This window comes from Taudactylus pleione, unplaced genomic scaffold, assembly GCF_031769625.1.
Source record: "Taudactylus pleione unplaced genomic scaffold, aTauple2 ptg000490l, whole genome shotgun sequence".
In the NCBI taxonomy this organism is placed as follows: domain Eukaryota; kingdom Metazoa; phylum Chordata; class Amphibia; order Anura; family Myobatrachidae; genus Taudactylus; species Taudactylus pleione.
The window spans coordinates 680755-969112 of record NW_028284892.1 but is presented as its reverse complement, the minus strand read 5'-3'; the positions used below and the strand labels follow the sequence as shown (position 1 = coordinate 969112).

The following is a 288358-nucleotide window of genomic DNA, read 5'->3' as shown; positions in this document are numbered from 1 at the left end:
TATAAATGGATGTGCTGGTTCTTTTGCTGTACTACATCATTTTTATGTACCAGGCACTCCCCACATTTTTTTTACGCAAGTGTGCAACTGGTACTTGTATATACAGTGCATCCGGAAAGTATTCACAGCGCTTCACTTTTTCCACATTTTGTTATGTTACAGCCTCATTCCAAAATGGAATAAATTAATTTTTGTCCTCAAAATTCTAGACACAATACCCCATAATGACAACGTGTAAAAAGTTTTTTTTGCGATTTTTGCAATTTTAATTGAAAAAAAACAAAAACGAAGAAATCACATGTACATAAGTATTCACAACCTTTACTCAATACTTTGTTGATGCACCTTTGGCAGCAATTACAGCCTCAAGTCTTTTGAATATGATGCCACAAGCTTGGCACACCTATCTTTGGGCAGTTTCGCCCATTCCTCTTTGCAGCACCTCTCCATCAGGTTGGATGGGAAGCGTCGGTGCACAGCCATTTTCAGATCTCTCCAGAGATGTTCAATCGGATTCAAGTCTGGGCTCTGGCTGGGCCACTCAAGGACATTCACAGAGTTGTCTTGAAGCCACTCCTTTGATATCTTGACTGTGTGCTTGGGGTCGTTGTCCTGCTGAAAGATGAACCGTCGCCTCAGTCTGAGGTCAAGAGCGCTCTGGAGCAGGTTTTCATCCAGGATGTCTCTGTACATTGCTGCATTCATCTTTCCCTCTATCCTGAGTAGTCTCCCAGTTCCTGCCGCTGAAAAACGTCCCTACAGCATGATGCTGCCACCACCATGCTTCACTGTAGGGATGGTATTGGCCTGGTGATGAGCGGTGCCTGGTTTCCTCCAAACATAACGCCTGGCATTCACGCCAAAGAGTTCAATCTTTGTCTCATAAGACCAGATCATTTTGTTTCTCATGGTCTGAGAGTTTTTCAAGAGCATTTTGGCAAACTCCAGGCGGGCTGCCATGTGCTTTTTACTAAGAAGTGGCTTCCGTCTGGCCACTCTACCATACAGGCCTGATTGGTGGATTGCTGCAGAGATGGTTGTCCTTCTGGAAGGTTCTCCTCTCTCCACAGAGGAATCCTGTAACTCTGACAGAGTGACCATCGGGTTCTTGGTCACCTCCCTGACTAGGGCCCTTCTCTGCCCGATCGCTCAGTTTAGACGGCCGGCCAACTCTAGGCAGAGTCCTGGTGGTTCGAACTTCTTCCATTTACAGATGATGGAGGCCACTGTGCTCATTGGGACCTTCAAAGCAGCAGATATTTTTCTGTACCCTTCCAAAGATTTGTGCCTCTAGACAATCCTGTTTCGGAGGTCTACAGACAACTCCTTGGACTTCATGCTTGGTTTGTGCTCTGAAAACGAAACTGTCAAGTGTGGGACCTTATATAGACAGGTGTATGCCTTTCAAAATCATGTCCAATCAACTGAATTTACCACAGGTGGACTCCAATTAAGCTGTAGGAACATCTCAAGGATGATCAGTGGAAACAGGATGCACCTGAGCTCAATTTTGAGCTTCATAGCAAAGGTTGTGAATACTTATGTACATATGATTTCTTAGTTGTAGTTTTTTTATTAAATTTGCAAAAATCTAAAAACAACTTTATACACGTTGTCATTATGGGGTGTTGAGGACAAAAAATAATTTATTCCATTTTGGAATAAGGCTGTAACATAACAAAATGTGGAAAACGTGAAGCGCTGTGAATACTTGCCGGATGCACTGTATATTGTATCTAAAACTTTTATTGATAGGGGCCCCAACACATTTGTTGCCCAGGGGCCCCCACAGACCACAATCCGGCCCTGTGTATATATAACTAAGAGTGGCTAGCAGTAAAGAATGTCTTGAAATAATTTGCAGTGCCACCACCCAAGCGAGTATGATAAATGTTGTGAGTGTGTGTTTGAGTGGGACTTGCTTGGGTAAGCCCAATATCAGTGTATTAAATGTATTAAAATACAGAAATACAGATATATAAACACTACTGACAATGCTTTGCTTTATACCTTAACCTTCTTTCAGGTTTTGCTGACTATATGGATTTTCCTCACACTGCAGGTAAGTTACACTCAATAACTTCAGTGTTACAGATATTTTAAACTTTGAAAACACACAAACAATGGAATAACTTAATACAACAAGGATGAATACATAGTTACGTTACTTACAGAATTATACAACTAGCATAGGACCCTGCTTGTACAACTATAATATATCAATACGTTTGACTGTTACTGCACATACAGTAGGGGGAATCGCTTCAGAATTACTTCACTGGCTAAAAAGGATAGCTGAATGAGCTTTGAAGTTTACACGTAATGCAATGTAGAAACCAGTTGATTATCCTATCCGAGGTGTTTGCTTTCCACTTTAGCTTCCTCCTATAGCTTGACTCTTGTTGACTATAATCACTGTATCTGGCTCCACTTCGATGTTTATGCAATTACGATAGTTATTGGGTATAACACTGACCAAGCAGAAATCTGAAATGTTAGATGTTTTTGACCACTTCTTTCAAAGAGTAAGGGGCATATGTATCAAAGCCGGCATTACATACCGATTCCCTATAATACCCTACTGTAACGTGAGCACAGTAGACAGCTGTAACATAGGAGTTACACTGTATATATTATATCTATTTCTTATTTTATGGGATCCACTGCCCTGGAAAGATCTATTACCAAGTTATGTTCTGGAGAAGCTTTTGGAGGGGAGGGGGACTGCAATTAGCTATACACATTATTCTCATCATGTGCTTGTACTCCTCTGCATAGTAATATTAGAGGCTCCCCTGGATGAGGCAAGCGTCTCTTTCCTTTAATCTCACCAGCCCCTCCCCTGCCTAGAGGGCAAGTCCTCACTCCTTTGGTTGGGATGCCGAAGACAGAAAAAACTCTCACGATATAAACTCTCACCCAGATGTTTTCCAGATTTGAAGACAAAACTGGACCAATGTAATATTGTGAGAGGTTACTGCTAAACTCTCACATTTTCTAAGCTTAGCTTTTTGGCTCCGGTAGCCAACTCCATGGTCACGTGGCGTTGGCTCATAGCAGCTTATGGGATTCTTAGCCACATGGTTTTTTCAGAGAAGGATCCTTCAGATCCCGCCCCTTCAGCCTATACTGGTGTATGTGATGCCCAACACTGGTGCATTCTCTTATCAGAGCTCGTGTCCCAGCAAGAGACACTTGGTAAATACCGTATTATTATTTCTTCATGCTGTCATATGTGGCAATAAGAAATGATATTTATCAGGGAAACATTCATAATATTGTCAAATATGCCCATATGACAGTGGTTCCCAAACTTTCCTGAACCTCGGCGCCCTAGAATTTCAGCACTTTTTTCATGGCACCCCTAGGCCAAAAGTTTGTTATTGAGAAATTCAGAAAAATTATGAAATTTTTAAATTTTGCTTACCTGTCATCAGTAGGTTCAGTTATGACTGGCAGCCACTACCATTGGTTTTGCCTATCACATTGACCACACATAATTGAATTTGGCCGTTGACAACCAACCCCTGGCACTGATGCAAGTGTACTGAGGGACCCAGTTTGGGAACCGCTCCCATATGAAATAATACGTCTCCCTCTCTTCTGCTGTAGCGCCATCTAGTGTCACGCTGAGCAACAAACAATCCATGGAATGTAGCATTGTTGGAAGATAAAATGTAGATGCTGGATGAGACATTAACCCAACACAGGCAGTCCTCACAGAAAATCCGAATTAATCACTTTTATGGAGTCGTTTTAAAACATGTTACATACAGACATCACACGGATATGGGAATAATAGCTGTGATCCCCTGCTGCATTTCCCGATCTGCGCCACAAGGGGCCAGGTATAGTCAGAACAAGGCTCCTTATAATGACTGGGGACCTCATTTATCAACGAGTTTTATCACTCAAAACGAGTGACAGAACTCACTGTGTATGATAACGGTGCTCCAGCCAATCAGCTCTCAACTGTCATCTGTGTGAAAAATGACAGATGGGAGCTGATTGGCTGGAGCACCATTTATCATACACAGCGAGTATTATCTCTCATTTTGCGTGATAAAAGTCGTTGATAAATAAGGTCCACGGTGTCTTAGGACATACCTCCATACACTGGACATTAATAGCACATATATCGTCATTAATAAAACAAAATTACAGTGAAAAAGTGCATATAGAGGATTGTAATATATTATAACAATATCAGTCAATATCTAATAACATTGTGCACATCAGGGCCTGTAAGCGATGACGGAAGAGGACACCACATGCTGCCAATTTTTAAATGACACATGGGATGTGACAATTATAAACAATCTAAAGAGAAGGTTCCCATAGCAACAAATCAGCTTCTAGCTACCATTGTATAGAATGTACTAGGTAAATGATCGCTAGAAGATGATTGGCTGATCTGGCTAACTTCTGCTCTTGTCCTGTGTAGGTCTGACAGGTCTCCCTCTTTATATGAAACCGGGAAGTAACTAGATCCTGGTGAGGATAATAGTCAGCTGTGACAGTTATACTTCTATGGCAATTTGAAGTGGATCTGCCAATGGAATGTCAGGTGACTACAGTAATCATATACAGACAGAACAGGTTTAATACATGATGGAGCCCCAATCGTAATAACTGCATTTAACTCAGGCCCCTACAGTGTAATAGTACTTGGGGGCGTTAACTGCAGCGTGATCCGACGCTGTCTGCGCGACGCACCGTATAAGTGTAAAATAAATCTGCTCCATCTGCTGATGGGATGTTATAGGGGTAACGCCAGGAGTACAAGATGGGAGAGATCAGGAAATCATTTTCTCTAAGAACGAACTTCACGCCAACCACGGAGTCCACTAACACTACATATACCGTACTAATGTCTGAGCTGTATTCTAGTCCCTGTGTGATTGGCATTGGCTGGGGCAGAGAGTCTATGTTGGAGCCGTCAGCTATGAAGAGATCTCCATTATGCCGCATCATTGGGGAGCTTCAATGTATGACATGAACGGATTGCTGATGGTTGGGGGGAACATGATCTTACTGCAACGGCGGTCATGCTAATTATATCCATGGGACACACTTCTTACATACACCATAGTCTTTACAGATCAGTGTACAAGTCTGAAACCACATGTTTATTTTTTTAATTGAAGAGCATACATATCATACATAAATATAGCAGATCATACATAAATATAGAAGACAGCTGCAAAAGTACATTAAAGAGGAAACAATACAAAGAAAGAAACCAGTGCAACATTTATCCAAAGTTAAGGTTTTCAAAAAATAATGTAATAATTTAGCCCACTATGGTATCCGGTCTAAAGATCTACAGTAAAAAGGTAGACAATGTCTTGATAGACACCATATGTTGAGACAGGCAATAGGTCGACATGTAAGAAGGTCAACAGATACAAATGGTTGACATGGTCAAAAGGTCGACATGTTTTTTGTTGTGTTTTTTTTTTTTTTTAGGGTTAGGGACTTACCGGAGGGTTAGGGTGAAGATTAGGGTTTGAAAAAACAACAACATGTGTCGCCCATTTTCATGTTGACATTTTCTACCTGTCAACCTTCTTACATGTCAACCTTTAGTGTGTCGATCTTTTGTCCCTGTCGACCTCTTGCCTAACATCTGGTGTCTAGTGACATGTCTACCTTTTTACTGTAGATCTTTCAATCCATAACCCCTGCTATGGGGAATCTGCAGTAGGTTCAACTGATTAAACTCTGATTAGCGTAAAGCAGTGGTTCCCAAAACTTTTTTTAAATCACGGCGCCCTAGTTTATCAGCATTGTTTTCATGGCACCACAAAGCCAAGTTTGTTATACTGCTTTTATACCTAAATTCCGGGTCTGACTCGGAGGTTGGAACAGGGTTCCACACCAGATCAGACCCGAAATTTAGCTGGTGCCAACCCAGGATATTCCCAAGTCAGCCCCGTTCACACCGGAGCCGGGTCTGCAGTGACCTGGCTTTTCGGCGTTGAAGTGGACGCTTGGAGATGAGGTCATCTCCAAGCGCCACTGAAGCCGGCCAATTGGCAGGCATACGGCACGATCCAGGTCACCCTGACCCGGATCGCACCGTTTACACTGCAGGGTTTAACGGGTAATTCCCGTGTTAAACCCTGCAAGTTACCTGGGTTGGATTGCCGGGTCACTGCACCCGGAAATCCAACCCTGTCCCCTTTTACACCAAGGAGCTACCTGGGGTAACCCTGCAATAAACCAGATTTTAGCTCTGGTGTAAAAGGGGTATTATTGAGAAATTCAGAAAAAAAATTTAGTAAAGTGAAGTCAATTGTGCTTACCTGTCATCCTTAGGTTCAGCTATGTGGTGCTGAGGTTTGTGCTTCAGTTTGTCCAGATATTTACATTACATTGACCATAAATAATTTGATTTGGTGCTGGACTACCACACTGAGGCACAGTTTGGGAACCACTGGCTTACAGCATCACAGAAAAATCACCAATGTTATATTAAACTATATATGGCAGTGTTGGCTAACCTTGACACTCCAGCTGTTGTGGAACTATATATCCCAGCATGCCCTGCCACAGTTTTAGCATGCCCTAATAGCAAAACTGTAGCAGTGCATGCTGGGTTATGTAGTTCCATAACAGCTGGAGTGTCAAGGTTAGCCAACACTGATATATGGGATAATCCAGTGTGTATGGGGGCTGATTCAGAAAGAGGGCCTGATACAGACCCGCTCGCGAGCGCTGAGCGCTCGCAAGCGGGTCGATGTTGGTCAAGTGTGCATGCGCACGAGGGAGCCGGCTCCGTCATGCCCATGCGCGAGACCCGCATAGCGACAGGCAAGCCGTCGCTATGGGTCTCGCTACAAAGGGGGCGTGCTGTCGATGTTGAGTGACAGCACGCCGCCTTTGGTGGGCGTGCCGGGGGCGTTGCTGCCCAGACTGAGGCGTTCCCATGGGAACGCCTACCGTGGGGCGGCCCCAATTACATCACAAATGATGTCAGTTGGAGTGCTTTTGGCAGACGAGACCCTACCACAAGGGTCTCGTCGCAAGCCCGATGGTCTTGACCATCGCGACCATCATTTTGGCCGCTCGCTATAGCTGAGGCCCAGAGCTCTGTGTACGGCAGCGAGCAGCGAGTTGTTGGACACAGCGCATTCACAGATGCGAATTTACTAATTTTTGCGTATGTCCATCCCGGTATTTGGCCGGATCAGTCTTTACATGAAATTGAGCATTTCATGAAGGCAACAAAGCAAGCGCAAGGAACCGCCCTGTTGTGGGCGTGTATCTGAAGCTCTGTGATTGGGAGCCAGGGGTACGGAGAAGGGAAGCCTGTTTCTGATGGATCTCTTGCACCTAAGCATGGGGCTGTGTGCACGTACCGATATGGATGACGGTTGCTGGAGCTGGTGTAAAATCATTAAATCAAGGGCGACGCGGCTTTCTGTAGCAGACGTACAAATCCTTGCGTCAGCCCTATGGATTCTTGCATTAGCGCAAGAAAGTAAATCAGGCGTCCGCGGCTGCCGGCAACTACAGCCACTATGCGTCAGGATCAGCCCTAAAGTGTCCAGCAACAAGGCACACCATACCCCCTGCTGTTACCTGTACCTGCCTTTCTACAAACACCAATATGCTCATATAATAGAACAGACATAGATAACCTAAGGTTAGCCAGCCTCCGTGGAACTGCAACTCCCAACATGCCCAGACAGCTGGAGGCTAAGACTTGAAGAACCAAAAGTTGCCACGGCCGCTGTAGATAGTTATATGCATAATGGGGATTACATTGCGCCTCTTCCAGTCAGACATTAGAGCCAGACACTGAGGGGTAACAAGCATCCAAGTCACCACAATACAAATAATCCTTCATAGAGCAGAACAGGAAGTCAGAAATATCCAAACAGGACCTCAGGAACAACCTAAGCGACAGGCAGAGAGGATCAGTGCAAAGCCAAAGGGTTCCGTTCCAGCCGACACTCATTGTAACAGCGCACACAGGTTTCCAGACTACACAGCTTCCCGATTGGGGGGTTTCTTTATTATAATATATATTAGTATCTGAAACAAAAAGTAAATAAAGGATAGTATTAAATACATTGGGTAAAAGCCATCGGCTGTTATATGAATCCCGTCCTCTATTATTACATACACAGATACAAGTTCTTATTTCTCTAAATCATTCCACAATGTATAAGCTGCAGGATAAGCTCTCTGTACACATAGGGGCTCATGTAGATTTGGATGCAGAGTCATTTAGCGCCTCTTTCCCCCCTGCAACTCGCACTCCTGTCTACTGCACATGCTCAGTATAATAACCTCACTCATCTTCTATCCTGCTGACAGACGCGTTTCACGCTAATGACTTCCTGCACCAAGGGGGCAGGCGTGGGGGATGGAGGGAGATTTAAGTGAGGCAATAGCCCAAAAAGGGTCAATTCGGACAAAATGCGTCCCATGCTGACCAGGCACCTGTTAGGAGGCGGAGCGGTTGCTGGTGCTCGACTCCATTACAAAACGTGGACGGATAATGATGACAATCAGTGGCTGCTTCTGATTGGCTGACTGCTCCTGAAACCCTCCAACTTATGTTAATACTATAGTAACGTTGCATTATTACAGTGATATTGGCAATCAGGGATAAAGCATATTTAAATTTAATCTATTAAAAGGGGAAATAGAGAGATGTGTGTATTGATGTGTACCTAATAAAACCATTAATTTTGTTTTGTGTCTTGTTCTAATTTCCTATTACATGGTAAATGTAACTTTATTAGTTCTCATTAGCACTGGCTCAGGTTGAAGACTGGACCCTGAAGTACCTACAGCCTTTATTTGTTTACATTGTCCTCATCTATAACCCTGTTCCATTGATCCCAAAAAGGACCCCACTGTTTGCCAACAAGCATGCAAACAGTAGCGTAACTACCGAGGGTGCAAGGGGTGTGGCTGCTGTAGTGCCAGAGATTCCTTTGTAGCCCCCTGCTCCCCAGGGGTTAGAGGTGTTGATCTGGTGCCGGCCCGCCAGCTGACTATAGCTGGTGCACCGCCAGCCAGACATGGAGAGACAGCACCGCTGGTTGCGAAGCAAACAAAACTCGCGGACCTGCATTCCAATCAGCAGTGGCGGCTCCTGATTGGCTCACAACTGGCGCCAGATTCAAATTGTGCTGGTGCTGTCTGTCCAAGTCTACTGCTGCCTGCCGATGTAAATGGGAGGCGGCCGGACGCAAATCTACACCTTCTGGCTGCTGTTGGCACAGAGGGGGAGGCGAGGGGCTGCTGGAGGGACACGGGGAGGCGAGTTGCTGGGGGAGCATAATGTTTAAGGGGCACTACTATGTGGCATAATGTTATAAAGGCCATTACTGTGTGGCATAATGTGTAAGGGGCACTACTATTGTGTGGAGTAAAGTGTTATATGGGGAACTACATAATCTGTAAGGGGCATTATTGTGTGGCATAATGTATAAGGGGCACTACTACTGCATGGCATAATATGTATAAGGGGTACTACACTGTGGCATAACATGAATGGGCTCTGGGTGGAGGCACATTTATGTATTTTTTTACCTCGGGTGGGGGTCCTTTTAAGATCTTGCTATGTGGCCCACAAAGTTCTAGTTACGCCCTGACTAATATATATGGTCACTTTAAAAAGGACTAACTCTGGATTTAATATGAACTTGCATGAGTCATACAGTTTGACACTTGCTCAGACTGTGAGGTTATAAGGATACTTTGCAGCTTTCACACAGGTACTGCCAATTTCCACTGGAGCCAGGCCCGGGACCTGTGTAATTTAAGAGTGTCCCCATTTTTAGGGATTGTGTGACAGGCCCAAAACTCTAGCCGTGCATAAAGGACAATCAGACAGACACGCTTTCTCGCTTATTATATAGATTTTATGTATGAATAGTGTGCTGTCATTTTACCATTTATTACTGTTCTCTCCTGGTGTAACCCAGGCACATATACTACTGTTCTCTCCTGGTGTAACCCAGGCGCAGATACTACTGTTCTCTCCTGGTGTAACCCAGGTGCAGATACTACTGTTCTCTCCTGGTGTAACCCAGGCGCAGATACTACTGTTCTCTCCTGGTGTAACCCAGGCGCATATACTACTGTTCTCTCCTGGTGTAACCCAGGCACATGTACTACTGTTCTCTCCTGGTGTAACCCAGGTACATATACTACTGCTCTCTCCTGGTGTAACCCAGGCACATATACTACTGTTCTCTCCTGGTGTAACCCAGGCACATGTACTACTGTTCTCTCCTGGTGTAACCCAGGTACATATACTACTGTTCTCTCCTGGTGTAACCCAGGTACATATACTACTGCTCTCTCCTGGTGTAACCCAGGTACATATACTACTGCTCTCTCCTGGTGTAACCCAGGTACATATACTACTGTTCTCTCCTGGTGTAACCCAGGCACATGTACTACTGTTCTCTCCTGGTGTAACCCAGGTACATATACTACTGTTCTCTCCTGGTGTAACCCAGGTACATATACTACTGTTCTCTCCTGGTGTAACCCAGGCGCAGATACTACTGTTCTCTCCTGGTGTAACCCAGGCGCAGATACTACTGTTCTCTCCTGGTGTAACCCAGGCACATATACTACTGTTCTCTCCTGGTGTAACCCAGGCACATATACTACTGTTCTCTCCTGGTGTAACCCAGGCACATATACTACTGTTCTCTCCTGGTGTAACCCAGGTACATATACTACTGCTCTCTCCTGGTGTAACCCAGGTACATATACTACTGCTCTCTCCTGGTGTAACCCAGGTACATATACTACTGCTCTCTCCTGGTGTAACCCAGGCACATATACTACTGTTCTCTCCTGGTGTAACCCAGGCGCAGATACTACTGTTCTCTCCTGGTGTAACCCAGGCGCAGATACTACTGTTCTCTCCTGGTGTAACCCAGGCGCAGATACTACTGTTCTCTCCTGGTGTAACCCAGGCGCATATACTACTGTTCTCTCCTGGTGTAACCCAGGCGCATATACTACTGTTCTCTCCTGGTGTAACCCAGGCGCATATACTACTGTTCTCTCCTGGTGTAACCCAGGCGCATATACTACTGCTCTCTCCTGGTGTAACCCAGGCGCATATACTACTGTTCTCTCCTGGTGTAACCCAGGCGCATGTACTACTGTTCTCTCCTGGTGTAACCCAGGCGCATGTACTACTGTTCTCTCCTGGTGTAACCCAGGCGCATACACTACTGTTCTCTCCTGGTGTAACCCAGGCGCATACACTACTGTTCTCTCCTGGTGTAACCCAGGCGCATACACTACTGTTCTCTCCTGGTGTAACCCAGGCGCATACACTACTGTTCTCTCCTGGTGTAACCCAGGCACATACACTACTGTTCTCTCCTGGTGTAACCCAGGCACATACACTACTGTTCTCTCCTGGTGTAACCCAGGCACATACACTACTGTTCTCTCCTGGTGTAACCCAGGCGCATATACTACTGTTCTCTCCTGGTGTAACCCAGGCGCATGTACTACTGTTCTCTCCTGGTGTAACCCAGGCGCATATACTACTGCTCTCTCCTGGTGTAACCCAGGCGCATATACTACTGCTCTCTCCTGGTGTAACCCAGGCGCATATACTACTGTTCTCTCCTGGTGTAACCCAGGCGCATATACTACTGTTCTCTCCTGGTGTAACCCAGGCGCATATACTACTGTTCTCTCCTGGTGTAACCCAGGCGCATATACTACTGTTCTCTCCTGGTGTAACCCAGGCGCATGTACTACTGTTCTCTCCTGGTGTAACCCAGGCACATATACTACTGTTCTCTCCTGGTGTAACCCAGGCACATATACTACTGTTCTCTCCTGGTGTAACCCAGGCACATATACTACTGTTCTCTCCTGGAGTAACCCAGGCACATATACTACTGTTCTCTCCTGGAGTAACCCAGGCACATATACTACTGTTCTCTCCTGGTGTAACCCAGGCACATATACTACTGTTCTCTCCTGGTGTAACCCAGGCACATATACTACTGTTCTCTCCTGGTGTAACCCAGGCACATATACTACTGTTCTCTCCTGGTGTAACCCAGGCACATATACTACTGTTCTGTCCTGGTATAACCCAGGCACATATACTACTGTTCTGTCCTGGTATAACCCAGGCACATATACTACTGTTCTCTCCTGGTATAACCCAGGCACATATACTACTGTTCTCTCCTGGTATAACCCAGGCACATATACTACTGTTCTCTCCTGGTGTAACCCAGGCGCATATACTACTGTTCTCTCCTGGTGTAACCCAGGCGCATATACTACTGTTCTCTCCTGGTGTAACCCAGGCGCATGTACTACTGTTCTCTCCTGGTGTAACCCAGACACATATACTACTGTTCTCTCCTGGTGTAACCCAGGCGCATATACTACTGTTCTCTCCTGGTGTAACCCAGGCGCATATACTACTGTTCTCTCCTGGTGTAACCCAGGCGCATATACTACTGTTCTCTCCTGGTGTAACCCAGGTACATATACTACTGTTCTCTCCTGGTGTAACCCAGGCGCATATACTACTGTTCTCTCCTGGTGTAACCCAGGCACATATACTACTGTTCTCTCCTGGTGTAACCCAGGCGCATGTACTACTGTTCTCTCCTGGTGTAACCCAGACACATATACTACTGTTCTCTCCTGGTGTAACCCAGGCGCATATACTACTGTTCTCTCCTGGTGTAACCCAGGCACATATACTACTGTTCTCTCCTGGTGTAACCCAGGCGCATATACTACTGTTCTCTCCTGGTGTAACCCAGGTACATATACTACTGTTCTCTCCTGGTGTAACCCAGGCGCATGTACTACTGTTCTCTCCTGGTGTAACCCAGGCGCATATACTACTGTTCTCTCCTGGTGTAACCCAGGTACATATACTACTGTTCTCTCCTGGTGTAACCCAGGTACATATACTACTGTTCTCTCCTGGTGTAACCCAGGCGCATATACTACTGTTCTCTCCTGGTGTAACCCAGGCACATATACTACTGTTCTCTCCTGGTGTAACCCAGGCGCATGTACTACTGTTCTCTCCTGGTGTAACCCAGACACATATACTACTGTTCTCTCCTGGTGTAACCCAGGCGCATATACTACTGTTCTCTCCTGGTGTAACCCAGGCGCATATACTACTGTTCTCTCCTGGTGTAACCCAGGCGCATATACTACTGTTCTCTCCTGGTGTAACCCAGGTACATATACTACTGTTCTCTCCTGGTGTAACCCAGGCGCATGTACTACTGTTCTCTCCTGGTGTAACCCAGGCGCATATACTACTGTTCTCTCCTGGTGTAACCCAGGTACATATACTACTGTTCTCTCCTGGTGTAACCCAGGTACATATACTACTGTTCTCTCCTGGTGTAACCCAGGCACATATACTACTGTTCTCTCCTGGAGTAATGAGCTGAGCACATATTGCTTTAGTATAATGAACCTTTTTTCGCAATCACAATCTCTTTGTGCTCTAGTCACACTTGCTTGATACCAAGACATATGAGCACAGAATATAAATATATTATTATAATACATTTTAATGAGTGTTAGGGAGACTTTTATGATAAAACTGAAGGACATTTCCAGAATTTAAGGCTGACTCCTGATTGGAGACCTTAGGGCTGGATAAATCGGTGTAAGTGACATGGGGCCAATATTTCTGTGTCCTGATTTACTTCTGGCGGATGCAGAGACAGCCCGGAGCACTGGGGGGTTCTTGATCAGATGGCGATTTTGTGAATGTGAAATAAGTCATATCCCCCCCCTACACACACACACACAAATCCTTCTCCATCCGTGTTACATGTACATGTTCTCCAAGGGATCAATAACCCCTTCAGTGCTGGCGTCTTTGCTACTCCTGTCAGATATAAAGGCCCACAGTGTGGGTGGATTAAGCGAGATCTGGTCAAAATGTCTATATGGCCATAAGGTTGGCAAGAAAATTTTTTTACATTCATAACGCTGACATATAAAATGTACTGTCGACACAAGTTATTTTTAGGGTTAGGCTGAAATACCCAAAAATCTGTGTGTCAACATTCTGGAGTCGACAAGTTACGTTATGAACATATCGACATATTTCTTGTCAACCTAATGTCCATGTCTAAATTCTTACTGTTAACACTCCGAGGCTGTGACCATTCTGGTGTCAGCGTTTCATACCACACCTGAGTAACCTGATAGATCACTGCGCTGTGGGAAATGGGTGTTACAGAGCCTAATCAGTGCATTACATGCTGACATAGTACATACCGACACAGCAACAGCGGAGACGACAGCCAGGAATACCAAAGGGATAATCCTCCATCGGGGAAAATCAGCGCACCCTGATGAAGCCATAAAATATAATGGTCAAATACTTATTTCTGTATAAATGATGCATTTTAATTGATATAGAAATGAGCTGCATTGGGTTAGAGATATGCGCATAGGGCGGAGCTCCCCTGGAAGTCACCAATGATTTATGTGGCTATATAGCACCTGCTGACCCCACAACGTGACTCCTAATATATCTTATATACAGTACGGATGAGTATTATTCCCCAGAATGCCATATATTACATGTGAGATAAATACAGATCTTCTTATACAGTTGTTTTATACCTTCACTGCCCCTTATACATTCAGTCACTTCCACAGGATAACGCACAAGTGACATCACAACTTTCCACATATAAATTATATTTAAATGGAGTGACATCACTACTCCTTAAATACAAGGATATATTTGACATGATATCTTCCATGTATTATACTTATAGGATCAGTAATTATTACATTTGGGTATAACAATAACACGATCATGTACCAAACATCTGTACAGTGCAGCAGTATACACCGGTGCTATATACACAAATGTTAATAAAACTAGTAAATGACAGAGGAGTAATGACATACAGTATATCCCTATAGTAAAACATAACGGCAGACATAACGACACGCGGAAGCTTGTAAAAAGCTCAGGCAACAGCCGGACCAGGTATAATTACAGATATTTAGGTGCCATGTAAACAGGTTGGGTATGATGTCCCGGTGGTCCGGATGCTGCTGGTCAGAATACCAACAGCAGCATCCCAACAGTGACAATTCCGACAGCAGTACGTAAATATAATACCACTACCCATAACCCCTATCCTAACCCCGCCTCCCCAGTGCCTAACCCTAACCTCCCCCCCACCCCTCCCTGCAGCCTAAACCTAACCCTCCCCGGTGCCTAACCCTAACCTCCCCGCCCCCTAAACCTAACCCTCCCTCCATAGTGCCTAAACCTAACCTCCCCCCTTAGTGCCTATCCCTATCCCTCCCTCTACTGCCTAACCCTGACCCCCGATATTTACGCTTTGGATGCCGACAGATGGGATCCTGGCTCCAGTATACCAACGCTGTCGGGATTCTGGCGCCGGTATTTAGACCTTTGGCATCCTGCACGCCGGGATGCTGACTACATCCCATAAACATTTCTATTTGCTAATACAGCAACCCGGCTTTCTCCTATATCTCACTCAGAGATATGATACAAGAAAGTTCTGTTCTACAATGGAATACGTATTACACATGACTGCTGGAATGATCATAGTATTTATGGAGAAAAGTAGAATAGTAGGTATAGGATTGCGCCCTGCTGTCCTGTAATTAGCGCAGTGATATTACTTTCCCACATAGTGTAATAGTCTAGTCCTCCAGAGTTTAGGGCCGCCAAATAAGCACTTTACACACTGGGCCACCGTTAGAAAGGTCGGATATGAACGGAGAAAGTAGATCACACCGCGCCAACTTGGGGGTTCAAACCGCATTTATTCGGTCCTCTAATAAAGGAGGCGCGTCGGATCATGTTGGGGGCATGACTGCGTCTCTATGGCAACCCAGCCCCGTTACTTTGTACCTGCCTCTCCTTCCCCATTGGCTGTCCTGTTTACATACTGTAACTTCTCTAAAGGGCGCATTCATCATACAGTCCCTCTGCCATCTGTTATTTAGGCATCAAATTCACCGTGAATTGCAGCGGCAGATACCAAACTATCGGAGCAATCCTAAATTGCTCCGGCACGGGGCGAGCTGCCCCAAAATGCAGCTATCCTCTAATTCTATCACACTACTTGTGCCGCTAAATACTGGCAGTGAAAGGTTACATTGCTGGGTTTCATCCAGTAAGATACTTAATTCCTTCAAAAGTAGGTGAACAACAATCGTTTCATCTATTTTAAGAAATGAGGACTAGACTCCTAACACAGAGATATAATAGTAAGGAGCCTGGAGCTGCATTACATTATACACACCAAACATTCCCTGCACCCTCACTAGGCCCACAGGATGGCAGCGACAGCCGTGGTACATGGGTGACGGGGGCACAGTCATATGCACAAAACATTTATAGTGGAGGTTTATAAAACTCCATAATACAAGACAAATGTGCTGTGCTATCGGATGTTCAGGTAATATATATATATATATATATATATATATATATATATATAATTACACACATACACACACATACACACACCTAGGATAATATACGTCCCACCTACCTGGAGCTCAGGATTTGAATGCTTGTAAGAGAGAAGAGATGAGTTATTCACACAGATGTCACTTACAGCTCTCATGGTATAGTGGACGTTACATGCCAAAGCAAACACATATATGAGTTACAGTCTGGCTGTAATCACACGTCTACTAGTCTAGAAGAAGACGTGAGGAAAGGACCATAGTGAGACCCCTACACCGTAGTGTTTAGTATTATGGCAATGACATCGTCACTCAGAGCTTAGTAATAGAACAATGACATCGTCACTCAGAGCTTAGTATTAGGGCAATGGCAGCGTCACCCAGAGCTTAGTATTAGGACAATGACAGCGTCACCCAAAGCTTAGTATTAGGACAATGACATCGTCACCCAGAGCTTAGTATTAGGACAATGACAGCGTCACCCAGATCTTAGTATTAGGACAATGACAGCGTCACCCAGAGCTTAGTATTAGGACAATGACAGCGTCACCCAGAGCTTAGTATTAAGACAATGACAGCGTCACCCAGATCTTAGTATTAGGACAATGACAGCGTCACTCAGATCTTAGTATTAGGACAATGACAGCGTCACCCAGAGCTTAGTATTAGGACAATGACAGCGTCACCCAGAGCTTAGTATTAGGACAATGACAGCGTCACCCAGATCTTAGTATTAGGACAATGACAGCGTCACTCAGATCTTAGTATTAGGACAATGACAGCGTCACTCAGATCTTAGTATTAGGACAATGACAGCGTCACCCAGAGCTTAGTATTAGGACAATGACAGCGTCACGCAGAGCTTAGTATTAGGACAATGACAGCGTCACCCAGATCTTAGTATTAGGACAATGACAGCGTCACTCAGATCTTAGTATTAGGACAATGACAGCGTCACCCAGAGCTTAGTATTAGGACAATGATGGCGTCACTCAGATCTTAGTATTAGGACAATGACAGCGTCACCCAGAGCTTAGTATTAGGACAATGACAGCGTCACCCAGAGCTTAGTATTAGGACAATGACAGTGTCACCCAGAGCTTAGTATTAGGACAATGACGGCGTCACTCAGAGCTTAGTATTAGGACAATGACATTAGCAGATAAAAGAGGAGAACTAGCAGAAAGTGTCCTTGATACATTCACCGGAGAGGGATTGGGAAAATCCTGTGACGGCTCAGATAAATCTTTGGTATGAGGAGGACATGAGTAAGTCATACACTATGGCCCATTCCCCATCTCAGGGTGGCCCAGATGATCCTCTTACCTCTGGCTGGGATGGCATAGGTCATGTTGCGTGTACTGGCATTGTTCGTGACAGTCACTCTGTATAGCCCAATGGCATACTCTGGGATGCTGAGTGTCCGGTTATGGTCGCTCAGGTGGTGACCCTGGGGTAGATCTCCTCCATCCTTGCTCCAAATGACTGTCATTGGCTGCTCTCCAGTAAATAGAACACTCAGTGATCGGTTCTCCCCCAAATCACTGGAGATGCAGGTTATGTTGGTGATGGTGACTGGAGCTGGTGAGAGAGGACGGGGAGAGGTCAGAGATTGAGATACAACAGTCTATAGAGTGATGACAAATAACAAGGACTGCAAAGCAGTGTTCACCAGACCAGTTATCCCATTCTGGCGACATAATGGTTATATTGGGAATATTTTTTAATATTACATTAAATCTACTTCACCTAATATATGGGTTGTTCATGTGACTCATGTTACAGGTCATGTTATTTTTTAGAGGTTTAAATGCACCACACACAAAAATGTGAAATTCAACATTTTACAAATATAGCAATATATACGGTAGTCATAATTAATGCTTAGAAGCAGAAAAAAATGTACACTCTTAGTAGTTACATTTTATTGCTTATATGTGTCTCATGTTACAAGAGAATGGACATAGGAACTGAGGGGTCATATATATTTAAACCTGCTCTCCTAATTATTTTTACAATATTACTGTTATACTATACAATTATAAGACCCTAAACTTATGATTGACACACAAACAAAAAACTGAATGTTAACCAAACTATACTTTAAAAGCAGTTTAGACATGTGACTCACGTTACATTTCTGTCCCCAGTCAGAGGGCTGTAATACAATTTATTCAAACCTGTAAAATTCACGTGAATGAATCAATGTAGGCTTGCTTTATCTTCCTGATTAACTGTGAAGATGTGTAAAATAATTTATCTGGTGATGATGGCCATTTCCCGTTACTGCCAGCTTGCTCCATTGTATTCACCATCTCTGATGTCCTTGATCTCACCTGGGAAACTCTTTCCATCATATCCAACATAGAACCAGTCACCAACATATAACATTACATCATCTAAAGTCACTGTGACACTTACATTAGGTTCACCAGTAGAAAGAAATGAAGTTGAAAATGTCTTGGCATCTGCTGTGATACAATGTAATTTTTATGTATTGTGTCCTATATTTCATGGAGTGACCCATATACTGTGACATTTCTTATAGGGGAGCCAGAGTGATTATGTGACTGGTTATATAAGGCCTAGATTACAGTAGCCATCTTGGATCTGGGCCAAAAGAAGCTATAGGCAAATCCTGCAGGACACCACAGAGCCTAATACTTCCCCATCATTTCATCCGACCGGCCTGAGCCGCAGCTCACAGGGACAGCTAAAGTCCTCTTAGTGAACCAAATGCCACTGACTCAGCAGTAGGTTTGGAACCAATTCTGATGATCTGATCCCTGTAAGACTCAGTGGACCGAATTCAATTCAGTGCGATGTAGAATAGCCGCGGGAGGGAGCTTTCGCAGCCATTCAATACACCGCGCTGTTTGGGTGGCTAAAGGATTTCTATTGCACCCCCCTGGGGATGCGAGGAGAAATCCGACAAAAGTGCCAGAAGTGCAGCTGTTTGCCGGCTTAGCGCGGCGCTAACCGCCGCGTGCCCGGCACTTTTGTTGAAGAATGGTTAAGTTGCGAGAACCGGCATTCTCAGACTTATCTGCTTCCCGACCAGGCAAAAAGCGCATTGAATTGAATAGCTGCGGGAGCTCCCTCCCGCGGCTATTCAACATCGCACTGAATTGAATTCGGCCCAGTGAAGCATCAGCCTAACTAGGTGTATAGGCCTATCTCAGCCAGGAGTTGGGCCAAGCAGTGCTGTCCACAGGGAATATTAATAAAAGTGTACAGGCTTCTCATAAATCCCCTGGACTAAAGTTAAGGCAAGTTTTGGCTTTCCCCCAGTTTTTACCCATTGTTACAACGTCATCACAAAATATGTACGATGAGCTACTCTACCCCTCACCCTCCTCTTTCTCCCCCCACTTACTAGAGAAGTGTTACCCACCCCCATCTAAATCTGAAAGTGGTGGATATAAGCAAAGAGTATTTCTAGTTGTTTTACAGGTATACGATTTTCCATTGTGTGCTAGATGTCTGCTATAGACACTGCTATAGACACTGGTGGGGCTATTTTTGATGGGGTGGGTGAGAAATGAAAGTTCAAAGGAGGCCTATGGACAGCGGGGTTGGCTTGGGGGTGCATAACACCCCCTAGGTAATATATTTTTTTAAATACTCTTTAAACATAATTAAATAAAAAAATTTAACAAACGGGACGGCCGGGTGGGCTGACTCTGGCCAGAAGATCAGCTTCCAGCAGCCACCAACAGCTTCTCTGACAAGGTTGCATCAGATGCAACCGTGTCAAGTAAAGCCCAGCCTGGGGTGGTCACACGAGATGCGACCACGCCGGGCAAGTAGTTAAGATGGAGGAATCAAGTGGAGAAACAACTGTAAGAAACACTGTATGAACGCTGTCGTCCCTGCCTCACATCATTAGTAACATGTAGTAAGTAGTCTATATTTTTTTTACATTTAAAAATCTTATTAACTTGATGTTAAAAAGAGCAAAGTCTCATAAATCAATGAATACATAAAGATGTGCTGGCTGTTTGGACTCAGTGTACCATGATAGATGACCCACCTATAACCTTGCAGTGCACAATTTTCACAGTATTCACGTTCCGTTGCTCGTCGGTGAACCATAAGGCATAGTCGCCCGTGTCACTGTAATTTACATTTCTGATGACGACACATCCATGGGTCGTGTTCACCTCAACCCTGCCCTTGTAGGCATCATAGATCACAGGAGATTGGTCTTTACAATGGTATGTACAAACGGCTGATACAGTCACATGATCCAGGTGGTATTCACTATGTGTGTCACAGGTCAGATCGCAGAAGGCCAGGTCATCCGATAGAGCCACATAGCGCGTTTCTGGAGTGGAGGATCCGTATATGGATAGGGAAAAAATACCAAACAGGAGACCTGAAGAATAGGAGTAAAAATATTACAAGTAGGCAGCAGGGTCCATCTCTTCTCAATTCAGAAAAGCAGAGTATGTAGGGAGACTACTAGAGGGCGTCTACAACTCATTTATTTAAATAATATCTTCTGCACTGTCCTGTCCTCCGGCTGTCTGCAAAACCCAACTATATGATATGTTCCTCACCATTGCACTATGTCTTGCACAGACTGTGTAAAGGACACTCGTGTTATACTCACTGGAAATGTTCTGGGAGAGAGGAACGGGGGAGGAATCTTGTATGTAGCTGCCGATAGTGAGTACTGCACTGCGGCAGCCTCACCCAAGGCAGAAGGGCTGTACACTCAGAGCTGGATTAAGGCTTTGGGAGGCCCTGGGCACTTAAGATTAGGGGGTCCCTGAAGAGCACATTTTGGGACACAGGGATCATGTTCTCATGAAAAGGGGGCATGGCCAAACATCACGCCCCTATTTAATGTCACACTGGAGGGGTGTAAAAATGCTTCCCCAGCCTCGAAGACCTCCCTTACATTTCCCCCCAGAAGGCGAGATAGTCCCACCAAAATTGGGGTGGTTGAGGGGGTACTGTAGGGCAGGATGCATCAAACATGCATTTTGTATACAAGACATCCAGAAACAGCAGTTTTCACAGTTTGGATCGCATTTTGCCCTTAGTACATCTTGACCATAGTCACACACACACATATACACCTTACATACATACTGTCACAATACATATACACATACATACTGTCACACTCATACGAGCAATCACACATATATAGACATCCATAATTACACATATGCACACTTATATAGTCGCATACATACATACACACTTATTCGCACACGAATACAAACACACAAAGCCCCATTTATCAAGGATCGCTTATACAATGCCATCAGGGAAAGCCAGTACCGCCCCTGATCGCAGTGCAAAATGCGATCCCATCTGCTGGATGTATTATCCGGGACATGCAGGGAGATGGGCTCCGAAAGGGTTCCAGGAGATCCCTCTGCTGGCTGATATGCTGTAAGTGCCTATAGACTACAGCAGCTAATGCTTTTTTCAGATGACGTTAGCTGCTGGGGCCAATATCAGGAATGCTCTGCATTCCGGATATTGATACATTTGGCAGCATCGAATCCCCCATAGAAACCTATGGCGGCTGCCAGCGGCAATGGAGGCATCGCAGCAGGTATCGCAGACACCTGCTGCGGTCTCTCCTTCATACATCCGGGGGATACTTAGTATTTGAGGTAAACCCCCGAAAACAGGTGTTTTCGGGGAATTTACCTCAAATTCACTTTGATAAATGGGCCTCATGGTCACACACATACAGTCACATATTAAGACACAGTCACACACTAATAAAAACATAAATATAAACACATGCATAAATACAGTCACAGTTATACAAATACATACAATACAGGCACCCCTCTCTCACACCCTCACCTTGCACTTGTACATGATGTACAACTCTGCACAGCAGCTCCTCCTGTATTGCATGCTGCTGTGCTACCGTATAGCCCCGCCCCCTGCTCCTCCTCCTCCTCTATTGTATGCTGCTGTGCTAGCCTGACAGTGCCGTATAGCCCCGCCCCCTGCTCCTCTATTGCATGCTGCTGTGCTAGCCTGACAGTGCCGTATGCAGCTCTAGTCAATGACCAGTCCGAGGAGCCCCCTGAGAGAGGGGAGCCCGGGGTGTCGCGCCCCCCCCCCCCTTAATCCGGCTCAGTCTTACAGCTCCGCCCCCAGAGTATCGCAGAGCACAAGGAGGCACCCTCCGTCTCTCCCAGGCAGTAGCCGGGTCTCTCCCCCAGGAACATATAGTAGTAACCAGTGGCGTATCTATGGAGGGTGCAGGGGGTGCGGTTGCTATGGGGCCCGGCGGCTTAAGGGGCCCGCTGGCCCAGCGATCGCACCCCCTATATGCCGGGCGCCCGCTGAGACTGTGTTACCAGCGGACGCCCGGCTCCTACTCAAACCCCCGGCAGCAGCCGGAGGACGGAGCTCACTCCGTCTTCCAGGTCCCGCAGTGCACTATGGGAGTGACGTCATGACGTCACTCCCATAGTGCCGAGGAGCGGGCGCCGGGGCGGACGGCGGCTTCCCAGGAGCGGGGATAAAGGTAAGTGGTTTTTTTTGTTTGTGTGTGTGCGCGCGCGGGGAGGCAGCTACTGGGATCTCACGACTGGGGGCAGCTGCAGGGGATCTCACGACTGGGGGCAGCTGCAGGGGATCTCACGACTGGGGGCAGCTGCAGGGGATCTCACGACTGGGGGCAGCTGCAGGGGATCTCACGACTGGGGGCAGCTGCAGGGGATCTCACGACTGGGGGCAGCTGCAGGGGATCTCACGACTGGGGGCAGCTGCAGGGGATCTCACGACTGGGGGCAGCTGCAGGGGATCTCACGACTGGGGGCAGCTGCAGGGGATCTCACGACTGGGGGCAGCTGCAGGGGATCTCACGACTGGGGGCAGCTGCAGGGGATCTCACGACTGGGGGCAGCTGCAGGGGATCTCACGACTGGGGGCAGCTGCAGGGGATCTCACGACTGGGGGCAGCTGCAGGGGATCTCACGACTGGGGGCAGCTGCAGGGGATCTCACGACTGGGGGCAGCTGCAGGGGATCTCACGACTGGGGGCAGCTGCAGGGGATCTCACGACTGGGGGCAGCTGCAGGGGATCTCACGACTGGGGGCAGCTGCAGGGGATCTCACGACTGGGGGCAGCTGCAGGGGGCTCACGACTGGGGGCAGCTGCAGGGGGCTCACGACTGGGGGCAGCTGCAGGGGGCTCACGACTGGGGGCAGCTGCAGGGGGCTCACGACTGGGGGCAGCTGCAGGGGGCTCACGACTGGGGGCAGCTGCAGGGGGCTCACGACTGGGGGCAGCTGCAGGGGGCTCACGACTGGGGGCAGCTGCAGGGGGCTCACGACTGGGGGCAGCTGCAGGGGGCTCACTACTGGGGGCAATTACAAGGGGTTCACTACTGGGGGCAATTACAAGGGGTTCACTACTGGGGGCAATTACAAGGGGTTCACTACTGGGGGCAGCTACATGGGGCTCACTACTAGGGGCAGCTACATGGGGCTCACTACTAGGGGCAGCTACATGGGGCTCACTACTAGGGGCAGCTACATGGGGCTCACTACTAGGGGCAATTACAAGGGGCTCACTACAGGGGGCTCATAACTGGGGGCACTGCGTAACTGGTACCATTTCAGTGGGCATTGCATAAGGGGCACCATTACAATGGGCATTTAATGTTTTAGGGGAACTACTGTGGTTATTGTGTAAGACCTAAGTTAGGGGGCCCCTTAAAAATGTTGCTATGGGGCCCAATAAGTTCTAGTTACGCCCCTGGTAGTAACACTAATTGCTCACTGCCCCAGCCTGGCGGACCTGCGTATGTCACACGCTCTATGCGACACTTGCTACCTGGCATAGCCTGCTCTCATTGCTACGCACTAGCTGAGGGCAGCACCGTTGTTCGTGAGGATGATAGTACAGGGCAGAGCATACCCTACTGCGCCTCTAAAGACAGCCAGAGGAGGCGCCTATTCCCGGCTGTGTGATGCTGCCATGACCGTGTTACCTCCGCCCGGGCACTGCTCCCCTGGGTGGCGGCTGTCACCGGTGACAGGGGCGATCACCGGCATCCCACGGCTGCACCTACCTTCCAGCGGCTGCGGCATCTCTGCCCCGTCCTCCTGTCAGTGCTGTGCGGTAGCTAGTAGTAGTAGTACGTATTTGCTGACCGGGATCACGCCTGCAACACCCCAGCTGGGAGAGGCATGAAATGAATGGTGACTGGGGGAGGAGCAGGAATCAGTTGCTCAATTCCCATTCGCCGAGCGCTGTAGGGGTGTGTAGGCAATGGGCATACTTCTAGTTAACAAGACAGGTCACTGGCCAATCCGGAGTCTTATATGGAGATGGGCGAAATACTAAATACACGCCCACTGACACGCCCACTTTTACTGCCTGTGCAAGTACAATCCTTTGCTACAGTGTTTGTCAAAATCGGGTCTCAGGACTCGCATTACTCACAGATCTACAGGTGGTGATTCTGTTAGGAGACCTGGAAAACATACACTGTTGACAGAGGTTGAGAACCTGTGCTATACTATATAACGCCCATTTTTTACACCTCAGGTGAGTGCAATACTAAAGATCTCCCTGATATAACCCCCACCTATTATACTGTGTTACATTTTATATATATATATATATTACACATGCACACATACATATATAAATATATATATACACACACACAGATATATATATATATATATACACACACATATATATACAAACTGTATAATATCTTTTTTTTTCATTTATGTATGAGACTTATACAATGTAAGCAACCTTCAATTATCTGGGGGTTACATGAGCTTATCTTGGAATCACTTTGGGCCTGATTCAGACCCACTCGCGAGCGGCTGTCCGCTCGCAAGTGGGTCGATGTTATGGACTGAGCATGCGCACGACGGAGGGAGCTCCGTCGTGCGCATGCGCCAGACGCGACGAGCGAAGGAAAGTCCTTCGCTCGTTGTGTCCGATCAAAGGGGGCGTGCTGTCAATGTTGATTGACAGCACGCCCCCTTTGGTGGGCGTGCCTCCCTGACGGGGGCGTTCCTAAGGGAACGCCTCCCGTCAGAAGCCGGCCCACTGACATCACTAGTGATGTCAGTGGGAGTGATTTTGGCTCTGATAGAGCCAAAATCACTCCGGAGCTTGCGGTTGAAAACCTCAACCGCAGGCTCCGGCTCGCAATTTCGATGGTCGCGATGGTCTCGACCATCGCGACCATCACAATGCACGCTCGTATAGCCTGTGGGTGGTGACCCACAGCTATACGAGCGTCCGGGAGGACGCTCCATGAAAATGGAGCCCGGCTCTCATTCAGAGCGTGCGCTCTGCTCAGAGCGTACGGCTCTGAATGAGGGCCTTTATTCCTAAAGGATGGTGTATTTGTGTGTATAGTGCATCAGTGACACATTGGGTCAGATTCAGATGTGGATGGTATTGCAGACCCCCAAGGAATCGTCTGTGCAATACCGTCCGACTAATATGCTACTGCAGCAGGAGGTGCCTGTAGGAAATAGACGCCTCCTGGGTGCATCTGCGATTCGAGTGCAACGTCCTTATACGCTGCCTGGGATCACCACCGGTTGCTGCTGTGGACGGGCTGCGTAAGATGAAGCTGTCCAGCTCCTGGCCACTTGTGAGGCCAGGAAATCTGCGTCCTACGAGGCGGACCCTGTCCTCACACTCCCAGGAAATGGGCACACGCCCGTTTTCAGGAACGCAGCTCGGCGCCGGCCCCTCCCCACCCTCAAACGGCACTGAACGCTGGTACGCCTGCAATGATTGGCAGGATGCATCTCATCCAAAATGATGCATCCTGCCCCTGAAATCCTTCTGCCTCCGGCCACCACGTACATCCACTCTATTCCTTCGCAGTTTCCAGTCACCACGTGGAAAAGAGGATCTAGTAGTGACAACCACTCACATTACCCCCAAGATCCGCAGCTGTGCTGGCCAAATGCTGTGACATGCTATCAGACATCGGGGGGAGAAGCTGCTGGCCCCTCTGAAAGTGACTTGGTTAAGTCAGAGGTGTGACTAGGGTTCATGGCGCCTAGGGCAAATTAAAAGATGGTGCTCCCTAAAAATAATTCTATTAGTGTATGTATGTAGGTAGATATGCAGATAGTATGCCACAAAGTTGTCACCCCAATTTAAAGTATGACACAATAGCTACCCCAATTTATAGTATACCACACAGTAGTGACCCAAGTTATAGTATGCCACACAGTAGTGACCCCCAATTTATAGTATGCCACACAGTAGTGACCCCAATTTATTAGTATGTCACACAGTAGTGTGCCCAATTCATTGCATGCCACACCCTAGTGTCCACCAATTCATTGCATGCCACAGCATAGTGCCCAACAATTCATAGTATGCCACTGGGTAGTGCCCAACAATTCATAGAATGCCACACCCTAATGCCCACTAATTCATATAGTATGACACATCCTAATGCCCAGTAATTCGTATAGTATGCCACACCCTAACGCCCATCAATTCATATAGTATGCCACACCCTAATCTCCACCAATAGCACTCAATTCATAGTATGTCACAGCATAGTGCACCCAATTCATAATATGCTACATCATAATGCCCCCAATTTATAGCATGCCACACCCTAATGCCAACCAATTCATATAGTATGCCACACTCTAATCCCACCATTTCATATAGTATGCCACAACGTAGTGCCCACCAAATCAAATCTGTCACACCATAGTGCCCCCAATACATAGTATGTCACAGGGTAGTACCCCCAATTTATAGTATGCCACAGCCTAATGCCAAACACAAAACCACATGATCCATGTCACAACTACGGCAGCCCTGACTACAACAAGCAGACAGAATGCCTGACATAGATGTAAAAATAACAATCAGGAGAACCATTTTATGATCAGTTCTGTAGTTACTATGCAGCTTATGAGACTCGGATATATGGTAAGCAGGAGTCATGCTGCTTACCAATCGTCTCCGGCAGTGCCGATGTAAGGCATTCAGACAATCAGGGTCACAGAGAGAGGGGGGGTACTGCTTACCCGGGTTGGTTTGAGGGGCCCGGGTCAATGACAGTCCCCACTACTCTGCCCACTACCGCTGACTGGTATAGCAGCAGTGTCCTCTCACTGCCCAATGTGGCACTGCTATACCAGTGCAGCCAGTGGTAGTGGGCTGAGATGTTACAGATGCCACCTCCCCCTCCCTGTTGACACCCCCTTGTGCTCACTTTCTTAAGGTGTTTTTTTGTGGGGGGGGGATTTGGCCAGTACCCCTCCTGTCAGGGCTCTTGACGGCCCTGCAAACAATCATAGAGGTGTAGGGTCATATATTGCCATTCATTATATAGTCTGTGTTGTTTTGTTACCGTATAATATTAGACAGTGCCAGACAGCTGTAGTTGTAGTTAGGTGCTCATGTCAGGAAGAGCCCATGAATCTTTAAGGGGCTTGTTTATTAATGATCGCATTTGCAATGCGATCTGGCCATGACATTACCGCCTAGGATCGCACTGCCAGATGCGATCGTACCGGTGCAATGCACCAAACGGCACGCAGGGATAGGGGATCCGAAATGAGCCGGTGCCTGCGATGTGCCCGGAGTGCTGCCGGGGCTACTGCGTATGCGCTGACTGCATGCGCGGCCCCCATTTGCCGGGGGAGGGTACTGGGGGAACTCTCTACCCGGCTAATTATGCCATGTGTAGCTCATAGGCTACAGCGGCTAATACCAATCTTCAGATGGCGTTAGCTGCGGGGGCTATTCTCCACAATGCATCAAATTCCGTAAATCTGACCGCATCACATCCCCCCATAGAGACCTATGGGGGATGCGGCTGCCAGCGGTAATGGAGGAAATGCAGCAGGTATTGGACATATCTGCTGCAGTCCCTCTGTCATACATCTGGGGGAAACGTAATATTTGCAGTTTTGCCCGTTTTCGGGGATTAAACCGCAAATATACAATGATAAATGGGCCCCTAAGATACCTGTTGTGATGGAGGCAGCAAGCCAATCGTTGTGGATGAGAGCTTTCTGAGGAGCTGCACAGCCAATCTATAGAGATGTCTTCTTCTAAAAAATGTCCCCCACACCTCGCAGTATGTAGACAAAAACGTAGTATAATGTGATATTGTATAGTAGGAATAAATTCTTCCACAGGGTTGAAGGAGCCTAAAATATATATTTTCCTGGGACTCCTGTCTGGAGGGCAACCAGCATCCCAATGGACAGATGAGAAGGTTCTTCTAGGTAGAAATCGTAACTTTTTTATTCTTTACAAGGATTAATAAAATAATAATAATTAAAAAAAAAAACACGAACAGGGGACCAAACTTTTACTGGACCTGAGTCACTGTTATTAATCGGCGATGGCAGTCCTTAGAGATTCCAGATAGACCCAAAGTAAATATGTATGCTGTCCTTACAGATCCTTCAATGCTAAATGTCCATTAGGGTAATGCCCCTGTTCTATCCACCAACGCGTTCCGACGTAAATGTTTTTGTCAAGATGTGTCTACATGGGTTCCTAATCCAAGTTACTTCTATATACCCCTTGGCTCCTATTCCCCTCCTATCTGGGAGCAGCGTATGCATTAACCAACATTCTCCTGTTCACAGACTACATATATGTATAATATATACATATACTTAGTATAATATACACTTCTAGATTACACGTTTATCCCAGCCATTATATAAAAGTGTACTAAAAAATTATCGCCATGTGTGCCACCTATAGTCGTAGAGAGCCCTGAAGTCATCACAAAAAAAGAAAAAGAAAAAGAAGAGCATTCGTCTGGGTGCTCTAGAACCGACAATGGGCCTGATTCAGAGCCACTCGTAAGTGGCAGCTCGTTCGCTCCGAGCGATGTTTGCCCAACTGCGCATGCGTACGGATCGTAATACGCATGCGCGAACCAGTCAGTGCGGCCGAAATTCATGTGCTCGCAAAATAGCGAATGCCTGATAATTTGAGTGACAGAAAGAGGCGTATGTGGGTGGTAACAAGGGAAGGTGCTTGAAAACGGGGAGTGGAGATCCGATCGCAGGCGTGCTTAAAGGTCAAAACGGGCGTTTTATGGGTGTGCATATTTAAAACAGCAGCGTCATTGACCACGTCACTGGGTTCTTTTATAGTCAGAACTGCTCGCAAAATTGTGGTAGCAAAAACCAACCACAAGAATAGCGAGCAGTTCATACCCTGGTCGATGTACTCGATTAATCTAATAAATAGCGGACATGACGTAGGATGCGAGCGGCCAGGGGGCGTATTTTTCCAAAAAACGAACGCAAGTTTTGTTCGCTCGTTCAGACCTAGAGGCGTGAACAGACCGCAAACAGCGAACGGTTCATTTGAATAGCCAGCCCTTGTTTTAGAACGAACGACCGCAAATAGCGAGCGCCTCTGAATGAGGGCCAATGTGTTAAAATAATATTTCTTTGTTGGTATACATTAAAAAGATATCCCCTTGATATCAAAAAAGGTGAAATGTTTAAAATCTTTAATTTAGTGTGAAATAAAGATAGGAAAAAATGTGTTTATAGAAATAAAAAATATATTAAATACTGTGCCTGTTGTCTTTATATGTCCTTTATTATCTAATTGTAATAATTTTCTGCTCAGTGGCCTTATTTCTCAAACCTAGGTCTCAGTATTATTTGTCTTCTCCCATGAATAGAAACAATATGGTTACTATTTGTTCTGTCTGCAGTATCTATATGCAATGTTTCAGAATTGTTGTATCACCTTGATAGTCAGTGGTTCCCAAACTGTGTGCCGTGGCATACTTACAGGGGTGCCTCAGGACACTTACAGGGGTGCCTCAGGACACTTACAGGGGTGCCTCAGGATACTTGCAGGGGTGCCTCAGGATACTTGCAGGGGTGCCTCAGGACACTTACAGGGGTGCCTCAGGACACTTGCAGGGGTGCCTCAGGACACTTACAGGGGTGCCTCAGGACACTCGGAGGGTGCCTCAGGACACTTACAGGTGTGCCTCAGGACACTTACAGGGGTGCCTCAGGACACTAACAGGGGTGCCTCAGGACACTTGCAGGGGTGCCTCAGGACACTTGCAGGGGTGCCTCAGGACACTTACAGGGGTGCCTCAGGACACTCGGAGGGTGCCTCAGGACACTTACAGGTGTGCCTCAGGACACTTGGAGGGGTGCCTCAGTACACTGGGAGGGGTGCCTCAGGACACTCGGAGGGTGCCTCAGGACACTCGGAGGGTGCCTCAGGACACATATAGAAACCGTTGTAATTCCTACACCTTTCACCTGATTTGGATGTAATTATCCTCAAATTAAATCTGAAAGTCTGCAGTTAAAGCACATCTTGTTTATTTCATTTCAAAGCCATTGTGGTGGTGAATAGAGGCCAAAATATGAAAATTCTGTCAATGTCCCAATATTTCTGCACCTGACTGTATGTATGTCATGCGCCTTTTAATCCTTGCTTAAGATAAGAAGTGTTAATCGTAAAACGAATCCTCTAGAAACTTATTTTATATTGAGCCATATTCAATGTGAGAGGACCCGCGATACTTTTTCGCCTCCCGGACTTTTTGCCTACTTCGCCTGTTTTGCAGGCGGAAAAGTATTGCGCGCGTGCCAGCTTTACCCCGTATTCAATTTGAAAGTACGTGAAAACTAGACCCGGCAAAACTTGAACATGCGGAAAGTCCTGTCAGATTTGGGGAAATCAGCCTGACATGCAAAAGATGCTCTGACATTGGGGTTAGCTATGGTACCCCCTGATTTGGCTTGCTGAAGGTATTTGGTATTTTTAAACGGGCTCAATAGCTGCTAAATAGCGTTTTTCTATACCTGATGCAGACTAGTATTTAGGAGGTTTTTTTCCTGAAAATAACTTATCCCAGCAAATTTGGGGTACTTGAAAATGGGGGTCAGCATATTTTAAAGTTGCTAAAGTGAAGTTGAAAAAAATCATGAAAAATCCACCTGCCGCAAACACCTGAAATAAAAAAAACACCTGGGGCATACTTGGGGACCCCCCCGAGAGTCAAGTTCGCTCGTTTTTAACTTTGAACCCCAAATTTTTTTTTTTGCCCCCTTTTTCAAAGTAATTTTTTGGGGTATTCTTAAGTGTTTTTTTTTTCTTTTTACACAGTTTACCTTTGGGGGACTGTCTGAAGGCTGCAGGGGGGTTCCCGCAACGTTGCACCCCAAAACCCCAATTCTGCACTTTTTTCCGCCTGCCATTCATAGGCGAAACTTTTTCGCCTAGTACATTACATTGACTTTCCGCCTTCAAATTGAATACGGGATAAAAGCAAAACAAGCGAAAACGATGTCATCGGTGAAAAAGTATCGCGGATCCGGACTTTTCGCCTCAAATTGAATACGGGCCACAGTTGGAGTAAAGATGACTGAAGTAAAAGACTGAAGCTTAAAAATATAAATATGAACAAAAGTACTAAAATCAGTATCTCTACACATCTTAAGTAGCAACATAATGAGTAAATACATAATCATGGAAACAATTAGATAAAAATATGAGGGTGAGTCAAAAATTATCCTCCCTCCAGTTATATTAAAACTTCTATTGGCTGCACTTTCCGTACTAGGTCACTGTCTCCCCAGTCACTGCTGTGCAGGTGTAAACGTGTTCCGTCAGTTCACTTGTGACTGCAGTGCAAGAAAAAATGGCTGCCCCACTTGTGATGTGCATGAAAGAAGACCAGTTTGCGTCCATTAATGTCTTGTAATCTGAGAGTGTGTTTGGTGCCGATATTTATCAAAGACTTTGTGCACAGTATGGAGAAAGTGTTTTGTCGCGAAAAAGTGTTTATGAATGGATAGAGAAGTTCAAAGAAGGTCGCATAAGTGTCAGCCATGAAGAAGGAGCCGGACGCCCGTCCACGTCCAATGAGAACATTGAGCGTGCACGTGAACCGATTCTGTTGGATAGATGAGTGACAATGGATTATGTTGCAAATCAGAAGTCCTAAGAGGTCGACTATTCACGTCTGATGACGAGGTGAAGACAGCGGTGCATTAGTGGCTCGCAGCTCAGCCCAAAACATTTTTTAATGATGAAATACGAAAGCTTGTTGACAGATGGACAAAGTGTATTGAAAAGCAGGGAGATTATGTCGAAATATAATGTATTTGTCTTTTCTGAAAGATGATTAAAATAAATTCTACAGCCAAAGTGCGGATAATGTTTGACTCACCCTCGTACTTAAAAGGAACCATTTAGTTTCAAAATCTAAATTTAACCATTTGGGACTGAGGGTCCCCAGATTAAAAATAGTGCGCATCTATGTTTTATCTAATCGTTACTGTTTTTATCCCACAAAAGGAGATTAAGGGGGAGGTGTACTAAACTCTAGAAAGTGATAAAGTGGAGAGTGATAAACGACCAGCCACTCAGCTCCTACTGTCATGTTACAGACTGTGTTTGAAAAATGACAGTTAGGAGCTCATTGGTTGGCAGTTTATTACTCTCCAATTTTTCACTTTCTAGATCTTAGTACATCTGCCCCTAATTCTGTAATATTACACTCATGTACATCCTTAAAGTGCGACAAGAGTCCATGGATGGTAAGTCCCGTTTTAATGTTGGGCACATGTTCAGACATTGTATCTATCAATTTTCTGATGGGTACAATCAGGACTGTAACTAGGGGTGTGCAAACAGTAACGCCACATGGAGACAGTGGCTCTGTGGGCGGCGCCATCACTGCTGTATGGCCCTTCTGGCTGGCATGGTGTCTGCTAGAAACGCTGTGGCAGTGCTGCCTGTTGCATCAATTCAAGGCTATAGGAAGGCACCCTACCATTTATACAGCCATATGGAGCACCTTCTAGATGCTCCATGCACTGGCACGCTTCCAGGTGCTGGCTGGCCCTGCCCCCTATGTGCAACATCATGGCATCATGGGGCTGGCACGGGGAGCATTAAAGTCCTTTAACGGGTGAGGGTACAATTATTCTCTCTGGTGGAATAAGGAAACAAAGCAGCACAGAGGGATTCCCTCCTACTCAGTTACGTAGTTCACATTGCACCTTGACACCACCTGCTGTAAAGCTGGTGCACGTGTGGCACCTCCAAATTTGTGGCCAAATAGGGGTCCCCCAATTTTTTTTATTATACAGATAACACAGCCCCATTAACTGTATGTGTAGGCTGAACTTTAGGTGACCCTGTGCTTCCCTGGGGCTACTGAGCCTGCGCTGCCCAGGAAGCAGAATTGTCAGCTGGATAGTAACTGTGAGCCCGCTAAAAAGGGCCCCTTAAGTTGCAGAGCAGGAGGCCCTAGGGGTGGGCTACACTAGGGGCCCCTAACCAATGGGGGGGCTGAAGTTGCTGCTAAGAAAGTGATAAGAGGGACAGCTCTAACAGGACCAGGGGTTCCTGGCACAGCTGATGAAGGAGAGAGTTGCTGCCTGCAGAGCAGGAACAAGGGAGCTGCTATGAGGATCCCCGCAGTGGGGAGAGTAATCACTGGACCTGCTGCCCTGTTAGGGTGAAGTGCAGCCGATACCTGCAGAAGCAATCACTGGAGGAGCTGAGGATTGTCTACACCACCCGTGCGGCATTTGTTTTGCCTGTCTGCCGGATCCCTCACACGCACACCCACCTGCTGTCCCCTGCTGGTGACTGCTGACGAGACGCACCGGAGCTGCGCTGAGAGCAGAATGGAGAGGTGCCCGTCCCTGCTCGCCGGCAGAGGAGAAGTACCCGCCGAGGACCAGGCTGCCGGAGGAAGGACCCGGAGAAGGCTGCCGCCGAGTACGGCTGGGAGGACCGAAGGGCCCATCCTCAAGAAGACCCCACTCAACAAGGGCTGCCCGGAGAAATGCCCGAAGATCCGGAAGATGGGTGAGGAGGAGCTGCCTGCGGGATCAAGGGGAAGGAGCCAGCACCACGACTTGACCACCAGCGCTGACCGGAGGGATGCCCACCTGGCTCAAGGCTACGGGGGGAGGACCTGAGGACGGTGGGCAAGCGAAGGGACAGCCCCAAAGGAAAGGGCTCAAAGACCCCTGAGCCGAAGAAGTAACACTGCCGGACGGAGCCCCGAGGGAGGAAACTTACCCTTGAAGTGCCCCGAACAGTGTCTGCCTGGAGGCCGTGTCGCGGAGCTCTGGTGCGGTGCTCTGAGTCCCGGAGCTCCACTGGATGTCGCGAGGGGCTGAACAGCCACAGCAAGGGGTGAGATAACAACAAAGACTCCCTGACCTGCTCCTTCCCCTGCCTTGCTCCTAGCCATACCCCAGTCACTAGTTAATCATCCTGCTGATACTTCCCTGTTTTCCCCTCCGGGGTCCAGAGTTAGTTTGGGGTCCTGCTTCATTGTTTATACAGCCCTAGTTAGATTGGGGATGAGGAAGTCGTTCTGGGGGTCTGGACAGGTCCCTAGTCTGTTTTAGTCTGCTGGTTTGAAAACAAGGGTGAAGGGATAGGACGCCCCCTCCCTCTGTACAGATTTGTTCCTTGTTGTGTATTATTTTTTTTGTGAACCTCCAGCTCATGTCTGATGCAATGGTAATTACTGTTAATGCTGGTTTTATTTAATGTAATGTATATGTTTCCTTGCAGGTGCCTTATATGAATGCTAGATTCCTCTAAGGACTGTGTATTTTTACTGTTTTACATTTTAAATAATGGTTCTGTAATGCAACGTATATGAATGTAATGCTTCTTTAACCCTGTGTAACCCCCGGCTGGCAGCTTCTGTGCTAATAGCGTGTGACATATGCATGTGTGTATCCTCTATTGTTCTCAGCAAAGGCTCAAGTGTTAGCAAACATTGTCAGTGGCAAAGGCAGGATTTCCAGAGGGGGGTTTCCAAATGCTTAATTTTAGAGCGAGTGTGGTCTGTCAATGAAGAGGGCAGAATTAGTACTCAACCAGCTTTAATAAGCATCATAAAAAGTGTACTGTGTATATTAATTCCAGCATATACAGGACCAGTGATCATAGTAAGCCATTAGATGCGCCAGTAAGCCATCCTGCCTGAGCTGAATGTATTTATTTTAGATGTGGGCACCATTCCAGACTATTGGGGCAAGTCCGGGAGTCTGGGGGAGCAGCAGATACATGTTAAAAGATCCATAGGTGGTGCTAATTATTTCATTTGTGATACTGAGAAGAACATACAGCACTAGTAACAATATTATATTACTATTTCTATTGTGGTCATGGTGTGAGCTGGGGAGGAGGGTTTCTAGGCAGATGGAAACCCCCCCTGCGTTTGTCTATGATTATGTTTAAAGGTTACAATTTGCCGGTGAACTACTGTTTCCAGCATAGCCGATGTGTTTCCTCTATTTTGTTCAGCAAAGGCTCAAGTGTTAGCAAAGACTGTGTTTAAATGCTACAATCTGCCGGTGAACTACTGCTTCCAGCATAGTTTGTGTTTCCTCGATTCCTCGCTTCTTAGTAACAAAAAGCTTTGTGACAACTGTGCTTCCTTTTGTTGACCTCTACTTGCCAGCTGGGGTCACCGGTAGAGGACAGGGAGGTGTAAAGTAAATACGTTGCTATTAATATCTGTAATCTGTAAAATTCTATTCTGTCTAGTAAATACCATCTATACTAATTGTCGTACCTATTATTTGCTATAATAAAATAGCGTTGTACCTTCCTTCCTGAGTGGTCACTGTGTGGGGAGTTCGGCCACAAGGGAGCACAGCAATCACACCTGAACCTGGTTCTAGTGGTGCATCACTATACTGACTTCCAGAGCACCACACACGCATCAATGGTGTTAGCAGAACAACAGTGTTAAGAGGTCGTGTTTTTAGTACAAAACATTTTTAATGATGTACTGTTAAAAATTTTTTTTTTGTATAAATAGCATAGGTTCTTCTCACATATATAGAGGTATAGTTACTAAAGAGCGGGTTTATAGAAGTTGCCCGTAGCAACCAATCAGATTCTACTTATCATTTATCTAGCTGAAATTTGATTGGTTGCTATGGGCAACATCTCCACTTCTATAAACCTGCACTTTAGTCAATATGGCAGATAGGATCCACTGTAGCTCACCAGCTTCTTCCACGTGAACTTCTCTTTATCACATTCTCCATTCACAAGTCAGTGATTAGGTCATCACGTCAGCCTGCCAGTGTACAGGATTGAAAAATAATTCAATTGGAATTTGCGGCGCAGCGTTGGCGAGCTACAGCGGTGTCCGTATAATCAACAAGTTCCAAAGGAGTAAAATAAACTTCATTCATTTAAATAATTTTTGATTTGAAAACACCCAACATGTTGCATCAGTTATAGATTATCTACATTTAAATATATAATATACTGTATAACTTATACTATGTAAGCTGTCTGTCTTCCCGCGACCCCTGCTCTGCTCATTTGAGTGTGTGGGTGGGTGGGCAGTGAAGTTTTAGCTTCACTGTACTTGCTCTGTGACTTGAATTACAGTGGCGGAACTACCTCTTTGGCAGATGTGCAGCTACGAAACCCCCCTCACTTCGGGTACCGTAGTCCCTGAACCCTCTGGAATGGTGATTGTTCGGAATCGGTATGAAATTCCCGGGAACGGCAGGCCGACAGAAGCAGAGTTCCTGGCAGCGGAAGCCCGACAGCGCTGGAAATCCAGATCGTCCCTAAGGAAAGTATAAACTAACCTAACCACCTAACCCTAACCCTCCTTAGGGGTGCCTAACCCTAACCTCCCCCCCCTAAGTGCCTAACCCTAATCCCCCTCTAAGTGCCTAACCCTAACCCCCCCCCCCAAAGTGACGTGTCCTATGACGCTGGCTGTTAATTATGCACGCCTCTGAAACGGCGTTGAATTTCTCAGGCACACCTGCGTTCGCACCAACACTCCCCCGTTTCCAGTGGCCTGCCCGTTACCACCCACAAACGGCTTGACCTGTCACTCATTCAGCTGGGCTGTCTATGCTTGGCGAGTGAGTTTCCACATCGCTCGTACCAGTTCTCGCACACACAATACGAAGCATACGTATGCACAGATTGAAAAGCATCGCTCGCTCCGAGCGAGCGAGCGTCCGCTTGCGAGAGGGTCTGAATCAGGCCCATAGTCTAGTGTGTACCCACCATTAATTGTTTACAACAGGTTGTCGTCCATACTTACAGAGGTCACATGTAAGGAAGACCACCATGCGGCTTAGGCAATTGTCACATGAAATCTTGCCTAGAGGTCCCCAGAAAGCATACTGGAGACCATCACAGCAAGTGGAGGAAGTCTTTGTAGTCTGATAAGACCAAGATTGAACCTTTTGGCCTCAACACTAGGCTATGGGCTGTAATGCAAGGTTATCGCGCGACCTTCGAAAACAGCTTTTTAACATTTTATTTTTTTCAGTAATAAGTTAAATTGTGGCCTTTGCTTTGTAGTAAACATAGTTAAACCTCCTTTTATTGTTAAATAATTACACTGGTACAAGATAATTAAAGCAGTGTAATGTGCTGGGGTATTAGAATATACCGGACCTACTCCATTTGACATTTGTGCCTTTACAGTACATACATGGGACATTATTAATGTGTGGTTGGAATTATATTGGTGTCTAAGACATCCTGGGGGAGATGTATCAATCCTTGGAGAGACATAAAGTGGAAAAGTTTCTTAAAGCATCCAATCAGCTCCTGTCTTTTACCTAGCACAGCCTTTGAAATGACAGTTAGAAGCTGATTGGTTGCTTTATGTAATTATCTCTCTCCAAATGTTGCACATCTCCCTAATAAAGCTGCATACACATTACACTCCAACTGTCCCTAATTATCTGAGAGGCTCCTGGTGTATAATGCACCATGATTCCCGTCCACCAATGTATAACGACATAATTAACGTCATCGCAAATCAGCGGGCAGGGTCTGAAGACGCAAATCGCTTCACCCCGGCAATCCCACTGGCGATAACAATATGTTAGAGTCTGTGTTTGTTGTGGACCCGGGGTGGTAACAGGAGTAAACACCGGAACAGGTTTAAACTGAAAAGTAGGTTGTTTAATGTGGTTGTTGGTAGACATGAACAATAAGATAAACTAAAGTCCAGTAATAACAAACTAATAACCGTAGCAGGAGGGAACTGCAGTGAGTGGGAATAAACAAATGTCCAGCACGGTGACAGAGATGAATAAGGTGAATCCAGATAGACTGTAAAGGTAAAAAGGATATCTGGGCATGCAGAGTAATGGCAATAGAGGGATATCCGGAAATGCTGTGATGATGGCTGAAGGGAGAATCCGGAAATGCTGCGATGATGGCTGAAGGGAAAATCCTGAAATGCTGTGATGATGGCTGAAGGGAAAATCCTGTAATGCTGTGATGATGGCTGAGAGGAGAATCAGGTAATGCTGTGATGATGGCTGTACAGGAATGGGTTAACTGAGGAGACAGGTTCAGGCAAGAGTGGGTCTGGTGGAAGGTGCAGGGTGATCTCCAGCAGAGTGCAAGGCAAGGCAGAGCGGTGCAGGCTGCAGGGAGCCGGAGGCTGACAAGGAGCTAGGGCAAACACCGGAGCACAAGTCTCAGGTTCAGGAGCGCAGGAACTCTCTGTCACAGCTGACGCTATGAAACACGTTGCACTGGCAACTACAGGGCGCTCCAAACACCATTAAGTACCCAGCAACAGAACGTGATAGGCCATAGAGAGCAGGTGACCCACAGACGATTGGCCTGCTAGGTCACATGGCCAAAGACAACATGGTGACGCCCAGACAGCCGTGACACGGAGACGCCATTAGTCATACCCCTGTCAGGACGGCCCAACGCTGGCAGACCTCTGCGTACAGGCAATGCCAAACTCCACACGGCAGCTCCCCTGCCAGAAGGACCGCGCCACAGCGCCCTCACCGGTAAGGACCGCAAACCTCCACGTCGCAAAACCTGGGTCGTGACGCAGTACAGGTATTGCTGCTGTACATGTACTGCTATTATGCCTGTTAGAAGCATTGTCAATGTTTATCTCAGTTGAAACCTGGTGAATAATATTGCCAGCGGTGACCCCATGACATAGGGTGAAATGGCCCATTGCTACATTAGTAATTGTAAAGAGGAAATACCCACCAAGGTCAACAATTCCTTTAAGCCAGGAACAGCCTTATTTTATGTTGAACACTAGAGGGCAGCAATCACCTGTGTGACTATACAGAGAATGGAAAGGGCACATTGTTACTGTCTCGCACCTCTTCCTGCGCCTGCTGCCTGTGCAAAATGGAATAAATTAGGGATGTGCAGGCTCGGATAGGTTCGAGTTTGCACGTTGAGTTCGGATTTTTCCCTCCAAAAAAACGGAACTCAGAAAGAGACTAAACGTCATCTTACATGGACGAACATCATCATTCCTGGACTTGTCCGAGCCTGCACATCCCTAGAATAAATATAATTGATCTATCTAATCTCATATCTATTTACTGAACTATCTAATCACCTCTATCTTTCCGTCTCTAAAGTATATAGGTGGTCGTAGTGAACAAAAACAATGAAGCGCCAATACAATTTAATTGGATGTTGCGCACATCCCAACTGTCCTGACTTCGACGGGACAGTGCTGATTTCAGGGGGACAGTGCTGATTTCAGGGGGACAGTGCTGATTTCAGGGGGGCAGTGCTGATTTCAGGGGGACAGTGCTGATTTCAGGGGGACAGTGCAGATTTCAGGGGGACAGTGCTGATTTCAGAGGGACATTGCTGATTTCAGGGGGACAGTGCTGATTTCAGGGGGACAGTGCTGATTTCAGGGGTCGTCCTGCTGCAAGAGGGTTGGTAGGTATTTCCATTACAATGGTGTATGTATGTGATAAATGCTGGCTGCGGTTGTACCGTGCACACAAGGTGGTTTTGACCATGCCCGCTATGAGGTGGCCCCTATTTTGGATTAGCCTTGGATAATGCTGGTTGATATGAATTGTGCAGGGGGGGATTTTGTTCCACAAGAAGGTCACTGTCATTACAGCAGCGGCTCCTACCCTCTCAGCTAAGGCTGGCTGTTGCTGCCGGTGCTCCTGCCTGTATTTGAGGACGGAGACACTGACTGTAGTCCCTGAAGGCGCCAGGTCCCGGTGCCTGCGCAATGGATTTGTCAGGCGCCAGGATCAGCACATGCAGCGATGGGACTGCACGTGCGCATAACACCGGCTTCAAGGGACTGCACCGGCTGCAGCCCCTAGAAGCCGTATATATATATATATATATATATATATAAGCTGCCACAAGTGTTCCTTAACTCTGTACAAAGGGATAAAGCTGACAAGAAATATAAGTACAGAATAATACAGACAGCATTTCAATTCACATAGATACATCATTAACGTGAGCATGTAGTGAAATTATGTAGAGAAGACAAAGAGGAGAGGACCCTGTTCATACAAGGTTGCCACCTATAGAAGATATAATTATATATATATATATATATATATATATATAAACAGGTGATTTATATTAGGCAATCCAATTCTAGGGCAAAACCGCAGAAAATCGATGGTTTTGAAAACCCCCCACTTATTACTGTACATAAATAAGACTTCAAAATAACAGAGACTGCGTGGTATACTCGTGGTCATTGGTGCATGTTATGTGTTGTGTATACATTATAGTCATGTAGAATAAATGTAAATCCAGACCCTTCTAACAGCCAAATCTGATTTTTTTTTTTTGCCCCACAGCCCTGTTGGAGATATTAGAAATCAATTAAATTGTAATATATATATATATATGTATATATAAATGTAACACACGTTTATACTGCACAATCACAAGGGCACTCATCAGATTGGTGAAAAAAATCAGTTTAATTTATTTTTCATCTGTGCTTAAACAGGCAAATCCAGGTTGCATGTAACAAAGAGCTGGCGTTTCGGTCTAAGGATAGACCATTTTCAAGGCTTGCAATCCATCATCAATTCATCTCAAGTGATATTAAAAAATCCACAAAGCAACTAACCACTGTACTTCGCACACAACCCTCATGAAATGCCTCTAGCCAGGTCCCAGCTATTAATACCCCTCCTCTAGTCCAAATGGTTAAACCAAAGAACCGGACTATTGTTAATACCAACATATAAAAGAGGAAGGTACTCACATTAAACCAGGCTGCCCTGCACCACACCGGGCTCCATGTCTACCATTCCCCAGCACACCTGCATGCTGCTCAAGCTCAGGGCACGCCATCTGTGTGCCCGCAACGTCACCACCCAACGACCCATATCTGGATCACCGAGCTCAGACGTCAGCGTCTGCACAGTCACGTGGGTCGCGGCCTGCCGCACATGCGCAGTGGTAATGCGTCCCATCACTGAGGCGCACACCACGGAGCACGCGCCCTGCAGCCAATCAACCCCCATGATACATATCCAATAGAGAGTGCCATGGGTGTCATGACACATTGATCCATCACTGGGGCACAGAGCCATGTCCCCCCTTAAAGGTAAACCTATTGGGTAATCTCAGACTATCGCGCATGTTAAGTGGCCAGGCTTCCCATCACTGGAAAGCAGACCCCATCATGCGCGTTATAGTCTGCTACATAATACATACTGTACATACATACACAGGCATAACTCGGTGGTAATGGGGAGTTCTCATGTAGGCTAAGCTGGGGTGCCAGTACTAATTATCTGGGCCTGTTGGTGAGGTCCGGGTCCTCCACCACCCCCCTCCCTCTTATCTGTCAGTAGCCTTTCTCCCCAGCCTGCGGTGGGGCTAGGGAGGCTGCTGCGGCGGTCACCTCTGCCTGTGCAGTGGTTGGGGGAAGCGATCACACTAATCACCCACCCCCTGGATTTGCTCCTGGTTGAGGGGCTCACAGCTCCCTCCCTTTTCAGTGCACAGTGACGCTGCGTGGTGCAGCAGTTATTTTATTATATTTTTCCCTAAGGGGGTGTAGCCATACCTCCGACAATTAAACCACACCCCCAGGCATTACCAGGGCCTGACCAGCTCTCTACGGGTCTGAGGCTAAGCTGAGTGTTGTGAATCAGCCCCTCAGTGATATATTTTAAAATAACATTACATGCAGTTACTTGCTGGTACCAGCAGGTGGCATATTGTACTCATTTCTATTTGTTACATGTGGTTGAGTGGTACTGTAGTGAGTGTCATTTGCATTACAGCTAAATAGTCAATTTTGGGATAGAAAGAATACTATGTGAAAGACAGACAGTTAATATTAAGGAAGTGGCTCACAACTGGGTGTCGTGGCACCCTGGGGTGCTGCCGGACACTTTCAGGGGTGGCACGGGTTGGTGATCCAGGAATAAACCAAATTCTTTATGGTGTATGTGATTGACAAAACCAGTTCTGCAGCTGGCAATCATAAAATATGTGGACAAACAAGCACAACCCTGTCCAACACCACATAACCGTACTTTAGGGTGACAGCACAATTTACTTCGTTTTTACTGAGTTTCTCAATAAGAAATTTTTGGCCTAGGCGCCATTGAAAAAATTCTAATAGTCTTGGGCAGCCATGCTTCAAGAAAGTTTTCTAACCATTGGTTTAAGGCACATTTGTCATACCTAATTAATAAATGGACCTTTAAGGGTAAATTTACTAAAGTGAGAGTTTTTAGAAGTGAGTTTTAGAAGTGGAGTTGTTGCCCATAGCAACCAATCAGATTCTAGCTATTATCTTCTAGAAGGTGCTAGTTAAATGTTAAGTAGAATCTGATTGGTTGCTATGGGAAACATCTCCATTTCTAAAAACTCTCACTTTAGTAATTATAGTCTCTGTCCGCACTCTGTGAGCGAGAATGGAAGTCAGCAGACACTCCTATCAGATGTTTTTTTTTTGTCTCAATGATTTAATATAAGGCCACAAAGAAAAGTCTTTATGTACAGGACCAGAAGGGCCACATGGGCCTGGGGCTGAAAATGATCAAGGGCCTTTTGTTGAGAAGCAGAGGGGTGACCAGTGCTGTGTGGGTGTGACCAATATTGTGTGGGTGTGGCCAGCATGGTGTGGGTGTGACCAGTGCCATGTGGGCGTATACATTCCCTACACTATCAGCCCCAATGTCTCCCTAAATGTGAAAAAATAGAAGAATTGCATCATTTTGTGGGGAAAATAGAAATACAATTATAATTTAATTAAATTTACCACAAGGGGTCCTCAGCGCCTTACACAGTACACAAACAAGTCAGCGAACAAGAAAACAGTGACTTGCAGTCATAATACCCAAATAAGGAGCAGGGTGACCGGTCCCAAAGGTTTGGTGCTGCTGTTGGCAGTGGGGAGCTGATGGTTTAAGTGAGGGAAGGAAAGTATATGAGGGTAGAGGGCCCTGCTCGTGAGAGCTTACAGTCTTCAATCTGGTCAGTGTTTATGTTCATGATGAGCATATTATTATTGCTGTTTTTTGTAATCAGTGTTCCTAAACATAACATTGACTTTTATCACATTTTAATATATATATATATATATATATATTTTAATTTTTTTATTTTATTTCTTTCTTTTTTTTAAAAGTTGCAGCAATGACCTTCAGGTGTCACAGCGGAGTCCTTCATTCAAAAGTATAACTATGTTACAATGTTTGTACAGTATACCAGGGCTGGACTCATGTATACGATGCATTGAGGAAACATTCTATGCAGTGTTTCTTAACAAAAACTGTGGACTGGTGCTTAATAAATTCCTGTGCTCTCACCTGTAACACTTCCCATTCTGGCAAACTTTTAAACGTTTGGAATACCTCTACCCCTCTAAAATCCTGCACTTGCCCCTGGAGTGAGGAAAGAGTTAAACTCACGGTGATGGGGAATATTTCATGTCTGATGTAAAACAATAGACACAGAACAGAATCCGCCTGGTACAGTAGCTGGGAATCAGAAACATATGTCCTACGTGACCAGAGCATTGTCAGCCTCAATTATTCAAAAATGGGTCAGGCCACCACTACCGTCATTTACAGCGGATAAAGATGGTACGGTTGTCAGTCACCAGGACAGGCCCCTCTTATCTTCTACTCACTGGGGTCTTTTTCGGTCAAGTATCAGATGTTCTGTATAACTGAGCTACATGGGCAATGATGTCTGAGTGAAATGAACAAAAATGTTAGTGGACATACAAATATCCCTGAAAAATGAATTTTATTTTTAGGGCATGTTTATTAGGTATACAATCGGGAAGCCGGCTGCCTTAATACCGGCAGCTGGCTTCCCGACTGTCATATCCCGGCGAGGGATGAAATGCCGGGCGTCTAGATGTAGACGCCTGTCATTTCCCCGGCGTCCCAATCAAAGGGATGCCGGGCGCCGCGAGCGGACAGCCGCGGGGGGGAGGGTTAGGTTTAGGGCACCCGGGGGGGGACTTAGGGTTAGGCACCCCCCCGGGACTATTAGGGTTAGGCTAGGGGGAGGGAGGGTTAGGCACCCCCGGGGGGGACTTAGGGTTAGGCACCCCCCCGGGGGACTTAGGTTTAGGCAGCGGGGAAGGGGGGGGTTAGGCACTTAGAGGGGGGATTAGGGTTAGGCACTTGGGGGGGAGGTTATGGTTAGGCACCCCTAAGGAGGGTTAGGGGGTTAGATTAGGTTAGTTAGTACTTACCTATCCACGATCGGGATTTCCAGCGCTGTCGGGCTTCTGCTGCCGGGAACTCTGAAGTTGTCGGCCAGGCGCTGCCGGGAATCGAACCTGTATTTCATACCGATTCCGTTTATTACCAGTATCTTGCGGTATATCTTCCAAAAACATCAGTTTTTTAATGACTCCTGCAAAAATCTAGTATCGCTCTGTTTTCGATTGTAAAAGCAGTTCCCGTAGTTTCTAATGGGGCTGCTAAAATATGGAGTGTGCAAAGCTGGGAAATGCTGTAGATAGCGTTACCCATTGTAGCCTATAGGCTGCATTTCACAAAAACATCTGGGAGAGGGATCCAAAGGATGCTTCTCTATTGTCTGCCTCTTGCAAATGCGCCATCCATTGATGGGTCCATAAGAGAAAGTAAAGTGTTCCCTTACACTCCGCAGGGGCGGAGGAGTTTATTAATACATTGCCCAGATAACTCATGTATTATTTCTTATTGCCGCAATATGCTGCGATAGAAAATTATACTTATCAGGGCTTTATTGGGTACATTTGGTAAACATGCCCCTTAGTTCGGTGTTTGGGGGGAAAATGTCTCCAGAATCCAGGGTTGCTAACAATGAGGACAGGTGGGGAAGTTGACCACAGCAACCAATCAGCTTCTACCTATCATTTATAGAATGCACTAGATAAATGATAGCTAGAAGCTTATTGGTTGATATGGGTAACACCTCCACTTGACCTCTTTAGCAGGTTGGATGCATGCTGACAGCCGGAAAATCCCGTCCATCTGTATTTCATACCGATTCCGCTAAGGACACCCCCTGGGCTTTTGCACCTGCTATGGACATGGCTGTTATCATAGTGGCCAAAAGAGAGCCTGTGATTGGTTAACAGCAAAGGAATCTTCCTATTAGTTATAAGAACAGCAGTGTGGTAGAGGGAGCGTCAGTAAGCTGGAGAAGGTGAGATATTGTCAGCTTCATGAATATGAGGCTCCTTACACAATCTTGTTGTAGGAGCCATAAACGTCTAGTTACGCTCCAGTTTTACTTCCTAACGCCACATATTACCCGTACTGGTAATACTGAGCAAATAAGCCAAAATGTATTACAGAAACATAACGCAAACTTCTGACGCCACATTACTTCATAAATCAGTTAAAATTGTAAAAGTCAAGTAAAATACGTCCCAAAAATAAAAAAAAAACACATGAAAAGCGCAAATTCACCCTTAAACTGCCTGACATAACAACAATGAAAAAGAGTAAAACACACAACTCATCTTAATACCCATTTTTTATTTTACTTCCTTTACTTTATTGTGGTTAAAATTGTAATAACGATTTCTTGAATATCTGTTTTTCTATTTTCATGGAACGGTAAAAAAAGAAAATTATTGTGAAGTTACAATGTCTAAAATGTATTGAGAACATATGTCTATCTTATGACGATGCTATATCTCTGTAATACACTTACTGATATTTTATGATATATTTGATGACTTCAATAAACACATTTTTGAAAAAAAAAACACACAACTCAATTTATGTAGGAAAATGTATTATCAATAAAGGTAACTATTCGTGAAACAAGTTTCTTAACCTAAGTTTATTTCCACCCATCTACTGCATATCGTATATAATTCATGTTAGGTATCTCTGAGTGTATGTTTTTGTACTTTTTTTTTATTTTTAGCATTGCTTTTTGTTGCACTTTATTTTTTTTAATCTTTAAACTTTTTCATTTGCTTTTTTGTATTTGAAATCTTTTTTGCATCATTACACACTACGCACATGACGCAACAGGATGACAAAAGCCACAAAAGTGTAATACAAATGTTAGCCATTCTAATGAGCGTTGGATATAGTCAGGCATGGTCTCGTTGCACTAGTGGAAAATCTTTTATTATGAACAAATGCAGAGATCCAATTCCTCTATTCAGCCAATCCGTAAATAGCTTTGAGCAATCTACTTCAAGTTAGACAATGAAAGCTGCCGTCTGATTGGCTACTGTGCCTACCTGATGGTATGAAATGTATATAGTAATACAAATTAAACTGAATGGAACATTAATAAGATCTCCATATACCTCCTTTTCCTCATTCCTCATCATCATCTGTCATGATACATGACAGTATCCTGGAACGGCACCAGCAAACCTTTTGGTCTTACTCTGAAATAATCCATATATTCCCAGGTCACTCATCAACCATCTGTAACTTACCCATGATGCCTAGCGATGGGGTCTCTGGGGGGTATTTGCGCTGAGAACAACTGATGTTTTTTTTTGGTCCTGCTGCCTCTTATGTGGGAGCTCCTGTGCCGTCTTCATGGGTCTGGATAAAGTATGGTATTAACTGCCTGGCATTCCCTAGTCTTTACTGACATGTAATTACTGAGATCAGGGTATGCAGTACACTGCTGCTGAGGGGGAATACAGGAAACTTCAGCAGACACCTCTCCGCCTTTGCTCCTTAGCTCGCAGTCTGTGATTAAAGAGACGTAACCAGGGCGTTATTCTGTTATAAAATACAGGCGGAACACAGCTTTGTGAATGGCATCAGATATATTAGATCATGGGGCTTGCTGGGTGTTATAGAAATACACTAGCAAACAGGATTGATATATTACAGTAACATATAGCACACACTGTCGGTTTTCATTCTGCCTGATAACCTAAGGCAAGGCCGGCTCTGGGGACAGGCGCCTTGGGTTTTCACCTGTCCGGGGTTACTCCGGACAGTCTGGAAATCCACCAGACTGTGTAGACTCCGGACAGGTGTAGAGATGTGTCCCGCTAGGGCACCAGGCATCGGATCTCAACGCCGTTGGCAGAATCCACTTTTCAAATTTGGCGCTGGCCGTAAATCAATCACGGCACATAGACTAGTAGCCGTTCAGGGGCGGCCACAGCGAGCCAATCGTGGTTCACTGACATCGCTTTGCCCACTTGCTCCGGCTTTTGTTAGCCAATGCGGGAAGCTTGAAGTCAGTATGATGGCAGAAGGGGAGCATAGAAGAGCGACAGAAGGAAGATAGTAGATGCCAAGTCTGGATGCCTAAGCCCTGGCAACAATGGGGCTCTTGCAAAAGAGCTCATACTGGCTCCCATGCTGTTCCGGTGAAGTCCAGTGAGAATCAAGCCAGCACAGAGAGGCAAGGGAGTATACGGCACTTGGCAAGTTGAGGAGCTGAGTTGACCCTGCGGGGTAGGGCTGGTGCAGAGGGTACCCCTCTGTGCTCGCCAAAGTCATCAGAGCGACACCCTTTACTCATCACTTCCCTAGACCAACAGGGTGCTGGGCATTAGGCCTATGGCATGCAGTCGGGCAGTACGTCTTTAGGCTTGGTCGAGAGGGGGGGCCTTAAAATCTTAGGCTGGCCCTGAATGTAGAGGTTTACGCCAGAACATGGGCAGCTGAGTTACACAGTGGTAAGCATTGATGTCTCAAAGCATTGGGGTCATGAATTCCATTCACCTTCATGACCTATCTGTTTGGAGTTTGTATGTTCATGTCATATTTGTGTGGGTCGACGCACTGTACGTAGTGGATGGAACGCAATGTTACATAGTACATGGAGTTCAAACTAGACTGTTATAGACAAGTTTACAACTTATTTTAAGTAGAGATGAGCGGTTTGGTTTTACTCGTTTATGTTCAAACCTCAAAAACGGTATCATAATGGCTATCCGGTTCTGGCGTGTTTTGGATGGCCAATAAAATAAATCCGAACTAAACTGAACTTGCTCTAATTTGGCTAAAAGAACCGAATCAAAACCTTACTGCTCATCTCTATATTTAAGTCATACTTGCCTACATGGTATTTCTCTTTTGCGGGAGACTTGGGGAGAGTAGAAAGATCGGGTCGTTATGGGGCGGGGCCTGACATCTTGCATCATTAGACCCCGCCCCTTCGCGAGAAATTGCCGCGATTGGAGTACATTTGCATAAGGGGCGGGGCTAAATGACGCGATTCGTGCAGCATTGCGTAATTAAGCCCCGCCCCCTACACAGAGACCCGCGATTGCCGCGTAAGTTCTCCCCATTCTGCCCACTTCGCTAGGAAGTGGGCAGAAAGCGGGAGAAATGCCTACCCTTCCTGGGTGCGGGGGGTTACCCGAAAAATCGGGAGCCTCCCGCGAAAACCGGGAGGGTAGGCATGTATGATTTAAGTGTGTATACGTAAGTTCAAAAAACCTTTTCCCATCCATACTACATGCCACATACATGTTCCACACCATTTATACCTCAACATACATGTCCCTATTGTTCTGCTTTTTTAGAGAAAACTACATGAAAAATGACCTGTCTTTATTGGCCAGATTTTACTATTCAAAAACCTGTAAATACATTATTATTCATTAGGAGGGGTGTACCAGGGGTAACGCGCTGTGTCCTGTCATTTTTGTCATAAATAGGGATTTTCCCTACTTTTCACCTCTTGTGGAGGTGGGAGCTAAAATGCGCGTTAACTCCCTTTGAAAACCATGCAGATTAAAGCAGATTTATACATTAAATTAAGCCATTTTTGGCCAACTCACAGCTAAATGATTTGCCCCACGGTGTCTTTGCAGCATCTGTCTCAGTGGCTGAAGCTCTATCACACATTACCAGTACATATATAGAAACGCCTTATACATAATGGCCCTCATTCAGAGCCGCTCGCAATTAGCGCTCGCTCGTTCAGAAAAAGGGGGTGGCTATTCAAATGAACCGTACGCTCCTTGCGGTCTGTTGCCGCCTCCATGTCTGAACGAGCGAACAAAACATGCGCTCGTTTATTTGATAAAAACGCCCCCCTGGCCGCTTGCATCCTACGTCATGTCCGCTATTTATTAGATTAATCGAGTACATCGAACAGCGTATGAACTGCTCGCTATTCTTGTGGTTGGTTTTTCCTACCACTATATTGCGAGCAGTTCTGGCTATAAAACAACCAAGTGACGTGGTCAATGACGCTGCTGTTTTAATTATGCACACCCATAAAACGCCCGCTTTGACCTTTAAGCACGCCTGCGTTCTGATCTCCGCTCCCTGTTTTCAAGCACCTTCCCCTGTTACCACCCACATACGCCTCATTCTGTCACTCAAAATAGCAGGCACTCGCTATATAGCGAACAAACGATTTTCGGCCGCACTGACTGGTTCGCGCATGCGTACTAAAAACCGTACGCATGCGCAGATGTGCGAACATCGCTCGGAACGAGCGTACTGCCGCTAACGAGCGGCTCTGAATGAGGGCCAATATTTCCTACACATGCAAAGAGAAACACAAGCTTCAGCGATCGGAAAGAGACAGGGTGTCAGCAGAACAAACTGTGGGCCTGATTCGTTACGAATCGCAATTGCGACTACACACGCAGACAGCCGATTGTTGCGTACTGCGCATGTGTATGCAATGCGCGTGCGCGAAGGCTCCCCTGTGATCGTGCTGCAATCGCAGAGACCACGCAGACGCTTCGCAGAGTGATTGACAGGAAATTAGTGTTTGGGGGTGGTGACGGGGGAGTCGAAGAAACACAGGGGTGCCTGTCTGTTTGAACGCTGTGGCATGGGCGTGCATAAATTAGCCAGTGCGACGGCCTACGCAGCTTGTGTACTCACTGCGTGCGTAAGGTCTGACCTGTTGCATTTGAGAGAGAGGCCGATGTTACTCGATGCTACCGATATTTGTGATGGATTGCAAAGTATTACGGATGTGAGATAGCGGTAGTGGGCGTCTATGCTGTCAGTGTGACGGCATTGCGATAGCATTCATTAGCAGACCTACGTGCAATTACAGAGCTGTGATCACAGTAGCGATCCGTAATAAAATCAGGGCCCTGTGTTATAACATCCCTGTTCCTAAGTTATTCCACCAAAATATGAGGAAATAGAAACACAAAAGCGATAAGAATTATCATATGGGAAACGAGGTACAGTAACGTCCGGGCAAGCTGATCCCTTTCACTACAGTCCGTGTATTGTGCGAAGAGAAGTTTACAGCTATCGCTCTTCGCAATTTGATAATTATTCCCCTATGTTCTGTTGTGAGATTAATAAGCTAATATATGTTTTGCAAAATAAGTATTACAAACTGTTCTCAGTATAACCAGAATATTCTTTTATGTTTTTTAATTATACTTGTATGTTTTTCAGTAGATGTCATCTCAACTGAATTTGAATTTTGTATCTAAGTAGAACAGAAAGGTCACCAACCGGTACATCTGTAAGCACTGGCCCAGCAAAGCGGTAAGTCAGCCTCTATCGCTCTGGGCCCGGGGTCTCCAGAGCAACGGAGTATCGTTAAATTGCAGTATTTATTGCAGTCGGGGTCCTAATGACAAATACATCCCTATATCATGGTTATAGATTATAGCTGAGCGAGTCAGTGAGGACCCCAGCTCAGACAACGTCATAATTGCTGACTCTCCTTCCATGTCCTGGAGACTCCCAGGACTGATGGGTGATAGCTGCAGTAAGAAGCTGTTATTATATATTAATACACTTTTTGCTGGGTGATTGGCCATGAAACAAATATGTGATCCCACGTTGCTTGAGCACTGCCCAGGGACCTCGCTGTTCTATCCCCCGATAAAGACTCATTGATCCATCTAGTCTATAATTAATATTGGCTTAGTCTCTGGACACCTGTGTTTATCGCAAGCAAGTTTCAATCCCTTTCCCGCGGTTTATTCAACTACACTGCTGGTAGCTCGTCCACATACAGTATATTGTATTTTACTCTACGCAGTCACTGGCTTCAGCTCGCCCACAGAACACCGGCGACACGCCTGCAAATTTATACGCTCCTCACCGTCACCGCCCACAAACGCCTGCAGTCTGTCAAACTGCGTCTGAAGCCGCACTGCGAGCGACGTTGCAGGAACATCGCAACCCGTCGTGGGACACTCAGTCGCATGCGTAGGCCACAAAACATTGGCCAATTGCGACCAAATCTAAACTGAGCTCACTTCTGAAACAGGAGAAGGGGGCGTTGTTACATTTGGGCGTTATTTATTTTATTTATTAACAGTTTCTTGTATAGCGCAGCAAATTCCGTTGCACTTTACAATTTGAATCAACATTAACATTTTACTGGGTTGTAAAAGACATACATACATACATACATACATACATACATACATACATACATCAAAAGACATACATAAGGGTAAGAGGGCCCTGCTCGCAAGCTTACAATCTATAGGGAAATAGGTGTTGATACACAAGGAGAGGTGCTATTGCAAATTGGTCCAGCCCGATTGCAGATGTTCTTGGTGGGCTGTATAATCCAATCACACTGGAAAGTTGGCCTAGGGTTAGGAGGATTTTAAATTGAAGAAAGAGAAGATGTGATAGGTGTTTACTATAAGAAGAGTGTTAGATAGGGAAGCTATAAAAGGTTAGGTGGGCGGTCCTGGAATGTGATACGCTTGTCTGAAGAGGTGAGTTTTCAGAGAACGCTTGAATGTTTGGACACTAGTGGAAAGTCTTATTGTGCGTGGGAGGGCATTCCACAGGGTGGGTGCAGCCCGAAAAAAGTCCTGGAACCGTGCATGGGAACAAGTAATGCGTGGGGATGAGAGACGCAGATCTTGTGCAGAGCGGAGATATCGGGTTGGAAGATATTTTGAGATAAGTGAAGAGATGTATGTTGGTGTGGTTTGGTTAATAGCTTTATGTGTGAGTGTAAGTATTTTAAATTGAGGGTCTCATTCAGAGCCGCTCGTAAGCGGCCGCTCGTTCGTTCCGAGCGATGTTCGCACATCTGCGCATGCGTTTGGGTATTAGTACGCATGCGCGAACCAGTCAGTGCGGCCAGAAATCGTGTGCTCGCAATATAGCGAATGCCTGCTATTTTGAGTGACAGGATGAGGCGTTTGCGGGTGGTAACAGGGGAAGGTGCTTGAAAACGGGGAGTGGAGATCAGAACGCAGGCGCGCTTAAAGGTCAAAACGGGCGTTTTAAGGGTGTGCATAATTAACAAAGCAGCGTCATCGACCACGTCAGTTGGGTGTCTTTTAGCCAGAACTGCTCGCAATATAGTGGTAGGAAAAACCAACCACAAGAATAGCGAGCAGTTCATACGCTGTTCGATGTACTCGATTAATCTAATAAATAGCGGACATGACGTATGATGCGAGCGGCCAGGGGGCGTTTTGTACAAAAAAACGTCCGCAAGTTTTGTTCGTTCAGACATGGAGGCGCCAACAGACCGCAAAGAGCGAACGGTTAATTTAAATAGCCACCCCCTTTTTCTGAACGAGCAAGCGCAAATAGCGTCCGGCTCTGAATCAGACCCTGAATACGGTAGAAGACCGGCAACCAATGGAGGGACTGACAGAGTGGATCAGCAGACACTGAACATTACGTCCCTCTTTAGTTTATACATGGAAAACAGGCGTATTTATGCTACTGGCCAATTTTGCATAAGGAGCAATTGAATAAACTCGCCCCTCACTGATCATTTCCTAAATGACTATGGGCCTGACTCAGAGCCGCTCGTAAGCGACAGTACGCTCGTTCCGAGCGATGTTCGCACATCTGCGCATGCGTACGGTTTCTAATACGCATGCGCGAACCAGTCAGTGCGGCCGAAAATCGTTTGTTCGCTATATAGCGAATGCCTGCTATTTTGAGTGACAGGAGGAGGCGTATGTGGGTGGTAACAGGGGAAGGTGCTTGAAAACGGGGAGTGGAATTCAGAACGCAGGCGTGCTTAAAGGTCAAAGCGGGCATTTTATGTGTGTGCATAATTAATAAAGCAGCGTCATTGACCACGTCACTGGGTTGTTTTATAGTCAGAACTGGGAAAGATTTCTGGACTGCACACCCTTAATATATATATAATGGGAGGTGCTACCTGATGAGACAAATTGCAGGCACAAAAACAGACAAATCTCAGGTGCACAACTCCAAATTATTAATAATATATAAATGCAATAACATTTTGCAATCAATAGAGGTTTTTAGCATAATCTTGGCCAAGGTTATGGGCCTACCCACCATATCCAGGTAACCTCTGTAGGGTAGGTCCCTAACATACTACGATTCAAATCCAGAGCGCAGGACACCCCCAAACTAGCCCAGCTAAGCTGCCCCAGCCGCTATAGTAAGAAAAGTGCAGTGTGAAAGAGATAGTTAGGAGCAGCAACTGCTGCATATAAAGAATGAAAATAAAAAGTGAGGTACATATATAATAAACAAACAGTGAAGGGTTAAAATGTGTTATAAAAGAAAAATGTGTTATAATGCGGTGCCCTGAAACAGATCAACACAGGCAATCCAGGGGGACCCACGCCCCAAAAATGAACCAAAGTTGCACTACAGTATCTAAAACTTGTAGGACTTACGTAGAATTATGCCTATTACTAGTATACATATTCATTACAAGACTCCATGCTTTTAAACCAATAAGGTAGGGGTGCTAATCCAGACTGAGGGCGTCTCCTTTCCCTCAGGTGTGCAATAAAGCACATTAAATGGAGTATATGGGAAAGATTTCTGGACTGCACACCCTTAATATATATATAATGGGAGGTGCTACCTGATGAGACAAATTGCAGGCACAAAAACAGACAAATCTCAGGTGCACAACTCCAAATTATTAATAATATATAAATGCAATAACATTTTGCAATCAATAGAGGTTTTTAGCATAATCTTGGCCAAGGTTATGGGCCTACCCACCATATCCAGGTAACCTCTGTAGGGTAGGTCCCTAACATACTACGATTCAAATCCAGAGCGCAGGACACCCCCAAACTAGCCCAGTTAAGCTGCCCCAGGGCACCGCTATAGTAAGAAAAGTGCAGTGTGAAAGAGATAGTTAGGAGCAGCAACTGCTGCATATAAAGAATGAAAATAAAAAGTGAGGTACATATATAATAAACAAACAGTGAAGGGTTAAAATGTGTTATAAAAGAAAAATGTGTTATAATGCGGTGCCCTGAAACAGATCAACACAGGCAATCCTCGGTGACCCACGCCCCAAAAATGAACCAAAGTTGCACTACAGTATCTAAAACTTGTAGGACTTACCTAGAATTGTGCCTATTACTAGTGTGCATATTCATTACAAGACTCCATGCTTTTAAACCAATAAGGTAGGGGTGCTAATCCAGACTGAGGGCGTCTCCTTTCCCTCAGGTGTGCACATTAAATGGAGTATATGGGAATAGCGAGCAGTTCATACGCTGTTCGATGTACTCGATTAATCTAATAAATAGCGGACATGACTAATGATGCGAGCGGCCAGGGGGGGTATTTTTCAAATAAACGTACGCATGTTTTGTTCGCTCGTTCAGACATGGAGGCGGCAACAGACCGCAAAGAGCGAACGGTTTATTTGAATAGCCACCCCCTTTTTCTGAACGAGCGAGCGCTAATTGCGATCAGCTCTGAATCAGGCCCTTTGTCCAATTACAGCCCAGTGATGTAAGATAATAGGGGGTTAACACTGCGCTCAGACCACAAAAAAGTGACCACCTTACACTTACAATGCTGCTAGGAAGCATATTGGGTACACTCCAACTTACCCACAAAGAATACATGCACAAGAGAAAAGGGGATTCCTGCGCAATTTAAGTGTAAGTAATGAATTCACATAGAGTCAATACATTATATTCAAAGTTTTAATTAGTAAAACAGTAATATACAATCAATTAATAAGTAGTACTAGTAAAATACTAAAACAATAAAAAACAAAGGAGCTCATTCAGAGTCGGTCGTGAGCGCTGAGCGCTCACAACCGACTCGATGTTGCCCCACAGCGCATGCGCACGACGGAGCCGGCTCCGTCGTGCGCATACGCGAGACCCGGCTAACGACGGGCACTCCATCGTTAGGGGTCTCGTAGCAGACGGGGTGAGCTGTCGATGTTGAGTGACAGCTCACCCCATTTGCTGGGCGGGCCGGGGGTGTGCCCGAGAAAACGGAGGCGTTCCAGTCGGAACGCTTGCCGTTTGGGGCGGCCCCACTGACATCATTGCTGATGTCAGTGGGGAACTTCCTGCTCAAACAGAGCAGGAAGCTCCCTGGGGCTTACGAGTGCCCAGACCCTACCCTAGGGTCTGGTCGTAAGCTCTGATGGTCGCGATGGTCTTGACCATCGCGACCATCACCCATGTCGGTCGTTAGAGCTGTGGGTGTTAACCCACAGCTTAACGATCGACAAGAAGGTGGCCGTTCAGGATGCAACCGGCCGCCCTGATTCAGAGCGACCGCTTGCATCTAACGACCACCTCTGAATGAGGCCCAAACTACCTAGTACCAGTATACCACATATATACACACAACATATAACTGACACAACAAATAGAAGAAAAAAATTCAATGTGCAGAAAAGCGCTAAGGAAGCGAATTACTCGCTTCACAAAATAAAAACAGGGGCCTCAGTCTACTCTAAATTTGTCACAGTTACCATACAGTGCACCTTTAAAGGGAAATAATGGCCCTGAGCAGGGTTTTAAAAACAAAACAAAAAAAAAACCACAATTTTTTCCAACCCTGGTTAGAAAGCATTAAAACATGGTTGATCAAGGTTTCTATTATATCCCTTTTACACCGGGATTTTAGTCGGTGTAAACGGATCAACCCGGGTCCAGTGAACCGGGGATCCAACCCGGCTAGCTTGCAGGGTTGAGCACGGGTTGTTGCCGTGTCACCCTGCAATGTAAACGGCGCGGCCCAAGTCACGATGACCCGGGTCGTGCCGCATGCCGCCTGATTGTCCGGCTTCAGTGGCGCTTGGAGATGACATCATCTCCAAGTGTTCACTGGCGGGCCGACCAGAGTGGAGCAGCGCACCCCACTCTGCCTCTGGCGGGCCGACCAGAGTGGAGCAGGCACTTCCTGCCTCTGGACCGCTGCGGAGTAAGGTAAGTAGGTCGCGGAGGGGAAGGGAGGGGAAGAAGCGCCGCTCACCTGCTTCGGAGAGCCGGGTCAGTGCTGTCCAGGGTCCGGTGTGAACGGTGCCAACCCGGGCATAGCCTGGATTCGGCGCCACGGTGTAAAAGGGGGTCTGTCCCGGGTATGATCTGGGTTCCAAATCGAGTTTGGTGTAAAAGTGGTAGTACATAGCAATGTTTCACAGCATTAATATAATAAGCAGGATTCCATTTAAGAAATGAATACAAAATAACAAACGGTGTAATACAAAAAACTTTTTTTTTTTTATTCATTCCCAACCCTGGTCCTGAGCTATGAGCTGAAAATATGGCTGTTTGGATCCAGCTGAAACTGCACCAGTCTGAACATACGCTCGTAAGCGGCCGCTCGTTCGTTCTGAGCGATGTTCGCACATCTGCGCATGCGTATGGGTTTTAGTACGCATGCGCGAACCAGTCAGTGCAGCCAGAAATCGTGTGCTCGCAAAATAGCGAATGCCTGCTAATTTGAGTGACAGAGGGAGGCGTATGTGGGTGGTAACAGGGGAAGGTGCTTGAAAACGGGGAGTGGTGATCCGAACGCAGGCGTGCCAAACGGTCAAAACGGGCGTTTTAAGGGTGTGCATAATTAATAAAGCAGCGTCATTGACCACGTCACTTGGTTGTCTTTTAGTCAGAACTGATCGCATGATTGCGGTAGGAAAAACCAACCACAAGAATAGCGAGCAGTTCAGACGCCGTTCGATGTACTCGATTAATCTAATAAATAGTGGACATGACGTATGATGCGAGCAGCCAGGGGGCGTTTATTTCAAAATAACGACTGCATGTTTTGTTCGCTCGTTCAGACATGGAGGCGTCAACAGACTGCAAAGAGCGAACGGTTAATTTAAATATCCGGCACCTTTTCCTGAACGAGCGAGCGCAAATAGCGTCCGGCTCTGAATCAGACCCATAGCAACATAAGACCTGGAACCATAGACAAGCTCAGGGAAATATTGGGTTTATATCAAGGGGAACGCTTCAATGAAACACAAAGTGAATAGCGCGGGGAATGAGCTCCCGGAGCTATGCAATTCTGCAAGAAGTTAGGTCAGGGAAGGCTCGTTCTCGCGTCTTACACAAGGTGCTTAGGTGCGAGAACGGGCATTCTCCGACTAAACTTCCTGGCGCGATGCTGTTTTCCTGGCGCTAAGGGCAGAAACCAGCATTGCGTCTGGACTTTTGTCGGATTTCTGCTCGCATCCCTGGAGGGATGCGAGAAGAAATCCTTAGTCGGGCTTAGCAGCGCAAATGAATTGAATAGCTCCGGGAGCTGATTCCCGGCGCTATTCACTTCGCGTTGAATAGAATTGTGCCCAAGGTCTTCTCTAACGGATTGGGTATGAAATCCCGGCTGTCGGGATGCCACTGGTCAGAATACCGACAGCGGCATCCCGACAGCCAGAATCCTGACACCCATAGTAATGAACGTTAAGTATTTTCCTAACCTCTAACCCTCCCTCCCCGGTGCCTAACCCTAACCTCCCCTCCCTAGTGCCTAAGCCTAACCTCCCCCTCCCCTAAACCTAACACCCCCTCCCCGATGCCTAAACCTAATCTCTCCCCCTTGTACCTAGTGCCTAAACCTAACCTCTCCATCCCTGTACCCTAATCCTAAAGCTGGCCACACACATATCGATCTGCACACCATCAGCCGATGTGTACGATTTCCTTTGAAACTCTCCCCGGCAGCTCTGCACACGAACTGCACCGTTTGGGATCCAATCTTCTTACGATCTCTCCTGCATCCAGACTTTCACAGTGCATCGGGTCCTAGATTGTCAGATCTGCCCTACTGCACGGCAGATCTGACGATGCGATGTGCGACCAGCGGGGACACGCATCGCATCGTGATCGTGAGTGGGGACTCACGATTTTCTCAGGATTTGGCCATATTTTACACGATCTGTCGTTCCAATGTGTCGGAATCGGCCAGATCGGGTAAAATATCGCTATGTGTGTTGCCAGCATAACACTTCCTCCCTCCCTCCCTGGTGCCTAACCCTAACCCTCCAACTAATGCCTAAACCTAACCCCGCTACCTAACCCTAACCTCCCCCTAACACCCCGATACTTACCTTTGGGATGCCGGCGGTCGGGATACTGGTGATGGGATCCTGTCCTGTCGGCATTTCAGCGCTGGTATTCAGACCGTCGCCATCCTGCACGCCAGGAGGCCGACTACATCCCTTCTCCAACAATGCTCTGTGAAATATGGGGATGATTCAGCATAGCACGCAAGTGCAATACTGAAAGCAGATTCCCGATTATCGGGAATCTACGCGTGCGCAGGACCCATCCTGCGAGGGTCCTCCATAACTGCACACAGCCCCTTCGATTCCGCTGCCTAATTGTCGGTGGCGTTCCCGGAAACAGGGGCATGTCCGTCCCATTTTCCCGGAGTGGTAAGGCCTGGGACTGCGTCAGCGGGCGCAGTTTCCTGGCCTCGCAACCCAGCAAGCCTGAGTAAGCTTACTCAGCTGGCTGACGGCCCGACGCCATCCACCACCTTGACCGGTGAACCCAGCCTGCGACCTCGGTCGCAGTGCTGGGATCGCAAATGCAGCAGGGGGTGCATGTGCATATTTGCAAGGACGGAATTGCAAAGCTGCCTGCATGAATGTATCGGTCGGGCATGTCCAGTATATCAATTCGATAAGATATGAAAGTCGCCCGCATCGGGCAGTATAGGCACTGCGGCGGTTAAACGATGGACATTTCCCCTGTTCCTTCACAGGGAAAGAACGGGGCAATGTTTTCCCTCCCCCCCCCACAGTGTATGGCCACGATATCAGCCATCTACATACCTCCCAACGTATATATATAATCTGCCTATAGATATATTTCCTCTTGTCATTATGCAGCAGGAATGGAACATATAAAGTGCTTCTCAATGTTTGCCGTTTGAATAAAAGCTGCTTAAATCACTCGGTATGGATTCTGACAGGACAAGGAGAGGCGCTGACTCTGCAGTTTGGAATCCACAAGAAATCTTTATTTACAGTTCCCACTTTCCAACGCCTGAAACTTTTAAATGAAGCTTTTCTCTCATTGAGGAAATTGACAGGAAAAAAATAATATATCGACCTGGGTTACTTCAGCCCTTTACTCTCCTCAGATGATAAGTACAGTATATGAAGCTAAATTTCACTTTTGTGGTATAGAGGGGAGGAGATTCGACCTTTTGGGTCTTGAGATGGAGCCGAACATTAATTACATCTCACCGAGTTATACTCTTCAGCGGTTACAGATGGATAGGAGCTTTGCATTTGCACATCAGAGAGAAAAGAGAGAGAGACACAAAAAAAACACTTAACAGATTTAACCATCGATGCATTCATACCGGTAAGGACCATTTGGCTTTTCTGGCCAGAGTCAATTGTTATGAAAAAAATGTTTATTTTGTGGTGTAAAATATTATAAGGCTATTATAACTCATTTTATATACTGCTAGGAAATTCATTATATCCGTCATTGTGCAGTACGCACACTCTCTTTTTCAGCAGACGGTTTTTGCTTGATTTATTTGAGTAAATAAGCCCAGTGTCAGACTTACTGTAGGGTATAAAGTATCCACTGTAAGGGCGGTTTAAGGCAGAAGGGTGCCCGTGTGCAGTCTCCATATGGGACCCACACGGGACCCCTTCCTCTCGGGTGGCCCAGTAGACATGTTCCTGGTGACTTCTTTACCGCACATGCGCAAAGCTCCGGGAAAATGGCTGCAGCTGGAAAATGGCATCTGTCGTTATGCAAATTTTATAATATATTGTTGTTTTTCTTAGACACCCTATTTGTTAGGATCTGCAGTTAGCAGATCATATTGTGCTGTTCTCATGTGTTCATTAAGTACTGCCTGTCTGGGTGCAGTATCAGCTGCATACTAATTAATTGCCCTGTCTGTGCACAGGCCAGGTGCACTAAACTGCCATTAGGGAGGCTTGCTCTGATTGGGCCCTGTATCTGTTAAATTGCAGCCAGCCCTTCACTCCATGCTGGTGATAGCGTTCACATGTTTCCTGTTGTTGTCAGTCTCCTGAGTATTCCAGTCGAGCTCCAGTAATCCAGTCACTTGCTGTTTGTGTCAATCCGGCAGCACAGGCCGCACTCCTGTGTCCAGTGTGCGCCTTCTAGTGTACTGCCGCCAGTGTCATCCCGGCGGCACTAATCGCACCTCAGCGACCACAATACGCAATCATGCGGTCCACTGCTAGTGTCATCTCGCTGGCATTTAGCTCATCCCAGCGTCATCTTGCCAAGCATTCCAGCGCTCAAGGCTGCTACACAGCCCAAAGGCTGCATCTCGGCCCAAAGGTCGCATCAAGCCAAGATTACCAGCCCTCTAGGCTGCCACACAACTCTTACATTCCTGCCCTCAAGACTGTGCTGGACCAGGCTCCTAGGTAATTGTCCCTACCGATCCTGACACTATTAAAGTTGAAGCATCTTTGGGTTATGTATACAGATGAGTCCTAAGTAAACTTTGCTCAAACCTTGCCAAACACCACTCTACCTCGCGTCACAGAGACAGTTACATCCGCATGCAATGTTATTGGCTGTCTTTCAAACTGCAATACGTAGCACAGGCTATCCGTTGTACCACTATGTTCCATCCGTGGGGTCATTACAGTAACACAGTGCCTTTTTGGGCTTTTGGTAAAAGCCGGTCAAGGTTTTCTGGGGTTATGGATGGAGAGTGAGCACGGGCTCCATCCATTAGGCCCAGTTTGGGTCCAAGGGCCATTAGTCTTGATTTCACCTGCATGAGGGTGTTAAAAGGCTGTAAGCTTGGTCATTATTTCTCTCACTGCCTGGGGAAAGTGACTGCTGAATCTCTGTGAGAGAAAACTGCTACTTGATACAAGTGCGCTAAAGCTTGAAACATGTTATGTTTTGTAGTGTCAGTCAGGAATTACTTATATTTAGTTAGTATCGGAAAGGCAAGGTGTTTATTTTAATGTTTTATTTTATTTTTCTGCTTAATAAAACCTGAGGCCAGTTGCACCATAAACATTTTGCTTGTGTGATCTCTCGGCTGCTGTGCACTACCGGCTACCCCAGGAGATGGTACCTTTTTCCCTAACCCTGTTAATATATATATATATGCAGCAATGGGCGGCACTCCCGGCGACTTCACAAAACACACAGACGCTCGTGATATTAAATCAACGTTTCGAACTCTATTAAAGGTTCTTTCCTCAGGATACAATAAGGAAGAACCTTTAATAGAGTTCTGAAACGTTGATTTAACATCACGAGCGTTTGTGTGTTTTATGAAGTCGCCGGGAGTGCCGCCCATTGCTGCATATATTTTTTCCTTCCCAACACAGGGATAGGTAATCTAGGAAGGCACCAGGCTCACATTATATCTTTAGCCCTTTGGAGTGCCGGCCGTAATTGCTGTGTACGTATTTGTGTATATATATATATAGTTCCCGCTAGGCTGTTTTAGCGGGGTGCGGTGTCCCGCGGGTGGAGGGCAAAAAGCACCCTGCCCTCACAGCCTGCGGGTGCCGTCTTCATCCGCGGGTCGCAGTGTCCCGCGGGTGGAGAAATGAGCGGTGACCCGGTCACCGCCGGAGAATAGACGCCGGGCGCATCTATTCTTACTGTCTGCAGCACTTGGGGGCTGCCTGGTGTGTCCATAAGTGCCGGGCACGCCCCCAAGTATAACGGAAAGGGGACGCGTCTTATAGACACGCCCCCTTTTCATGGCCATGCCCCTTTTTCGGGCGCACAAAGTTGCCCTCTCTAGCTCCGGCGCCCTGCCTGCCGCTGGAGCTAGAGTGAACACTATATATATATATATATATATACATATACTGTATGTATATATATATATGCTGTATATATTAGTGTAACGGTCGGGTCAGCTCGGTCTCCGCTCTGGCCGCCCCCACCCCCTTTCTGCTGTTCTGAGCCCCATAGCTCTGTCCCAACATTCTTTTCTTTTTTACGCTCCGGCCCTCCGCTCCCCCACCTCGTCACCCCTTTCCAATATCTGCTGCGATCCCTCCATTTCCAACAGCAGCCGCAGCCCCCCCATGTGTTTCTATAGGGGCTGCGAAGCTGTCACATTTACCAAGCTGAAGATGGCATCAGCCGCTATAGTTTATGGGCTACACGTCACAAAAATTACCTGGAGAGGGTTCTCCGGCACCCTCCCTGGCAATGGCTGCCACACATGGTCAGTAGATATTTACCCATTCTGTACTACATAGAGGAGACGGCCAGGGATTAAATAACATCTGAGTGCTCACAATATCGTGTACGCATTACTGACTATAGGCTGTGGCTGTCAAGCGGTTTTTAATCTTTTAATCATCAAATCTGATAACGATGCATGAGACTGCGGGAGTGCGCATATTGAGCGTTCACACTGAGCGACGTAGGCGATTTGACGTTATGAAACTGCAAATCGGCCCGACATTGCTCCAGTGTGTACCCAGCTTAAGTCCTGCTGCCTTGAGTACGCGGTGCCACAGGAGTCTGAACAAGGTGCATTCGGAGCCCTCCCAAGCTGGTTATAAACAAAGTAAGAGTCAGCCCTAGTGGAAACCTGCAGCCAAGAACCGTGCCTCCTGCCACTCTATTTCTTGGAAAATATTGATTTATTGGAGAGGAGCTCTGGCTATAAAGGACATATCTCTACACTCATGTCTGCGCTGTACAATTACAAATAAATAATAATTACACAGGAGCACATTAGGATAGTTCTGCTCATGAAGAGAATTGATTTCTCGGCCTCTGTCCAGGAGTAACAGCCCAGGGCGGAAGCGGCCCAACCCCCAAGCATTCTGAAATAGGTCTAAGGAGGATTGCACTGCTGATAAATAGGCCTGAGAGGCGCTAAATGCTATCTTTATAATTTACAGAAAGACTGAAAAGCTATTCTAGAGACAAAAGGCTCCACTTAGATTGCTTACTGTACCTCTGTGTCAGAAAGGCTTTTCCCAGACCCCATAGACTCTCTCTCTCTCTCTGCAGGTCAGGACTAAAACGAGATCATCTGGCAATGGATCACGTCTGACACAGAGTGGATGCTAAAGACTAAATCGACAAACAAATCTCACACACGTCTGCTGTTACATTCACAGGCCCGGTGACTCGCGCACATTACAGTGCTCCGTAGTTAGATTGTAAGTCCTTCAAGACACTTTTCGAGTCTTTGATAGGATGTATTGATGTATTTTTGTGTAGTATTTCCTTGGACCTGTTTCTCTTATCTTTTATACTGCAAACTAAAGTAAATCTTGTTTACATACAACACACTATGAATAAAGTGACCAGGGCCTGCACAGAGCCAACATCAAGGGCCATATCCCATTGCGGGCGTGAAAATGAAAACTACCTTGTGGCTTGGGGTTTTGCTATTCAATAAGGTGACTGAAAATTGGACGCAATGATTTCTATAGAAATCACTGCGTCATTTTTCTCGCACCTCCAGAGCAAGTCTGATTTTTACTACAATCGTTCATTTTAGGAAACGTCAGCGAGACTTGCTCTGGGACCCTGGCGGCACCCCCCTCTTGAGGACTAATTAAGCTATTGGAAGTCTCCAATTAGCTTAATTAGTCCTTAATTACTCACCTTTGTAACCAACGCCGGGAGCTGGGTCATCTGCAGCAGGGTGAGCCTGTGAGTGTGTGTGTGACCTCCTGTGTGTCTGAACCCCCCCCCCCCTCCTGTGTGAGTGTATACCCCTGTTATGGCCGCTGGGAGAACTACATCTCCCAGCAGCCTTTGCGCCTCCCAGCACCCCCGGGATACGCAGCAGCCTTCTCCCTAGTGACAAAATGGAAGCGAGACTACCGGAGACACCCGGACATGTAAGTATCATATTTTTTTATATTTTTATTTTTTATGTGCCGCGGGGATTTAATCTCTGATGAAAAGACCCTGATGCGCATGAAAAAAAAAGAAAGAAAAAAACTTTTTTTTTTAGTTGGATAACGCGGGTATCGGGAGCGCACATACCATGTTATCCAAAATTGAGCGCAAGGTTTTTTACCTCACTAAACAGAAAAACTTTTGCTATCAGCGCTAACAATAATATACTACAAATCTATATATGTGTGCAGCAAATAAAACAAAGGGGATTTTGTCATGATTTGATCAAAGCATTAAGCCTGCAGCCCAGCATCAAGGGACTCCATTTTTCTGCAGGTCCCTAACACTAGCATATATGCCTAGCAGATCATTACATTGCAGTTATATGTACTCTCCTCCTAGATACAGAGGGACACATCTATACTTTGATCAAATCATGACAAAATCCCCTTTGTTTTATTTGCTGCACACATATATAGATTTGTAGTATATTATTGTTAGCGCTGATAGCAAAAGTTTTTCTGTTTTGTATACATTTATGGCATTAATATTGCCATGCTGCTGGTACCATGTATGATATGGGTAAAACCGAACGCGGGCATATTTCTTTTCTGTTTTTTTTTACCTCACTAAACCTTGCACCCAGTTGGATATGCCCCCTAATTTAGTACTATGGGCTGTCACAGATGGAGGGCAACGTGATCCTCCAGCACACAATTTAGGTCTGGACTGAGCCAATGTACAGGGTCTGAAGCTACTATATGGGACCATACTTACCTACAGTAGCACTCTCTCCTTCGGAAGGAAGTGGGCAAGATGCAGGAGGGCACCTACTCTTCTCGGGGTCCGGGGGACTGCACGCAATTTTATGAGTCTCCCGCAACTTCTGGGAGATTTAGCAAGTATGTATAGTACTGGACTGAAGGAAGAACTACGGGGGCGGTTCAGCTGTAATTAATGGACGCCCAATGTTGCAATAAATAGTTTTTAGGCGCCCATTAATTAGACTGGGTTTAGCCGTGTAAAGCTAAACCAGGCTAAAGTCCAGGTTAGGGCGCCCTAGGAGGGGGAGGGCAGAAATGCTGGCGGCTGTTCGGGCCTGAACAAAGCAAGAATTGAATTGCTCTGTGGAGTGCCAAGCACAGACAGCCGCTGGTGCTAACAATTGAATCGCCCCGCTCAAGTCCACACAAGGACAGAATCTGCACTGTACATTATTATAGAGCCACGGGTATTCTATTTCCACTATTCCACTACATTAAAACTTTTCTTTCAAAACACATTTGACAGTAATATAATATGGACAAAACTCATTATGTCCATCATGAAAAAGCCAACCAACAGATATTTTTCATCAGCTTGGTGGAAACATTACATTGGCCCCAACTCTTATTTGGGAACTGCCCATAATCTCTCACTACAACAGATTTTGCCATTACAGTATACTCTACAATTGAATGGCCTTCATCAGTTGTGTCTACTCAACAAGAGACTAAGGGCCTGATTCATTACGGATCGCAACTACTATTGCAATAGCAATTACGCACGCAGTCTCACTGCGATAGTATGCTAACCCATTGCGATCGCTGTGCCGTCGCAGCACAACACAAGTACGCCCACTTTACCTTACACACATCCGTAATCCTAAGCAAGACTGCGAAACCATCGGTAACATCGCAGCCTCACGCACACTTGCACAAGCTCTGACCTTACGCAGGAATTGCTAACCTCATTGCACGCACTGAGGCCCTGATTCACTCTGAATCAGGGCGGGCAGGTTTTTTTTTTTTACCTGGGCCTCCAGCCCCCCTCGCTAAGCTGTGGGTGACCACCCACAGCTTTAGCGGGCGGCCTGGCGATGGTCGTGATTATCGCGACCATCGGGCTTGCGACGAGACCCTTGTGGTAGGGTCTCGTCCACTGCAAGCCCCAGTGAGCTTCCTGCTCTAATAGAGCAGGAAGTTCACTACTAACATCACGTGTGATGTCAGTAGGGCCACCCCCAAACAGCAGGCGTTCCTTCGGGAACGCCTCCATTTGTGCAGCCAACCCCCGACCGGCCTACAAAACTGGGTGAGCTGTCGATCAACATTGATAGCCGCCCCGTCTTGTAGCGAGCCCTGGAGCGAGTGATTTCTCACTCGCTCCGGGGCTCGCGCAAGCCGCCCATGCGCACTGCCTGGCCATCGACCCGCTTGCGAGCGCTATGCATCAGGCCCTGAGTACACAAGCTGTGTATAGCATCGCAGTGGCTAATATATGCACGCCCATGCAATGGCATTCAAACACACTGGCACACCTGCGTTTTGCTGACCACCCCCCCATCACCATTTCTTGTCAATCACTCTGCAGTGGGTCTGCGTAGTCACTGCAATCGCAGTCCTGATCGCAGTGGCCGGTTCACACACTGCGATGTATGTGCATTATGCAACAATTGGCCGATTGCGTGCATATTAGCAGTTGCGGTCGTTGCTGAATCAGGCCCTAATACAGCTACAAAGCCCAACCCTGGTGCACAGCCGTGCTCCGAATGTGCAAGGAGCGATACGCCCACTCTCACCATCCAAAGACGCTGAAATACCACTCAGTCGCACCATCAAAACTTGCACCTGTCCTATGGTAGGTGTAGTTCCTCTGTCCGATTATGGCCACCTACAGTCAGGTGCATAAATATTGGGGCATTGACAGAATTTTCATATTTTGGCCTCTATTCACCACCACAATGGCTTTGAAATGAAACAAACAAGATGTGCTTTAACTGCAGACTTTCAGATTTCATTTGAGGGTAATTACATCCAAATCAGGTGAACGGTGTAGGAATTACAACGGTTTATATATGTGCCTCCCACTTTTTAAGGGGCCAAAAGTAATGGGACTATCAACTCAAAAGCTATTTCATGGACAGGTGTGGGCTATTCCTCGTTATTTCATTATCAATTAAGCAGGTAAAAGGTCTGGAGTTGATTCTAGGTGTGACATTTGCATTTGGAATCAGTTGCTGTCGACTTTCAATATGAGATCCAAAGAGCTGTCACTATCAGTGAAGCAAGCCATCATTAGGCTGAAAAATCAAAACAAACCCATCAGAGAGATAGCAAAAACATTAGGTGTGACCAAATCAACTGTTTGGAACATTCTTAAAAAGAAAGAACGCACCGGAGAGCTCACCAACACCAAAAGACCTGGAAGACCACGGAAAACAACTGTGGTGGATAACATAAGAATTATTTCCCTGGTGAAGCAAAACCCCTTCACAACAGTTGGCCAAATCAAGAACACTCTCCAGGAAGTAGGTGTATATGTGTCAAAGTCAACAATCAAGAGAAGACTTCACAAGAGTGAATATAGAGGGTTCACCACAAGATGTAAACCATTGGTGAGCCACAAAAACAGGAAGACCAGATTAGAGTTTGCCAAACAACATCTAAAAAAGCCATTACAGTTCTGGAACAACATCCTATGGACAGATGAGACAAAGATCAACTTGTACCAGAGTGATGGGAAGAGAAGAGTATGGAGAAGGAAAGGAACTGCTCATGATCCAAAACATACCACCTCATCAGTGAAGCATGGTGGTGGTAGTATCATGGTGTTGGCATGTATGGCTGCCAATGGAACTGGTTCCCTTGTATTTATTGATGATGTGACTGCTGACAAAAGCAGCAGAATGAATTCGGAAGTGTTTTTGCCAATATTATATGCTCATATTCAGTCAAATGCTTCAGAACTCATTGGACGGCGCTTCACAGTGCAGATGGACAATGACCCGAAGCATACTGCAAAAGCAACCAAAGAGTTTTTTAAGGCTAAAAAGTAGAATGTTATGCAATGGCCAAGTCAATCCCCTGACCTGAATCCGATTGAGCATGCATTTCACTTGATGAAGACAAAACTGAAGGGAAAATGCCCCAAGAACAAGCAGGAACTGAAGACATTTGCAGTAGAGGCCTGGCAGAGCATCACCAGGGATGAAACCCAGCGTCTGGTGATGTCTATGCGTTCCAGACTTCAGGGTGTAATTGCCTGCAAAGGATTTGCAACAAAGTATTAAAAAGTGAAAGTTAGAATTAGGATTGTTTAGTTTGTCCCATTACTTTTGGCCCCTTAAAAGTGGGAGGCACATATAGAAACCGTTGTAATTCCTACACCGTTCACCTGGTTTGGATGTAATTACCCTCAAATTAAATCTGAAAGTCTGCAGTTAAATCACATCTTGTTTGTTTCATTTCAAAGCCATTGTGGTGGTGAATCGAGGACAAAATATTAAAATTCTGTCAATGTCCCAATATTTATGCACCTGACTGTATGTAAGAGGTTGAGCATCTCTGTACACAACCGCTTTCAGCGACACACAGCACGTCAGCGACACACAGCACGTCTCCGTGTGTCTATTTAGCCACCTTTCAGGAAAGCTCCTTACATTTCTGCTATAGTGCGTCTAAATTTGAACTGCAACTTTGTATGATCACCCTCAGGATGCATGTGTGGTGCATCTCAGACACAGGCGCACGCGAAAAAACATCTGCGCCCGACATCGCCGTTGCGTTTCCGACTCAGAATCATCTTCTGCATCTGGATCCTATCCTTTAAGTGTTAAGGCTTACCTTAATCTAAAGGTGCATACACACGTAACGATTTTTTGAACGATTAAACTACGTTGTTATCGTTCAATCGTTCAAAAAAAAGTTCAGTTTCTGAGTTATAACGATGAAGGATAATTGTTCAAGAACGCTCCCATTTGTAGTTTGTAGTTCATCGTCCATTTCTGACTGACCAACTTCATTAAGGGAAGGAACATTTTTCGTTCATCGTTGAAAAAATCGTTCGTTACACTTCAAAAAATCGTTCACTTTTTCAAAGGAAAAACTGAACGAAAATCATTAACGAAAATCGTTCACTAACAAAATCGTTACGTGTGTATGCAGCTTAACACTTCACTAAAGGGACAATGCTGAAGTCACTGCATGACGCAGTAGCGCGGGCTGTAGATCTACCTCTGTAGCTACTCATTGTATACGTTGACAGCGTGATCTCATCAGGACAATGCCGACACTGTTGAAATGTTACGTAAAGCATTCTAATGGAGTCAGCATTATAACTTTAAACATGATCGCAAAGCCCAGCACAGCCGACGAAGTCTATATCGCTAACTGCGTCTGCTCGTGTCTACACACAAAATATCTGTGATCGACGTTCGTTCACAGATATATTGTGTCGGCCGGGCAGCTCGGCAGATGCGATATATCTTGCAGATATATAAGTGCAACCCGCTGACCCGCCACCTCATTGACAGCAGGAAGCGCAGACACTGACATCGCAACTGGGCGGGCAAATTTAAATGCCAGCCCTGTTGTGTTGTCTGGCCAGATCAGACATATCGAGTGGCCGATTGGGTGAGTGTGTATGCTTACCAGATCGGTCACTCAGTCTGCGTGCCGGTTGGCCGGCTGCTGAGCTACTTAGGTGTGTACCCAGCATAATGTAGAGGCGATGTGTACGCATACTATATTTGGTTTAGCCTAGTGCTGTTAATTTATTACTGTGGATATATAATGGAGAGGTCAGTCACTTCATGCTCAAACCAGAGAGGGATTTACCTTTTTTGTTTGGGGGAGGGGGTAGTGTCCAGGGATACAGGGCCTGTTTCTAAGGGGTATATTTACTAAAGTGCGGGTTTTTAGAAGTGGTGTTGTTGCCCATAGCAACCAATCAGATTGTAACTGTTATCTTCTAGAAGGTGCTAGATTAATGTTAAGTAGAATCTGATTGGTTGCTATGGACAACAACTCCACTTCTAAAAACCCGCACTTTAGTAAATATACCCCTAAGTCAGATGGCTATCTTTGCACGAACTTAGACGGTGAGTTGTTGCATACAGCGCATCCTCAGAAGCGGATTTACACATTTTTGCGTTTGTCCGACCTATTCCGAGTCGTATACAGAACTTGGCCGGATCTGTCTTTCCGTGGCGGGTACCAGGCGGTGGTGTGATCACACATAACCACCCTGACCTCTGGTACTGCCATGGGCATGTATCAAAAGCTCCGTGCGATTCTGATATATCAGAGATATGTCCTTCGTTCATCAAAATAACTCTGAAGACTTCACAGTGGAGCTTGCCCCGGTAGCTAGCGCCATCTGTGGGTGATGTTACCATGTCTAACCTAAAGAATCATCGGAGAGGGATCTTTGAATCCCTCACCGGCAGGCTGGACGTGCCCATGCGCTGGTCAGCGGTTGCACGCGCACAATAGAGGCGCCAGGCCGGAACCTGGAAGATCAGTCTTTCGCGGCTTTAATACACAAGCAGTGAAAGAACTCTCAATGGGATACAGTCATCGCAGAGACAGCGTCTTATCAAAGGCACTGACTGTAATAATAAATATGTCAGAAAAAAACCCATCTGTTATCACTGCGAATAACTACGATGAGAGATGCTGCGTTATGGATAAATACAAATGTGGTTCTACACAAATAGGCCCCTTAAATATTTCACAATTAATAGCGCGACTTGATCATATACATTGACCATCATCTAACGGTACCATTTACCATGCACTTTTATTTGAACATGGCGAAATTAGATGACAAATGGATTAAAATGCTTTCTGACTTAAAAAGCATTTATGTTGTTATGGTCACACCCCAGGGAGCTAGTAACTGCCCGTTGCCCTTTAAATGTTGATGACTTGCAGGGTAGTGAAAGGGTCAATCACTTTTTTTCCATTGCAGTGTCCTATGTCCAGTGATTTTGTGGTCAGAGGTAATGCACTCCACTTACAGAGATGGAACAGTATTAATGTGCTCCAAATACAGCATAGAGTATTGATCGCTAGGCAGAAAGACAAGGAAATAAAGAGCAATGGGCTGAGAGGTTGTAGGATCTGGTCTGATCATCGATGTGACCACCTCTCTCGATATTAGAACATTAGACAGCGCTATTCTGAATTCTCTAGTGTGCGCCATCAGCAGAGCTGACCAGCAACAAGTTGCACAACTAACAGTGGAAATTTGGGATGCAAGTAAAAAATTATGCTTTAAAGGAAATATGTTTTTATGCATGCAATTTGCCGTTTATGTCTAGAAGTCCCTTTATATGAGCTAAAGAAGCAAATGGTGAAACAATTTTGTGCCGTCGGCAGCGTGTATTCAGACCGTGACTTATGCGGAGTGTATTTCACCACTCGCATAAATGTGTGCAGATAGACTGAATCAATCAATCAAAAAGTTCCCTTGTTGCTGACAAATTGCTAAGGCAACCACATTACTCCCGTCAATGCCAAAGAGAGAGGGTGCGAGAGACCCAATACCTTATCTAGACCCGCATACCTCTCAACATTACTGATGGAGGACCGGAGAGGCATTTGGCCATTCTCCCAATCTGTTCCGTCCACACCTTATTTATCGCAGACATGGTCTATGCCGAGGCCACAACCTCAAACCACAGGTCAATCCCAATTTGGGAGCAGGCCAGTGACAACTATGACTGTACTGTGAAAAATTCGATTGTTGTTTTGCTTGAGTGTCTCAGTTGGTTCTTAAGGAGAGTTTTGAGATCGTTTTGAGACATAAAGGAGAGGAAAAAGCTCCCGTCATCCTAATCCCACACTCCAACTGGATTCTATCAGTCATCGGCTGATAGTAGCTCTGTCTCTGTTCCTGTACTGACTCCCTCAGCAAAGTTCATTAAGGCCAGGTAACTGCTTGCTATAAGCTTGTTCAATGAACGACTGTTAGGGTTTAGTTTCTTGAAAGTTTAGCCATATAGGCCAATTGTATCAAAGATGTCCAGAGGGATTTCAGGGCCTGATTCAGACCCATTAGCTAGGCTGCCGATGTTTGCAATCTGCACATGCATACGCATCACAGTGCGCAAACTAGTCCATGCGATCGGGAAGCGTTCGCTCGCTGCGTATAGCCAACTCGCTAGAATGAGTGACTGGACATGCTGTTTGTGGGTGGTGACAGGAGGTGGTCGATAGAAACGGGGTCGTGGTGGTGCGAACGCAGACGTGCCTGAGCGTCTTAACGCCGTTTCAGAGGCGTGCATAATTAAGACGCAGCGTCATAGTACACGTCACATGGTTGTTTTACACACTGAAGCACTTGCAGTGCTTGCGGTAGGGTATGGTCAACCACAAGTGCTGCGTTCGCTTCTGATGGTACTTGATGTTACCGATGGTTGCATACACTTCCTGGAGATAACGTGGGAAAGTGGGCGTCTTAAGACAGGCTGGTGGGTGTCTAGATACACACCGCTATCGTACGCCGAGACATAGTGGCCGGGCTAATGCTTTGCCGCGTGATCGTGGATTTGCATACTTTCGCTGTGTTCAAGCGCATCTAGTGAGCGGGTCTGAATCGAGCCCTCAGGTCCAACTCAGAGTTTCAGAATCAATCCACATATTGCAGAGTGTACTGCTGGTCCAAGTTGTTCCAAGGTGCCTGCTTCTGCTACTACTGCTGATTTAGGGGCTGATTTCTGGGAAGGACCCATAGGTACTCCAGGTACGCATGCACATAGAGTGCCAACCAGAAATGTGCCCTGCCTGTCAACTGAACAAACTCAATGGAGTGACAGATCAAACATTGAAACAGTATCTTTGCACCACATCTGGCCCCTACCCCACAACGCATCCAGCCCCATGACTGAGAGCAACCAGATAGAAAGGTGGCTGAGAAGGTAGGAGAAAGAGCCAGAGTGAAGGGGTAGGTGGTAAATAGTGCGTACGTTACATTGGGTCGAGTTGGACCTCACATGAGCCAAGCCTTTGTTCCAAATATCAAGAGCTTAACGCGTTTATAAATGTTTAAAGAGCCCAACATGCTGGGGCATGTAGGGACCATCAGGGGAATGCAAGAGTAGGAGTCCGTGAAAGGGTGGCGACACACAACTGAAGGGGTGTTACCATCCGCTCTATGGGCCATGGCCAGCCACTAGACGGGCAGAAGGAGAGAAGAATAACTGCTCTGGTCACTTCACCTGGGTGATTCTTCTTCTATTCTGGGACAGGGCATGTGGCTTGGGGATCCTTATGGTAAGTACCAGGCTGCTCTGGATATATGAAACATGACAAATATACCAATGAGTGAAGCCTCTATTCCTCCCTTCCTGAAACAAGTCTGACATTAAATCAGCAGTACCCACTATTAATAAGCAGGGCCTCATTACCCGCAACCAGCACTGCCATCAATTTAATAGTGTTCACATATAATAAATAAACCTATTTCCCCAAATCATTCCGACATTGACAATTAATAAATTTGCCTACCGGTCCACAAACTCAGCACCACATTAAATTATTACCCCCCCCCCCCAAAGTGATCAAATAAACTTACCTGTATTCGCCCATCAATAAATGAATATCTTGTACTGTTAGATGATTTGCTCTCATCTGACGGAACCTAGTTGCAATTAGAATATCCCCCTATTTGTCTTAGAATATTTACCATAGATGAGAGGCAAAAGTCCGCTGCGGGATGCTGGGAAACTATCATATACTGCATTTAGGTGTCGCTGCGACAGGCAGAGGACACAGGAGATACAAAAGCTGTCCATAGAGCACCGGATGCCCATTGCTAGCTCAGAAGCCACCCGGGCACAGTGAATTTTGAAACAATAAAAGTAAAATGTGGATTTTAACACACATTAAGCTGGGTACACACTTGAATGATCCAGCAATCTTGCGACAGCCCGATACAATGTCACAATATATTATGTCCGCGTATAGACTACACAATGCACTGTATGATGATACGGTATATGGTTACAGGATTAATTTTACCGCACTGCGTTGTACATCATATTGTCCCATCTGATGTGCAGCACAACAGATGGGAAGATGCAACCATGCAATTCCTCAAACGATTTTGGGGTACATACTATACGATGGTCTTTGCAATCCACAATGGATCGCAGGATGGCCAATATATTCTATAGTGTGTACACAACTTGAGTGTGGTGAGCAGTACAGGTATATAAATCCTCATTCAGTGTTGGACTTGGGCATTAAGGCCTAACAGGGAAGTGTAGTGGCATGGGCCTGCTGAATGGGTGTGATCAATCATTAGGTAGGGGTGGTCATATAGGGGCATGACAACCCCATAAAAGACAAGGCATATTATACAGTCCCAGGTACCCAGACACAGCAATGTACCCAGTTTAGTTAAATACATTTTATATGTGGCCGCTTTAGCCTAATAATTTTTGTGCCCTTTCATTTTATAACAATAATCTGGGCCTTTTTTTTAGTCTACTAATAATAATATGTACCCCCTTTAGTAGAATAATAGTAATATTATGTGCCCCCTTTAGTAGAATAGTAATACTATGTGACGTCTTTAGTATACTCAGGGCAGAATTCAATTGTTTTAGCGCGCCCGATCTCCTGTCTCAAGTGACAGGAGATCTCAGGGCGCTATTCAATTGATGCCGATTATCGCGCTGATCGTGCCCATAGAGGTCGAGTTTAGCCGCGTAAAACGGCTACCCCCGACCAAAGTGCTGGGCGCGATCGCGAAAATTGCTGTTTGGGTGCCCAAACGGGTCACTTTTCGTCCATTTCAGCTCGAACCCCACAGGGAGTGCGGGCTGAAATGGTGCGCCAACAGCTGATCACGCCCAACAGAAGCAGCAATTGAATAGCTTTGTCTGCCCTTGGAATATATCATTTGTGCCACTTTTATTTTCTCTACATTGCTATATAAGAAATATGAAAAGGTGGGACAAGAGAGAGGAAAAAACACGCACATGCACATCTCTATATACACTGAAATGCCAAAAATCATGAGATAGCATTATGTAAAGGTAATGGTAGGCATGCGTAACCGTATTATGACATCTTGGAAATGCCCAGACCTGCATCAGTTGTAATCTGACATTTCGTGAGTCAGTTTGAACGCCGGCTTGTCTGCTCATGTCAAGGCGGCGTGAATTATCTGAGTTCAAATAGGTCATGATAGCGGGTGCCCAACGGATGGGACATTCCATTTCCAAAGCTTTGCAGACATTCAACATTCCTCGATCTACGGTGTCACATGTGTACTGGGAATATCTCACGGCAGGCAATACCATCCACTGAGGACAGCACAGTGGCAGAAAGCGTCTTGCCAGAATTGTCCGTGGTAACCGACACTGTCTCAAATCACATCCAATGCAGGAGGTACCAGACACATATCCAGCATGTTGGTTAACACTACGGCTTGTGACGTTGCTAATTAGACCATAGAGAACTGGCAACATGTGGTGTGGTTTGATGAGTCACGGTTATAGTTGTTTTGGGCTAATGGTAAGGTTTGGAGTGTGGCACAGATCCCATCAGGGCATGGACCCCAGTTGTCAACAAGGCACCGTGCAGGCCGGTGGTGGCTCCATAATGGTGTGGGGTGTGTTCACGTGGCATGGGTTGGGTCCACCTAAACATGTCATTAATCGGTAACTGATACGTTGTGTTGTTTGATGACTATTTGCAGCCTTTTATGGACTTCATATACCCCCACAACGATGGCGTATTTCAGCAGGATAATGCACCGTGTCATCGGTCCCAAGTTGTCCAGAATTGGTTCCCGCCAACTGTGACCGCCACATTAGGCAGACATGAACCCAATCAAACATTTATGGGAAGGGGCAGAAAGATCCATTCTCACCCAAGATCCTCCACCTACAAATATCAGGGAAATATGACGGTGCGATGTGTCGTCACACGCTGCATGTAACAGCACAGCGTCATTCACAACGTATCATACGTACACACCATACGATGTGTATTGTTCCGATCTGCGTTGGTATGATATATATTGTACGATATATCCTATAGTGTGTAGTGTTCCCTCTAGCTCCGGCGGCAGGCAGGGCGCCGGAGCTAGAGAGGGCAATCTTGTGCGCCAGAAAAGGGGGCGCGCCTGGCGTCTATTCTCCGGCGGTGACCGGATCACCGCATGTTTGTCCACCCGCGGTACACTGCGTCCCGCGGGTGAGAACGGCTCCCGCAGGCTGTTAGGGCAGGGTGCTTTTTGCCCTCCTCCTGGAGGGCAGGGTGCTTTTTGCCCTCCAGAAGGAGGGCAGGGCGCCGGGCCCCGCTAAAACAGTAACACCATCTTAAGTTCAAATGCTCATGTAAACTCTACACTTATTTAGTGTTCACTCTAGATCCGGCGGCAGGCAGGGCGCTGGAGCTAGAGAAGGCACTGCCGCGCGCACCCGAAAAGGGGGCATGGCATTGAAAAGGGGACGTGTCTATAAGACGCGTCACCTCTTTCGTCACTCCTGGGGGCGTGCCCGGCACTTACGGACATGCTGGGCAGCCCCCAAGCGCTGCTGACAGGGAGAATAGATGCCGGGCGCATGCGCTAATTTTTTTTAGAAATAAATGGCCACATATATGTTAAGGGCCAAACAAGATAAAACAGGTAGACAGTCAATAGGTCGACACCAGAATGCCCAAGTGACTGAGGGCCTGATACAGCATGGATCGCAGTTGCTTATACACACGCAATCGGCTGATTGTTGCATTCTGCGTATGCATCGCAGTGCGCGTGCGCGAACTAGCCATTGCGTACTGGACTGCAATTGCAGAGGCTAAGCAGACCCAGGGCAGAGTGATTGACGGGAAGTGCTGTTGGGGGGGGTGGTCAGGCAAACGCAGGGGCGTGCATAAATTATCCACTGCATGGCCATAAGCAGCCATAGCACTAGCGTGCATGGCTGTTAGCTATTTCTGAGGATACGGGTCCGATGTTACCGATTGTTTGGCTGTGTTGCCCTAGTATACGGATGTGAGTAGGGGAAGTGGGCGTCCTTATGTCTAAATGTGAATGCAGACATTTAAATATCACCGCTGATATTAGCAACTGCGCTGCGTGCTTATAAGCAGAATTACGATCCGTAGTGAATCAGGTACTGAGGTCTATAGTGATAAAAGGTTGGTATTCCAATGGTCAACACAAAAATAAGGTGGAGATGTAGTGTTATTTCTTATTATAGCCTAACACTAATCATGAAAAATCACTTGTTATCCTTTTTGGGGGCGATTCAAATGTTTTTTAAGTCGCTGTAAGTAAAAGGTGCCCAATGTTGCAATTCAATGGTTTTCGGCGCCCATTAATTATCGCGTCCTATTAGACAAGGTTTAGGCATGTAAAACGTCTGAACCCGTCTAAAAGACCAGGTTGGAGCGCCCAATACCTGGACTTATCGCACTTTTCTGCTCGCCTCCTCAGGAGGGGGTGAGCAGAAATACTGGCACCGGCGGCTGTACGCGCCATCAACGGAGCCACAACTGAATTTCTCTGTTGGTCGCGCCGGGCACTGACAACCGCTGGCGAAAATATTTCAATTGTGTCAACCATTTGAATGCCACCCTTTTAACCCTGTCAACCTAAGTCCCCGTCGACCAATTACATGTCAATGTAAGTCCCCGTCGACCAATTACATGTCAACGTAAGTCCCTGTCGACCAATTACATGTCAGCGTAAGTCACTGTCGACTTCTGATGTCGAACCTATTGATGATCGTCCTTTTTATTGTAGACCTACCATTCGGATACTGTGGCAGCACATGCAAAGCCTTGTCATTACACAGTGCTGGAGAGCCACTAACACTGACAGACTTTCTCTCACACACACACAGTGACACCGACCTGATCTCTTCCTTTGTTCTGACTGCAGTCTCCACTCTCCAGCAGCCTCCTGTCCTGGGCTCCTCCATGTTGTTGTTCCAATCCATCTCCAGCCAGGCCGGGCAGGGCAGTGTATGTAGGGGAGTGGTGTCTGTGCTCCGATTGGCTGAGTGACTGTGTGTGATGTGTCCCTCAGCCAATCGGAGCACAGCACACACAGCTGGGGGAGGATCTTGCTCTGCTCAGGAAACTCCTCCTCAGCGTTACAGCTTTTACCTAAGGACTCGGAGCAGCAGCAGCAGCACAAGGCGGGAACGGGACTGGGCGCTGACTGCACGGACTGGACTCATTGTCTTTTGCAGCTACATGATATAACTTAAGACAGCATGAGCTTTCCACACAGGTATTTGAAGGACGGGTAACTTCCAGGCTGGGAATTAAAGGACAATTTTACCAACTCTCCTCGTTCCGCGCCCCCTGCTCCTCCTCACCTGTTTTCTGCACTCCCCTTCATCCTCCTCCTCCTCCTCATTAAATCTCTGTTGGCCGCCCAGGCCGTATTAGTGAAGTAAATCACATGCGCATATGATTTACTTCAGAAATATGGCTTGGGCGGCCGACAGAGAAAATCCTGTGGCTTTGGGTCTTTCTAATACAGGGGTCAGGGAACTTCTTTATCTTTTACTCCAAAATATATTTAGATACGCCGACGTTACCCCTTTGATTTGAAAGGAAGGAAATCATATAGTAGTGCCCCCAAATAATGCCCCTGTAGTAGTGGCCCCATATAATGCACCTGTAGTAGTGGCCCCATATAATTCCCCTGTAGTAGTGGCCCCATATAATTCCCCTGTAGTAGTGGCCCCATATAATGCCCCTGTAGTAGTGGCCCCATATAATTCCCATGTAGTAGTGCCCCCATATAATGCCCCTGTAGTAGTGCCCCATATAATGCCCCTGTAGTGCCCCCATATAATGCCCCTGTAGTAGTGGCCCCATATAATTCCCATGTAGTAGTGCCCCCATATAATGCCCCTGTAGTAGTGGCCCCATATAATGCCCCTGTAGTAGAGCCCCATATAATGCCCCTGTAGTGCCCCCATATAATGCCCCTGTAGTAGTGGCCCCATATAATTCCCATGTAGTAGTGCCCCCATATAATGCCCCTGTAGTAGTGCCCCATATAATGCCCCTGTAGTAGTGGCCCCATATAATTCCCATGTAGTAGTGCCCCCATATAATGCCCCTGTAGTAGTGCCCCATATAATGCCCCTGTAGTAGTGCCCCATATAATGCCCCTGTAGTAGTGGCCCATATAATGCCCCTGTAGTGCCCCCATATAATGCCCCTGTAGTAGTGGCCCCATATAATTCCCATGTAGTAGTGCCCCCATATAATGCCCCTGTAGTAGTGCCCCATATAATGCCCCTGTAGTAGTGTCCCCATATAATTCCCATGTAGTAGTGCCCCCATATAATGCCCCTGTAGTAGTGGCCCCATATAATGCCCCTGTAGTAGTGCCCCATATAATGCCCCTGTAGTGCCCCCATATAATGCCCCTGTAGTAGTGGCCCCAAATAATGCCCCTGTAGTAGTGCCTACATATAATGCCCCTGTAGTAGTGGTCCCATATAATGCCCCTGTAGTGCCCCCATATAATGCCCCTGTAGTAGTGCCCCCATATAATGCCCCGTCATGACGTCTCTACCATAGAGCCGTATTCAATTTGAGCCGAGTCGCGTTAAGTTAACGCGGCCCAGACTTAACGCCGACTTCGCCTGTTTTGTAGGCGCTAAAGTATCGCGGCCATCCAGGCTTTAACCCGTATTCAATTTCAAGGTACGCGTAAACAGCACACGGCGATACTGTAACAAGCGGAAAGTCCTGTCATTTTTGGGGAAATCTGCCTGTCACCCCCCAAATGATGCTCTGACATGGGGGTTCACTATGGTACCCCCCGATTTGGCTCGCTGAAGGTATTTGGTGTTTTTAAATGGGCTCAATAGCTGCTAAACAGCGTTTTTCTATACCTGATGCAGAATAGTATTCAGGAGTATTTTTTCCAGAAAATAACTTATCCCAGCAAATTTGGGGTACTTGAAAATGGGGGTCAGCATATTTAAAGTTGATAAAGTGAACTTGAAAAAAACATGAAAAATCCACCTGCCGCAAACACATCCAATCAAAAAAACACGTGGGGACCCCCTAGAGTCAAGTTCGCTAGTTTTTAAGTTTGTACCCCAACATTTTTATTTTTTTTTGCCTCCTTTTTCAAAGTAAATTTTTGGGATGTCCTTAAGTTTTTTTAAAACATTTTTTGACACAGATTACCTTTGGGGGACTGTCTGAAGGCTGCAGGGGGGTTCCCGCAACGTTGCACCCCAAAACCCCAATTCTGCACTTTTTTCCGCCTGCCATTCATTGGCGATACTTTACCGCCTATTACATTGCATTGACTTTCCGCCTAGGCGGAAAGTCTTTCAAATTGAATACGGGGTAAAACCAAAACAGGCGATAATTACGTCATTGGCGGAAACTTAACACGGATCCGGACTTAACGCTTCAAATTGAATACGGGCCATAGTGCGCATGGAGAGAGGCGGAAGCTGGAGTTCAGATAAGAACTCCAGCCTCCGGCTAACGCAGCGCTGCAGGGAAGGAGGCGGGCGCCCGCTGGTAATAACTTGTCAGCGGGCGTCCGGCTTAGAGCCTCCCTGCGGCACAGCCGGGCATGCATATGAAGAATGATTCATATGCATGCCCAGTTGTCCGTCCATTACCCCCAGGAATTTAATTTTACCCCATATGGGGTAATTTACCCCTGTTTCCCGACCACTGATCTAATAGTTTCTGCATTTGCCGGCTACATTTTGTACTCCAGTAAGAGGGGGTTCACGGACGCCTGCACATGGCCTCATCCAGTATTAAAAACGCAACTGGCTCCGGGCTCAAAGAGGGATTGAGGGGCTCCCTGCCTTTTTCATTTGTAGAATAAGGAGTATATTTATTAAAGCTTCTAAAACAGGCAAGTGGTGGTGTTGCGCATGGCAACCAATTAGATTCTATCTGTCAATTCTCTGTTGCATCCTAGAATATGGTAGATATAATCTGATTGGTTGCTATGGGAAACACCCTCATCTGCCTGTTTTAGAAGCTTTAGTAAGGGCGAGGATGATGTCGGCCCGAGGTATCGTTTACGGACGAATCTGAACGACATATTGGCCGGATCGTGTAGTGTGTACGGACTGTGCACGTGCTCCCGCGGTCGTATGCAATAACGGCTGTGGCGGCATGTTGCAGGTAATGCGGCATGCAGCGGCGTTGCATTACATCGCTCAATGTGTACCTGCTGTACGATATGTTGGCCCGTTGGGCGGACATATTTGTCCGGGTACACATCGCTACTGGGTACCCAGCTATACACATATATTGCTGGCGGGATTTACTGACATATTTACGGCCTGGTTGTATGCCAGGGGCAGCTGGCACCGTAACAAACCATCTACATCACTTCATTAACGACCATATCTAATCGTGTGCAGTGTCTGTTAATTTTGCAAATGCTCTTGTCCCAGTCATTGATGCTCATCTTAAATAGACATTGTTAGTGCAAATAAATGAATTTTACATGAGATAAAGTCAGCTGTAGATTGATTGCTGGATTAGAGGAATACAGATAGAATGTCTGTGAATGGGATGAGCCAGCTTGTCTGTATGTGTAATACATAAGTAACCTTTCTGATGTCCATTAAATTAAATTACTAGCACATACTCATTATGGTGTTTTACTGTCATTATATAGTACGTACTGTGCACAGTGATATCATCACTGTTGTTACACTGGATAGGGATATCACAGGTCATTCTGGTAAATATGACTACTCATCTGCTAATTTACTTGTCATGTACAAGTGATAATAATGGAGATATAAACTGATATAAATAATAATTGAGCCTAGTGATGTCACTATTACTGCGATAAGAATGGTAAAAGAGATTAGGGTGCCAGTTACCATGGCAGTAAAACGCCAGCAGTGGCACCTCATCTCACGGCCTCATCGCAGCCCAAATTCGATCAATTTCTCCCGCACCCCTATGGAGCCATGAGCACTTTCCAGCGAGTTAGTACTGCCATAAAGTGCGGCTGTTGCTGCGATGGCTCGCACCCGCAAGTACATCGTGGCTAATTGGATGGATCCCTTAGTGATAATATCAGAACTCCCGATTTATAAGCAATAACTTCAGAACTCACCATTTATACTCACAGTATATTATTTACAGGAGTTTATATACAGATAGGTCAAAGGGGACATTTAGAACACTCACTGCCTCACACTGGGCCCACAGTCCCCACATTACATCACCCCCCATTCACAGCCTCCCACCGGTCCCACAGCGTTAACCCTCTTGTCCACACCTAACAACACCCCCACTCAGCCTCACACCGGTCCCACAGAGCGTTAACCCCTCAGTAATTACATACTGTATATTAGTATCACTTACATAAGCACAAAGAAAGTCATCACTGTATTATTTGTAGTCCTATACATCACTATTTACATAGGTAGAAGCTGTCTGGTTGCTATGGGCAACTTCTCCACTCTTTTCACTGTATGATACATCAACCCAAAATGCAAGATGTGCGCAATTCCAATTACATTAAAGCTGGGTACACACTTGGCTGATGAGTCGGCCATTCTGCCTACCTATCTTAACGATTGGTAGGTGCATACACACTTACCAATCATTTGGCCGATGTGTCTGCGCTGACATCACAACTGGGCGGGCATTTCAATATGCCCACCCAGTTGAGATGTCAGTCACCGGCGGGTCCCTGCAGCAAGTGTACGGGTGGTCGGCAGGTTGCTCGTACACACAGCCAGACGTGTCGATATATTGGCATTGGCTGTGCTGCAGAACAGGTGCAATATGTCTGTGAACGACGTCGTTCACAGACATTGTCTGTGCACACCCGCCGATGCACTACAGATATATCGCCCCTTTAATGGAACGGGTGACATACAGTATTTGTCAGTGTGTACCCAGCTTTAGGATGTTGTGCACCAAGACACATCTTTACACTGCACAAATGCACTCTGTGCAACTTTAAATGAAGAATATAATGTATTTTTTATATTATACGAGGGTGGTACAATAAATAAGGTAACAAGACCTCTCGTAGCGTAAATTTATTTAACTTGTACATATACGTATAATCAATAGTATGGCCTTGGTACAGATTATTTTTCCACATCCCATCATAGAAGAAATCAGTGTCTAGCGCCTGAAGCCAGGACATGATGGCTTGCTGAACTTCACCGTCAGTGGCGAATCATCTTTTAACCAGTGATGGAAATCACTCGGAGCCAGGTCAGGGCTGTATTGGAAGGATTGACCAGTACCTCCCAATGGTAGCGCCGTGACAACACACGCATGCGGTTGACTGAGTGTGGCCTGGTGTTATCGTGCAGAAAAACGACGCCTGTTCGCAGCAACTCAGGTTGCCCATCGCAACCGGCTCAATGTGTCACAATTCCTGACAGCATTCACACTATCCCCCTTGGTGAGGAAATCAACAAGAAGCACGCCCTTGTGGTCCCAAAACACGGTCACCATGACCTTCTTTGCTGATGGAGCTGTTTTGAACTTTGTTGAAGGTGGGCACGATGCGTGTTTCCATGTCATGGATGCTTGTTCCGGTGTCACATGATGCACCCGTGTTTCATCGCCTGTAACAATACGCTGCAGGAACTGTACTCCCTCTTCATGGTACTACATCGAGTGCATGAGAAACAAACTCATCCTTTTGGCTTTGTGAACTTCTGTGAGTTGCTTCGGTACCCAGCCTGAACTTTTACCTGTACCCCAGTTGCTCACAACAAAATTGTGCACAGCACCCACTGAGATGTTCAGTTCATCAGCAATATCACTAAATCAAATGCGTCTGTCCTCCTGAATCAGACCTTCAATGCGACCTGCAAATAGTTATCTGTGGTGGACGTGCTTGGCCGGCCGGATCGCTGCTCATCTTGAATGTCTGTCCTACTGCTATGAGAGGCCGTGCACCAAACCCAAACCTGGTCCTGTGACATGACGTTACCACCTGCTGATGTGCCCTTATAGCTGATGTTGGGACAAGTATGACTGATAGGAGGTGCACTTTAGTGGCTGTGAGGAGAAGCAGTGGTCTACCTGCCCTGGCCCGGCTGGAAATTAGAATGAAATAGAGAACATTACACACGTGAGAGGTCTTGTTACCTCACTTATTGAACCACCCTTGTATAATGGACTTCTCATATTATAACAACCATAGCTTATAATGTAGTCGTGTATTAATCAGGAACCACTATTTTCGCGTTCTCACTGATTATTAGTACAGGCATTATGAAAGAGGTTTATGCTTAATGGATGATTGGGGTTTTTTTTTCCTACAACATCAATAACTTTATTTTTAAACAAAGCAGTCAAATTCTCTTCAGGTAATTTACAAAATGAATATATTTCACATTTGATCAGCCTTTAATGAAGTATATGAGTTCTGGCTGACCACACTATTTCATACTATTCTTTAGTACTTCCCAGTAAAACGACAACCCATGTTATTGATGGCTGTGCAGTTTATTGTAAATAGATCTATATGCTCTCAGCGGGACAAGGGTTAACAGTTTTTCCACATTAATGGCCACAGATGTGGCTGTGAGTTAAGGGCCCTGATATATGGATTTAAGCAGTTTTATTTTTTTATTGGAAGCTGTTTTTCTCTCAGCGAGAACATCCGAGAGACCTACATAGAGACGCTCATCAGAATTTCCATTTTTGTAACGGTGCAGGAGGTTCGGATGGAAGCACTAAATGGGGATGTAAATTACAAATAATTTATGTGTCCAGATGGACTGGCCTAGATGGTTTTACTAAAGGCTTCAAGGGCGAAAAACGATATCACCAGCAAAAACAGGTGCTCAGCACCTATGCAGTGACTATGGGCCTAATTCAGAGATGCACGGTAATTCCGCCGCAGCTGCCAATTTATACGCAGCGGCTAGGCGAAAATATCCAAATGACACATCCGCCGGGATTTGTACAGAAACGCCCAGCACTGTCTTTGCAAATTGTATCGCACGCTTTAAAAAAATGCAGCGTTGGTCGCAGATCAGTCAATAATCGGATTTCTGAGTAACCCCTATGGTCACGCAGAATGGTCGCAGGAACTGAGATACCGGAGTCATTTTCACTGCGTACGGGATCGTACCCGAAAATGGTCGCCGCACGCCTGCGTTTGGGTCAACACCTTCCAGTTGCCACCCACAAAAGGTCCCTGCCTGTCAGTCGCTTTGTGAATAATTCCACACTGCAAGCGACAATGAAAGTGAAACTTGACGCACGCGCAGAATACCGATAATCGCTCAAACTTTTTTTTTTTTAGAGGTTGCCAAGAAATAGCTGCTTTAGAGCACGCACAAAGCGGTTGCACAATAGCTTTTTCCCTAGTGCTGTGCGAATGCTAAGTGGTCGTAATAACCCTGATTTGTATTATGATTTTTTTTTTTATTAATTGTAATTGTAATGTAACTGCTGCTTGCCTTATTATGTGGTGTAGTGTTGCATGGTTTTCGTTGACATCACTTGTGTTGTTAATGACAATAAAGTAATGTATTCAGTGTTGTAACTGCATAAATATCAGCATTGCACACATGTCTCCATCAGGCCCTTTAAACAGTACTCACCCCCCTTGGGCTTTTTCCCATTTTACCGTGTTACAACATGAAGCCATGATGGATATAACTGAAATTTATTCCCATTAATCAACACAAAGGGCCATATCCAATTAGCCCCGAACACTGTTCGGGCGCTAATTGATCCCCGCAATCGGCGAAAAGCAGGGATTTTTCGCCGATTATCCCCAATTTTCGGCAATATTTTTTTTCTCCCTATCCTATTAATTTTGGCGAAATAATAGGATAGTTCGCCCGTTAACACATAGGAGCCGCGATAAGCTCGCAGATCTATGCGTTCTCGCCCTTTTTTGTGAAAAAAAACGGCACTTATAGTGGATTATTTTTCGGGACACATCAGGTCCCGAAAAAACCTAGCGTTCCCGCTAGGCTGTTCTAGCGGGGCGCGGCGCCCTGCCCTCCTTCTGGAAGGCAAAAAGCGCCCAGCCCTAACAGCCTGCGGGAGCCGTCTTCACATGCGCCCGGCATCATTCTCCCTGTCTGCAGGGCATGGGGGCTGCCCGGCGTGTCCGTAAGTGCCGGGCACGCCCCCAAGAGTGCTGAAAAGGGGACGCGTCTTATAGGCACGCCCCCTTTTCAATGACCACGCCCCCTTCTCGGTGCCCTCTCTAGCTCCGGCGCCCTGCCTCACGCCGGAGCTAGAGTGAACACTAAAAACCCCCCTGATAAGTGCCGTTGTCAGGCTGCCTTCGGGGCTGATTGGATATGGCCCAAAGTACTTGATAATGTGTTGATTAATGGGGAAAAAAATTCTATTAAATTCATCATGGTTCCGTGTTGTCACACAGCAAAATGTGAAAAAGCCGAAGGAGGGGTTGAATACCTTTTATAGACAATATACATCAAGGAATCACTCGCCACTGCTTGCAGTAAGAGGTTATTTTGCCTGTTAACAGGTAATGCAGTAGTACAATTTCCGGGTTTTGTATGATATGTTGACAATTATGCTGTCAACAGACAAAATGTCGACAGTGCAATGTCGACCCTAAAATGACGATTCAGTAGTAATATTACTTAAAGAATTATTACTTCAAACATTAAGCTTTACCATCAAGTTTAATATTATATTGCCAGCACTGTTAAAAATGTTCTACCGTGGCAGCATTTTTGGGTCGACATTACGCTGCTGACATTTTGACTGCCAACAGTTGTAAGTGTGGACTAACTACCTTCCCATTTCCAGCCTTTTCTGGTGCAGTTTCCATGAAAAATATTAGTGTTTGTAGTTTCTCTTTATTTGAAGAAACTTGTTTGCAATTGTACTTCCGTCTGTGATTTTTTTCTCTATATATTTTTTCTTTTATGCAATAAATACAATGGGCCTGATTCTGAGTGTACACAGGATTTTGCTTCAGAACCAAGCGTTTACGCAAGTACAGGCAATGCAGCGCTGTACGCATTTTAGTTGCATCTACATTTATGATTACAAGTGAAGGAACTGGGCTGTAATGGGGCATACTCACTTAGGCAAAGTATATTGAGGGCGTGAGACAACAGCGAGTCATACACATTTGCTTCTATGCTTTCAATGCTGGAGCATCTACGAATGATTTGTGTTCAACACAACATTAGGCCCTGTGACTTTCTCTATAATATTAAACTCCATATTTTAATGTTCTGTGTTTGTGTTCCTAAATAATCCCCCATGTCATTTAGGGTTGATTGTTATAACACTGCCTTCAATGCAGACAATTGTGTGGTTAACAACAACAGCTGAGATGTCACAGTTATTCCTGTGTCTTCTGTATTTTTGTTGCTGCACCCATCCACACACTGCTGATGCAGGGACACTCGCTCTATAGGCTGCTACACAGGTACCGAGCACCTCCGCACTTCCCCCACATTATATACATGTGAAAATATGAAGTAGAGCTAAACCCGTCTAAAGAGGAGGTTAGGGCGCCCAAACAGACGGTTGGGTGCCCAATCCACTTTCGGGGTGCCCAGAAAACCCCCTTTCAGGGTGTGGGAAAAAATGTGACTGCCGTGGCTAATGGGCGGCTATCCGAGAAACAATTTAATTGCTCTGCTAGACGCCCATTACTACAGATGGCCAGCGGGGGGCGCACAGCATAACTGATTCACCCCCTAAGTGTTGCCCTTATAGGTAACTAAAGAGTAGTGCCCCCGGTGGATAATTATTCAGATATTTGTGCCCCATTTATAATTATATCAATATTGATGCCTTTATTGAAAGATCACTCCATTGAGAGAGAGGTATCAATAGATATAATGAGAGCTCTTGTGGTGATAGTGTGCTGAAAACACAGTAAAAGATTATAACAATTTAATGTAGCAAAAAGATAAAAAAACACATAATGTCTATAGCTCTTTGAGCAAGGTGATGGGACCCGGGCAGCGAGAAGCCGTGGAGGACAATTACTTCGGCTCGATGTTGGAGATACAGGGAGTTAAGCTGGCTACACACTAGACCAACTTTCATCCAACCATCCAACTAGTTGATTGGTTGGAATGAAAATCTGGTAACGTATGGGAGTAACTGATGATCAGCAATTTGCTCCTAAATGCCAGAAAACAGATGAAAATGGTCGTTCAGACAAGTTTGTTAAATGTTTGATCTAAACAATTTGTTCAAACAACAGTTTTTGTTCATTTTCCGGCGTTTGGGAGCAAATTCCTGATTGTCCTTTGCTTTCATTCCTTACCAGATTTTCATTCCAACCAATCAACTAGTTGGATGGTTGGATGTAAGTTGGTCTAGTGTGTGGCCAGCTTTACTTATGCTGGGCATACACAGCCAGATAAAATGCCTGTCAGACAGACAGACATTTTATCTGGCCGGCTGCCAGCCGCAGATGTCGCCGGCATACACTATGAGAGAAATCTCACAGTGTATAGCCCGACATCCGCGCTCCGCCCCCGGGGGAGGAGACATTTCCCTGTTCCTTCCGTAGGAAGGAACACAGGAAATGCCTGTCTGTCGGCCGCGCTGGGCATACACTGCCCGATGCGGCCGACAGTTACCGGGTAAATACCGCATCGGACTTCCATGCTGGACAATACTGCATGCTCGACCGAGCAATATTTAACCCTCGGTCGCCCGCACACGCTACAATTTTCGGGGCGATCCGCCGATATCAGGCGGATCGCCCCGATAATTGTAGCGTGTATGGCCAGCATTACTAACTTTCCCTACTACTATCTGTCTCCTAGCAGCGGTCAAGTCCTCGATGCTTCAGCTTTCTACTCCCGCCGTTGCTTGTCCGAAGTATCGGATCAATCTGTAGTAGTGTCCTCTTGTGTAAATTAATAGTGCCATTTTAATGAAGAAATTAATATGGCCCTCATATGTGAGTAAATCTCGCCTCCCTACTAAATACTTATCTAAATTTTTTTATTTATTCTGACAGAACCCAAAGTGAAAATGTATTATCCATATGAGAAATAAAAAAAGCCCAGAATGGAATGGACCGCTCCCGGAGAAAACATGACTTCATCTCTGGTGAGCCAGATTACATGATATGTGGATAGCAATTAATGAGCATTATTTTATCTGTGATTTGCTGAACAGTCTAAATTGAGGCTCCTCACATGATGTTACATGTTCAGGGACAGGGTCGGTACAGGGCGGATGTGAGTCCTAATCCGGCACTGGCTAATTATGGGGTTACTAGTCTTTCATTTCATTTTACATGTAGATGTTTTGGTTCACTGTGACTCTGTAATATTAACACAAGTCTTGTTCCAGGATTACTCAGTGTATGTATATGTGAGCATTTCCATTCATAAAAATAGTTTGTTTTTGTAAAAAAGAAAAGAATCAAGGGCACCCCATGCAGTGCAGTAAGTCTGGGCTAAGATTTTACACTTAATATTTAGTCAACAGAAAACAAATCAAATTATCTCTTTGGATTAACATGTGTAGTTTCTAAAGCTGGCCATACACCAGACAAACTTTCCTCCAACCATCCAACTAGTTGGTTGGTCGGAATGAAAATCTGGTAATGCATGGGAGCAAATGACAATCAGCAATTTGCTCCCAAACACCAGAATACACGAAAAAAAAGGCAAGTTGGTTCAATTAGTTTGATTTAAAAAACTTGTCTGAACAACAGCTTTTGCCCGTTTTCTGGTATTCGGGAGTAAATTGCTGATTGTCATTTGCTCCCATGCATTACCGGATTTTCATTCCAACCAACCAACTAGTTGGATGGTTGGAGGAAAGTTGGTCTGGTATATGGCCAGCTGTACTGTCATGATCCTTTGCACTACTACTCTCCTTCTAGTGGGACTGCTCTCACCTGTGGTGCTTGTCCAGCACATTCCATCCTGTCTGATCCCTTGGCCCATCCGTGATCCTGCAGCCTGGGATAACTGACTAATTAAGCAGCTGTGGTCTGCACCTGTGACTCTCTGATTTAAGCCTGCTCTACAGTACTTCCCTTGCCAATTAATCGTATCAAATCACCGTGGCAGACTCCTGGATCAGTAGATTTCATTTGTGGAAGTCTTTTGAAATTTGATAAATGAGTGGAGATGGAGCAATCTTAGAGTGCTTTGGGCTCTGCCAAAATGCTCAGTTTGCAACACAGTGTTCGGGTCCTGTCCTATAATTTTTAACGGGAAACTTTTTGGTGTTTTCAAGTTGTACTTCATTGTTGGATATCACAACTGTATTCCTACTTGTTCTCTCATAAAGCTTTAAGTCTTCTGAGGCACACCACAGCAGGGTATTTCAAGCACGTCAGCACAAGGTTAACATGAATCCATCATAAAGGTTGATTGATGTATACCTCGAAGCTGTCCCACTTTCTAGGGACAGTCACGCTTTTCAGGGACTACCCCGCCATTCCCCCCACTGGCTGCAGTGTCTAGCGTGCGCAAAAGGCACGCAGGGGTCCTGATTTTACAATCAAACAATGTTGGAATGGAATGAACAGAGAATATGTCCTTCACACTCTTATACTAAAAAGTATGTCTAACTTTGCAACTCTCCAAACATGGTGGCATGATTTGATTGGTCATGCTATTCATATCTGCATTTGAAACAAACGGGATACTCCTGAATTTTTAGGATGTCACATGGACTTCCGGCAGAGCAGGTCACCCTCCCACATCCCACCATGTTCCTAGTGAAATGGGCTATTTGGGAGGGGGGGAGATGTAATGACACTATACTTAATGAATCTGCTCATCAGAGCTAAATGGCGTGATTTGCCCGCCCCACAGTGGCCTCCTGCACCCCCGTTCCACCTGGAACAACTGTTATTTTCTGTTACCCTTTTTCATAGCAATGAAGCATAAAGTTTGTTGATTATGAATTTTTGTTTCTTGGTAGTAATACTTGCATTATTACAGGTAGACACAGACATCATCACCTCCTCATTGCTGTTCTGCTTCCCTACTACCTGGTCACATGTCCTTCTGTGCTGATGGATTGTTAAAGATACACTACTGCGTATTGCTGCTACCTGATAATGGCAGACTTGCTGATTTTGAAGTGCTCCTCTCTGGGTGAAGCCAGCAGTGGAGATGTCGCTGACTGCTCTGGGGCATGACAAAATGACTCAGTTCCCGGGTGCGGTGGGGGGTGGGAGTTAAAATGCCTCACTTTGTGTCATTTTAGCCCTGTCCCCTCCATATGAATCTGCGTATATGATACTTAGACAACAACAAAGCCATTATCTATAAAACTGGATAATTGTATCAGCTTTTATCTGTAACTTTTTATGGTGTAAAACAACAACATTCACTGGAGAAGCTCATTTCTAAGGACCCTGGACCTGATTCTGGAGTCAGACCAAACACAGATGCTTCTGTAATACCTGGCAGTGCCTGGGTTAAGCTCCGCCCCCTCAATTAAGTCCCACCTGCCAGCACTGTCGCAACTAAGCCCCGCCTCCCAGTGACATCATCCGTCAATCACCGGGAGGGCAGGGGAAAGTATACTACACAGGGGGCGTGTTATCGCGGGTGTTAAAGGGGCCGTGGCCTCGCAGCAGGCATGAACGCGTCCTGGCCGTGGCTGCAGCTTGTGACGTTGAGGCTGAGGCTAGGTTCCTGGCGTCCTCATGGGGAAGGAAGTTGGCCATCTTACGCTTTGACCACGGGACAGGAGGGTGGAGGTCCCACGGTACCCTGGCATTCAGGGGTGGTGCACGGCGACTACCATGAGCCACAAGTATGCTCAAGGCGAATACCCCTGTAAGGCAGTAAGGGGCTCTCTGCAAGAGGCCCCTGGGTACAGACAATAGGGGGATTTGCCCCTCCCACAGAGCTGCAGGTAGAGGAAAGCCCATGTAAAGTAAAAGGCCCCCTTATAGTAGCCCCACATGAGCAGGAGAAACCCCTGCACAAGATGGGACCCCTAGGAGAAATATAAGAGTTGCCCTTTGATACTAAAGAGAAGACCCCCTGAGGAAGACAACAGGTGGAGTGCTGAGTGGCGGTGGCATGCCTGCAGTGAGGCAGGAGCGTGCAGTGGAGAGAGCTCCTGTACAGTGTGCCCCCTGCAGCAGACCAGTGAAGAATCTCCTGTGAAGAGACACCCGTGTGTGAGAGGGTGAGTGTCTGCATGATGCATAATGCTGGATCCCTAGTTGATAGCCTCTGGAGAAGTGCCCCATAGTGAGGGAGGGGTCAGTGCAAGATGGCAGTGAAGTATTTGTTGGACTGACTTGCGTTAGAACTACTGAGCCCAGCAACACCGGGTATGTGCTACAATTTAATTGCTGTGTCACTTGTGTAAGACTTTGCTGGAGGTGTTCGTTTGGAGTGGAATGTAAATAATCTGTAACCGTTAAGCTTATAATACAGCATTTACCATCTACAGCAAGTATTGTGCTGGAGGAAGTTGGCGAAGTAGAGCTTGTAACCGTTACGCTTACTGTGCTGGAGAATATGGAGAAATTGTAAATAAAGTTTTCCTGTTCTTGCATCAAGAGATGGTATAGCGCCCAACATTTCTTTATTGCGCTGCAGCTGTTGTCCACATGTGTTACCTCCATCAGGTACTTTGTGAAAAGCACCCGTGTATTCGGGGGCCCTGCTGGTCATAGGTGCCATACCCACACCATAGCCGGAACAGAGAAGAGTCACCGAGTAGGGGTGAGAGCCAGTACATTCAGGTACTCCGAGTAAGTGTACCACTGTACCAGTAGGGTTTCACACTTCTCGCATTTATCAGCAGACTACTGCGCTGCCCCATGATTACGCAGCTTTACGGGGGTTAGGAGACGGATGTTTCGCTCCATGCGTGGTCGTATTGCTCTCGTCAAATGGGAGTTTCCGAGCGGCAGCTGGATTATTACTGTGCGCACGCACAGAAAAGATCTGCCTCATGGGAATGTCGTGGGCGTTTCATGTAAACAGACTTCCGCGCTCATTTGAGGCGTGCGTACGCCGTACACAGAATGGAAGCCTTTTGCAGGGGGAACTTTTGCTCCCGGCATCACGCTGCCCATTGTGTTCCCAGCCACAGCTGTAACCATCATCAATGGTATCGCCACTTACACCCACCCAGCAAGTGCCGACACTAACGATGACGTTTACCACTGTGGGTAGAGTGATGCAGAGGCATAAAGACAGACGGATACTCTCATTAACATAAGATAGTAAATCTGGGAGCCGTGGATGTCGGCATATGCCGGCAATTTGCTCGCTCTGTGCAAAGTAATAGGGGGATTCATGCATAAACAAGTGACACATGTAATAAAGACAGTCCCTATATCCCCTTATTTATTGCATAAACCGGGCTACACTGATCAGTATTATGTCATTGTTAAAGGAAAGAGGAGCTGATAGAGTGCTGGTTAGGTTGGATATTGATGTAACTTTACACTTTTGCACAGTCTGATTTGTCCTCCTCTCTGAAAATGATGCGTAACACGAAAATCTACTCATTACCTCTGCGCTAGTAATACAAGAGAAGGGAGGTATGGAGAAAATCACATACTAATTGTAAATTGCCTATAAACAGATTTATTAATTTCAACAATTGATTGACCGGTCAAATAAGATAGATTAAAATGTACATATATTCTCCATACACAGATAATGCATAGTTCTAATAAAAACAGATATTACATATTATCCTGTAAAAAAACATAAAAAAATCAGCTCTGTTAGGTTGGTAAAGGAAGTGGATCTCAGGTGTCCTGATGTATCCAATGTAGAAGAGATATTTCCTGTGTCCACACCTATATCAAAGCAACCGCAGGTATGATAAACTCCCGTTCACTCCGGGTGTTCAGATCTCTCAGTCTTTAGACTATAATTTCAGTCAGTTAGTTGTAATGCTTGCTTTTGAACTCAGTATGAGTATAAATGCAGGGCGCATATGATTGTAGGTATGTCTCCGCTTCGGGTGACCTGAATATTCCCCTGTATGCTGACAGGGGGAGAGGAAGGCTAATCTGCAGCCTGAGACTATTCCCGGCAGATACCTGTCAGGTCCACTTCATATCCTGCATCAGCCGCGACACGATCCCAGCCTCAACCTAAATACCGCTGTGTGTCCAATAGTGCAATGTGTATCTATATCTCCGGAGCTCCACAATATAGACAGGCAGGTATCACAGGAATATCCCAAGGGGCCCAAACCCATAAGTGGGTGCTTTATCCATACCTACCTTCTCTTGTATTACTAGTGCAAAGGTAATGAGTAGATTTTTGTGTTACGCTTGATTTAAAAGGTGTTTTTATGTGCAACCACAAGCACATTGTTCCTTTGCTGCCCGAATTATTAGTAATTGCATTTCATTTAATTAACAGCTCTAGGCTTCTTATGTTTGTTTGATACTCTCCGGTGGGCGTCTCAGTACAAGTCCCGCCCACCGCTGCATTAGCGTATTCTCACACATCCACAGCTATGAAAATCGCACACAACTCTGAATAAGGACCTTTGAACACAATAGAGCAGCGTTTCCCAATCTCAGTTCTCAAGGCACGCTAACAGTCCAGGTTTTAATGATAGCCATGCTTGAGCACAGATGGTTAAATCAATATACGTGAGATACCAATTAAATCACCTGTATTGCTCTTTTTAAAACCTGGACTGTTAGTGTGCCTCGAAGACCGAGGTTGGGAATCACTGCAAAATCCCTTGATCCCGGATGTTTTTGAGTCTCAAAAATACTCGGGATTATAATTATTAAATCCTGGGTAACTATGGGATTCAAAACACACCGTGGATTGGGCTAGGGATATCCGGTCTTCTTAGGATTTCCCAGTTGCCCGTAGAATAGATGAATTCCCATGATGCAGTTGCTCTCAGTCACTGAGAGGAGAGGCCCCTGACCAGCAGAGCTTGCACTCTATCCAGCAACAGCCATGATGCAGGGCACAGGGCAGGGCACTCAAAGCTGCAACTTTATCAGCAGTATGTGCAGAGCCTGGCTTACCTCGGTTGCTGTCTGAACCCTGAGCTGGCGCCTTGTGGTTGCTGCTGCTACTGTAAGATCTGGAGTCCAGCTCTTCAACTGCAGCTGAGCCTGGGAGAGGACTGGACAATGCGTTCACCAACAAGAGAAGCCCCTTCTGAACACCACTATGTGACTAAGGTAAGTGAAGGGGGGGGGGCTATGGGGAGAAGGAAAGCAGGGGGGGAGAGCGCAAGGATATCATTTGTACAGTTCGATACCGGGACCCCAAGATTGATATTTTTTCAATCCTTGATCCCAGGATTACAAAAATGAGGGTGGGATTGGCTTCTCTAGGCATAGGTATTAAGTCACCTGTGCTCAAATATGGATATCCTTAAAGCCTGGACTGTTAGTGTTCCTTGAGGACTGAGAGCCTGATTCAGACACGGACGCTAAGCCGCAGTCGCACGCTATGGCCGATAGTCACCCGTCTGCGCATGCGTATGCTACAATATACTCATGCGCGAGTCACTCACTGCGCTCGGGAATTGTGCGCTCGTAGTACACAGACTGGACGTTACTTTGAGTGACAGCGCTGTTTGTGGGTGGTAACAGGGGAAGGTGCTTGTGTACGGGGGAGTGGTGCTGCGAACACAGGCGTGTCTGGGTGTCTAAACTGCGTTTTATGGGTGTGCATAATTAGTATGGAGGCGTCATTGTACACGTCACTTGGTTGTATTTCAGCCTGCAGTGATCGCAGTGCTTGTGGTGGGGTAGGGTCTACCTCAAGCGCTGCGTGCAGCTCTGATGGCTCTCGATGGTTCTGATTAATCATACAGTTCCTGGAGATGACGTGTGCCAAGAAAGGAAAGTGGGCGTCTTGAGACTGGCGTGCGTTCGCTCTGCTGTCGCTCTCTAAGACATAGAGGGAGTCCTTACACCAGACAGTGCGAACGCGGAATTTGCATACCCTTTTGGATGCGAGCGATCGTGGCTTAGCGTCCGGGTCTGAATCGCCCCCTGAGCTTAAGAAGCACTGGAATAGATGATAAAGAAGCACCACCTTTCCAAACAGCATGTTATAGATGACACCTCTCAGCAAAGGCATAGGACAGAGAGCACATGAATTAGGTAAAGAATAATAAATGCCTTATTTTAGGCATATTTTTCAACTTCGACATATAATGATATTCAGTAAAGAGTTTAGTTGCTCATTAAGCAATATATAACAATAGGAATGTAACCTGTCACCCTAGTTACACGTGGCTGCACATTCACACTGCCCTAAGGACAGAAGGCTAAGCAATTGCTTGCCAATCTGTACAATATATTGACACTCTGACAGTATATCTTCTCCTGGTAATATTTATCTTCCCATCTCCACTAAATCTTAGTGACAGTTAAAAGTGTGCGTGCATGGAGTATCCGTGCCAAGACCATCTGCTTCCCACACTGCTGGATAGGAGGCATCTGTCCCCCGAGGGCGCTGTCTGCCCGACAGGTAAAAACGACAGAGTCAATCTCAACACAGTGACACTAATGCATTGCCAGGAGATGGGATGTGTAATTCGGCCAGCCTGACAGAATAGCACAGCGCAGAGGGCACCTTGCATTGCGAAGAGTCCGCCCCTCTCACCCACAGAAGAGATGTTAGATGTTCTTATACATTGAAGGCATAACATAAATTAGTAGTATGTGGCCTTGCAAGTTCTGGTCAAGACAAGGCCCAACAGTGGTTAATTTCACTATCCTCTATTTTAAAAGCCCAGTGCTCACAGCTTACAAGGTCATCCAAGGTTACTAAAGGATATTGATAGCAGAGGGTCAGCGAAGCTCTCCAGACTAAACACACAAATAAATATTACACTTAATGTGCCCGATACACAGGGTGACCCAGATCTCCAACAGTAGCAAGTTCTCGTGTGGACCAAATACATACATCTCTTTGTAGACGCTTTAGTTGCTCATTAAACAATATATCTACTAGTATTTTGGACCCATCTATCGCCGAGTTGCGAGCACGCTGAATGCATGAGAAATGTAAACTTCATGCATACATGTAGCAAATACATAATTAGTTGCACAGGTTGCGTGGCTGGGTGCTTGTCGCATACACTGTCCGATGTGGTCCTCAACAATCATGGTCAGATGTTGATAAGGATTGGAAATCATTTTTGGGTCATACACAATGTGATATTTGGCTAATTAGGTCTAGAACAACTTCATTGGATGTCAAATTTGCAATATACATAAGAACAGTATCTGCACTTAATATTTAATTTGTAGCCACGTTGGCTGATGTAGCTAAGTGAAGGGTAGCACAACTATGTCCAAGGTGGAACCCAAATACTGGTCGTTACTTCAGGCAACCCTAATGTAAATTAATTTTAAGTTCAATAAATATGATTGTTGTTTCAGTCTTGCTGTTTCTCTGCTGTCTTCAGTAAGTGGCCCCTCTGTTTAGCCATGTACAGTAGTACAGTTTAGCCATGTACAGTAGTTGGGGGTCCCTACCTTAGACATTCTAGCATTACCGTGTATGTCCTGCCACACTGTTTAACAGCATGCGGGAAAGGACAGATCTTCAGGCGGCAGATTTAAATCTTGTACTAACTGTGTATGCCGATTGGTCAAGGGATGCAACCATTCAGGAGCAGCATTTCGCACATACCTCCAGGCAATGTCATGGTAAATTCCATGGACAGCTACTTTATAACTATCTAAGCAAAACTTTAGTTGCTCCATTCATCAATATCAACTACGGATGCTGGAATGCTCATTTATACAGTTACCCTTTATATGAGATAAATGTTCTTTCGCTAACAGTACTGTCAAGTTGAGGTAACACAAACCAAACTACAGTTCGAACTGTAATAGGATAGTTACAGTTAAAGAGACATACAGGTGAGAGTTTGGGTTCCCCCTGCATAATCAGGTGCATTAAAGGCCAAAAATTACTCCCAGCAGTAGATTCACATGTGAGTATCTGGAAGGTTTATATGACTCCTGCTTCTTCTAATTGCTCAATATCTAATAATAAAAGTGACTAGTTCTAGTACTTTGATTGGCTACAGGTCAATCTAGCCCTGTGAATGTTCTAATACTGACTATAGGTTGGGCTAGCCCTGGGAATGTTCTAATGCTCTGATTGGCTTCAGGATGCTCTAGGCCTGGTAATGTTCTGATGCTCTGATAGGCTACAGTCTGGCCTAGCCCTTTAAATGTTCTAATTGTCCTTGGCTAGAGGGAGGGCTATCTATGTAACTATGCTAGCTGCAATAGTTATACATTGGTCTAGAACTGCGAATGTTCTTATGCTCTTATTGGCTATAAGTGGTGTAGACATCTAAGCATTATAATTCTTTGATTGGCTAGATGTTCGTTTACCCCCTTTGAATGTTCAATTGCCCTGATTGGCTACATGTTAGTAGAGCTCTGTGAACAGTTTTAATAGACTGATTGGCTACTGGTTCATCTTGACCATGAATATTCTAATACTCTGATTGGTACGTATTGATCTTGCCCTGTGAATGTTCTTATGGATATCATTGATAGGAAAGTTAGGAATCCTGGACACTATTATTATGGTTTATTTTGATTGTACGCCAATGGTTTTTAATTGATTTATAAAAGAAGATTAATACTGGAGAAACTGTAATATACATCAATGCAAAGTTAAGTGCTACAGACATTACTGGAAAAATGTTTTCAATGGGTCCCTGCCCAAATAGCTTACAGTCTAAATAAAATAATAGTAATACTGTGATCATTCTACAATCAATGAAGACAAAGATGGAGCTACTAGGAGGAGCATGTTGGATCTAGGTCTCAATTTCACTGTGATTAAATATAATGAATATAATGACATACAGTATATAAGCACAACAAGAGGAAGGGTGGGGATGCCGGAAGGTCTCTGTTAAAAGTACCTCTTATGTTGTGGAATACTTTGGCACAGGAAATTTGTGTTCCCACTTCTTCTAAATTTATCCCTGTTTTCTACATTTACAACCACATTGGTTCCAACATTTGTCTTGAAATGCGTTAGTCTATGAAATGCGTTAGCTATTAAAATATAATGTCACTTTGTTTTGTTTTGAACACAAACGTCATTTATATATCAAGAATATCCTTGGAATGTGAAGCAGTTTATGAATGTCATGCTTGAGATACAGAAAACTGGGGTGATACATTGTAAACATACAACACAAATATCAGAGCTGTGATACCATTCTCTAACAGGATTAATGATCAATATAATGTTTGTGATCAGCTGACCTTTGCATTCTGTTTGCTTCCATGATTTGGCAGTGATTGGTTGAAGGAAAGTGTAAAAATAGATACCCGGTATACAGCATGAAGTCTTATGAAACGAGTTCTCCACCTTTTGGACAACCTCTTGGAAATTGACGCTTTCCCCTTAGTGTCTACAATAGAGAGTTCCTGGGAATCTCTGCTGTTTGTGGAAGCTGAGAGCCGCCTCCCATACCGGCAGGCCTATAGAGCTATATATTGTATTTCTATGCAAAGTCTGCGGTACTTGGCTAGCTGCATGGAAATCAATCACTATTTAGAACTAGGACAGAGGGGTGCAGGTAACATGGTTTCCCATCATGGAAACATATAAGGCATACATATACAACCAGTCGTTAAATAATATGTCCAGTGGCAATGGGGAACAACAGATGTGTATTCCATATGTAAATGCATTGCATAATTAGTGCGTTCATTGTTTATCCTGCTACCCCCCTTTACTTATGCACTTTCTCATGCTTTCAGTACAAAAAAAATAAGAATATTTTCATCAACATCCTTTTTGCACACAAGTACTGCCAATTTGATGGGTCCACCTGACCCGTGGTAGCCACTGTTACAGGGGCTTTCCACTACACTAAATTCACTTGCTCTATTAAGCAGGCTCCAAGAATAACATGCCAATCACCAACTGAGCTTTCCATAGCAGGGGTGACAAAAAACGCAACGCAACACTTCTGCTGCACCAGATCCCTTTTGATACGAAGAGGGACAAGCAGTGCTGAGGCGGGAGATCCCAGCTATAATTCAGTGCTTAGTGGTTTGGGTTGCAGGGAAGGGATTTAGTACTGGGGTTTATTAAAATATAAATCCCCTTTAACATTAGTGTTATGGGGTGGTGGTCACACTGGATTCCCAGGAACGGTGGTCTTAAATAAGTAGTGTGGTCACTGATTATGGCCGACTTGTTGGTTATCTATCGCAGTGCCAAGGTGACAACTCAGTTGTGTTAGATATCGAACCTCTGCTCTCGCTCTATTGGAGAGGCGTAACAAACCTCCTAGGAGTTTCCAAAAGCAACCAATCAGCTTCCAGCGTTTATTTCATATGAATGTTTTTAATAAATTAAAACAGGAATATGATTGGATGGGCAACTTCTCCTCTTTAGAATATTGGCTACATCTCCCGTTATGTGTAATATAGACGCCCACTGGAAACTACAAGTTTCCTACTTGGTCATTAATCTGGTTCTACTGCTCAGTAGATCCCACGCCCTTATTAAGCACAAACAGCCTTGATATATTTAGTTTATATAAGAAGTGGTTGGCCATTTGTAGACCTTGTGTGAAGAGCACAGCTAGACATCACTTTGCTAAAGTAACTAGAGTTTCAGTTGTGAAGTGTAAATAATATGCATTGCATTCATTATACTTTATACATTATCCAGTGTAACGTCTAGTTCTACATTATGCTGATAAACAGTGGAATTTATAGACTTGCAATCTTTGGCTGAGAGCTAACAAAGTAATATATCTGTGGATTGGTTCATTTTATCGGCACATAAGAAGCAAGCAATATGCGAGTAAACTTCAAAAGACACAGGCGACATGTTGCACTCTCAGTTCATAGTTCCTAGTTGCTCCACGCTGCTTTACAGGTGATCATGAATTCGTTTTCAATAGCATGCTTTGCAAAACACCATAGATTTGGGAGATAGCCTTCGACTCATTGGCTAAGCAATGCCATTTTTGCTTGTTGTCCTCTAAGTTATTAGATAAATATATGCATTGCAGATGATGGTTGAACAATATATTGGATCACCTTATTAACGCAGGAGAGTGGCTATTTCCTTAGCTTGTATATTTTAGATGGACACATGACTATCAGTCATTAGGTTGAAAAGTCCTATAGTGTTTCAGGTTAAACCATTAATTTCTAGTTACTCCTTTATATGTTCTCAATGAGTTAGGCGGTGCTATCAATGTGGTATGACGACGGCTGTACCGGTAAACACGTTGTTGTCTATTTTTGTATTCGTGGGACCGGGTTACAAGTCTATGTTTGCATATCTTGGGCTCTAGTTGCCCACGCAGCATTTAAATTCTAGTAACAATGTTGTCTCCGTTTTTGCATCCAGCTGTGTCTACTGGATGGGGTCTTGAACTTGCAAGATCCTCATTTCGTTTTAAAGGCATTAACATTTAGGACATTATCATCGACCTCTTCTAGACACTTTGTGAAGTTTCTTAAAGCCCATAGTGTGAAGATTCAGAAACGTTAATAGAGACATTCTGCCCAAGAGAGACTTTGTATTATCCACCAGTAGGAGGACATCCTTCATGGACATCAGTAGAAGGACATCTTTCATGGACATCAGTAGGAGGACATCCTTCATGGATATCAATAGGAGGACATCTTTCATTGATATCAGTAGGACATCATCCTTAATGGACATTTGTCAGAAGAAGATCCTTCATGGGCACCAGTAGGAGGACATAGTTCAGACACATCGGTAAAAGTACATCTTTCATGGACATCAATAGGAGGACATAGTTCATAGACATCACTAAGAGAACACAGTTCATGGTCTTTAAATATTAGCAAAGCTGCTTTGGGAATATACTGTAACTGACGGATGGCTTGCAGTGGGTGTTCAAGCTTTTACCATGACCGGTTTGGTCCCTTTTTATATGATATCCTCACTCCATCATCACTCTACTGTAAGATGTCTAAGTATACAGGTGGAGCCTTGACAAGGGCTTGAAGCTTGCCATGAATTTCTTTAATATTGAGCCTCTGCTGGGGTTCTCTTTGCCAGCAGCCCTGCATGATAGTGTATACCTCAGTAGGACAGGTCCTAGGTCTTTCCAGTTCTCGTCCTTGGGTGATGCATTCAATTGCCTAGAAATCAAATGTAAAATTAATATAGGTTAAATTTCTGATTAAAGTAGGTTATACATATCAGTTACATTCCTAACTTAAACTTTTAAGGTAATCTTTTCATAGACTTTTAATAGAAGGTTTCAAATACATCAGCTTACTCTGCATTCAAGACAGGGAATTCTGCCCCTTGAAATATATAACTCTCAGTCTGTGGCTTTCTGCTGCCTCCATTCCCCTCCTCACATCATGTCACTGCTCCTGTCATATGCAGCCCTATTCTCACTAACACATCACTCATCTCCTGATATACTCTGTGCTGCTGGGGACTCTGCTCCTTCCATGATATAACTCTCAGTCTGTGGCTTCCTACTGCCTCCATTCTCCTCACATCACATCAAATGCAGCCCTGTCCTCACTAACACATCGTGTCACTGCTCCTGTCCCATGCAGCCCTGTCCTAAATAACGGGGCACTCATCATCTTGATAAAGATGCCAGGAAGCATTGAAACGCGTAGGTTAATCTCCTCACAATACTCCTCACTGACCGGACACTTTTTGCAATGCCTGGGCGCTATATGCAGCACTAGAACGCAGTTTATTTATGCTAAGAGAGATTTTCTCCTTACTATCTGGACACAGCTCCTGACGCAGCGGGCACTGACTGTCAGGTAATAGAAAGACCTAGGCTCCCCGCACCACGGGTAGAGCCATCACACTTCCATCACTGTGACCGTGGACTGGAGTCCCTGCTGTTTGCTGTTGGGTCTATCACTGTGGGATTAAAAACTCAAGCTCCAAATGATTAATATCACCTGGAATTATATGCAATCTCGCTGCCATCAAATAATGCCGCTTTACAGAGATCCAAGCTCCCCACAAAACGGGTAGAGCTATTGCATCGTGACCTCCGTTTACCTGGCTACACCTTTACATTGTCGGCTCCCCAGGTTTAATCATTACAAACCCTGAAGACCCTCAACACTAAGGAAATTTACGACACAAAGGTCTACACATTTTGGTGGCAAGTATACGCCCACTTTTTCAGAACTTCCTAAGATCACGTCTATTCTGAAATTAGTATTGCTGTCTATTGGAAATCAACAATGCTGGTCCTTTATAAACTAGAGAGAGGAGTATAATGTAAATGTGTGACATATACACACAGTGTGATTTATGTGTGCTTTTATTTATTGTAAATGATCACTTGTCATTTTTTTATCTTTTATTAATAAACAATTTGTTTTTGATACAAATTAAAGTATCCATTGAATACGTCAATTGTATCCATCCTCTAATTCATAGGCTGCTCTTTTATATTGTGATTCAGTGTTCGCAAATACGCACTATAGCGCGTATTTTACCAATAAATGAAGAGCGGGGACCCACTTTTTTAAAGTGGGCGGGTTCCAGGGAACGCGCTCTACTGCTGGCGTAATCCCCTCGATTCTGTTATATGATTTGTTGTCTCCGGCTGCTGCAGGGAAAATTACCCTGCGTGGAGACTGTTCCCGGTGTGGAGACTTCCTGGCAAGCCCCCGGCGTGGAGGCTGTTCCCGGCGGCCCCCCGGCGTGAAGAATGTGCCTGGTCGGAGGCACACCTGGCCCAAAGACTGTGCCCCGCCCCGGCGTGAACACTCCAGCTTCAAGACTGACACCCCAGCTCCCAGCTTGAAGACTGCACTCCCGTCACAGGTAATTGTAACTAGGGGTAGTGCGGTTGTGGGTGGGGGTAGGTGCGGTAGCGGGTAGGGGTAGGTGTGATAGCGGGTAGTGGTATGTACGGTAGCGGGTAGGGGTATGTTCAGTAGCGGGTAGGTGCGGTAGCAGGTGTGGGTATGTGCCGTAGTGGGTGGGGGTAGGTGCGGAAGTGGTGGGGGTATGTGTGGTTGCGGGTGGGGGTAGGTGCAGTATTGCGTAGTGGCGGTAGCGGGTGGGGGTATGTGCGGTAGCGAGTAGGTGTGGTAGCGGGTGGGGGTATGTGCAGTAGCGGCTAGGTGCGATAGCGTGTAGGTAGGTTCAGTTGCTTACTTATGAATACTGAATTTACTGTGGTGCGGTGCTTGTAATACAAACAGGGGGGACTTGCTATGGCGTCACTGAAAACAATTCAAGGAGAGCTGCTGAAAAAAAAAAAGCCTTTTTTTTTTTTTTTTTTTTAAAAAGCAGCTGCCTCTCCCCCATGTTAGTGACCAGTCACGTGGCCTAGGGTGGGGCAGCCGCATGACGCGTGTATAAGGGTCCGCCTGGGAGCTAAGTTTGCTAGCTGCAGTGCTGCAAATGGAGTGGTGGGGGAGGGACCCCTGGGCTGGCTACTTTCCAAAAATGGATGGTGGCCTGGGGTTTGGGCAGCAGCAGTCACAAAAGTAAATCATTGTGAGGGGCGGGGAGGGAAGGCTCGGAATTACTACAAAAAAAAAAAGTGCAATGAGTGATGCGATGCATGGCGATGGTGCAGCTGCTACGAAAATGGTGTGGCTGGGGAGTTTGGCAGCTGGAACAAAAAAGACAGACAAGGTGGGGAAGGGGAGGTTCAGTTGCACAAATGCTAAAAAAAAAAAAAGGATTATCTTGTGCTGCTGAGATGCAAATGGTGGGGGATGGAGCTTGCTAGAAAATTGTGTGGGTGGAGTTGAATCGTGCTGGTGGTGGAAGACACTCTGGCGGAGAATCTGCACCCAGCATGGGGCTGGTGTAAGTTTCTATGGTGCAGCCAATGGTTGCATCTAAAGATGCGCCAAGAGTTATTACAGCGTCTAAAGACACAAAAAGTGGGCATCTCACTCCTTGCACAATCAGACGGACGGCTGTACAGTACACCAGGGGTAGGGCTGATATTAGCATTAGCATAAAGTCGTCGAAGCGACCACGGGAAAAGACGTGAAAGTGGTCGCACCAGCTTTGTCTTTAGCATTGTGTCCATGTAATGAGCCCTTGCGGCTTATATTACTCCAGAGTAACTCAACAATGACAAGTACCTGTAAATAAAACTACATGTCAAGAATAAATAATGTTAGGTTGGTAAATTTCCCCTCTCTCCCTGCCAAGACGCCCCAGGCTTAAAGTAACCTAATTCTTCTTGATGTAGTAAAGAGCCACTTATCTGGGTGTCTCTTGAGGTCATTAACATCTCCAGTTCCTGAGAAGGTCTTTTACAGGACCCACAGGCCAGAGAAATTAAATTAACTCGATTGCGCATTGGAAAAAATTAAAATCAAATTCCTTCTTTTTTTTTCATTTATTTATTGAGAAAGCTTTCTTACCGTAATTCAGAAAATAAATAAAACTGAGTTCTTAAAACTCAAGTTGGCTGTAACGTACTTTATTTAGGTTATATTACCCCAGATATTCATTATTACATTAGATTCCATGCTTATTAAGATCTAGTTTTGGCTTTAATTCTCTGTATGGACAAGTCTATACTCATGGATTCCTTCAAAGTTTTTATTCAAAGCAGTACTAGCATTTAAAGTTTATATAACTATTTCCCTTAGACATTGACCCAATTGGGAGTCACCACCTGATTATGCCTTTGATAAGGTAGAGTATACTACAATATAGCAACACCCTCCCAAACCACCATATATCCTCCTTTCATATTATTCAGAATTTTAATTACATTAGACATAATTCATTGTTACCTCTGTATTGGAAAGTTGATACCATGGCTGCTTTCCATAGGTGAAGATCTCCCAAAGCACCACGCCAAAGCTCCATATATCACTTTCCGTGGTGAATTTACGATACAAGATGCTCTCAGGGGGCATCCAGCGAATGGGCAGCATAGTCCGGCCTCCAACCTGAAAAAGAGGTCACATAAGCCCATAATGACAATGTTCATCCCAGCAATCACTGTGAGACACTGTGCACATTAGATTCTACATAAAAAACAAAACAGAGAGAAACATTATTCCAGTCCGGTATTTGATTGTCTGACGGAGAAGTGACTATTTGTATGAGATTTAATTACATGTACTGACTGTACTTTGGGTTAAAGCACATTTTTGCAACAATACATTCTGAGGAGTAATTTGTGGAAGTTAGGATTTGCTTGGCATAGCCTATCTATATATACATATATTTGCATAGATTCTCCAATTGAGCAATCTCAGGTTTCTCTTAGTGAGCAATACCAAGGTTCTCCCAGTGAACAATCTCTGGGTTCTCTCCCAGAGAGCAATCTCAGGTTTCTCTTAGTGAGCAATATCAAGGTTCTCCCAGTGAACAATCTCTGGGTTCTCTCCCAGAGAGCAATCCCAGGGTTCTCCTAGCGAGCAATCCCTGGGTGCTCCCAATGAGCAGTCTCGGTGTTCATCCCAGTGAGCAATCCCAGGGTTCTCTCCCAATGAGAATTCTCAGGGTTCTCCCAGTGTGCAATCTCAGGGTTCTTTTCTAGTGAGCAATCTCAGGGTTCTCTCCCAGTGAGCAATCTCAGGGTTGTCTCCCAGTGAGCAATCTCAGGGTTGTCTCCCAGTGAGCAATCTCAGGGTTGTCTCCCAGTGAGCAATCTCAGGGTTCTCTCCCAGTGAGCAATCTCAGGGTTCTTTCCCAGTAAGCAATCTCAGGGTTCTTTCCCAGTAAGCAATCTCATTTTTTTTTCTCTTAAATGTCGGCTTCAACAGTGAAAGTATAAAATCACCCTTGATAAACACAAACATTAAATTATTTTTGGACACGCCATCAAATTACCGATTTATATTTCTCTGCGTGTATTGTTTGTTTAACCCTCGTCTGTTTCTCAAAACTCTTAAAAGTAAGAGAACATTAGTGTTATATTTATTCCAGTTAATGCGTATTTAATATTCTTTTTTATCTACTTTTATATTATTGGGTTGTGGCAGGATGCTGCAAGGGATTTGCATGGAATTATTGAACATAATGTACATTTCAGGTTAACGTGCGAGCACGCTGTTCGCAAATACAACTTTGTGACATCGCAGTGCATTTGCGGGCTTCCCAATTAGTTATGAAATTATGTAATGTGCTCACTAAATTAAAACATACCAAACTGAAGTCAGTTTACCTAATTGCCTTCTCCTTCATTGGACAGCAGATAGTTAATGAAACGATATTGTGATCTCCCTCCCTAGGATAAGAGACAGACCCCCGTCATTCGCTTCTCTTTCTTCCCCCTTACATCTATTTCCCTGGAATAAGGCTTTTTCCATTCACTAAGTGATTTTCTTTTATTCCCATCACAAGCCTGCATTAAATATGAATACAGCTCGTACAAAAAGGCAGCTTATGAGAACTAAAAGGGAAAGAAAGAGGCCGGGGCAATTCAGGATGTCACAAGTTCAACTCCCGCTAGAGCCCTTGAACAGCATGAAGATGGATGAACTCTCCGGCTGGCAGCTACTTAAGGTTCATGTGGGCCATAAAACTCAGACTGGACCAATGCCATTGCCAGCACATGGCAGCTAAAGGTTTGATGATATCTGTTACTCGTAAACGCAATGTCTTTTTATTAGGATAACCGTCAAGCAGAAATCCCAATTGAACGGGGCTTTTCCAACTTCTTATTTTCATAATGTGTTGTGAGAGACTGGCTGCAAGCATAGCCAAGTTTTCTTCCATATACCAATAGTGAATTACTGCTGCATCTGGGCAGCGTCCTCTTGTCGCTACCGGTGGCTGCGTCTAGTCTGGGATCGGAGGCCGTGCAGTGCGCTGTAATCTTCTGTGCAAATTTCTACCCAATTAACGACAGAAGACTTTAATTGAAAACGTGAAAAAAAAATTTGACAGGCAAATAATTTCTTTCAATTCTTTACTAATATAAAACACTACGAGCAAAAGGCATTAAAAATGTCCAAAATGTTAATTTTATTTTCGTGAATTTGGACATAATAATGCCAGGTTGAAAGTAAAAGATTATAGTGTTAATTATATTTAGTTAGGATTATAAAGAATTATCTAAATTCTTATTCACAAAGGTTGGTGTCAAATCGGTTAATCCCAGTTTTGCGATCATTGGTATCATTTTAATTGGATCGGTCTTAAAAATGCTATTTTAATAGAAGTCTTAACGCCCTATTAAACCAACTTATGGTATCCAAAAATGTAAGCTCCTATTCTACCCTTAACAACACTGAGTTTATGTTAGGCTAAGGGCAATACCGAAATAAGTTATCAAGCCATATATGCCCTCATGAGGCATATCATGTTCTTATTGAACTAGTGTGTGCATTATAAACTAACTGTCTCACGCAATCCAGGGCAGTCAGTTGATCAGATACCACACTGGCAATGTCCAGGAAGTTTTAGCCATCCTGAAGAGGTTTAAATGCCTCTGATTCAGTAGGGGACAGATTTACTGGTGTAATAAGATCCAGGTCCAAATTGAGTAAATTATAGACTTCCCTATTATAAATGAGAGAGAGAGAAAGCTTAAATCAATTTACTCCTTAAGTGCTTTGACCCAGGCAAATTAGGGTATAATAACTCTAAAATGTAATATAAATAATCTAACTTAAATTATCTGAGGTTATAATTCTAAGACTGACCTGTTTAACCCTTTATTCCCAAAGTTTGCATTTCCATCTGGAAGTAACTCATAGGACACTTGTATTTTAGGTTAGTTTGGAGCTTGATAAGGGAGTCATTTTTAATAATAGATCCTAGGGATATATAATATTTATTTATAATGGAGGAAATGTTCACAGAGGTGGTCTATTCGTCGAATGTCAACTTAATTTTTCCACGATGAACAATTTAAATATAATCTAAATACTTTATTTCCAACAAGGAACATTTACTGAAAGTCATTCATGAGTGTGAACCTAATTACCCAATGTTCCTAATCAACAACCTTGTGCATTCGTTAGTACAACATAATTTGGAACTGGATCAGTCTGCACTACCTTTTGTGTCATTTCAGGTCCGATTTGAAATATGCAAGGTGGGAAAAGTGAAAACATTAAGTCAAAGCCTCCCTGTTACCACTTTAGTGTCACCTGCTTCATTCATTTAAATTTTTTTACGATTCCCTCCTAAAATAATGAGAGTGAGGGAACGTTGGGACTTATTAATGCATGGTTCTTGTTTTTGTTTAATTTCTGTAATATATTGGCTGAAATGTGCTTAAACACGTGCTCTACTGTAAACCAGCAACTGGAAGATGCGAAACGCGTCACGTTGAATGTCTCTTTATTACAGTGGATATTATTATTACAGATATTCAGGAAATCCCAGAGGAAAATTCTGTGCAGCCTGTTAAAAAAACACAGACCTCATTTCTAAATGCATCTTCTCCGCCTAATTATGCAATTTAAATAATCTAGTTCATAGAACAAAATATTCTTTCTGAATGTGAGTGTATAAGAAGGTACATTGATTGAAATAGCCTGTGCGGAGTCTCTGATTTGCTAAGTTCTTCCCGCAAAAGTTTGCCCACTCAGAGGCAACAATCTTGGTTTATAAATCTATGTCTGTCAACTTAACACCCAGAGCGAGGGTGCAACGCAAAAGTACATTTGCGCTCCCTATTACCGCTATTCCAAAATCAAGACACCTAGAGCTATTATTAAATGACAACAGTTTATGGCAGGTGACGCCTAAATTTGAATTTGGTGTTTCCCTATCATACTTAATGTTTATGTATCATCAGACATGGGGGCCTTTTTATAAAAAGCAAAGAGCCCAGTTGTAGGCTAAAGCAGAAAACCATCATAGAAGGTTGTATTTTTCTTTATATAGCATGTTAAACACCTTTTAAGCACGCATCTTAGCTGTCTTTCTACAAATCATTATCTCCTTTTCAAAATCTCTCAAGGGGAGACCAATATGGCTGCCAGCTCTCAGCATGTCATGTTACAGTTAGATTAATATCAACTGTGACCCAATGGGACACATTATGAGCCCCATGCAGAGTTGGGCATAAACACATTTTACATGGTTTTGTTTAGAAGCACATGTGGGCGTGTTACTTCCTAACCAATTAGAGTGGCTTTTCTAAAGTTCTGACCAATCAGAGCGAAGCCACTCTGTTTGATAGGAATGACAGGTTCTAAGACCTTCATTTATGGCAGGGCAATTTAGTGTTGACCTAAGTGGTGGATCGTGGATGCCTACATGGACAGAATATAAAGTGGAGAATGAGCAAATGTGTAGGGGTTTATTTTAATAAAATACTCTTTTCATGTTTTTTTTTTTTATGCAGTCTTTATTTACAGGTCTCTGAATGCGAGGGATTCCTGACACTTGTAGCTCTCCAAGTACCAACATGTCCTGGCAGCCATCAAATTTAGGCATGACAGGGCTTGCTGGGACCTGCATTTTAAAAAAAAGAAATAAATACTTTTATTGCAATATTAACTATTTATTACTGCACACCCACCAAGGGTGCTTGGGAGAGAGCCCTGGTGCTGTCATCATGGGGCTGGTGTTTCCTAGAGGGAGTGACCTACTTTTTTTTTTACCGGCCTATGAAATACAGCTCTGTGCTGACTGGTTTAGTGCCCCACACAGCGGGTTTCCCTGCTACAGTGCCACCAGCCCTGGTTAGCAGCACTAGTGGTGGTTGCCATTTTAGAGGGGGGGAGGGGGCTACACAGTTTTTTTTAATTATTGTTTATTACTTAAAATATACGAAGTTTGCAAATAATCACAATTGTAAAATGTGTTCGAAAAGAGAAAAACACCTATGCAGAGTTGGACACATCTGACGTTTGCAACCAACTCTGCATAGATAGTAATATGCGGTTTTCATTTTACGTTTGCATAGAAGTGCAAATGTATTCTAACTCGGTATAGGCCCCTATATGTACAGTAGTAAATGTCACTTGGAATAATTTTTTCTAAAAACACAATTGTGTTTCTAGCCTTCAATTGACAGGAGCTGAGACTTTTAGTTCCCCAACAGCTGCTGAGTCACCAGTCGCCTACACTGCCTTGTATGCTCCCCACTGATCAGAGAGATTGTAGGAATGCTGTGTGTGTTTTTTCACTTACACAGTGCACTAAACCCTAATATCAGTATTATTGCAATATATAGTAGGTGCTCTACCGCATCACAGCCATTTCACAATTGTTATAGCATACAGAGTACAGGGGACGCACCATAATATGGGCCGTGTGTCGCCCATCTAGGGCTAGCTGTATCAAGCCTTGGAGAGAGATAAAGTACCAACCAATCAGCTTCTAACTCTCATTTTACAGGCTATGCTTGAAAAATGGCATAGGAGCTGATTGGTTCGTACTTTATCTCTTCCCACTTTATCTCTCTCCAAGCTTTACTCTACCCTAGGTAACATACTTGCAGGAACAGATTGTGCACATTTATGGGGAGATGTTTCAAGTCTTGGAGAAAGATAAAGCACCAACCAAACAGCTCCTGTCATTTTTCAAGCCTGTAAAATGACAGTTAGGAGCTGATTGGTTGGTACTTTATCTCTTTCCTAGGCTCGATACATCTCCTCCCTGGTCATTTTATCAAATGTGAAGAAGGATGAGATCTCAAAAAGCCCATTTTCTTACATAGTTATTTTCTTACCCGGTAATAATCTGTGCTGTAGATATCTCGTGACATCCCAAAGTCACCAATTTTGACGACTAGATTGTTGCCCACGAGACAGTTCCTTGTAGCAAGATCCCGGTGGACAAAATGGAGCGATGCCAGGTAAACCATGCCAGAAGCGATCTGAGAAGCAATCTGCAGCATCTGGGTCAGATTGAGCTGTCCGTATGGTTGTCCATTGCCGTTGTCCAGAATCTTGGCATCTGGCCCATGAGACCTGAAGGAAGGATGAAGATATTTAGATGTTGGTGCCCATCTAGGAGTTGACAGATTAAGGGCCACATAGGTCTCGTCCTGAAAATGATCAAGGGCCCATTATAAGTGGAGGTGGTGTGACCAGTGTTGTGTGGGAGTGGCCAGTGCTTTGTGGCCCATGACCAGTGCTGTGTGGGTCTGGCCAGTACCATGGGAGTGTGTACAACCCCCTGCACTACCATGGGGTACTGTATGTCTCCCTAAATGTGTAAAAGAAGAATTGCATCATTTTGGGGGGAAAATAGGTAGACTATGGAGCCAGCTGGTGGCTGGTCATCAGCGCCGTAACTAGGTCCCGGGTGGCTGTATGTTGGAAGTGTTCGAAGGATGTTCTGGACTGCACCGCTGCAAAGTTTCTGGCTGCATACTGCTGTTCCAGGCACCCTGCTAGCCAGATGCAGGGAGGGTGGGTGAGCAGCGGTGCCGCCCCCATGGCTCTGTGCTGCCCTTTGCTTGCACCCCTCTAGTTATGGCCCTGCTGGTCATCACCATACCTTCATGGTGATGGGTCTATCTTTATGTGGAGGCCTGGAGCTGTAGTCCCATCTCCCCATTGGTAATCTGGCCCTGGCAAAGTATGTAACCATAATAAGTATACATTATAAAAAAGGAATAAACGCTTATCTGAATCCACCAAGACAGCAGCCAGTAGCCCAGATCTAGTCCCAGGGACTCCGTTTTTATAATTTACATGTAAAATGCAGTAGATACACTCTTTGGCATTCTGTATATACCTGACCAGGATTGTGCTATATATTTTATTTCCTTTTCTGAATATTACTAAAAAAGAATTCTGTCAGAGAGCATAGGCCTATGGAGCTGTACTGATCATCACATCTGCCATTGAGTCTGGGGTTGGACACTCCAAACCGTCTTAGTGTTTATTACTGTTGAATTAGACTAAGTGATGACATTGAGAAAAGTCATCCCTGTTTCTTAGGTGCTCAGCTGGTTCAGTACATTGATACTCTTGTGCTTTGTTTGCTGTAGTTAAACAGTCTGGTGTTCAAATCCTCAACTTGTCCTGTTTTTTATTATTGTTGCACTAGACTGGTTGATAACATTGAGAAAAGTCATCACTACTCTATAGATTACCAAATGGCTCAGTGCACTAATACCCCCTGTGCTTTGCTCACTGCATTTGGGGAGTCTTTGGTTTGAATCCCCAAACTTTGGGGTATACATACTATATGTTAACTTTAATTGATTTAAAACACCTGTTGTGTTTCTGGGGCTAAATTATACACTAACAGTGAATTTTTGTTTTGTTTTTTTTCAGTCAGTAAATGTGTGAGTTAACGCCTCAAACAGAACATCGATGTTGATTGAGTTAGATCGATTTTAAATACAGCTATAAAGCACTTTCTACTTACCTGAAGCAGGATCTGGTACAATGCGCTAGGAGAAAGGTCACCTACTGGTAGCAGTAATAGAGGTAGCGGATGTACCTTGGATGCTGCCTGATGAGGTGTCCTCTCTTCCCAAGGCATAGGTCAGTTCACTGGGCTAGCAGCAATGTGCTCTAGGGACAGTAATGGTAGAGTCCCTGCTTATTCCCAGGGATGGCGGCTTCACTGTTACTGCCATATATGGCAGATAGATCTCATTGACAAAATTGTACCTGGGTGGTATAAGACATTGAGAAATACAGTCAGGTGCATAAATATTGGGACATTGACAGAATTTTCATATTTTGGTCTCTATTCACCACCACAATGGCTTTGAAATGAAACAAACAAGATGTGCTTTAACTGCAGACTTTCAGATTTAATTTGACATCCATTTGACATTTAATTAACATCCAAATCAGGTGAACGGTGTAGGAATTACAACGGTTTGTATATGTGCCTCCCACTTTTTAAGGGGCCAAAAGTAATGGGACTATCAACTCAAAAGCTATTTCATGGACAGGTGTGGGCTATTCCCTCGTTATTTCATTGTCAATTAAGCAGGTAAAAGGTCTGGAGTTGATTCTAGGTGTGACATTTGCATTTGGAATCAGTTGCTGTCGACTCTCAATATGAGATCCAAAGAGCTGTCACTATCAGTGAAGCAAGCCATCATTAGGCTGAAAAATCAAAACAAACCCATCAGAGAGATAGCAGAAACATTACGTGTGGCCAAATCAACTGTTTTGAACATTCTTAAAAAGAAAGAACGCATCGGAGAGCTCAGCAACACCAAAAGACCCGGAAGACAACTGTGGTGGATGACAGAAGAATTATTTCCCTGGTGAAGAAAAACCCCTTCACAACAGTTGGCCAAATCAAGAACACTGTCCAGGAGGTAGGTGTATATGTGTCAAAGTCAACAATCAAGAGAAGACTTCACAAGAGTGAATATAGAAGGTTCACCACAAGATGTAAACCATTGGTGAGCCCCAAAAACAGGAAGACCAGATTAGAGTTTGCCAAACAACATCTAAAAAAGCCATTACAGTTCTGGAACAACATCCTATGTACAGATGAGACAAAGATCAACTTGTACCAGAGTGATGGGAAGAGAAGAGTATGGAGAAGGAAAGGAACTGCTCATGATCCAAAACATACCACTTCATCAGTGAAGCAAGCTGGTGGTAGTGTCATGGCGTGGGCATGTATGGCTGCCAATGGAACTGGTTCCCTTGTATTTATTGATGATGTGACTGCTGACAAAAGCAGCAGAATGAATTCTGAATTGTTTCGGGCAATATTATATGCTCATATTCAGTCAAATGCTTCAGAACTCATTGGACGGCGCTTCACAGTGCAGATGGACAATGACCCGAAGCATACTGCAAAAGCAACCAAAGAGTTTTTTAAGGCTAAAAAGTGGAATGTTATGCAATGGTCAATCCCCTGTTATACTGTTGGTGATGACCATGGAGATCCATTGTTATGCAATGGTCAATCCCCTGACCTGAATCCGATTGAGCATGCATTTCACTTGATGAAGACAAAACTGAAGGAAAAATGCACCAAGAACAAGCAGCAACTGAAGACATTTGCAGTAGAGGCCTGGCAGAGCATCACCAGGGATGAAACCCAGCTTCTGGTGATGTCTATGCGTTCCAGACTTCAGGTTGTAATTGCCTGCAAAGGATTTCCAACAAAGTATTAAAAAGTGAAAGTTAGATTTAGGATTGTTTAGTTTGTCCCATTACTTTTGGCCCCTTAAAAAGTGGGAGCCACATATAGAAACCGTTGTAATTCCTACACCGTTCACCTGATTTGGATGTAATTACCCTCAAATTAAATCTGAAAGTCTGCAGTTAAAGAACATCTTGTTTGTTTCCTTTCAAAGCCATTGTGGTGGTGAATCGAGGCCAAAATATGAAAATTCTGTCAATGTCCCAATATTTATGCACCTGACTGTATTTCTCTGCTGACTGGTGGCATAGGCTGGCTCACTGGCCTAGCCGTAAGTGTTCCTGTACATATACGTTATGGTGGGGTCCCTGGTTTTAATCCCTGGATCAGTGTTATTTATATTAGGTTTCTTTTACCCCAGACTGAATGATAACATTTGCTTTTGTTACCATGACCTCTGGGGCCTCATCACATATTTGATCTTTTGGTGGCTCAGCTGAATGGCTGCCTGGATTTCCGCTGGTGATGACCATGGTGATTTTGATTTTAATTCCTGGACCAGTGTTATTTATATTACCTGTTATTTTTCCCCAGACTCCATGATAACATTGGTAATAGTCTCATTATGTACTTGGTCATGTGGTAGCTCAGCTGAATGGCTGCTGGGATGATGACCATCGAGATCCTGGTTTGAATCCCAGGACCAGTGCTATTTCTATTACCTGTAATTTTACCCCAGACTTCATGATAACATTGGTAAATGGCTCTTCACAAACTTGGTTGTGTGGTGGCTCAGATGTATGGCTACCAGGCTCCCTGCTGGTGGTGACCATGAAGTTCCTGGTTTGAATCCCAGAGCCAGTGTTATTTATATTACCAGTGTTTTTTCCCCAGACTGCCTGATAACATTTGTAAAAGTCTCACCATGTACTTGGTCATGTGGTGGCTCAGCTTAATGGCGGCCAGGTTTGCTGCTGGTGATGACCATGGAGGTCCTAGTTTGGATATCTGGACAAGTGTTATTTATATTACCTGTAATTTTCCTACAAACTGTATGATAACATTGGTAAAAGTCTCTTCTAGTATGTGGCCATGCGGTGGCTCAGGTGAATGGCTGCCAGGGTTTTTGTTGGTGATGACCATGGAGATCCTTGTTTGAATCCCTGGAAATGTGTTATTTATATTACTTGTAATTTTCCTACAAACTGCATGATAACATTAGTAAAAGTCTCTGCAAATACTTGGTCATGTGGTGGCTGAGCTGAATGGCTGCCAGGCTCACTACTGGTGGTGACCATGATGTTCCTGGTTTAAATCCCCGAACCAATGTTTTTTTATATTACCTGTAATTTTCCCCCAAACTGCATGATAACATTTATAAAAGTCTTGCCATTTGCTTGGGAATGTGGTGGCCAGGGTTCCTGTTGGTGATGACCATGGAGATCCTGGTTCGAATCTCTGGACAAATGGTATTTATATTAACTGTCATTTTCCTACAAACTGCATGACAACATTGGTAAAAGTCTCTGCAAATAGTTGGTCAAGTGGTGGCTTAGCTAAATGGCTGCCAGGGTTACTGTTGGTGATTACCATGGACGTCCTGGTTCGAATCTCTGGAAGTGTGTTATTTATATTACCTGTAATTTTCCTACAAACTACATGATAACATTGGTAAAAGTCTCTACAAGTACTCGGTCCTGTGGTGACCCAGCTGAATGGCTGCCAGGATTGTTGTTGGTGATGACCATGGAGATCAGACTTTATGATAACATTGGTAATAGTCTCCACATAATCATGGTCATGTGGTGGCTCAGCTGAATGGCATCCTGGTTTACTGCTGTTGATGACCATGGAGATCCTGATTTGAGTCCCTGGAGATTTGTTATTTATATTACCTGTAATTTTCCCCCAGACTTCATGATAACTTTGGTAAATGTCTCTATAAATATTTTGTCATGCGGTCACTCAGCTGAATGTCTGCCAGGATTATTGTTGGTAATGACCATGGATATCTTGTTTTGAATCCCTGGAGATATGTTATTTATATTGCCTGTAATTTTCCCCCAGACTTCATGATAACATTGGTACTAGTCTCTGCAAAATCATGGTTATGTGGTGGCTCAGCTGAATGGCATCCCGGTTTACTGCTGTTGATGACTATGGAGATCCTGGTTAGTGTCCCTGGAAATGTGTAATTTATATTACCTGCAATTTTCCCCCAGACTTCATGATAACATTTATAAAAGTCTCGCCATGTACTTGGGCATATGGTGGCTCAGCTTAATGGTAGCAAGGGTTACTGTTGGTGATGACCATGGAGATCCTGGTTCGAATCTCTGAACAACTGATGTTTATATTACCTGTAATTTTCCTACAAACTAAATGATAACATTGGTAAAAGTTTCTTCAACTACTTGGTCATCCGGTGGCTCAGCTGAATGGCTGCCAGGGTTGGTGATGGCCATGGAGATCCTGGTTCGAATCTCTGGACAAGTGTTATTTATATTACCTGTAATTTTCTTACAAACTACATGATAACATTGGTAAAAGTTTCTTCGAATACTTGGTCATGCGGTGGCTCAGCTGAATGACTGCCAGGATTACTGGTGGTGATGGAGATCCTAGTTCAAATTTCAGGCAGTCTGGCTGAGTTCCCCATGACACAGATCACTCTGGGCTAGTGGATAATGGTTGGTGTCCTAAGTTGGAATGTTGTACTGTGTGTTTGTTATTTATTTAAGGTGCAACATCAACAGTATAGGACAGCCTTCTGCAGGATCATCTACCACATTCTACTATCTCTCACAGGTGCTCTCCCTGCTGACTGGGGGCATTTTGCCAGAGTCATCTATCTTCCATAGAAGACACTAAAAATGAAGTCACCACACTGTCCCTAGAGCACATCCATGAAACTTTACCTTGAGGAAGAGAAGACACCTCATCAGGCAGAATAAAAGCTACTAAAAGAATCCTACCTGGGTCTACTTTAGTAGGTGGCCTTTCTACTAGAGAACTGTGCCAGCTCCTGCTTCAGGTAAGTAGAAAGGTCAGATTCTTTTGGTAGCTTGGATGCTGTCTGATGAAGTGTCTTCTCCTCAAGTTCCATGGATGTGCTCTAGGGACAGTATGTTTTCCCAGGTGTGGTGACTTCATTTTTAGTGTCTTTTATGGAAGATAGATGTCTCTGACAAAATGCCCCCTGTAGGCAGATCACCTGTTAGTAGATTGTGGTAGAGGATCCTGCAGAAGGCTGTCCTTTACTGGTGATGTTGCACCTTAAATAAATAAACACGCAGTGCAACATTAAACCTTAGGACACCAACCATCATTCACTAGCCCTGGGTGCTCTGTGTCATGGGGAACTCAGCCAACCTGCATGAGATACAAACCTGGATCTCCATGGTCATCACCAGCAGTAATCCCGGCAGCCATTCAGCTGAGCCACCTCATGACCGAGTAGATGGAGAGACTTTTACTAATGTTATCATGGAGTCTGTGGGAAAATTACAGGTAATATAAATAACACTGGTCCTGGGATTAAAACCAGGATCTCCATGGTCATTACCTGCTGTAAACCTGGCAGCCATTCAGCTGAGCCACAACATAATTGAGTACATAGTGAGACTTTTAGCAATGTTATCATGCAGTGTGAGGGAAAATTACAGGTAATATAAATTACACTGGTCCTGCGAATCTAATCTGCCTCAGATTTGAACCAGAATCCCCAGGGTCATCACTAACAATAAGCCTGGCAGCCACCCAGCTGAGCCACCACATGACCGAGTATAAGCTGAAGCTATTACCAATGTTATCATGCAGCCTGGGGGAAAATTACAGGTAACATAAGTTACACTGGTCCTGGGATTTTACCTAGGATCTCCATGGTCTTCACCAGCAGCAAACCTGGCAGCCATTCAGCTGAGTCACCAAATGACCAATAAAACGAACAAGCTATTACCAATGTTATCATGGAGTCTGGGGGAACATTACAGGTAATATAAATTACACTGGTCCTGGGATTCGAATCAGGATACCCACAGACATCACCAGCAGTAATCCTGGTGTCCAGGTTTACTGCTGGTGGTGACCATGGAGATCCTGGTTCAAACCCAGGGCCAGTGTAATTTATATTACTTGCAAACATTCAGCTGAGCCACCTCATGACACAAGTAATTGAGGAGACTTTTACCAATGTTATCATGCAGTTTGGGGAAAAATTACAGGTAATATAAATAACACTGGTCCTGGGATTCTAACCAGGATTCTCATAGTCATCCCCAGCCCCAAGCAGTAACTCTGGCATCCATTCAGCTGAGCCACCACATGCCCAAGAACATGAGGGGACCAGAGGTGGGGCTGCAGTGCAGTCCAAAATTCAAATAGGGGAGCCATCCAACTGCAAGTGATTCCTGACCGGGGATGTTTGGAAGGGCAGTTTGTGTGGCTCCCCTAGTTGAATTTTGGACTGCACTGCAGCCCCATGTCTGAAGCCACCACTGGAGGGGACTATTACCAATGTTATCATGGAGTCCGAGGGAAAATAACAGGTACTATAAATAAGGCTGGTCCAGGTATTTTAACCATGGATGCCCCCATAACTTTATGCAGGAAACCTATGAGCTAGTCCACTGAGCCAGCATAAACCTCTAGGCAGTACAAAGACTTTTCTCAATGCCCTGAACCACCCAGCTGCAACTTTCAAGGGACTAGATAAGAAGCCAGACAGAATTCAGACCTGGACAGAATTCAGACCTGGATCCTCACTATGCTGCATACAGAGTACCTAGATGTTAGCTCACTAATTCAACTCACATTGCGTCTGACTTGAGATATTTTTTTCAATGTTTACAACATTCTTGTCTACTCTCCCTAAAGTTGCGGGAGACTCCTGATTTCTTGGGTAGTACCCTGCACCCCTGGTGAAGTGGGAAAGATGGGAAGATAATACCCGGAAACACGGGTATGTTGAAAGGGGCGGAGAGCCTGGCCCAGTCCCCATAATAGTCAGCTGCAGCTTTTCTTCTGGAGAGGAAACAACTAAAAATCGGTAAGTATGGTTTACAATCAGCCTGCTGCAAAATTAATGGTAACCTTGGCCTCCACAATCACTGCCAGCAGGATCAAATTAAGTGCCACATGGTCCTGGGGCTGAAAATGTTCAAGGGCCAGTATTGATAAGTGGAGGAGCTGTGACCAGTGCTGTGTGGGTGAGGCCAGAGCCATGTGGGCATGTAAACTCATTGAACTATCAGCCCCAGTGTGTCTTTAAATACATTTTTGAGAAAATTAGAAGTAACATTATGGCCGACTGTGTAGCCAGCTGGGAGGCTGGTCATCATCGGCCTATTTTTATCTAGAGGCCTGGAGCTTTAGCTCCATCCACCCCATTGTTAATCTAGCCCTGCAGACAATATGCATATGTACATATATCGACTACTGTCTGGGTGGCACCAACATGCAACTGAAGAATCTCTTGGTGTTCCCTGAGGCGGGTGTCTCCTGATGATGTGGGGTACATTATCGCATTGCATCCCTGCAGTTCACTGATATTCATCACTAATTTCTCAGGTGGCCAAACTGTACCATGTTGCAGAAGAAAAATAAATGATGAAATGAATGAAGGATGTGGTAGAAGGATGGACTGCAAATATAGATTTTTACATCTTTCATCCTTCACATTTAAATCCAGGCCTGGAACCCCGCAAAGGTTGTACAGACTGTTTCTTTGGATCTATGAACGGCAGACATAATGAGATACTCAATGGATCTGTGTATTGCTTGTTAGTGTACTTGTAGGACCTGATTACAGGTCATAATGCCGAGGCTGCTGTGGGGTGGATACATTGAAGGTGCCAATGTGTTTGTTTTTTTTCCTGTGGGGGGGGGGCAACGTGTGTGTTTTCTTGTGGGGGGCAATGTGTGTGTTTTCCTGTGGGGGCAAATATTTTTCTTCTGCGCATGCATCCTGATGGTGTTCATACAGAGTTGTAGTAAAGAGTCAGGCGCACGCACCAAGGTGTGTATTAGAAATGTGTTGTGTTATGCAGTTACAGGGGGTCGCTAATCAGTCGCAGATTTAACGTAGTGGTTGTTTACAGAGATGCTGAATTGCTCACATTGGGGGCCATACTCAGGCGGATGATCTGCACCTAGCATAGGGCTGGTGAAAGTTTCAATGGTGCAACCGATGGTGGCATCTGAAGATGCACAAAGCAAGAATGCAGCGTAGGCACTGACAGTGAGCGTCTCAGTCCTTGTACATTCAGACACACGGATGTGCACCAGGGGGCATTGTAGTAGCATTAGCATAAAGTCACAGACGCAACTACAGCAGTAGACGCAAGGAAGGCCGCAACTGCGTCGGACTCAGGTCCTATGAGGAGAAATCCCACCCCGTCAACAGACCACAAGACATTAGGGCTGCTTTCATAAATTTCTCCAGCTGGTCTTCCATCCCAATCTACAATGTGACATAATATTAGCTGGGGGCACTATGCAGGGCTGCCATCAGAAATTGTGGGGCCCGGGACTCACAAAATTGGCAGGCCCCCCCCCCCCCCCCACACACACACAGAGTGCAGAAACCGTGAGCCAGAGGGCACACACCCGATATACTGGCCGATCAATTGATCGCCCAATATATCTGCCAGTGTGTACCCAGCATTATATGCACTTCAAGATGCAACTGCCTCTACACATGCAGCATATGTGCCTGCTTTGACATTGCTAGGTGCCAATGGTAACAATGATATGCCTCCAAACACACACACACACACACATATATATATATATATATATATATATATATACACACATACACAGTGGTGCCCTCACAGAAGAGCAAACAGTCCACAGAAGGTGCGATACTCCTGGAATCAATAGTAAAAGATCAATGACGTTGATTAGAACACCAGCATATTTATCTTTTACTGTGGACAACAGCCTACATGTCTATCCAGCCTTGCACTCACTAATTTTGGACCCCTTCTGCCTCTGCAATGGTGTTGCAGCCCTGTTTTGCCTCAGCCAGCGTGTGAACCTTACCTCATTTCTTCTGTTCCAGGCGGCTGCTGCTCCTCCGGCGCCGTCGCTCTTCACTACTTCAGTGCCTGGATAAACTTCATTGTGCATCCGTCAACAGAGGGGGGATGGACAGCAGAACTATCCGGGACCTCTCTCACGCCGGTCGGCAGCCTGCAGGCTCCTATCATTAGTGCTGGGTTGGGGGGCCCATATATTTGCGCTGGCAGTAGCGGTGACGGGTGGGCATAGGACGGGGGGGCCCTTTCACTTATACTGGCTATAGCAGCGGGCGGGTGGATGGGCAGGCCCCCTTTCTTTGTTTAAGTGACCGGGCCCGGTACAGTTGTCCCGACGGTCCCCCCCTGGAGGCGGCCCTGGCACTATGTAGCATAATGTGAACTAGGACACTATTATGGGGCATAAAATGAACAACTGCTATGGAGAAAATGTCTCAAAATGTGACTATGGGGCCCACAAATTTCTAGTAATGCCCGTGCAAGCCGCCCCGGGGACCTGCTCCTGTCTGTAGCTGAACAAGCCTCCTGCTGTATGACACACCGAGTCATTTAAGAATCCTGCGCACTACAGGCAAGCACTCTGGAACTCCAAAATTAAATTCTGCTCAGAAAGGAAGGAAACTGGGTGTCCCCCTTCCTCTATGAGCAGAAAGTGACGTGCAGAGCAACGCACAGTGGTGGGAGAGGGGGCTTAGTAAGGCAAGTGACTGGAAAAAAAGAAGCCCTTACCTAGAAACATTGAAGGCCCTTTCACAATTGTGCTATACGTGCCACAGACATGGCAACCTGCACCAGCGTGGTGAATGACAGAGTGATATATTAAGTTCTTAAGTTCATAGTTAGTAGCTGGTGTTGACTGAATTTTAAACACAATCCTTTCTCTCCTTTACCATAAGGAATATACTCCATACACATTCACATCTAGCATCTGTCATAGTGGAATCCATGTAATGTAATACCACACTATCTGAGATCAAACATAGAGAAGAGTAAATGGGAAACAAAGTTTATATGTAGAACATAACGTGACTCAAGGCATTTATACATCAGCATTATAGTGTTCCCTCTAGCTCCGGCGGCAGGCAGGGCGCCGGAGCTAGAGAGGGCAACCCTATGCGCGCGCCCGAAAAGGGGGCGTGGAGGGCGTGTCTATAAGACGCATCCCCTTTTCGTCATACTTGGGGGCGTGCCCGGCGCTTACGAACATGCCGGGCAGCCCCCAAGCGCTGCAGAAAGGGAGAATAGATGCCGTGCGCATGCGCCCGGCGTCTATTCTCCGGCGGTGACCGGGTCACCGCATGTTTCTCCACCCGCGGGACACTGCGTCCCGCAGGTGAGAACGGCACCCGCAGGCTGTGAGGGCAGGGCGCTTTTTGCCCTCCTCCTGGTGCTAAAACAGCCTAGCGGGAACGCTAGCATTATAGTGCCTTTACTGAACTGGTGTCTCTTATTTTTTTCTTCTTTTTACTTATGTCAAGCAAAACATGTCAGACAGGGAGTAACTGACAAATTTTGACACTTGGGGAAACTGAGTATGGTAAACTTCAGCATATTTCCTAGTGACCCAGTGTGTACACTACAGCCTATTTCCTAGTGACCCAGTGTACACAACAGCCTATTCCCTAGTGACCCAGTGTACACAACAGCCCAAAAGCCTAGTGTACACTGCAGCCCATTTCCTAGTGACCGAGTGCACACTACATTCTATTCCCTGGTGACCCAGTGTACGCTACAGCCCATTGCCCTGTAGACACTATAGCCAATTCCCTAGTGACCCAGTGTACACTACAGCCTATTCCCTAATGTCCCAGTGTACACTACAGCCCATTCCCTAGTGACCCAGTGTACACTCTATCCCATTTCTTAGTGCCCCAATGTAAACTTCAGCCTATTCCCTAGTGACCCAGTGTACACAACAGCCCATTTCCTAGTGGCTCAGTGTATACTACAGCATATTCACCAGTCAGCCAGGGTACACTATAGCCCATTCCCTAGTGATCCAGTGTACACTCCAGCCCATTGCCTAGTGCCCCAGTGTAAACTTCAGCCCATTACCTAGTGACCCAGTGTACACTACAGCCAATTCCCTAATGACCCAGTATACACTTCAGCCCATTTCTCAGTGACCCAGTGTACAACACACCCCATTACCTAGTGTACAATAAATCACCTTGCAGCAAAAATTGTTGATATATCCTGCTGTGGAAACTGATATAAATTGTTCTTTCCTGCAAAATTGAACCACTGAGAAATTGCAGTGCACTGGTTTTCTTCTCACTTGAAATCATAAATCTGCAATAAAGGGAGAACGCCAAGCAACTGTCATGCATCATTATGCCATAAGCAACAGCCTCTCCTGTTTCTGTGTCAGACAGGCCCTGTTACTGAGAGTGAGGACACATTAACAGTGGATTTTTGGGTGCATTTGATTAGGTCAGGGCACATACTGCATTTATTCTTCCAAGCGGTTTCCACACAGAAGAAGTGGCTGGTTCAAAATAAGTGCTCATGAAATCAGAGCATTTGAATGTTAACAGTAGCACAGAGTATTTCAGACCAACCACGAACATACAATATTTTACACTTGTCGACCTAATGGTGCCAACAGTACATGGTCCACATGCTGCTGGTTGACAGTCTGCTTGTCGGCATCACAATACTTCCCACTGAGCACTGTATATGTATAGTTCTCAATTAACTATTTACCCCACTGAGTGAGGCGTGATGTGCACTAATTATAATGGTGTATACAGAAACCCAGAGGATACCCAGCTTACAGTACATTTGCAAAGTGGGCAATTTGGATTTGCCTATTTTTCCAGAAGATTTTCTATATCTTCAATTATAATCTTCCGTAAAAATGGCGAAATAAAAATTATTTGGTACAATCGACTGTTTATTCTAGTGTCAAAGAAGAGTTGTCAGCTGTCCCCAGTTACAAAGGACAGTCCCAGGTTATAAAGGTTTGTCCTTGGAATTGTTCCCATTCCCATTGATTATAAGCACGATTGTTTACGCACAACTCCCATGTTTAATGATCAATGCATGCGCAGGATCTGTACTCGCAATCCCCTCCAAGCTGCGGCCGTTTGGGGGTGGGGCCGGGCCGTTGCTGCCAACGTTTCCAGAAAACGGCAGTGTGCCGGCCCCGAGGCCAGTGGCTGTGTCTTCCGATGCAGGTTTACTGGCCTCGCAAGCGGACAGGACGCGGCCATTGTAATTGAGCTTACGCTTACTCAGATGACCGATACTGCAAACATCTCAATCAATGAAAAATTCTTTATATTTTTCATTTTCACTTGGGGCTCTATAAGTTTCAAAAACAAAATAAGTACAATATAATTGAGTTCCATATTATACCATGATGGTAGATGCACTGCACCAAGGTTTAAGTAGACTGTTCTGTGCCTGATGTTAGCAGAGGCATCAGCCTAGCCACAAAGTATCCCTGAAAGCAATGCAACTGCAAGATATGACTTGAGATCTGCAGGCCTCTGACAATCCCAGTGTAACAATAACCATAAAAACATGGTGTCTCTCCCATCTCCCCATCAGAACCCGGACACTGTAGAATGCCACTGACAGCCCAACGTCTATGTCTAATACCTGCGGGGCCAATCAAAGTCTCTGTTTATTCCAACTGATGGACAATCTCCTTCTATTTAAGCCTCTCAGACAGCTAATCTAATCAATATTGCAAAGAAGAGTGCATTAGCCTGAGAGATGGCTTCCTAAAGAGGCAGATCGGAGTAAGGGGGGAGAGCCAGGGAGCACTGGATGAGGAAAATCTGTACAGATGACAGTGGAAATAGGGAACAGGTCTGAGGACTCATCTCACATGTGCGGCCTACTGGCCCCGTCACATGGTCAGGGCATAGGAATTGATTATTTCGTTCTTTCAGGTTCACAAAGTTTCACCTGTTTTAGGGACTCATAACAACTAAAAAAGAAAAATTATTTTGAGTTAGCTAACACTGTCATCGTACGTGAGCACATATACAGTTAGTTATCGCAAATAGACAATGTAAGTTATCACTGACAAAGCCCACAAAGGGCTGATAGCAAACAACAGTGACTCCCACTCTATAAGTGGACATACAACGTGTCTGGTCTCTTTCATGCAGGGCCAGACTGGCACGTCTGGCAAATTCCAGAAGGGGCGATGGCCAGATTGGCCGGTCTGGCCGTCCGCAGGCACGACCGGGAGCACTGCCGCCCAGGCGACACTGCACTATGGTCAGTTTAATGTGCGGGCAGCCGCATCATTGCGTAGTGACGTCATGACGCAGCTGGAAAGCAGGGCGGCACAGGGAATCAGTGAACCGACGGCTGGACGCCATCCACGGGTTCAGGCACCTGTGACCTGGCGTGAATGGCTGCACGACAGCACCACCTCTCGGGCGGCACTGTGCTCAGCGGGTGGAGTTTCATGTGGGGCCACGTCATGACGCAGCCGCACACTGACGTGAGGAGCTGAGGACACAGTCCTCTGATCTTCCAGCTCTCCTGGCATGGGCAGCATCAGGCCCGGGCAGCACCCGGACCAGTAGCAGCCTCCCTGGGAGGAGATGAGTTGGGGGGAGGAGCATAATGTTCTAAGCGGCATTCCTGTGTGGCATAAGGTTCAAAGGGGCATTACTGTGTGGCATAATGTTCAAAGGGGCATTCCTGTGTGGCATAATGTTAAATTGGGCATTACTGTGTGGCATAATGTTCAAAGGGGCATTCCTGTGTGGCATAATGTTGCCCTACTACTATGTGGCGTAATGTGAATAAGGGGCACTACTGTGGTGTAACGTGCAAAAAGGGGCACTCATGTAGCGTAACATGAATAAGGGACACTAGTGTATGATCTAATGTGAGGAAGGGGCACCACTGTGCGGTATAATGTAACAAAGGGGCACCACTGTGCAGCGTAATGTGATGAAGGGGCATCACTGTGTGGCATCATTTGCATTCGGGGGATACTATCAGGGCTGCCATTAGGAATGGTGGGGACCGGGACTAACAAAATAGGCAGGGCCCAGCCCCCACTCAAGCCTCTCTTCCCCTGCTCCCCCCTTCCCACATCCCCCTTCCCCCACTGGCTGAGAGAAAAAGTAACCAAAGGACATAGCAGCCCCCTATCCAGTCCCGCTCCCCACATCTGCAACATCTGACATTCTGCAATAATGCAAGAAGAATCACTTACCTTAGTAACCTCTCTCCTTGACGTCATGACGTCACTCCACGCAGGTTCACAGGTAAAACTTTATTACGGCTTAGGTAAGAGGCGAAGCGGGAGGGTGGCCCTGGGCGGCTTGGTACTTCTATTGTGCAGTGGCGGGGGTTAGTAGTGGGTGGCTCTCTGCTAGGAGCGGTCCCCCGGACGGGCCTGTCACTCACTATCGAGGTCATAGGAGCAGGCAGGCAGTCACTTCTATTGTGCAGTAGCAGATGGGTAGTAGCGGGTGGGTCCCCCGATTGTCCGGGCCCGGGGACTCCAGTCCCGGCAGACCTCCCCCCCCCCCCAATAAAGGCCCTCGGTACTATTGTGTGGTCATGCTCCTTCCCAGTGAGACCACACCTGTTTGTTTTCCGGCACACTCCGAAGCTCTCCCTTCTTCGATTATGGATGGGGGCACCGATGCTCTTTCTGTACACAGGGCACCAAAATTTGTAGCAACGGCTCTGTTTTGGTGTGCACAAACGTGTCGTTCTCTGCGTTCAGCACCCCTGCCCTAAAAAATTCCTACAGTGAACACTGGGCCTGATTCAGACCCGGTCGCAAGCGCTGTGCGTTAGCAACCGGGTCGATGGTGGGCCAGTGCGCATGGCACGACGGAGCCGGCTCCGTCGTGCGCATGCGTGAGACCCGGATAGCGACAGGCACTCCGTCGCCCTGGGTCTCATACCAAAGGGGGCGTGCTGTCGATGTTGAATGACAGCACGCCCCCTTTGGTGGGCGAGCCGGGGGAGTGGCTGCCCAAACGGAGGCGTTCCCATGTGAACGCCTCCGTTTGGTTGCAGCCCCACTGACATCACGAGTGATGTCAGTGGGAGAGATTTTGACTCTGTTAGAGCAGAAATCTCTCTGGGGCTTGCGGCAACGAGACCCTACCACAAGGGTCTCGTCGCAAGCCCGATGGTCGCGATGGTCTTGACCATCGCGACCATCTACCTGGCCGCTCGCTATAGCTGTGGGTGGTCACCCACAGCTATGCGAGCGGCCTGGGGGCCGTTCTTAAAAAAAAAAAGACCGGCCCTGATTCAGAGCGAGCGCTCTGTCAGAGCGTCCGGCTCTGAATCAGGGCCACTATCTAATCCTGTACAACTGCTAAGCTAGGGCTTGATCAATTGGGAAAATGCCTTCTCTTTCTTTGTGTGTGACCACCAATGAATTGCCAGCTTTACCTAACAGAACCAACCAAGGCCCAAATGTAATAGGGCGAGAGTTTAAAAAATGTGAGAGTTTAGCAGTAACCTCTCACATTAGTCGAGTTTTATCTTCAAATTGGGAAAACATCTGGATGAGACTTTAAATCGTGTCAGTTTTTTGAGACTGAAAAACATGCGGGTTTGCATCTTCTCGGACTCTATTACATTGGTCGAGTTTAAAAAGTGTGAGAAAACTCTCACCCTTTTACATTTGGCCCCAAATGTCTGACTATGACACATGTTTGAATCCCCTGGAGGATGAGCTCTGTTTTGTGTATTCTAATACAGAGAATGATGTACACTTGTATGTTGTTCTAATATTAATTATGGCCCTCATTCAGAGCCGCTCGTTAGCGGCAGTACGCTCGTTCCGAGCGATGTTTGCACATCTGCGCATGCGTACGCTTTTTAGTACGCATGCGCGAACCAGTCAGTGCGGCCGAAAATCGTTTGTACGCTATATAGCGAGTGCCTGCTATTTTGAGTGACAGAATGAGGCGTATGTGGGTGGTAACAGGGGAAGGTGCTTGAAAATGGGGAGTGGAGATCCGAACGCAGGCGTGCTTAAAGGTCAAAACGGGCGTTTTATGGGTGTGTATATTTAAAACAGCAGCGTCAATGACCACGTCACTGGGTTATTTTAGAGCCAGAACTGCTCGCAAATTTGTGGTAGCAAACACCAACCACAAGAATAGCGAGCAGTTCATACGCTGGTCGATGTACTCGATTAATCTAATAAATAGCGGACATGACGTATGGTGCGAGCGGCCAGGGGGCGTTTTTAACAAATAAACGAGCGTATGTTTTGCTCGTTCGTTCAGACTTAGAGGTGTGAACAGACTGCAATGTGCGTACGGATCATTTGAATAGCCACCCCTTGTTTTTAAACGAACGACCGCAAATAGCGAACGGCTCTGAATGAGGGCCTATATTTGTAAGAGCATAGATGAAGAAATGGGAGGAGTCAGGAATAGTAAGGGGAGGAGTCTATGTCAGGTGCTGACGCAAGGTGGGCCTGTGTGCTGTAAATACCAGGATCTATTTTTAGTCCCAGTCCGTCCCTGCTTTCATGATATTAGGAGTGCATGTTGAAGGATGTCTTTTTATATTAGCTCATCTTCATTTTAGTGGCGCTTTAAGTAATCATATCTGATTTGAATGTATGGATTAGCAGGGAACCAAGTCTTGGTACATGCCTATGAAGTGGTGTAAGCTGAGCAAAATTACTCTATCTAATGCAATTGAACAAATAATACATACCTCCAACATTCTGCATTATGAAGTCTGGACTCTAAAAAGGGGGTGTGGCTTCATCCCCACTAGGCCACACTCTCTGTGTGGTGCGTTTTGGGGGGGAGGGTGTCTGCAAGTCATGCTCCCGTTTTACGCCATGCTGGGGGTGAGCCCAGTACTTTGTCAGCTGCTGGGCTACTCCCAGCCCTCTCCCTGCACTTAGTGGATGCCGCGTGCATGCATGCAGTATGCACTCAGCTTCACAGCACTGCTGCTCTCTGTTTAGCCTGAGTATCCCAAACCTCCCGACCGCTCGCGGGACACTATGGCCCGCGGGTGGGACAGTGCCCCCCCCACAAAAAAAACGGGACTGTCCCACTGGAACAGGACAGGTATGAAATGAATATATAAATAGAAAAGCAGGTTCATAATATTGGAGCTACAGGGATCCTTTGGTGGTAAAAAAAAAGTAAATTTGGAACAGTTTAGGAAAAATGTGATCTGGTAGCAAACAGCTTAATGTAGCGCTTTATTGAGCTAGTTCCCATGCGCAAGCACTAAGGGAAAATCAACTTTTTGTAGCACCAAAAAGACTCATTCACTTGCTCAAAATATTGTAAAAGAAACACTGGAGAGAGGTCTGTGTGTGTGTTCTAGGTCTCTATTGTATACTTTTGAAACTCCAAGGAACGTGTAGTGCAATAGGAAGACAGCTTTCCAAAAAGCTTGGTTCTAGGAAGAGTGGGTTCAAGGGCTTGCTTAAGTGAATGTGGAAATAGGGTGGGATCTTTTCTTGAGACCCAGTCTGGGGCAGAATGTCTAGCATCGCATTTTGAATGTGATACATCCTGCCATTTAATGCATGCATAGCGACATTAATAATGCCAATATGCATGTACAATTGCAATTAAAATCGCAAAGGACAGCTCTTCCGATAAGAGCTGTGCATTGCGAAGAGAGGACTTCCAAGTTTATGACCCAAAGGACAGGTTTTCCAAAAAGAGCGGTATTTGCAAAGAGGGGGCTTCTGTGTTTATGACCCAGCATTCCCTTGGGTGTCCTTCTGCGCAACACGGTGGATGCTCTTGGGTACTAATGCGAAGAGAAGCCGATAGGCTTTTATTGGGCAATGCTGGGTCCAAGGTTTGGAAGTAATGCATTCCGGTAGTTGGTACATATGGGGAATGCAGCCAAGACTCCGAAAACAGCTGCATTTTCTCTTTGGTACATCTTGTCCTAAGTGTTTAAGTTACTGGCTAAGTCATTCACAGTCGGACAATGGTTCATGAATGATGACCTATGTTACCCTGAACCACCGACCTCCATCACAATACCTCGATTAACATCAGGTGCCTGCTGGGTGGGGATGGCATGCTGGGTGCGGCAGAGAACTGACCTGAGGAAGCGGTTCAGATCTCCATGTTTCATGTACTCAAACACCATGATGAGTGGCTCTCCGTCTGTGCATACGCCATAGAACTTCACAATGTGCTCGTGCTGAAGGACGGTGAGGAGCTCGGCTTCACGTTGGAAGTCCTGACGGGCGCTCTCTGTCGCTTCTTTTAGAGCCTACAACCAGAAACAAGGGCGATCTATTATATACCGTCGCTTATGGTACTAAACTATTGTAAGAGTATTTCTGGGTCAGTTCTTCATCACTATGACTATGCCTATGTTGTAGAGATGATATTTTACTGTAAGATTCTGACATTCAGACAACCATTGGTGTTATCATGGCTGCCGGGACAATGTTTTATAGGATATGTTATGGTAACAGCAAGATAATGGGACTTTAACATATTTCACCGGTCGACTACTCGCTTCAACAGAAATGCGTCTTTCAAATGCTTGTGGACTTTGGTGAATGCTTGATCTCTTGGCCAATAATTGGCCTCTGGAGTATGGTCTCACTTATAGTGAGTAAGTCCCAGCTGATATGTAGTGTCTGTGTTGCGATCAGGTAGCTAAAACCAGTTGGCCACTTTCATGTTTTTAATTACGTATTGAATCAAATTGAACATTTTTGAGAGTTAATCCAGTTAAGTCAATTTAATACATCAATACCAAAAGGTAAATTAGTTATCTCACCTGTATGTTACACCTGCACCCAAGAGAACTACTATTTTGTATTCCCTGTTCCCTTTAAATCGCTTACTGGCTCAGCTGTTACCCTAAAAGCCTGGTTCTCTATTATTGAAGTGGTGCGGATCACATACATGTACATTATGTGATCTTAAATGTGATCTATAATAACTAATGCGCCTGGAACAAAAATGCGCCATCAACTCAAAAATCTGCCGCGATCTTATGGAGGCACATTTACGCTAATTAAGGAATATGGTAAAGATCCTTGTAACACAAAATAAGAAAACAAAAATGGAATGAGAACATTGAATTTATGGCCACACACTATATAAAAAGTACAATAATACAGCCAACAGTAAGGATGAAGGGATACCGAGGAAGTAGAGGATGAGGTAGAATGATACACTATGGCTTGTAGAAGCAGCAGTAATGGGTCCTGCAAGGGGGGTTAGGAAGCAAAATAACATTTAATGAGCCTGTACCCACAAGTGGGCAGCTGGATAGGATCAGAGTTGCCAGAAGGGTAAGTGTAGACAGGGGCAAAAAGGTACACTGGTGACAGGGGCAAGTGATGGGGACCCTGGTAGCGAGGACTTACAGTCTGACTAATAATACAGTCTAAAAATAATAATTCTACATCACCTTTACAGCTACTAGAGTCTTTTCATGGTCCTGAGTCAGATTGTAGCATTCGGCCAGATACACCTTCCCAAAAGCTCCCTCACCCAGCTCCCACTTTGGCATAATGTCTCTTCTCTTGATGTGTTGGACACCTGTAGAGCAGAAGACATTCGTGTTACTGGCCAAGAGAGAGCCATAGCTGAATACTAATATATTGCTCCGAGCAAGGGTCATTTGCATTTGATATCTGATTCTCTGTAGAAAGATTGGGGTATTTGATGATCTGGAGGGCCCAGGAGCAGATACTTGCACCCCATTTGGGGTCACAGATTCTTCACCACAAGCTCAGAGAGTGAACTTTATCAGAAAGGGGTTGCCATTTGTCAGGTATAACTCACAGGCATCACAGAAGTATTGAGGGTTCTCAATGAAATTGGGCTTCACCCCATCCAGCTTTCCTTCAGCGGAGGTTAGAGGGCTGGACCCGAAATTCATGAAGTGGAGAGACATTGCCAGGTCATCCTCTTGTGCCAACACAGCGGCCCCTAAAGACAAAGTAAAACTGAAGATCAAAGGAAGATTTAGCGGGACAGGGTTCTCCACTATCCAGTGGTGACTGCTGATGTCTGCGTTTGTCAGGCAAGATATATTCAGTGGTCTCCAGAAACTTCTCTATAACATCATATTTGGGATATTAAACGGAGTCAGATGAGGTGGTGGCTGTCATAGTGTGTGACATCCCCATAGTCTCAAACAATATTGCTTACATTCTAAATAATAAACAAGGGATACAAATTGATGTGGCCACTGAGAAAATGTCTTCATTAAGGGTCTATAAAATTAGGTGGAGATCCAGAGGGATAACAAATCAATATATCTTTTAGGAAGGAAGGAAAAGCCAGAGAGTGGGCACAAGGCATAATATCTACTATAATAATAGTTAGCATGTAGTTAGATAAGTACACACAGTATACACACAGACGCACACTAAGTAACAAGGAGCTCTGATGTTATCAATTCAGTGTTTATTAACCACTTGCCTGGCGTGGTCGCAGCCAAGCTGGGCTTTACATTACCGATGCAACTGTGTCAGTTGGCACACCAGCGGCTGCTGTAAGGCAGACTCACTGCAGCCGCCAGGCTTCTTGCCCAGACTCCTCATGCAGCCCAGCCATAGTGAAGGGCAAACCTTTCAGGATCACTCGCCCAAGGCTGCAGGAAGACAATTTTCCAGCAGCCCAAGCTCAGGGAAACTGCGGTTGCGGATTTCACCACTTCTCTCCGAGGCCCAGCCACGCACAGACTGTGATTTGCGATCCTATCTGGATTGCCCACCAGTCTGGGCTTACTGCAGCCACACCTCCCCTTCTCCCTGGAAGCGATCCACCTGCTGCTGCTGAATTCTCTTCTTGCAGTAGCTAGGAAGATCAAAAAATGTTTTAAGCAACCATTCCATCAGGGGCTGAACTATGGTGGACAAAGGAGCCGCCTGCCGCCGGGCTCCGGCTCTGAAGGTGCACCTCCTCCATTGTCCGCAACATATTCACCCCATTTAGGGTTGTTACTATGTACCTGGAGTGTACTGTCACGGCAGCCCAATACATGGCACCTATTCCCGCCACCTGATAAGCCACCATACACTAGTGGAGAGCTCCATGTCAGACCACCAGCTGCCACCTTTGTCTATCTATAGCCTGTCTGCATGCGAATTGCTACATTACAGTGTCAGCGGCAGTGACGAGGGGGGGGGCACCAAATTATAACTTGCGTCTGGGATGAATTTACGCCACTGCCTTCCATCATTTGAGAGAAGGCGCACAACACACATAAAAGGGGTGTGGCCTCATAACAAGGGACGGAGCCTTGTGGAAAACCCACATTCCTGTCGCTCTGGGGGTGTGCCCAGGGCTCCCCCAAGTTGCTGGGCTGACCCCAGGCTCACTCCTGCACTGTTTGAATGCCATGCAGTAAGAGAGTAACCCCATCCCCTTCCCCTCCCAGACACTGCGGGAAGCGGGTGGGATGGCAACGTAGTGCCCAAACAGTTGGTGGGTATGTTTTAAGGATATAGATTTATATACAGATACAAAAAATGATTTGTGGTAAAGTGAAGGAGAGAGAACACCTAGCGCATATAACACCCTAGTTAATCAGATAATAGATAAATGAGTGGTGCTTGTTAATAATTCAATCAGTCAATATACATATGTATTGCAGCCCCACAAAGGGTATCTTCTGCAATATAATCAAATAGATATCATAAAAATAATTAAGGATATTCCCAAAGAAATAAATACATACAAGATAAATATATAAAAATAGATTTATTTAATTTAAGATATTGAAAGTTATCTGCTATCCTGAGGAAGCCTGAAGGCGAAACGCGTAGATCGCAGATTCACTGATCCTGACAGGAGCCGCACGAGTCGCACAGTGCTCACCGCGGCCATCTTGGAAAGTCTGCCGGCAGACGAACCAACTTCAGAGGACTCTGAGAAACCGTTTCCGATCATCAAGAAGAGGAAGGTAATCATATACCCCGCGATAAGGGAACAAGAGGCGGCCACAGCACGCACTGGTCTGGGGTAACATCATTATCCCTCCCAGATACTAGAACGCAGTATTGACTTTAAGAAGTACAGTCATACTGTGCTGAGTGTAACCAGGACTAGCTCTACATTGCAGAGCAAGTAAAATGCCATTTAGCGTATTGCTTAAGGCAAACACACTATACATGTTGTTTGTAACGTCCTATGTTATTTGTTGTATACCGGTATTAGTTCCCATAATTGTGTAACCACCATTACATATGACATGCTGGCCGTTTTTATACAGTGATTATCATATATATAGGCACACAAGGTGCCTCAATTTGTGACAATAGACAGTATATTTTATTATTCATTCTATTAGTACTTTTTAAAATTTCAGTCTACATTAACTTTCAATATCTTAAAATAAATAAATCTATTTTTATATATTTATCTTGTATGTATTTATTTCTTTGGGAATATCCTTAATTATTTTTATGATATCTATTTGATTATATTGCAGAAGATACCCTTTGTGGGGCTGCAATACATATGTATATTGACTGATTGAATTATTAACAAGCACCACTCATTTATCTATTATCTGATTAACTAGGGTGTTATATGCGCTAGGTGTTCTCTCTCCTTCACTTTACCACATGTATGTTCGCATATGAGTGAGGTTTTGTAGTGCCCTCACTTACGCCAAGCTGCAATAACCCTAATCAAATAATAGTGGATTAGCGCATCCCTTCCCCTCCTTCTCATATACCATAAAAAATGACTTCACTGCTGTGGTCTCGCTATTTAAACCCAATTTAGTATAGTTTTATTAACAAATCTAAATATGTGTTAATAAAATTATACTGAATTAGGTTTAAATAGATTTATTTACATAATTTGCTAATAAAAAAATCTACAATTTTCAAGACATTTCTGGAACAAATATTAGTGGCTTAAGGAAGTGTGTGATTTATAGGCATAGCACACCCCCTGCAGTAAATCATCATGCATATTATAAGGCCCTTTTGGGAGTACGGTGACCTGCATAACAGCTAATATCTGTTGTAAATTACACCATGGGGAACAATATTATTGTCACAGATTTGTAGGGTTCCACAGCGCCGGGCACAGGGAAAGCTGGCCAAACAGGATACATACAAGGTGGACAAAATAAATGCAAACATTAAAACAAAAGATAGGGCAGAAGCAAGAGGAGCAAGTGTAACTCAGTTGACATTGGAACAGATAGGATGGGGTATTAGTGTACGTAGTATGATAGCAGGAGGCTAGGTGTGGGGGTGTATTAGTGTGGTATTGGTGTGGGTATGGTAGCTGTGAGGGTGTGTTAGTGTGGGTAGTATAGGTGGGAGTAGGGTAGGTGTGAGGGTGTATTAGTGTGGGTAGTAGAGGTAGAAGTAGGGTAGGTGTGAGGGTGTATTAGTGTGGGTAGTATAGGTCATGCTTCGTTTTATTAAAACTTGCAACAAGTATAATAATAATAAATACATAAAATATAAATAAATAATTACATAAAATCAAAAACTTAATAAAAAAAGCAAAAAAAAAAAAATACATAATATTACTTCATATTATACTTTTCCTATACTAATACAAACACTTATCTACCCTACTACCTATATACAATCCACCACCTGCAAGGGAAAACTAAGCAAGGATTTAGAAACCACCTCAAGTAAAAGGAAACTATCTAAATCATACATCAAACCCTAAACTATATTACCCATCACCAACACCTACAGGCAGATGTATGCAAACCTTTCCATAAATAAAACAAAATACTTCAAAAAAACCATCTACAAGGGAGTGAAAAAAGAGAAAAGAAAACCCAAAGCTGGAATTCAGAGAGACTGTTTGCCACCCACTCAAGGGGGTTTCAACTGGCCCCACCGACGAGACCAGCCGACAGCATCCAACCCCTCCCTATCCAGATCCATCATCCTTCTCACCTCTTGAAGAATCAAACCCACCACATTCCTATAGGGGAGGACCTTTTTCCTTATGGACACCTGACACCGTGCGCTCCACGTGTGAAATCTAACTGCTAAACTAACTAAATAAATCGTGACTAAATTAAATCCACCGTATCTTCTGACTACCCCATAAACCCACTCAGGGTAACTAAGCCCCGAAAGGCACGGAATACCAATGGCTTTTGACACCTCCTCATAAACCTTTACATTAAAGGGACACTCAAGCAGAAAGTGGTCCATCGTCTCCACCACCCCTGGACACTCCTCCCGTGGGCAACCACGATCATTGACACTCTTCCACCTGAGATTCTCCCCAACATAAAGTCTTCCGTGAAAAGAGAGCCAAGCAATGTCTCTATACTTCTGCGGTATCCTCTGTGAATTTAACAGAGCTAACCCGGTCGAAGCGACATCACTCGGACAGTCCCTCAGGGACAGCTGGTCATGGAAGTGAGTCTGCAAAATTCTTCTCTCCAACTCCCTTCTAGAGAAGTTTTTGACTTCACTCACCACCATGCCAAAACGCCTCATCACCTTCAAACTCTGGATGACGTAGATCGGGAGGTAACCACACCGAATCCGAAAGCTTTTCACCTGGCCACCCTCTAGCCACAACCTGAGGAAGGGGAACATCCAGAATCTAAATCCCTCTACCCACCGAGGGGGAGCATCTAAAATCAAACTCCCAAGATTAAATTTTAAAAAGGCTGTTACAAAAAAGACAACGGGGTTTACCATATTTAAACCCCCGTCTTTCCTCGGTCTGTAGGTGATGTTTCTCCTGACAATATTGACCCCGTTTCCCCACAAAAGAAGGAAAAACAAGGAATTCAATCTGGACCACATAGATTGAGGCAAAAAACACACATAACTGACATATAAAAAAATCGGAATCAAGTAAGTCTTACACAAGTCAACCCTTTCCCTTAGAGATAACTTCCATCTCTTCCAGCTTTCTACCTTCTTGGTAGCATCTTCCAGCTTCTTATCCCAATTTAGGGAGGCATAGTCACCATGGTCAAATGTTATGCCTAGAATTCTAATCTGCTGACTGGCCCGAGGGAAGCTGTCCGGAAGGCAAAATTCATCACCCTCCTCCCCCATCCAGAAAACTTCACACTTTTCATGGTTTACCCTGGAGCACGAGGCTTCAGAGTATTCACAGATAAGATGTTCCACATCACGGGCCTCTATCCGTGAGGAGAGAACCACCGTGACATCATCTGCGTAGGCCACCACCTTTAGCGGAAACTCTGGGCTCAGCTGCACCCCACCCACAGTTCCGCTCTCTACCCTTCTGACGAAGGGGTCAATCGCAAAAACATATAGGAGGGGGCTCAGGGGGCATCCCTGACGAACACCAGAGCCTACCCCACCCAACCATTTACAAGTGGGAAGCTGTCGGCCTGACGATAAATAGCCTGCAGCCAATTCACCACCCGCTCTGGAAGACCATACCTTTTCAGTAGGGCCCAAAGGTACTCATGGTTTACCCGATCAAAAGCCTTAGATTGATCCAATGCCAGTAAATACTTTCCACACTTCTCAGCCCTGCACCGCTCAATGACCTCCCGGACACCTAGGACAGCACTAAAGGTGCTACGGCCCTTCACCGTACAGTGCTGAGAGGGGGAAAGCAACAGCTCAGAAAATTCCGATAGCCTATTGAACAGTACCTTTGCCAAAATCTTCCTGTCTGTATTAAGAAGGGCTATGGGGCGCCAGTTCTCAATACGGGACGGATCCTTTCCTTTAGACAGTAGTATAAGGGCAGATAATCTCATGGAAGGAGGGAGGACTCCCTCATCCAGGCTCTCATTAAATACTTCCACAAGGCGAGGAATTAAGAGGTCTGAAAAGATCTTATAGAATTCAGATGTTAAACCATCCGGTCCTGGAGATTTTTTGGAGTTTAACCCCTCTATCGCTATCTTAACTTCCTCTGCCGTTATATCACTCTCCAAAGATTCAGAAGAAACAACCTGAGAACCCAAACCTGGTGTCCTCCTCAGAAATTCCTCCATCCTCTCCCTGATGAGTGAATGCTCAGATAAAAGATCTGAATAATAGGACTCAATCACTTCCAGAATGCCCTTCTTATCAATATGAAGAACACCCTGTCCATCCTTCAGTACCCTGATCTCTTTGGCATCAAGTGACCTCCTACAGCTCTGGTAGGGATCTGGCGAGTGGTATGTTCCATAATCCCTCTCCAGAACTAAGGATGCCAGTCGGTTGTACTGAAACTCCTTCATCCGAGCCTTCACCCGGGAGATTTCCCCACTATCTCCCTCCTCAGAGATCAAGAGATCCAATTTCTTTCTCAGGCTATGGTAGATGCTACGTCTTAACAAGTTTTTTTTGGCAATAGACCCATGGAAAAACTTCCGGATTCTCTTTTTAATCACCTCCCACCACTCAGATCTACTCCAACCCGCCTCCAAAAGTGTCTCCTGAGATTGAAAGAAGACCCTAAAGGATTGTCTAACGCTCTCTTCTTCCAGAAGCTCTGAGTTCAATCGCCACAGGCCCCGCCCTTTCTGAGGGGTTTCTGAGGCATTCAAAGTCACTGAGAGAAAAGCGTGATCGGAAAACTCCACTAACCTCACCCCTAAAGATGAGGTCTTTGAAGATTCCTTAACAAAAAACCTATCTATTCTAGATCTATGACTACCACTAAAAAAGGTGAAACCTGTGAGGTCTGGGAAATGCCGAATATGCACATCTACCAGACCCGCCTGTCTAATCATGCTAACTAAAAAATTGGAGTCATAGCCCAGAGTTTTCTTTGAGCCTCCCCTATCTTTTGGCCTAATTATGGTATTAAAATCACCACCAAAGATAACTTGCTGGGCCGTAAAAAGAAAAGGTTTTATCTCCATGAAGAGACATTTCCTATCCCACTGTGACTGAGGACCATAAATATTGATTAACCTAAGGTCCTGTCCCTTCATGTTGATATCCAAAATCATACATCTACCTGCTTGCAACTCTATAACCTTGTACACAGTTACCATGTCAGTAAAAAGCACTGCCACCCCACCGTACGGCTCGGCCGCAAGAGACCAGTAAGAAGGACCCCTCCTCCACTCACGCTTCGCTTTATGGAGGAGATCCAATTTACTAATCCTAGTCTCCTGCAAAAACAAAAAATCAACCTCAACCGTGTTGAAAAAATCAAAGGCCATTACACGAGCACGTTCAGAAACTACGGAAGCCACATTAATCGTGGCACATCGTATGGGTTGGGGATCCATGATGTATAGATTATTAAATGCAAGACCTTGCTTACTTTTATCTTACACAATTCCCAGCACCAAATCCACCACAAAACTGCAAGCTAACCCTACTCGGGCCAGCCTTCTCTTCCATAGCGACAACTGTCACTACCCGTTCCTCCCTTACTCCCTGACAGTCTACAGGGACCTTCTCCCCCGTACGAGAAGGCCCAGGATCAGGAGGTTTGGGTACAAACTTGATAACCTGATGCTCAGTACCAGGTACCTGTACCTGACTCGGCCCTACACAGGAGCCTTGGGACACACCTTGAGCCACCCTATCTTCCTCCATACCCTGGGTCTCCTCTATCACAGTCACTTCCTCCACCACACTCCCTAAACTGCACATATTTTCCTCTTCCAGCTGAGTTCCAGCAGGGTCACACTCTAATCCCTCCCCATCACCTTCCTCCTGATCTGATCTCTTTCTCCTCCTTTTATTCCTTTCCTCCCCCCCTTTAATTTTATTAACTTTCTTTGTCACTGTCCTTGCTTACTTCTTATCCTTCCCTGTTACCAAACTCAATTCACCCCCACTCCTCATTACTTCCTCCTCATCAGAAGAAAATACATCAAATTTCTTGCTTAGCACAACTTGCACATCTTCACCTTTCCTCTTTTTCTTATTTCCTCTCCTTACCTCCTGAAAAGGTCCCTCCTCTACCTGTTTCCCTTGCACCTGCTTTACATGTTCATCTACACCTAGTGGTTCTTTTTGTCTCACCACCTCCTCCTCCCTTCTTGGTTCTGGCCTAACCTCCTGCCCACTATTATGGCTGGCCCGAGGACACCTGCTATACGGGTGGCCTTCCCCGCATAAATTACATTTGACCACCCCACATTCTCTGGATACATGGCCGATCTTATTACACAATGAACATTTTATCACGTTACATTCGCTGCTCAGATGCCTGAAATCCCCGCACTTAAAGCAGGTTCTTGGTTGACCCTGGTAGAAGCATTGCACTCGATCCCTGCCAATGTACGCAGCGGATGGTACATGGATGAATCCTCTGTCAGAATGATGCAGCTTTACCAGGGCCTCCCAAGCTCCCCCCCATACCCCCATCGTATATCCAGATTTTCTTAGGTCAGACTGTATATCACAATATCTGGACAACCAGTACGCAATATCTTGGACAGGAATGGACTCATTCCTCACTAGAATATGCACCTTCACTTTATCATGCTTTGTAACCAAATTTACTCTGTACATATCATATGGTTTTGACATTTTACATGCCTGCCATTTTGTCCAGAACACTTGTAGTCCCTGGTAGGATAAAAAACTCAAATCAAACTCTGCAGATTTGACCGGGTGTATGCAAGCATATAAATCTGAGGGTTTAAACCCCAGACCAAAAATCATTTTTAAGAAGGTCTCCTTTGTAGGAACTTCCCCCTCTCCTGCCCATCGGAACTGGATTAAATTTCTCCTTTTTCCAACCTGGCCTGCTGCACCCGGCATTTGTGGACCAGCATTATTTACATTCATATTGAAAGCATTGGATCTTGTCACCATTTTAGCATACGATATACTTCCAGGAACAGTCTGTTTGTCCGATACGTTTGTTACCACACTCCCCCCACCCTCTCTCCTTCTTACATCATCACAAATAATTTTGGCAGCCTCTGCAGCCCTGGCTGGTACAAGCATCTTATCTCCATAAACAGTTTCTATTACTTTAATCTGCTCCTCCGGCAGCCCAGTCTTTTCTAATGCAGGCATTCCTTGTGCAAATTGTCTTTCCTTTATGCGCCCTCCTAAACCAGTACCATGCGGCAACCTCCTTGTACCTATAACCTTCTCGACCTGCACGTCTCCGGGAACAATCCCCAGAGCCTCCCCAGTAACAGGTAATTCACCTGCCACTGCAGATTCACCTGGAGATCCCCCCTCAGTGCCACTTTTATGTAAAGCTTCCTCAAGCCTTAATTCCGCCATAACAACCTCCATTTGAGCCGGGAACACCGCGCCCTCTGTGTTCCTGGTTCCGCCATCTGCCATCACTACAGGTGGAAATAGTTCATGCCGGGCACTGTCAGGCTCAGCCGTCACCGGCCACTTCTTACCCGCCTTACCCCCAGCACCCGGCACACTGTTACTCACCTGCAGGACAGCCGGCTCACCGAAAGTGCCCTTTTCCGCAACATCCTCCACCTCAGGCTCGCAAGACATCTCCACTGTGTCCCCTGCCACGAACTTCTCCTGGGAATCAGCAATCACAGCACCATACACCACCACCTCTGTCATAACTTTATCCCCCATATTTGCTGCATCTTCAGCTGTATTACACTCAGCTGCTGCCTCCAGCTGCATACACTCTGCCTGGACATCAGCTGGTAGGTTTATTTCACTTTCAGTTGCAGAAACAGGCTGTGGGATGCTGCTGCTGCAATCACCAGGTACACTGATAACACCTGTCTCCATGGGTGTCGGCCTTGATTGGACCTTTGCATGAACTGGTAACCCTTTCACTGCTGCTTGCATCTGCTTTTCCTTTTTTTCCAAGCGCTTTTCTTGCAATTTACTTTTAACACTGGTTTCTCCCATTTATAGCAGGTATTTCTTTTTTTCTTATCATTAATTCTGGTCTGTATACGCTTTGCCTCTCTTTGTAATTCCTCAATAGAGAAGCTATCAAATGATTCCTCCTCCTCCTCATCTTCCTCTTCATTCCCAGTATCACCAGGGGATCCAGGAACATTCTCCAAGGCATCAAGGGGCCTCACCCCCCCACATACTTCACTACCCCCTGGGCAGACAGTAGCTGCTGTCACTCCACCCTGTGTTACATCACACAGGGGAGCACCCAGGGAGAGTTTGTGGGAATCTGACTGTGGCTCCAGTTTCTTCACTGGGCCCACACCGACAGGGTAGGTAGCTTCCAGCACTGCTCGACCCTTTGTTCCATCACATAGGGGAGCACCCTCAGACATAGGGGGAACAAGCTGTGGTTCCAACTGCACAGAAGCCGGGCTGACGATATTGCCTCCACTGTCACTCATGCTGCTTCCTGATGATCCGGACTGGCCTGCCGCACTAGTTATCCGGACACCACGAGTCTTTGCTTTGGCTTTTGCTTTAGAGCCCGAGCCACGGGCTGAACGTCGGGAGCACTCTCCCCCAGGAGGATCCATCCCCCTGGGGAAGCCAGCAGGGAGTCTCCCTGCAGACACGGGACACACCTGCAGCAGCTAGAGCTCTCCTCCACACAACCTCCTCACAGCTCAGACAGCACACACTGCAGAGTCTCCGCCCCCAGGATAGGTGGGAGTAGGGTAGGTGTGAGGGTGTATTAGTGTGGGTAGTATAGCTGGGAGTAGGGTAGGTGTGAGCATGCATTAATGAGAGTAGTACAGGTGGGAGTAGGGTAAGTGTGAGGGTGTATTAGTGGGTAGTATAGGTGGGAGTAGGGTAGGTGTGAGGGTGTATTAGTGTGGGTAGTATAGGTGGGAGTAGGGTAGGTGTGAGGGTGTATTAGTGTGGGTAGTACAGGTGGGAGTAGGGTAGGTGTGAGGGTTCATTAGTGTGGGTAGTATAGGTGGGAGTAGGGTAGGTGTGAGGGTGTATTAGTGTGGGTAGTATAGCTGGAAGTAGTATAGGTGTGAGGGTGTATTAGTGTGGGTAGTAGAGGTGGGAGTAGGGTAGGTGTGAGGGTGTATTAGTGTGGGTAGTATAGGTGGGAGTAGGGTATTTGTGAGGGTGTATTAGTGTGGGTAATATAGGTAGCAGTAGGGTAGGTGTGAGGGTGTATTAGTGTGGGTAGTATAGGTGGGAGTAGGGTAGGTGTGAGGGTGTATTAGTGTGGGTAGTATAGGTAGGTGTGAGGGTGTATTATTGTGGGTAGTATAGCTGGGAGTAGGGTAGGTGTGAGGGTGTATTAGTGTGGGTAGTATAGGTGGGAGTAGGGTAGGTGTGAGGGTGTATTAGTGTGGGTAGTATAGGTGGGAGTAGGGTAGGTGTGAGGGTGTATTAGTGTGGGTAGTATAGGTGGCAGTAGGGTAGGTGTGAGCATGCATTAATAGTGTTAACTCTAGCTCCGGCGGCAAGCAGTGCACCGGAGCTAGAGAGGGCAACTTTATGCGCGCGCTCGAAAAGGGGGCGTGTCTATAAGAAGCGTCCCCTTTTCGTCATACTTGGGGCCGTGCCCGGCGCTTACGGACATGCCGGGCAGCCCCCAAGCGCTGCAGAAAGGGAGAATAGATGCCGGGCGCATGCGCCCGGCGTCTATTCTCCGGCGGTGACCGGGACACCACATGTTTCTCCACCCGCGGGACACTGCGTCCCGCGGGTGAGAACGGCCCCCGCAGGCTGTGAGGGCAGGGCGCTTTTTGCCCTCCTCCTGGAGGGCAGGGTGCTTTTTGCCCTCCAGAAGGAGGGCAGGGCGCCGCGCCCCGCTAAAACAGCCTAGCGGGAACGCTACATTAATGAGGATAGTATAGGTGGGAGTAGGGTAGGTGTGAGCATGCATTAATGAGGGTAGTATAGGTGGCAGTAGGGTAGGTGTGAGCATGCATTAATGAGGGTAGTATAGGTGGCAGTAGGGTAGGTGTGATGGTGTATTAGTGTGGGTAGTACAGGTGGGAGAAGGGTAAGTGTAAGGGTATATTAGTGTAGGTAGTATAGGTGGCAGTAGGGTAGGTGTGAGCATGCATTAATGAGGGTAGTATAGGTGGGAGTATGGTAGGTGTGAGGGATCATTAGTGTGGGTAGTACAGGTGGGAGTAGGGTAAGTGTGAGGGTGTATTAGTGTGGGCAGTGTAGGTGACAGTAGACTAGGTGTGAGGGTATATTAGTGTGGGTAGTATAGGTGACAGTAGGCTAGGTGTGAGGGTGCATTAGTGTGGGTAGTATAGGTAGGTGTGAGGGTGTATTAGTGTAGGTAGTATGATGGCAGGAGGCTAGGTGTGAGGGTGTATTAGTGTGGGTAGTATAGGTGGGAGTAGGGTAGGTGTGAGGGTGTATTAGTGTGGGTAGTATAGGTAGGTGTGAGGGTGTATTAGTGTAGGTAGTATGATGGCAGGAGACTAGGTGTGAGGGTGTATTAGTGTGGGTAGTATAGGTGGGAGTAGGGTAGGTGTGAGGGTGTATTAGTGTGGGTAGTATAGGTGGGAGTATGGTAGGTGTGAGCATGCATTAATGAGGGTAGTATAGGTGGCAGTAGGGTAGGTGTGAGGGTGTATTAGTGTGGGTAGTATAGGTGGGAGTATGGTAGGTGTGAGGGTGTATTAGTGTGGGTAGTACAGGTGGAAATAGGGTAAGTGAGAGGGTGTATTAGTGTGGGTAGTATAGGTGGGAGTATGGTAGGTGTGAGCATGCATTAATGAGGTGGGAGTATGGTAGGTGTGAGGGATCATTAGTGTGGGTAGTACAGGTGGGAGTAGGGTAAGTGTGAAGGTGTATTAGTGTAGGTAGTATGATGGCAGGAGGCTAGGTGTCGGGGTGTATTAATCTATGTGTGCTCTATTCAGAAATATACAGTACCTGTTTGATAATGGAAAAGTCTAATTTGCCAATTATGTGGCAGCAGCTCAATGCATAAAAGTACTCAGGTATGTTCAAGAGGTTCAGTTGTTGTTCAGACCAAAATACCAAAATGGGAAAGACATGGTGGTGGTATACATGCCTCTAAGGGCCCGATCAGCAAGGAACGCAGTTGCTTATACGCACGCAACCGGCTTATTGTTGCGTACTGCGCATGTGTATACATCGCAGTGCGTGTGCGCGAACTAGCCACTGCGCTCGGGATTTCAGAGGATACGCAGACCCATTGCAGAGTGATTGACAGGAAGTGTGGTTTGTGGGTGGTGATGGCGGGTACTCAGGCGACCGCAGGCGTGCCAGTGCGTTTCAACGCTGTTGCATAGACGTGCATAAATTTTCCACTGCAAAACCAAACGCCACCTGAGGTCTCATAGCGTGCGCAGAATTTAGCAATTCCTGAGTGGGATCTGGGCTTCACTAACTGTACGTATGGGTCCGATGTTACTCGATGTTACCGATTGTTTCGCTATGTTGCCTTAGTATACAGATGTGAGTAAGGGGAAGTGGGCGTCCTTATGTCAGGCTGCGATCGCAATGCCAATGTATACATTTAAATAACACCACTGATATTAGCAACGCAGTTGCGTGCGTATAAGCAGAATAGCGATCTGTAATGAATCATGCGCTAAATGAGCACTTGAGACAGGTGTTGCAATATCTTTACAAAGTCTCTGGAGATGTATGAAAAGCTGCCAGCTGCCCTGAATCACACTGCTATGTATAATGACGCATGCTGTAGAGATAGACACGCATTTGTGAACTGTGATCAATGCATTGTGATCTTGGCTTGACTGTTACCCTTGGCATTTGGTGCTGAGGGCAGAAAGGGTTACATAAACTGCTCTGTAACTAGCGATAGACTTTATTGCTGAGACACAAGCCACTTTTCCATCTCACACTCAGAATCTTCTGCATTATATCTCCAGCCTTCGGGCCCTTGGGAAACAGACACATCAAACCCATTTAAGGCTTGAATGAATTTCAAAAGTGAATTAGCAGCTCCTTACTGCTCTGGCGCAGGGGAAACAAGCCCTAATGAAGTGCGGCTCTTCTCAAAACACTTTCTCCTTTGCCTTATTTAAAGCAGAGACAATGCAGTTAGACCTATTGCATGAAAACAATTTTGAGAACCTTGCTACCAGCCCACAATTAATCCTAACCCATCGGCATGTTTTCTCTGCCCTGACTGGCAGCAAAGAGGTTAAACAAATATCATTTTAGTTGTGATATATATTTTTTTAACAATAGATTACACTTAAAAATTATTTTGGATGTTTTCCCTTAACCCTGCAAACCAAACCTATTAGCGAATGACTGTACAGACAGGAAACATTCTGATGATGTAGCTTTATTTATACAAATTGTGAGTGCTCAAAGTGCTTAAGATACAATAGATACTCCTTATCTAGCTAACCCTTGTTTCACCTTTGGTCCATCATTATTCACATCTCATCAAACATTCCTCTTTGCTAGAAAACAATTTACTGATGATCCAGAGAAGCTTGTGTTACTTATTATATTATGTGTCCCTGTTACCATGGTGAGTATTGTTGCAGGAACTATTTATTGTGTTACTGTATAATCAACATTACATACTATAGTGGTGATAGGCTACACATTTTCCTGTGTAAAAATCCCATCAACATTTGTTTTTATTGCATCCTTCTTCTGCCCTCCCATTGATTGATCACACAGATGTGTAAAAGGTCACGGGCAATGGAAAGGGAAAAATATGAGCCTGTCATTATTAACATTATAAATACCACATTATATTAGGGAATATTTTCGCACTTTAATATCAGGCGAAAAGCATCAGATTCAAAAGAACTTGTTATAAGGGAATAGCGGAAGTAAGATATTCAGGTTAATGTAAAAGTGACGCTCTACTTGTCAGAGAGTTGTATTGCCCAGCCAGATGTGTTTGCATTTGTGACCCTAAGATACTAAAATGCTATGTACAGACCTTAGTTATCGTGTCCAAGGGCAAAAAAATCCACACTAAATCATTTTCAGACAGTGGAGTTTCCGTATAAGGCCCTGACATATTTCATAGCTAAATGCCTTTAGGCCAAAAAGACCTGACAAAGCTCAAAGAAAGTAGAAGTGTGAGGTTCTAACGCATTTCGCCGGCAGACGAATCAGATCCTGGCAGCCTAGTGTCAGAAGAATGGGAAGTCTCCTGACATGTCTCAATGTCAGATCCTTAGGATGATATGACACAGGTCAGTGCCATAAAAATGGAAGAACTTGACACAGACCATTATCAGGAGAGCTGGAGGAACTGACGCATCTCAGTGTCAGAAGTGTGAAAGGACACAACACATCTCAGTATCAGAAGAGTGGGGGGGCACTGATACATCCTGCCTCGTATGAGGAATGAAAGGCGCGCATACAGTCTCAGAAGAATCGCTATTAGCCTGCACATAGGTATAAGACTTATTTTTGGGGGCGATAACAGTCTCAGGGCATTTTTATTAGACCAATAAAAAACTGTCCTTATACTTTTAAATGATATACAGGTTGTCTAAGATATGGAAAAGGGAAGGAGAAGAAGGTAATGTAGACATGGGAAGGAGAAGAGAACAGACTGTACCACAGAAGAAGACTGCAAGACAGATATATGGAATCAAAGGTACTGTAACAGATTGGGCGTGAGGAGGACAAGAATGAAGGATGGACGTGGGAAGGAGAGGACTTGAAAATTGAAAGTAATGTATTAACAAAGGTATTATCAGAGGGAAGGATAGACACATGGAGGAGAGAAGGGTCCCAGGAACAGAGGGATAATCAGAGGGAAGGATAGACAGGTGGATGAGAAAAGTGACTAAGGAACAGAGGGATGATCAGAGGAAAGGATAGACATGTGGAGGAGAAAAGTGACCCAGGAACAGAGGGATGACCAGAGGGAAGGATAGACACATGGAGGATAAAAGTGTCTGAGGAACAGAAAGATACTCAGAAGAAAGGATAGACATGTGGAGGAGAGAAGCGACCCAGGAACAGAGGGATTATCAGAGGAAATGATAGACATGTGGAGGAGAGAAGCAATCTAGGAACACAGGGATGATCAGAGGGAAGGATAGACACGTGAAAGAGAAAAGTGATCCAGGAACAGAGGTATGATCAGAGGGAAGGATAGACACATGGAGGAGAGAAGGGACCCAGGAACAGAAGGATGATCACAGGGAAGGATAGACACATGGAGGATAAAAGTACTCCAGGAATAGAGGGATGATCAAAGGGAATGACACATGTGGAGGAGAAAAGTGACCTAAGAACGCAGAAATTAAAATAGAGAAGCATGGAACTGGGAAGGAAAAATGAACGCTAAACGTGAAGGAGATTAAACAAAGGATGGTCATAAGGATGAGAAGAGTGTGGGGTGGGCATCGGGAGAAGATTGGTGATGGACATGTAAGGGAGAAGAGTGAAGGGTGAACAAAGGGATGATGGGGAGGAGACAAAGAAGGATAGATGTGTGGAGTAGAAGAGTGAAGGATGATAAAGGGATGATATCCTACAGCATGGACATCAGGAGAAGAATGATGGGAGGAAAACAGTGAACTGTGGGCATAGCAAATAGAAAGTAAAGAATGAACATAGAGTGGAAAAGAGTAATGTATAGATAAAGAGATGAGAAAAGTAAGTGGTGAACATAAGTGTCACGGATGGACATGGTATAGCACTAGTAAAGGAAGGACATGGAGAGCCGAAGAGTGAATATAGGGAGAACATCAATAATGGGTGGAGTTATGGAGGATAAGAGTGAAAGATAGAAATGGGAAAGCGAGAGTAAAAGCTAGGCACGGGGAGATAAACTAAGAGTGAAGTTAGTGAGGAGAGAAGGGAAGGATTGACTTGGAGATTAATATACATGATGGACATGGGCAGGACAAGAGTGAAGAATTGACAAAGTGAGAGAAAAATAAGGAACGGACATGCTAAAGAGAAGGTAAAAATTAGACATTGGAAGAGAAGAAGAAAAGGAGGGAAGGTGGTCCCTAATTGCCAAGAGAATTTGTCAATGACAAGTCTGGAAAAAGAACATCTTATCTATTAGAACAAAGTGTAATAATATAGGGACAAAGATGTTCAAATAGCTGCATAACTGCCCAATGTGAACAACCACTAGGGGAAGAATAGCAATATTTCTATATTTCCTCATGACTTTAATAGAATATATTACAGGGGACAATTAAACAATCAGGATGACTCATATTTAATCTAACATCTGTATAAATCACATAATAACTCATGAAAAACGCCAAGCACATGACCAAGATATAAATATATATTGGGCAGTGTTTTGCAAGCCCCCGCACCTCCTCACAACCCTGCGATTCACGGCAGTTTACCGTGACGGGGGCAGGGCCTAATGACATAGGAGCCAGGCCCATACCCCCAAAATGGTCAGCTGCGTCTCCTCCCCGGGCTTCTCCCGGAGAGAAGATATATAAAAAGTTTGATTTTTTTTTTTCTTCTTTTTCTTTCTTTTTTTCTTTTGTCTTTGTCATTTTGAATTTAAAACAATAAAAGAATAAATCTAAAAAAAAGTCGGCAAGTATGCTGACGGGCACGTTTTAAAAGGATCCACTGGTGGGGCTAATTAATCCGTGAGGAGACCCGGAAAACATGCACTGCTAGGATGTCCTGGGGACTGGGTTAGGGAAACTCTGATATAAGGGAACTGTAGTTTCTGACATACGTTCATTTGTGACTAGAAGATAGAGGTTAATTCATAAAACGAAACACTCACGGTTGATTCCAAACTTAGAATGTCTCCCGCACTTATTAAGTACGATCAGCATGACGAGCAGGAATAAGCAAGCGAAGACGGCCAGTCCCACAGCGACTGAGACCTGATGGAAAACACACACACACTGAAGCTGCACTCCGTCACAGAAACTCCTTATCAGGTGAGGTAATGGGAGAGACACTATAAATCATTCGGGAATATCAATGGAACACTCATACAAGTGATATAATCCAGGTCAGATATTTAGCTAAAGAGGAAGCATAAATAAAACTATGGCAGCGGTATTCAACAATCGTCCTTCAGCTTCTGTGGAACTACACATCCCAGCATACCTTTCCACAGTTTTAGCATGCCCTAAAAGAAAAACTGTGACAGAGCATGCTGGGATGTGTAGTTCAGCAGCAGCTGTAGAACTACATGTTGACTATCCCTGATCAATTGTATAGAATTCAGGTTAACATAACACACCTTAAATAGTTAATGATCTTTTGGAGTTATAACTTAGAGAACTTCCTTGTCGCCTCCTAGAGGTGGACACGTGAACTGTTCTGTTTTTTGGAACTTTCCAGAATTAGATATACTGCATGGTGGAAGTAGAATCTGAAAACTGTTGGCACCCTGCATCCGTATTAACACAAGTGACTCCACAATCTATAGGTAACCTTTTGTATTTTCACCCCCTCCCAACTTACTTTTTAGAATTTGTAGAATGGTTACAAAGTACCTACTCTACTGGACGTTGTGAGAGGCTCCCGCACCCCCAGAAGAGTATCTAGTTCCTAGTGAAGTGGGCAGGATGAGGAGATAATTGCCGTGAATCGCGGCTACCTATGGAGAGGGCGGGGCTAAATTATGCAAAAACTCATCATTTAACCCTGTCCTTTCCTCACGCTCCCGCAATTTGCGCCAGTTTGCTTTGTCGCGGCGGGACCTAATGACATAGAAACCCACTCCACCCCCCCAAAGTGACCTGCAGTTTCTGCTCTCTGGGCATCTCACGGGGAGCAGATTATAAATGTCGGTAATTATGTTACAAAGGCAAGGCCTGGGGGAGCAAAGTTGCTGGGATGGCGAGCTGCTCACTGAGTTGTAGGCATCACTAGCAGAGTACAGAGTTGGCCCAGGGTGTTTCCTTCCTGTACATTCTCTGGTTATTTAGGATACAAATATCTGATGTCCCACTTTTAGGGTTCTAGCTTACAAACCCAGCTTGCAGTGAGTACACCATCACTATCGTTTCCCAAAACAATAAGGGAAATTATTAATTTGGAATTTAATATTAACTGGGGCATGTTTGGTAATACTATAGAATCGGGCCATCTGCAACTTATATATAGGAGATTTACTAAAGGAGTAGCTTCATCTTGTCTTCCGATATCTGCATTTGTTTCCAACCTGTCCATTCAGTTGAGGATAAAGAGGAGTGCAAATCTCCTGCCTAATATTAAGTTAGGATACTATGCATTGATGTTAGACAGTTTGATTCCGTGGTTTCACAATTATTTGGGAGATTAACTATTTAATGCAGAATGAATGTCTTTATGTTATTAAACATTTTATGTTATTGCACAAATTTAAAGAGAGTAAATTGCCCTGTGTAGAGACCTCAGGTGTGAGTAATACACTTTTTAGCCACTAGAGAGGGATGAGCTGCCACATAAAATGCTGCCTGGTACATTACATACACATTATAAGAATACTATTACTAGAACGGTTAATAAGACTTACATTTTCCTTTGAAACTTTTCTAAATAAAACCAGTCTTTATTGCGCATCAATTAGTGGTTTTACCGCTTTCACCTCAAGACCAGATTTTTACGAATGTCGAACAAATTAACACATTGTCAAATGCACTTAAATTACATCTGGCTGGGTAATTGCTTTCTGCTTATCTTGCGGTTCTCTAAGGTGTGTGGCAGGAACTAAGTTGGAATTCTGAGGATCGTGCTTTAAGTAGCCGCAGCGACAGATTTCTAGGTAACAAACTTACTCCGAATGTGTTGTCCTCTACGGTCTCTACTGGGTTCAGGAAGGTGCTGTTGCCTCCACCTGTGAAAGAATTAACAATTCTTATGTCTCCTTGTTGTATGTAATCATAAACCACGTTAAAATTATAGTAATAGGATTTTTTCACCCATTTCATTAATCTACCCTTAAACTAGGGGTGGCCATTGACCATCAATGGTTAGCAATCATCAGTGGTTTGCCACCAGTGGTGGATGGTTTTGCCATCGATGGTGGAGGCCCGCTGGTTATGTGCCATTGATGGCAGAGATGCGCCAATGTTGTTTTCCCCCCCAGCCTGAGGTGCTTAACCCGCCCCATCACGTTCTCCATCCGTTTTGTCACTTTGCTGCAGCCTCCTTTCCCAATTGGCCCACCACCTTCTCTTGACCTACAAAAGGGAGGCCTACAGGCGTTTTAAACTGCAGATGGTTTCCCGTTGATGATACACTGCCATTGATGGAAAACACAGATGGCACCATCATTCTAGACAATTGATGGTAAACCAGTTGATGGGCATCCCTACCTTAAACTGTATTATGCAGGCTGTTTCATACAGGGATTATGTATAACTAATTTCGTTACAACTAGCTTCCAGACAGCAATAAGCAGTTAAAGACCCCTAGCTTTAACGGGGTTAACATGGGACAAGACTTTTTCCTATGCCTCTCAGGGTGTTATAGCCCGTTACTCAGGCAGAAGATTCAGCGTTTGCCCACTTTACTCTGCCGTACTCTAGATATGCCTAAGGCGAAGCCAACTCCTCAGCTACATTGTTATTTTATTACATTTCTCAAAGCAAGAAATGGATCTAATCCACTTTATAAAGCAGTTGGGACTTTTTATTATATTACATGTACATTTACTTTGCAGAAATGACAAAAGACAGAACCTGACCAACAATGACCCGTGTATGGGGTAGGACAGCCACAAAACCTACAAAAAACATGTTTGAAACAATACGCTATACCCACTTTTATCTGCAAATCAAATAGATATACAAATTTACTAACTGCCACCCTTTTGGTAAGATAGTGCAGATTCACGGAGCTCAAAAGAGGTGGAGCTTCACCCCAAAGAGGGCATTTCTGCGCAGATGGGGGCGGAGTTTGTGCAGATCGGGGGTGTGGCTTATTTTGTTCTGATTTTTTCATCTCTAATTGTTGGGAGGCGTGTGCAGATACACAGATTCACGATTGTGTAATCAGATTAGTAACTTTATCTGACCTGGAAGTTTGTGGCACCCTTGTTGTATAGGGGAAGCATTTATTCCACGCATACCAGGATCGAAGCATGTTAGACTGTTGATTTCGGGAAAAACTGACAAACCCTTAATAATACACATGACATTCATACATAAATAATGATTTACAGGCGACAATTGTTTGAACCAGAACACATAACATCTACATCTAACGCGTCTGTGTGAGACAGACAACCCTAAAGATACAGACTGCGCCTCAGTTCATCCCCTGAAATCTGCTCTGATCTATGAAAGATGATTTGCAACTTCCAAGAGATGCAAGACAGCTTAATGGCATTCACAATTTAATGAGCTTGTTGACAAAAACAATTAAGCCAACCAACTTACCCTCAGGGGACAAGGACACTGAAAAATAAACAAATATGAGAGTTAATTTCCGAAAAATTCTAATCATTGTCATTTTTAATTCAGAGCACACAGTGTTACTTTTAGGGCTCATTCACATAGTAAAATCTCTGCGGCTTTTTATTTTTATTGAGACATTGTAGATCCACAAAATAAACATTAATACATAGTATCATTGCAATAGTTTTTGGAAAAATACAAGTTACATATGTAAATAACATAGTTGTGTAATCAACAGACATAAGAACATTATGTAAACATCGAATAGACTATCACTATTATCACACTTATAACTACATGTACAAACTGAACAATTTCCAATATATTTGGTTGCAAAATACTGAACATTGGGCCTGATTCAGAGCCGCTCGTAAGCGGCCGCTCGTTCGTTCCGAGCGATGTTTGCCCAACTGCGCATGCGTACGGATAGAAATACGCATGTGCGAACCAGTCAGCGCGGCCGAAAATCGTTTGTTCGCTAAATTGCGAATGCCTGCTATTTTGAGTGACAGGAGGAGGCGTATGTGGGTGGTAACAGGGGAAGGTGCTTGAAAACGGGGAGTGGAGATCCGAACACAGGCGTGCTTAAAGGTCAAAACGGGCGTTTTATGGGTGTGCATAATTACTACAGCAGCGTCATTGACCACGTCACTGGGTTATTTTATAGTCAGAACTGCTCGCAAGATTGTGGTAGGAAAAACCAACCACAAGAATAGCGAGCAGTTCCTACGCTGGTCGATGTACTCGATTAATCTAATAAATAGCGGACGTGACGTAGAATGCGAGCGGCCAGGGGGCGTATTTTTCAAATAAACGTCCGCATGTTTTGTCCGCTCGTTCAGACATGGAGGCGTCAACAGACCGCAAAGAGCGAACGGTTCATTTGAATAGCCACCCCCTTTTTCTGAACGAGCGAGCGCTAATTGCGTCCGGCTCTGAATCAGGCCCATAATTCTATGAGCTCTGAATAAAAGACATCAAACATATGTGAATTTAAATCAATCGGCTAAGGAGATAGGCGGATCTTGTACTGCCAATCTAGTGAGATACCAAATAGTATTTTTAAGACTATGGTGTATCTGTTATCTCAGCGGCTTTTACGCATTTTAAGTTTAATGCATTTAAAGTTTTACGCATTTTAAATTTATTGTATTTTGTAAGCACTTTAAAAGTTTTGGAAAAATTGCAGCAGCCCCTTTGATACAACGTCTTTAAAAATAATGTTTTATTCAGTAAGAACTCTGGAGCTGATTCAGGCCCGGACGCTAAGCTGCGCTCTCTCGCAGCCAAAAGGGGCCGGGTATGCAAATGCTGCGATCGCACTGTCTGGTGGAAGGACGCCCTCTATGCCTTAGAGAGCGACGGCAGAGCGAACGCACGCCAGTGTAGAGACGCCCACCTTTCTTTCTTGGCACACGTCATCTCCAGGAAGTGTATGATTAATCGGTAACATCGAGAGCCATCGGAGCTGCACGCAGCGCTTGAGGTAGACCCTGCTTCCCAGCGATCACTGCTGGTTAAAATACAACCAAGTGACGTGTACAATGACGCTTCTTTGCTAATTATGCACACCCCTAAAACGCTGTTTAGACGCCCATACCCACCTGTGTTTGCACATCCACTCCCCCATTCACAAGCACCTTCCCGTTACCTCCCACAAACAGCGCTATCTGTCACTCAAATTAGCGTCCAGTCTGTGTACTACGAGCGCACCATTCCCAAGCGCAGTGAGGGACTCGTGCATGTGCATATTGACCCATACGCATGTGCAAACGTGCTATCGGCCATAGCGTGCATTCGCAGCTTAGCGTCTGGGTCTGAATCAGGCCCTCTGATCCTCTGCAATTAAAAGTCCTACTCTTAATAAAAGCAGCTTCGTCAATAATCAGTGTTGCATGCCCCGCTCCCAATCAGTTTGTATCCCGCTTTGAAAATAGAAGTGAATGTGTACCGTTTGACTAAACGGCTGAGCCAGCCAACATTCATAAGAAATAGGCCAGGGTTAGGCAACCTGTGGACCACCAGCTGCTGTGGAACTAAACATCCCAGCATGCCCTGCCACAGTTTTAGCATGCCTTAACAGTAACTGTCCCACTTCCGGGACAGTGGCAGGTGGGGTCAAACCGTAACGCAGGTGTCCTGAGGCGAGCTCAGGGAGGACAGAAACCACAGCAGCTGGAGTGCTACAGGTTGCCTACCCCTGAACTAAGCAATTCATTAGGATCTAGGGAGTGGGACTGAGGTGTAGGGGCTAATGCAGAACTGAACGCAACATAGTGTTTGCAGACGTATATCTTTTCCATTTTCGCTGCCTTGCCTAAGTTCCAATAGCCTTTAGGTGTCTGTATGAAGTATTCAGACAATAGCCTAACTTTATTAGACACATAGGGCCGATTCAGCAAGGAACGCAACTGCTAATACGCACACAATCGGCCGATTGTTGCGTACTGCACATGCATCACAGTGCACATGTGTGCAAACCGATCGCAGTGGCTACGCAGAAGCATCGCAGAGTGATTGACAGGAAGTGACGTTTGTGGGTGGTGACAGGGGGATGGTCGGGGAAAGGCAGACGTACCAGTGCATTTGAACGCCGTTGCATGGGCTTGCATAAATTATCCACTGCGATGCCCTACGTAGCCTGAGGCCTGATAACGTGCGCTGAAGTTACCAATTCTTGAGTAAGGTCAGAGCTTGTGCAAGTGTGCGCGAGGCAACGATGGTACTCGATTGTACCGATGGTTTCGCAGTCTTGCTAAACATTATGGATGTGTGTAAGGTAATGTGGGCGTTCTTAGTAGTGCTGTGGTGGCATTGCGATCGCAATGGATTAGCACACTATCGCGGTTGAACTGTGTGCATAATCGCTATTGCATTCGCAGTAGTGACCTGTAATAAATCGGGCCTATTGGGTGTGACTCTCAGTCGCACGCTATGTGGATGACATTTTTTTTTTTACTGTGCATTCATCTAAGTCTCACCGCACATGTGTCCCGATTGTGTTCCTACACAGTCGTAGTTACAACATCAGACCAACCCACGGAGAAGTGTCGCTAAGCTGGTGGAGCACATACAGTAGATGCTTAATCGCTCACACAGAAGGCCGTACTCAGGCAGAGAATCTGCACCTAGCACGGGACTGGCGCAAGTTTGGATGGTGCGACCGATGATGGAGGCCAAGCGCAATTGTAGCTTCTAAAGAAGCACAAAGTGGGCATCTCAGTCCTTTCACATGCAGACGCACGGCTATACACCAGTGAGGGGCTTGTAGCGGCATTTACATCAAGTTGCAGACGTGCGACCGTCAAAAGAAGTACACATGGACGCACTGTCCAGCCCCTTAATACATGAACCTTGTTTCAGAGGGAGAGTACTCAGACATTTTAATTAGGTCAAACAGAGGAGTTGCCCATGGCAACCAATCTGATTTTGACTATCATTATCTAGTATTTTCAATAAAATGTTAGCTAGCATTTGATTGGTTAACACCTCCACTTATCCTCCTTAGAAGGTTTGATAAATCTCCCTGTTGGACTCATACCATCCAGGATTGGGCGTAGTTATGGAGTAATCGGCATATGTTTTATGCTCTCACCTGGGATGGGCTCCTCCGGGTTGAAGTTGAAGGGATTGTCCATAAAAGTGATGTAAATGCTCTTACTGTCGTTGCCCAGCCAGTTCCACACCAGCAGAGTGTAGTTCCCATTATTGACGTGTGTAGGGTTATTGAAGTACAGACAGCCGTGGATAAGTGTACCATTTTCTCTGTACGCCAGCGTCTGAAAGTATGTGTACTTGTTCATAAGCAGGGTCTGACCGTTGAACTGCCAGCTGAGGTCTGGCTCTGGGTTCCCATCTATGGTGTATGGGATACAGGAGTGATACAGGCGAACGACTTCTCCCAAAGCCTTGATCACCGCTGGAACTGAGAGAAAGTCGGGTTAGATACGACAGCATTATAGAAGCGGTATAATTAGGCTTGCTATATCATCCCTTTCATTTGGGACACATATGTCCCTCACACCAACCCTATTTCCACCTATACTACCCACACTAATGCCCCTCACACCTACCCTATCCCACCTAAACTACCCACACTAATGCCCCTCACACATACCCTACTCCCACCTATACTACCCACACTAATACACCCTGACACCTACCATACTCCTACCTATACTACCCACACTAATACACCCTCACACCTCTACTACCCACACTAATACACCCTCACGCGTACCATACTCCCACCTATTCTACCCACACTAATACACCCTCACACCTACCCTACTCCCACCTCTACTACCCACACTAATACACCCTCACACCTACCCTACTGCTACCTATATTACCCACACTAATACACCCTCACACCTACCCTACTCCCACCTCTACTACCCACACTAATACACCCTCACACCTACCCTACTCCCACCTCTACTACCCACACTAATAGACCCTCACACCTACCCTACTGCTACCTATATTACCCACACTAATACACCCTCACACCTACACTACTCCTCCTCTACTACCCACACTAATACACCCTCACACCTACCCTACTCCCACCTCTACTACCCACACTAATAGACCCTCACACCTACCCTACTGCTACCTATATTACCCACACTAATACACCCTCACACCTACCCTACTCCCACCTATACTACCCAAACTAATACACCCTCACACCTACCCTACTGCTACCTATATTACCCACACTAATACACCCTCACAAATACCCTACTCCCACCTTTACTACCCACACTAATACACCCTCACACCTACCCTACTCCCACCTCTACTACCCACACTAATACACCCTCACACCTACCCTACTGCTATCTATATTACCCACACTAATACACCCTCACACCTACCCTACTCCTACCTCTACTACCCACACTAATACACCCTCACACCTACCCTACTCCCACCTCTACTACCCACACTAATACACCCTCACACCTACCCTACTCCCACCTCTACTACCCACACTAATACACCCTCACACCTACCCTACTGCTATCTATATTACCCACACTAATACACCCTCACACCTACCCTACTCCCACCTATACTACCCAAACTAATACACCCTCACACCTACCCTACTGCTACCTATATTACCCACACTAATACACCCTCACACCTACCCTACTCCCACCTTTAAATTCTGGGGTCATCCCACCCCTCGTCCTAGCACTATGTATGGCGCCTTACATATAATATATATATATATATATATATATATATACCACAATAAAAATAATAATAAGAATATAACACTAATAAAGTGGACAAATATCTATGTAAAGGTTTCAGTAGTTTATCAGAATTGGACATATATCGGGGGAGATATGTACCAAACTAAAGGCCTGATTCAGAGGTGGATGCAAATCTCGTTGCAGCTGCGATACCATACACAGCGGTTGTTCAAAGTGCGCTGCTGCGGTGTCTCAGGTCTGCCGCTTGCGCACAAGACGAACCATCGGTCGCAGCATACAGTAGATGTTCTGAGCAACCCTAAGGTCGCTCAGAATGCTCGTCTCAAGTAAGCTGCCGAAGCCTTAACCACTGCGTATGAATCCGCAGGCACAGAAACGCCCGTGCCACGGCCGCTACACACCTGTATTCAAATCGCCGAACCCCACCCCTCCGTTACCTCCAGACGCTTCCTGATTAGCAATCACTTTGCATCCAAAGTCCTCACTGCGTCCGCCGTCGGTAATGAAACTTGGCGCATTTGCAGTGCGACTCATGCGCAAGCGCAGTACAAAGATAATCGCTCAACACCGCAAACATTGGCAATGTGCCCACCTGTGAATCAGGTCCTAAGTAGTCTGTAGTATCAATTATCCTACTGAATGGCTGATCATAGCTGTGATACATTGTTCTGCCCGCTGCAAGCTAACTATCCAGACAAACACTCCCACAACTGAACTGGGCTCTATCCAGAACTAACCGTTCACACCGATAGACTGGGATTGGTCTGTAATAAAAACATTTGCTCCCCATAGTGAAGAAGTCAAAATAAAATAAAAAAACTGCACTGTCCCCTGATATGAAGAGCTGCCACGTTAGACCTGCTCCACTGGTAGCAAGTTGCAACATACAGTCTGGGAAAGCTGCAGTCCTAACGGAGGTACAGTACAGTACAGTTCAGCACTGGTTAATAAGAGAGTGACGTTTGAGCTGAACCACACTGTTTTATTATAATATTCAGAGTGCGATTCCATTCCATGTGGCTATTGGTTTCTTGAATTAATTACAAGGTTTTTCCAGTGAGTGAGACTGTCTTCCCATAAGTAAGAGCTCGCTCTCTGGACAGGAGAGGGCTGCCGGGAAGAGATGACTCCTTGATGAGAGCACAGACTTTGCTCTATTGAGTTATGATGGCTCACCAGGAGCATGGGTCTAGTGGTTGACGCTCTACCTGCCTTACAGCCAACGCTAGTAAACAAGTCATCGTCCTACGAATATTCTCGCTCCGCTTCCCCAACAATCTCACTTCCATTATTTATGATGATAAAATATGCAGTCTGTAAAGACAAAGGGCCTGATTCAGACCCGCTCTCGAGCACATGGCGCTCGCAAGCAGGTCGATGTTCCCCCACTGCGTATGCGCCGCCTCCAGCGTGCGCATGCGCGAGCCCCAGCGAGCGACGGCAGCTCCGTCGCTCACTACAAGACAGGGCGGCTGTCGATGTTGATTGACAGCTCGCCCCGTTTTGTAGGCGGGGAGGGGGGGGTGGCTGCACAAATGCAGGCGTTCCCTTAGGAACGCCTGACGTTTGTGGGCGGCCCTACTGACATCACTCGTGATGTTAGTAGTAGACTTCCTGCTCTATTAGAGCAGGAAGTCCACTCGGGCTTGCGGGAGCCGAGACCCTCCCGCAGGGTCTCGACGCAAGCCAGATGGTCGCCATGATCGCGACTATCGCCAGGCCGCTCGCACTAGCTGTGGGTGGTCACCCACAGCTTTGCAAGCGGCCTGGAGGCCGAAACAAATAAAAAAAACGCCCTTATTCAGAGCGGGCGCCTCTGAATCAGGCCCAAAGTACCTTAAAAATATCAAATAATAATACATTTAATACAACACCATTTATGGTGCCAGCTGCACAGTGATTCCCTAGGCACGTTCCTGGTTTGCAAACATAATACAGCCCTACCGGTCTTCGTAAAGTGTTACGTAGTCTCGGGTCTGAAAGGAGAGACTTGAAATGAACAATCTACTTACAATGGACGTCTATCTGTACTGCCTTCTTAGTCGGACCGGCCATGTTTTCCGCCCAGCAGGTGACATCACGCTTGTTGAACTCTTCGGAGATGTTGAAGAGATGCAGGAATAGCTCTATATATGGGCCATCCGATTGCTGTGTGGACAATATGGAGAGGATATCAAGGTGTTTTCCATTGTCCTAAGTAATGCAATCACTATGGTGAATATTTGGCATGGAATTCATGTGCCTATTGTCATAGTAATGGAGCTTAGGGTTCATTCTATGATAGAGCGCTGCCTGAGGTGTGGTGTACAGTATGCACATCCAGCCTTGTATAATATTGTTAGGATTTTAACATAGGACTAATACCCTAATTTTAACTGATTTTGAAAGCGATGTTGGGCCTATTCATTAATATCCGGCGATAACAATGATTTCCTGTCACTGCTTATTGCCGCAATTTATCATTAACATATATATATATATATATATATATATATATATCACTGGACCACCAGTGTGATACTCAGCTGCCCAGTGATACTGGCTGGCAGCGATAAGAGGAGACTTATATAAAGCATATATTTCTAATAATATTCCCTGCTATTGCCATCCTACGATGTAGTGCTGCTGCTATAATTGTTGTATAGGCTTCCCTGTGCTTTGGTCTGCCACCGGCAGGAGCTACCGCTAGTGACGTCCACTTTGATAAACCTGTATTCACTGAAGAAAAGAGCATTTCTCTTTTTAATTAATAGACCTCTTGTGTGCAGTAGTCATCACTTACAGGGACTCTAGGGCCAAACATGTTCTCTCCATACCTGTGCCAAGCCCCGTGCTGTGTATATGCTGACATAGCTTTATGCTATCCCCCTGAGGAGGCTATGAGTAAACGTAACATGTTGGATCTAACTCACGTGTCTTTCAATCCCCCCCCCCCCAATAGTGTCATGCCTATATCCCCACTATGGCCATAATTCAGAGATGGATGGTAATGCAGCCGCGCTTTCTCAATAGCGGTTGCAAGAATATGCAAATGCTATTTCACGGAGCAATGGAGTGTACGAGGGGTGAGACCACCCACTTTCAGGCTTTATGGTCTGTGCATTTACGATGGAGATTGTCTCTCGTACTTACCTCCACTTCAAATTGAGGATTCACATCTGGTAAGTCCCAGGTGGCCGTTGGTCTGGGTTGACCGGCCACATTACACTGAAGGGTTAGATTATCCCCTTGAAGAACTGTGAGGTTTTGATCTGTAATGTAGACTTCCGGTCGGTCTAGGGGGAAGCACAACACAGTGTTTCAGTTTACCAATTTTGGTGGGTCTTATGCTTTCGGTAACCTTCAGCTTCATGGTACATGTAAACTTTAAAGTAATGCATGACAATCAGACCACGGGAAGGACTATTCACACTGTCCAGAGATAAACAGGACACATACCACACTGAGAGATGTTTGCTTCCTCTAGGAAATTATCCGCCCCATCTATCCAGCAGCTGAGAGACTGGTTTCCCAGGTCAGCCCATCCCTCGTCCCTACGAATCTGAATCCACCGTACTTCACAGGAACACTGGAAAGGATTTCCAGTCAGGACTCTGATGGGGGAGAAGGTTAAGCACCAAGAGAGTTGGGGAACACGCCATGTTTAAACATCTCAACCCCCAAAGGATCCCAACATGACCATGAACAATATAAAGCTGAACTAGTCCAATTGCTAGGTATAGTAATAATCCTAAATAAAGACACCATCCAAACATGTCCTGTTTTAGGGCCACATAAGAGAGATGTGAGAAACCCCATCACAGGTTATGGCCTCAAAATGTGACCATAAAGTTTAACCTACTGGACTTAGAGGCTAACTTAATTTAGTGAACTAAAATAAAATATGAAGCTTTCATTATTTGCAATCTGGGGTTGCCAGATCCGGCTCATCCATTAAGCAACCTAGTCTCCTGCCTACAGCTCAGTGGACACAGAGGAGCCCAGATTACTGCAACCTGTTTTATGTGGGGTTTTTGTTTCTCTTTTTTAAATCAGGAGAGAGCGAGAAGGGGCCCCAAACAAGTCTTTTGCCTAGGACCGCATGGGGCCGTAATCAGCCTCTGGATACAGCAGGTCTCCCGAAAGCTCCAGCCAGCCAAAGCTGTACACGTCTATCCTGCTAGAGTTTGCCTAATTAAAACCAACAGTGTGCTGTCGTTGCCCCTCTCCCTCTAACTTTTCAGTCGACATGAGGACAGCACGGGACTTCTATACTAGCTAAGGTAGGTAAGTAATACTTATTTCTACAGCTGCATACACACACAACGATTTAGTAAATGAACGATTTTAGTAAACGATTTTCGTTCATTTTTTCAAGGGAAAAATGAACGAAAATCATTTACTAAAATCATTCATTTACTAAATGTAATGAACGATTTTTTTGAACTACAAACGATTTTTGCATATTCCCTTACTGAAAATCGTTGAGTTGGTCAGTCTGACTGAACTACAAACTACAAACGTGAACGCGCATGAACGATAATCGTTCATCGTTTTAACTCAGAAAGTGAACGATTTTTTTCAACAATTGAACGATAAACGATATCGTTATCAATAATCGTTCAAAAAATCGTTGTGTCTGTATGCACCTTTATACTAATGAACTCCACCATCAACTGTTTTGGATTCTTCACATTAACATTAAATATTCCATCTGCAGACTAAAATTATCAGTAACTCAGAATCTAAATGGGACATACTGTATTCCTGTAGCCAAATGTTTTTAACAATTAATCTATATATATATATATATATATATATATATATATAATTTTAAAAAAATGCCATACAATAATGTATAACGGAGTCATATGCCGGTATAATAAGCATTGAGAAATAAATGGTATATTAAACATTGGGATAAGGCTTCCCTAAACCTGACACAATTTAAATGTAATGAAAATCTAAAATAATAAATGTATTTTTCTAAATATATATAGCGGGGAAAATATATGTATTAGAAAACATTTCCTAGACAAAAGCTTATTGTCTCCAGTTACACCATCATGCATACACATATATAGCGATTGCTACACTGAGGGGAAGAAAAGTTGACCTACAACTCTTGGAGAGGTAGGCTGTAGAACGTCCTCCATGACAGGGAGATCAGGGAGTTAGAGGACAGGTTTCTGTTGACAGAAGAAGAGAAATTAGCTTTAGTCAGCGTGATTTTAAGCAGATGTTTTTGTGCAGTCGCCATTACAGGATGGAAAGGGGAAACGGTCTTGTTGACGGGATCATAATAAATCTGCTTATGCTGCCACCAAACATGCTGCGGTGTCACACCCAAATTATCACAATAACGAGGGACTATAAAGAAAACCTGTCCAAGGGGTGATGTGAGGTTGAAACATTGTGGCCCTACGAGACTGATTTAGAAATATTCCATACAGTTATCTGGGTCCTATATATTATGTCGACACTGATGAAATGTTGACATGATCAGAATGTTGATAATCGGCCTGATTCAGAGTCATACTCTAATGCAAACGTCTTTACGCATTTTGCCACTTTGCAGTTGCCAGCAGAATTTGTATTGAGGCGCCGACTGGAGCCCTCGCAGCTTGCCGCAACTTCGTACACAAAAGCACCTGGAAACATCGACTCCTCGAGCAAGTCTATGGTCACTCAGGGACACTGGGGCTTTGTTCTCTGCGTGCTCTATTGCAGGCGCTGGCTAGTACACTCCCAGAAAACGGCGCCGACACGCCCGCGTTTTGGCCAGAACTCCCAATAGCCACCCACCAAACGGTCTCTTCCTGTCAGTCAATTGTGAGTGAATCCTCACATTGAGCTCGATCGAAATTTTTTTGCCACGCGCAATCGATGCGGCTGTGACACATGCGCAGACCACCGATAATCGTCCAATTGCGTGAAAACCGGCATAGCGTTCAACTCTGAAGCAGGCCCAATGTCTGTTTAAGGTAAGTCTAATCCTTAACCCTTACCCCTAAGACTGACCTTAATGTTGGCTTAACACAATGTCGACATTTTATATATGAAATGTTCCAAGTGTCGACATTCTGGTGTTGACATTATGAATGTCGGCTTAGTGACTGCATACCAGTTATCTCACTGGAAAGATCTGCTGTGTTGGGTCTTTGATCACAGATACTGCATGTGTGTTACAGCATGTGTGTGCCTATGGCCTAATGACATTTTACAGTCCATCTGTTTATAACGGCTCCATGCTGCCAGGATAGAGAACATGTCTGAGGTAATTACTCAGTACCACAGCTTAAGTGTATGGAATTCATTGACAGCTCTCGTTTTATAGATATATCAATAATGGACGTGGAAATCTGACCCTCTCTTCAAGGGTTCTAGTTATTAATGGGAGAAAGTCCTAAATCCAGCAAAAAATTACTTAAGGTGCGTATCCACTACACGAGTGTAGCACGAATGTACGATTACAACATCGTAATCGTTCAATCGTTCATCATCCTGTGCAGTGGATAATGTGCCCACACTGAAGGATATGTCGCTCAGTCCAGGCACCCTCCTTTCATCCCCGAACATGCACAGCCTGACGATCTCATCAGGTTGGCCTGAGTGTCCAGGCGATGGCAAATGCGACCAGCGGGAGCGTATATAACAAGGACAAGAGAGACAGAATTCTGCCGCCGTCCTCCGTTAGCTGTCGCTAATTTTAACAGTTTGGGCTGAAAAAAGTGATCTGTTTTCTTGGCCATAACAATAAATAGGCCCCTAAATCTATTTAATCTATTTTAAAGTTAATATAACTCCCAAGATTTATCTGGTTGGAGGGGCACACAGCTTCCCTGTCGTGTCATGAAAAAAAAAGTCTAATTTCTCAACCTTTTTTTTTTTACGTAAACTGTTTTTATTGAAAGAGGACCAAGCAAATCCAAATGGAATACAAAAAATGGAATGGATACATATGTTATCAATAAATGACTCCATTTTGAATAATACAAACAAATTCAAAATATAATATACACAGATCCAGATAAAAACGTACGATAAAGCAATAAACATAAACAAAATAAAAAGATAGATAAATAAAATAAAAGGGGGAGGAAGATCGGGGGAGGGAAGTCAGGGAAAAAAAGGTGATTGAGCGGGGAAATGAGAAAGAGGGCACTCAAGGGGGGTAATCCATCACATCCTCATAGAAAACTCCAATATACATTTGTTCATAACCTTACAACAAGACATATTTGGAGTCAGGAAAAAAACAGATATGGAAGCCGTATGTGAACCATTAAACTGGGAGTATTGTGTGGAATCTTTAAACATCAGCCAAGGGAGCCAAATGGCAGTAAAGTCGGTAGGTCTACCTTTAGAGAAAGATACAATGTCCTCCATAGCCTTGTAATAATCTATCCTCTTAAAACAATCTTTGATGGATGGCGGAGAGGTAGATTTCCACAGAACAGGGATGACAGCTTTAGCCGCATTGTGTAAATGCCTTAGTAAAGAACTCGTGTAGGAAGCCGTAGAAGATGAGGTTATATTTAAAAGCCAAAAACCAGGATCTCTAGGGACTTCTCCTTCTCAACTTATTTTTATTTATTTTATATTTAACATTCACTCATCACCTATACAGTGTGGGGGCAGCCATTTTGTGGGCTGCAAGCATATTGGTGAGAACGCAAATAGCTTTTACCGTGGCAAAATAATAAGAATTGCTGCAAAAGGCCATTTTAATACATAGCGTCCTTTGTGCCTTACAAATAAAAGTCTCAAAAGTACCTGAGTCGTGTAAACCAGCCTCTAGAGAATGGATGATCATAAATATTGTCACTGCACAAAATGGCCACAACTAGGTGACAGACAAAAATGTATGGCATTAAAGCACGATAATAATAAGCACATCTCTCGTACGTGGAGATTGGTGTTCTGTCAGAATTGCCTGCGTTTAGCTGGGTGACGACAGATCCAAGCAGCTGTAAATAACAATACACGTGCCTACACTCCGAGATCATTTCCACACTGCCCTGGGTAGTGGGGACAGATACATTTCAGCTCTTGTCAGGTCAGTGATTGGCCACAGGGGAGTGAATATGAGCTTTCGCTGTCAGTCCCCACACACAGTCCCTCCTGTACCCAGCTGCTGAGAGATAGTATTCCTGCTGCAAGCATTGATTTTTCAGCAAGCAAGAACATCTGACTGGCATCACTTCACACTGTCACTGATGGCACCAAGGTCTGTCCTGCTCCAGTGCTGCCTGGAGAAAAAGTGCCCGGCTGACACCCTGGGACACATTTTATTCCGTCATTAATATGATTACAGCAACACTATGTGACTAATTTAACATACGTGGGGCCTAATTGGGAAACTTGCACTTATTGCGGCGTTAAGTGTCAATATTCTGTTATATCTTCTCACAGCGATAACAAACTACGTACCGCTGTACTGACCATGTGTTGGGGCACCTAGTTTCTCTGCTATAATAATACATTACATATATCTATAATGTTTGTGTGCTTTTTTATATATAGCGGCAGATCTATACCTGCCTTCTTTTGAAAAAGCTTTTCAGGGAGATTGTGAAAGCAGCACCTATGAGCGCGGAGGCAAAGTGGGCGTGTCCTGCTATATCTGAGAGGCGTGTCATAAAATTTATTTACATACACATGTAAACGAGCCCCCAAAGCAGTTACTAAGATCTACTTGTTGATGAAAATACACTTGTGACGCTTGTAACCATGAGGATCATTGCTCCTTATAACCCATGCTGGGAGATTATACTAATGATCACATTTGAATGTATATATATCTCTGTTTTATATATATATATATATATATATATATATATGTATATATATAAATAACAGCTTCATAATGGGGGTAAAGTGCACTCAGGGAGATTGCTAGACAGTTTCAGGGAGTCAGAGAGATTGATACTATTTCAGGGAGTCTCCCTGACAATCAGGGAGAGTTGGCAAGTATGATCTAATCCAGGGGTGGGGAATCTTTTTGCTGCCGAGGGCCATTTTGATATATATAACATTATTTGCAGGCCACGCCCCCTCCATGTGATGTTACGCAGGAGTGGGGCCACAATCGCCAGTGATTGCAGCAATGCCTGGAGCATCCTGAGGATGCTCCGGGGAGCTGTAAGGGCAGCAGTGTGACCGTCTGAAGCATCCTAAGGACGCTCCAGGCGGCACTGCTGAATAGATTCTGGCTGCAGGGTGCCATTCTAGGCACACGGCTATCCAGAAGAGGTTAGCAGAAAAAAGCTCCGAGGGCCAGACCAAATGACTCCGGGGGACTTATATGGCCCCTGGGCCTGAGGTTCCCCATCCCTGATCTAATCTATAAGGTATATTATTGCTAAAATTAACTACCGCAAAAAATAATAGAGCCCCATTTAAAAAAAAAAATAATGTTTTTTTTAAAAAACCGGTAGATCATTTTCATTAGTTGTTGCCTAGCGTTAACGTCACCCGGAGATTAGCTGAACAAGCATGGCGGCTATACAAGTATGGCCACTGTACTTGATAAATAGGGGACGTCTTTGTATCGATGCCTAATGATGGAGGAGTTATTGCTGGTGAGAATGATGTTACAGAGGGCGGTAACCTACTATATATTGGGCAAAGCGACAATAACTGCTCAGCGCAGCCAACGTTACATAAATATGAGAAATGCATCCAATGTGCACAAAAATAATTATACAACAATTACTTATTTTAAAAAAATGGGGACATTTATGTAGGTTTAGATCAGGGAGAGCTGGCAACTACTTTACTGGGTGGGAGGTCCGAGTGATTGATTGCAGAGACTTGCTAGTAAATCGCTGAGGGTCCCCTTCTGTCATGGGAAGGGGGTACCTGCAATAACATATAAGCCAATTCACAGAAGCCCTTTGTTACAGACTAGGTGGTAGAAGACTGAACCAATAACCCTGTACGGTGTCCAGCGGGGAGATCATAGTACGCGAACCCTTCACTAGACTTTTTGGCAACAGATGTAGTATTTATGTTCTCGTAAGATCCTATTATCCTATATTTCCCAGTCAGGTGATTGCACCGCACACTAGAATTCAGGCTGTAAAGTGATATCTTGATGAAGCACTTTCTACAAACAGATTTATAAGTGCAGCTGGTGCAGGAATGAGGAGGCCGCGTTATCCATGCACACGGTTAGTCATGGAGCACATGTAGGAGCTGATGTTTGTGAGGCTATCAGATGTCTATACCACTTTGATGAGCAGATGGGAACGGGCGCTCGTGAAAGCTCTGCCTGTCTGTCAAACAGCTATAACATAACCAGGGGCCTCTGATGTGTTGACAATTTTAAAAGACTTGACCTCCAGCATATTCCACAAAGCAACGACTGATTGTAGTCTTAGGGGCGGATCCTTAGGGGAGGGATCTTGCTACTTTTCGCACTGTGGGCTTCATTCAGAGCCGCTCGTAAGCGCCCGCTCGTTCGTTCCGAGCGATGATCGCACATCTGCGCATGCGTACGGATTGTAATACGCATGCGCGGACCAGTCAGTGCGGCCAAAAATCGTGTGCTCGCCAAATAGCGAATGCCTGCTATTTTGAGTGACAAGAGGAGGCGTATGTGGGTGGTAACAGGGGAAGGTGCTTAAAAACGGGGAGTGGAGATCCGAACGCAGGCGTGCCTAAAGGTCAAAACAGGCGTTTTAAGGGTGTGCATAATTAATAAAGCAGCGTCATCGACCACGTCAGTTGGTTGTTTTATAGTCAGAACTGCTCGCATGATTGCGGTAGGAAAATGCTTCCACAAGAATAGCGAGCAGTTCATACGCCGTTCGATGTACTCGATTAATCTAATAAATAGCGGACATGACGTATGATGCGAGCGGGCAGGGGGCATTTTTTTCAAAATAACGAGCGCATGTTTTGTTCGCTCGTTCAGACATAGAGGCGCCAACAGACCGCAAAGAGCGAACGGTTAATTTAAATAGCCACCCCCTTTTTCTGAACGAGCGAGCGCAAATAGCGTCCGACTCTGAATCAGACCCAGTGCCAGCTCTGTAGCCGAGCATAGGCACCTTTGAGTCAGAGTCGGATGCATTTCAGCCGTGTAAGAATGGTGATCCATGGGCGTTTCGGGCCATTTGGAGGGGAGGTTCCACAGAGGTCCCTCTGATTTCCAGAGCAAATCTGCACTGACAATGGTGGCGGCTACCTCCACAAGTGGATGAGGCGGCGGTCCAGGAGATTGGGGGGCCCATTTATCATTGTATATTTGATGTATATTCCCAGAAAACAACCGTTTTTTGGGGGTTAACATCAAATATGAAGTTTCCCCCGGATGTATGAAGGAGGGACCGCAGCATATATCCCTGATACCTGCCGTGATCTCTCCATTCCCGCTGGCAGCTGCATCCCCCATAGGTTTCTATGGGGGATGCGATGCTGCCAAATTTATCAACATCTGGAATGCGATGCATAACGGATATTGGACCCAGCAGCTAACGCTATCTCAAGATGGCGTCAGTCGCTGTAGCCTATGGGCTACACCGCACATAATTAGCCGACAGAGGTTCCTCTGAAACCCTCCCCGGCAATGGCGGCCGTGCATGTGCAGTCAGCGGGACTGCGCATGCGCAGCCACCCCGGCATCTCTCCGGGCACATCGCAGGGATGGGCTCCTTTCAGGAAGCCCGTGTCCCTGCATGTGCCGGATGATACATCCAGATGCTATGATCGCATATTGCGATCATGGGCGGTAATGTCATGCTCAGATCGCATTTATGTGAGAGAGCGGCCATACTGCCTACGACTCTAAGTCAGTCCCTCAGTCTCACCCCTGTACGAACCAGATATCACATCCTTATAGTCTGCCTGTCTGTCTTATTATAGCAGTGGTCAGGGGATGGTCAGTGACTAGCAAAAACACCAGTTCTTAAAGTCATTTTGTACCATTAGAAGACACTGTACATGTTTTTTTTACTAAATACATTACGACATATATCTAGCTATTTATGGGGAGATGTACCGAGCCTTGGAGAGAGATGGAGAAGTTGTGTCATGCAGCCAGTCAGTTTCTACAGTATCTGTCATTTATCTAGCGCAGTATTTGAAAGTAACGTTAGACGCTGATTGGTTGCTTTTGGCAACTACTCCACTCAGAGCCGTAACTAGACTTTTTGGTGCCCTGTGACAGAGAGAGCATTGGCACCACCCCCCCCTCCCATTTTTTAAATAGGGACATAAGATAGTGCACTTGAAAAATGGCCATGGCCTCAAGGGCCAGGGAAGAGATAGGGGAGGCCGGGAGATGCTGGGGATAAAAGAAGAGGAAGCTACAAGTGAGAATTATAATAAACAGGAAAATTGACAGGCCCAAACAGCGCCCCCTGCCCTGCGGTGCCCTGTGCCAAGGCACTGGTCGCTCTACCCTAGTTACAGCCCTGACTCCACTACATCTCTCCAATCCATCATCTCCCCTTCTGTGTTTTTTTTTTTTCTCTAAAAGTGAGAGTAGATATGGCAGAAATCTCACCGCTATAGTTACTCTAAGCCCACGGGACCATTGCTCTTGTATTGCCCTCTGTGTCCAGATAAGCCAACTGCCAGAGTCAGACTATCCAGGACATATGCCAACTTGAGAGCCTTCCAAAGGCAATTACACCTGCCTGGAGAAAAGAGTCCATTTTCTTTTACTTGCACCATGTCCACAGAAGAGTATATCTTACAAAATGGGGCTCAGAGTATCATATATTTATATGGAAGGTTTCAGTCTCTGGTCACAGGACACTTTGTGTTGTGTTTTGAAATTTAAAAAAAAACATTTGATAGTAATACATTGCCTGGACCCTAGAAGAAGGTTCCCTGTGTAACCATGCAGCCAACAACATCACAGACAGGAAGTGGAAACCCAAACAAACACAAGAACAAGGCAAAAAAACAACAACTCAAAAGTAAGACAACAAGTAGAAGACATAAACACAGTGTATAATCAGGCACAGATGACAAGTCTTTGTGACATGACAATGCACTGAATAATGCTTCATTTTCCTTTATCAGGACTGTCTTAGTGACGGGACCCTCTGTGCACTGATGCTGGTTGTGTTTGACTCTGTTTACGCCTTTGTCATTTACAATTGCAATGAGTGATAGGAAATGTGCAATGTTGTAAGCTATTCTACATAACTGTATGCTTTCATATCTGTCTTTTCTTTCACGTCCTGTTTTCATTGGAATCTGCTATCTAAAAAAAAGAAACATTTATTTACCTCATCTTAGGTTGAACTAATTAATGATGTCTGTAAAAATAGTGGAACTTTGTTTTTCTTTCACTGTTTCTTTTACCTCCAACACAGTAATGTCACCCCACATATAGGCTTAATCTCAGCGGTTCTGTCACTCTCACCCATCTAAGTGCCCTAGAGGACAGCGTTCGGTCTATACTAACACAAAACCTTCCAGAGATTTATATACATATATTCATATAATACATACAGATGTGTTCACCAACACCTATCCACAAATTGTGTGAAATAGCCCTGGTTGGCGCACCACAGACTTTTCGACTAAGCCGCTCTATGCATCTCACCACAGACTACAAAGTATGTGTCTTAGTCAGGGATGTGCAGTCAGGGGAGGCAGAGCCTCCCCTGTCATATTACGTCCCCTATCATACTCCCTGTCATGCTCCTGAGCTTTGATATAAAAACTGTGTTTTTATACATGTGTGCCTCCCCAGCCATTGACCTCACCGCACGTCACTGGTCTTAGTCACATTGCTAATGAGATAACATTACAATGCACAGGTACCCTGGACAATGGCTCTGGCATTGCGCGCAGCTGCTGTGTGTGATTCAAACGCTAACGTGAGTAAAAAGGCAAAGGATGGAGGTCGATAAGAGTGAGCCTCGTCCTGCTTCTCGCCACGCATCGCTGTGCTTCATCTGCAAATTTGTACCAATTCCTGTGCAACAAAAACAGTAATTTTAGTACACTATGGGGCTTCTGTAATAGGGTGCGATACGGTGTACCTGCGGGAGCTGGTGTCTTCCCGTATTTTTAAAGTGGCAATCATTTTAAAGGTAAAACCAAGCTGGCAGCAGCACCAGATCGAATCCGATTACATAAGCCCCTATAGGTGACATTGTATTCGGCTACGATGCAAATAAGGGATGCTAAACTTAGTAAAAATTAGGAAAATCTGGGAATTGCTACCCACTGTGGAACGTCTAAGTCGCACCATGTGTTTAGCGCCGTATAGTGAAAAAAGAAAGACACGTCTGTACTTTTCTTCAAAAATTGGGACTAGTATGGAATAATTGCTAGCCAATGATTAAATAATGTTTTCCAACTTGCCTAGCCAGCCATGGGGTAACCTGCTGCTGTGTACACATCATTTTGGTGCTCGGATCTCACAAATGAGACCTGATGCTTATCCGCAAAGATAACGAGGGGCCCCTTTCTGAGACCAAGGGCCACTTGTGATGCCTGTGAAAACATCATTCTGTCTACCCTTGTCCTGCTGTCATTTATAGAGGGCTAATACAACAAAATATGAAGTATTATTCGGTATAGAGATCTGCAGATTATTCTCTTGCTAACGGCTACAGTGCCCAAATCATTTACCATTCAAACCCATGATATATTGTCATTTAAATTGCAATGAAGGTTCATTATACAAAAAAAGTGACAGACAAAGTAGTTTTGCTATTCTCCAAGCTTGCCATCAAGATGTGAGAGAAATAATATGGTTATCAGGAAGCAGCAGGTACTACAGTCACTAGAGGACAAGTGCGGCACCAAGGGATTGGAAAATGCCTACCTATGAGAAAGACATTCCCATTAAACCTTAAAATAAGGCCTTCATTTTTTTTTCTTCTTTTTTAATTACTTATCGAAATCACCTCATCGGTGAGAACTCCATTAGTGCGGCAGGGCCCTGCCAGAAATACTCTCCCGCAATTAGGAACGCTTCGGGAAAACACTTAATAACTTTTAAAAACAACAAAACAACTGCTCGATAAGCCATTTTGTTAATGACAAGACAAAATCAGCCTAACTAAGCAGAAGGCCTCTGAGAGTAGTTCAGATGGGATGATCAGTGACAGGAAGTAATGTGGTGGTTAGGAAGGAGGAGGGGGTTTCTTAAAATATTACCACTTGTTCTTCTAGGTATTCTTTCGCCAGAGCTCAATTCGGCTAAGGCACAGGTTCTCAAACTCTGTCCTCAGGACACCAAACAGTGCATGTTTTCCAGATCTCTACTCAGAATCACAAGTTAAATAATTAGCTCCACCTGTGGATCTCCTAAAATGTGTCAGTGAGTAATTAATACACCTGTGCACCTGTCAGGAGACCTAGAAAAAGTGAACTGTGTGGGGCCCTGATGACCGAGTTTGAGAACCACTGGGCTAAGGTAACATCAGTGCTTCTGACACATGTGTTTTCCCAGTCCCAATAGACGCCACTGCCATTTCTGCATGGTGTTAGTCACATCACATCATGCCCACCTTTGGCAACAGGCACGTGCAAAAAAGGGTGATCCCTCCCGTTACACCAGTCTAGGACACCAAGGTTAAAGGAGAGTCTAAACATGGAGAGCAAAGGCCTTTCTTCAGCTTTTTTTCACCTCTCAATTGTAGAGCTCTCTCTGGTGATCACGTCTTTCGTTACACTTTCCAGGAGGTCTGGGTCGCAAAGAGGGATCTGAGGCTCTGATTCTGAGCAGATATCTCCGCCTCCTCCCGCATGAGTGACCTGCGGCCATGCGGCACTGGTAAGTATCCCTGCTAGCAGCGGTTACTGATCGCGGGCACAGCTGTTTCTCGGAACAGCTGTCCCCATACTGGCAATGCTGAATTGCTTCGGTAATTAAGTATCCACTACTGCAACTAGCCATCTGCTTCTCGCCTATAATATGGGGGGTGGAATGGTACATAGCATTTTACTTACATGTGAGTTATGCGAGGATTCATTTGGAAAGCATCTTCAGAAATATGCTTCAACCCAGTGTTGGAAATGGTCCTGTGCAAGACAAAAGCAATACAGCTGTTTATTAATATAGAATCAAAACCACTTTCATTTTATTATTTTATCTTCATATTATGAATGAAATGAGAAAAAGGTGTAACATGATCACTGGCGTAAGTTCATTCCAGACGCCCGGTGGCAAGTTATAATATGGTGCACATCTGCCTGTGTGTATGGGCTGCGATCTACCAACTGACTGACCCATATGCTGGCAACAGGAACCAGCGACGATGACGTCATAACTGGTTCCTGCAGCCAGACATATCGGTTGGCCGATTGTTAAGTGTGTATGCACAGCAGTAGCGATCTCCGTGAGTAAGCATGGAGATCGCTACTTGGCACACGCACAGTCTGCTGGAATCCACGAGATGCACTGTATCCACGGAAACGTCTAACTGACGATCAGGCCCAGAGTGAGGAGATACAAGATGGTTCTCGCACTCAGGGCCGCAATCAGGGGGGGACCCCCGGGCCTTGAGTCCCAGACCCGGAGAGAGCTGAAAGAGAGGGGGGCCCGAACGAAGCGGTAGAATTAATATACATCGCCAGTGGCATGTATGGTGCCAGCCGCAAGCTAGCCAGAGCTCTTGGATTGGCAGCCAATCAGGAGCGGCTGCTCCTGATTGGCTGCCGGTCCGCGAGCCATGATTGGCTCATGGCTGGCACCATATTTGAAATGCCGCCACTGGTGCAGCACTACTGCCAGAGCCCGGCCCTCTCTCTCTGCTCTTTTTGAATGCAGTCGGCTGCGATTCTGGTGGTCTGGCTGCGCTGGGGCAGACAGCTGAAGAAATTCTACAGGTGCACTACCAGTAATCCCTGACTTAGCCCTATGCTCCCCCCCCAGTCCAGCCAGCCGTCCCTGTCCTGCCCCCCCCCCCCCCCCGTCCAGCCAGACTTCTCTGCACTGTGCTTCCCCCACTAGTCCAGCCAGCCTTCCATGTCCCCCTCCTAGTCCACCCAGTCTTCCCTGCCATGTGCCTCTGGATATGGCTTTTTCTGTGTATTTTATGCAGTCTGTCTTTTTATATCTATATCTCTCTATATATATATATATATATATATATATAAATATATACACACAGTATATATTCAGATATCTACATTGCTTTACAGCTTTTTGAACAAATTGGTGTACCACCCCCTGGTGTAGCTCCACCCTCCTCAACCATGCCCCCCCTCCCCTTCCCGGCCTACTTGCCTACTTTGTCAGTCCCAGGCTCCATAATTTCTGATGGCAGCCAGGTTCGCACTATCCAGCAGCCAATAGGAGGCTGATGAATGAACCTATCCATACAGCATAGGGAGGGGGTGTTAGTTCATAAAACATACCAGCTGTTGGAACACTTCTAACAATATTCTAACACTAGTTTAATAAAAAAAGAATAGAAACATAATGGCTGACAATGAAATATGGGCTTTACGACTGTACCGCATTCTTTGTAAGGAAATTGGGGGTGGCCTACTGAACTTGGCCTCCATCTTGCCTCCAATTACACTCTCCTCTCACTTCACCCCCAGGCTCAAGGTCATATGCTCTCTCCTCACACTTCCTGAATCATCTGTCTTTCTCCCCCCTTGTGGCACTCAGAGATGTGATGACAAGAAAAATTAATGTCTCTGCACCCGGAGACATAGAAGGAACAGAACATAGAGTTGAGTACTCACAGATTCTTTAGCTCTCTGAAGTTCTTCATGTCGACCCGAGTTAGGTTCAACAAGTCCTTCTGGTTCTCGATAACACTGTTGAATAAAAACACGCACATCAATCAAAATTTAAGGATCCCCTGGGGAAGAGAAGTCAGAGATCCTCAAGGCCCCAAATGTCTATACATGCAATGTCGCCCAAATACACAGGCTGGGTCATTATACTGTAATGCTTCACTGAGCAAAATCCTTCACCTTTATTTGACCGCTACAGACTCACGAAGGGAAATTAGCGCCATTAGCCAATGACAGAGTTTTAAAGGCGTCACCACTGAGCCTTCTGTCTGTACGTTTGTGACAGATGACTTGGTGCTGAAGTAGTTAAACCAATATTACCAGGAATCCTTACTTGTCAAATTTGCGGAAGGGGACAGGTGATTTGTGTAATTGGATGCACAATCGCCTGCGTCCACATACATGGAAATAAAGCATGAGAGTCTTGGAGAAAGGAAAAACATAAGTAAAGCAGTTTACTATACGCAGCTAGAAACATTGCAAAGCTATAAAGTGACAAAACACATGGTATATAATAATAATCGAGGATCGCATATCCCGAGACAGCCGCAACTGAGATGGGAGAACCCTGTAGGCCTGACACAAGTATTGTGGTGCGGGGGTGAGGTGACCAAGCATATGCCGGGTCCATATTACTAGTATATTACAATATACAAAATTTAGGAGTCAAATAGTTTTGAAAATGAAGTTCTTATCTTTGTTGATATGCTTTGTCAGCCCTAGCATCTACCAAGCAATATATATTATTTAGACCAGATGCAGGCAGGTCCTTGGCACTAGTAACATAAGTTGGCACTCGAGGATATCTTGAGTGGCACCCATAGGGTCAGTCCCTCTCCTACTATGTACGTTGTGCTGCTCTTACCCTCCTACTCCACTTCCTCTCCTCACAGAGGAGTTGCATTTGCCACAAAAGACCCTCTCCAACCCCGAGTGGCCTGCTTACCCAGTGAGGCCTGGGCCTCTGGTGAGTAAACCCTGCCACAGATAGTCCTGCTAAGAGTCAAATAACAGGACAAAGTTCTGAAGCGTGTCTTCATCTACAGACTACGGGGCCCGTTTATCAATGATCCCTCTTTTCAATGCGATCAGGGCATGCCAGTAACGCCCATGATCACATTGCAAAAAGCGATCCTATTGGCCGGATGTATCATACGGAACATGCAGGGACACAGACTCCGAAAGGAGCCCGTCCCTGCGAAGTCTCCGGAGAGCTGCCGGCCAGTGCAGGGGGTGCTGAGCATGCGCAGTCCTGTGGACTGCACATGCACATCCGCCAGAGTCGGGGAGGGTTCCGGCGGATCCCTCCGCTGGCTAATAGTGCGCAGTGTAGCCCATAGGCTGCAGCGGCTAATGTCATCTGCAGATGGAGTTACCGGTGGGGGCCAATATCTGGAATACATCGAATTCCGGATATTGGTAAATTTGGCAGCATCGTTTCCCCCATAGAAAGAATGTGAGATATGGCTGCCTGCTGCAATGGAGGGATCGCAGTGGGTATCGGAGATACCTGGAGATAAATTTACTAAGATGGGTGTTCTATTTAAGAAGTGATGTTGCCCATAGCAACCAATCAGATTCTACTTCTCATTTATCTATCACCTTCTAGAAGATAATGCCTGGAATTGGTTGCTATGGGAAACATCACTTCTTAATAGAACTCCCATCTTAGTAAATTTACCCCACGCTGTGGTTCTCCTTAATACATACGGGGGATACTTAGTATTTGAGGTAAACCCCCCCAACGGGTGTTTTTGGGGATTTTACCTCAAATACACTTTGATAAATGGGCCCCTAGAACTGTTATCCTAACCTGAGCAAAGTAAGGAAGGACAAGGAAGCCACTAAATAACTACAACTAATATTTTTAATTTTTATCTTTCACTTCTGTTAATGTTTGTGTACTGTATGTTGTAGTGGAGGTGGACTCCGAAAACATTTCTATCTTGTTACGATGATCATCTGTCATTTACAGACCTGCAGGTTTTTAGAAGTTGAGATGTTGCCCATAGCAACCAATCAGTTTCTAGCTATTACCTTTTAGGAGATGCTAGATAAATGATAAGTAGAATCTGATTGGTTGCTATGGGCAACATCCCCAGTTCTAAACACCTGCACTTTAGTAAATGTACCCTTAGACTCAAATATCAGGGTACAGTTGGTGAGGAATAATCACTCAGGTCCAAGGAACATATTAGTTATAACTATGGACTGAATTATTTCTACCATAGCAATGAGAAAGAAATTGTATGTGTGGTCTCTATTAGATAATGTTTTCACATAATGAGCTGACAATTGGCCTGATTCAGAGGTGCACGCTAACTACATGCAATGGCGATATGCACGCAGTTGGCCGATGTTGGCAGTACTGCGCATGCAGTGCGACGGTTGCCGCAGGGAGACGCAGGACGAATTAGATACAAGAGCCGTGGTTTTCAGTAGGTATTCGTGGGAGGCAACGGCGGTGGCCAGCCAGATGCAGGTGTGTCGCGGGCGTGTCGCTGACAGCGGATTCATTTAAAGACACAGTAGCACTGACACAGGACACCATATTTACAGGGAGAAATTGCACCTACCATAGGGCTGGTGGAAGCTTTGGTGGTGCACTGATCGTGATTGTAAAGATGCACCCAGACAAGGTTTCATGGCAGGGGCGTATCTATAATGGGTGCAGGGTGTGGCCACACCGCACATCCTGCACCCATAGAGTCTTATACTTACCTGTCTGTAGTGCAGAGCAGCAAAAATTACTGGGAAAATGGCCGTGTCCATTTTCATGATGACTCACGAATGCGCAGTGCCGCTGACTCCGGGAAAACTGCACGGGCGTAATTTTCCCGGAGTCTTGCAAATGCGCAGTAGATTCTGCCACTAAGCCAGAATCTATTGCCAGTGCTGCGCCGCGGGACAACCAGAGAGAGGATGGGGCCCGCACTGAGTCTACACACAGGCCCCCTCCTTTCTTGAAATGCCCCTGTTTCATGGTGCGACTGGTGGTGCACTGAACGTGCTTCTAAAGATGCACCAAGACAAGCTTTCATGGTGCAAGCGGTGGTGCACTGATCATGCTTCTAAAGATTCACAGAGACGGATTAGCACGTCTGCAATTGGGCATCTCAGTATGGTCAGAATCGGCATTAGCATAAAGACACAGCTGCAGCAAAAGGTACAGCCGAGGCTGCATCTGCGTCCACCTTTCAATCAGCCCCAATGTATCTCACTGTAGGAACAAATGGAGGAATCTGCCCCAAATGGGCTCCTTTAGCATCTAGAAAATTATCTCTATTTTCATTGTCTTTTGTAAAGTTACAGCTTACTATGGAGCTGCCGTCTCCTGATAAAATGAAGATCAATAAGGAGGGTCACCCCCAAACTTATTTTATCTGTGATATTTTCCAAAAACAGCATCAGCTCCTGTGAATAATCACACACAGGGATTAGGATCATCTCTGATGCTGAAACGTTCGGCACTACTCACTGACGGTAATATAAGTGTGTACGATTCACCACATACACTTATATATAATACAGTAAGAGGTCACCTTGAAGATTCAGTGGCAGTATACAACTATTCTGTCGCTCTATATGGTTGAGGAACCCTACCAATTTTATATACACTGTACTCTATATACATATAACTGGCATGTAATTATAACAGTCCAGTGAGTCCTGCAACAGGGCCACCCAGCTACAATGACAGTAAAGGCTCTGCATTAGCCAGTAGCACCAGTGAGGACCACCGTGAGCACTGCTACTCCCCTTAGGGAGATACTATTCATACCAGCTGCAGAATTGGTCTTTGGTCAGAGACTCAAGAGAAGAGCCAAGAGGTCTAATGGGGAATGACAATTACAAATCACCTGTCTTGGAAGTAAATAAATCTGCTCTTCTGATTCAGTAAAATCCAAGTATTCTACATCTGGAGGAACCCCAAGCAATGTGACCCCCGGTTCCCAGGCTAGAGGGTGATCCAGGTCTCATAGGGTCCAAATAAATTCTCCTAGTATGCATATGTCTACTCTTAATATAATTTGTTAAGACGGATGTACATGATTCTGCATGATAAATCCCAATAACCAAGGGCATAATCATGGCTAAGTATTTATTTTTCTTTTTTTTTCCCTGCGGATTTCAAATTAATTAAATGGATATTTATTCCAATATGCTGCCAAAAAGCCCTTCATATCCCCAGCTCCAGGTTTATCCAGTCTGGTTTTTAAAGAAGACCTGGTACATTCTGTACATATGACACATAGTACCACTTCTCATGGTATGTATGCTGAGTGGAATTCTCAGCACTTGTTATGATTCTAGTCATATGGACAGCTACATAGCACCACTTCTCTTGTTAATTATCTATGGTAATTTCATTCTCGGTACTTCTCTTCTGAGCCTAAGGACAGCTACATAGTAGCACTTCTCTCTTTATGCATGGTGAATGTAATTCTCAGTACTTGTTCTTGTACTGACTACAAGGATAGCTACTTAGTACCACTTCTCTTGTTCTGTATGCTGAATGTAATTCTCAGTATCTATTTTTGTTCTGTACAGAAAGGAAAGCTACATAGTAAACTTCACTTGTTCTGTATTCTGAATGTAATTCTCAGTATCTATTTTTGTTCTGTACAGAAAGGAAAGCTACATAGTACCACTTCACTTGTTCTGTATGCTGAATGTAATTCTCAGTTTCTATTTTTGTTCTGTACAGAAAGGAAAGCTACATAGTACCACTTCACTTGTTCTGTACGCTGAATGTAATTCTCAGTGTCTATTTTTGTTCTGTACAAAAAGGAAAGCTACATAGTACCACTTCACTTGTTCTGTACGCTGAATGTAATTCTCAGTATCTATTTTTGTTCTGTACAAAAAGGAAAGCTACATAGTACCACTTCACTTGTTCTGTATGCTGAATGTGATTCTCAGTATCTATTTTTGTTCTGTCCAAAAAGGAAAGCTACATAGTACCACTTCACTTGTTCTGTATGCTGAATGTAATTCTCAGTATCTATTTTTGTTCTGTACAAAAAGGAAAGCTACATAGTACCACTTCACTTGTTCTGTATGCTGAATGTAATTCTCATTATCTATTTTTGTTCTGTACAGAAAGGAAAGCTACATAGTACCACTTCACTTGTTCTGTATGCTGAATGTAATTCTCAGTATCTATTTTTGTTCTGTACAGAAAGGAAAGCTACATAGTACCACTTCACTTGTTCTGTATTCTGAATGTAATTCTCAGTATCTATTTTTGTTCTGTACAGAAAGGAAAGCTACATAGTACCACTTCACTTGTTCTGTATGCTGAATGTAATTCTCAGTTTCTATTTTTGTTCTGTACAGAAAGGAAAGCTACATAGTACCACTTCACTTGTTCTGTATGCTGAATGTAATTCTCAGTATCTATTTTTGTTCTGTACAGAAAGGAAAGCTACATAGTACCACTTCACTTGTTCTGTACGCTGAATGTAATTCTCAGTGTCTATTTTTGTTCTGTACAAAAAGGAAAGCTACATAGTACCACTTCACTTGTTCTGTACGCTGAATGTAATTCTCAGTATCTATTTTTGTTCTGTACAAAAAGGAAAGCTACATAGTACAACTTCACTTGTTCTGTATGCTGAATGTAATTCTCATTATCTATTTTTGTTCTGTACAGAAAGGAAAGCTACATAGTACCACTTCACTTGTTCTGTATGCTGAATGTAATTCTCAGTATCTATTTTTGTTCTGTACAGAAAGGAAAGCTACATAGTACCACTTCACTTGTTCTGTATTCTGAATGTAATTCTCAGTATCTATTTTTGTTCTGTACAGAAAGGAAAGCTACATAGTACCACTTCACTTGTTCTGTATGCTGAATGTAATTCTCAGTTTCTATTTTTGTTCTGTACAGAAAGGAAAGCTACATAGTACCACTTCACTTGTTCTGTACGCTGAATGTAATTCTCAGTGTCTATTTTTGTTCTGTACAAAAAGGAAAGCTACATAGTACCACTTCACTTGTTCTGTACGCTGAATGTAATTCTCAGTATCTATTTTTGTTCTGTACAAAAAGGAAAGCTACATAGTACCACTTCACTTGTTCTGTATGCAGAATGTGATTCTCAGTATCTATTTTTGTTCTGTCCAAAAAGGAAAGCTACATAGTACCACTTCACTTGTTCTGTACGCTGAATGTAATTCACAGTATCTATTTTTGTTCTGTACAAAAAGGAAAGCTACATAGTACCACTTCACTTGTTCTGTATGCTGAATGTGATTCTCAGTATCTATTTTTGTTCTGTACAAAAAGGAAAGCTACATAGTACCACTTCACTTGTTAGGTATGGCCACAATATGGCATTTGCTTTGCTTTGTATAATGAGTGTGATCCTTATATATGCTATAACTATGTAGTCTATGGGCCTGATACAGATCCGCACGGATGTTTACGCAGATTGAGCGATTGTTAGCGATTACGCATGCGTGTAAGCCGCACTGCATCCGCGCAGCGATTGAATTGTGAGCACACTCACACAAAGGATTCATTCGCAAAGTGAATGACAGGGAGTCAGCATTTGGGGGGTAACGGGGGATGGCTAGAGAAACACAGGTGTGTCGGTAGCGTTTAAACACTGTTTTCTGGGCATGCATAAATTAGCCACTGCGTCCTTGCCGGCAGCAGGAGAGCCCTCTGCGTGTCTGGAGACCGGCGGTGTCTGCGACAAGTTAGACCTACTCAGCAGGCTGGTGGCCGTCTGATCTGTTCTCCATGGGTCCGCTTTTGTGTGTGATTGGTGGATGTGAGATGCTTTCAGTGGACGTCTCTGGACAATGTCATTAGCATATTTTTGCAATTGCAATCCGTGAGAGATCGCAGCTGCGATGGCATTTGCGCCCAGTACTGAATAAGTACTATATGCTTGAAAAAAGAATTGCTAAATTTTTCTGTTTTTCTTTGTGGTTTATTTATCAAGCACTGATGAGCCTTTGTTAGGCATGTTTGCCTGACACAGGGTTTATCACTGCTTTGGGCAATTTAACAGTAGAGTTACCTTAGAGAAATCTCCTATTTCCAGTGCGGTACTGCCAGAGCGTTACGCTATTGGTAAAGTTAATTTTAGCTTCACGTGGATTACCCCCTGTTTATGCACATCCTCGCACAGGGGATCTATTTTGATAAACTGCAGCAGTACAACATTCTGTATCACTGCAATAAGTTACAGTGACTGAGGGTTCAGAGATGGACGCTGCTGCATTCTTATTTGCGTCTCTTGCCGGAGTAGCGGCTACGAGTTTATGCAAATGCAGTCCTTCCCCTTGTTTAGTAGCCTGCGTCTGATTGTGCAAGGACTGAGATGCCCACTGTCAGCTTCTCTGCGCCCTGTAATACCATCGGTAGCCCATTGCTGTGCACAGGCTGTTATTGGTAAATGGACCCCTATATGTCCTTAGATGATGTGTATAGGCAACTGGGTAATGTAACTTTCTTTGTGGCGTCTTACCATTGTTCTCTGCTCTGCATACTATCATTCCCAGCATCCCTCACTCCCCCATCAGTGTTTGTTGTACATGGACAGACTAAGTAGACAGATGACATCGCTCTCAGACAGGTATTAAATTTCACCGCCCCCCTTCTCTCCCCATCCCACCAACAACACCCACTCCTAAAGTGCGTGCTCCTAATGAAGTGGGTGTCATCTTACCACATGAGGTCATGGCTCCTCATCAGCACAGAGGGGTTACCCTTTTTATCACCTTCCAGAGATTGCATCTACTATTCCTAAGGACTGCAATCAGACACATGAAAACATTGTATCAGATTAATGGGTCCTGTGTATCACACACACACAGCGCACAGTACCAGTGGCAGCAATTCTCCTGTCAAAACAATCATCACTGGCTGCCAAATAGATGGGAACCAGGATTATTTATAGTGAGGTCTTTTCTACATCTAATCAGATATCCCTTATAAACACAGATCAGTCCTAGAACTGACATTGTCTGGAGTGTGAGCCATGAACATGAAGGAAAATCACATTGTTCATCGCCACATGACATTCCACCGCAGCTCTGTTCATTAAGAATCCTTATCGCGGCAAATCGTGGCAATAAGGATTCTTTTTTCTGCTTGACTGTATCAATTTGAATCGCCGAGACACCGAAGAGCCTCTCCTGGCACTCACGAAAAAGTAAAGTGATTATGGCCCTCATTCAGAGCCACTCGCAAACAGCAGTACGCTCGTTGCGTTCCGATGTTGACTAACCGCGCATGCGTCGGTGTAACACTGCGCATGTGCGTACTGCAGATTGCAAGTTTTTTTGGACTCGTTCCTAAAATAGCGTACAGGAAGTGACATGTGAAATGTGATTGACAGAACAGGGCGTTTTAGGGTGTTGACGAGGGTGGAGTTGGAAAAACGCAGGCGTGGCGAGGCGTTTTTGGGGCGTACAGACATTAGCAGATGCGAGCGTAAAATGTGTACGGACCGACTCCTACGTCACTGGATGATCCTCTTTCCCTTCCAAATGCTCGCACAGCTTAGGGTCTGGATTACACGACCACATTGGCGATGGCCTTCTCCTCCGTCCCGGGACTCCACGATGTTGTTGCGATTAATCGCGGGAGGGCAGAAAAGCAATTAGTGTTGGATTGAGAACCGGCTTGGTATGTGTTTTGAAATCAGTTTTTTGGGATAGCACAAAACCGTACGCAGGTGGAACTCAGAGCTGCTAATGTCAGGATGACACAATCAATTTGCGTACATTTGTGGGGGTTTATTTGGGCAGCAATTTGGTGGTTAGGGCCTATTGTAACAATAATGTCATCATGTTTTCAGTTTCGCACCATTTTATTTGTGCCTCTTGAATTTGCCTAATTATATGAATGTTTAAACGTTCCTTAAAGAGCCCTTTTTTTTTTTTTTTTTTTGGGCGAGTTTTTGCCTATTGGCCCAGGATTAAATGTAACCCATTTGTACAATAATTTCACAATCCAATGTCATTTTGTAATTTCCAATTTATTGCTCAAACAAAAAAACTTAATTTCAAAATTTTGGGCACATCTTTTTTGCCCAAAGATATGTTCCAAACTCAAACAAATTGGCCCAACATAACTGTTGACATAAACATACAACAAAAAAATAAAAACATTTCACAAGAAAGGAGAGGGAAGCTTGGCCCAGAAAGGAATATGAGCCAAGCACAGAAGGATTGTGGGAAAAGTCACCATTGCTGTCACCGTTTTTTCACCCGTTTGGATGGGGGAGGGAGGGCGCCAGACCGGGTCCGGGATGTCATCGGGCTGGCCTGTCCAGAGGCAGATGTTGTGGCCTCTGGACTAGGCACAGGGCTAGGCACATTTGGAGGATTGGCTGATGTTGTGCTAGAGGTGGAGGATCCTGATGTTCCGGCAGGAAGGGAGGTCGGCTCCACCATGTGCTGGCGAACGAGCTGCTCCAGGGCATTGGCGATGCGGATGTTGGCCCTGGTATTTTCCACCAGGGCCTGACCAATGGTCACGTTGGCCGCAGCATTTTGCTCCAGGGCCTCAGCCACCCGTAGCAGACTGGCGTCCATCCTCTGCAGAATCTCCGTATGGGAATCCAATTTGAAATTGAGTTCTGTGAGGAGGGCCACTGCCTGCGAGGGGGATTGCCCTGGACTGGCTTCTGCAGGGTCCTCAGCCGGATGTACTGGTTCCTCCCCTGCAGAGCCAGCAGAAATTCGGCGGCCAAGGCTCCCCTCTGGAGCAGACTCATCCGCCTGTGTCTCTGTTAGGAAAAAAGAGAAAAGCCTCACATTACAATCTACATATTGGCACAATAACATTTCAGAGTTGATGACATCCAAAGATTTACCTGGGACAACATGAGGAGCCGCAAAGTCTGGCATGTCCGTATCCATGTTGGACACGCCAAACACCTCCACAGGCTGCACACACCCCTGTGCCAGCTCTTCTAAATCCGTCAACTCCAATGACACAGGGGTGGGATCCCCAACTGTCCCCCTTGCATGCCTAGCCCTGTCCGCAAGTTTTTGCTTTAGGCGATATTTGAAGTCGGCCCATCTGTGGGGAAAAATGGAAGCCATTATCCTTTGGTTTAAAATGGGGTTTGTTTTTAGGGGGGGCAAGGGTTTACTTACCGCCGTTTGACATCCCGGGCTAGACGGACATAATCACCCACCCTATTGACAGCAACGGCTACCTCTTCCCACATTCTCCACTTCTGGCTTAGACTCATATTCCTGTCTGCCTGTGGCAGGATGTCCACACACTTCTGGATCAAAAACCTCCATCTCCTTTCTTGTGAAATGTGGCTGCCTTTTTTTTTTGGCCGCTTTGGCCGGAATACTGGGCCCAGCAGCCTCTTCCATGTCATCCTCCTCACCTATTTGTGTAAATTTACATAATTCACAAAATCACAACTTGCCAAATCTTATGTTTCAAATTAATCATTGATACAAAATGCATGAAAGACTTACCGCCTGACTCTTGGGCATTTTTTCCCTGGTCTGTCGCCATGTCTGAGGTCCAAACAAGAAACACACCAGAATTTGAATGTGTTTTCGTGACGTATTTATACATGCGTCCTTATTTTGCGGCCGCATCATTGATTGTGCGGCCCTATGATCCCTCCTTAATTTGTGCGGGAAACGAAACACTATTTATGGCTTGGTGTGTCTCAAGTCGAGGTGGCGTTTTTGGATTGTTGGAGGTTATCTTGGCTGGAGTTTATTGATTGCGTAGAAAGGAGTTGGCGGTTGGAGATTCGTTTGTTGGTTAGATTTGCGTTTTTTTTTTCCGTTATCTTTGTTGGTTTATATTTTTGGGACCTCGTTTCTTGATTTGGTAAGTTTTGTGAAGTCTAACTTTTGTTCAATTGTTGTTTCATTGTGTTTCTTATTTTTTTGTAATTTTTGGATCCGTAATTTCTTCTATTTTAGATTTTGATTATTTTCGACCCAAAAGACCTTTTGATTTTGACTCTTATATATTTGCTCTTGGTAAGTCCATTTTTTATCTTGTATTAGCGAACTAATTAGCGCATTTTTAGTAGTTACTCTTGTGACTTGTATTAGCGAACTAATTAGCGCATTTTTAGTAGTTACTCTTGTGACTTGTATTAGCGAACTAATTTGCGCATTTTTAACTGCTTAATAATCATTCTAACTTTTTGGTGGTTTCTCTTTCGCTTTTTGTGCCAACATTTCGACCCATTTTGATGTACTGTGTTAAATGTCGCTTTGCTGTTTAGCTAAATGGGTGTTTGGCATATTTTAACTTTGGTCTAGCACAAAATTTATAAACAAAAATGCACAGAGTGAAATGTGTCAAATAATTTTGGTGTTTATTTTCAGTTTGGACGTATCATGACAATACCCCGGCATGTAAGCAGCAATGGATGGTATCATCAAGCTAAGTTGTTTTAATATAGTTTTGGGGTGGGTCAAAAGCCTTACTTTGAAATCTTTGAATTTCAGGTTGATCTGGGGCGGATTGTTCTGGCCATGCTCCCGGAAGCCGACCAACCTCAATCTCGTCCCAGGCGTAGGCATCGTAGGCATGCAAGGCCCCAGATATTTCGAACACGTGTCACCCTTTTTGGAATGCCCGATGATGAGGTTTTAAGACGCTACCGTCTACCTCCCAAAATCATCATAGACACTCTCTCATTAAAAGAAAGTGATCTTGAGCGGCAAATTGACAGTCCAACAGCAATACCACCACTTACGCAATTTATGGCGGTGTTACATTTCTGTGCCTCAGGATCGTTTCAAACAACGGTGGGAATAGTGGCGGGCATCTCCCAATCCTCCTTTTCCCGGATCCTGAGGGCAGTGATGGAGGCACTTTTCAAGCACCTCCATCATTTTATTCAAATGCCTTTGGATATGGGTGCCCTTAGTGTGGCCAAGGCCAATTTTTACCAAATAGCTGGCTTCCCACACATCATAGGGGTTGTGGATGGTACTCACATACCACTTCAGCCTCCAGCACGGCTGGAGGCCATATTTCGAAACAGGAAGCACTATCACTCCCTGAATGTAATGGTGGTATGTGATGCCTCCCTCCAGATCCTGTCCCTGAATGCTAAATTACCCGGAAGTGCACATGACTCCTTCGTCATCCGGCAATCAGGGATATGGCACAAATTAACCAACCTACAAGCTGGTGATGCGTGGCTTCTGGGTAAGTGGAGACCTTTAGTACATAACAATGTTAAGCTTGATACACAGTGTTCCTGATGTTGTCAATTCTTTTCCATAGGAGACAGTGGATATCCTTGCATGTCCTGGCTGCTCACTCCTTATTTGGCTCCCACACCAGGCCCACAAAGTGCGTTTAATTCCGCACTTACAGCCACCAGGCAAGTGGTGGAGCGCTGTATCGGCCTTTTAAAAGGCCGATTCCGATGCCTCCACCGCTCTGGTGACGAGCTCATGTATTTGCCGGATATGGTGTCGAAAATTGTGGTCCTGTGTGGGATATTTCACAACATCGCCATAAGGAGTGGTGTCCCAATGCAGCCAGAGGATGCCTTACCTGAGGATGGCCCCCCCCGAGGTTGGTCGGAGGTCAGTATGTGGGGGGGCCATACGCGATGATGTGGTGGCCAGATTTTTTAGGTAAGTTTTAACAAAACAGTGTTTATACCTAATGTGTTTGTGTTTGTTTGCGAACATCTAATTTTGTTTTCTTTTTTTCACCATCTTCGGTTTGTTCACATAATCTTTGGCACTACAACGCTCACTACTTCATGCTACCCTTACCAAACCTGGATCTGGTCATTTTGGGAATATATTCTGGAACCCATATCGCAACGCCATGTTTGTGGAATCATTTTGGCATGGTCCTTCCTCAACCAGTTCTTGATTTGTTTATTTTTTTTTATTTTTATTTGTATGTGTTGTATTTGAGATTATCACTGTGTGTTTTTTTGTGAGTGACCACTTTGATTTCTCAGTTATGTTGTGAATAAATGTTTGGAGAGTTAAATGTTCTTCCTTTTTTTGGACGTTACCAGCAAGTTTAACCAGGTTAACACACCTTACATTTGACTAAGGGGTAATCCAGTACTGACGCCAGTTGAGCAAAAATGAAATATGTTTTCAGGTTCCCAACCCACACCAAAAGGAAGCCTGTCCAATCATTTGGCTTTGTAAGATTCGCCTAAGCAGCTTGCCCACCAACTAGGAACCTGTAAATTGTAGAAATATCTAATTGACACTACACACAAAAAGGGAAATGACATTGTTACTGTTATGTGTTTCTTGAGGGTGTTTTACATACAAATACAAAACCCAATCTAATTTTAAAAAAATGCAAAACCTTGCAGGAACAGTCTACTTATGTCAGGGTTAACTATCTTTGGTTTTGAAAAAACGAATGAGGCAGAACGTATATTAGAAATAAACAATTTATTTTGAAAAAGATAAAAAAAAAAAAAAACTACTGCCGAAGGATGCCAGACAGGCGGTCAAGGGCCACAAGCACCCCAATTACATTTTGGCGCATGTGTGCCACACATTCTTCGACCTCTTGCCGACGCCTCTGTTCCTCTGCGGGTGAGAAAATTGTGTGGATTAATAAAACAATAGGGAATCCACATTAAAAAAACAAAAACACAATGAAATCACTCCAAAACCACAAAAAAAAAAAAGGGGTGCTGCCAAAATTACAAGGCCTATGTAGAAATACCCACAGGTGTGATATGTGTATGTTGAAATCAGCAGGAAGAGGTAAAGGCAAACTGCTAAATCACCAAAAAACAACCCAAAAATCACGAATAAAGGAACGACACATGATTACATACAAACAGTTTGTGGTTAAAAAAAACGCGAAAGAAAAACATGCCGGTAGCCAAAACTGCAGATCCGGAAGTCCCTCCATCTTCATCCTCGGAGGAGCCTTCATTCCCCAAAGAACGGGGCGGGGTTATCACGGACTCCGGGGAGGGGGTAATTGGAAGAGGGGTGGTTGGAGGAGAGGGGGAAGGGGGACGGAGGGGAAGGAGGCCCGACAGTTCCGGGAGAGGGTCTTGGAAGGCTTGGGAGGAGGGGGGAATAGGGGAATTATTTGGGGTGGAGTGTTGGCTGGGGGTTGGTGAGAGTGGGCGGGAACGCCGTCTGGCCGGACGGTGACGGCGTAGTCTTGGCTGTCCCCCTAAAAGATGTCAAACAAATTGTGGTTAGTTTCTGGCCAAATCCTGGCCAAATAACATTTTAAAATCACCCACCACCAACAAAAAACATGCAAATATGAGTAGAATGAATATATCAGAAATAGAGGGAAAACATGGCCATGCAGATATGAGGAGAATGAATAAATAGGACAGACATGAAAACATGCACATGCAGATATGAGGAGAATGAAAAAATAGGACAGACATGAAAACATGCACACGCAGTTTGCCCCACAAAGACAAACATGAAAACCACAATACATAACACTTACTTTCCACTATCTGCATGCGAAAGCATGCCAGCAAGCGGGGCGTTCGCCGTTGCAGGTCAGACCACCTGCGCTCCAGCTGGCCGATGTTGCGGCATGAGCCGAAGGAGCGCAGGCGGGCCCGTGCCTCCGCATTCGCGGAACGCTTCTGCCGGTTGGTGATGGGTGGAGGCTGGCTGGTGATACGCCGATCCATCACCTCCGTTAGCACCAGCAGCTCGCGCCTGGTGAATGCGGAGGCTCTCATGATGGCAATGTTGTTTTTCTTAAAAATCATTTTTGATAAAGTGCCAAAAATTTCTGATTGGCTAATGTATCTTGGAAATTAACAGGAGCAATTTTATTGGTTAGTGTATGAGTCATGTGTTCGACAGGGCCAGAAATCTCTGGAGAGTTATGATAGGCTTGATGCAGTGACATGCGTAAGCAAATTTAAATAAAGAAATGAACCCCGGGAAATATGCGGGGATCCACAGCAATAGAACAATTGTTTCATTGTGGCTAACATGTTTTTTGAGCAATAACAGCGAATGTTTAAGCCGTACGTATTCTGCGGGTAAACACAAACACGGACAAGAGTAAAGTTTCTTGCATTGTGTTGAAAAAAAAACAAACAATTAAGCTAATTGATACATTGATTGGCATGATACGATTGATGGAGGTAGGCAGAATAAAGGAGCAGGTAATCGACATCTGACATGGCCACTTCCGGTTTATACTTGTGCGTGCGTTCCCTTCAAGCCATTTCGGGGATGTACGCTCGCTATTTGGCACGCTCGTTAGTTAGAGGAGGGGTCGTCTGAGTTTGGGGAGGATTTTTAGATGCGAACGAAAATACGAGCGACCCCTTGAATTTAAATATTTGTGTACGTACGCCTAACGTACGTGCGCCCGCTTGCGAGTGGGTCTGAATCAGGCCCTATGTCCGCTATCACTTTGCTTTTATAATCTCACTTCTTCTGCACTTGTGCGGCTTTACAGCTGCGCATGCACAACGCAGGTGCACAAAAGCCCTGGCTCCTGGCGTAAGGAGCCGGATAAGGGGCGGATCTCTTCACAACCCGGGACTTCTTCCCATAAGGAAGGATTGGGTTGCGGGAGCACTCGCCATCCGAAGATGGCGAATGCTCCCACAGTCAATCTCCGAAAATATTGTATTTTCGAGGCTAGATGAATTCTGTCCCCATACTAGTGTATGGGGAGGGCGGGCCATTCCTGGAGAGAAACATAAGCAGGAGATATATGTGCTATCTCCTGCATTACCTATTTGATAATTGGCCGCAAAACTTAATTTCTACAAAAGCAGGTGAAAATGTTCATCCTCACCTGCTGTTTTTAGAAATTAAGTGATGATGAATAGAGCCCTTAGAGAGTTACGTGTTACCGCCATATTTCACTAATAAGCAGCTGAAGCTCCTTTCATATATTTAGGGCAGTGTCCTGTAATACAGGTTAAAAAAAAAAAGCTATGACAGAGTTGCTGTGACATCACTAGCCCCGCCCTGTATATCAATCAACCAATCCACACTGTGCATTTCTCCAATGTCTACAAAGCTGTCATTCACTATGTGCTGTGTTCAGTTATAACAGACATCTACTTGCTGCATCTGCTTTAATCCAGCGCTGCAACCGAGGTCACAGCCTGCAATCATCATCGGACCCATTGTTGTCCATTTGGCCAGGCTGCGGTAGTTGAAGCTTACAGAAGCCTGAACGGGTCCTGGCGGCTTGTGAGGCCAGGAAGTCTACATCCATGGAAGCACCACCCCCCAAACGCTTCTGTCTTTAAATCAGGCAGAGGCTTGGGGGAACTCTGGGAAATATCGCAGGACCCGTTCTGCACATGCACAGAACGGGTACTGCGCATGTGCAAAGTATAAATTATCGGAGATGTGCGCTGACTATCGTGTTAGCATACAACTCTGTATCAGTTATGTAGAAACCTTTCATTTACTTTAAGCATTACTTTAATGCTATCCCCTATTACTATTACTCCCTGTCTGAGGTTGTCAGTTACTGCGCTACATGGTTGCAGGAAGGAGTAGGGATGGCCATCAACCATCGATGGTTTACAATCTTCAGTGGGTTGCCACCGATGGTTTATGGTTTGGCCATTGAAGGCTGATTGTCAGTGATGGTTTAGTGGGTTTATTTTTTACGCTGGGGGCACAAAGCTAAGCCCCGTCCCTTGTGGGTTTGATGCCATTGATGTAAAGCACCGATGGCACCATCGATGGTGACCATCTATGATTAACCATTCAATGGCCATCTCTAGGAAAGAGCAGTCCCTCTGCAATTACTTACTAATAGATGCTGGAAAAGGCATGTTTGAGCCCTGATGTGAAGTGAGAACTTGTCACTCATAAGATGGAGTTGAGGATTAACCATAAACCTACAAATTTACTAAGTACTAAAGACAATACTGAGTTATGATTTAAAAAGTACCGTGTAAATTTACTGGTAACATTCCCATATATATATTGGTTCAGCCGAAACAATGGCTGCTCGGACTGTGTGTAAATCACTGTGTAGTTATAGCACTTTATTAACACAGTGCAATATGTAAAGATGTCCTACAGCAGCCAATAGACTGTTAGCGATCATTTCCTTACCTGTTCTTTGCTTGCAAAACAACAGCTCTAATCTGATTGGTTTAAATGATTTACAGGACAGCTGTGCACATGGCGCCATTTTATCAAATAACGTACAGTAAACTCATTCCATCCATTGTCGAAACTACGGAGAACTGACTTATAATGCGAGACTGTTGCTTTGGGGGGCTACATGCAGCCTTCAACGCGCTATATATACTTAATGCTGGGTTAGCAGCTCTGATTTATATAAAATTGAGGTTCAAATTTTAATGAAATGTACTAATATTCATTCCATGGACACTGATATATGTCTATCATATAAGTATTTATTTTATTTTTTTATTGCTCATTTGTGTTTCTTATTATCTGTTTTACTTTTGTCACATACAGTATGTCGCCTCATCACTTATTTATATCACATATTACACACACACTTGTGCTTCCTTTATATACTCGGTAAGGATAGGTGTCTATTCTAATACTTTCCCGTCTGTTTGTCTGTGTTTCGGTATTTCTTTAATAATTGTAGTTAATGTGATGCCTTCATGTTTGCTATATGATCAGTATTTAGTATACTGTAGCTCGCAATATGTGCAGCAGAACATAAATGGTTATTCTATAGGCATCTACTTATTTTGATAATGATTTATTTTTTTTCTCAGTGTTACACATAACTTCAATAGGTGCTACTATTTTACTTGATAGTATTAAAAGTTATATTTTAACTTATATGCATTAACCATACAGAGTGTGCCGCAGACAGAGAGTACTTGTGTTTCTCTTTTCTTTTACGTTCCTCTTTAGTGATCTAAGGAAAGTCATCCTGCCCAGTATCCATCCACCCCAATCAGTGGGAGAACTGGATGAGATCTGTCAATGTGGAAATCACTCAAGCCTAGGGGAATGGGAACTCTACTTAACAGAACTGTATCGTGAGGTATTCACTTCATTATTAGTAAGGGTGGTGCTCACTAAAATAAGGAGTATTTAGCCTAAAGAGGTCTGAGAGAAGACACGTACTTTAATTATGGGGCACACATTAAATGTCGTGAACATTTAAAATATAACCTTTATTGGTAATGGCTAAAACGGCGAAATGTAAAAACATGAGTGATGCAAAATAATACAACTAAAATAATATGGAATATGTGTAACTGGCAGCTAAGAGTAAGTTATCATCTCAAAATCCTCCTAAACTGGGAGAATAATTGTAATTATATCGTTGACCAGTATCTAGAACAGAGGGCCTGATTCAGAGCCGGACGCTCTTTCGGAGCGCTCGCTCTGAATCAGGGTGTTTTTTTTTTTAATTGGAGCTGGCCTCCTGGCCGCTTGCTAAGCTGTGGGTGACCACCCACAGCTTTTACGAGCGGCCAGGTGATGGTCGCAATGGTCTTGACCATCGCGACCATCTGGCTTGCGACAAGACCCTTGTGGTAGAGTCTCGTCTGCCGCAAGCCCCAGTGAGCTTCTGGCTCTAATAGAGCCGGAAGCTCACCACTGACATCAGTCATGATGTCAGTGGAGTCGCCCAAAAAACGGCAGGCGTTCCTTCGGGAACGCCTCCGTTTGCACAATCACCCCCCTCCCCGCCTACAAAACGGGGCGAGCTGTCAATCAATATCAACAGCTGCCCCGTCTTGTAGTGAGCCCAGGAGCAACGGAGCTGCCGTCGCTCGTTGGGGCTCGCGCATCCGGCTTGCGCATGCGCAGTGGGAGACCATCGACCCGCTTGCGAGTGCTGTGCGCTCGCGAGCGGGTCTGAATCAGGCCCAGGATCAGTACAGAGACGACAGTTATATTTATACTGTCACTGGTATTAGGTACGGAGGAGGAACTTGGAAGTTTAGGCACAGGTGAGCCAATCAGGGGCTGAACTGCGGGCGGTGCCCGCGGCAATCAAGGGGCCCACAGCTGGTCGCGTATTTATACTGTCACTGGTATTAGGTACGGAGGAGTAACTTGGAAGTTTAAGCACAGCTGAGCCAATCATGGGCTCAACTGCTGGCAGTGCAGACGGTGCTTTGCACCGGGGCCCGCAGGAATCAAGGGGCCCACGGCTGGTGGCGTTATCAGCGAGCAGTACATTACTAATAATGAGTCAAACTAACTCATTATAGTGTGCTGCAGCCAGCCGCGGGCCGTAACAAAGGAGACCGGAGGAGAGGGGAGCATCTCCCCCTTGTATCCTCTACCTGTCACTCTAGACTAGAGTGACTATGTACATACAGCTCCTTCACTGGAGTCTCTGCCCCACCTCCTCTGTCTATTGTACTATACCCTGACCGATAACCCACCCCCTAACCCTGAGTCCCTGCCTCCTCCTCTCCTCTGTCTATTCTTCTACACCCTCCTATCCCTGCCCAATACCCCGCCCCATAACCCTCCACATATTCCTCACGAGTCTGTCTTTCCTTTTCTGTGTCATGGCGCTCAACAGGGTAGGGATGGCTATGGTGGGCAGTCCATCGATGGTTCTATTGCTGATTACCATTGATGACATTGAACCATCAGTGATTTGCACACCTCGATGGCCACCGCTGCTGGGAGGGCATGGTGGCCCGCAGGCCAATCAGAATTGTGGCAGGGCTTAGCAGGCTGCCAGGGACGGGGCTAAGCTCTGTGCTGTGTGGGGGAGCCATCGGGTCCTAGCCTGCCGTCGATGGCAGAAAACCATTGGATTTCTGCCATCGATGGCAAAACCATTGGCCATCGGTTAGTTAACTATTGATGATTGTTAACTATCGATGGTCATCCCTACAACAGGGACCACACAGATCCTCCTTCTGGACACGTAAGTGCCAGTGAAGTTATTAAAATATTTAGTGTTACCTAAGGGGGGGGTAGATTTATGCAATGGGAAGGGGTGTATTTGTTTTTTTATTTTTTCCTGGGGAGAGGAGCATTGGTGTGTGTATTAATTCTGTCTGTGGTGGAGGGATGTTTTAATTTTATGTGTGTGTGAGGGGTGTACAACTTATATGTGGTTCACTGATGGTCTCTGTATTATATGGTGGCTACTGCGATGCTCTCTGTATTATATGGTGGTCACTTTAATGCTCTCTGCTTTATTTGGCGGTCACTGCAATGGATGGTCATTGTATTAAATGGTGGTGGTAATTCAGGGAGACCACATGATACTGGCCACACCCACACAGCACTGGTCACAGCTCCTCCCCTTCTCCGTATAGGCCATTTAACATTTTCAACCCCAGGCCTAGGTGGCCCTTAATCCGTCCCTGGCTGAAGCCAACGCATACCACATGCTCAGACCAATCGGGGGAAAAGTTGGGAAACCAGATCAGTGTAGGCGGCTGTGGTAAACAGCCACATAAGTAAGGGAGAGAGGTCCTGTACTCCAGTATATATGGTAGCCGTTAAACAAATTAAAGTTCTCATATTAATGCGAAGTGTGCATCATTACAGTACAATTGCTTTATGTAATCATGCAATGATAAACAACATGTTATGAAATATTCATGCATCAAATTTAGCTCGGTTATTTACAATGTCCTTGGCAACGCCTATAGCATTTGCTGCTAAAATGTCTCAGGAGAGTGTAATAAGCACAATGGGAAGTGATATGTTTTATGTCCAGGGGAGGCAGCCTGTCCCTGGAGGACTGACTGATAATGTTCATTTACTGACTGATACAGATTAGGTTCACACCAGATCATCTCCTCTGAGGTCATGCAATTGAATTGTCTCATCCCATATGCTCCCTCTCTCTGGTGTACTCCCCATGAACTCTGTGATCTTTGGCGCTTCCCAGAGTGGGCACCATGGGCAATGGAGCAGTGCTATCGCTCTGCTATCCATCTTGTGCCTAGAAGTAGCTCATCAAACATCATGGTGCTATCCACGCACATGTGCAACTGGTATCCACAGCGACCAATTAAATGTATGTTTTCATTTTTTAATCTGTACTAACATTAATCTCCCGCTTGGATTCCCCTCCATGAAATTCCGGGAGGGGACAATAAAAAAGCTGGCGGTATGCCCAGCACTATCCCAAATTCCTTGGTGTGTAATACTTCTGTATGCATTGTAGTGACGGGGAGAAGTGTTATTTACTAGATGCAGTAATACTGTATTTATTGGCGCACAAGGTCAGAAAACCTGCCCACAAGAGCTTACAATCTAAGTATATAGTAATATCTTAAGTAAACGCAGCTCCATATACCAGATTATAAATGTAAATATTATCACGCCTGGAAAACCCATTCCCACTATGTTATTATTATTATTATTATTACTATTTATTTATTTTTAAGTATTTCATAGTTATTTTATTTATTAATATTATTTTTAGGTTATATATTTATTTCTTTTTGGGGGGGGGGAAGGGAGGGGGATTATTATGTATTGTTATGTGCACCACAGTGTCAATTGGCTTAAGACGACACATGATGAAAAAGAGATGTCAAATATCAAACACAGAAACCTGATTTTAAATATTGTTTATTCAGATATTTGTTCTATTTTACCATTTTTTTTATCTCCCTCTTGCAATGTACAATATCCTCCACGTTTCAGTGAGACCTTGGAACAGGACCGTTGTGAAGATCTGCACAGTCCCCTTTTATAAACCTATATACTGAGGTGCAGAGAGTGGCCATAGACAGGTGATCTTATCAAGGTCCCTACAAGGAGCTCAGGACCCATGTGATCTCATTACAAGATGAGCTGGCGTCCGGCTGATTTACAGCCGCCCTGCCCAATCAATCAGTGTTCCAGGAGCTGCCCATGTACGGTTGGGTAGATAGCCACAGAGACATGACAGTGATCTGAACATTTGTGTCATGGCGTCATCCACTTATTACATTGTCAAGCCTAAAGGCAGCATTATGAGCAACATGCTCCTTGACCCATATATTATAGTGATAGCTGATACAGATCCTTTTGCGATTGATAAAAGAATTATCTGCGGTCATAAGGTGTCTGCAATGAGGTCTGTGTGTGCAGTCGTCTTCCAAGCACATAAACTGCTCCTATTGCGTTATTCCTAATGAACGCCTGCGTCTCATCCCATTTGTCCGCCCACAAGAGTGGTGAATTTGGGCAGGGATCCTGTCACTCAGTGCCCAGGCTGGACCTCAGTGTACAAATACATTTAGAATGCTTAGAAATGTACACACGTCATTTCTCAGATAGAAGGGCCAGTGGCGTAACTCCTGGAGGCAGTGGAAGCATTAGCCTCCAGGCGCCAGCTGTCAGGGGGGGCACAGAGGAGGGAGGAAGAAGGGACAGCCTCTGTTGCTTCCCATAGGGCCCGCAGCGGCTTGCCAGAGGCGCCTTTCTCCTTCGTCCATCCATAATAATGTATGTGTGCCTGAGCACCTCCCGCAGTAGGAGAGTGTACATACCTTATTAATATCCCCACCACAAGTTCCAGGAACATGGTGACAGGGGGTTGCTGGGGAAGGTGTGGTGGGGTTGCTAGTACGCAGCACCTGGAGACTAGGCCTCTGGGAGCCCTATTGAAAGGTCCGCCCCTGAGAAGAGCATATGTGTCATAGGACAATAGGATTTAAACACTGTGGGTCTCTGCAAAGCATGGGAAAGCCTATTTAGAAATATTCTTTAATCTTCATTCATTTAATAGCAGTGACCATATAGAAGTGCGGGAGATCCTTGTTTGAATCCCAGTACTGCTTTGTGTGGACTTCAGCAAGTCACATTGTCCTCTTGTGCCCCAGACCTGGGAAACTGTGGGGTCTATTAAAAAAAGGTGGCAGCTGAGCAATGCCCTGCTACCACAAAGATACTGGCAGGAGCAGTAAGGGTCAACGAAACACTTTGTCGGACCAGTCTTTTAGATGCCTGCGCCAACCTGATTTGGGCTTCGAGTTTCACTGGTATTGGGAGAAAAAAAAATCTAAAAAGTTTCAAGATTAAGTTACATTTATTTAAGAAAAATATTTAAAAACCTTTATTCATAAAATAAATTTGCCTTTTGAAAAAAATCAGCCCCTAGACTTGGACAATGATATAGCACTAGGCTGTGACACACTGACAGATATATTGGCCGATCAATTGATCGGCATATCTGCAGACATATCTGTCTATCGGCAAATGTGTACGGGCGGTCTACAGACCGCCCATACACACACAGCAGCAGCCGCGGGGAAGGGGGCGTGAGACGCCCCCGCCCACTGGGACACGCCCCCTGGCCGCTAGGACCCGCAGCCAGACACAGATGATGGCCGTTCAGTGTGTATGAACGACCATCATCTGCAGATATATCTGTATAGTTTGTACCCACCTTTAGTCATCTGTCCCCATGCCATGAACATGACAAGGGTTGGTAGGCCCAGGACCTGTTTTTTATCTTTGAGAAGGAATAGAGAAACATTGGTTTTCCCCTAACGCGTATACAGAAGAGCCAGAGTATCCGATCGCTAACAGCGCTTTTGGATCACTCATTGTATTTCAAAATCATTTAAGGACTGGTACCCGAGTGTGGACTGAGCTGCATTTAGCGGGCACAAGTTGCATTGTCTGTTTTATGTAGTTAAGATGCGCAACCCTGTGCCCCATCACATAACTGAACCTAAGGCTGACAAGTAAACACAATTTAATTACTTCCCAGATCAAGGTTACTTACCCAGTGAAGGGGTGGCCCATGATGCTTGATGATGCGTTTCATGGTGAATCATATCATCAGGGCCCCTGACCTTTACTGCTCATATGGCAAAAATGAAAGCATTAGGGGACAGGGCCACGGAGGAGTTATTTGCAGCACCACATCAGTACACACCTCCCGCCAGGACCTTACCTCCATTATCTCCCAGAAGGGAGAGTCAAAACTTGGCAAGTATGATATACAGGCAGGTTTGGTTCAGATGGTGCTCCATGCAGCTGGAGCCCTTGGGCACGGGCCTTCTCTGCTCTGCTGTAAAAAGTAGGTAATATAGCCTACAGGGTATAAAATAATCCCCAACACGTGTGTAACATTTGAGCACTTGATATGTATTTATAACAAACTATACAACAACTCTTTAATAATAATAATAAACAGCGCTACACATAAGTATCACACTTGAGGCTGAGTGCTCAATGCTGAGTTAGAGACTGTTGCTGGGACAAAAGCCTTTTAGAACAGAGCAGATTACCTCTAATAGCCTCTAATGCTGCCGGGATTCGATTAGGAGCAGTGATTAAACTTGGCTGCTCTAAGGCGGCTGTGCTGCCTACTCCCCAAGCTTTCTGGTGTAAATAGAGAATATACCATAGTATGCCTTGTCCAACACATGTTCCGTGTGTCCGATAACATCTCCAGGCTCTAGGTAGGATTAGCAGCCTTAAATTCCCACAGTACATTTGTAACACTAAACTCTCAGACCTTCCCGCTACCCGTAATCCTTGTCCCAGGCGGAATTCACAGTGCACTGCAGTAATGTCAGCTATTATTACAGAATAAATACATTACAGACGTGCATAGCTCACCGCACATAACACTATATTAGCAGTCCTCTCTAGGACATACAGTATATTACATCAGTGCTTCCCGCTCCTTAGTGATATGACATATAATCATTATAGGCTTGTTATATGAACTAAATTGCGGCCAGATCATGAAAAAGTTATTGGTTCATGAAAATGAGGAATATCCAGGCTAGGACGAAAGGCCCCCATACATCTGCGACAGATCGACGTGATGTAGCGATGGGATCGGAAACACCATCGATGTTCCGCAATCCGTTGCAGGATCGGTGAAATTCTACATGTTAAATTTCACCAATTTGCCAATCACAATAATTTTTTGATCGTGATTGGACTTCAGCGATACTGCGATGCCGGATTGCAGGATCGCTACATTGCGACGAAATGTCGCAGATGTATGGGGGCCTATACCTCCTAACATGACCCTTTCCAGGACGGACAAAATGCTCTGTTCCTGGCCTTCCCTCTTAATGTATGATTGCAGCCACCTGTGGTGACACACCTGTCTCATCAATCACCTAGTTCAACACAGGTGACGGCGATCATAAAGTAAGGGGCCCATTTATCATTCAATATTTGTGGCTTATAGCCCTTAAACACCCGCAGCTAAAACCATTTGAAGATAATTAGCCGGCAGAGGGTTCCTCCAGAACCCTCCCCGGCAATGATGGCCACGCATGTGCAGTCAGCAGGACTGCACACGCGCAGTAGCGCCAGCAGCACTCCGGGCACATCGCAGGGACCGGCTCCTGTCTCTACAGGTGCCGGATGATACATTCCCACAATTCCTAGTGGCCAGGAGCGCCACCTGATTTTTTGGCAGCCTCGCGGCCATTCCAGGAGAGTGGGCAAGTATGCCTTAGAGGGAAGTCCAGGAGCAGAGCATTTTGTCCCTCCTGGAATGGATCTTGTTGGGAGGTATACTAGGGTAGAATCCGTTAAGTGTGGGGCACATGCCCCCAGTGAAGGAGGGTAGAGGGTGCCAGTCTTGAATTAATTAGTGACAGCTGGTTCCTTCTTACTCTGAACCATGCCCAAGTACTCCCTCCCCTCCCTGCCTGAGTACCCAAGTCCCCTCCTATCCTTGTCTGTCACTTTAGGAGTTTAGAATCTTCAAGATAGTCTCTGATCTTCTATTCCCTGACCAAGACACCGCCCCCTAATCCCCGCCCCATCTCTACCTGGGATCCGGTCTATTTTTCTACTCCCTCCTATCCGTGTCTGAGACCCTGCCCCCTCACAACAGTACCCGCCCCCTACTCAGCTCTATCTTGTCTATCTATTCAACTCCCTTCTATCCCTGCCCGAGACCCCGCCCCATCTACTCTGCCCTGTCTGTCTATTCTACTTCCTCCTATCCCTGCCTGAGTCCCCTCCCCTTCCTCTCCTCTAGCCTGTCTCTATTCCTTTCCTGTACTCATCTCTTAGGAGCTCCGCAGGGACCAGACAGGTCCTCCCTCTGGTCAGGTAAGTACCAGTAGAGTTGTGGGGATGTTTTAAGGTTATCTAGGAGGGAAGTATAGTTATGCAATGGGGAGGGGTGCACTTGTTTTTTTTTTCTATTCTGGGGTGTGTGTTTTAATACTGTGCTGTGTTAATGTTGTGTATGGGGGGATGTATTAATTTTGTGTTAATGTGTGTGTGTATTATTAAGGAGGAAGTGAGTGTTCAAGTCCTTTCTTCAGCTATGCGCATGCACTTCTAATGTCGGTGCATACACATGTCAATGTGTTGCTTTCAGCCGAAATACGCTTTCAGCCGAAATCCTGGATACGGGTTTTCACTGGGCAGATTTACTGGTGAGCAATGGATGATCAGAACTTTGGTCCCTAATTAGCAGACTCAGGAGCTCTGCTGCCTCGGATCAGAGTTAAACTGCTCCATTCATATCTGAATTAAAATTATCCGTACCTATAGGGTGAACTCTGTCTATGGGAGATGGGTATATTGCTAAATAGCTGTCTTTACACGCCTATTGTTTTTCATTGATATTAAGAAGCTTATAAGGTTGTGGAATTGTGTTGTTTTTTTTTGTGTGCAGCCAAAATGTAGTTTAATGGTAAGTACAGCCATCCTCAGATGTCATTACTTTTTTTTTGCCTATTGAGAAATTAAGTAATTTTGCCATCCCAGTAGCTGTCTATGGGAATGGCGGCAAATGCCAGTAACTAGTCTAATGTCCGATAAATGCTGATTTCTCTTGTCGTTAACCCTTTGTTAACCATTTGCCTGGCGTGGTCGCATCTGATGCGACCATGCCAGGTTGGGCTTTCCCTGACATGGTTGTATCTGATGCGACCGGTCAGGAAACGCCCACTGGGCGGCTGCTGAACGATAATCCTCCAGCAGCCGCGCATCTCAGGAGGGACCTCCCGGGCGCTGTACATCCTTTTATCTTCTCCCAGTGTCAGCCTTGCAGCCGATCACCCCGCCCGACAACTGCAGAGAGGAGCAGCCACCGGGGAAATGTAAAAAGTCTCAAAGTACAATGCTCCGATTATCGATGCTCCAATATATCGGTAGTCAATGTTTCAAAGTGGATATTAATGTTATGCATTTAAAAAAATAAATAAATATATATATATATATATATATACACACACAGTGCATCCAGAAAGTATTCAAAACGCTTCACTTTTTCCACATTTTGTTATGTTACAGCCTTATTCCAAAATGGAATAAAGGAATAAATTCATTTTTGTCCTCAAAATTCTACACACAATACCCCATAATAACAACGTGTAAAACCTTTTTTTACGATTTTTGCAAATTTAATAAAAAAAAAAGAAATCACATGTACATAAGTATTCACAACCTTTGCTCAATACTTTGTTGATGCACCTTTGGCAGGAATTACAGCCTCAAGTCTTTTTGAATATGATGCCACAAGCAGAATTTTTAAAGTTTAATGAACGATTTTTTGAATTACAAACGATTTTTGTAACTTCCCTTAATGAAAATCGTTCATTTGGTCAGTCAGAATGAACTACAAATTAAAAACGGGAACGCGCATGAATGATAATCGTTTCTTCGTTACAACTCAGAAACTGAACGATTTTTTCAACGATTGAACGATAATGTCGTCGTTATAGTTAAATTGTTCAAAAAATCATTACGTGTGTATGCACCTTATGTAGTTTTTTTTATTAAATTTGCAAAAATCTCCAAAAAACTTTTTACACGTTGTCATTATGGGGTGTTGTGTGTAGAACTTTGAGAACAAAAATTAATTTATTACATTTTGTAATAAGGCTGTAACATAACAAAATGTGGAAAAAGTGAAGCGTTGTGAATACTTTCCAAATGCACTATATATATATATATATATATATATAGAGGTATATATATATATATATATATATATATATTTTTTTTTTAATAAAACAGTGTTGGATACACTTTGAATAGATGTTCTTCACCTAAGTCAATCATAAATAAAAAAAAACTATTTCGGAGTGTTTTTTTATTTTATTTTTTGTAACTATTATTATCCGGTCAGGTGGTTACATGACACAAAGAGGAGACAGAGACTTCCCCAGCAAAAACATCTTTTTAATCCCCTGTTTGTATGTTTCTAGAGAGACAGATCAAGGCCCCTATTTATTAAGTGGTGAAGAGCTTAAAGACACAGATACTGTATACACAATGGCCTGATTCACAGTTGTGCACTATTCCCATGTTTACGCAGTTGAGCGATAATCGTCAATCTGCGCATGCACGCGAGTCGCACGGTGCAAGTGTCAAAGTCCATTACCATAGTGGCTCGTAGCGACTATTTTCACGCAGGGTGATTGACGGTCGGGCACCATTTGGGTGAGGTAATGGGGGAATGGCGGCAAAAATGATGTTATGTTGCGACCGCTTTCAGGGGCTCGTTGTGTCTGCGATCCAGTGCGTAGAGAACATGGCTCCGGAGTCTCAGTACAAGCGGCCATTCTGTGCGACCATAGGCTACCCAGAAGTCAGATTATCAAAGGATCTATGACAGATGCTGCGTCTTTCTACGCAGTTGCTTGGATTTACGAAGCTGCAAGTGGACGCAGCAGTGACGCCATTAGCGTACATCTCTAAATCAGGCCCAATATTCACTCCTTTCCGATCTTTTACATGTGTCTTCCTGCAAAGTGGAAAGTCTTATTTGTGGTTCGGACGTAGAACCCAAAGCGTCACTGCAATTATCGTCCTGTACAAAATGTAGTCATGCTCCAAATTTGTGCGCGATTCATCGCAAATAGGCGCTGGGGCCACAAGCTCACGTGTAAGATGGTGCTTGAACTCCACTGTGTATTAAAGCTAATTTTTAATTGGTTGCTACTTGCTATGAACTGGTCTTGCTGTAAATGAATCCTCGCTAACCCAAAACTTTGAGTATGAGTGCACCCCCACATGCTGGAGGAAGCAGCTCAATCAGAGCCAATAGCCTTTCAGCCTGCAAACCTCGCTGCCACTGTTTCATCCAATTTGCTCATCAGTGTTTACAATCAGATGAAATCAGTGCTTGGGACGTTGATATGATAATGTGCGTAATTAATTAGTGTATTCAGCTTTGCATTGTAGCCTCTTTTGATATCATTGACTTTTCAGTCAATGAAAATTTGAGAGATTAAAGAGATTTTAAACTCCATTACCTCCCCCCAACCTATAAATTAACTGAGATTATGATCTGCAACTGCCTATTTAAAGTTGCGTTATCTGTCTGGGCTGTAAAGCGACATCTAATGGAAGCCATACTGTTCTCCTGCTTGGCTAATGTAATTGGTTAAAGGCCTCACTGTCTGTATCTCCTCAGACGCAAGAGAGATCAAAGAGCCAGCATCCCTCTCCTAATTAATACAGCCACGTGGGTACCAGAGCTGTTAACAGGGATTACCAGGGAGGCTCATTTCATTTATAGCTCACAAAGAGGGCAGGTGACAAGTTAATGTACTGTCGCTGGCCACATGTGCTGGGGGGCAATGGTTTTAAGTAACGCGTTATTGGAACCCTGTGGTCAAATTTGTAATAAGAAGTTTACAGCCGTGCTCTTCTCTTTTGGTACATGATGGTACCATCCCACACCTTTTTTTCTTTTTTTTTTGAAGACAGAAAGAAGTCAGTGAAATAATTTCAGTAATGAATAAAATAAACGTCTGAAAACTTGTTCAGAGGCATATTTATTAATTATCGGGTCATTATTCAGGACAATAAGAAATTAATGATTGTCTGGATGTATACAAAAAACCCATGCTAACGAGATCACTTCACTCTTCTTTCGGGAGCTGGGCGCACAACTGCGCATATGTGGTCTACCACTCGAATGCGCAAGTGGTGAGTGTTGGGGAGAGATCCCTCTCCTGGTAACTATTGTAATCTGTGGTCCATAGGCTACGTCAGCTAACACCATATGGAGATTGCATTAGCTTGCCAGGGGCATACTTGCCTACTGTTCATATTTGCTCCCTGGGAGAAGCCTCCGGAGGAGAAGCAGGTGGGTGATGGGGGGCGGGGACTGACGTTTACTGTCATTAAGTGCATGGGTGGTCGTCTCCATGCGGTCTCTATAGGAAGTGCATGGGTGGTCGTCTCCATGCGGTTTCTATAGGAAGTGCATGGGTGGTCGTCTCCATGCGGTATCTATAGGAAGTGCATTGGTGGGAGACTCCATGCGGTTTCTATAGGAAGTGCATTGGTGGGAGACTCCAATGCGGTTTCTATAAGAAGTGCATGAGTGATCGTCTCCATGCGGTTTCTATAAGAAGTGCATGAGTGATTGTCTCCATGCGGTTTCTATAAGAAGTGCATGAGTGATCGTCTCCATGCGGTTTCTATAAGAAGTGCATGAGTGATCGTCTCCATGCGGTTTCTATAAGAAGTGCATGAGTGATCGTCTCCATGCGGTTTCTATAAGAAGTGCATGAGTGATCGTCTCCATGCGGTTTCTATAGGAAGTGCATTGGTGGGAGACTCCATGTGGTTTCTATAGGAAGTGCATGGGTGATTGTCTCCATGCGGTTTCTATAAGAAGTGCATGAGTGATCGTCTCCATGCGGTTTCTATAGGAAGTGCATTGGTGGGAGACTCCATGTGGTTTCTATAGGAAGTGCATGTGTGATCGTCTCCATGCGGTTTCTGTAGGAAGTGCATGGGTGATCGTCTCCATGCAGTTTCTATAGGAAGTGCATGGGTGATCGTCTCCATGCGGTTTCTATAGGAAGAAATCACATACCTGTCACTCACTTTGCGAGTGAATCCTCTGTGTGTGTGTGATCACAAAACAATAGCTGCACGTGCGCAGTGTGGCGTACACGCATACACAATGACTAACAATCGCTCAACCGGCCTGGCACTGTGTGCGGATCTGAATTAGTCCCAGTGTGCCAGGCAGGGGCTACGCGCATATAGCCCTGGGGGTCATGCCTGTATTTATCATTGTCAGCCATTTTTCCCCTATAAATAACATTGATTATTGCCACAATTCACAAAGGGATTCTACTTTAGTTTTTCCGAGCTTGTTAAGTAGCCCCAAATCACTGTCCCCATAGAGAGAAGCATTAGCGAGTGAAGGTTTAGGAAACACTGAAGATATCTGTGATATAGCTGCAATAAAAGCAGGGAGCAGAGCGGCTCCTTCTAATTGTATTTACTCCTAAATGGAGCACAAGAATATGAAATGTTACCTTTCAGCCTCCCGATTCCTGAAATGATATACACAGCTATCTAACCCCAGCATGTCCTCCGCCGCGCTCACACACTGAGCTATTGGCCTATTTCTGATTCCAGGGCTGCTGGACATCGGCAAATATATGTTTAATGTGTAATTAGATGGACAATCATCAAATGATTTGTGACAGCTGCACGTTAACAGTCTTAGCTTACGGGCCGGCGCACCTCGCTCCTCACTGTGGGGGTCCATGTGAGGAGAGGGGGGATTCTAAACAGACCATTAATGAGCATAGCCCCTGGGGACATCCATTAAATAATATGCCAAGAGAAATGTTGCCTGTGTATAGAAAATCAATACCACCCTCTCCTGGGGCTGGGCCCATGAAGATGGAAAGTGGAGCTGTCTAAATTTCTCCCAACAAAAGGTCTCTTCATTCTAATGAACAGTCAGCAGTCTGAGAGTGTATAGGTTAATTAGGACGGTGAAAGGCGACCTGTCGTCCATTTTGTCACACCTGAAGCATTCCTTCAGCTTGACGGACCCACATTAAAATGGATCCTTGGTCAGTTATCACTAAACCTGCCATGCTTCGATGTTTGTTTGTAGGTTGTTTTGGCAGGGACAGGAAAGTGACAAGTTAATGGTTTACCTGAAAGTTTCCCTGTGACTGAGGTTACTGAGAGATGTAGGCAGGGATAGCAATCAGAAGAGCATGTTCTGACCCCGGGTGTCCGGATCAAAATGGCCGCTAACCTCCTCTGCACAGGGTACATTCTCACACCAATACCAAGGTTTACGTTGCTTGGTGAGCTGCTGTAAGAATGGGATGTTGACTGCTGAATGGATGTAATTAATTACATTGTAAGTACACTCCATAACATACTGTATGTACATACTCCAACTACTATGTACTTTTCTTGAAGTATAATAATGAGTGAAGTATTAGTCATTTGAAATGTTCAACATTAATTTGATACCCTGATTGCATACTTCACAGCTCTCCCTGTGGCCAATGTGGTACAAACGTATGTATGTATTTGTGTATGTATGCAGGGCTGTAACTAGGGGTGTGCAACCAGTGCCACCACACAAAGCGCAGGTTACTGAGGGCGACTCGCCGCCACACGGCCCTAGCTTCTGGCTAGCAGGGTGCCTGGAATGGCATCCTGCAGTCACGATTACTGCTGCGGTGCTGCCGGAGCGTCCTTTAGACACTCCAAACAGGCACTCTGCAGCTGATGTGGAGTAAGCTCTGCACTTTCCGATGCTGCTGGCCCCACCTCTCCGCAAGTTATTGGACGCTGAGGGGACGGGGACGCATTTAAGCCCTGTTATGGCCTTGTGTGTGTGCATACACGCACTGATACATACATAATATATATGTATATATATATATATATATATATATATAGCTGTATTCAATTAAAAGCGAAAAGTCAGTTTCGGCGATACTTTTTCTCCGATGACGTAATTTTCACCGGTTTCAAGTTATCCCCATATTCAATTGAAGCGTCTTTTCGCCGGTGCGATAACGCAATGCAATGTAATAGGCAAAAAAGTTTTGCCTGTGAATACCCGGTGGAAAAAAGTGCAGAATTGGGGTTTTGGGGTGCAATGTTGTGGGAACCACCCTGCACCCTTTGGACACCCCCCCTGATGCTAACTGCGTCAAAAAACGCAGAAAACACACAAAGGACACCCCAAAAAAGCACTTTGAAAAAATGGGCAAAAAAAATCAAAGTGGGGGTACAAATGCAAAAACTAGCGAAATAGCCTCTGAGGGGGCTCTGCCAATATGGGGGAGGTGTATTTTTGATTGCAGGGGTTTGCTGAAGGTGTGTTTTGGCGCTTTTTAATGCTTGACTTTAGCGACTTTAAAATATGCTTGCACCCATTTTCATGTACCCCAAATGTGATGGGAATACTTATTTCAATTTGCAAAAAAGTTGCAAATTGCTATTCTTCACCACTTGCTGAAAGACGCTAAATAGCGCCTATTGAGACCATTTAAAAACCCCAAATACCCTTAGCAGGGCTATTCGGGGTTACCCATAGTGATCCCCCATGTGAGTCCATCTTTTGGGGGGTGTCAGGCTGATTTTCCCAAAACTGACAGAACTTTTTGCCGATTTCAGTTTCGCCGGGTCCCGTTTTCGCACATTTGCAATTGAATGCGGGGACGAGGGCGATACTTTTTCGCACGCAAAACCAGCGATGACGGCGAAAAGTCCGGCAACAGACTTTTTGCTTCTAATTGAATACGGCCCATAGAGGACTAGGTCAGGGTATCTCCATAAGTGCAGATCTTCCGGGTTGTTCCTGGTATGCAGTGGTTAGTAGTAGTACCTACCAAAAGTGGTCCAAGGAAGGATAACCGGTGAACCAGCAAAAGGGTCATGGTCGCCCAAGTCTCATTGATGCTTGTGGGAAGCGAAGGCTAACCTGTCTGGTCCTGTCCCACAAAAGGGCTACTGTAGTACAAATTGCTGAAAAAGTGAATGCAGACTATGACAGGAAGCTACTGCGTAGCCGTAGACTGGTCAGATTGCCCATACCGACCCACTGCCGAAAGCGCCTACAATGGGCATGTGAGCGCTAGAACTGGACCATGGACCAAAGGAAGAACGTGGCCTGGTCTGATGAATCATGTCTTCTTTTACATCATGTGGATGGCCAGGTGCGTGTGCGTTGTATTCCTGGGGAGGAAAGGGCACCAGGATGCACTATGGGGAAGGAGGCAAGCCGGCGGAGGCAGAGTGATGCTCTGGGCAATGTTCTGCTGGGAACTCTTCGGTCCTGCCATTCATGTGGATGTTACTTTGACACGTATCACCTACCTAAATATTGTTGCAGACCAAGTACACCCCTTCATGTCACCGGTATTCCCTGATGGCCGTGGCCTCTTTCGGCAGGATAATGCATCCTGCCACAAAACTGGTCAGAGATGGTTTGACTTGACCTCCAGACTCCCCAGATCTCAATCCGATAGAGCATCTATGGGATGTGCTGGAAAAACATATTAAGCAGGTGGTTCTAATGTTATGGCCGACGTACGGACAGACACACACACCATTCTTTCTGCTATGATTGAAATTAATCTTTCACCATACTGATATGTAGATGTATAAACAAGACAAAATAGCTTAAAAGCTCTGTAAGTTGATAGCTCCCAGCCTGCAGCAAAACGTGTAGTCAGATATTCAACCCCCTCTATCTCCCCTTACAACGTAAAAGCGTTTGCTCACTTTATTTCAGGGCAATTAACCCTTTAGCCACTAAAAATAAACGGTCCTTGGGCCAGAACACCAGCGATGTACATAACACGTGATTGGACTGAATGATGGACATCCCAGTCCTTGACTGCTTCTTTGGTGCCAATCACAGGGGCCCCTGAGGGAATAGGTAACCAAACCCCTGTGGTGATTTGTGGTTAGTACTTTTAAAAGCTCTCAGTCATTATCACACCCTATTCTGCTACAAAATGGGCAATCAGGATAGGAATGTAACCTCTTGCCTCTCCCGGTGGGTAGAGCACACACCTGGGCCTAGGTGGTGAATAGGGGGGGTCTTACAGACCCTGCCACTTGGAAAGAGTGTTGATCCCTTCTTTCTTTGATAGAATAGGGGATGACGGCCATGTGTAGTACCTACAGCTGACTTATCTGTTCTTTTGGCACAGTCACTCAAAGGGGTATATTTACTAAAGTGCGGGTTTTTAAAAGTGGAGTTGTTGCCCATAGTAACCAATCAGATTCTACTTAGTTATCTAGCACCTTCTAGAAGATAATAGCTAGAATGTGATTGGTTGCTATGGACAGCACCTCCACCTCTATAAACCTGCACTTTAGTATATATCCCAAACTGTTTTCAGCTACAGGCTCCACTTTCACATAACACCTATGTATCTATGGAAGGTATTTATCAAAGCTTGGAGAGAGATAAAATTGTGATAGATGAAAGTACCAACCAATCAGCTCCTAACTTACATTTTACAGACCTTTCCGGGAGCACCTGCGCCTCTTTCCGGGAGCACCTGCGCCTCTTTCCGGGACCACTGGCGCCTCTTTTTATAGAAAAATAAGCACTGATGTATGCGTGTTCCTGCTTCCCTAATCGGAGATCAGATTCTGTTGTGTGGGAGGGCTACTAGTGGAGGATGTATGGTAGGAATTCCCTGATTTACGAGGTGTCACAGTGACTTATCACTGAACAAAAGTCCTTGACACATGACAATCCTCCGTATACTGTATTGCCTCTTGTTTATTCTACAACTCAAGCAGGAGTAAGTGCATAATTGGGAGCATATAGTATAAACAAACATATTTAGTTGTAATAAAATAAACAAATATTATACTTAAATTAACAACAGATCCCAAGGGTAGGGATGGCAACCGAAAGAGTTCACCATGCAATTATGCCATTTTTTTCATTAAGCCACTGACGGAACACCAATGCTTTGAACATTTGATGGGCATCATAGGCATCAATTGCATGGCATCTCTACTGAGGGACATTCAGGGATGGGGGCACGGTGAAGTGATGCAATAGGGAGGAGGTAGAGAAAAGAGATGGGCCAATCAGGGAAGGGGGCATGATATAGTGACGCAATGGGGAGTTGGAGAAATGCGATGAGCCAATCAGGGAAGGGGGTGGTGCTAAGTGGCTCAATGGGGGTGGAGCTATTTGCCATGCCCTTTGCACCAAGGGAAAAGAAAAAGAAATCGCCAAGTCTACGCAGCTCTCCCTAACTGGGTGCCGCATCTCGTCATACTTGTTCTGCTCCCCGCTGTTTAAAGCCGCAATTTGCGCCACTTTATAGCTGGGGGTGGGGCTAGGTTCACGTGTTTCAATGTGAATCGCGTCACCCAACCTCCTGGCTGCCCACTTCAGCCAGGAAGTGGGTGGCACCGGGAGACTGGGCAATTCTGTCAGGAGGCTGGGAGATCCCCACCAAAATTAGTGACTCTCCCGAAACTTCAGGGAGAGTTGGCAAGTATGCACCACTATGACATGCTAATTCCAGATCAATTCAAATCCCATTTGCAACAAAATAAGACCATGACATCACAGAATAGCCAGGAGTTTCTTAAATGAGCCTTACGGAGTAGATACAGTACACTAGGTGTAGAAGGATGAAAGAAGTGATACTGTGCGTTTTGTGAGAGTTACTAAATTGATCATCAGGGACAAAAATATTGCAACAGTCACCTGGAATCAGCGTCAAACAATCGCACTCAGACACACTACTGTTTGTTGCATTGTGTTATTACACTACTGTAATGTGCCTGACACAGGCTAAATCAGCCGCGGCGCTCCCCCGATTCGGTCGTAATTGATGGATGGTTTCTGGACTGTGCATGCGGCAGAGCCGTAGTGCGCAAATCTCGCAATGGCGTGCGGCTCCAGTCGCAGTACCCTGTTAGCCGCAGCCCAATTGAATGGCTGCAGGCATTCCAGAAAACCACGGGCTTGTTGTTCTCGTTTTGGGGGAATGCCGAAGACCTGGCTGCATCCTCGGACGCAGTTTCACTGGTCCCGGTAGAGTACGAAGACGCAGCAGTAGCGACATTTGCGTCCACCAAAACAGTAAATAACTGCAATACAAGTACTTTTCTACTTTGTCAGTGAATATGCTGAATATTTTCTCCCTGTAAAACACAGCTTGACATACCATAACATCTATCCCCCCTGCTAATTCTCAGACCGGTTCTCTATCCCACTGACCATATCTGTAACAAACTTTGATTTTTTTTTTATATATATATTTCCTGTCATCAAGGTGTTATCATAACTTCTTGTATGTTTGCTTTGTTTCTCCAGGGACCCCTGCCTCTGCAGTCTGACATAACGCTCAGTAAATTTCAAGACAGTTTACAGCTAAATTGAGGAGGTTTGGGGGGTGGGGGGGGGCCGAGAGACAGGGACAGAGGAGATGGGCTAGTTAACCATTGATCTGCTGGGAGAGAATTTAACGCTTTCTTGACCAGGAGGCATACTTGCGTCTCTTTATCCGGGACCTCCAGGAGATACCGGAGGTCCTGGGTGCGATTCGCTGTATTGTGCAGCGCGGAGCAGGGCCATGACGATGCCGTACAGTGAATTGCCTATAGCACTCCCCGAACCACACACTTCTCTTTGGAGTACGGGAGAGCTCCAATGCCTGTGAGAGTCTCCCTGACATTCTGGAGGAGTAGGACAGTATGCTGGGAAGCCTTTAGCATGTTATCAAGGGGTCTATTTACTAAGCCTTAGATGGAGATAAAGTGAACAGAGGTAAAGTCCCAACCAATCAGCTCCTAAAAGCCATGTCACAGGCTGTTTGAAAAATTACAGTTAGAAGCTTATTGGTTGGGACTATCTCCATTCACTTTATCTCCATCCAAGGCTTAGTAAATAGACCCCCAAGTACTTTAGGACATTTGTTGGCCACATTGTGTTTTCTAAAAGGGTATGTGTACCCACCAAAGGGTAGCTTTCAAGTGGTAAAAGTTATCTGATGATGTGTGATTGGGTCTGAGCAGCTTTATATATCCAGTCTTTGTCTCTCACTCATCCATTGCTTACCACATTTATTAGCCAATCAGAGCAAAGTAATGTTCACAGCAGCACAGTATTTCAGCAGAGAGGGCGTCCACTCGTCATTGTGTTAGCGAGGACAGAAGTGCACTGAGGCTAAGGCAGTGCCAATGAGAGAATGGAGGCGAGCGGAAAGCCACTTGCTAAGAGATACTGGAAAGAGCAGGGTCCTCCGACAGCACAGAGGGGGTGCTTCAGAGGTGGACTCAGTTGCAGTGCATCTGCCTCTTTATGTTATTGCCGCAGCTGATGGGCGTCCTATTGAGAGGCACATCGGCAGGGGCGTAATGTCCATACAAAGAAGCATTATCGGCAAATCCTCAGCATCACCTTTGGACATTGCCTTTGGCAGGTGCAGAATGTCTGATGGACCATGGCCGCTGGTGTCAGTGGAACTGCGCCTTCAGACATGCCCGCGACATGCCCCTGCCACCCCCCTAGTTATCACCCAGAAAGCGCTTTCCCTGCGTCCCACTCAGAATCACCCCCAGATTATTTATGTGATGCTACTGTAATAATGTTTAGAAAATATTGTGGCATCCAACATATTTTTATATGAAACACATTGTAACTTAGTATAGTGTAGGGAGATCCCTCGCCTAGCCCAGCTCCAATACTAGTAAGATGTGTAACGGGGGGGTGTTTAATGTCTGCATTATGTATCACTGCATAATGTCGCTTTGGGGGTATCTAACAATCCGGGGACCCTCTTGGAACCCTAGAGATTACATAGAATGTGCAGCTTGACCAGTCCTCCATTGCAGAGTACAGGGAACACCATCTCACGATCAGAAGAAAAAGACTAGGCTTTTCCCTGCTACTTCGTTTGGGTTAATCCCAAACGCCAGAGAAAGGGATTATCACTGCTTCCTACTTAGACCGCTAACATGGCATTCATTTTACAATATGGGGGAGTATTCGAGTTTCTTAAAGTGAATGTCTGCACATCCTGTAGAAAAATCATCTGGTCATTGGATAAGCTCATCATTGCCTAGACATCTTTTTCTATTTCAAATTTGACACATTCTGGATGCATTGTCTAAGTGATTATCATACAGACAGTTTGTGGGATAAGGACATGTTTGACCAAAGTAATTATACACATACAGTAGTTGGAAAATTGTCCCTGTGTTGAATAAGAACCTTCAATTGAAACATAAGAATAATAATAACATTCATAAAAAAACCTTGATTCCCACACAATATTAATAAATGCAGATAATATCACCGAACTACTTATTGTGGATAAACTACCACTTTATAGGTTGTATTACCTCTTATAAGTTTTGTCCAGTCTATAAATACAGTTAAACACTTCGAAATAAAGGACATCATCATTAGAGTTGCTCAAATTTGTGGCCCTTTAATCAGTTTTGTAAAACCAGCTCCAAAGTACCAAACTTCACAGAAAAACTCTAGATAGACTATAGACAGTTTGGACCATGTTTGTGGCGGTTCGATGATGTTTGACTTCGTGAGAGATACATGGATATGTCGTTTCTTTTACAGTATCACATATGAATGTCAAACACGAACTTGAAACACTAAACGCAGCATTGCTCGCTGTTCAATTAATTTTTTAGTCTCTCAATTAAAGTGCAAGAAACAAACCTGAAGATAGCAACACAAATGGAGGGGCGACAGTTTAGCCAAAATCCATCCGAGCCAGGAAAGACGACTGTACTACTGTGAGGCCGTCACACCGGCCAACTTCAAATGAATTTGAGCGACGCTAATTTGAGCGTCTCTTATCATTTTTGCTCTCATTATTATAATATGACTTATTAATAATAATACGTTGTCATTTGCATACCCTTACCCACAATTCCTAGGTGCAGAATTTTCCCTGTACTCTGGCTGGCCTTATCTGGGAACATTTTTGTTGTTAATTAGGAACATATGAATCTTTTTTTTATTATTATTATTATATGACAAAAGTTTTTACCATATTCTGAGTCACATTTAGTAATAATATTTACAGTGTAGTTTGATAGTGAGGACAGGCAGTTATATTTTTACTGAACTCTAGTATGACCTTACTGACGTGTGCAAATTTGACTTATCTTCTGCTGTTGAACAGAAATGATGCCGTAGTACAAATTTAAAATACCAAAAAGTTAATTAACATCCATTTGCACCCCTTTTCATGCCTGCGTAATATATACGCTCCCCGAACTTATTTGATTTGACACTGTGCAAGGCAGCACATATTACAGCCAGCAGCGGCAGTTGCGCGGTTCTGTTTCTGCTCAATCTCTAACTAATGCTGAAGGAGCAGCCGAGTGCTTCTATTGTAGCACAAACACTACACCTTGGGAGGTCATCCATCACCCCGTCTAACTGCCGGAACTCCCTTTCAAGGCAGCCCATTAATAAACCAGCCCCAGCAGGAGAGCCATGTCATTAGGCGGCATAGTGCCATTACAGACGGGAAGCGCAGTAGTAACTCCGCGTTAAAGTCACTGACATAAGTGCTCACCATCATTTCTGGATTGTTAAAATGATACTTTTTTTTTTTTTTATTCCTAATGGAATTAGGAATTGCATGAACCATTAATAAAGTTTGAAAAAAAAAAAAAAGGCAGAAAAATGAGCACTTCTGAAAGCGACAGTATTGAATGTCTAAGATGCGTTCTGTAGGTTTCATGACATACTTGTCCTCCCTGAAGACGGGTCACTAAAGACCCAAAACGTCCTCCTGTTCCGATTTATTTATTTTATTTAAGTCCGTGATGTCCACCAGTAATATTATATAAGCATATTTATTAATGTTTTATTTACTGTTGTACTCCATTTCTCTGTCAATTTTAGTCACTGAGAAACCAAACTATCCTCACCAAGGGGAACCCACAGGAATGTCGGAGGAAAGGAACAAGTGGGGCGATGGCCCAAGGAGCTGAGGACTGGCCGGGACTATAAATCGACACTATATATCGATATTAGTAAGTCCGTAATGGCTCCTTTTTTATTACTGCATTATTACTGTCACCATATTTTGCCATCACCCCAAGTGCCATAATCTTGCTACAGCCCCCCGATTATACGTACTGTGCATAGTGCATCTGTGACAGGGCTACAGTATATTCAGATACAGAATGTTCCGCACTCACAGCTCACACATGTATGAAAGGGACGTTTCTCACATCACTTGCTTTCGCAACATATGTTTGGTAAATCGCCCCTTAAATGTATGAATATAAGTAATTGTACACTCTATGGGTATCTGTGCAAAACCCAGCACCCAAAACATTTACATGGTACTCTATACAGAACGCCATTGTTTTTAAATATTTGTACTCAAAAGGTTTTTGAAATATTATATCCCCACCATTTGATGCAATGAGCCCAGTTCCAGCTACTTCTGGGAGATATTTACTAAAGAAAGATAAACTCTGTGGTATTCCCCAAGCAACCTATAACATATTTGCTATCATTGCGGAATTTGCCAAACATCTATATAAGCTAAAGCATAATTGGATGCTATGGATTGCTGCATACCTTTTCTTAGTTAATAACTTCTCTTTTGACAGAATATATATATATATATATAACAGGATCTACCATTGCTTTCTACTGCGGTGATTAAGATTCTGTTCAGTATTTATTGGTTGTTCTGTCTGCTGTATTTAACAAAACTTATATTTGGGGTTTTATAGTTATATTGGACTCTACATTACACATTGCTAATGATAAAAAGTGCCTGTAAATATTGTGACACAGTAGGAGAGACAGCTGCGTACAGCAATCGTTGAAGTACGCAGTTAAAAATCAGACTTCACTTTTGTTGTGCTGCACTGCTCTCAGTACAGGTCAGAGTGATGGGCTGTTGTGGAACTACAAGTCCCAGGCTGCCCGCGAATCTTCCAGTGGCTGGAGACCACAGTTTGGTGAATAATGATTTACATGAAGGATATGGTCACAAAAAAATCTGCTGTGAAGGATAAAGTTTGCTGAGTAAGTGGAACGTGGCCCAACAAAAGGTATGACTACCTGCAACCTGTACAAACAGAATGGTCTCATTAGTTGGGCATGAGAGAAAGGAATCTGTAATGTCTGGAGGTCTATATAGGAGATACAGAATTAACAAATACAACTATAAGTGTTATACATAAGTAATTCAGAATATAGCAGGTTACAGCCATCCCATGTCTGTGTCTGCAGGGTCAGTAGACTGTAAAATGCCCATTTAAGAGGAGAAAGTGACGGATGGCTAGAGAGGACATTTACACCTTAGACTGCGATCTCTATGCTGTGACAGGCAGGAGAGCGCATAGCAATAGATTTTGGAGGAAGTGTTACTGAGGAGATATAATACCTGTCTCTGTCCCTATTACAGCCAGGAAATAAAGTAATAGAAACTTTCGCAAGTAAATTCAATATAGTAACTTAAGAGTCAGTTGAATGACAAAGTACAGTATGTTTCCCCAGACAGATGTTGTCTATCTCAGATCATCTATATGTATGTATGTATGTATGTATGTATGTAAGCATGGATGCATCTATCTATCTTATATCATCTATGTATGTATGTAGCTATTTATCTCATATCATCTATGTATCTATTTATCTATCTACCTCATATCTCTCTCACATATGTATGTATGTAATCATGGATGTATCTATCCATCTATCTCATTATCTTTATCTCTCTCTCTCTCTCTCTCTCTCTCTCTCTCACACACACACCTATCTATCTCTCATATCTATAATCGTTCTCATTTCTGTGTCTCTCCGTCTGTCTGTCCCTTATCTAGCGATCCTGACATCTAATATCTGGCTTTCTAGCCGTTAGAGTAAAAGTTTTATGTAACTTAGATCATGGCGCGGAAGGTGCTGTCCTGCAGAGGTTCCGCGTTCTGGCTGTAGTTTCTCCATGTAAGCGGAAGGCGTTCTGCATTTTGCCTTAGCCTATAAATTGAGCTGGGACAACAGTTGTGTCTATGCACTATGTGGTGTGGTGAGGGGTCAGCAGGGTGAAAAAAATAAAATAATAGGTGAAATCCTGCGTCTTACACGTAAAGGGTATACTCCATATAAAATTCTAATATTCCACAGACAAGTTTTCCTTATCAATCCCATCTTTCTATCGATCTGTCTATAGATTGTAAGTTCTTTGGACAGTTACCTCATTTTCAAGTATTTTGGATCCTTATCTTAAATCGACCACATACCTTTATGTTCCACTTTATGTATATACTTTTTATATTGCTATATGTCTCCATACACCTGCCTATCAACTAAACAAACAATCAATACATACATATATATATATATATATATGTATATATGTATGTATATATATATGCCCAACACTTACACCCACTTACACCAGTGCACTGTCAGGCACATCAGGCATCTTTCTATTGTCTGTTCCTCCCTGTCTCACTATTGCTTTCAGAGACAAACTTCTGCTACAAAACTTCTGCAGAGTAAACCATGGTTGCAGCCACAATCTCCAAAACCGACAAGAGGGAATAGGTGACACTTACGCTTCGGTGATGTTCTCCACGTCTCGGAACAGGGAGATGTTGGTGATGGTGTTGGGTTCCAGGCACTGAATCAAGGTCCCGTAACACCTGCAGTACTCGGGGCAGGAGGTCACTGTACTCGGGATAACGACGAGGAAAAGACTCGCCAGCATCCAGCAGGCGGGACGTATAGCTTCCAAAATCATTGTAGCATCCAGGCAGGACCCCGGCCACCCCATTATCCAGGAGGTTACCTCTCTCTGTACTACCTCTCCCCGCTGCTCATAGCTCTGAGTACATCCTACCACTGCTAGCACACTGACTGGAATGATGCGACCCCCCCCCTCCTCTTTCTCCAACCCTCAGGCTGCTCCCATCCCAGCTCTAGAGGCATCTGCCCCAGTGGAAAGGCGAGTGCATCACTTTTGGACAGGGAGGGGCTGTGCAACAGTCTCCCTCGCTGAACACACAGCAAAGTGGTGGCCACATTAATAAATACTTAAAGAGAGCAATCAAGACGTCCACGGTTCAAATTTATTTCTCGTTTACGTCCCTCAAGCAGATTGACCCTCTTCATCTGTGCGTAGGGGTAGGGATGACACGTTCCCATCCCAGCACATCAGGGAGACAGGCAGTAAGTGAGTGAGACAAAGAAGACGGGTCATTAGGGGGAGAGACAAGCATTTACCTAGGGAAGAAGCAGAGTCAGCCTGTGCTGCATTGTTCTGTATGTAGGCTGCAGGAAGCAAGCTGTGATAGAAAAGACCCATGCAGCTGGACAAAAGGTATTTGCAGATTGTTTAGGCATCACATGAAGCAGAGAAACAGGTTGGAAGGAACAAAGGGCATATATATATATCTTTTTCCTTTTAATTCCCTTCCTCTCACACTTGTGTCACATAAGGATGATTTAAAAAAAAAAATTATATTTATTATTGCCGCTTCTCGTGGGAATACAGAGTCAGCTATTGACCAATTTATCAAGAAAATATCACTGGAGCAGTTCAGCGCCACTCAGCTGTTACGGTGATACCAGCCCGGAGCAGTAAGGGTTAACGTACGGCTTTCGCCAGGCCAGCCTCTGTAGGTCCGCGCATTCACAGCGGGCCTGAAAGCCCCGAAATACAAATTATTATTATTATCGTTTATTTATATGGCGCCACAAGTGTTCCGCAGTGCCTTACAAAGTACGTAAACAAATAGATTGATTTACACTTACAGTATAGTACAATACAATACATTACAGGACATGGATAATATACCTTGCTACATTCATGACCATAACACCCAGATAAGCAACAATGCAAAGCAATCAAGTGTTAGGTGCCCTGGTAGAGAGTAAGAAGTAGATGAAGGTATAGTAAGGAGATGCATAAGAGGGTAGAGGGCCCTGCTCATAGGAGCTTACATTCTAAGGGGGAGGGACAGACAAACAGGGGTGAAACAGATGTGGTAGGCAGGGAGGAAGGAGTATGTAGCAGCAAGTTAAGATGAGAGCTGGAAGGCTTTGATGAAATAGTGGGTCTTGAGAGCCCGTTTGAAGGACTGTAGAGAGGTGGAGAGTCTGATGGGAAGCGGGAGAGAGTTCCAAAGGTGGGGAGCAGCGCGGGCAAAATCTTGGAGGCGGGACTGGGAGGAAGTAATCAATTGGCATGAGAGGCGGCGTGCATTTGTTGAACGAAGAGGGCGGACAGGAGAGTGAAGGGAGACGAGATCAGAGATGTAAATGGGAGAGGAATGGCTGAGGGCTTTGTAAGTGAGTGTGAGAACCTTAAATTGGGTTCTAAAGGGGAAGGGGAGCCAGTGGAGGGCTTGTAGGCTTGTAGGAGAGGGGAGGCAGATGCAGAGCATTTTGAGAGGAAGATGAACTGAGCAGCAGCATTGAGGACAGACTGGAGAGGGGAGAGAAGGGATTTGGGGAGGCCAGTTACAGTAGTCCAATCTGGAGATGACCAATGAGTGTATGAGGGTTTTAGTGGCATCCTGGGTGAGAAAGGGTCTAATCTTGGAAATATTTTTAAGATGAAAGCGACAGGACTGTGAGAGATTCTGGATATGTGGTTTGAAGGAGAGGGAGGAGTCCAGGATAACTCCAAGACAGCGCACTTTGGGGCTAGAGGAGATAATTGTGACATCAATTGATAAAGAAATGGTGGGAAGTGTGGTTATGTAGGGGGGAGGGAAGATGATTAGCTCAGTCTTAGACATATTAAGATTAAGAAATCGCTGGGACATACAGGAAGAAATGGCAGAGAGACAGTTGGAGATACGAGTGAGGAGAGAGGGAGAGAGGTCAGGGGAGGAAAGGTAGATCTGAGTATCATCAGCATAGAGATGATATTGGAGGTCAAAAGAGCTGATGAGTTCACCTAGTGAGGATGTATAGAGTGAGAAAAGGAGAGGTCCAAGAACAGAACCTTGGGGAACACCCACTGCAAGAGGCTGTGGGGGAGAAGAGGAGTCATGAGAGGAGACAGAGAAGGATCGGTCAGAGAGGTAGGAGGATAGCCAGGAGAGGGCAGTGTCACGCAGACCAAGGGAGTGAAGGATTTGCAGAAGGAGAGGGTGGTCCACAGTGTCAAAAGCAGCAGAAAGGTCAAGGAGAATGTGCAGAGAGTAGTAATCCTTGGATTTAGCAACAAGGAGGTCATTGCTGACTTTTGTGAGGGCAGTTTCAGTGGAGTGGAGAGAACGGAAGCCAGACTGAAAAGGGTCAAGAAGGGAATGAGAGGAAAGAAAGGTGGTAAGGCGCTTGAAAACAACACGCTCAAGGAGCTTGGAAGCAAAAGGGAGGAGAGAGATGGGACGGTAGTTGGAGAGAGTGTTAGAATCAAGGGTTGGTTTTTTTAGTATGGGGGAGACAAGGGCATGTTTGAATGCAGACGGGACAGTGCCTAATGATAGGGAGAGATTAAGGAGGTGGGCAAGATGGGAGCAGGCAGAAGGAGAGAGGTAGCGGAGGAGACGTGAAGGGATAGGGTCAAGGGGGTAGGTGGAAGGGGGGGGAGGACTGGATGAGGGACATGACTTAGTCTCCAGATACAGGGGAGAAGAAAGTTAGAGTCGGTAAAATTGAAGGAGAGGGGTGATCTGGGAATAGAGGTAGTGGATAGCAGGGGGACTGGTGGGATATGATGTCCTGACGTATGGAGTCAATTTTAGATGTAAAGTAGGTAGCAAAGTCAAGGGCAGAGAGCGAGGAGGGGAGGCGAGGAGGGGGTGGGCGGAGGAGGGAGTTGAAGGTGGTGAAGAGACGTTGGGGATTTGAGGACTGAGAGGAGATGAGGTTCTTGAAATATGACTGTTAAGAGAGGGAAAGGGCAGCACTGTATGATGAGAGCATAAATTTGAAATGGAGAAAATCAGCCTTAGAGCGTGATCTTCTCCACTGTCGCTCGGCAGTTTGCACACACTTTTGCAGGTATCTGGTGCATTTGGAATGCCAGGGATGAGGTGTAAATCTGCGAGGGTGAATAGTGATCGCCGGAGCAACAGAGTCCAGAGCAGAAGTAAGGGAGGTATTGTATAGAGAAATGGCTTGTTCAGGGCAGGAGAGAGAGAGGATAGGGGAGAGAAGTGAGTCAAGCTGGGAAGAAAAAGAAACAGTGTCAATAGCGTCAATGTTGCGCTTAGTGATAGTGGCCTTAGGAGGTAAAGGAGGGGAAGGAGAGAGGGATAGGTTAAAAGAGAGAAGGTGATGGTCAAAGAGGGGGAATGGGCAATTGGAGTAATCAGAAATATCACAACGGTGAGTGAAGACCAGGTCAAGCGAATGCCCACTCACATGTGAGGGTGAGGAGGTCCATTGGGAGAGACCAAATGAAGACATGAGGGTGAGGAGTTTGGAGGCAGGGGCTTCTGTGGGGATATCAATAGGAATAGTGAAGTCACCTAGGATAAAAGAGGGAAGGTCAGAGGAGAGAAAGAGAGGAAGCCAGGAAGCGAAGTTGTCAATGAATTTGGAAGGAGGGCCAGGGGGACGGTAAATGACAGCTACTCTAAGGTGAACTGGTTGGAAGGGGCGTATAGCATGTACCTCAAATGTAGAGAAAGTAAGAGATGGTTCAGAGGGTAGGAGTTGGTAGGAGTAACCGGGGGATAGAAGGACCCCTTCCCCACCACCATGGCGACCCCCAGGCCGAGGGGTATGAGAGAAGATGAGGCCCCCAGAGGAGAGAGCAGCAGGGGAAGTGGTGTCAGAGGGTTAAATCCAGGTTTCAGTAATGGCTAGGAGATTCAAGTTTTTAGAGAATAAAAGGTCATGGGTGGGTACGAGTTTGTTACATACTGATCTGGCATTCCAGAGGATAGAGGGACAGTGTTTGTGGGAAAAGATGTGAATTAGATTATTTGGGTTGCTGTAGCGAGAAGGTGAGTTTAATATGGGTGGTCGAGATGAATGTAGTGGAGAGATTATGCAGGGACCAGTGCTGGGAAGGGAACCTGTAGGTGGTTGGCAGGGAAGGAGTTTAATATGACGGGTGTGGTATGGGGTGACATGGAGAGGAGGTTTGGAGGAAGGATTATCAGTGGGGTAGTAGGACAAAGAAGAGAATTAAAGTGAGGGAGGACGGCAGACAGAGGAGGGAAGATAAAGGAAGGCGGAGGTGGAGGAGACAAGGGGGAAATGATATAGGTGGAAAAAGGGGGTAGAGCAGAGTATTAGGCAGACAGTGAGTGGAGGGGGAGGTACACATGATAATGGTGTGGAAGAGTTGGGTAGGGGGAGGAAAACTAGATGTAGGAATAAAGAATGAGTGCAGAGAAGCAAGTAATAGTACAATGGAGGAAAATGTGCCTGCAACATTTCCAAACTATTATTGAGCAGAGGAATGCTTAGAGTTAGCCGCGGGGTGGAGGTGGGCTGTTAGGTTTAGGTAGCGAAGTGGGGTTAGGGTTTGGATTTTTTGGGAGGAGATTAGGGTTAGGCACCTCTAGGGGATGGGAGGGTTAGGCACCCCCAGAGGGAGGTTAGGGCTAGACACCGCCCCCAGAAGGGTTAGGTTTAGGATGTGGTAAGGGGGGGGGTTAGGCACACCCAGGGGCAAGCAGTGGGGCGGGGGGTTAGGGTTGGGCACCACTAAAGGAGGGCTAGGTTCAGGCTGCCGGCGTCGGGACTTCTCACCCATACACTAAATTTAGGTGGAATCTCCAAACAGGGACTAGCAATAGCAACGCGGTTGCAGGCAGTATCCATTTGTTATAGAACTGCAGTACATTCCTAGAGCGGGGTTACCAAGTGCTTGATTTTACAGTGAGTGTGGCCAGTCTGTGAAGGGGGCATAATTACCATTTTTCAAGCTGTAGTCTGCCTCATACATCACAGTAACATATACAGGGCCAGCGATCACAGTAACCTGTTATATGCGGCAGTAGGACCAGCCATACATGGTGCAGTGTATGTAATACATCAGACATATACAGGACCAGTGATAACAGTAACGCGTTACATGCGGCAGTAGGGCCAGCCATACATAGTGCAGTGTATGTAATACATCAGACATATACAGGACCAGTGATCACAGTAACGCGTTATATGCGGCAGTAGGGCCAGCCATACATAGTACAGTGTATGTAATACATCAGACATATACAGGGCTAGTTATCACAGTAACACGTTATATGTGGTAGTAGGACCAGCCATACATAGTGCAGTGTATGTAATACATCAGACATATACAGGACCAGTGATCACAGTAACCTGTTATATGAGGCAGTAGGACCAGCCATACATAGTGCAGTGTATGTAATACATCAGCCATATACAGGGCCAGTGATCACAGTACATGTTATATGAGGCAGTAGGACCAGCCATACATAGTGCAGTGTATGTAATACATCAGCCATATACAGGGCAGTGATCACAGTAACACGTTATATGGGGCAGTAGGACCAGCCATACATAGTGCAGTGTATGTAATACATCAGACATATACAGGACCAGTGATCACAGTAACCTGTTATATGAGGCAGTAGGACCAGCCATACATAGTGCAGTGTATGTAATACATCAGCCATATACAGGGCCAGTGATCACAGTACATGTTATATGAGGCAGTAGGACCAGCCATACATAGTGCAGTGTATGTAATACATCAGACATATACAGGGCCAGTGATCACAGTATCCCTTTATATGCGGCAGTAGGACCAGCCATACATAGTGCAGTGTATGTAATACATCAGACATATACAGGGCCAGTGATCACAGTAACACATTATATGGGGCAGTAGGACCAGCCATACATAGTGCAGTGTATGTAATACATCAGACATATACAGGACCAGTGATCACAGTAACCTGTTATATGCGGCAGTAGGACCAGCCATACATAGTGCAGTGTATGTAATACATCAGACATATACAGGGCCAGCGATCACAGTAACCCGTTGTATGCAGCAGTAGGGCCAGCCATACATAGTGCAGTGTATGTAATACATCAGACATATACAGGACCAGTGATCACAGTGACACATTATATGCGGCAGTAGGACCAGCCATACATAGTGCAGTGTATGTAATACATCAGACATATACAGGGCCAGTGATCACAGTAATCTATTATATGTGACAGTAGGACCAGCCATACATAGTGCAGTGTATGTAATACATCAGACATATACAGGGCCAGTGATCACAGTGACACGTTATATGCGGCAGTAGGACCAGCCATACATAGTGCAGTGTATGTAATACATCAGACATATACAGGGCCAGTGATCACAGTAACACGTTATATGCGGCAGTAGGACCAGCCATACATAGTGCAGTGTATGTAATACATCAGACATATACAGGACTAGTGATCACAGTAACACGTTATATGCGGCAGTAGGACCAGCCATACATAGTGCAGTGTATGTAATACATCAGCCATATACAGGGCCAGTGATCACAGTAACCTGTTATATGAGGCAGTAGGACCAGCCATACATAGTGCAGTGTATGTAATACATCAGACATATACAGGGCCAGTGATCACAGTATCCCTTTATATGCGGCAGTAGGACCAGCCATACATAGTGCAGTGTATGTAATACATCAGACATATACAGGACCAGTGATCACAGTATCCCTTTATATGCGGCAGTAGGACCAGCCATACATAGTGCAGTGTATGTAATACATCAGACATATACAGGACCAGTGATCACAGTGACACGTTATATGCGGCAGTAGGACCAGCCATACATAGTGCAGTGTATGTAATACATCAGACATATACAGGGCCAGTGATCACAGTAATCTGTTATATGTGACAGTAGGACCAGCCATACATAGTGCAGTGTATGTAATACATCAGCCATATACAGGGCAGTGATCACAGTAACCTGTTATATGCGGCAGTAGGACCAGCCATTCATAGTGTATTGTATGTAATACATTATACATATACAGGGCCAGCGATCACAGTAACCTGTTATATGCGGCAGTAGGACCAGCCATACATAGTGCAGTGTATGTAATACATCAGACATATACAGGGCCAGTGATCACAGTAACCTGTTATATGCGGCAGTAGGACCAGCCATACATAGTGTATTGTATGTAATACATCAGACATATACAGGACCAGTGATCACAGTAACACGTTATATGAGGCAGTAGGACCAGCCAAACATAGTGCAGTGTATGTAATACATCAGACATATACAGGGCAGTGATCACAGTAACACGTTATATGGGGCAGTAGGACCAGCCATACATAGTGCAGTGTATGTAATACATCAGACATATACAGGACCAGTGATCACAGTAACACATTATGTGGGGCAGTAGGACCAGCCATACATAGTGCAGTGTATGTAATACATCAGACATATACAGGACCAGTGATCACAGTAACCTGTTATATGCGGCAGTAGGACCAGCCATACATAGTGCAGTGTATGTAATACATCAGACATATACAGGGCAGTGATCACAGTAACACGTTATATGCGGCAGTAGGACCAGCCATACATAGTGCAGTGTATGTAATACATCAGACATATACAGGGCAGTGATCACAGTAACACGTTATATGCGGCAGTAGGACCAGCCATACATAGTGCAGTGTATGTAATACATCAGACATATACAGGGCCAGTGATCACAGTAATCTGTTATATGTGACAGTAGGACCAGTCATACATAGTGCAGTGTATGTAATACATCAGACATATACAGGGCCAGTGATCACAGTGACACGTTATATGCGGCAGTAGGACCAGCCATACATAGTGCAGTGTATGTAATACATCAGCCATATACAGGACCAGTGATCACGGTAACACGTTATATGAGGCAGTAGGACCAGCCATACATAGTGCAGTGTATGTAATACATCAGACATATACAGGGCCAGTGATCACAGTATCCCTTTATATGCGGCAGTAGGACCAGCCATACATAGTGCAGTGTATGTAATATATCAGACATATACAGGACCAGTGATCACAGTATCCCTTTATATGCGGCAGTAGGACCAGCCATACATAGTGCAGTGTATGTAATACATCAGACATATACAGGACCAGTGATCACAGTGACACGTTATATGCGGCAGTAGGACCAGCCATACATAGTGCAGTGTATGTAATACATCAGACATATACAGGGCCAGTGATCACAGTAATCTGTTATATGTGACAGTAGGACCAGCCATACATAGTGCAGTGTATGTAATACATCAGCCATATACAGGACCAGTGATCACAGTGACACGTTATATGGGGCAGTAGGACCAGCCATACATAGTGCAGTGTATGTAATACATCAGACATATACAGGACCAGTGATCACAGTAACACATTATATGGGGCAGTAGGACCAGCCATACATAGTGCAGTGTATGTAATACATCAGACATATACGGGACCAGTGATCACAGTAACCTGTTATATGCGGCAGTAGGACCAGCCATACATAGTGCAGTGTTTGTAATACATCTGACATATACAGGGCAGTGATCACAGTAACACGTTATATGCGGCAGTAGGACCAGCCATACATAGTGCAGTGTATGTAATACATCAGACATATACAGGGCAGTGATCACAGTAACACGTTATATGCGGCAGTAGGACCAGCCATACATAGTGCAGTGTATGTAATACATCAGACATATACAGGGCCAGTGATCACAGTAATCTGTTTTATGTTACAGTAGGACCAGTCATACATAGTGCAGTGTATGTAATACATCAGACATATACAGGGCCAGTGATCACAGTGACACGTTATATGCGGCAGTAGGACCAGCCATACATAGTGCAGTGTATGTAATACATCAGACATATACAGGACCAGTGATCACAGTAACCTGTTATATGAGGCAGTAGGACCAGCCATACATAGTGCAGTGTATGTAATACATCAGACATATAAAGGACCAGCGATCACAGTAACCTGTTATATGCGGCAGTAGGACCAGCCATACATAGTGCAGTGTATGTAATACATCAGCCATATACAGGGCCAGTGATCACAGTAACACGTTATATGCGGCAGTAGGACCAGCCATACATAGTGCAGTGTATGTAATACATCAGCCATATACAGGACCAGTGATCCCAGTAACACGTTATATGCAGCAATAGGATCAGCCATACATAGTGCAGTGTATGTAATACATCAGACATATACAGGACCAGTGATCACAGTAACCTGTTATATGCGGCAGTAGGATCAGCCATACATAGTGCAGTGTATGTAATACATCAGACATATACAGGGCCAGTGATCACAGTGACACGTTATATGCGGCAGTAGGACCAGCCATACATAGTGCAGTGTATGTAATACATCAGCCATATACAGGGCCAGTGATCACAGTAACACGTTATATGCGGCAGTAGGACCAGCCATACATAGTGCAGTGTATGTAATACATCAGACATATACAGGACCAGTGATCACAGTAACCTGTTATATGCGGCAGTAGGACCAGCCATACATAGTGCAGTGTATGTAATACATCAGACATATACAGGGCCAGTGATCACAGTGACACGTTATATGCGGCAGTAGGACCAGCCATACATAGTGCAGTGTATGTAATACATCAGCCATATACAGGGCCAGTGATCACAGTAACACGTTATATGCGGCAGTAGGACCAGCCATACATAGTGCAGTGTATGTAATACATCAGACATATACAGGACCAGTGATCACAGTAACCTGTTATATGCGGCAGTAGGACCAGCCATACATAGTGCAGTGTATGTAATACATCAGCCATATACAGGACCAGTGATCACAGTAACCTGTTATATGCGGCAGTAGGACCAGCCATACATAGTGCAGTGTATGTAATACATCAGACATATACAGGGCCAGTGATCACAGTAACCTGTTATATGCGGCAGTAGGACCAGCCATACATAGTGTATTGTATGTAATACATCAGACATATACAGGACCAGTGATCACAGTAACACGTTATATGAGGCAGTAGGACCAGCCATACATAGTGCAGTGTATGTAATACATCAGCCATACAAAGGGCAGTGATCACAGTAACACGTTATATGGGGCAGTAGGACCAGCCATACATAGTGCAGTGTATGTAATACATCAGACATATACAGGACCAGTGATCACAGTAACACATTATATGGGGCAGTAGGACCAGCCATACATAGTGCAGTGTATGTAATACATCAGACATATACGGGACCAGTGATCACAGTAACCTGTTATATGCGGCAGTAGGACCAGCCATACATAGTGCAGTGTTTGTAATACATCTGACATATACAGGGCAGTGATCACAGTAACACGTTATATGCGGCAGTAGGACCAGCCATACATAGTGCAGTGTATGTAATACATCAGACATATACAGGGCAGTGATCACAGTAACACGTTATTTGCGGCAGTAGGACCAGCCATACATAGTGCAGTGTATGTAATACATCAGACATATACAGGGCCAGTGATCACAGTAATCTGTTTTATGTTACAGTAGGACCAGTCATACATAGTGCAGTGTATGTAATACATCAGACATATACAGGGCCAGTGATCACAGTGACACGTTATATGCGGCAGTAGGACCAGCCATACATAGTGCAGTGTATGTAATACATCAGACATATACAGGACCAGTGATCACAGTAACCTGTTATATGAGGCAGTAGGACCAGCCATACATAGTGCAGTGTATGTAATACATCAGACATATAAAGGACCAGCGATCACAGTAACCTGTTATATGCGGCAGTAGGACCAGCCATACATAGTGCAGTGTATGTAATACATCAGCCATATACAGGGCCAGTGATCACAGTAACACGTTATATGCGGCAGTAGGACCAGCCATACATAGTGCAGTGTATGTAATACATCAGCCATATACAGGACCAGTGATCCCAGTAACACGTTATATGCAGCAATAGGATCAGCCATACATAGTGCAGTGTATGTAATACATCAGACATATACAGGACCAGTGATCACAGTAACCTGTTATATGCGGCAGTAGGATCAGCCATACATAGTGCAGTGTATGTAATACATCAGACATATACAGGGCCAGTGATCACAGTGACACGTTATATGCGGCAGTAGGACCAGCCATACATAGTGCAGTGTATGTAATACATCAGCCATATACAGGGCCAGTGATCACAGTAACACGTTATATGCGGCAGTAGGACCAGCCATACATAGTGCAGTGTATGTAATACATCAGACATATACAGGACCAGTGATCACAGTAACCTGTTATATGCGGCAGTAGGACCAGCCATACATAGTGCAGTGTATGTAATACATCAGACATATACAGGGCCAGTGATCACAGTGACACGTTATATGCGGCAGTAGGACCAGCCATACATAGTGCAGTGTATGTAATACATCAGCCATATACAGGGCCAGTGATCACAGTAACACGTTATATGCGGCAGTAGGACCAGCCATACATAGTGCAGTGTATGTAATACATCAGACATATACAGGACCAGTGATCACAGTAACCTGTTATATGCGGCAGTAGGACCAGCCATACATAGTGCAGTGTATGTAATACATCAGCCATATACAGGACCAGTGATCACAGTAACCTGTTATATGCGGCAGTAGGACCAGCCATACATAGTGCAGTGTATGTAATACATCAGACATATACAGGGCCAGTGATCACAGTAACCTGTTATATGCGGCAGTAGGACCAGCCATACATAGTGTATTGTATATAATACATCAGACATATACAGGACCAGTGATCACAGTAACACGTTATATGAGGCAGTAGGACCAGCCATACATAGTGCAGTGTATGTAATACATCAGCCATACAAAGGGCAGTGATCACAGTAACACGTTATATGGGGCAGTAGGACCAGCCATACATAGTGCAGTGTATGTAATACATCAGACATATACAGGACCAGTGATCACAGTAACACATTATATGGGGCAGTAGGACCAGCCATACATAGTGCAGTGTATGTAATACATCAGACATATACAGGGCAGTGATCACAGTAACACGTTATATGCGGCAGTAGGACCAGCCATACATAGTGCAGTGTATGTAATACATCAGACATATACAGGGCAGTGATCACAGTAACACGTTATATGCGGAAGTAGGACCAGCCATACATAGTGCAGTGTATGTAATACATCAGACATATACAGGGCCAGTGATCACAGTAATCTGTTATATGTGACAGTAGGACCAGTCATACATAGTGCAGTGTATGTAATACATCAGACATATACAGGGCCAGTGATCACAGTGACACGTTATATGCGGCAGTAGGACCAGCCATACATAGTGCAGTGTATGTAATACATCAGACATATACAGGATCAGTGATCACAGTAACCTGTTATATGAGGCAGTAGGACCAGCCATACATAGTGCAGTGTATGTAATACATCAGACATATACAGGACCAGCGATCACAGTAACCTGTTATATGCGGCAGTAGGACCAGCCATACATAGTGCAGTGTATGTAATACATCAGCCATATACAGGGCTAGTTATCACAGTAACACGTTATATGCGGCAGTAGGACCAGCCATACGTAGTGCAGTGTATGTAATACATCAGACATATACAGGACCAGTGATCACAGTAACCTGTTATATGCGGCAGTAGGACCAGCCATACATAGTGCAGTGTATGTAATACATCAGCCATATACAGGGCCAGTGATCACAGTAACCTGTTATATGCGGCAGTAGGACCAACCATACATAGTGCAGTGTATGTAATACAGCATACATATACAGGGCAGTGATCACAGTAACCTGTTATATGCGGCAGTAGGACCAGCCATACATAGTGCAGTGTATGTAATACATCAGACATATACAGGGCAGTGATCACAGTAACCTGTTATATGCGGCAGTAGGACCAGCCATACATAGTGCAGTGTATGTAATACATCAGACTTATACAGGGCCATTGATCACAGTATCCCTTTATATGCGGCAGTAGGACCAGCCATACATAGTGCAGTGTATGTAATACATCAGACATATACATGGCCAATGATCACAGTAACCAGTTATATGCGGCAGGGTTAGTCTGTCTGAACTGAATGCTCTTTTGTCTCCTGATGTGGATACCATTCTACAATTCAAATCCCCTGCACTGCGGAGAATTGCAGTATTGCTAGGAGTCTCGAGGAGCAGCAGAAGAACTTAGCACCAGCCCTGGACATATATGTACGCATTCGTCTCCTCATATACTGAAATAGTGTAGGTAATACTAATACAGGATTAATATATAACAATATAGACGGTCTGTATGGATACCTAATTAAAACCTCTATGCAATCCTGTCTATACCTTCTAAAATCCTTCCTATGCCTTCTAAAATTGTCGCTATATAGCATAATGAGTCGCACAGTAAATAAATGCTTTCAGACTTTGAATGTGGTTCCGAAGCACAAAAAGTTATTATCCAATAAAAAAACAGATGGTTACACGCTGTGATCTAAAGACAATTAGCGCAAATAAATCATACAGACCCAAGGTACAGTTGTTATATATGCACGCGCTCTGGGCCCAGATACTGGCATCAGCATTAGAAACCTCCGTCAACAGCACAGCAAGAAGACTCAAGACTGGGGTCAGAGAGCGCACATATATACTCTTACAGGGATAGGCAATACAATAGACAAGTTTGACATGATACCATTGGTTCTTCTTAAAGGTGCTTCTGTTACAGAATAGTTCATAGGTCATTTGAATGGACACAAACAGCCTCTAACAACCCTTTGTGTCCTTTTTCCCGCTGCATGCTAATCTAAGCTGCTAACATTACAGAGTACATTTTAATGTTTTAACTCTCTATAGTCCATAGTTTGCAGACGCATGTTGCGATCTTCTCACCGATGATACCGGAAATCTGTGGAGACACAGTGGATCAGTACAACACCAAACACGGTCTGCTTACGATGTACTAAACCTTAGATATCAAATAACCTTTATTAGACAACACTAATAATTACTGCATAAACCTTGGATATTACACTTTAATGCTAGGGAACCTTTTATGTAAGTGTGCAGAGTGTAAGTATTGGGGAATTGGGAAAAGACGCTAGTTAGCATTGAGCGACTATGTGTTTTGTGGAGTACACCATGGTACGTATTTTGCAGGGATAATCATTTTATATGTTTTAATGACTGTATATGTATGTTGAGGACCTTTAACTTCTTTCTATTGCGTGGGAATCGCACGACGCTAAATAATAGCATCGCCGTATGTACTTAGAATGGAGAGTTTCACTAAAATGGTGCTGGGCGGCCAGTCGCAAAATGGCGTCTCATTGCCATTCGCAAAATGGCGTCGCCCGATCTAATTTTACACCAATCTTGTCTCAGCCAATTATCCGGCTTCGACATCTGTATCACAGGTTTTTAAACTCGACCTCCAGGACCCCACTCAGGTCACGTTTTCCTGGTCACCCAGCAGGTGCACAGGTGTAATCATTACTCACTGACACATTTTAAAAGTTCTACAGGTGGAGCTAATTATTTCAATTGTGATTCTGTGAGGAGACCTGCAAAAACATGCACTGTTTGGGGTCCAGAGGACAGAGCTTGAGAAACACCGGTCTATATTATAGGCTGTAGGGGAGAGGGTAAAAAATAAATATGTATTTATCCCATATACAGTAAATAACATTAGTGTAAAGTAAAAAAGTTAAAACACCCCATAAAAAATATACTTACATAATATAAGACACCTGTCTCTTTCTGCTGGTAGCTGCTCTCTGATTTGGTGAGCTGATTGAGCGCTCAGTTCCAGCCACTGGGCATATGCAGCTGCTGCATTCCATCCCATATATTGTATAGCTGTACAGAGATTTAGAGCTTCTGCCCTATGGGACAAATTTATGAAAAGGTGAAATGTCAGATTGCCTACCCTATTTATTATTAGTAGTTATTTTTATAGCACCTACATGGATGTAGTCAGGAAACCGGCGGCCGCTATCTCGACCGCCGAAATCCCAACACTAAAAGCCTGACTTGGGACTAAAGATAGGTGTTGAAATCCTGACGTCTATCACTAGCCCCACGACGAAATCCCGACAACCGGCATACCGAACGAAGGTAAGCCGGGCGCCTTAGGTTCTAGCTGCAGGGGGGAGTTAGCTTTAGAAACCCCTGGGAGGACTTAGGGTTAGGCTAGGGAAAGGGGGGGTTAGGTTTAGGCACCACTAGGGAAAGGTTAGGGTTAGGTGCCCCCTCTTCCCCCTGGGAGGGTTAGGGTGCGGGAAGAGGGGTGTTAGGTTTAGGCACCAACGGGGGGAGGTTAGGGTTAGGCATTGGGGGGACGTGGGGGGGGGTTAGGGTTAGGCACCACTAAGGGAGGGTTAGGGTAGGGAGAGGGGAGGGTTAGGTTACTTACCAGCCCCATTCAGGATTTGGATCCATCGGTTTTCCGCTGTCGGTATTCGATTCTGTTTTAAACCTCGGCGGTTTGGTGGCGGGTTCTATTCTGTTCTAAACCCCCGGGCTTAGTACATTTTGCCATACATTCCAATTCCCACCTACTTATTATTTAGTGCTTAACATAGGAATAGTCAATCCTTCACTTCAATTTCTTACCCAGTGGAACTTTCAGTCAGTGCCGTAACAAGGCTGCGGAGCTTCCTGTGTCGGCCGAGCCCGCTGAGCACATAATGTCATGATGTTGCACACACAACCCCTGACTCCAGCGATGCGAGGCAGCAATATTAACCACTGTGCCACTTTGCTGCTTTAAAGAAAAATCAATCTGCGCATAGATTTACAGGTTGTGGGCACACCAAGGGGCATGTCTAGCTAACAGCTGGGCATACCTAGTGCCGCTCAGCGTGGCGTCCAGCGTCACTAGGTGTAACACAGTACTGTGCGCAGCATGCCACCATAGGGGGTTGTGCATGGGTGGCACACACCTTCCGAGGCTGCTTCGTGTAGCACGGCTGTAGGGAAGATTATTATTTTTTTTATTTATTTTTTATCATTTTCCTGTTAAAGTAACAACAGGAAACACCGCTGATATCCAAGCAACGCAGCTGTACCGGATAAATAAGACCCTTCCATGGAATAGCATTGCTTGTGATAAGTAGAATAAAAGTCTCTGTGACAGCAAAAAGTACCTATCACTGCTCTCACTGAAAAATCCACTCTATGGGGCTTGATCAGAGCTTGTTTAAGACCTCATGGGGCCCTTGGGAAGATGGCGGTTTGAGGTCCCTACCTCGCTCTCTGACTGTTTTCATTGGTATTAGATCTTTCTTCTTCCGGGTCCATAGGCTCCACAAGGAGACCTTGGGGTATAGGTTGGGGAAACAAATCCGGGCACCACGCAGTTAAAGCTTTCAGCTCTCAGTATGCACTGGGTCCACTCTCCCTATAACCCCGCCCCCGAGCCAGAGGCACCTCAGTTTGAGTAGGTGCCCGCTGGAGTCGGATCACTGATATCGCAGAGGGGCTGCTTAGCTGCCCCTAAAGCGGTTTTATTTCATTTTATTTTTATGATTTATGGTAATTTTACACCATCTCTAGAGCACGCAGCAACAGACTGTAGATTGGACGTCTGTGCTGCCGCTCCGTCACCCCACCAGCGCCGTGACGCCAGTACTGATCTGTGGATCTCGGTGGGACCACGGGGTCCGTGTTACCTGGGCCCCGTGGACTTCGCTGCCTGCGGCCATATCTACGGGGACAAGGTAAGGCGGGTCACCGCTTGCGGTGACCCGTGGATGAGCAGTCTTTGCCTCCGGTCTCAGGGGACAGACCGGAGGCGCTGAGGTGGACACAGGCCCCCCATACCCTGCGTTTCCACTAGACCACCAGGGACAATATTGGCGCGGGAAGTCGGCGTCCCGGGGGTTAATAGTCAGCCAGGGGAGACTGCCTTCCCTGTTGTAGAGGCTCCTCCCCTCAGCTCAGCGTGGCTTTCCAGTCTAAGGTCTGGCTTTGCTGAGCTGCTTCCTCCTTGGGCCACGCTTCCTCTGAGGTCTCCAGCGGCCATTTTATCTCTGTGGTGCATCGCAGATCTCCTAGGACGGCGTTTGGTCCAGTCCCCCTGCGTACCTCGCCTTTGGGTCAGTGTACAAAGCGCTATAGCCTTCCCAGACACTGAATCTGTGCAGTTGATTGTAGTGTCATTTGCAGTATATTGTATGTAATATACAGTCAGGTCCATAAATATTGGGACATTGACAGAATTTTCATATTTTGGCCTCTATTCACCACCACAATGGCTTTGAAATGAAACAAACAAGATGTGCTTTAACTGCAGACTTTCAGATTTAATTTGAGGGTAATTACATCCAAATCAGGTGAACGGTGTAGGAATTACAACGGTTTCTATATGTGCCTCAAACTTTTTAAGGGGCCAAAAGTAATGGACAAACTAAACAATCCTAAATCTAACTTTCACTTTTTAATACTTTGTTGCAAATCCTTTGCAGGCAATTACAGCCTGAAGTCTGGAACGCATAGACATCACCAGACGCTGGGTTTCATCCCTGGTGATGCTCTGCCAGGCCTCTACTGCAAATGTCTTCAGTTCCTGCTTGTTCTTAGGGCATTTTCCCTTCAGTTTTGTCTTCATCAAGTGAAATGCATGCTCAATCGGATTCAGGTCAGGGGATTGACTTGGCCATTGCATAACATTCCACTTTTTAGCCTTAAAAAACTCTTTGGTTGCTTTTGCAGTTTGTTTCGGGTCATTGTCCATCTGCACTGTGAAGCGCCTTCCAATGAGTTCTGAAGCATTTGACTGAATATGAGCATATAATATTGCCCGAAACACTTCAGAATTCATTCTGCTGCTTTTGTCAGCAGTCACTTCATCAATAAATACAAGGGAACCAGTTCCATTGGCAGCGATACATGCCCACGCCATGACACTACCACCACCATGCTTCACTGATGAGGTGGTATGTTTTGGATCATGAGCAGTTCCTTTCCTTCTCTTCTCTTCCCATCACTCTGGTACAAGTTGATCTTTGTCTCATCTGTCCATAGGATGTTGTTCCAGAACTGTAATGACTTTTTTAGATGTTGTTTGGCAAACTCTAATCTGGTCTTCCTGTTTTTATGGCTCACCAATGGTTTGCATCTTGTGGTGAACCATCTATATTCACTCTTGTGAAGTCTTCTCTTGATTGTTGACTTTGACTTGGTGTTGCTGAGCTCTCCGGTGCGTTCTTTCTTTTTAAGAATGTTCCAAACAGTTGATTTGGCCACACCTAATGTTTCTGCTATCTCTCTGATGGGTTTGTTTTGATTTTTCAGCCTAATGATGGCTTGCTTCACTGATCGTGACAGCTCTTTGGATCTCATATTGAGAGTTGACGGCAACTGATTCCAAATGCAAATGTCACACCTAGAATCAACTCCAGACCTTTTACCTGCTTAATTGATAATGAAATAACGAGGGAATAGCCCACACTTGTCCATGAAATAGCTTTTGAGTTGATAGTCCCATTACTTTTGGCCCCATAAAAAGTGTGAGGCACATATTGAAACTGTTGTAATTCCTACACCGTTCACCTGATTTGGATGTAATTACCCTCAAATTAAATCTGAAAGTCTGCAGTTAAAGCACATCATGTTTGTTTCATTTCAAAACCATTGTGGTGGTGAATAGAGGCCAAAATCTGAAAATTCTGTCAATGTCCCAATATTTATGGTCCTGACTGTATATATTTCTGCATTGTATGTGACTTATGCTAGCACTGACTGTCTGTGCTTTTTCCCTCAACTTGTCAGTTACATCTATCCCTTTTCTTTACAATCTGTCCTAATACAGGTGTACTTAGGGTGGTTCTGAGACCTTACATATATATACACTTGGCAATATTTGTGAGGTTGGTCACATACTGTTGCGTGCTGCACGTTCCCATATTTTAGGTGGAACTGTGTGTTGCATATGCTGCTAGTGGGTCCCTGCAGCTAGTTCTAGCGTCAGTCAGGACAAGTATAGCGCTGCTTGATATTTCCACAATAATTGTTAGTCAGATATGTCTGACCAGGAAATGGAGCACAATATTGCACCCATTTTGCTATCCTGCAAGTTATGTTCTGCAGGTGTGAGTAAGGAGGATTTGACTCAGGAAGGGTTATTTATCAGGTGCCGGGCCCCTTAAAGGACCCCCCTTGGGAGTTTTTTTGTCTCAGACCCTGGCCTCCATTGCGGATCGCCTGACGGCCCCCACAGTTATAAACCACTTGGGGTTACCTTAACATGCTATCCTTCCCTCTCAGGGTATCTCAGGTCTTGCAGTCTACCCCTGTGACACAGACTGTCGCACCCTACCAGGGTTTTTCACATTACATGCAATCCCCTCCGGTACCACAACAGTCTGTCATTTCCCTTACAGGGATTACCGCAACGCCACCTTGGGCTATGGGCTATGGCCTTTCAGACCATGTTAGAGAAGCACAAACCTAAGATGGCGTCTAAACGACAAGGGAGAGATGGTTGAAGTATCTGGCTCCTATTCCCTCATCACAAGGCGGAGCCTAAATCAAGTATTGATATCCCTGCTTTGGTGCTGACGGTCAGGTCCATCTTAGTTATAGAGAATGTCGAACCTGCACCTAAATCAAATCACCCTCTGTTTAAGCAAGTTAAAGTGTCTTCGGCTGTTTTCCTCCTCTCTGACCTGCGGGTGGATCACATAGCGGAGGTCTGGCAATCGCCAGATAAGAGGGATCACAAAAGCGTTTGGCCTCATGTTACCCATTCCCTGAGGGTCATTGCAGATTCTCAGGTTACTTGTTTGATAAAGAGCGCTACTACGCCTCCCATCTCTTCCCTGAAGGTTTCTACAGATAAGAAGGTAGAAACTTGCCTGAAATCAATGTACTCTCTTTAGGGGCTGTTGCCCGTCCAACCATGGCTATTGCGTGGGTGGCTATCGCTATAGAGAGCCGGGCTGATGCATTTTAAGACTTCTTTTTCCTCAGAAGCTTCTGGGGATCAGATGTCTTTTGTTGCTCACATTCAAGATGCAGTTCCCTATGTTGAAGGAGAAGCAACATTGGATGCCAGTCTCCTAACCTCCAGGGTTTCAGCCGCGACTGTATCTGCCAGCCATACCCTGTGGCTGTGCTCATGGACAGCAGATATGGATTCCAAGATATACCTTAAAAGGATTACCCTATAAGGGGGAGATCTTGTTTGGCCCTGACCTTGACAAAATTGTAGCAACGTTGGCAGCATCACAAACGGCATTTATGCCTTCAGCTACTTCCACAACAAGGCCTCGAACTACATCCTTTTGTCCTCAAGGAAAGCCTAAAGGCCAGTCCTTTCCTATGCAGTCGGTCTCCATGGGGGCTGCCATACCCAGAACCAAGCAGACCTGGAACACCAGACGCCCTGCTTCTTAACCGGAGGATAACCCTCAGCCTTACGGGACAGGCCTTCATCTGGGGGATCCCAGAGTGAGAGGTCGACTTCTTCAGTTCGCCCAGTGCTGGTTTCAAGCTACCACGGATGCTTGGGTAAGAGATTGGGTCTCTCACGGGTACGCCCTCTCATTTCTCAGACAGCCTCCCCACCTTTTTTTCTACACAGACCCGAACAAGGCCTTACAAATCCAGAAAGCTATTCAGTCCTTGCTGTAAGCAGGGGTAATTATGCCAGTCTCGCTATCTCAGCAAGGGACCGGTTATTATTCTACTTTCTTTCTGGTTCAGAAGCCGTATGGGTCTCCTTTTCCGATCCTCAATCTCAAATCCCTAAACAAATTTCTATACATATCTAGGTTCAGGATAGAAACCCTATTCTCCATCATCTTAGCTATGGAGCCTGGGGACTTTATGGTTTTGCTGGATATTCAGGACGCATACCTACATGTACCTATAGCGCCCTCTCATCAGAGTTATCTCCGGTTTGCTATGCCACAGCAACACTTCCAGTTTTCAGGATCTGCCCTTTGGACTGTCCACAGCCCCACAGGGGTTTACCAGAATGATGGCTTTTATGAGACCCTACCTGCACAGGGTATCCGACTGCTGCTGTATCTGGACAGCCTCCTGCTCTCAGCAGGATCCCCTGAGGAGCTTCAAAGCCATTTCCAGTTACCAGTTGCTTTCCTTCACAAGCACCGTTGGTTAATGAACTGGGAAAAAGTCCTCCTTGAATCCCTCACAAATAATTATTCATCTGGGAACCCTGCTGGATTCTTAGAATCAGACAATATTTCTGACGTCCCGCAAGATCTCCACTCCTCAACTACGAGTGTGCAGATGTCTCCACAGTCAATGGGTGTGTCCATACACTCAGTAATGCTGGTTCTGGAGTCCATGGTGTCCACCTTCGACATGGTGGAATATGCTCAATTCCATTCCAGGTTTCTGGAAAAACTGATCATCTAGGTGGAACGAGTTACTCCATCGATCAATGTTCAGACTATAATACTCTCTCCGGAGGTGCGTCTGTCCCTATATGGGTGGCTATAGCCATCTCATCTAACCAAGGGTCGCCCTTTTTGGATCCTGGAGTGGGTAATCCTTACAACGGACGTCAGTCTCCGGGGCTGTGGCGCAGTGACCGATCAGCACTCCTGTCAGGGCTGTTGGACATCGGTCGATTCAACCCTGCCAATCAACATATTGGAACTTCGTGCTGTCTAAGGGTCCTCACACTGGCCCCACACATACTTCTCGGTAAACCTGTACAGGTTCAGTCCGACAACGTCACAACAGTGGCTTACTCTCTAAGTCGGGCAGCAATGACAGAAATGTCACACATTCTGACATGGGCAGAGAGTCACCTCACGGCCATCTTTGCAGTGTTCATTCCGGGAGTTCTCAATTGGGAAGCGGACTTCCTCAGCGGTCATGACGTGCATCCCGGGGACTGGTCTCTTCGCCTAGAGGTGTTTCAACTTCATTTGAGCAGATGGGGTCTCCCAGAGGTGGCCCTCATGGCCTCCCTACACAATCACAAACTGCCGGTGTGTGGGTCCAGATCTGGAGATACCGAAACAGCCTTCGGAGATGCATTGTCAGTGAAGTGGACCTTCCAATTTGTGTACCTGTTCCCTCTGGTCTCCCTTCTTCCTGAGTTCTTCGGAAATTCAATCAAGATGGAGGTACTGTTCTGCTGGTGGCTCCAGCTTGACCCAGACGTAACTGGTACTTAGTTTTTCGGAGTCTCTTCATCGACACTCCGTTCATGCTGCCTCAGCGTCCGGACTTGTTATCTCAGGGTCCTTGCCTTTCCCCGGACCTGGATCGTCTGTCTTTGACTGCGTCCCTACTAAGGTCCAAAAGATTCTCTGGCTCTGTCCTCATCAGAATGCTTGTAGCTCGTAAACTAGCTTCTGCTGGGTTCTGCCACAGAGTGTGGCATACATATTTCTAATGGTATCGTACCAGTAGCTACGATCCTCAAGTGTTTAGGATTTCCAGAGACCTGGCATTCCTTCTAGCTGGATTGGGTCTGGCCTTCAGCCCGGCTTCCCTGAAAGTGCAGTATGGTTCCAGCGTAGAATTGCTCCACTCCCGGGTATCCAGACCTTCCTTAAGGGTGGTCTCAGGATTATACCTCCCTTTGTCCCACTAGGGGCTCCTTGGGATTTGTCAGTAGTTCTTCGGGCCCTCCAGGGGCCTCCATTTGAACCACTGGTTTTGGTAAACCTTACGTGGATTGTTACTTAGACTCTCTTTCTTATGGCTTTTGCATCTGCCAGGAGAGTGTCAGAATGGGGGCGCTTTCCTCTGGCTCCCTCTTCTGGATATTTCACCAAGACAGGGCTGTAAGTCGCACTCGCCCTGTGTTTCTTCCTAGGGTGGTTTCTGAATTCCTTTTTGTTCAGGAACTTTTGTTACCGGACTTTGTCACCTGTCCTCTCAGCAGGTGAGGCCTTTTTGGCTGTGGTCTGTGCTCCCAGGATTTACGTGGACCGTACCAGTTCCTTAGGGAAATCTGACTCCTTTTTTGTGCTGTATGTATTTCACAAGAAAGGATGGCCTGGCAGTAAACAAACATTGGCTAGATGGCTTCGTATGACTATCTCAGGGGCCTACACGCAGGAAGGTCTTCCTGTTCCGGCTTCTGTTAAGGCATATTCTACTCGGTCTGTGGGCCCCTCGTGGGCGGCTCATCGTGGCACCTCGGCTGTTCAGCCTTGCAAGGCGGCCACGTGGTTTTCCATCCAGACCTTTCTAAGGTTCTATGCATTAGATACCTTTGCCTCTCAGGATGCTTCCTTTGGGCGCCAGATTCTCCTTTCAGCGCAGGAGCGTCCCCTCCCTTAAAATGACTGCTTTGGGACATCTCCAAGGTCTCCCTGTGGAGCCTATGGACCCTGAAGAAGAAAATGAGAGCTATGATAGAACTTACCTTTATCTCTCTTTCTATGAAGTCCATATGGTCCAAAGGGCGCCCGCCCTGATGCACCTGGCTTCATATGGGCTATGTTACTGGTCACCGGTTTCCCGTCTCCTTCTCTGTGAGTGTGGTTCTTGAGTGTTCCAGTCTTTTGTTCTCTCTCTCTTTTCTCCTCTGGCCTTTGACTACTTACATACTGAGGTGGCTCTGGGGCGGGGTTATAGGGAGAGTGGACCCAGTGCATCCTGGGATCTGAAAGCTTTAACGGTGTGGTGCCCGAATTTGGTTCCCCAACCTATACTCCAAGGTCTCCCTGTGGACCCTATGGTCTTCGAAGAAAGAGAGATAACAAAGGTAAGTTCTTACCATATCTCTCATTTTTTCCACTCTTAGATAAATCTGCCTTTTAGTGCTTGCCTTTTAGTGCTCAGTGAGGAATCCCTGACCTGCAGTGCCACAAAGCCCAAATTACGCCTCTGCTAATGGAGTTTTCTGCTGGATTAATAGGACCCATAATATACCAAATGTTTAATATTCAGTAGCTCAGCATAAACTATAAAAAGCAAAAGATTGTGCTGAACTTGCCATCCACAGGCTCATCTATGTGGCATCAGACACGGTTGTGTCTCAGTTCGCGTACGTCACTTCTGACCAGCAGCCACCAGGACTTCCATCGACTTCAGTAGAAGAGGAGGATGAAGGTAAGGGTTGAAGAGATGAGAAGAGAACAAGAAGGTAGAAAGTGCAAGGATTACACGGGACACAGACGCTGATAAGAATAAAGGGCCTATTTATAGAAAGTATTAAAATCATTCATAAAAAATATGCCGCTGTTCAGTGGAAAGTTTTGTTATTCATGCAAATAAATTGTTGATATTTATAGGTTTAAACTGCTGGGACAGACCAAATGCTAATGGAATGTCCCAGAGAGCTCTTCAACAAAGACTAGCAGATGTCTTTGGCATTTGCGAAAAACGTCCAGGCACATCACTGCCCAGGCGCCAGGCAGGCGGCTGCACGGTGTGGACGTGTGCCTCTCCTCTGCACGCCTTGAGACTGGCGCCACATCAAGGGGCTGAGCCAATCGAGCAGAGCTAGATCGTGGGAGAGAGCAGGAATAGATCACTCTCTGCTCTGCTCATCTCCGCAGCGTTGGCAGGCCAGTACTCAGAACAACATCTACAGACGGCTTATTTTCAACAATAGTATCATCAGAGCTGGCCCTAGCCAAATTACTGCCATAGGCAAGATTTTGGGTGGTGCCCCCCTGTGGGATCCTGAAATGGGGTGTGGCCTCACAGAAGAGGTGTTGTCTCACTGTGCTGTGGCCCCTTCCCCCACTGTGATGTTCTCCCAGCACAGCACCTTTCACCCCTCTCCCAGCACAGATCACAGCACAGCACATATCACAGCACCCCTCACCCAGTACAGATCACAGCACCCCTCTCAGCACAGCACAGATAACAGCATCCATCACCCCTCTCCCAGCACAGCACCCCATTCCCAGTACAGATCACAGCACAGCACATATCACAGTACCCCTCACCCAGTACAGATCACAGCACCCCTCACCCAGTACAGATCACAGAACCCCTCTCTCAGCACAGCACAGATAACAGCATCCATCACCCCTCTCCCAGCACAGCACCCCTCTCCCAGCACAGATCACAGCACAGCACCCCTCACCCAGTACAGATCACAGCACCCCTCTCAGCACAGCACAGATAACAGCATCCATCACCCCTCTCCCAGCACAGCACCCCATTCCCAGTACAGATCACAGCACAGCACATATCACAGCACCCCTCACCCAGTACAGATCACAGCACCCCTCACCCAGTACAGATCACAGCACCCCTCTCTCAGCACAGCACAGATAACAGCATCCATCACCCCTCTCCCAGCACAGCACCCCTCTCCCAGCACAGATCACAGCACCCCTCACCCAGTACAGATCACAGCACCCCTCTCACAGCACAGATAACAGCATCCATCACCCCTCTCCCAGCACAGCACCCCATTCCCAGTACAGATCACAGCACATATCACAGCACCCCTCACCCAGTACAGATCACAGCACCCCTCACCCAGTACAGATCACAGCACCCCTCTCTCAGCACAGCACAGATAACAGCATCCATCACCCCTCTCCCAGCACAGCACCCCTCTCCCAGCACAGATCACAGCACAGCACCCCTCACCCAGTACAGATCACAGAACCCCTCACCCAGTACAGATCACAGAACCCAGCACACGTCTCCCAGCGCAGCACAGATAACAGCATCCATCACCCCTCTGACAGCACAACACCCTTCACCCAGCACAGCACCCTTCACCCCTCTCTAAGCACAGCACCCGATTCCCAGTACAGATCACAGCACCCAGCACAGCACCAATACAGCACACACCCATTACCCCTCTCCCAGCACAACACCCAGAACCCCAGCCCTCACCAGCACAGAACACCTCAAAACTCTGCCGGCCCTAGGTGGGCTTGGATGCCCCTAGGCATTTGTTTAGTTTTCCTATGCCTAGGGCCGGCTCTGAGTATCATTATGCGACACTTGTTTTTACATATAATTGTGGAAGTACCCAGACACAGTCATCACCCACGGTGCCGGCACTCCCGATCTGTGTATCGTGAAACAGTGGTAAAAGCTACTTGCTCATTGCTGTTTCTTGACTTTTTTAAATAAAGGGAAACATTTTTTTCCTGTAATATGCAGGAAAAAAAGAGCTTTATTTTAGCACTACACCCCTGAGAAGAAAAGTGATAGCTTCTGGGATCAGATACCGCTGCAGATATCGAGAGATCTCCTCTTAATACATAGCTTCAATACTTTATTCATGTCCAGTCCTCAGAAAATGGCCATTTTCAGATGATTGACAGCAAAACGCCCAGATAAAACACTTCATATTGCCGCGATAGGCGGTGATAAGAAAATAAACATTGGTGCAAAATATTAATACATTGCTCCTTAAATATTTATAGGTAGGCATTTGTTATAATGTTGAATACAAAGAGAAATATATATATATATATATATATATATAATTGGGTGCACGTATAGTAGCTTGCAAAAGTATTCAACTCCCTAAAAAGTCAGATATGTCAGTATTACAAATGAGAGTTGCACAAATTGTTCCAGACAGTATTTTTATTGTGAACCAGTAGGTTCTTAAAGTGCATTTTCAAACTCATTTGAGAGCAGAATTGTGAACGGACGTTTATACAGTTAAAATATATTGCACTAACAATAGACTTTCAATTAGCCTCAACCTGTGAATCGTTAAAAAAAAAAAAAAGTTTTAGCTTTTATGGATACAAAAAACCCCTAATTAATTTTGTCATACTGTGAATCTCAAGTAAAGCTATGAAAAGGAGTATCAAAGAGCACTTAAGGGTAAAGTTATGGACATGCACACGATAGGAAAAGGCTACAAAGTTATATCCAAGTGCTTGGATATCCTGGTGAGCACTGTTAGATCAATTGTGAGGCTATGGATGCTGCATCATAGCCTCCAGGCACTGCCTAGACAAGGCCATCCCTCAAAACTCAGCATCACAGCAGGAAGGAGACTTGTGAGGGAGCTACAGAGAGACCGACTATTACTTTGCAGGAGCTACAGAGTTCAGTGGCCGAGACTGGATAAAAAGTGCACCAGTCACCCATATCAACAGCTCTGCACACAACTGGCCTCTATGGGACGATGGTTAGAAAGAAGCCATTACTCATGACAAACCACATCAAAGCAGGTCTAGAGTTTGCCATAAAATATCAGAGTGATCCAGTTAAAATGTGGAATAAGGTTTTGTGGTCAGATGAGACAAAAATTTAGCTTTTTGGCCCCAATTCAAAATGCTCTTTCAAATCTAATGTCGCCCATTCCTCAGCAAACACCATTCCAACAGTAAGATATAGGGGGTGGCAGCATCCTGTTCTGGGGATGCTTTCCCTCAGTGGAGACTGGGCATCTTGTGAAAAATAAATAAATAAATAATAATTCTTTATAAAACTAAAGCTTGGGGGAAAAATATTAATAAATCACCTTCAGTGGAACAATGATCTCAAACTAGTTGAGAATCTGTAGCACGATTTTAATATTGCAGTCGACAAGCATCATCCAACCAACCTGAACACTCAAACAGTATGCAAAGCTGAAAAAAACCTTACCCTAACAGACCTAAAGCAGTTATTGTAGCAAAACAAAAAAGCTGGTTCTACAGTCTGTAGAGTATGTTTTTGCTAGAATAGGGTGATCCGCCTCAATGCATGATAAATAGGTTCCCTTAATGATGGTTATTGCCAATGATATCCCATTTAATATATAGGATAAAGAAAAAACAAAAACACCTGCAAAATACCCATTTGCCCTTTGGAAAGTCACTGCATGTGTAATATACATAAAACCACCCTTTAGACAGGCAGAATCTAGTCAGAGAGAGGGGATAGACAGGCAGAATCTAGTCAGAGAGAGGGGATAGACAGGCAGAATCTAGTCAGAGAGAGGGGATAGACAGGCAGAATCTAGTCAGAGAGAGGGGATAGACAGGCAGAATCTAGTCAGAGAGAGGGGATAGATAGGCAGAATCTAGTCAGAGACCGGGCATAGACAGGCAGAAGCTGGGCAGAGACAGGGGATAGACAGGCAGAAGCTGGGCAGAGACAGGGGATAGACAGGCAGAAGCTGGGCAGAGACGGGATAGACAGGCAGAAGCTGGGCAGAGACAGGAAAGGAAAGAGCGAGACAGAAGCTGAGCAGAGAGAGGGTATAGGCAGGCAGAATCTAGGCAGAGAGAGGGAATAAACAGGCAGAAGCTGGGCAGAGACAGAGGAGAGGAAATAGCGAGACAGAAGCTGAGCAGAGAGAGGAAGGAGACCGGCAGAAGCTGGGCAGAGAGAGAGGAAAGAGCGAGACAGAAGCTGAGGAGGGAGACAGGCAGAAGCTAGGCGGAGAGAGAGGGGAGAGACAGGCAGAAGCTGGGCAAAGAGAGAGGAAAGAGCGAGACAGAAGCTGAGGAGGGAGACAGGCAGAAGCTAGGCGGAGAGAGAGGGGAGAGACAGGCAGAAGCTGGGCAGAGAGAGAGGAAAGAGCGAGACAGAAGCTGAGGAGGGAGACAGGCAGAAGCTAGGCAGAGAGAGGGAATAGACAGGCAGAAGCTGGGCAGAGACAGAGGAGAGGAAAGAGCGAGACAGAAGCTGAGCAGAGAGAGGAAGGAGACCGGCAGAAGCTGGGCAGAGAGAGAGGAAAGAGCGAGACAGAAGCTGAGGAGGGAGACAGGCAGAAGCTAGGCGGAGAGAGAGGGGAGAGACAGGCAGAAGCTGGGCAGAGAGAGAGGAAAGAGCGAGACAGAAGCTGAGGAGGGAGACAGGCAGAAGCTAGGCAGAGAGGGAATAGACAGGCAGAAGCTGGGCAGAGACAGAGGAGAGGAAAGAGCGAGACAGAAGCTGAGCAGAGAGAGGAAGGAGACAGGCAGAAGCTGGGCAGAGAGAGGAAAGAGCGAGACAGAAGCTGAGGAGGGAGACAGGCAGAAGCTAGGCAGAGAGAGGGAATAGACAGGCAGAAGCTGGGCAGAGAGAGAGGAAAGAGCGAGACAGAAGCTGAGCAGAGAGAGGGAAGAAGCTGGCCAGAGAGTGAAGAGAGACAGGCAAAAAGTTATTCAAAGAGTGGGGAGAGACCGGAAGTAGCTGGACATACAGAGGGGAGAGACAGGTAGAAGCTGATCAGCGAGTGGGGAGAAACCAGCAGGATCCTTGCAGAGAGGGTCCATACAACTACGCTGTTCCATTAGACAGAGGAGAAAGGGCTTAGCTCCTCCAGTCATTGGCTTCTCCACTCAGCATGTGTTCCTCCATTCAAGGCTTAACACATGCTCCTCTGTAGGGATGAACAACGACCATTGATGGATGTAAACAGTTGATGGTTTGCATCCGATGGCGATGGATTCAGTAGTTGATAGCTGAGGTCCAATGGTGGAAGATCACTTCCTCTATACTTTGTTCTTGCACAGCTCCTGTGCTGTCCCCAACCATCAAGGTACAAACTATTGATGGTTTTCACCCATGGTCTAAAACCATGGACTATCCCTATTCCTCTCACTAGGGAGACTGTGCAGCAAGAAGGATTGCACCTGCTGCACTGTAATAGCCAAGGGGCAAACAGTGTGCCGATATTAACCCTATAGTTTTGGCCCGAAGTTTATTGCCAGACATGCAACCCTCCTCCGCCACGCTCAAAATTCATACCCCATTTGACTACAAGGCAATTTATTTTCAGAAAATAAAGCAGGAGAAATTGGAGACATCTTTTGAACTTGCTTATGTTGCCTAGTCAGCTTATCTCAATGGGGCAGACAGTTTGGAGTGGGATCTTGTGATCAGGGCCGTCAAGAGCTGAATGAAGCCCAGGTTCTGGGGGGGCCTGGCCAAATCAGGGAGGCATGACGACTCCCCCTCCAAAAAAAAAGAAAAGAAATAAATACTATGCTAAATGCAGAGGGGGACATTTGTTCCCCTCAGCAGTACTGCAAAGGTGGACAAGGTCTCCCTCAGCAGCTGACCCAGGTCCCTACCGGGACCCTGCCACAAGCTTGGTCCATCAGTAACCGCCCCCCTGCTTTTTATCCCTCTTCTTGGAACTGGAACCCATTGCCACTATTCCGCAGTGAACAACCTGGTCTAAACATGGAAGTAAAGCAATTTTGTAATCTGTCACTTTACTTTTTATTCGTCCCAGATATGGGCTATTATTGGAACAGCCCTTCATAAATAGCAGCAAAATAACATTCTAAAATGCCTATGCTGTTCTGCTGTAAGGAATGTTCATTTTTTGCGCTGCATCGCACTTTTTTCATAAATAGAGGCCTCTCTCTCTCTTTCATGTTAACAAAATGCATCTGAAAACTTCGGATTATTGCAGCATGTAAGCTGATATGTGTAACTGTTTTTCTCTGATGTTCCAAACTTTGTGTATCTATCCATCGACGGGTATCGCCAGCGACAGTTTTCGACAGCTGGCAGTAGCTCCGCCGAGATTTCAGGCTTGGGTGCTGGGGAGGGAATAGCCACTGGAGGGGGTATGGCCACAAACCCTTGTGTACATACTGGGGGTAAGGTCACAGCATTGTGGGGGGTTGTTACACAAACTCCGCCTCTAGAGGGGCCCAAGTTGTCCGTACCCGCTCCCTCCCCTCTCATCACCCCTGAGTGGGACCTTGCAAAGCATACTATATGCTGAGAGAACCAGGGCTGGGCAGAGGTAAGCTTTCAGTTAGCTTAACTTTTATTAATAAACTGTGACAATAGATTTTTTTTTTTATAGACATCTCTTTGATAAATAGACCCCTTAGTGTTAAAGGCCAAACATTTCTTGGTGGAAAACATATATATATATATATTTTTTTTTTTTTTTTTTTTTTTATTATTATCATTATTATTTCTTAGTAGACTATTTTTATGATGATGATCATTATTATTATTATTGTAATTAGAGTTGTTACTATTTAATCTAATGCACCTATGACAAGGTTTCAATGCCAGATTCATAATACACCACTACCGGAATATTACAGACTTGTCCATTTTACAGCACAGCAGCGTAAATCTAGTTCATCATCCTCTGCTTGTCTATAACTATAGAAACATCAGTCATAACTCAAGCAATGGCTTCAAGCCAATTTGTACATATCTGAGCCATCTTGAGATCCCTGGAGGTGCTTATCTCCAGAAAATGTTCCCAGGTCTTTCTTCTCCCTCTCTCTCCTTCATAAAAGGTTTATAATGAAACAATTCTCCAATAAGCCACGTTATCAAGGACGACTGCTCAGACTCACCTTGACCCAGTGTAATAGACTAAGACTGTTTCGGCCCCAGTGCCCCTCATAACAAGAGCCCATCGATAAGACAAATATATGGACTCTGCTGTGAAGTATAGCAGTTCTGCAGTCCCATCCAAGCAGCTCTTCGTCTGCTATAATTTAATAGCACTGTAAGCTCCTTGCACAGTAAGTTTCCATTCTCAGGTCCTGCTAATGATTTATGAGCAGAAGAACAGTACTGATGAAGAACATATGGCCCTATCCAGGTCTTCGTTGTGCTTTCAGGGTTCAATATATTAGTCCACCTAGGTTTCTGCAGTGGTATGGCAGGTTGGCGCAGTGGTTAGCATTGTTGTCTTAGTGTTTTGTAAAAAGGTACTGAGAGGGGTGGGTACAAATTACCAGGAGCTCAGACCTGCAAAAGAGGCCCCCAACATGGTGTGGCCGTGCATCCTTCAGCAACATTGGTGGTGCAGAGGATGGAGCTCTGAAAATGCCAGCCACATGTGGCCACACCCACACACCATGGCCACACCCCTCCATCATACTTTTCTGATGGAGACCGTGGCTGGGATTTTGATATGGAATATGTATTCACATATTTCTGTGCCCCCTAACATTGGCTCTACTGTGCATTGGAGTACCTGTAGTAGGGGATTAGATTGTAAGCTCCACTGGGACAGGAGCTGGTGTTAATGGAGAAAACATTAACTGACTGCACAATCTTGCATAAAATCTCTGTGTTCTATCAAAAAAGCATAATGATAACAGTGACTAGTAACATGGACCTGGTATATACACGGTCACTTGTCCCAGATCTGCCCCATGCCGCCCATGTCCTATCCCCTCCCAGTTATATTTACAGGTTCTCCTGCCAGATGGCTGTCCTGTGTCTAGCTGGCAGTGGGGGTAGTTGGGTAACTCCCACTGCATATGTCAGAGACAGGACATCAATATGGCATTTTGCAGCTAGCCTCCATTGTACCATTAACTGGTAATCACCTCCAGTGTGTCGCACCATCATTTATTGTGCTTTAGTTTATGGGCAATGGTTATTAAAGAGTTACATTGGTGGATTTTCTTATTACACATTATTCTATATCACTGTGACACCTATTACAGTGTAATGCCCCTGGGATGCTGGGTGTGGGTGGGTAGGGGAATACGACAAGTTCTGTGTGTTAGTTTCGCAGCATAGAGAGAGTAATGGACAGTAGGATGAGACGATGAGTCAAGAGAGCAGTGTTGAGATAAAGCAGGGTGTGAAGGAAGATAAGCCCAGCATTGGGAGTATCTAATCCAGGGGCAGCCAACCAGTCAGATGCCAAGAGCCAAAAAATATCTACAGAGAGCTATGACCACCAGACCTCGCCACTTGCCCTCCAGACCTTGTGACTTGCCCTCCAGACCTCGCCAAATGCCATCAGCCACCGGTGCCAGAGCATCACACTTTGACCATGCTCTCAGCCAGAAGCCACATTGAAAAGTCAAAAGAGGATCTATTCTGATGAGTAATGGAACCTAAGTGCTAATAAGAAACTTATGTGAGCCTTAGGGGCAGATACAATCTAGCACAATAAGTGGAACTTTTTATGCGAAGTGAAAATAACTCGCCCTTTTGCTACCAAAGTTAAACTTATCTAGTCTCAAGTTCCAAAGGCTACATACAGTATGGCTCCTGCCCATGCAGCAATTGATGGTCCATGTAAGTTTGATATGCTTTGTTATGCTGCAAGGGGTAGGACCTAATAACAGGAAGTGATGGGCCGGCCTCCATCAGCAGTAAGCTCTATACCTCCTCCAGGCACCCTCCCGAAGGGGAGAAAATAAAGGTAGGCAAGTATGGCATGGAGTGACAAAATAAGTGGTAAATTTACTAAGATATATTTTTGGTCAAGTTGGTGTTTTTCTGCAAGATTTACTAAAGCCCAAATCAACGCCAAAATAAAATGGGGTCTTCCCTCTCGAAGATTTGCCAGCCCTGGGCTGAAAGCTTGGGACTCTTCCCTGTACCCCTGGAGGCATTGGGTACGAGGATAATGGTTTAATATATAGAATTAATATTGTTCTTTACAGTACCACTGTAATGAAAATATTACAAAAACTTAAAAAATGTTTTTTCTTCCACAGTGGAACTACAGCTGCCAGCGGGCACTTAATATCTGAGCATGCTGGCACTTGTGGTTCCAAAAGTGCCTTGCATGCCGGCGCAAGTATGCTGTGACCTGTAGTTCTACTGTAAAGAACAATATTAATTCTGTATTTTATACCATTACCCCACCCAATGCATCCAGAGTTTCAGGGAGGAGTGTCGGGCTTTCAGCCCAAGGCTGGTAGACCCTTGGGAGGAGGGTTTTATTTTTGAGGTCCTCACTTCCTGAGGATTTCAAGCCCTGGGTTGACCAGCTTGTGATTGGTTTACATTATGGCTGGGGGACCCCACTCTTTGTGTTTCCCTGTGTTTCATTCAGCCTGGTGCTGGTTACTGAAAAATAGGGGAAACCCCATGCTGGTATTTCCCACGATTTTCCAGTATCAGACAAGGCTCGGAGGTCCGGGGCTAGTCTTCAGTCTAGTACCCTGCGCACCTGTTAAAAAACGGGCAGTTCCTATTTCCTACCTGGGGTATCGCTCTCTGCTCAGGTGCTTCTAGCACACTAAGTTGATGCAACAAACTGCAGAGATTCAGCAGTTTGTGTGCTAGAAGCACCACAGCAGAGAGTGAGCCCTCAGGCAGGAAAGAGCAACTGCACGGTTTTTAACAGGTACAAGGTGCTAGAAGGAACACTATGGGGCTAGTTATGTTTTTTTTGTGGGGGATCCCAATGCATTTTTTTTTTTAAATTAACCCTTGAATTACACTTTTTTTTTTTTCAAAAATGTTTTTATTGGAAACAATTTCAATAAAATTCAATGCATTATATTAAAGATAAGTGTTACAGAATTTTGTTCGTATATTATATAAAATACATAGATTCAAAAATATTGATATACAGAAGAGATACTAGAATCACAATTTTGCATGTAATATACACGTTACATACATCGTATACATGTATTTGACGTTCCAAAAAAAAATTTCTCATTTTTTTGTATATACTTTTTCAGACTTATTGTAAAACCTATAGAAAAGCATAAAATAAAAGATTTGGATACACCTGAATCAAAGTGTTCTTTCGCTAAGAGCATAAGATGTAGAAATACACAGCAAGTAGTGTGGGCTTGGTACCTCAACATACTATATCCATATAGTTACTTAAATTAAATACCTGTGTCAATTTCCAATATTTAACAGAAGTCGAAAGAACTGAAAACGAAAAGAAAAAAGAAAGAAGATAAAAAGAAGGGGGGGGAGGGGTTAGAGGATGAGCCACGCGTGTCTGGGCCAAGGTCTCTTCATCATACATAAAAATAAATTAATAGGGGGATCCTGCAACAGTAATCTTGCCTCATACCATAATGTTGACTTAAAACAATATTGTATTTGTTTTTTCAAATAATCGTTTAGGGTGTTAATAAAGCTTGGGATGACTCAACCCAGTCCATCTGACATACGAAGAATAATTTATCTTTAAATATAGAAAGTGAGGGTGGGATGGGCTGAATCCACTGTTGGAGTATGCACATCCTGGCTACAGCGGAGATGATCAATAGCAGTTTTCTACAACCCACAGAGACTCTAGAACCAACTGTGAGGTGTCCCAATATTGCCCATTATTGGGGTTAGTGGAAGGTAATTGACTAGATCCTCCAAAGCGAATTGCTTCACAGCTATCCAAAATGTTTTGATAGCATTACAGTCCCATAAACAATTAAATAAAGTTGCCTCAGGAAGTGCACACTTTGGACATGCTGAGGAATTAGTCATTCCAATCAACTGGCACCTGTTAGGAGAGAGGTAACCTCTATAGAACAATCTATAAAACCTCTCCCTATAGGTAGTGGCAGGGACAGTACGAAGAGAGTATTGAAGGGTGCGAATGATGTCTTCTTCCGTGAGATGCGGGGCGTATGTCCGCCATTTAGTAATACCTGTATTAAATGTTCCTGAGAAATAGGGGATCCTTAATATACCATAAAAATTGGTTATGGCTTTGCCAGAGTATCTCACCAGTAGAAAAGAGTTATCCAACCGGTTGTTCCAATCCAGGGGAGACAGGAAAGATAGAACCTTACTAGTGTAGTGTCGTGCTTGAAGGAAGTCAATTATTATGAGCTTGTGTAAATGTGAGAGGGTGTCTAAGTGAGGGGTCAGATAGTTGCCTAATCGTGCGTAAACCGTGAGACTCCCACAATCAGAAGCGATGCACCGCTTCACCATTTTGGATATTATTATTGCCAAGCAGAGGGAGATGCATAGAATAGGCAGTATGTAGGGTAACTTTGTTACGCACAGAGGACCTGATTCAGAGCCGGACGCTCTGACCAGAGCGCTCGCTCTGAATCAGGGCCCTCCTACCTAAACTTGGAGCGGCCTCTTGGACGCTCGCATAGCTGTGGGTTACCACCCACAGCTTATGCGAGCGTCCATGATGATGGTCGCGATGGTCAAGACCATTGCGACCATCGGGCTTGCGACGAGACCCTGCGGTAGGGTCTCGTTGCCTCAAGGCCCTGGAGTGATTTTGTCTCTATCAGAGCCAAAATCACTCCCACTGACATCACTAGTGATGTCAGTGGGGCCGGACCCAGACGGTAGGCGTTCCCTTGGGAACGCCTCCATCTGGGCAGCCATGCCCCCGGCACGCCCAAAGGGGGCGTGCTGTCACTCACCATCGACAGCACGCCCCCTTTGGTGCGAGACCCCGAGCGACGGCTTCCCCGTCGCTCGCCGGGTCTCGCGCATGCGCACAACGGAGCTCCCTCCGTCGTGCGCATTCGCACTTGGGCACCATCGACCCGCTTGCGAGCGTACAGCGCTCGCGAGCGGGTCTGAATGAGACCCAGAGTGCAAAGTAGACCATGTGGACATCAGGAGAGTGTTATCAAGTAAGTTGGGAGGAATGTCACATTTAAGCGTATGCAACAAACTAACTCAATTTATTTTAGAAAGAAATTGTGATTCTAAGGTGCAATTTGCATAAAGATTCCTACCGAAGATCCAGTCCTTAATATATCTGCAAATAGCAGCATGATTATAGAGAAGTATGTTGGGAAAGTTAATCCCACCTTCCTCTCGAGTTTGTTGGAGGATTTTTAAACTGATTTTAGTTTTTTAGTAATTCCAAATGAATTTCCGAAAGGCAGCGGTTACTCTAAGGACAAGCGGTAAAACTTGTAAGTGATACAATAGTTTTGGGAATATAATCATTTTTATGAGATTGGCCCTTCCTAGATATGAAAGTGTTGCCAACTGTCCATTTCAGCAAAAATCTTGTTCAGAAGGGGAGTAATATTAAACAAATATAGAATATGAAAGTTTTTAGGCAGTTTTATACCAAAGTAAGGATTGCTAGAAGGGGACCACCTCAATCCAACCAAATTAACCGGGAGTCGAATAGGTCCACAACCCAGCGCTAACACGGTGGATTTATTGTGAATCCGGAAATCAACCCAAAATTAGTAAGTTTATCAAAAAGAGGAGTCATGGCTGACCTCTGGATTTGACACAAATAGCAAAAGATCATCCGCAAAGACTAGGGGGTAAATTTACAAAGATGGTAGTTCTATTAAGAAGTGATGTTGCCCATAGCAACCAATCACATTCTACTTCTCATTTATCTAGCACCTTCTAGAAGATAATACCTTGAATCTGATTGGTTGCTATGGGCAACATCACTTCTTAGTAGAACTCCCATCTTTGTAAATTTTCCCCTAGGAGTTTTATTTCTTGGTTGCCTATATAAGTACCTTTTAACAACGGCCAGTCCAGTAATGTTCGTATTAAAGGGTCCAGTGCTAAATTAAAAAGTAGGGGAGAAAGTGGGCAACCCTGTCTAGTTCCTCTGAACATTTTTATCGGATTACCCAGAAGGGCATTTATCAACAATTTAGTGCAGGGATTCAAATAAATGTATTTAATCATGTTGACAAAAGTAGGCCCAAATTCTCTTTCATTTAAAACTGAGAACAAATTTCCCAGAGAATTTTATCGAAGGCCTTTGCGGCATCCAAACTTAATAAAACCATGGAAGACCGCACATTAGCAGGAGAAGATGCCATAACCGCAATTGCAGATCTCACCCCCAACACAGACGGACGTCCCTGCACAAATCCAAGTTGGTGTGAAGATAGGAGAGTAAGCATCCGCTCCTGCTATCTATTAAGTAACGTAATTGGTCTATACGAAGAAGGCAATAAGGTGCCCCAATTTTTGGGGGTATAAGGACCGTCATCGCATCATTGAACGAAGAATATGGTATATTCTGGGAGTATATTTGTTGGAATAGGGTAGTGAGAATAGGGACTATATCAACCTTCAACATTTTATAGTAAGTAGCGTTAAATCCGTCAGGACCAGGGGATTTGTTTAAATTTGGCGAGTTAATAGCCCTGACAACCTCCTCTTCCGTAAGGTCACCCTCCAAACGTTCCCTCTGCTCGACAGTAAGTTTAGTTTAGGTAGTAAAGTTTCCGTAAGGAAATTAGAATTGGGTGATTCCGCTGCATACAGTTCTTGAAAATAAGAACCCAAAAGATGTGGAATATCAGACTGGGAGGTGTGAGTTACACTCATGGAGGGATCGCAAGGTTTTGTAATATAGTGTTTTTTTGTTTGTTGTTTGGCCATAAAAGCCAGAAGTTTCCCAGTCTTACCCCCCCCCCCCCCCATCTAAAATAGTTGTTTTTAGTATAATCCGTTTTACGTTTGGCTTCCTGTAAGTGAAAGGTCTCCAGAACTTGTTTGCTTTGAAGATAATTTATCTTGTTGATCTCGGTGTTACAGGATAGAAATTGCTGATGGGACTGACGGAGTCTACTATTTAGAGAGTGTAACTTTTCCTTCCGATCCCTGTTGCGCTTAGCTAAATAAGATATAATATGTCCTCTCATGACTGCCTTGGACGCTTCCCAGAACAGCACAGGGTTATCCCAGTGTTCCATGTTATCATCTGAATAGTTTTGCCACTTTGCCGTCAAATATGTCTGAAAGTCTTCGCTTTGTGAAAGGAAGGAAGGGAAGGGCCAAAGGCAGGAGGTAGTGAAAGGATTCATCCGCTCTAGGACCAAGACAACCGGAGCATGATCAGAGATTACAATATTGTCTATGAATGCGTTTGCAATTCTTGGAAATAAAGTCTCTGCAGCCAGTATGTAATTAATTCTGGTGAACGAGTCATGCACCTGTGAATGATAAGTAAATTCCCGATTGGATGCATCTCTCAATCTCCAGGCATCAATCAAAGCGTGGTGGGAGCATAATAAAGGTATACGTTCATGTGATGAATTTAAAGGTCAAGTGGGGGGTTTGGAGTGATCTAAAGAGAGGTTGTGTAATGTATTGAAGTCGCCTCCAATAATTAGATTAGGTGTATCAATTGTCATAAGCAAATTGGAGAGCATTTTATAAAATGAGACATTTTGGGTATTTGGGTGCATATAACTTAAGAAGCGTGAAGTGTTCCCCCTGGATTGTGACATGAACCGGAAGATATCTGCCCTCCTGATCTGCTAAGGTGTTTGTAATTGTATATGATAGTTGATTATTGAACAAGACAAGCCACACCTCTCTTTTTCTTACCATATGAAGCGGACGGTATACAATCGGGAAACCGGCTGCCTTAATACCGACAGCCGGCTTCCCGACTGTCATATCCCGGCGAGGGTGAAATGCCGGGCGTCTATATCTAGACGCCTGTCATTTCCCTGACGCTGGGAGACAGGCGCCCGGCATCCCGATTCCGAAGCGGACACACACTCCCGTATCCAGGGACTTTTCAATGTTGATTGAGATCCTTTCAACCAATGAGTTTCCTGGAGCATTGCAATGTCGGGATGAAAACGTTTAAGATGGCATAACACCTACCGTCTTTTAATAACTGAATTAAGACCTGCAACATTCCAAGAAAAAAAAACGTAGTGAAGTGGATTTCATTTGTCGGGTAACTGATGATAGAGGGAGAGAAGACATTATCCTATACCAGTTCTACACACGAGAAATGAACCAGAAAATTGCCAATACAGACATCCCATCCTGTCCCAGCGAGGGGGATGAAGAGAAACTGCGGAGAACAAGGGTATAATGAGATCCAGACACACGCGACCCAAAAGGAAAATGAGAAGGCAGGGAAAAATAACAAGAAAAAGAGAAGAGAATAGAGAATTTGAGAAGAGAGCAATAATCCAAACAAAATGATAAACATCTTTCAGATAGCAGTCGGGATTACCCCAACCGGTAGGGGCTGAATTACATTTTAACACCAAAGCCTGCAGTGCTTTGAATCTGCTGCTGAATGTCAGTGGATTCATGCTTGATTTGACAGCAGAGTCTATGGTAAACAGGGCACAGAGTATCACCATGTAATGTAAATAGTCAGTCAAATACGTCGATCAGTAAATTTGGGTTTTTGATCATAAAACATTCAGTGATTACTAGTTGACTTCACGCCCGAATCCTAGTAAATTTCAGTCATCACTTTGGATACAAAGGAGTACCCTTAAGCCGAGTACACACTGTACTATATACTGTTCCGACGCCGATTGGAACGCTATATCTTACACATCGTATAGTGTGTACGCTGATCTGTTGTTGACGACGGTTGTTCATCGCATAGTCCCATCTGCTGCTCTGCACGGCAGATGGGAGGATACAATGAATGATCCGGCGCAGTTATATGCAGCATGTGTGTATGGTGAGCGCAGTGTATTGTTGCATTGCATAGTCGCTGGTTAACACATCATATAGTGTGTACCCAGCTCTAGAAAGGTAAAAGGGGACATCTGCGCTCCTATTAGATTCATTGTAGAATAATGTAGCGATAAGAGATTCTAACCACTGAGTAAATGGAAACCACATGTAGATTAGTCTCAAAGCGCTTTGAAAATTGCAGAAGTGCGTGTGTAAAAATTATCAAAGTAGTCTAGTATAAGAGAACGTGTAGTAATAATGTATACATCTATATTGTTTGTATACAGCATGAGTACTTGGCGGCCCTTCCCTATCACCTGCATTACATCCATTCAAGTGTTAGCAGACCTGCATGTGCAGGGGCCATTGTTTGGTTTCTCTGACCCCTAGGATCCTGAAGTGGTAGAGACTAAACTAAAGCCTGGTGCATGACCGAAGGGTAACAACAAGTAGCACTTATGAAGGCCATACTATGACAATACACCCAAACAAGGATATTATAGACCCTTGAACTTAGTTGATACCATTTATGAATATAAAGCAGTCACACAGAACTCACGCTCTCCTACAATTTGTGATTCTCATTTGGCAGCAGTTTTCCAAAATGAAGTTAGTGGTAGGTGATTGTGCAATATGTGACTCCCGATACCTAGAGGTTTCTGTGGGGACCATGGATACATCTCACCTCTCTGATGCAGTGCCTCTACCCAAATCGGATTCTCACTTCCGGCGACTGTTGTTCTTCCCACCTCGTGATGGCTCAGGAAATTACCGCCGGACTCAAGGGTAAGAACTAGCGATTACTTACTGAAACACACACTAGAATAAAGGACAAGCATTTATCACATTTACTAAATGACAACAAAAAAAACTGTTTAAGACCATTTAAAAAGTGTATAACTTCAAGAACAATGAATACTGAACCCTGAGTAGGTGAGTGTAATCAGGGGTGGCACAAGAATGGGGGAGCCCGAGATATAATTTCATTTTGATACCTCTAAATCGCTGAATGTTGTCCCCTCAGGGGCATCTGGAGTAGCCCGCCACACCACCTACCTGATGACAGAGATAAGTAAGCCTGAGTGGTCTTTGCTTTTGGCCTCTGTATGCGGACATAGCTGCTCTCTCTCAGTCTCCTAACTCAGACACAACACTAACACAGTGCTAGCGGAATCGGTATGATTTACCTCCGGACCCATGCCCGGCGGTTGGAATCCCGACAGCGGCATCCCGGCACAGGAGGAAATCCTGATCATCCAAGGTAAGTATACTCTAACCTAATTCTACCCCCTAACCCTCCCCCCCAGTGCCTAACCCTAATCCCCCCTCTAAGTGCCTAAACCTAACCCCCCTTCCCCGCCTCCTAAACCTAAGTCCCCTGGGGGGGTGCCTAACCCTAACCCCCCCCTTCCCCTAGCCTAAACCTAACCTCTTGGGGGGTGCCTAACCCTAAGTCCCCCCCCCCCCCCCCCGGGAACCCTAAACCTAACCCTCCCCCCCCTTGCGGCTATCCGACTCGGCGTCCCTTCGATCGGGATGCCGGGCGCCGGTCTCCCGGAATCAGTAAAATGACAGGCGTCTAGATTTAGACGCCTGTCATTTAACCCTCGCCGGGATTAAGCAGACGGGAAGCCGGCTGTCGGGATTAAGTCCGCCGGCTTCCCGACTGCATACCGTGCAAGCGCACAGCTTCCGGCACCACATGCAGTCAATAGCGCGGCCCTGTACAGACAAGATGTCCATCCAGCGCCAGGAGAGGAGGAGGAGGAGGGTTACCTGCGTGCTGCCAGGAGTTGAAGTTTGGTGTAGGAGCTTATCGCTACGGTGCACTGAGCCTCGCTCTAGGACTATAGAGACCCTCATGCACAGTGAAGCCGACTGCTTAAAAAAAACTTTAGGAAACCTGACAAATCAATGAAAGGCAGCCTAATGATAAAACATGTGCGTTATGTCCGACCCTGCATTGGATGGCGTCCTGTGACCCAGCACTTTTATTGGCGCTTCTCTCAAATGTTGGGTTGGGGGAGCCCCCCTTGTTCCCCCAGTTCTGTCGCCAATGAGTGTAACCAAGATGAAGATAGACTATCCAGCATAAATATAATAATTGCCATATAGTACAAATAACAATCAGAGAATAACACTGGTATAAAGATTAAAAGTAACGCAACACAAAACCGACACAGAGGCATCACTAAGGGGGTGCGAGCCCCACCGGGTGGCACCATCTGAGGAGGTGCCACCAAAATAGCAGAGCAGCTCTGCTATTCTGGCATCACCCCCTCAGATGGTGTCACCAGGCAGTGCTGCAGCAGCGGTGATCCACACCACTGTGTCCAGAGAGGCCGGGGGCTGCCCAGCAGCTCCCGGAGCATTGGGCAAGACCCAAGTGTGACGAGACTAGGGATGGCCATTGACCATCGATGATTTGAATCAATGGTCACCCGCCGATGTCAGATAGTTTTGCCATCGATGGTGGATAATCAAATATATTTCCACCATCGAAGGCAGCCGTGGACCTGATGTTTTTCTATTTTCACTGATGCGCAGAAGAGCTGTCAGCCAGCCACAGTCCTGCACTTACACCGTCCCCTGGGTACATACAGTGTGTCGGGTCGTGGGAAGGCCCGCCTCGCTGACTTGACAGGCTCAGCTGTCAGTCAGCAGCCAAGTCCTGCCCCGCCCTTTCCCCTACACTTACATAAACTTGTAAAACGCTGAGGATGGGCTGCTCTGCTGCTTGTGGAAGGGGAGCAGCCCACCAAATCACCGCAGCCAATCACAGGAAAGCATTGCTGAACGGTGGCTGGAGGACATACTATTGCAGACTCCTCCTCCATCCACCCATAGGCACGGCTGCCCACTGACTGTCAGACTCAGTCAGAACAGTTATAGATGAACCAAAATGAAATAAGTAGTAGTGGCAGCCGCGGCGTATACGCAAATGAAACCTGCATTGTTTAATTGGTCATACACCAAGGAAATGCGGGCAGAGTCTTCTGCACATGTGCGAACCGTCGATGGTTCCACATAGCATAATTTTCAACCATCGATGGAGACCCCAGCCCCACCCTCCCGATGGCCATCCCTAGACGAGAGTGGAGGCATGACTGACATGGCCACACCCCCAAAATGGCACACATCAGGGGTGTGGCCTCATGCAAAAGGCCACACCCTCTTTGGCATGTGCAAAGATTACCTGAGTGCCGCACAGGGTGTCACCACCCGTAGTAACGCCACTGGTTAGACCTTCAGGCACACACCCTAAACAGATTAGCAGTACTAGTTCATACAATTGAAGATCCAATATTAGGAAATGAACATCAATGAGCTTGTATACGTTGTTACTATAAAAGACAGTGATCCGAGTCATTACATTGAGGTAACCAGCTATTTTCGTTAGATACAATCCCTGGTTCACTCATGGCATTGGCATTGTAGTAGTATTTTTAGGGAAAGGGGTTGGGGTCAGCCCAGCTCTTCAAAATCAGTGTTTAGTGTGACCACATCCCTGCTCACAGAAGTCCGCACACCTGTCCCGATTGGGGACATCTGCTAGCTTGTGGCATAATAATGTATCCGTATGTGGCACAGATTTACCATTTACCAACCAGCATCAGTGCAGGTGTTTACATTTTGAAATAAGACAATTACTGTGTTTCACTGCATCATATTCCATTTGCCCCGCAATTATTATCAAATACTTACGCAAATGCAATCGTGGTCACTCATATGGGCACAAGTATATATAGGGCCGTAACTAGGGGTGGGTGAGCGGTGCCACCACCCAGGGCACAGGGCCTGGGGGACAGAACCATCACTTCCCTTTGGCACCCGCATTTGGCTGTAAGGTTGCCAGGAATAGCACCCTACATCCTAGAGGTCCGCCCTGAGTGTCCTTCGATCATTGTCACAGAGGTGCATGGGTGCCCAGCTCCTTCCTGGTCCTGGAGGTCCTTTCCCCTCGTCGGGACATCCTGATGTCACAAGTTCAGGGCAGAGCAGCGGGAACAGGGCAGAATTTCCTCCTGCCAGAGCCCGGAGTATATCTGGTCAATGTGGCAAATAAATGTTCCCTCTGTCTGTCTTTTAGGAAAGATATGTGGTTGCACAATGACATGTCCTTGATGCCTCTCCATATGTTTATACTGTAGATGGAGTAAATGTCTTCTAAATACATTTTAAACAAGACAGGAGTTCATAGAAAATAAGAGCAACATACGGTATAAGAATGCAAAGAAAAGTTTTACAAACTTTACTTACTCGACTCATTTCATCAGCACTAAACCTGCGCAGTGCTTACTTCTCAGAAATGACGCCAATTCACAGACAGAGCTCTATGGGGATAAATTGTTCTTATTATGTACTCTAGGTCCCGAGTGACCAACCGTCTCTGGAAGAGTCACCATGCAAAGTGTGCTAGCACAGGGAAAACTGCAGCTGAGGCCACTTTCCCTGGTCATCCATCACAGCTCAGGTCCCCTGCACACCCCTGCCTGTGTATGGGATTTCATTGCACCCTAGAGGTCCATCCACCTCACTTTTCTCCAATGTTCAATCCTGTCGCAAATCACTGCTAATGACTTCCCTGGCAGGATATAAATTGTGCTCACCTTAGTTTTTTTTTTTTCCCCCAGCCTCACTTACATCGCCATTAATCCCTGGTAAATTGGCCATAGATTTATGCTGATCTGTATCAAGACTCCTCTCTCCCTGTGAAGTGGCTGGAGATGTCCCCATTTGTCACTGGAGATGGGTGGCAGGTTTATGGACTCAGAGAAGGGGCCTGACTTCCTGATAGGACATCATTCCGTTTCTCCTGACACAGTTAGAAGTGGGAATTGGACTGCGAGACCTGCTGCTGAGTGCATTAATACCCCATGCTTTCTCATCACAATGCAATTAGGGTTCATTAGAAAATGCTTCGTCTGCAACCTTTTTTCTTTCTCTTCTTGTTCCAAAGTTCTCATCCAGAAGCAGATGGGATAAAGGGCTGCTGAAAGGGATGCTCAGTGGGAATAATAATATGAATATAAACAGGGAAATAATAATAATACACCAATGATTGTGAAACCGCAGGTGTGAAAACATTAGACGGGTGTGCTAGGGTGATTACGATTCGGTTACTGGAGTTTATCGTGAAAAACTGAGACCGTGTATATATTATATACAGTATGTGAATGTATGTAGTGGTTAATTTCAGGTTGAGCAATTGTTTAAATTCAGCAAACAATATTATAATATACTGAAGAAAGTAATTGGGTCCTATGGGGCCCATTTGTCATTAACTATTTGCGGCATATTCCCGAAAACGCCCGTTTTCAGGGGATAACCACAAATAATCAGTATCCCCCACATGTATTATGGAGGGACCACAGCAGATATCTCCGAGAGGAAGAAATACACCCGCGTGTGCAATGGACGCAGCACATGAGTGGTCTGTAGACCACAGATGCGTTGGAGGCCTGGCGCAAGAGTGAAGAGACCACTGACGTAGTAACGCATCGCAGGGACGGGTTCCTTTTCGATCACTCTGTCCCTGCAGGTGCAATTTAGTACACCCGGGCGGTATGATCGCATACTGCAATGTGATCATGGCCGCTAATATCGTGGCCAGATCGCTTTGCAAATGTGTTCATTGATAAATGGGCCCTGAAGTCTTAAGCCGCGTATCCATTAGACGATAAATTGGACGATTTGAACGATATAGTTATCGTTCATCGTCAGCAATATCCTCCAGTGGATATGCCGACAATGACCAGCGATGCGCACTCCCGCTGGTCGTTGACGGCATCTTTCATTGCCCGTACTTGCAGGGCAACCTGACAATATCCTCAGGTTCTGCAAGTACGGGGATGTGGGAGGGTGACGTCACTGAACGATATATCGTTTAGTGTGGGTGCTGAATGACGTTAATGACATTGAGCACATCACTGACGGGGAAACACTAGACGCCATCACTCATGGAGCATAAGGTGTAAATTGACACTGAAAAGACTCCATTGTGCATGTGGCTTATACCACAGTGCACAGACGCAATGCCAGATGGCACAGACCTCAGTACATAGGTGCAAAGGCAGGTGGCTCAGACCTCAGTGGTGCAATGGCAGGTGGCTCACAGACCTCAGTACATAGGTGCAAAGGCAGGTGGCTCAGACCTCAGTGGTGCAATGGCAGGTGGCTCACAGACCTCAGTACATAGGTGCAAAGGCAGGTGGCTTAGACCTCAGTACATAGGTGCAATGGCAGGTTGTTCACAGACCTCAGTACATAGGTGCAAAGGCAGGTGGCTCAGACCTCAGTGGTGCAATGGCAGGTGGCTCAGACCTCAGTGGTGCAATGGCAGGTTGCTCACAAACCTCAGTACATAGGTGCAATGGCAGGTGGCTCATACTTCAGTACACAGGTGCAATGGCAGGTTGTTCACAGACCTCAGTACATAGGTTCAATGGCAGGTGGCTCAGACCTCAGTACATAGGTGTAATGGCAGGAGGCTCAGACCTCAGTGCACAGGTGTAATGGCAGGTGGCTCAGACCTACGTGCATAGGAGCAGTGGCAGGTGACACAGAGCTCAGTGTCAGATGCGATGGCAGGTGGCTCAGATCTTTATGCACAGCTGCAATGGCAGGTGGCTCAGACCTCAGTACATAGGTGCAATGGCAGGTGGCTCAGACCTCAGTACATAGGTGCAATGGCAGGTGACTCAGACCTCAGTACATAGGTGCAATAGCAGGTGGCTCAGACCTCAATTGTGCAATGGCAGGTGGCTCAGACCTCAGTACATAGGTGCAATAGCAGGTGGCTCAGACCTCAATTGTGCAATGGCAGGTGGCTTAGACCTCACTGCATGGGTACAATGGCAGGTGGCTCCTACTTCAGTACACAGGTGTAATGGCAGGTGGCTCAGACCTCAGTACATAGGAGCAGTGGCAGGTGGCTCAGATCTTAGTGCACAGGTTCAATGGCAGGTGTCTCAGACCTCAGTGTTCAGACGCAATGGCAGGTGGCTCAGACCTCAGTTCACAGGTGCAATGGCAGGTGGCTCAGACCTCAGGGCCTGATTCAGAGTCGGACGCTCTGACCAGAGCGCTCGCTCTGAATCAGGGCCCTCCTACCTAAAAATGGAGTGGCCTCATGGACGCTCGCATAGCTGTGGGTTACCACCCACAGCTATAGCGAGCGTCCATGATGATGCTCGCGATGGTCAAGACCATCGCGACCATCGGGCTTGTGACGAGACCCTTGCGGTAGGGTCTCGTGGCCGCAAGCCCTCGAGTGATTTTGGCAAAATCACTCTCACTGACATCACTAGTGAGGGAACGCCTCCGTCTGGCAGCCACGCCCCCGGCACGCCCACCAAAGGAGGGATGCTGTCAGTCACCATCGACAGCATGCCCCCTTTGGTGCGAGACCCGGAGCGACAGCTTGGCTGTCGCTCCCCGGGTCTCGCGCATGCGCACGACGGAGCTCCCTCCGTCATGCGCATTAGGGCACCATCGACCCGCTTGCGAGCGTCCTACGCTCGCGAGCGGGTCTGAATTAGGCCCTCAGTTCACAGGTGCAATGGCAGGTGTCTCAGACCTCAGTTCACAGGTGCAATGGCAGGTGGCTCAGACCTTTGTAATGGCAGGTGGCTCACACCTTAGGCGAAATGCCTGGTGACACAGACCACAGTGCACAGGCACAATGCCAGGTGTCTCAGACCTCAGTGTAATGGCAGGTGGCTCAGACTTCAGTGTAATGGCAGGTGGCTCAGACCTCAGTGTAATGGCAGGTGGCTCAAACCTCATTGCACAGGTGTAATGGAAGGTGGCTCAGACCTCAGTACATAGGTGCAATAGCAGGTGGCTCAGACCTCAATTGTGCAATGGCAGGTGGCTCAGACCTCAGTACATAGGTGCAATAGCAGGTGGCTCAGACCTCAGTTGTGCAATGGCAGGTGGCTTACACCTCACTGCATAGGTACAATGGCAGGTGGCTCCTACTTCAGTACACAGGTGTAATGGCAGGTGGCTCAGACCTCAGTACATAGGAGCAGTGGCAGGTGGCTCAGATCTCAGTTCACAGGTTCAATGGCAGGTGTCTCAGACCTCAGTGTTCAGACGCAATGGCAGGTGGCTCAGACCTCAGTTCACAGGTGCAATGGCAGGTGGCTCAGACCTCAGTTCACAGGTGCAATGGCAGGTGGCTCAGACCTCAGGGCCTGATTCAGAGCCGGACGCTCTGACCAGAGCGCTCGCTCTGAATCAGGGCCCTCCTACCTAAAAATGGAGTGGCCTCATGGACGCTCGCATAGCTGTGGGTTACCACCCACAGCTATAGCAAGCGTCCATGATGATGCTCGCGATGGTCAAGACCATCGCGACCATCGGGCTTGTGACGAGACCCTTGCGGTAGGGTCTCGTGGCCGCAAGCCCTCGAGTGATTTTGGCAAAATCACTCCCACTGACATCACTAGTGAGGGAACGCCTCCGTCTGGCAGCCACGCCCCCGGCACGCCCACCAAAGGAGGCATGATGTCAGTCACCATCGACAGCATGCCACCTTTGGTGCGAGACTCGGAGCGACAGCTTGGCTGTCGCTCCCTGGGTCTCGCGCATGCGCACGACGGAGCTCCCTCCGTCATACGCATTAGGGCACCATCGACCCGCTCGCGAGCGGGTCTGAATTAGGCCCTCAGTTCACAGGTGCAATGGCAGGTGTATATGGAAAAGATTTCTGGACTGCACAACCTGACTATATATACAATGGGAGGTGCTACCTGATGAGACTAATTGCAGGCACAGAAACAGACAAAATCTCAGGTGCACAACTCCAAATCATCAATAATATATATAAATGCAATAAAATTTTGCAATCAATAGAGGTTTTTAGCATAATCATGGCCAAGCTTATGGGCCTACCCACCATATCCAGGTAACCTCTTTCGGGTAGGTCCCTAACATACTAAGGTTCAAGTCCAGAGCGCAGGACCCCCCAAAACCGGCCAGGCTAAGCCGCCCCAGGGCACCACCATAGTAATACCTCTTTTCCACCAAAAACCCAGGTCCGACCTGGGTTTTTGGACGTGGTTCCAACCCTGGTCAGACCCAGGTCAGACCCATTTACACTGCACCTTTGATCTGGGTTACTCCCAGGTCAGCCCTGTTCACAGTGAACTCAGGTCTGCCCTGCTAAACCTGTGAGGTCAAAAAAGTGGGAGGTGAATGCTCCACAACCACCAATCCGCTCATTTTAGGCATGATCCAGGTCAGATAACCCGGGTTGCACCGTTTACACTGCACCATTACCTGGGTCCATCCTGGGTCCAACTCTGGTAGCTACCTGGGTTGGATTGCAGGGTCACTTGACCCAGGTTATTTTTCAGGGACCCTTTTACACTGAGCTGCGCCCCGGGTAGACCCAGCAAAAACCCAGGTTTTGCTCTGGTGTAAAAGGGGTATAAGAAAAGTGCAGTGTAAAGAGATAGTTAGGAGCAGCTGCTGCTAATGGCAGGTGTCTCAGACCTCAGTTCACAGGTGCAATGGCAGGTGTCTCGGACCTCAGTTCACAGGTGCAATGGCAGGTGGCTCAGACCTCAGTTCACAGGTGCAATGGCAGGTGGCTCAGACCTTAGTGTAATGGCAGGTGGCTCACACCTTAGGCGAAATGCCTGGTGACACAGACCACAGTGCACAGGCACAATAACAGGTGTCTCAGACCTCAGTGTAATGGCAGGTGTCTCAGACTTCAGTGTAATGGCAGGTGGCTCAGACCTCAGTGTAATGGCAGGTGGCTCAAAACGGAGCTCCCTCCGTCATGCGCATTAGGGCACCATCGACCCACTTGCGAGCGTCCTACGCTCGCAAGCGGGTCTGAATTAGGCCCTCAGTTCACAGGTGCAATGGCAGGTGTCTCAGACCTCAGTTCACAGGTGTAATGGAAGGTGGCTCAGACCTCAGTGTAATGGCAGGTGGCTCAAACCTTAGGCAAAATGCCTGGTGACACAGACCACAGTGCACAGGTACTATCACAGGTGGCACAAACCTCTATGCACAGGCGCAATGCCAGTTGTATCAGACCTCAGTGCAGTGTCAGGTGGCTCAGACGTGATGCCATGTGACAAAGACCACAGTGCACAGGTGCAATAGCCGGTGGCACAACAGACCTCAGTATACAGGCTCAATGTCATGTGGCACAGACCTCTGTGCATAGGCAGAGTGGCAGGTGGCACAGAGCCAATTGACACCTTATGTAACTTGACACAACCTCATGTCACAACAAGGCAGGTGACATAAATCCCATGGCAATTAACAGAGACGCCAATAGAAAGGTCCCTTGTTACTTGACACACAAAAGTCATTGCCTAGAGCAGGGGTAGCCAACCTCAGTCCTCAAGAGCCACCAACAGTTCACATTTTCCAGACCACCTAGCTGGTGCACAGGTGTAGTCATTACTCGCTAACACATTTGAAAAGATCCACAGGTGGAGCTAATTATTACACTTGTGATTCTGTGAGGAGACCTGTAAAACATGCACTGTTGGTAGTTCCCCTGGACCAGGGTTGGCTACCACTGGCCTAGACTATTGGTCATGGGCTCCATTTCATTTTATTTGGCACCTGCCCCAAAGCGCTTAGGTCAGACCCAATTGCACATGTCCCCTGGCAGCAGCAACATTCTTCACTGGACAGACCCCATGGCAATTGGCACACATCACATGTCACTTGGCACAGAGATCCTCTTGCATAGACTGCATTGCACTAGCCACAGGCCTCACTGCACACCCTCCATGGTACATATTACATAGCAGAGGGATTTGGGAGACGTAAGAGCTTTCAGTGCATCCTCTGTGGAAACGTAATCACAAAGCAATTGCGGCCCGTGCGCATTGTGGCTTATACGCATGCAAACTGGCAAACAATCGCTCGATCTGCTTAAATATCGCCATTGCGTCCGTCTCTGAATCAGGCCCCCTGTTCAGAGCCTGATTAAGGCCCCCGTGAACCCCTATTCAACATACAGGTTTGGGGCCCCTTCTGCCTGCTGTTTGTAAAAATACCAAGAAAAACAAACCCATATTAAAACAGATTACAATATTTCAGTCCCCTCCCCCTGCTAGGTCAAAGCCTAAAGCCGGGTACACACCAGACGGCGGATCGGACGACACATCGGCCAGTGAGTACCGGCTATGCCACTGACGATGTGCGCTCCCGCATGCAGGTCAGACGGGTGATATCCCTTGCTGATGCCGGCACCCCTGCCGGGTCCCGTCGCTAACGTAGTCGGTAAACACTAGATATCGTCTAGTGTGTACCGGCCTTAGGTTGTATGATTGATGATCTGTCACTACTGGCTGTAGCTGTTTGGTCACTCAGCCAATGTCATGTTATGTCAGACTCTGTTAGCCCCTTTCATCATTGCTATAGGTGCGACTGGAGGACTGTTAGCTAGGTAACACCAGGATTGGTTGCCCAATTTCAATATATACATGTGCAGAGCCAGAGCAGTAAAGCCGCCGCAGGGGCCAGGAAGCTGAGCTGCCAGCGCGTCCTAAGAATGCGCAGTGTGGCTCTCCAGGCACCCGGCAAGCCAAATATAGGGTCCCGAGGCAGCGACGGTGCCACCCCCTCGGCTCCGCATTTGTGGGTTCGGAACTGATCATATAGCCATAGTCACAGCCCTTCAAATGTGTGTAGAAACCCTAACAGTATTCCTGATACACTCATGGCTGACTGATTTATCTACTAAGCCTTGAAGAGAGAGAACGTGGGCAGAGATAAATTACCAACCGATTAGCTCCTAACTGTCATTTTTCAAACACAGTCTGTAAAGTGACAGGAGCTGATTAGTTGGTACTTTATCTCCCTCCACTTTATCTCTCTCCAAGGCTTAGTACATAGATCCCTTAGTCTCTGGTGCTCTCTACCATGCCAGATTCATTGGGTCTCTTTCATTGAGTGCTGAGCGCTCGCAACCGGTTCGATGTTATGGCCCTGCACACGCACAGCGGCCCCACTGCGTGTGCGCAAGCCCCGGAGCGGGAAAGACACTCTCTCGCTCCGGAGCTCACTACAAAAGGGGCGGCTGTCGATGTTGATCGACAGCTTGCCCCGTTTTGTAGGCAGGGCAGGGGGGTGGCTACACAAACGGAGGCGTTCCTTACGGAACACCTGCCGTTTTGTGGGCGGCCGCACTGACATCAGCAGTGATGTCAGTGGGGAGCTTCCTGCTCGATCAGATCAGGAAACTCCCTGGGGCTTGCGGTTGCCGAGACCCAACCTTAGGGTCTCGGCGCAAGCCCCGATGGTTGCGATGGTCTTGACATCACCCTGGTCGGTCGCTGAAGCTGTGGAGGCCGCACTAAAAAAAACAAGCGGCCGCCCTCATTCAGAACGAGTGCTCGCTTCTTGCGAGCGCCTCTGAATGAGGGCCATTGTCTTTTAAATATTCTGTCACACACTTTGTCTCACGCTTGCCTTTTCAAGTGCGGCCTCCTGGTCGCTAGCTAAGCTGTGGGTTACCACCCACAGCTTTAGCGACCGACCAGGGTGATGGTCGCGATGAGCAAGACCATCGCGACCATCGGGGCTTGCGACGAGACCCTAAGGTTGAGTCTCGGCAACCGCAAGCCCCAGGGAACTTCCTGCTCTGACCGAGCAGGAAGCTCCCCACTGACATCACTGCTGATGTCAGTGCGGCCGCCCACAAAACGGCAGGCGTTCCGTCAGGAACGCCTCCGTTTGTGTAGCCACCCCCCCGCCCCAAGCTGTCGATCAACATCGACAGCCGGTCCTTTTGTAGTGAACTCCGGAGCGAGACAATTTCTCTCTTGCTCCGGGGCTTGCGAGTGCTCAGCGCTTGCGACCAGGTCTGAATGAGATCCTTTGTCCCAGTGAATTGGACACACAAACGATCCTCGTAGAAATAGCATTATCTGCACAATTGATGGCTGCGTAATGTAAATTTCCATCATATACAGTAGGTCAAGAACCGTGTTTATAACATACACTCTGTGGCGCTGATCTCTGTCATATCGTTTCCAAGTCCAGATCTCGGCAGTGAAGAGGTCTCTCCCCCCGTCTCCATATTGGACTGGAGCCATCTATCAAATCCAATTTGTCCGAGTCTTGAGTGGATGAAAGCAGATTGTGTTTCTTATGCTCATCACTGCCCCGCTTGTCAGGTCACATACATCAGACCATGATTATTAAACCATTTTGACTGCGTTAAGTTACTAAATATTGATTTGATGTATTTGCTGCTCAAAAGGGCAGCAGGAGTCAGAATGCGCCAGTGTATCTGTCATATTAAGCCCAGGTTACTGCGTCGGAGCTGATCATCCCCCTGGGGACAGGAGCCACTGGGGACAAAGACATGAGCACAGGACTAAATGCACTTACTGCAAAGCAAACACCACAATGTCCTGCTATCATGGAGTTTTCCTAAAGAGACCTTTGGCTTTCGGTGGAGCTGGCGTCTGTCATAACCAATGATAACTAGTTTTGTGCACCCATTTGTTTTTTTAAATATAGAGGCATATATAAAATGATAACAGCAAGGTACACAGGTCTGCTCTGTAACCCACAAAATCCACCCTCCCAAAATACTAATATATTAGTCAAAACGAATTGCGCCATATACAGTTGGAACAATATTTTAAGAATGGCTCTTGATTATATGGATGGCCACCGATGGCCGTTGGTTTTATTATCGATGGCGAAGACTCAACTAGTTTTCCACCATCGATGGTAGCCATACTGTAGGTCTGCCAGCCAATGTTTTTTATTCTACACTGGTTAGCATAGGGCTACTATTGGCTGTCAGCCTCAGTTCATAGGCGGGCAAGGTGTCTACTCTCGTTTTGCCCCACCTCCATGGGTGTGGTCTCCGTCTGCCAGCCGAGAAATGCAGGGCAATCGGCGGCGTGCATGTGTAAAACTAAGGTTACAGTGACCTTTCAACCAGTCACCGCAACCTTATTAATGGCATATGTACTAACATATGCGATTAGTATCGCAAATTACAGCTCTTACGATAAGAGCTGCCCTTTGCGAAGCAGCCGACGCTGGGTGAGGAGGTCTCCATGGGCTGGTGACCTGTGCAGGAAGCCCCGGGTTCCTCCTTCCTGCACCTGGAAGAAGATTAGGAGGAGGCGGAGGACCCAGCAGGAGCACGGGACGGCAACCATGGAGAGCAGTTGAGTGGGGGCCAGTGCGGGGCCACGAGGCAGCGTCGAAGCGTCGGGTGCGGTAAGAAGCCCATAGGCTTCTATAGGGTAACGGCAGGTTTTTCTGGTGTTACCCTCTACACCGACAATAAGGTGGCTGGAGCTTAGTACATTCAGAAATGCGGTAAAAACCCCGAAAACGTGGTTTTTACCACATTTTTCCTTTAGTACATCCTGCCTTATGTGTGTATGATATTGCATAGTTTCATACCATCGATGGTTCCTCGCTTTGTTTCCATTGATGGCAACCATTGATGGAAAACACATCGCTGGCCATCCCTACTTGATAGTGTTTTTGTAGTAAAGACATTCCAGCTTTACCTGAATGCACAGCAGCATGTGACATGTTTACTCTATGGGAGAGATTTATCAAAAAGTCTAAAGAGGAAAAGTGGAGGTGTTCCACTCAGCAACCAATCAGCTTCTAGCTATCATTTTACAGAATGTAGCAGGTAAATGACAGTCTGATTGATCACTATCCATTTGCCCTCTTTAGAAGGCTTGATTACTCTACCCCATATATGACTTTATTAGACAGTCATTACCCAGAGCCACACCTACAGACGGTTACCTCCCAGAACAGCTGGTTACAATTATTAATTTTTATTATTTAGTTTTTTTAATTTAAAAAACAAAACAACTTATATATATATATATATATATATAAAATAAATAAATAATATATAATAATAAATAATATATATCAAGGTATATCTTGTTTAATTTAAAAAGCATTTATTGTTTTTGAAATAGAAAATGTTTGAGCCATCAAAGAAGGCGTTCTTTTCTCCAAAAGGAAAAAAAAAGAAAAAGCCCCTTTGTAAATTGCTGATTCCATCATAGAAACAGCTGCAGATCCCCAGACAGAGATTGCCCGGTATTCCCATGTTGCTACCTTCACATCCCTCCTAGTAATATTCCCTCTCTTCCCATACAGAGATGATATGTACAGTATCTTATTATTGCCATCTATCTATTATTTACAACCTGCTACCAGAGTGCACACATTAGCAAAATACCTCTAAGCGGAATGCCTGTTACGGGCACTGAAGAGTTAACGGTTGCTATACGGGCAAGACATGTTGGTGACAGCGGCAGCAGTGAAATGGTTAATTAAGCTGTGTGTCGCTGGATGGCCGTTGAGAGCTCGGATGGGCTCAGGTACTGGGGATGGGCATGACCAACTCCAGGAGCATTCTCCTCCCCAAAATTTTTTTAGTAAACGAGTTACGGCGCCGCATGCTTAGTATAGGGGCGACTCCAGGGAAAGGGTGGTGGTGGGGGGGGTGATCAATGCGATTGCCCACACCTGTAACGCTTTTACTCTCTGCCCACTGCTGCTGGCCGCGCTAGCAACGCAACCATATTGGCACATCGGGCAGTGAGAGGAGACTGCTGCAGCAGCAGTGTCCGCTCCCTCACTGTCCGATGAGCTGCTGCAACTCTGCTACTATACAGGCACGGCCAGTGGCAGTGGGGGTGATCACTGACCCGGGCCACTGCTGGGCCATGCCAACAGGCCCTGGTAAGGAGTACCTGCCCCCCCCCCCCCCCCTCCGCAAGCGCCCCTGATATCACAGTGTACAATGTAAGGCAGTAGACAGAGGCAAGGGGACGGTGCGTGGTAAAATAACAACATGGTTTTCAAAATAATGACCCCCTAGAATTTATTTCTGTGTAAGAGTGTAAGCTCTCTGGATCAGGACCCTTTCTACTCTTTGTCTTATGTCTGCATCTCTTGGGTCAATCTTGTCTGCCTGCGGAGATTGTGTCAACGATGATGTGACAGCAACTACACAAACCTTCCGTTGTACCCAAACACTCCCACATTACCCTGGTTAATTACTACTGTAACTACTACTGTTAGCACTGTAACGTTTGGTTCCCTTGCATTGGGAACTTTATGTTAGAGAGGGCGTTTAAGATAAAGGGTCAGATTTAATAAGCTGCAGTTTGGTATGATGTTTGCACCCTTCAGGTTTGGTTCTCCTATCCGTTATTATTAACCTATCCATTGCACAAGAGCTGAGAGACCCTCATCGGAGTGAAGTGACTGCATCAGCGGTCTCTTCACTCCTCTATTGGGACTACTGCGCATGCGCGGTCTACTGACTACACATGTGCGGTGCCCATTGCCAGGGGGGGTTCCGGGGAGAAACCCTCTACCGATAACTTTTGTGAAGCGTAATAGGCTACAGCAGCATAACGCCATCTACAAAAATACTTTGTTCTTTACATAGTTGAATGTGCTGACACCAAAATCACACAAAAATTATGATTGGAAATCAAATTTATTAACCCATGGAGGTCTGGTTTTGGAGTCACACTCAAAATTAAAGTGGAAAAACACACTACAGGCTGCTCCAACTTTGATGTAATGTCCTTAAAACAAGTCAAACTGAGGCTCAGTGTGGTGTGTGGCCTCCACGTGCCTTTATGACCTCCCTACAACGCCTGGGCATGCTCCTGATGAGGTGGCGGATGGACTCCTGAGGGATCTCCTCCCAGACCTGGACTTAAGCATCTGCCGACTCCTGGACAGTCTGTGGTGCAACGTGGCGTTGGTGGATGGAGCGAGACATGACGTCCCAGATGTGCTCAATTGGATTCAGGTCTGGGGAACGGCCGGGCCAGTCCATAGCATCAATGCCTTCATCTTGCAGGAACTGCTCACACACTCGAGCCACATGAGGTCTAGCATTGTCTTGCATTAGGAGGAACGCAGGGCCAACCGCACCAGCATATGGTCTCACAAGGGGTCTGAGGATCTCATCTCAGCAATCAGGCTACCTCTAGCGAGCACATGGAGGGCTGTGCGGCCCCCCAAAGAAATTCCACCCCACACCATTACTGACCCACTGCCAAACCGGTCATGCTGGAGGATGTTGCAGGCAGCAGAACGCTCTCCTTGACGTCTCCAGACTCTGTCACGTCTGTCACATGTGCTCAGTGTGAACCTGCTTTCATCTGTGAAGAGCACAGGGCGCCAGTGGCGAATTTGCCAATCTTGGTGTTCTCTGGCAAATGCCAAACGTCCTGCACGGTGTTGGGCTGTAAGCACAACCCCCACCTGTGGATGTCAGGCCCTCATACCACCCTCATGGAGTCTGTTTCTGACTGTTTGAGCAGACACATGCACATTTGTGGCCTGCTGGAGGTCATTTTGCAGGGCTCTGGCAGTGCTCCTCCTGTTCCTCCTTGCACAAAGGCGGAGGTAGCGGTCCTGCTGCTGGGTTGTTGCCCTCCCACGGCCTCCTCCATGTCTCCTGATGTACTGGCCTGTCTCTTGGTAGCGCCTCCATGCTCTGGACACTACGCTGACAGACACAGCAAACCGTCTTGCCACAGCTCCCATTGATGTGCCATCCTGGATGAGTTGCACTACCTGAGCCACTTGTGTGGGTTGTAGACTCCGTCTCATGCTACCACTAGAGTGAAAGCACCACCAGCATTCAAAAGTGACCAAAACATCAGCCAAAAAGCATAGGAACTGAGAAGTGGTCTGTGGTCACCACCTGCAGAACCACTCCTTTATTGGGGGTGTCTTGCTAATTGCCTATAATTTCCACCTGTTGTCTATTCCATTTGCACAACAGCATGTGAAATTGATTGTCAATCAATGTTGCTTCCTAAGTGGACAGTTTGATTTCACAGAAGTGTGAATGACTTGGAGTAAAGCTGGCCACACACTAGACCAACTTACATCCAACCAGCCAACTAATTGATTGGTTGGAATGAAAATCTGGTAAGGTATGAAAGCTAATGACAATCAGCAATTTGCTCCCAAATGCCGGAAAATGGACAAAAACTGTTGTTTGAACAAATTGTTTAGAACAAACATTTAACGACCATTTTCATCTGTTTTCTGGCATTTAGGAGCAAATTGCTGATCATCAGTTACTCCCATATGTTACCAGATGTTCATTCCAACCAATCAACTAGTTGGCTGGTTGGATGTAAGTTTGTCTAGTGTGTGGCCAGCTTTACATTATGTTGTTTAAGTGTTCCCTGTATTTTTTTGAGCAGTATATATATACATATATATATATATATATATATATATATATATATATATATACACTCCTGCTTCTGACCTATTTACAATGATCTACTGCTGACATCTAGTGGCTAACCAAGGAAATATACATGTTGCATTAAATTGAGCTGCACATGTTATACCTCTTTTCCACCAAAAACCCAGGTCCGACCTGGGTTTTTGGACATGGTTCCAACCCTGGTCAGACCCATTTATACCCCTTTTCCACCTAAATTCCGGGTCTGACCCGGAGTTGGAACAAAGTTCCTATCCGGATCAGACCCGGAATTTTGCCGGCGCTGACTCGGGATATTCCCGAGTCAGCGCCGCTCACACCACAGTCGGGTCTGCATAGACCCGGCTTTTGCGGAGTGAAAGTGGACGCTTGGAGATGACATCTCCAAGCGCCACTGAAGCCGGACCAATCGGCCGGCTAGCAGCGCACTCCAGGTCTTCGTGACCCGGAGTGCGCTGTTCCCATAGCAGGGTTTCACGGGCTACGCTCGTGTTAAACCCTGCTAGTTACCTGGGTTGGATTGCCGGGTCACTCGACCCGGCGATCCAACCCTCTGCCCTTTTACACCGGGGAGCTGCCCGGGTTAACCCTTCAAAAACCCAGGTTTTAGCTCCGGTGTAAAAGGGGTATAACACTGCACCTTTGATCTGGGTTACTCCCAGGTCAGCCCTGTTCACACTGAACTCAGGTCTGCCCTGCTAAACCTGTGAGGTCATAAAAAGTGGGAGGTGAATGCTCCACAACCACCAATCCACTCATTTTAGGCATGATCCAGGTCAGATAACCCGGGTTGCTCCGTTTACACTGCACCATTACCTGGGTCCATCCTGGGTCCAACCCTGGTAGCTACCTGGGTTGGATTGCAGGGTCACTTGACCCAGGTTATTTTTCAGGGACCCTTTTACACTGAGCTGCGCCCCGGGTAGACCCAGCAAAAACCCAGGTTTTTGCTCTGGTGTAAAAGGGGTATTAGTCTACTAAGCAGCATTGATGTGAATGGAATACAGAATATATGCTAAATATCTATTTATATACATGTGCAGCTATAAAATGCTGTTTTTCCTTTATCTACAGTGGATGTCGCTCAACCTTCATAAAATACATTTTAAAAGAATGTTTGCTTTGTAGAATTAAGAGCTGTATCCCAAAGCATGACTGTGCCTACACATGCGGGTGCCTCTGCTGTACTGGCTAATTGGCACTTTTGGCAATTGCCAGAAGTGCCGACGGCCTAATGGACCGATTCAGCCTGAAAGCCTAGCCGAGCAGCTCCCCCTGGCATGCAGGGAGAGATGGGATGTGCAGTGAGGCCACACCCCCTGATTCACAACACGCCCCTTTTTTGACCACTGCACCCCACAAACAAATGCTGGGGCCGAATTACAGCCCCAATGCGTCTCTGGCCAAGTACATGAAGCTCACACTTTCTCACTTCTTCCAGCTTACTGAAGCTCCCTCTAGTGATTTACGTTATATAACTTGTACACGAATGTAGCTAGCAATGGTGGGTGGTGCAAGACCTCCTGAGATATAAGACTCATGTAATCCTAGAGGGAACATTGTGAGATGGCAAAGTGGATTGATGGGTTAAGGTTTTGTTTAGAGTTACAAGGTGCATTAGTTTCATCCCAGGTTGTTAGTGTAAGGTTTAATGTTGGGAACTCATGGGCTGATGCCGATGAAAGACCAGCGGGCACGCGCAATAGAGCGTACACAGTATACGATACGTAATATATATAAGGTTCCGATACGCGTCAGAATGATATATCGTGCAATATACAGTATAGTGTGTACCCAGCTTAAGTCCTTTGAGCCAAGGATTGGAGTCCAGATGGTCCTAGTATAGCTTTTCCCATTTCAGTCCATTTTATTACTCTAGGATTTGAGTGCAACACAATTAGATGACTCAACTGTGAGGTCTGATAGTATTTCCCATATAGAGGGAGGCAGAGCCTTCCTTATGTGCTGGTGCTTGACAGGATAAACATAGTAATTCTGCTTTGTGTGTTTGTTTGTTTTTTACCATTCCATATACACAGTCGAGTCACATTATTATGATCACTTCCTACATTTGACGTCGGCAGCGTGTAGCCCATGAAGTACGTCACGTGCTTTGCACTGGCTTAGTGGGTATATAAAGTGTGCGATAGGCCGTCTGCACACATATCATCCGTTGCTGTCATGGGTAAAAGGGGCCATTTATTCGAGTTGCAAAAAGGGATGATTATTGGCTTTCAGGCCCAGGGTGGCCGTATTTCTGAAACAGCGCAGTTTGTGAACTGTTCGCCCGCTGCTTGTGGTGAAGGTGTATCGTGACTGGACAAATGGCACCATTGCGAATTATCGACATGGAAACTGGGGAGCACCACGTGCCATTGATGTGAGAGGTGAACGTCGGCTAAGAAGGTGCGTGAGGGCCGACCGACACGCTACAGTGGAGCAGCTCACCCTCAAAATGAACCTGGGGGTCACCAGACGTGTGTCTAAAATGACAGTTTGGCGAACCCTGCTGCGTATGGGGCTCCGTAGCAAACGGATGGTCACCTCACCTATGCTAACGAAGGTGCATCGGTAGAAAAGCTTCAAATTTCACGCCTGTATTGGAATTGGACCTCCGCTGATTGGGGAAGGGTTGCCGTCTCCGATGAGTCACGTTTTCTGCTTCATCGAACGGATGGACATTAGCGTGTCAGGCGAGAAACATTGGAGAACAAAAACCCTGCAACCATTGCTGGAAGAATACAAGCTGGTGGTGGCAGCGTTATGGTCTGGGGACTGTTTTCATGGCACTCTCTGGGCCCACTCATCCATGTGGAAGTCACCCTCAACCGATTTGGTTATGAATCCATCCTGGCAGAGCACATACACCCATACATGCTGATTGTCTTCCCTGAGGCGGATGGGATCTTCCAGCAAGACAACGTGACAGGTCACATGGCTAGAAATGTCCGACAGTGGTTGGACGAGCACGACCAAGACTTCCAAGCACTTCCCTGGCCCCCTAATTCCCCGGATCTCGAACCCAATTGAGCATCTGTGGGACCACCTCGATCGTTGTGTTCGCTCTATGGGTACTCCACCACACACCCTCTAGCAGCTGTGGGATGCACTGCAGTCAGCATGGCTCCAGATACCTGTGCCAACCTACCAGCACCTTATTGCATCACCCCCAGCCCGTCTAGCTGCTGTCTGTGCTACACAGGGCGGTTACTCTGGCTATTAGCTGGTGGTCATAATAATGTGACTTGACTGTGTACATTTATAACACTGTGTTTCAAGAGATCGAAAAGTATATTTAAAGATAAATATGTGCCCACACCGCACACTCTGTACCCATATTCTTAATACTCACCTCTCCTGAGTCACGGGTTGGCAGAGCTGCAGAAATCACCAGGAAAACGGCGTGCCGGCTATATTTTCCTGTCGATTTGCTCTTGCGCAGTAGAAAAATTGCCGGGAAAATGGCTGCTGTGCCATTTACCAGAGATATGCACATGTACAGTAGACTCTGGCACAGCACAAGAGTTTACTCCGTGAGGAGAGGGCCCGGACGGAGACTTCTCGCGGGCCTCATCCTCTCTTACCTGTACTTGTCCAATTTTGGTAATAGGTTAGGAAAGGAGATATTAGGGCTAGAAAGTGATACAGTAGTAGTATGTTGTATGCATAAAGTGAGTTTGTATACTGATGTGGGCCTAGTTGAACACTTTTGATCATATTCTTACTGACAAACAATATGTAAACTATATATAAGGCATATACTAAGGCTGAGAAAGGCAGCATTGGTCTGTTCTGTTTCCCTATTGCGCTGAAGCCATTTGTTGGGCAGAAATATAGCGCTTATATTACATTGAGAAAAATGTTTTCATCTAGAGGTTTTGAGAGTCTGCAGCATAAAAGACCAAGGTAACCCACGGAGGTGCCTTCCTATTATAGAGAACACGGATCACAGAGGGACATTTTTCATGGTTGATATAGTAGACAATGTGTGGCACTCCAGCTGCTGTGGGACTACACATCCCAGCATGCCCTGCCAGTTTTTCTATTAGTGCATGATACAACAGTGGAAGGGCATGCAGGGATGTATAGTTCCAAAGCAGCTGGAGTGTCACACGTTGCCTATCCCTGATATAGTGTATGGCATTCATTGTGCTGTGTGTATTGGCTTTCACCTGTCTCTAGACGCAATGAAACCAACTTGTCATGCTTGGCAAGAGAGGGTTCAGTCTTTTTGCTATAATTGTGAGTAGCGGATGGGTGAGAGCTATGGTAGATGTAACCTAGATTTTGTGATCCCCTTCCAAGCCTCCAAACCTTGCCGACTCTTTGCTACCACTTAGGGTTTCTGATTGGAAATTGCTGAGATGCTCCCAATCATTCATACAATGCACAATGCCGGTTAGATCAGTCTTAAGGTCAGCCATTGATTTCTGCAAGCAAGTGATCCTATGCGTTCCATTAGAAGTTCTTGCAGCCAGAGGATGTCTCTTATGGGGTTCTATTCATCATCGGAGGCTGGATGGTCCTCGATGATTAAGCATCCACCTCGCCGCAGGGGATACTTATCACCGGAGCAATTCAGCATTGCTCCGGTGCGGGGACAGCTGCTCCGAAAAGCAGCTGTCCCTGCATTCAGTAGCAGCATCACTTACCTCCTCCCGTGGCTGGTTTCTGCCACACATGCAGACCCGCTGGTCCAAATAGTGAGGAGACAGCGGAGGGATCCGCTGGGATCCCTCTTCGCATCCCCTGAACTCCTTCCCATAGGAAGGAGCAGGGCTGTGAGAACAAGTGCCACCTGAAGATTGCGCTTGTTCTCACAGGCAAACTCAATTGGAAAACTCTTCAGTTTTCGGAGTTTGCTGAACAGGTGGTCCGGGCCACTAAGTGACTATGAATGGATCCCTTAGTAACGTTCAGAGTTTTGTTACTGAGCCAATATTGATGAAAGGCAAAGCGATGAAGGTGTGTTAGGCATTGAGACTAGTTTCTCCTGTAAAGTGTGCTGTAATCTCACAGGTAGCTCCTTTATTGCCCTCCGATGAGGATTTATTTGTGCATAGTTGTTAGCATAAAGAGGAGTAAGTTATAAAAATAAGCGGTTCCAATCTTCTTGCTGGTTTAGGGTACTGTAGATCTGGGTGGATGGTCCTCATGGGCTTACATGAGTGAAGCAATTATTATTTTTAGTACATTTACAAACAACTCGTGGGTCTCAGAATGTCCTTTATCACTTTCTCATGCAGCCACCAGAGGGCAGCGTAGCTATGTTGAATGTACACTTAACTGCTGTAAAGAGTAAATGATGCCTCGGTTAGTAGAGATTGGGAGGCTGCTGTCCTGCAATGATTAGTGCTGATGGGCTAAAACTGATCTGATCGTTTAGTCACAGGAAATCCTTGCTTCATCATTGGGGGGGTTAATAAGCTGCCAAATAGTAAGCCTTTTCCGTTCTGATAGCTTTGTGCATCACCATATTACTTTGCAAGTATGTTACTCGGGAAACCCTTTAAATCAGTCCTGAGATAACAATCCTATTTGCACTAGTGCACTGGTTCTGAAGTGTGTAATCAGAGTTGGTAGTAGAAATAGGCCGAGACGTGGGATGCAGGCCCAGTGGTGCACTAATGAGTTGCTTGTGTATAAGAAGCCAGGTGCACTGTGTGTTACGTATGCCGCTCAGCAGCAGATAGACCATTCCCCTGTCCTGAGTTTTCCTGGTTTGTTTTATCTAGCGGCCTGTTTGTTTCTGCACGAGGCAACTTGCGTCTGACTGCTCCATCACTTCTGCCGCGGCCTCTGGGGTCCACACTACTGGCCGCACTACTCCGCCAGGAAAAGGGGTGTGTGTGATCAGAGGCGCCTCCCCTGAATCCACCACTTGGCTGGGGGTTTACCTGGCAGTATGGTTAGGTGGAGCACATAGCAGCCGCCATAGCTCCGTATACTGTACCATCTTGCAGTGGCAGGTAGTTGGAGGCTGTATATCCAGGTAATCCAACTGGATCACTGGTATGCAAGAACCTTCTCAGCCAATGATAAAGTACCCCACATATACATATTTTATTCATGGCAGGCGTTGCAGCAATGTGTCAGTCTCCTTCATTTGCCAGGCCACCTACCCAGTGATTGTTTATTTATTAAAACTATGTAATTAGATTTACTAATGTGATTAATACAACGAAGCTACCTACACACTGTACAATTATTGGGGCAGATTTGCAAATAATCGGGTGATCGGCCTGATTTATTGTATAGTGTGTATAAACGATCGTTTCAGCGATAAAACGCTTAGAAAACATCCACACACTCATTCCTTCCATTATCTGATCTATCGGTCAAGAACGAAAATCTCATCCTCAAATTCCCGATATGGAGCAGTGTATGCGCACTCTCCATAATCTGCCCGTATTCCCCATATTCTCCATCACTAGGTCGTCATCCTTGTGGGCGGACATATGCAAAATTCAGTGTCGTGTGGTGAAAAATCGCTGGCTCCTTAGAAAATATTGCACAATGTGTAGCACAGATACTAGGGGTTTCAATTTTCCGAAAAATCGTCCTGTTCCTTGTCCCGATCAAAAAAAATCTGACAGTGTGTAGCTAACTTTAGACTTCTTTTTTTTCCAGCAAGAAAGTTGCCATCTTTGCCATTTTTTCCCATCAGCAATGCTGCCTGCAACAGCTGCCCTAGCTTCCCTAACAATTAGCTCAGGCCCTCATTCAGAGCCGCTCGCTATTTGCGGTCGTTCGTTCTAAAACAAGGGGTGGCTATTCAAATGAACCGTTCGCTAATTGCGGTCTGTTCACGCCTCTAAGTCTGAACGAGCGAGCAAAACTTGCGGTTGTTATTTTGAAAAATACGCCCCCTTGCCGCTCGCACCATACGTCATGTCCGCTATTTATTAGATTAATCGAGTACATCGAACAGCGTATGAACTGCTCGCTATTCTTGTGGTTGGTTTTTTCAACCGCTATTTTGTGAGCAGTTCTGAGTAAAATAAACCAAGTGACGTGGTCAATGACGCTGCTGTATTAATTATGCACTCCCTTAAAACGCCCATTTTGACCTTTAAGCACGCCTGCGTTCGAATTCCACCCCCCCGTTTTCAAGCACCTTCCCCTGTTGCCACCCACATACGCCTCCTTCTGTCACTCAAAATAGCAGGCATTCGCTATATAGCGAACAAAGGATTTTTGGCCGCACTGACTGGTTCGCGCATGCGTATTAAAATCTGTACGCATGCGCAGATGTGCGAACATCGGTCAGAACGAACGAGCGGCCGCTTACGAGCGGCTCTGAATCAGGGCCTCAGTCCGCTGGAGGCGTACATGACTTGTGTGAAGCTCTAAATGACTCCCAGACACCTTCCGGGGACGGGGCACGCAGGTGGATGGTGTGGGGGGATTTTGCGCAGAGATGCAACCGCACTGGAAACTGCCGCCCACGGAAAATCTAAAACCAATTGTGCGCAATGGCACTTACAACATAATAAAAGTAGAGAAAATAAAAGTGCTTTCCTTTCAGGAGCTTTGAAAAAGTTCTTCCACTTAGATGTATAGACCTCAAATACAATAGATAAAAAAGGGCATAGTGTAATACAGTAAAACAATGTTAAATATAGTAAGTAGAGGTGAATCCACCTTAGGCCACCACCTGTGTAGATACACTATTCAGCGGGGTTTCTCCCCTTACAGCTTCAAGTTGAATATATCGGCATGTGTAGTATATAAAGTGCAAAGTTGAACTAATGTCTTCCTTTCCCAGATTGGGTAACACCATTCACTGTCAAATGTTAGCGTTTTCCAAAAGCGAGAGAGAAGGTTCATGTATGTATATCTGCACCCTGACCACAGGGCTCTGTGAAGCCCAGAAACGTACTTTACGTGTAGTTTGCGTACATCTCCGATAGTTTTTGATCTGTGCAGGATCTGTACCGCGCATGTGCATATCTCATATCGCGAGATCTCTCGCAGTGCCCGCTAAGCCACAGCAGGATCGACGTGCTGCAGCTGTTTGGGGGTGGGGAGCGGCGATGATCGGTTTCCAAAACGGAGGCTCGTCACCTCAATTTTTGGGGGAGTGCCGGAAAAGTGTCTGCATATTCTGACGCAGATTTACCGGCCTCAGCTATGGAGATGAGACGGCCATTCAGAGTTGCCTTAGGCTTACCCAGATGTCGGATACCGCGGCCGATGGTCCCGATGATGATCCAATGCCGGCAGTAAGTGTCTTTTGCCTGCGGTGGCATTCGCATATTTTCACATCACCGCTGCGTCCAGAGACGATGCTATTAGTGCCCATCTCTATGAAAGTCCTCAATTAAATTAATACCATTTTGACCACCTCACTGCTAAACCCACATGGCTATGATTAATGAATCTGTAATTGCTGTAGGGAATCTTCATTAAGTGTTGAGGGTAGTGTTCTCACAATGTATATATTCAGTAAGTGCATATAAAAAAATAGCGTAATAATAGTCCATCCTTAGTGATGATTCCGAAAAAATAGAAGGGGTTCTTCAATATTGTTTCCATGAAGAGAAATGAAAATACTGCAGACTATCCCACAAAGCAATGCGTATATATCTACTCTAACTTGAAATAGAAGGCAATTGAGCATTTAAGATCTGTCCTCTTTATCCAATGAAATCCTCCAAACAATAATGCTATATCCATGCAAAAGAAAGGAAAAAATATCTACTACCACACTTCCCAGTAGATAGCTGGAAGCAGTTATTTTAAGGTTATCCACTTACATGTAAACCTATAAAATCAGCATATAACAAACACATAGATCACCCTGAAAGAGTTTGTTCTGGAATACAATCGAAATGGAGCCTGTAATAATAACCAGATTGATGCCCAAATGGCTTCTAAATTAATGGTTGCTGTTCCCTTGAAACTATGTCAAATGAAGGACTGATTTTAGAGGAGACCTATCAGATCCTGGATGCGTTTCAGTATTCTTTTTACAGTTTTCATCAGGGAGTGTCACTTCCTGTTGCAAAAAGTAAAGGAATAACTAATAAAGAAGCCACTTGGACATCAATCTGGGTATTATTACAGGCTCTATTCCTATTGTATTCCGGTACGGTCACTATACCGTTATAGAATTAATGTTCTAAA

At 45.4% G+C, this 288358-nt stretch overlaps 2 protein-coding genes and 1 long non-coding RNA gene across 5 annotated transcripts; 1 reads left to right on the top strand and 2 right to left on the bottom strand.

Moving 5' to 3' along the window:
• Positions 1-6619: 6619 nt before the first annotated feature.
• On the bottom strand, positions 6620-47227 carry LOC148502570 (uncharacterized). Of its 3 annotated transcripts, none has more exons than XM_088449610.1 (5): positions 47184-47227; positions 20513-20857; positions 17806-18060; positions 14287-14360; positions 6620-8043 (listed from the first exon to the last, which is right to left on the bottom strand). In XM_088449610.1, the coding sequence occupies exons 1-5, from the start codon at positions 47185-47187 to the stop codon at positions 7993-7995; spliced, it is 729 nt and encodes a 242-aa protein (XP_088305736.1). In that variant the 5' UTR covers positions 47188-47227; the 3' UTR covers positions 6620-7992. The 3 variants fall into 3 exon arrangements, with proteins under 3 accessions (XP_088305736.1, XP_088305735.1, XP_088305737.1); XM_088449609.1 differs by lacking the exon at positions 47184-47227 and adding an exon at positions 24543-24674; XM_088449611.1 differs by lacking the exons at positions 6620-8043; positions 47184-47227 and adding exons at positions 16563-16583; positions 24543-24674 and having other exon boundaries at positions 14295-14360.
• On the top strand, positions 24866-63967 carry LOC148502569 (uncharacterized). Its single transcript, XR_015869999.1, has 3 exons — positions 24866-25021; positions 51100-51192; positions 63858-63967. It is a non-coding gene; the product is annotated as an uncharacterized LOC148502569 (long non-coding RNA).
• Positions 63968-98965: 34998 nt separating this feature from the next.
• NTRK1 (neurotrophic receptor tyrosine kinase 1) lies at positions 98966-220857 on the bottom strand. Its single transcript, XM_088449634.1, has 17 exons — positions 220586-220857; positions 177350-177424; positions 175604-175675; positions 164794-164862; positions 163133-163287; positions 162827-162969; positions 161707-161842; positions 158059-158388; positions 154446-154463; positions 152841-152899; positions 150851-150953; positions 133142-133288; positions 132765-132895; positions 131434-131606; positions 112001-112241; positions 106149-106307; positions 98966-102527 (listed from the first exon to the last, which is right to left on the bottom strand). The coding sequence occupies exons 1-17, from the start codon at positions 220801-220803 to the stop codon at positions 102342-102344; spliced, it is 2415 nt and encodes an 804-aa protein (XP_088305760.1). The 5' UTR covers positions 220804-220857; the 3' UTR covers positions 98966-102341.
• Between the last annotated feature and the right edge of the window lie 67501 nt (positions 220858-288358).

Excerpts from the sequence above, each read along its gene's own strand:
- LOC148502570 (XM_088449609.1), bottom strand. Across the intron at positions 14,361-17,805 it reads CTATGCCATCCCAGCCAGAG|GGTGCGCTGATTTTCCCCGA; the intron begins GTAAGAGGATCA and ends TGGCTTCATCAG. Across the intron at positions 8,044-14,286 it reads TCTCCGCTGTTGCTGTGTCG|ATACTAATATATATTATAAT; the intron begins GTATGTACTATG and ends TTTTTGTTTCAG.
- NTRK1 (XM_088449634.1), bottom strand. The coding sequence starts at position 220,803 with ATGGGGTGGCCGGGGTCCTGCCTGGATGCTACAATGATTTTGGAAGCT. Across the intron at positions 177,425-220,585 it reads GTGGAGAACATCACCGAAGC|TGTTATCGAGAACCAGAAGG; the intron begins GTAAGTGTCACC and ends TTTATTCAACAG. Across the intron at positions 112,242-131,433 it reads GATCTGAACCGCTTCCTCAG|GTCTCATGGGCCAGATGCCA; the intron begins GTCAGTTCTCTG and ends TCCTTCCTTCAG.